Source organism: Amphiura filiformis, chromosome 8 (assembly GCF_039555335.1).
Source record: "Amphiura filiformis chromosome 8, Afil_fr2py, whole genome shotgun sequence".
NCBI lineage: Eukaryota > Metazoa > Echinodermata > Ophiuroidea > Amphilepidida > Amphiuridae > Amphiura > Amphiura filiformis.
Window position 1 is genome coordinate 44,210 of NC_092635.1, and position 288,358 is coordinate 332,567.

The 288,358-nt window shown below is 35.7% G+C and overlaps 2 protein-coding genes across 4 annotated transcripts; both read right to left on the reverse strand.

The window, feature by feature from the left end:
• Window positions 1-23,095: 23,095 nt before the first annotated feature.
• Window positions 23,096-56,666, reverse strand: LOC140158189 (glycoprotein-N-acetylgalactosamine 3-beta-galactosyltransferase 1-like). The gene is made up of 3 exons (XM_072181320.1): window positions 56,234-56,666; window positions 28,098-28,780; window positions 23,096-24,053 (listed from the first exon to the last, which is right to left on the reverse strand). Exons 1-3 carry the CDS (start codon window positions 56,487-56,489, stop codon window positions 23,901-23,903), a joined length of 1,092 nt encoding a protein of 363 aa, XP_072037421.1. The 5' UTR covers window positions 56,490-56,666; the 3' UTR covers window positions 23,096-23,900.
• Window positions 56,667-77,597: 20,931 nt separating this feature from the next.
• Window positions 77,598-234,203, reverse strand: LOC140158474 (PDF receptor-like). Of its 3 annotated transcripts, none has more exons than XM_072181569.1 (11): window positions 233,922-234,203; window positions 130,507-130,605; window positions 126,050-126,138; window positions 120,245-120,357; window positions 118,239-118,389; window positions 88,377-88,533; window positions 86,908-87,041; window positions 86,062-86,147; window positions 81,610-81,745; window positions 79,221-79,262; window positions 77,598-78,713 (listed from the first exon to the last, which is right to left on the reverse strand). In XM_072181569.1, the coding sequence occupies exons 1-11, from the start codon at window positions 233,998-234,000 to the stop codon at window positions 78,444-78,446; spliced, it is 1,356 nt and encodes a 451-aa protein (XP_072037670.1). In that variant the 5' UTR covers window positions 234,001-234,203; the 3' UTR covers window positions 77,598-78,443. The 3 variants fall into 3 exon arrangements, with proteins under 3 accessions (XP_072037670.1, XP_072037669.1, XP_072037671.1); XM_072181568.1 differs by lacking the exon at window positions 233,922-234,203 and adding an exon at window positions 213,943-214,327; XM_072181570.1 differs by lacking the exons at window positions 126,050-126,138; window positions 130,507-130,605 and having other exon boundaries at window positions 233,922-234,031.
• Window positions 234,204-288,358: the final 54,155 nt, after the last annotated feature.

Below are 288,358 nucleotides of genomic sequence, written 5' to 3' on the forward strand. Positions count from 1 at the left end.
ATATCCAGCAAGCATTGGGCGATACCAGAAACAACTTGTTGGCACTTCATGCCATCACAGGGTGTGACACAGTCTCAGCCATCTATCTATGTCAACATGGTACACAAGAAAGGCAAAGATGACTTCCTAGGGACCTTTGCGAACAGTACGAGTACGCATGATGAGGTATAGAAATAAGGTGAAGGCTTCATCCTTCAGCTTTATGGGGCCAGCAAATATGATTCACTTAATGAGTACCGCCACATGGTGTCGTGTGGATGTAAGCCTGATGGATGCAACACTATGACATGTAGTTGCAAGAAACTAGGTCTTCACTGTACAACAATGTGCAGAAAATGCAGTGGCCATACTTATTGCAACACAGCACCAGTCATCAAAGAGGACAATGAAAATGAAACAGCGATCACAGCTGCTGAAGGCACAGAGCCGGCTGATGAACTTTAGAATTAAAGTTATTTCATAAGTGGAGCAACGTACCTCTTCAACCACAAATTTTCAATCTGTTGCCATTTTTAGCCAATTGAGTTTGGTTTCTATAGTTGGAGGTTTCATCCAAATCGTATAGCTCCAGATGCTCTAGTTTGGTCTCAAATTGACTTTGTGATTTTTAAATTACAGATCCGGGCTTTGGAAAGGCGGCAAATTTGGGGCGCCATTTTGGATTTCGGATACTTACAAGGGTTGAATCATCTTAATATAGATTTATAAAGATTCCTCATACCTCAAAACATATGTTTAGATACCTTACTTGTGTTTCTAGCTAGTATGGTTTGTCAATTATGAGATAAACATGAAAATGGCGGCCATTTTAGACGCCATCTTGGATTTTAGACACTTGCAAGGGTTGAATCATCTGAATGTGGATTTATAAATATTTCTGATACCTCAAAACATATTTTTGGATACCTTATTTGTGTTTCTAGCTAGTATACTTGGGAAATTATGAAAAATACGAAAATGGCGGCCATTTTGGACGCCATTTTGGATTTTAAACGCCCACAGGGGATTTGCGGGGACTTTTTAGCAGTGATTCTACACAAAAAAAATCCAGGTTATAACTAATACTATTGGCCTATTTCAACACTATGAGGCTATCATAACACTATCAGCTGTCACCTGCTGTTAGCGCAAACTCATGTAATTTTATACAATCTACTGCTGATTGCCAAATTTTTTACTACTTTGAGACACTAATAATAGCATGATACTTCACCAACTTTCCACCATAATAGTCTTGACTGTTTCTGCTGTTTACTAGTTTCTGCTGTTTACTAAGTTCGTTGCATTACCACCTTTATATTGCTGGTAGTTTATGCTTCACAGGTAATCTATTTCTGAGCATACACAAAACTGAATGTACACTCCTTCATCAATTATCTACTGATACACATGACATCCCTCTGTGTTTCTGGTTCCTAAGATCCCGCTATCATGATATACTTTATGTATTTATCAACTGCTCTCTGAGTGTCTGTCTGCCTGTCAGCAAATGTCTGCCTTTCTTTCTATATTTATAAACCAATTATTTTACCACTGTTGTTGACAGGACACAATGTCAACACTATAATTTAATGTGTTTTCAATACTCTGGTGTGTCATACTATGCTCCTTTTTCACGGCCTCTCTGCAATTTTGAACCTTTTTGTTTCAGGAAACGTTTTGGGATTCACCTTCCATTATGGGATTACACTACCTTCTGCTCGAGGCCTCTGACGTCTGCGGGTCAGTATATAATACAATACCATGCAACTGTTCTAGGAATTTATCAATATATTTTTAACTAATTTGCTCGTGTCGTACATGATAGTTAAGACACCTTGGGCATGACAATTTTAGGTTTCTTGTTCTAAAATCATTTGTTCTAAACATCATCTAGAAACCAACTGTTGTGTGAAATATAATAATGCACTCCTTTAAAAACTAAGCTCGATAATACTATATTCTTCCTGCTTTATACTGATGATTTTATGCAATCAATATCAAGGAATTCACTGCTCAAATTAGCTGCCATTTTGGGTTATTCTATACTATGGGATCCTAAGCAGTGTGTGTAGGCCGTGTGTGAAAGAAATGTGGCAAATTACATAATTTTTATAATACCTTTTAGATTTTACCTAAATAATGAGTTCTTTAATAGTTTTACATAATAAAACTATATACGGGAATAATCAAGGAATTCCAAAAGTGCAAAATCAATAGAGGTGTCTTGCGTTTTGATTTGTTTGATTGAATCATCACGCAGACAATTTGATGCCATAATTAAAACGAAGGTCTTCCCTTTTTTCCAGATTTTATTATGCATTTCATTAAGGTTAAGCCGTCTGTTGGCTTTGATCCTTATTTATTACTCTATGAAATCTGTATACACTATTTATATATCATGTCATTTCTTGAATCAAGCCTGGATTTGAACTGAACGAATGTCTTCATACTTGAAACAAAAATTAATGCAAATGTTCAAGAAAAGCATAAGAAATTTTGGCAATCGTACATTTACGTCGCACAGGAAATGTTACGGTTATACTCGTTTTTGGCATTTTTTATTTTTTTATTTTATCCATCTGGCAATTAACAACAAAATTGAGACAAAACAACAAATTGGGTCTACTGAGCTGCCGGGGAACACTGAAAGCACAAAAGAGCACTGTCACCACAAGGCGCAGCGCTCCCAACTCAGCAGACCACACACATACAAATCATATTGGAAAAAAAATACAAAAAGGCATCAATACAAATTAATCATCATGCTCCATATAGTGAGATTTGAGTTGAGATTTAAAAGTAGACTTGTTTAATACAGGTGAGATATGAGTCTCTGATATCGGATGGGATTGAAGACCATAACACTGGGAAATTAACTTAACTGTAAGCATCTGTTTTAGGAGTGATTGATTGTTTAAAAATTAAAGCTTCATGTCTCGTATTAACTAATTCAAACTGGCAACAACTGTTGCGATGTGTCGCCTCAAGTGTTTAATATAATATACATAGGCTATATTCTTTTACACTCCCATGTTGGTCTTCAACATGGAAAATTAAGCATCGACGTGTAACTATGGTGTGTTTAAATCAATTGTCAACCTCTTGCCTTGAAATTGATAGGCTTTTCCACGTGAAACCATTGATCTAGTTAATTTATTCACACATTTTCTAAATAATTGCCATGCCAATTGCGATATGAGACAACAAAATAGTCAATTGGTAAAGCAAATCGCTTATTGCAAGTGCTTAGACTATAATGAATTGCACTTAACTTGTGAAAACTTGTTGTATTTATTGCAAGAAAAAGTATTAATTTGGTTGAAGTGAGTAATCTTGAACAGCTGCGGCAAAATCGCGAATATATAATTATATATACGATATAGTTAACTGGGAGCTTGTTTCTTTAAAGAATCTAGCGATTCTGTGCATGAATAATTTTAATTTCAATTTTAATTTTAATTGACATCTTAAAAGATGTCAATAATTTACAAGTTGAAGATATTCAGTGAGTATATGAAAATTGTCATCTTGTATGTCTGAACTGTAGATGCAATAATATATTGTAGCCTAAATAAAGTAGTGAGAACTTGTGTCAATATTAGGGCCTGTATGTAATACCTTAGTGTGGTTTATAGCAGTAAAGATATTTGCTGAGATACCGTAGTGTGCTATTAGTGGTAGATAGTGGAAGACATAGCGTGCTATCATCAGAAAAAAAGGATTGTTGTATCTAGGGAGATAGGTGAAGCAGCCTGGGGAATCGGCGTGCTATCATGGTGGACGAAGATATTAGATGAAGTTGTCGTGTAGAGCTATAAAATAAAGTGTGCTATCAGCAGTAGATAGTATAAATGAAGTTGTTGCGTGATATCAGTAGTAGATAGTAGATGAAGTAGTATGATATCAGCAGTAGATAGCAGATGAAGTAGTGCGCTATCAGCAGTAGATAGTAGATGAAGTAGTGTGGTATAGAGAGTAGATGAATTAGTGTGATATCAGCAGTAGATAGTAGATGAATTGGTGTGATCAGTAATTGAATATATGAATACAAAAGCCACCTAAGTCCATACTTTGGCCAAATTGAGTTAAGCATGGGAAATTGTTGCTATACATAGGCCTGTCATATGCATGAAAGAACAACTCAAATTCATCCTCTGTGTCTATTGGGCATGTGAAAAATAGCATGTATGAAAGAATCACCCAATTCCATGATTTGAGTCTTGTAACACATTGATTGAAATCCAGTATGTATAAAAGTCCACTTGTAACACATTCATTGCTAGAGAATGACTTTTGAACAAAAATGGGTTTAATAAAGGAAAGTGTGTGGTTTATATTACATGGCAGAATGCTTATCAACATTATACATACCTGTGTGCTTTATTTTGTATTATCTTACTAGTGGTAATCTCATTCTAACATTGTTGTCTTTGTATATGATTCAAAAAACCACCCAAGTCCAAAATTTAAAATGAACCCCACGAAGTCCCTGAAATGCTAATCGTCATACCTAATACAGGTTAATCCACTCATTTGCACGTAAAACTTACCATATTGACCAGGTAAATCTAACTGAAGGAATTAAAAGGATACAAAGGTTTTTCTCACAAAATAACTTCGCATGGACTTGGGTGGCTTTTGTATTCATGTATTCAATTGATAGTAGATGAAAACAAAATATGGATGACATAAAACGTTTGAATGTCGGGTTATATAAAGGGTATATATAATATAGGTCTATTGCCATTTGCTTTAATACCATTTGGTCTAATTCCCGTTTCGTCTATATTCAATTGGTCTATTACCAGAACGGCTAATTGCCATTTAGTCTAATAATCATATAGTCTAATGTCCATTTAGTATAATATTGTTTGGTCTAATATCCAGTACGTCTACTAACCATATAGTCTAATAACCATTTGGTCTAATATTTTTTTAAATAACCATTTGGTCTAATAACCGTTTGGTCTAATAACCGTTAGGTCCAATATTCTTATAGTCTAATAACCATTTAGTCTAATGCCATTTCGTCTATTTGCCAATTCGTCTAAAAAAATTGCCATTTCGTCTATTACTTGTTAAGGGCTGAAAATAATTGTAATGAGGCGAGCATGTGTAATGAGATGAGCACATGTAAACAAGTAAACATGTACTACATGTATCAAATCATATTCTTGAAGAGGTTTATTAGGTTTGTAGAAACTCAAATACAATATTTCATCTTGACAAAACCAATTTGTTTTACTGACCTGACAGTTTCGACCATCTTGGACGATGGTCATCTTCAGAGTGATGTTTTTTCCGACTTCTGTACACCAACAGAGGGCGCACCAGCGCCCAGAAGTGGATCGTACACATGACTAAGGTAATGGGCCCCCTCGTCTCTGTTTATGGTGTTCGGTGCTCTCTTCCTTATCCAGATTGCTTCACGGATACGGCGGGCTCCCGATTTACATTCTTTCTCGAGGACTTGGGCATCTTTCCAATTGATAACATGATTTTGTTGTACAGCATGATCCGCAATTGCTGATTTGGATTGTTCACTGACCGATTGTTTCCTTGTTTGTCGAGTAAAAGTTCCTTTACTATGAGCTACTTTCTCTTGTTTCTTATGCTCTTTCAGTCTTGTTTCGAAGCGACGCCCAGTTTCTCCTACATAAGTACTGTCACAATTTGCACAAGGGATTTCATAAATGCAATCCGTGGCACTCATGGAGTCTCTTTTGTTCTTTGGATAAACCAACATTTTTTTAATGTGGTGTGGGGACGTACCGCAGTAGCTATACCATGTTTTCTAAAAATACGAGTGACTGTCTCCGTCATTTTTTCAACATAAGGAACTATAACAAGTCCTTTGCTTTTTTTCTGTGGAATTCTTTTTCTTACTGGGCTTTGTTGCCTGTTGTTTACTATCCATCTTGCGTTTGACATGATTAAAAGTCCAGTCGGGGTAGCCACATTGTTTAAGTGCGTGCTTGATTTTACCTTCTTCCTCATCTTTGTCCTCCTTTTCAGATATAACACTATTCATTCTGTCCAATAATGTGCGGATCACGCCCAACTTGTGGTGAATAGGGTGATGTGAAGCACCATTTAAATACTGGTCTGTGTGTGTAGCTTTTCTGTAGACCAGTGGTGTTTTATGAACATTGACATTCTTTTGTGGCGAGTGACATGGTCTTTCAATTCGCGCTGAGTGTCCTTGACAGGCTTGACTATGCTTCAGTGGTCATGAAAGAATTCAAAAGATAACCTCTGCCCCAATAATCCCAAGCTATTGTCTGAAACTGCTCCTCTCCATAAGGAAACGCGGAATAATATTGAATGAAAGACTTGTGATGAAATTTCTACCTCTATTCACCGAAGTAGTGATGTTACACTAACAGGATTAATTACCATAACAATGAGCATACACTATTTTTGTTCCACTTGAACCCATACTCCTATGCACAGTTTATCCAATACATAACCTATGTCTTAAATACGCTGGCGAAATTATGTAATAATCGGATTTACTACCATAGCAATAGGTGAAAACAATTTTGAATATACCGCGCTGCACTGCACTGGTACGTTCAAGCGGTACCTCTGCATTGAACCATATCATGCTAATATTGACGAAGTTGAAGCCCCATTCAAATACATGTAGTTAATTTTAACTGTCAGTATAGAGGTTGTGTATATGACGTATCATACCGTGAATATGGCGGACTACTCAAATGCATTCAACAAAAGCATGATTGTAATCTACCGCGACAGTTCTTCTCACAAACATAACAAATGCACTACGATCAAATAGGTTGATGACAACATTTGATTGAATGGACTGCACTGCGCCATAACTACGGTGAAGGACGGTTCAAATCCTTTGTTTGGAGTCAATCCATAAAAGCATGCAGGGCCTCTATGTAAATTACAGATTCACGGGAATGCATTATTTCTGTCTTAAGGGGTCGAGCTGTATTGTCTCAAATATCTCCGAAATGGGAGAAAACTGCCATGTTTGCTGTGAAATTTTGCCTAGCAATATCTATCTCAGGTGCAAAATTTATGGTGCACATGAAAGATTGAAGTCTTTAGATTAATATTTTAGCAATCTTAATATTATTAGTTGATAGGAAATTCTTCAAATATGCCTGTACATATAACGACGCATAACAGCCCACGCAGTTTTTTATAGGTGAACTCTTTTCGAGCAGTCCGTGTTGGACGATGACCCTATCTTTTGCTGAGGTATTTACAGGACCTTGAAATAAGAATTATGATAGATATTTGCGACTTCAGAATGCAACGAAGGCATGTTCGAAGCTCGTCAATACACAAAATACTACCTGATTTTACACTCACGTCGACCACTGTCTGGCGCATGTTATTTTGTTACTTTAAATTCAACAAAATTCCAATTTTTAAGGCAAAAAGACTTCTAGAGATACCATCCTGCATGTCCATGTTCGATTTATGGTAATACAATTAACCAATTTTAAATATCAATTTGTTTAGATTCACGGAAGCCATATTTTGTGCATTTTCGACAGTAACGAGAGCTAACGAGTTAACGCCAATTTTGGTACAAATTTGTCAGTTTTGCCAAAGTTATTTATCCGGTTAACTAACGAATACCAAGGTTCATAGGCGAGCTAATAGCGCTATGTTATTTAATTACTTTTACTTACGATTTTTATCATGATTCCGTTTGAGAACAAATATAATTCCTTATGGGTCTCCAACTTTGTCTTCAAGCTTCTTCACACGACAAGCCATGTGTTGCCAGGCAAGTCAAAAGCAAATTGAGACAAATCGGCACTAAATATGGCCCGTAACTACATCAATATATCACCCAAATGTCCATGTTATTTAGGATACAATGTTAATGTAAATAAATTGTAATATACAATTTTAAAACAATGTTTAATATGTTCTAACGTGCGTATGCGCGATTCTTTCTCCCGTTTGAGTTTTAATGTATATACTTGTAATGTATTGACAATCAATTCATAAGAAGCCCAAAGTTAATACCAACACTGCAGCGCTGGAAACACGGTCAATTCTGTGAAAGGATTTGGGATGAAATCGTTCTGCTTGATTTATTAGGTCTATTAATGTGACAAAGGAACAGGTCTCTAGTTTGATTCCACAACCATTCAAACCGAGCTCGTGTTTTATTGTATCATCGTGTATTAAAATCAGGAAGGCTATGTCGTAAATGGACCGGAACAATATAACAATTATACTGTCACCTGTGTTGAAGGACGGTTCTAAGATACAGGGTGTTCCAGAATGATATATACCGTGTTTGAAAACATTAATCAACATTGTATTTAATTTGAGTACGGTACGTGAAATACAATGGCATAAATGTCACCTACTTATTGTGTTACTTTCATTGCAAAAACTTCATTCGTTTTGGCGTGATATTGATATTCTTAAAATTGGATGTTTTGCACGTGTAAAATTGCATGTGTGTAACTTACAGCGCAAAGGCTTCATAAGCACAAGACATTGCTGCTTTATCACTATCGCATAGGCCTACTTTGCAATTATGTGTAGACATCATACAGTTGTCATAGGAGATACACCAAATTTGGCACAGATGCAGAGCTTAAAACACTGTATAATTCTTGATATTGGATTAAGTGACCTTTTCATGTGTTTTCAATATTACGAGGGCTCAGAGCAAGAACTAGCTATGTCCACAATTACATGTTACTGATTTCGGCAACAAATGGATAGTTAATTCTGCACTCCATAATAAATGCAAGTGACACCCTGTAGCTTAAGATGACAGCGAGCCAGGTTTCAAGATCGATTTCACGACCAGTCATACCTATTACCTGTTTTATTGTTACCTTATGGAGGCCAGACTTTTATTTGAATGATAATGGCTCTGTCACGCCGTATTGAATACCCTCTGTACGGAATGTTACATCACAATTCAGTATAATTATTCAAGGTTGGTACGCGTGTCTGTCATCGACTTGACAACAGGCACACCGGTACAAACATTTTGTAAATCGTGGAAAGTCGTATTTATGCAAAATGATCAAAAATGATACTTTTAGGTGTTATTCTGTTAGTTTCTGTTTGGCAAATCATAAATGCGTACGTGTTTTGGTCAAAATGGCAATAATCTTACTTTTACCCCTACCCACCTGATATAGCTATACACAACCCTTAAATATGCGGCAGTGGCGTACCGTGGCCGGGGGGGGGGGGGCTGAAGAAAAGTAAATTTGGCCGCCCCTTCCTCAACAGTCTGAAAAGGTTGACCCAATTTTTTTTCGGTGGTTTGTAAAAGTGAAGAGCAAAAAAAACAAAAGAAAAAAAGATTATAGGCGCTAGCGCCCTAAAAAGCCGTTAAAAAATTGTTCGCCCTTTTTTCTTTACTAATTCTTTTTGCCGCCCCTTCTTCTTCCGGCGCCCCTTCGTTTTGGCCGCCCCTGCTTTTACCCTGGGGATCGCCCCCCATAAAAAATACTCGCATGTGCGGCTTTCGGCTGAACCACTAACAGGCTATGTTAGCACATCTATGACAATGACAAAAGTAAAAAATTTGAATTTTGATGATTTTTACGATCGTCCGAATGAGCAAATCACTGAATGGGCCTTTAGTTCACACCTCTCCTTACCTTGGCAACATGAATCAAAGAAAAAAAAAAAAAAAAAGAAAAAAAAGACAAAGAAAAGAAACAATAGAAGAAAAACAATTATAGAAAAAACTTAATAGAAGAATGTAAGAAAATAGAAATGAAAAGTTTGAACAATGTGACCATGATGAGGCTCGAACTCACCATCTTCCGATCTAAAGTCCGAAACGCTCGTGTACCAAAGTCCGATGCCTTACCAAGTGAGCTACGCTCGTGAGATACAAAATGAAAATAAAATAATACATTGTATACCTGATTGTTGATTTGCTCAAATTCCATAATGGTCATACTGCAGTTACTGTCCGTTTTCCTATACACAATACACAGTGCTCTCACCATTGACGCGTGACCCCTACAAATGATCTACGTTGGAAGAATGGGCACCTGCCTAGTTAACATCACTGTGTGAAAAATAACCAGCCAATATGTTAGCTATTCTCCAAACTTCTAGCAAATATATTTCTCTAACATGACCTAAAATTACAGCTAGGTTAGATGTTCAGAAATAGTCGCACTTTTGTAAAATATGAGTGAGGGCAAGGCATAGCTAGCCAACTCCCCGTGTTAATTGAATGGAGATTTGACCGAAAATATTGGTATCGGACCGCTCACTTCTGAAGGATGCCACAAAAAACGGTACAAGCTACATTTTAACTATTCTCTGGCAATCATCATGATGAGTTTCTTATATAGTATGCCGAAATTGGGTACTGTAGGTGATTGACAAATGGTCGCACTTTTCTGATAAATAAGTGACAGTGAACATGAAATATCAGCGCCCATAAACCCAAGTTAGTAGCTAGTTAGTGGAGGCCGTCACGGGACTGATTATTGATTATTGAAGTGCCTTATTAATAGATACGCACGATTTAGGGCAAGAAAAACAAACCGGGACACTTTTGGAGACATCATCATCATCATCATCATCATCATCATCATCATCATCATCATCATCATCATCATCATCGACATCATCACCATCATCACTTTCTACATTTTTTCTAAACAACATAGGGCCTACCGTTTTAATAAGATTTTTTTCTTGAAATGCATGTAACTATAATTATTGTTTAGAGCGTGATGAAATAAAACATCACGATTTTCATCACAAAACAAATATAATGCATAAGAAATCGTTTGTTTTAGAGCGTGATGATGAAATAAAACATCACGATTTTCATCCCGAAACAAAGTAATACATAAGAAATCAATTTTTCGTGAGTGATGAAATAAAACATCAAAATTGTCATCACGAAACAAAGTAATACATGAGAAATCGTTTGTTTTAAAGCGTGATGAAATAAAACATCACGATTTTCATCACAAAACGAAGTAATATGCCTACAAAAGAAATACATTTTTCAAGAGTGATTGAATAAAACATCACGATTTTCATCACGGAACAAAGTAATACAAAAGACATCGTTTGTTTGATTGCAATCAACCGCGACAGTTCGTCTCACACACATAACAATGCACTGCGATCAAATAGGTTGATGACAACATTTGATTGAATGGACTGCACTGCGCCATGATTAAGTGCACCGGTTCAAATCCTTTGTTTGGAGCCAATCAATAATTTCACGTACAGCCTCTATGCAAATTAGAGTTTACACACGCTGCAGCTGGGGTAATCGACCGAAGCTTGTTGCCGTTAGTGATCGAATGCATGAGCTTATTTGCTTTACTGAATCGATTTACTGGATTAATTTCCTGTTAACTGGGTTTAATGCCACAAAGGTCGAATCGCCTTTGCCATGGACCATGACTGCATCATGTATGATATTGTGGAGGGCGTCTGCATGAATTTCGCTTTCATCACAGGCGCTTCTATATGCTTGTAGACGGGTTTTTACGGTAGGTGATGAGAACGAAGGAAGTATTCTATTTAGTCGATATTGAACCCTAAGGAGTGTTTCAGAGTTCCAGTCATTGAGCTTTAATTGTGATCTGGCGAGCGTGGGTATTGCATTGACCCAGCTATCTATAAAAAGACTCGCTAATAGGAAAAAACCTTACGAGTTAACCTAGTTATAAATTCAAGTTGCATAATAAAGTAGAAACTATTAATTGTTGTATATGCTACTAACATTATTTCAATGCGAAATTTGAAAATAAATACAAAAGTCTTTTGTTCAAAATATTTAGAGTTGTGTCTCCTCATGATTTGCAAGACACAATATCATAAATTGTATATATTATGCACATACCTATAACTGTGTCAATTATAGCTCGGAATCCCTGTCTACATTGGCATATAATGTTATAATATCACTGTTTGTATAACCACGATATAACCGTGTCAATCAAAACCCACTATCGCTATATCATCAGCTTGCAGCACGTGATTTCAATCTATATATATTCTCTCGCGATAGAGTTTTCACTCATTGATTTTGAATTCAGGTGACAGTTTCAATATGTGTCATTCCCGAAACATCAATTTCATTTAATATTATTAAACAAGCGTGGCAATTGCTACTGAGGGTAATAATCATGAATGTTCTGGAATAAAGTTATATAATAAGACTGAGGATCATTCACTGTCATTGCTCGATGCAAAGTAATTTCACAGTAATAGCAAACTTGGTAGTAAACTTGCTTTCATAGAGTATAGACACAGCGTATTTTGCTCTGAGCTTGTTGTCGTGTTTGCTACCGAGTTCTATTTGAACTTGCCTTCAGATTTTGACTTGAATTTGTTTTTTAACTACAGCATGTAGTTTTCGCTGTTTGATTATATATTTTGTTGTCTGTCCCTGAAGAAGAGTAGTTTATCTGCTCGAAACGTCGGGTTTTTTTTTTTTTGTTGTCTGCTTATGTGCACAGTGATTTTCATCATTGCACACTTTTGTACTGTTTTCCTGACACTTCTGTGGGCTAATTGGCAATTTTTTGCCATCGAACTTTGCCTGTACCTACATTGGTTGTTTGGTTCTCTATGTCTGCTTATGTGCATAGTGATTTTCATCACTTGTTCCAGTGCACTTTTGTATTCCTGTTGATCCGTGTTGTTTTTGCAGGTTTAACACTTCTGTGGGCCTTGGAATTGGTAATTTTTGGCTATCGAACTTTACCTACTTCTATGCCTACTTTTGTTGTTTTTGTCCCCTCTGCATACCGTCTAGTCTGTATTTTGTTTCCCCACATCAAGTTGGTATACCTTGCCCTCTTTCTTTTCAGTAATAGCAATCCCTCAATGTATTGTCTTATTCAATATTAGATGATTTGTGCCACATGTTTATTAATAGAGTTTCCGTTATATCTTTATTTAAAGATTTTAACTGAGTCGCATTTAAGCGAATTAAAAAATGACGCTAATTTCAAAATCATTTTAAAGTTTGTCTTAATTTGTTGAAATTATTTGTTAAAAACAAATAATCATATTTCTTGTTATACTCTTTTTACAAACGATTATTTTGTTCAAACAACACTGTTTAACTAACAACTAAACACTTCGTCGGCCGTATCAAAATACTGACGTATTTGCAAAATACTTGAAACTTGAAAATCTAGCGATTTTCATTTGCCTCATAATCTTGATTAAAATATTATTGTCGATTAAAACCAGGTTAAACAGTAATGCAAATACATGGTGTCCCAGAATAAATTTGGACGTAAGTCGAGAAATAGATATAGAGAGATTGCGATTTCCAAACGTAGACATCGGACGTACGTTGATATATTCAAAACCACTCTCCTGTATCGAAGCGAGGTCACGTATTTAGCTATTTTTGAAGATATTCCACGTGTGAAATCGACGTAGATATATACATCGTTGAAAATACACAAAATTTGTCCATTTCACAATATGTTAAAGACAGTCAAAGATAATGAACATACGAAGGAAAGTCTAATTATTATTATGATCCTTTTTGTTTGTAACAAATCATTATAATAAAGGTACAGCGATGTGTTAAAATGGACTAAATTTAAACGCAATATTCATACGCAGAGATTGTCTATTGAAATGTGTGTGATACTTTGGGTATACAAAATTACCTTGCGATTTGACATTTTGGACTCAACGTAGCATTAAAACGTACGTTCCACCATGGTTCCACGTGGAAATAGGCTGATTTTACCTCGAGTCTAGGTAAAGGAAACGTAGAGAACGAGTGTTTCTCTACGAATGTTATAGTCAAAATATCATTTGTTTTTTGTACAGCTGAGGGGTGGTGCAATAACTTTGTGTATCCCCGAGGTGGTGAAGTATTATAGGGGGGGGCGGGGGCAAAGATTGGTTGGCAGGTCAAAAAGGGGGGGGGGGCAAGCATTTTTTTTGCAGGTCGAAAGTTGGGTGGGGGAGGGCAAGGAAATTTTGGCTCAGATATTTTAGGATCATTAGGAACACGTTCAAATATGCACAATTCCTGTATAATTTATAAACAATATACACTACACATAAAAAATACTACTACAAGGGATTTTCAACATATAAGAATCAAAACAATCAAGTACCAACATGCACAGTTTTGTCCTTATATCACTTTTGGGTTTATAACAAAATGTTTTCAAGCCTCTATCGTGATTGGCAGCTCCATAAGACATCTCTTTGATAGCTGATAATGCCCATCTATTCACCAAATGGCTATTAACTGATGAGCACTGTCATTATGCTAATATGAAATCATTGTTTATCAACAAAGGCGAGGGACTCGTCTGTCGATATGCTCAAACAAACCGCTACACTGTTCAATGGCTTTCTTGTACTAAACTCCTCAACAAAAGTTTGGAAAGTTTTTTTCAAGCATCTGTATCTCAAATTATCTGTGACATATTCATATCGTGTTGCATATCATTGGATAGCTACAATACTCCGCTTTACAATGACACCCCATTTGAAACAATAACATTTTTCACGGCTGAGTATACGCCTTGTGAATGTAGTGGGGTCTCAAAAAGAATTTGCCAAATTGACCATTATTCTGTGCAGCAAGCTGCAATCCCATATCTTCACAATCTGGGACCTAATGCAATCCTCCAAGATGACACCGCTCGCCCCACATAGCCACGGTAGTCAACGACTACCTACAGAATATGGGAGTAGAGTCAAAATGGCCTGCCATCAGACCAGACCCGGGGGCCAGACCTCAACCCAATTGAACACTTGTGGAACCACCTTGATCGTGTTGTGCGTGCCAGAGAAGCCCATATGCAACCGCATTGAATGATCTGCGACGAATCCTTGTTGAAGAATGGAATGCCATCCCATAGTAACGTGTAACCAGGTTGGTGAGCAGCATGAGGAGAAGGTGCCTGACTATTGTGGCTGCATGTGGGTTTTCCACCCGCTATTGAGGTTAGTGGCTAGCGTTGTTTGAGCACAGAATAATGGTCAATTTGGCAAATTCTGTTTGAGACCCACTACATTCACAAGGCGTGTACTCAGCCGTGAAAATTATTATTGTTTCAAATGGGGTGTCATTGTAAAGGGGACTACTGTAGCTCTCCATTGATATGCAACACGATATGAATATGTTGCAAATATTTGGAGATACAGATGCTTGAAAAAACTTTCCAAACCTTTGTTGAGGAGTTTATATGAAATATGGTGGGCGATTTGAAATGCACGTGCCCTGAGCAAACTACGATGCATACGCACACTGCAGGGCAAAGAACAATGGAAATTGTCATAATTCGCGCGCATACTGCCGGGCAATGACGTCACATGTCAAGTGGTCTATACCCGATCAATGTTGGAGTTGCCTATAGCCTATATGTTTAAAATTCAATATGGCTACCGAACTGTCATGTGGTCCAGTGGATTAGTGCGCTGGACTTCTGTATTCATCATGTAGCAGCGGCGTGGGTTCGAGGCCCACCTGTGCCGAACTGAAATTCCATTTTTTTAAAAATTAATATTAGGGAAATGAGACTGGGTGAATTTATGTATGACGTAGAGAGGATTAAGATCCCTTTATTGATCCCTGACCCCACCGACTACCCCGGGCTGATTTCATGCAAAACAAATCACCAGATGACTGACTATAGGACATAGCGCCACAACACGAGCGTTGGTAAAGTATGTAGCCTCACTGCAATACATAGCTACGTAAAAACGTACGTGTTAACGTACGTAAAAACGTACGTCCTACGTCTACGTTTGGAAAATCGCAATCTCTCTGTAAGTTACTGAAATCGGTTGACTGATTGCGAAGAAATGAGTGATTACATAACGCATGCGTTACTTCTCTTCATTCCAAGTTTGAAAGAAAGATCATTCAACACAATGCGCACTAGTGGTTAACTGTCAATGCAATGGGCTTCATATTTTGTTCTGTGAAATCCTTCTCGTTCTTTTTAAACAATCTGTTTGCCAAACATTAGGTTTTGTTCAAATTTGAAAACCTGCACGATATTGAAAATGAAAGCTTGCATATAAGATGATGTTCGGTACTTGTAAAATATCTTTTCACGTTAAAGTTGATATAAATGTTGCATAAAGAATATTGCATAAAGAACTCCAGCTGGCTTAAAAATTTCTCACACACATTATTTTTTGGATTATTTCCAAGAAATTGTAATGCAAAGTTTAAATCTGTTAAAACTTCAACATTAATGTTGCATGGTATCAAAAATCACACGTAAAGCTGTAAGCACTTGATCATTAAAACTTCAAAGTTAAAATTTAACATATTTGCACAGCCTAAAGAATTGAAGATGGAAAGCTTCCAATTGCAGAAATCAAAGTTTTCTCGGACAAAATGTTATCCATCTTACTATTGGTAAATTGTGTTTACAAGTCCAATAATTTACTCACGTTTTTAGACGTTTCATCTTCCGATCGGAAGACTTCATCGGTAATGCGATGAACCAGCAACACTCCTACTCTCATCTCCAGAGTGAATAGTTCTTTGCTGTAGCTGGTCGTATACATGATTGACAGAGTATGTCCCTTCATCGCGTTTGATAACGTTGCCCCCCCCCCCTCCGTTTCCTGATCCAGCAATTGCAACCCGTTTCCAGCTACTGCAAAGACTTGTACACTTATGAGAGTATAGGAGTGTTGCTGGTTCATCGCATTACTGATGAAGTCTTCCGATCGGAAGATGAAACGTCTAAAAACGTGTGTCAATTGTTGGACTTGTAAACACAATTTACCAATGGTATGCATCCTAACAATCCTAATGAACTTATTCAAGGTGTTATTCATCTTCAATGAAAGCATGAATAACATACTACAACACCGTCCGATTATAAAATAGGTAATGTGTACTAAATGAGGTACACAAACTTTAGCGGTGAGCGAGTATGAAAAGGCGCCTGTTGATCAAACTTGGAGTGAACTGCAATAATGCGCGCATTATGTAATCGTTAATTTCTTCGCAACCAGTCAAGCGAATCAAATACAATTTTCATATGTGATGCAAAATAAAATAGACTATGCGCTACATTTTTAATTATTTGATTCTGATGTCTATTTCGCGACTTACGTTAAATTTTATTCTCTCGGTAATTTTTTCTGGGACACCCTGTATACTATATTTTCAATATAATTCACTTATCACTATCAAAGCATAACTTATTCTGCAAAAAATCAATATTAAATAAAATACGTCACTATGTGAAAAGGACTAATGTCAATTTCGCCGTTCAAATGACAAATACGTCGCGCAAATACGTCAGTATGTGAAACAGTTGCGCAAATACGTCAGTATGTGAAAAGGACAAAACAGCAATTTTGCCGTGCAATGACAGAGTCACGCAAATACGTTAGTATGTGAAACGGCAAATTCTTCAAATTGCAGATACGATATACTGGGCTTGCGCAGTATAGGTGATTGGCAAATTACGTCTTTATGTAATGCGGACATTTCAAGGTTTTGTAAATACGACATAATTAAATTAATTAATATCTTACTAATTAAGCTACTTTGAGGCATGGTTTTGGTGAAAATATAGAGTAGAACATAACAAACTAATATACCAGTTTTCTCAAAATGTTAAAAATTTCGAATACGTCAGTATGTGATACGACCGACGACTTGTTGTCAATGCTTTTGAGCATATTGCTCAAAAGTTCTAACTTCTTTTAAGCACGCAAACGCACATACAAAAACATTATACGGTCATCATGGTAATTGAGTTCTCTGAGAAATCGTTGTTCATTACCTTTTAAACCCTTGGAAAACTGCATGGTTCTAAGTTAAAATCTTAAATTGTTGTTGAGTTGTCTCCTGTGGAACCTAAAATGGTTCTACGAAAGGCTAGAAAGAACCACTTTAGACCTAATGAAATGGTTTTGAAAAATCCATAAAGAAAACAATCCTTTTCTCATGAGGGTTTTACATGCAGGATCGGATTTACTTTTTTCAGGCCATGTGCCAGGCTAAAATATAGGGTCCCTTTATCCTTGGCTATCCGAACCCATGTGTTACAATTTTTCTTCATCTTTAATTTTATTTGGATCTTGGGCCCATTTGGCCCTGTGGTAAATCCGACTCTGCATATTATATTTATACAGGCTATCCAAGAGCCTTTTTTTTCTAAGAGTGTAACAGCGGTGTTAAAACTTGTTTTATCCATGCATGAAAAAAGGGTTACGTATAATTGTAAAGGATATACTAATTAATTTAATATATAAACATGATAATGTTTGGTCCTAGATAGTCTTAGTAATGTAAATTAAATATAGCATAAATACACGTATGCCAATATTGACATTTTCCATTATCATCTGTATCACAATGCTTGGTGCCCATATCAGTTTCCAATTTTCAGTGATTAATGACAAGACTACCGTATCAAAAGGCAACATTAGACATCTTAGATACACCTTGTTTAATGTTATTTTTATGTGTGTCATAGTTTAAAGTGATCCCACGTTGTATTTGCAGACCGTTGTGTTCAAACACATACAATCGGATGGGTAGGCCCAATATTATTACCACATCACCACAAGGCTCCGTGGTTTTGCAAAATACCCTAAACTGGTTCCCTGATGCATGCAAGTTCCCACTCAACATGTACACGCAGGAAGGCTTTATACAGCAATATCACGGGAGCTCTTAGTTTTTGGACTGTACTTATGCGTTAGTGGGGTCTCAAGTACTCATTACAAGTGTTCAAAAGTTAAAAGCTTGTGAAAGAAGACAAAATAGGGTTATAAAGTTTGAAATGAAAATTTGGAAACAGTCATTTTTGGACAAGGAGATCAACCTAGCTTCTCTTTTGATGTTCACTGATGTATGCAAACCCCCAAACTTCAGCACGTCTCGGAAGCCCTTGTAGTAACAAAAAGGGTAGTTCCTGACAGATGCATAAATCCATTAGAGTGTGGCATTGGTTATTTGCACATGAAAGAACATAGTCATTTCGTGCACGTATTAGAGTCAAGCGGTAGCATGACCAGCAAGTTTTAAAAAAACGACTGATAAAGAAGAATAAACAGATGCGCCGCGAGACTATATTTACACGGAACAAAACGCTATTGTTCTATGCTATTTTTCGCTGGGTACAAAGTATATCTAAAACCATACTAAATCGTATTTACTGTCCAAAGTGTCATATTTTAATAACTCTTTATTTCTAAAAGTTACACCAATCTTACAGTCAATCCGATTGTTTGATAATAAACAAACATTCTTGCTTTATTTCACGCGGTATTTCATAGCCAAAATTAGTGGCAAATCATAGCTAATCGTACTGATATCCACAATCTTTCGTCACTGCTACAGCCACACATGGCTGTCACTGTCGCACTAATTTTTCAGATTCACTTTCAAATATACCCAGGCATTTTCCTGGATACCTTACATACAAATTCTGGACCCCATTCGCCAAAAAATCAAGTTTTACACAATTCTTTTATTCTTTCCGGACCACAGCATATATTCATATTAATAAATACTCCACTTTCACACATCGTAATAACGGGACGTCCCCGTGGCGAAGTGGTTAAGGCCATGGACTTCTAATCCATTTATGAATTTTGGCTCAAGTTCGAAACTTCCCACCACTTTTTTTAAATGTTTTATTAATCATTTTATTGTCGTAAATCAAGAATAACACCATTTCGAACATCCATTGCTATTGTGATAATATATTTTTTTCATCAAACAAACATGTTTGATTTTTTTATTCACATTTAGGCCTAGGCCTAGGGCCTACTTTCACCATCCAGATGCTATCACCATGCCTGACTATCATGGCATCTTCGTCAACTGCCGCTGAATATTGATATCCAACTAGATTTCCCCACAGGGCTATAAAGAACCACAAAGAATTGAACCCTACTGGTAGCGCTGTGTTGTAGCTATATGGGATGAACTAGTTAGCATCATATATCAAAAAGTATAAAAGCTATGATTTTAGTACTTGCTCTATGTTTCAATTACTTATTCTTTTCCAAATATCTGAATCTTCAACCCGGTACAAGCTTTAATAACGAGGGAACATAAGAAATCCTACCATCTATCCAAACTCGCCGTGTATGGCAAGCTAAGCGGCTCAGAACGTGGGACTAGCTACGCGCAGCTTCTTTCTCGTTACGTGCAGCTTATTAACCAATCAGATTCGCGGTTTTAAACACGTGGAGCTGATGTAAACATCCTCTCTCACAAATATTACGTTGTTAATTTTTGTAAATGAAAATATCTGTAGTATATCAGCAAAAAATGGTATAGGTGCTATTAAAGTAATATCTGAACAGAATGATGATTGTTCTATATTTAGGGGCTATCATTTTCTTCGGAAGGGGATCTCAAATATAGGGGGTCATACTTTTTTGGAAAGAAAAATATGGGGGAGGGGGGTCATAAATTGATAATGACAAAATGTAGGGAGTCACAAGATGACTACAGATAGTGTGTTTATTGTATTCAAAAAGACTGATTTCAATACAATTTTAGCCTGTCTAGGAGGTAAGGTGTATCGGTGGTGGGAGTCGGGGGTCATAACATTTTGATGCCGAAATAGTGACGGCCGCAATTTATTGACGCCGACTTTTTGTAAATTTAGGAACCCCCCGTTCCGAAAAAAATGATGACCCATTTTACTCTCTCCATATTTACACAGTGGCATGTGATATCGCTTTCCCTGCAATATCTTTACACAGCGCTTTACATCAGTAGTAGTAGTTGTTGTTTGACCTTCATATCCCCTGCACCGCTAATACAGCCCGAGTATAAAGTTACTTGCTATTATATTAAACACGGTGTAAACTTGGAAACACTAAATAAATATGCTTTGTGTCATTTTAGCTAGGCATTAGCAACATGTTCTCTTGACACGTGCTGTGATTTGGCCTCCTTTACCAGTTCGTTATCTATGCTAATTCCGTAAATTAATTACAAGATAATAATTGTGAAAGAGGATACCTATAACTATACTACGCGCAGCTAACGACCCAACCACGTGATTAAATTTGACTATTTTGATTGGTCAAACAGCTGCTCGTAACGAGAAAGAAGCTACGCGTAGCTGTTCCACGCTTTTGGCCCCCTTGGCTTGCCATAGCCGTGTTATTCCAATGCACATTTTTCTTCACCGGGCAGCCATTTTTTGGTCGTATTTGGAAGATTGGTGTCATAAAACCGTCATAGGTACAAATTTAGTACTTTCTGTCAATCAATTATGGCTTATTCTCTACATGTCAATCTTTAAATAATTGGCATAGTCCTTATAATAACGGTGGTCCGCCTTGATGAGTAAATGACAGCAAACAGCTGCAAACCAGTGAAAAATACCCCCAAAACTCGGTCAGTGGAGCTCCGCTCGTACATATCAATAGCGTCATTATCGATTGGATTAGTCGTCCGTAGCGGACAATTCGGTCGCTCATTGGATCAATATTATCAAGTGGTAATAAATTTGCATTGGACAATAGATTACTATATAATGGTTTAGTACTGCATAGGCGAAAGATCGCCAACATCTGCCGCTGAATATTGATATCCAACTAGATTTCCCCACAGGGCTATAAAGAACCACAAACCTTGAAATTTGGATATCCAACTACATTGCCTCGCAGGGCTACAAGGAATCACACTCCACGAAATATCCAACAAGCTTAAACTATAAATTAAGCTCCCGATACAGGGCAGGACTTAATAAGGGGAATTAAAATCACAAAACGCGAAAGATCGCCGACAACCGCCGCTTAATAGGGGTATCCAACTAGATTGCCCCGCAGGGCTACAAAGAACTACAAACCGCGAAATTTGGATATCCAACCAGATTGCCCGCAGGCCTATCGATTATAAAGAACCACAAACCGCGAAATATGGATATCCAACAAATTAAGACCCCTAAGGCCTATCGATTATAAAGAACCACAAACCGCGAAAGATCAACAACAACTGCCGCTCAATATTGATACCAACTAGATTGCCCCACATGGTTACAAAGAACCACAAACCACGAAATATGGATATTCAACAAGCTTAAACTATAAATTAGCTCCCGATAGAGTGCAGGGCTTGATGAAAACCACAAACCACGAAAGATCGCCGACAACCGCCGCTTAATAGGAATATTCAATTAGGTTGCCCCGAAGGGCTACAAAGAACCACAAACCGCGAAACTCGGATAGCCAAGTAGATTGCCCTACAGGGCTACAAAGAACCACAAACATTAAAACACGATTATCTGGGGCATTTAGACGCTTCCGTAGTATAGGCTTAAATATATGCGCATTTACCAGTTCCGACATGAAGTAGGCCTAAATCGGATTTACTCTATGTGTGTCTCTCTGGCATTGTCAACATTGGGTGTGTGTTGTTCATATTTACATTTTCTTTACATATTTACGTAGCCTTGAATAATTAAAGTATATTAAAATGTTTATTGATCATTGTGTACGCCTCTGAACATTACAGTCACGCGTGACGAGCAAGTTTTAAAAATAAACGACTGATAAAGTTTCGTTTAATTATTTATTGTCATGAATCAAGAATAGCAACTTCAAACATCCATTTTCGTTTTATTCGTTTTATGGTGCACTTCGTAACCTGATGACTTTCCAAGCTTGGAGCTGCTTGGCTACATTCATAAAAAGAAAAGAAATCTACCAAAAAACGTTGACAACGTAAAGAAATCAGCAAGTTTAAAAAACCCACCTCGGCTCACTTTTTGAAACTTGGTCCCATTTGTAAAAGGTACTGATTTAAACTTTATCATATTTATATCAATTTAAAACATTTCCAGAAGTGTTATATGTATCTTTAATGTGCAGATGCGATATTAATTTGTAAGCTTTCTGGAACGACCTGAAAGGTTATTATCTTGTTCTTGCATGATAAGCCAATATCTTTTTGTGTTTTGTTTTATAATATCATGATTAATGATTGAATTAAACGAATAACAAGTAGGCTTGTTTGTAATCTTGTTGGAAACGCTGTATTCTGTTGAAAAACACTGATTTGCTGTTGGTGTTCAAATGGGACCAAGTTTCAAAAAGTGAGCCGAGGTGGGTTTTTTAAACTTGCTGATTTCTTTACGTTGTCAACGTTTTTTGGTAGATTAAATATACAGTAAGCCAAATAATTAAGGTATCAGTTGTGTTCACCCCTGTATATCCTGAATAAAGACAAATACGTCATAAAAACAAGAAACCAATACGTACCTGTACTCTTTAGCTCTGATTTAAGTCCTCATTTGTTGAAATTGGTTGAGAATTAAAGAAACGGTGATCTAAAACCTAATGAAGAAGCGAAATCAAAAGTTGCACTTTTGTGTTCTAATCAACGAAAGCACGTCGCTAGTTTTGTGCTAATCAATGGAAGCTTGGCGCTAGTTCTCTTGTTCGTGAACGCTTTGGGTACAAATCAATAGGGCATGCAGTGCAACAAACTGCAACTTTAAAATTGGCATTTTCCTTGGGTTTTTGGATCGTCGTGTGTTTATTTCTTGAACAATTTCAATGAATGAGGCCCTTAAATGCGAGCTAAAAGATGCAGCTATTGGCTGCTGGTTTCTGTCTTTGTGTAGAATAAACAGGGAGTGATTATAACTGGTACCTTAATTATTTGGCTTACTGTATGCCATGTTTGAGTAAAATTCCAAATAAGTAGCATTCACAGCACATGGTGTATTGTGGGATGCTGTGTAAGTCTTCTTTGGGTATGCCCTGCTAATCATTTGATACATCCTGCATAATTAAGTTAGTAAGTTCATCTAAAATACTTCATTAGAAATGCTCTATCGTATATAGGCCTATTTCAGCTTGATTTTGAAGACTATGGACATGATAACCCATGTGGCTCGCCAAGTTGACACGCTCACCCCAGTTTAGTTCAAAATATATAGTTTTCTTAAATCGACAATAGACCATCATATAGGTAACCGTGTCTTATTGACAAGGTAGGTGTGATCGGAGTTAGGAAGAGCTCGTCGTAGATGGTAGACAAAATAATCCATAGCGTACATCTGATGTGGTAAAACATAATGACATGATATCAGGTAGTCCGAACAGCACTCTAGGCCCTGTAATATCAAAATATAAATACACAGTATTATGATTAATATATGAAGCAGTCAAACCATAAGGCAATATTGGAAACAAATAAAAGATACATATTGGTTTCATAATGTACGCTTCTCATAAGAGTTAATAATTGAAATCAGTAAGCCCTGAAACCTCTGGTTCAAGGTGTTTCTCTACGTCATTGTTTAATTGGAAGAGGAAATGGGTAGATATATCCGTAAACTGGTTCCATTTCTATGACCGTAGAACACTCGGTAACATATTGGTGTAACCAGATCCCGGTTAGAGCAATATGTTTAAATCAATGAACATGGGTTACATTGACATTTGAGAAGCAAACGGATATATAATTTCTGGCTAGGATTGGTCCTGGTTGAGGAACGAATGAATAAAAATAATGAAATAATATATATGGAAGCCCCGTTTTATAATCTTTGATTATTCTGTGTCAGCTTTGTCTAATATGTAAGGGGATGGTCAGTGCTGGACTCATAGGTGGTAAAAATACAAGACTCAATTAACCGTGAGCTGGTCTAACTATCCTGAAGATACATTGTCACACATAATTAAAATCACCCGACACCTGTTGCAAACGCATATATATAGTTGGTTACAGAAATGCGCCATTTTTATTTGGGTCGTGCTAATATTTGTGAGGAACCACAAATCAAAGCATTATGTGATACAGAATTGGTCAATTTGATACTTTACAAAATAATCTATACAATTGCTAAACTATTGCTATATATTTAAAATCGGTTATTTTCCCACAAGTTTTAGACGATGCGAATTTGTTTGGATGCGGTGATTTTTTTCTGCTTTCTCTTTGACCATTTAAGAAAGGGTTTAAAAAGAACGTTCCATATTAATTTAAAGAAATAATACAAATACAAAAACTAAATGTAATTTTTGACTTTAGAGTCCTTGTATGACTAGATTTTAAACCTGGAATATGCGTTAATATAGGCCTAAATAGGCCAATTTTAAAATGCTTAAAACATTGATTATATTTGTATAATTTCTTATTGATGATTGATGAAATATCGTTCAATTTGTCGGGTTTTTTTATTCAAGGTAGTTTGCACGCGCGCAAAAGTGTATATAGAAATGCTTCACCGATCGTTAAAAATTGAGATGAGCAAAATAACAACATTGTATGGAGTTTGCATGGTATTAAAATAGGCTATTCCAGTTGAAATTCAGACACCCCATATGTATAAACCTTAATCTTTCACACAATGAGTGTGAATTTCAAATGGGGTTACCTCCCCGCTGGCCCGGGGGCATTTCAATATGAAATGGATATAGGTGTAGGGCTGGCACTTGCGCACTACACAAGGGGCATTCGGTGACAGAAAAATGTAAAAAATATGTGGTCATTAGGTGAGAGCATGATTTTTGGCTTTCGGTGAGAGCAAAATATAACAAATATGGGGTCATTGGGTGAGAACATGATCTTTTCTTTAAATGGAATCTTTGGGTGAGAGCCGAAACAGCGCCACAGAAACCTCGAAAATCGAATTTCTAGTTCTAAATGGCTTCAAATTTCTTTGTTATCAGAGGGAACATCTGAAGCTTGTATAAGAAAGGATGAGAAAGCAATTTAAAAAGTGTACTAAATTAATATTTAGAATGTTCTAGCAACAAAACCAACATCAGTCGGCATTGAAGACCAGTGGATGCTGGTCGCAGGCCACCAACCTCCACAATGTAAGTCGTGAGAACTTTGTTTAAATTTGTACTTTCTCGATAAATAATTTATTTGTTTTTGGGTGTTTTTGTGGCTTCAGGGACCAGTTCAGTATAAAGTCAAAAATGTTGGCCCAATAATTTCAAAATTTTTGAACTTTGAAAATTTTGGCCAAATTTTTGAGGCATGGACCATGTCTCCCAAACTATGTAATGAACATGGTGGTTGCTACACAAGAATGCTTAGAGCAGTATACTTAGAATGCTTAGAGCGGTATGCTTAGAGCAAGTTGCAGAGGCAAACAAATCCTATGTGACAAAAGATTGCCAATCACTTTGAGGATATTCTACAATGACCTATGGTTGCGAAACCTGGACAACCAAGTTTTTGGATCAAAAATCCAAGGTAGCACAGCATGTTATGGAGAGAAAAATGCTACATATCACCATACGTGACAAAGCAAGAATATTGAAATAAGGGACAAAACAAATGCTAAAGATATCGTTGAAAGGAGCAATGAGGCAAAGTGGATATGGGCGGGTCACATAGCTCGTAGAGAGGAATAGACAAAGAGGTTAACTGAATGGCAGCCAAGAACAGGAAAGAGATGAAGGGGAAGACAAAAACAAAGATGCCGTGATGATCTCACACCCTATGTGCGTACAACCTGGACAAGAGAAGCGCAGAGGAAGCTACTTGAGGAGGGCCACATCCGACAGTGGGTGACACAGCCTGTGAGGTGAGGTGAGGATCAAGTTACACGGCCGTTGATTACACGCGTCTTACGGATACAGAGTCTCCCAAACAGAAACCATGTCTTGTTTTCTGCACATAGATTCGTTACTTGTAACACACATACACGCACACCCCAACTGGACACAATTTTTTTTCAACAGAGTAGTAAATTAAAATTTAGTGCACGACTTTCTGATTGATATAGAGTCATAAATATCTAATCAATGGCGATTGTGCCTTAATTTAAGCTTAATAGTTCTCTGCTCTGCATGCAGCAGGGTTGTAAGATTGATTACACTGGTTAGATGTGTTGACGGGTTTGTTGAGCTGCTGTCAGTTATCTGTGTCAAGAAGCAAATGGATTACAATATTAAAACGATGGTATAGCCATCACTGCGTGTCTACTGTCTACCCAAAAATGTTATGTAACTTTTTTATGCTTGATTTGCTTGGCCAATTGGAACAGTCTCACACCCAACATACCTACCCCCACACCCCCCCACCCACCCCACCTCACACCTACCTCAACCCAAGAAAGAAATACTCCAAAGACACAGTTATTGTCACCTACAAACTACACTGTATAAACGGACACTACAATTCCACAAACAAACACGAGAAAACGAGATAAACATTGTACAATGTTACTTGACAAGAGTGTTGCTAATTAACGTTTTCCTACAGCGTCTTCGCTCAAAACTATTTCAGACACGTCACTTGTTTCACGGTTTTGGGCGTGTGCTTGTGTTTTAATATGAGACGAAATCCTTAAACGAATTACAGAGAGAGGGGAAAAACGAGAGAAGAAGAGAGAGAGAGAGAGAGAGGGAGAGAGGGAGAGGGAGAGAGAGAAGGAGAGAGAGTGGGGAGAGCAACACACACATATATACACAGAGATTGGTGTATAAGAGAAAGACACCTGGAAGCATATGGAGGGAAAGAGAAGACAGAAAAGACAGAAGAGACTGAGGCAGAGACTGTTAAACTGGCAATTGTCGGATACATTTATTAGCAAGTCAATTCGGTTTCTGTACGCGGTTCTATAATTTACAGAACCGCGTGCCCCACTCGGGTTTCCCAATCAAAATATTCACTGCATTTTGCCAAACTACTGTCGCATGTCACAGGCATACACAAACAAACTGGCGCGATTGACTGGAATTTCATTTTGTAGTGTAGTTGATTATCTGGACCTACTTTCAATATCTGCTGACGCTCATGACCGTAATTGTCTTTTCCTAGAGCGACGCAATTGTAAACTAATCTTAAAAGAGATGAGGTAAGATGAGATGTTGAATCTTTGTCCGTTAAATGATTTGATCATCTTGCCTAGCCTTCTTGACAATCATAGAATCAAACAAAATTAAATATCGATGTTAATAATCCAATGCTTAAAAAATCGATGTATAAATCGTCCCATTGATTCTCGTTGAAATTTTGTCATTAAAGCTATTGAAAGTATCTTTTAATATGATTTTACCAAATATTGCTGTACAGTTAGTTCTATACAATAATTATACACCCGATCAAACGTTATTAATTACATGCACATCACTTTTTAAAGATCATCTTTTGATAAATTAAACAACATAACAACATACATTAAGATTAAACCTACCTTTTGTAGTTTGTGTCGTGCATACTGGACATACCAATCTGGTAAGTAATTATCCCTCATAATCTCAGGAATAGGAAACGGTAGGAATCTACTTCTATTCAGTGAATCTCTGCTATCTCCTGCTATAACTCCGATATTTTGCATGCAATATCCTAATGATAAGTCTTCAGCCGTAGCAAAAGTCCCATTCTGGGGGCATAACAGTTGATTGTTTAAACCTATCTTGACTAATGTTTCTACAGCATATCTGCTCAATACATATCCAGCACCTCCACTCATATATCCATTCTTTATAAAAGGTGCAAAATGATGGCCATAGTAAACGGCCTTGCTCGAATTCTTATCTCGTAAGAAATATTTTAAATTGTCAACAATTACGTAAGTATCGTCGTCTGCTTTTAGAAACCAGTCAAACTTTCTGGTAAGATTATGTTTATAAATGTATTCAAATGCAGCTCTTGTTTTGTTCCAAAGGGAATCTCTTCCTTCTGTTACGTTTAGCCCTACGGCAGGAAATGTTGTGTTCTCAACAGAGCTCATATAAAGAATGTGATCACACCTTGGGCCCCAGGTGTTTTTTATATGAAGCGCTTTTAACATTAACGTGTCTGGTGACGTCATTATCCAGCAGAGTACCCGGATTTTCTTCAGATAGTTGTCTTCGTATTTTCTAGATGGTTCACCTGGAGTTAATAAACAAAGATAACAGTTAAGTCACAGTTACGTATTTTAGGTGTTTTTTCTTCTATTTGATTATTTTTCACAAGTTTCAATAATTTATGGTTAGTGTGTTTCAAATTGTAGCATAAGCTAAGTTGGTGTAAACGTTCAAGTAAGTTACATTTACAATGTCCTATAGCTTCGTTCTTCGAGGTAACGAGATTTACCTCTGAACACAATGTTCTAGTATCTGCTGCTGAAAGCACTCTATTTTCTACCGTCTACTGCTGATAGAACACTACTTTGTCTATTATCTACTGTTGATAGCAGACAACTTTATCTACTATCTACTGCTGATATCTCATTACTTTATATACTATCTACTGCTGATAGCACATTACTTTATCAACTATATACTGCTGATATCACAATATTTCAGCTACTATCTACTGCTGATAGAAGACTACTTTATTTTTAATTTAAGTCATTTTAATGTGATACTTGATTTTTCACATTAATGTATAGCTGTGCTTCAAAGAACGATAAATGCACTTCCATTAGGGCACAACTGACATTTACACAAAAAATGAGTTTTAAACTACAGAAAAAGAAACAGTCCAATTTCAAACCCTAACCCTAAATTCAACCCTTTTAATACTGGTGTGTGTTCAATCTATATATGCAATTCAGCAGTCTTTGTCCATTATCTCATGTCATTGTCAGCTGCACCATTTTGTCGTGGTATACATAATACGACAGAATCGTCAGCTAGCTTTTTACCATTTGGCCTGTTGCAATCGCTAAGTTGTAAGAAAAAAGAGAGAAAAAATAACAACGAAAGAAAAGTCGTTACTTTGGATTTATTCGTCTTTTATTGCATTTATTTCAGTGGCTTTTTTAAAACGGTTTCACGGTATTGTTTGCGAACGAGCAAGGCGTTATTAAATGGGTCAATAAAGTGTTTGCTCCAAACTGTACTTCATTTAAAAGCTTTATTATGTCAAATGCTTTATCATGCCCTGTGCACGCCAATAAAATGTAATCTCCACTTTGTCACTTTCTATCAATAATAGCTGGCTCTTTTATTATGACAGAGTAAAAAGCAGTAGGTGCATTAGTGTATAGGAATAAACCAAATACACAAAATATTAATCAATTTCTAGCCCTACCCCGATGTCATTCTTTTCTCTCTTTTTTTTTTTTTTTTTTTTTTTGATAAAACAAGACTCAATTGTTATAGGGGAATATCGGTTAAATTTCTATTTCCGTACTCAATCAAATTAATTTAATTAAATAAACAATCATCAACTCAATGTTTTAGTATTATGATTGGGTAAATGTGTTTTCACTTTAATGTTCAATAGTAAAAACTCAGACGAAAGCGTAAATTTAAGAGTAGTAATATTTTTTTATTATTGTTTTTTACCAAACATTGAAACATTGAAATTAACAAAGAATAACGATTGAGTTTTATTTCATCTGGCATTCCGGATTAGGGTTTCAACAATGTAAATATACACAGTGCACATATGTTAAGGAGAATTCAAACAAATGTTAAATGAAACCCAAATAAGATATGGCCACAGCTGCTGTCCAGGATAAGGAGAGACACATCCGTCCACGCCAAAATTTGAGATTTCTTGCTACTTATCAACACTGAGATGTATTTTTTCACTTGAAACTGATAAAAATCAACTTTTTAATATTTCATCCCATTTCTTGTAAAAATCATTATTTCACTCTTTCCAACTCTAAAAAGTCACATGGCTCTAGAAACCTGAAATGAATTGGCCGGAAATGTGATTACCCGCGCAATTTGCAGAAGCGTGACGTGGCGCAAACCTGCGTGTATCCACGTCGTCGAGTCGCATTACAGCAAAGGTGTGTAAACAAAACAAAAATTTGCAGTCAAAATGCCACCGAGATTTTCAATTTATTTTGGATTTTGGCGCAATAAAGGCATTATTTTTGGATTCATTGGTGGGAAAAAAGATAAAAATAAAAACCATGGACCAGATACAGCTTTCGAAAAATGTAGCGAATTTTCAAAAAACTTTCAAAACTTTCCCTAATTTCATGTCCCTTCTTTATGGAAAGCTAACTGATTTTTTTAAGCTCCTGACTGATTGTATGTTGTCACAAAATATTTGGGGCAAAAACGTGTACCTTTATGATTTGTTTCAAAAACTTAACAGTGTTTTTTTTATATATTACGTTAGCATAGGACTCTTCGACTCCGACTTCAATCCATTCAAAAATATGTAGTTGTACAGTATATACTTTGGACTTAAACTTCAGAAATAATGAAGTTGGAAAAGGTCCATGTTCTCTTCCATTACTCTGCCCTTAACATGCATGAGAGACGGTGAAAGTATAAGTCCCATCAGGATATGGTTTAAAGCCACAGATTGCTGTTTCTTGTTTCCCAGGAAAATTGCAAGAGAGTAACATGAGTAGGTGTAAATTTCACCTTGAGCAATCCCATTTCCCCTGATTTCCCCCTAGGCCACCAGATTCATTCGTGGTTTATTAAAAGACACGGTAGCAGCTAAAAGCTCAATTGATGTGAAATTTACAATCAGTAAAAACAACAAAAAAGCATGACATATTATATTTAAATATCAAATATATCATATAAAGTACACATAATAAACCAAGCGGCGAGACCTCACCCTGCAACCAGATCCCACGGAAAGAGAGGTCCGCAGCTAAGGTGCGGTCAACTGGACCTGGGAAAATGGTGGAAATGAGATGGTCTCACCCCAAGGATAAAATTATTCTAATAGTAATGACAAATACATATGATATTGCACGTGGAGTAAAAAGAAGGAGTGTTGGGGCGAGTCATCATGATCCCAGAGGGGTGAGAGAGAAAGAGATGGGAAAAAAGCACCAAACCCCTAATGAGGGCATGATCACTCGTTCCCAAGCAACAACACCAATAAAACATCAAAGCATACAAAAAGATCATAAGTTCAAACACTATTATTGCACATTTGGAATATGTATAACAGATGGAACACAGGTATTGTAAACAAAAGCGACACATGGTTAAATTGTTGAAATGCACATCAGGTATGAAAAAATTGGCACTATAAAAATGGTTGGTAAATATTGCAGTTATTAAGAGTTAAGCAGTCTGGTTAGGTAAGGTATTGCACTATCATAGTATCTTTTGGTTTTCCAAGTTTGGGTTGTAAGTTTGTGAGCTCCACGCAAGTTTTTTTAGCGGAGAAGGTGAGACTGGTGATTTAGAAAAACAAACCATCATCGACATACACTTGGTTGCATTGAGTGACATATTATTGCTCTCAGACCATTGGTCAAAGTTATTAAGATGCTCTTGAAGATGACTTCGCTGATTCAGCCAACATTTCTCCTCTAGTGTGATATCATCCACATATTTCAGTGCATAAATTTGCTGAACATTGGAGATGGCAGCATAATTGTTTAACACTAAGAATGAACCTGGGCCAACCAAGGTACCTTGTGGAACACCCCCTGTTAGGGTTCTCCAACTAGAGGTGATAGACTGATAACGCACACACTGAGACCTATTGCTAAGAAAATCGCACAACCACGGAATGATTTCAGGCCTGGTACCCATATCAAGGAGCTTGGGGATGATGATGTTGTGATCAACCCGATCAAATGCCTTACTAAAATCAGTTACCACTACTCTACACATACTCTTAGGTTTATCAGTATGCTCATACAACTCGTTGAGCACTTTCACAAGATAATGGGATGTAGATCTGCCCTTTTAATTACCAAATTGGTTCACATCAATGCGAGGCTCAATGTCTTCCATGACCCAATTCATGATAAAAAATTCAGCTACTTTAAAGAAGTGATCAGTGAGTGAAATGAGTCGTATAGTTTGTCCCAAGTAGGGCGCATAGTTTTAGGTATCGGTACTATATAGTACAACCGCCTTCTTCCATTGGCGAGGTACAACTCCTTCCTGATAGGAAGTATTCAAGATTTCAGTAAGTGGAGAGCTCAATTCGTATGCAAATTAAATGATAAGTTTAGCTGGAATACCATCCGGACCACTCACTTTTTTAGAGCTTATCTGTTTACATAATTGGCTACATAGTAGGACTAAATGTTTTAGACCACACATTTCCCCATTTTCTGGTGTTTCGTTCTGTGGCTTTAAGCTAATATGGATGCAGGATTTAAATTGAAGTCACTCAGACTTCGTATTTACATTCCTTTGTGTCGAAAGTACTGTATTCAATTAAAATACTTATATAAGGAACTTGCGTTGATCGTTAAGTTAATTTGTTATAGCACTAGAGGTACCCGGATTTGAAGCTATTTGAGGTCCTGATTATTCCGTTCTCATGTTGTTTATTCTGTAGAGAATTATGATATACATTTTTACATACATTGCTATATGGGATGCTTTAACAAAATCACATGATAATTTCCACGTACTACTACTTAAATAAATTGGCTGCTGGCTAAGAGACATTGAACATTTGGTGACGTCTAAAAGCTCTCCTAATAATTATAATCAGGAATATGTCTATTATACCTGCAGTGTGTTTTAAACTCTGGATCTAATTTTCCAGAATTACATATAATTTTACGACACTCAATAAAGCACTGCAGATCATAACACTCTATACATAAAAAAAAAATCGCAGTGATTTATAATGCGCTACGCACAGGCACAACGCCTTGACGTTGATCCACAAGCCTCAGCACACTTTACAGGTTGTCGCTGACCACTATGGCCCACATCATTCCATAAACCATTAAACAACAAATCAGGGACTTTGCTGCTTCAAGAGCGCACACCCTAGACAACCATCGCAACCAGGATCAGCTCCCCGAGTTTCGTACGGGTTACAACGAGACAAATTAGCAGTGAGTTCCTTGTCCAGGGGAATTTCAAGCTAACTCAATTTTTCCACGAGAGCATATTAGTAACCACCAGGGTTCGAACCCGCAACCTCTCGCGGATTATTCCCACTTCGTCCAATCCCATTTGGTCCAATCCCACTTCGTCCAATCCCATTTGGTCCAATCCCACTTGGTCCATTCCCACTTGGTCCAATCCCATTTGGTCCAATCCCACTTTGGCCAATCCCACTAGGGCCATGTCCCACTTGGTCCATGTCCCACTAGGGCCATGTCCCACTTGGTCCATGTCCCACTAGGGCCATGTCCCACTTAGTCCATGTCCCACTAGGTCCATGTCCCACTAGGGCCATGTCCCACTAGGGCCATGTCCCACTAGTGCCATGTCCCACTAGGGCCATGTCCCACTAGGTCCATGTCCCACTTAGGCCATGTCCCACTAGGGCCATGTCCCACTTAGGCCATGTCCCACTTAGGCCATATCCCATTTGGACCCGTACATAGGCCTAGATGTACATAAAAAGATGAAAAGGTTTAGAAGAACAGAAAGGAAAAAAATGAGATGATGTAGAAGGAGCAGAATAAGGTGGATGAAAAGGGTGAAGAATAGACAGAGGAAGGAAAAGAGAAGGAATCAGTAGGACAAAGGAAGGAGATGGAGACTGAAGGAGAAGAAGGGATTGTTTGCCAACATAATGCCGGAGACTATGAACAGAAATGACCCAGAAATGATGATCTTTAATTGGCTTGTATAATAATTATGTGCATAATCATACAAAAGTGGCATTTTATCATAGGCCTATGTAATTTGCATAGTTCGCATTATATTATATAGACCATTTAAGGTTTGTAAATTGTGTGAACGCACATCGTCACATACCAATTTTGCAAGAAAAATGAGAGTATCTTCTATCATGCACGATAAGTTGACGAAAAAAAGATACCCTGTTCTACGTCGTTCGGCTACGGAAGCATATTAGTGCCAAAAAAAAAAAAAAAAAGAAATATTATTGCGAATATTCGCAATAATTATTGCGAATATTCGCAATGTTATTGCGAATATTCGCAATGTTATTGCGAATATTCGCAATATTATTGCGAATATTCGCAATAATTATTGCGAATATTCGCAATGTTATTGCGAATATTCGCAATGTTATTGCGAATATTCGCAATATTATTGCGAATATTCGCAATGTTATTGCGAATATTCGCAATGTTATTGCGAATATTCGCAATGTTATTGCGAATATTCGCAATAATTATTGCGAATATTCGCAATAATTATTGAGTATAAAACTATCGACAGTAGATAGCTGGTGCAAAGTGTGAACATAAAACTATCTAGAGTAGATAATGTGTGAGTAAAAACCTTTCTAAAGTAGATAGCAAAGTGTGAATAAAACTATCAACAGTAGATATCAGGTTATGAGTATGACAGTAGGCCTATATATAGCAGATATCAGTGTGTGGGAATAAAAGTATCTTCAGTAGATAGTAGGTGTGATATTATTAAACTATCTAGAGTAGATAGCAAAGTGTGAGTATAAAAGTATATTCAGAAGATAGCAGGGTATGAGTGTAAAACGAGCTAAAGTAGATGGCAGGGTGTGCGTATAAAAGAATCTTAAGTAGATGACAAGGTGTCCGTGTAAATATATCTACAGTAGACAGCAAAGCATGAGTATAAAAAATATGTAGAGTAGATAGCAGGGTGTGAGTACAAAACGTTCTAAAGTAGATTTCAAAGGGTGAATAAAACTCCCAACAAGTAAAAATCGGGGTGTGAGTATTTATAGTAGATATTAGAGTTTGAGAATAAAAGTATCTTCAGTAGTAGGCTGTGAGTATAAAAGTATCTTCAGTAGATTAGAGGACGTAATTATAAAACTATCTAGAGTAGATAGCAAAGTTTGAGTATTAATGTATCTTCAGTAGATAGCAGGGTATGAGTGTAAAACGAGCTAAAGTAGATGACAGGGTATGCGTATTAAAGAATCTGATGTAGATGACATATCTAGAGTAGATATCAGGGTTTGAGAATAAAAGTATCTTCAGTAGATTGCAACATGCAAGTATAAAACTATCTTCAGTAGGTAATAAAGTGTGAGTATCAAACTATCTATAAAGTTATAGAACCGTGACGCCGAAGCATGAAACACCGATTGCATTAATAAGTAGGCCTACATAATCAAACTGGTGGTGTGATTATTGCGAATATTCGCAATAATTATTGCGAATATTCGCAATAATTATTGCGAATATTCGCAATGTTATTGCGAATATTCGCAATAATTATTGCGAATATTCGCAATGTTATTGCGAATATTCGCAATGTTATTGCGAATATTCGCAATAATTATTGCGAATATTCGCAATGTTATTGCGAATATTCGCAATATTATTGCGAATATTCGCAATAATTATTGCGAATATTCGCAATGTTATTGCGAATATTCGCAATAATTATTGCGAATATTCGCAATGTTATTGCGAATATTCGCAATGTTATTGCGAATATTCGCAATAATTATTGTGCGAATATTCGCAATAATTATTGAGTATAAAACTATCGACAGTAGATAGCTGGTGCAAAATGTGAACATAAAACTATCTACAGTAGATAGTGTGTGAGTAAAAACCTTTCTAAAGTAGATAGCAAAGTATGAATAAAACTATCAACAGTAGATATCAGGTTATGAGTATGACAGTAGGCCTATATATAGCAGATACCAGTGTGTGGGAATAAAAGTATCTTCAGTAGATAGGAGAGTGTGATATAAAACTATCTACAGTAGATAGCAAAGTGTGAGTATAAAAGTATATTCAGATAGTAGGGTATGAGTGTAAAACGAGCTAAAGTAGATGGCAGGGTGTGCGTATAAAAGAATCTTAAGTAGATGATAAGGTGTCAGTGTATATATATCCACAGTAGACAGCAAAGCGTAAGTATAAAAATATGTAGAGTAGATAGCAGGGTGTGAGTACAAAACGTTCCAAAGTAGATTTCAAAGGGTGAATAAAAACTCCCAAGTAAAAATCGGGGTGTGAGTATTTATAGTAGATATTAGAGTTTGAGAATAAAAGTATCTTCAGTAGTAGGCTGTGAGTATAAAAGTATCTTCAGTAGATTTAGAGGGCGTAATTATAAAACTATCTAGAGTAGATAGCAAAGTTTGAGTATCAATGTATCTTCAGTAGATAGCAGGGTATGAGTGTAAAACGAGCTAAAGTAGATGACAGGGTATGCGTATTAAAGAATCTGATGTAGATGACATATCTAGAGTAGATATCAGGGTTTGAGAATAAAAGTATCTTCAGTAGATTGCAACATGCAAGTATAAAACTATCTTCAGTAGGTAATAAAGTGTGAGTATCAAACTATCTATAAAGTTATAGAACCGTGACGCCGAAGCATGAAACACCGATTGCATTAATAAGTAGGCCTACATAATCAAACTGGTGGTGTGATTATTGCGAATATTCGCAATAATTATTGCGAATATTCGCAATAATTATTGCGAATATTCGCAATGTTATTGCGAATATTCGCAATATTATTGCGAATATTCGCAATAATTATTGCGAATATTCGCAATAACATTGCGAATATTCGCAATAATATTGCGAATATTCGCAATAATTATTGCGAATATTCGCAATAATCACACCACCAGTTTGATTATGTAGGCCTACTTATTAATGCAATCGGTGTTTCATGCTTCGCAATGTTATTGCGAATATTCGCAATAATTATTGCGAATATTCGCAATAATTATTGAGTATAAAACTATCGACAGTAGATAGCTGGTGCAAAGTGTGAACATAAGACTATCTAGAGTAGATAGTGTGTGAGTAAAAACCTTTCTAAAGTAGATAGCAAAGTGTGAATAAAACTATCAACAGTAGATATCAGGTTATGAGTATGACAGTAGGCCTATAGCAGATATCAGTGTGTGGGAATAATCTTCAGTAGATAGTAGGTGTGATTATAAAACTATCTAGAGTAGATAGCAAAGTGTGAGTATAAAAGTATATTCAGAAGATAGCAGGGTATCAGTGTAAAACGAGCTAAAGTAGATGGCAGGGTGTGCGTATAAAAGAATCTTAAGTAGATGACAAGGTGTCCGTGTAAATATATCTACAGTAGACAGCAAAGCATGAGTATAAAAATATGTAGAGTAGATAGCAGGGTGTGAGTACAAAACGTTCTAAAGTAGATTTCAACTATCTTCAGTAGGTAATAAAGTGTGAGTATCAAACTATCTATAAAGTTATAGAACCGTGACGCCGAAGCATGAAACACCGATTGCATTAATAAGTAGGCCTACATAATCAAACTGGTGGTGTGATTATTGCGAATATTCGCAATAATTATTGCGAATATTCGCAATATTATTGCGAATATTCGCAATGTTATTGCGAATATTCGCAATAATTATTGCGAATATTCGCAATGTTATTGCGAATATTCGCAATAATATTGCGAATATTTGCAATAATTATTGCGAATATTCGCAATAATTATTGAGTATAAAACTATCGACAGTAGATAGCTGGTGCAAAGTGTGAACATAAGACTATCTAGAGTAGATAGTGTGTGAGTAAAAACCTTTCTAAAGTAGATAGCAAAGTGTGAATAAAACTATCAACAGTAGATATCAGGTTATGAGTATGACAGTAGGCCTATATATAGCAGATATCAGTGTGTGGGAATAAAAGTATCTTCAGTAGATAGGAGGGTGTGATTAAAAAAACTATTTACAGTAGATAGCAAAGTGTGAGTATAAAAGTATATTCAGAAGATAGCAGGATATGAATGTAAAACGAGCTAAAGTAGATGGCATGGTGTGCGTATAAAAGAATCTTAAGTAGATGACAAGGTGTCAGTGTAAATATATCTACAGTAGACAGCAAAGCGTGGGTATAAAAATATGTAGAGTAGATAGCAGGGTGTGAGTACAAAACGTTTTAAAGTAGATTTCAAAGGGTGAATAAAAACTCCCAACAAGTAAAAATCGGGATGTGAGTAAGAAGTATTTCAAAGAGATATCAGAGTTTGAGAATAAAAGCATCTTCAGTAGATAGGGTGTGAGTTTAAAACGAGCTGAAGTAGATGACAATGTGTGCATATAAAAGAATATTTAGTAAATGACATATCTAGAGTAGATATCAGGGTTTAAGTATCTTCAGTAGACAACAGGATAAAAGTATCTACAGTATATTGCAACATGCAAGTATAAAACTATCTTCAGTAGATAACAAAGTGTGAGTATAAAGCTATTTATGAAGTTATAGAAACATTTGCAAAGTATCAATGAAAAGCTCTGTCTTTCTGTTTTTTCAATATATCTCATGCTCATAGCACCTAAAATAAACAAGAAGAGTCTTTCAAAATGACACAGTTCACGGATCAGGTGTATAGTAATTTGTTCTAACTTTTCATTTTAATATCTAACCTACTCTGCACTGATCTTACAATAAATTAGTGATTTGACGCATAATGATACCTACATCCTGACTCTAGCTTATATAACTCTCCATCCAGCAAGAAACTCATAGGAATAGAAACTTTCAAATCACTTACACTATCATAGGCCTATTGAAATTCAATCAATATACCTCAATAACCTTGGCCCAATAATTATTAGGGATCCAATTATGATAAGCAAACATTACTGGGTAGATAACAGGAACTAGATTTTGTCAGTTGCAAGGAATTGAGTAAATCGCCTGTACCAAAATAGTAGTGTATTTTTCATGCAGTAATATGCTCAGCCTTATCACAAAATAAACAATAGCATTAACCTTACCCACCAATCAGTAAAGCCTATTATAATCATGTGATGGCTCAATCCAATTGTGAACATGCTTTGAAAAAAAAGCAAAAAAATAGTCCTGGCTGCCATTGTCTCAATACAAGACAAGATGTGCTAAAAAGTCCTTGTCATGTGGGACAGGATTAGATAAAGGTGTACAAACCTGGGTATGAGACATTAGGAAGTATTTCCTAGCCTCTTTACCACAGGGTTGTTTGGCTACAATAGCTATTTAACACACAGTGTATGTAAGGGATAAACTGTGCATATGAGATATGGGTTCAAGTGGGGGAAATGTTCACTCCGTGAACAAAAAGCGCTCAATAATTGGGCACCAAAACCAAAGGTTGGTGACCACCATGTGAGATCCCTTGTTATAAGCTTTTATTGATATAAGTATCATCCTCACAGCAACTACAATAAAAGAGCGCCCCATTGAGGGCCAAATCGAAAAATGTGATATGATCAAGGTGAATGAGTCACATGTCGGCAATTTTCAATTAGAAGTTTTATTTTTACATCATTTTCTGGCAGTTTATGAATGCTACATTTTGATGCAAACCCCATCAAAATCAGACATCTGGTTACCGAGTTATGAACAATTTACCAATGGCTGAAAAAATTTAAACAAAAGAATTGGAACACTGCCAATATCTCTAAAACAATATTAACGAAATCCGACTCATTCCCCTTGATTATGTCACACATTGGTGACCATCATGTCATCTCTTACCCACCGTGACAACCCTTAACCCACCCTAAGACCCTTAAACCAACCACACCCCTTGACCCACCATGGCAACCCGTTGATGTTGTCCCGGGATGTTGTCCAAGGAAAGAAAAGCAACTACTCTCTAAATGTAAAAGAGTGAAAAACTCACTCCCAAAAAGAGTGATTCACTTATAAAACCACTCAAAAATGAGTGAAATGTGTTTTTTTTAAACTTTAAAACCACCCAAAAAGAGGGAAAACCACTCTAAAAAAAGTGAATTTCAACTCGTTCAAGGAGTTAAATGAAGGACAACACGTTTTTAGAGTTGTCCTTTATTTAACTCCTTGAAAGAGTTAAAATTCACTCTTAAAGAGTGGTTTTCACTCTTTTTTTAGTGGTTTTAAAGTTAAAAAAACACATTTCACTCCTTTTTGAGTGGTCTTATAAGTGAATTACTCTTTTCGGGAGTGAGTTTTTCACTCTTTTACATTTAGAGAGATGTCACAGCTGTGTTTGAGCAAACACGAATATCTATGCCCGTGGTATGCCCATGCTCACAAACGAAAACTTGGTGACCATCATGTAAAAGCCCTTGTTAAAAGCTTTAATTGATATCAGAATCATCCGCATAGCTCTTAGAATAAAAAACGCCCAATTGGGCGCCAATTACAAAAATTGGTAACCATCATGTGAAAGCCCTTGTTATAAACTTTAATTGATATAAGTATCATCCTCATAGCACCTAAAATTAAAAAGCGCCCAATTGGGCGTCAAATCCAACAGTTGGTAACCACCATGTGGAAGCCCTTGTTATAAACTTTAATTGATATAAGTATCATCCTCATAGCACCTAAAATAAAAAAGCCCCAAATTGGGCGCCAAATCCAACAGTTGGTGACCACCATGTGAAAGCCCTTGTTATAGACTTTAATCGTTATAAGTATCATCCTCAGAGCACCTACAATAAAAAAAAGCCCCAAATTGGGCGCCAAATCCAACAGTTGGTGAACACCATGTGGAAGCCCTTGTTATAAACTTTAATTGATATAAGTATCATAATCATAGCACCTAAAATAAAAATGCGCCCAATTGGGCAACAAATCCAACAATTGGTGACCACCATGTGGAAGCCCTTGTTATAAACTTTAATTGATATAAGTATCATAATCATAGCACCTAAAATAAAAATGCGCCCAATTGGGCACCAAATCCAACAATTGGTGACCACCATGTGGAAGCCCTTGTTATAAACTTTAATTGATATAAGTATCATCATCATAACACCTAAAACTAAGCTTTAATTGATATAAGTATCATCCTCATAGCACTTAAAATTTTAAAAAGTGCCCAATTGGGCGCCAAATCTATAAAAAACTGGTGACCACCCCTTACAAACCGTGACAACCCTTTACAATCCTAACACCCATTAACCAACCACACCCCATGTCCCACAATGACAACCTTTTGAGGTGGTCCAAGGCACCAATATCAAAATGCCTACACATTCCCTTTTAAGGGAGTTTTTGTCAAGTGATCAATTTCCTTGACGTACGATTCGGGCCGTTATCATTGTAAACCCATGTAGCTAACGAAATGCTACCTATTGCGCCACACTGTGTTAATAAGGTCGTACCTATTTTGCTTTTTAAAGCCTTTGAACTTTGGGGGTTGGGGTTGTGGCTACCACAGAATACATCAAGGGTCATTCATGGGCCATCATTGTACGTCCAAAAATCTTGGACGTCCAAAAATTTCGCGTCAGACATAAATCGACGAATCACAGTGTCAGAAATCTACTGTAGATAGTTTTATACTCACACTTTGCTATCTACTGTAGATTCTTTTATACTCGCACCATGCAATATACTGTAGCTCCTTTTATACTCACACCCCGCTACCTATAATGTTAATTGTTAATTTGTTATACTCACACTTTCCTATCTACTGAAGTTACTTTTGTAGTAACACTCTGGTAGGCCTATCTACTGAAAATTGTTTTTATCCTCACACCTGATATCTAGGCTACAGTAGATAATTTTATTCGCATCCTGCTATCTATTGTAATTTTATACTCACTTAAGTAGAGATTAAAGTGCGACAGGGTCGGAAATCTACTGTAGATAGTTTTATACTCACACGTTGCTATCTACTGTAGATTCTTTAATACTCACACCATGCAATCTACTGTAGCTCCTTTTATACTCGCGCAAATTGCCATCTTTTGTACTATTATACTGTGTTAATAGGTCGAACGTCTTTGCTATTGACGTACGTTCAAATCCGTCATCATTGCAAATACTGGTAGCTACCAAAATGCCATCTTTTTTTTACACTACATAGCGTTAATAGGTTCAAAGTACGACTCGTATTTGCTATTGACGTACGTTCCAATCCGTTATCATTGGAAATACAGGTAGCTAGCCAAATGCCACCTTTTGCACTACACTGTGTAAATAGGTCGAAAGTATGTTGCCTTTTAAAGCCTCTGAACTTTGACCTCTGGGGTTGCGGGTACCATAGGATATATCTGGGGCCATGGGCCAACATTTCACCAAGTATGAACCCTGAGGGCGCTGTAGTTCTTGAGCTAGAGCTGTTTGAAATTTTACACATATTGGTCCCTGTAGCCCATGACCTTTAACCTCTGGGGTCGGGGCTACCCCAGAAAATTTCTAGGGGTCATGGGTCATCATTATACCAAGTATGGGCCCCGAGCCTACTTTAGATATTGTGCAAAGTTATTGCGAATATTCGCAATAACATTGCGAATATTCGCAATAATTATTGCGAATATTCGCAATAATTATTGCGAATATTCGCAATAATGTATGGGTGGCCGATAGCAACAAAACACGTCTAAAATTATACGCCTGATCAAGATGCAATCTTGGACGTCCAAATATTTCGCGGCAGACATAAATCGACGAATCACAGTGTCAGAAATCTACTGTAGATAGTTTTATACTCACACTTTGCTATCTACTGTAGATTCTTTTATACTCACACCATGCAATATACTGTAGCTCCTTTTACACTCACACCCGCTATCTATAATGTTAATTGTTATACTCACACTTTCCTATCTACTGAAGTTACTTTTGTAGTAACACTCTGGTATCTACTGCAAAATTGTTTTTATACTCACACCTGATATCTACAGTAGATAGCTTTTATTCGCATCCTGCTATCTATTGTAATTTTATACTCACTTAAGTAGAGATTAAAGTGCGACAGGGTCGGAAATCTACTGTAGATAGTTTTATACTCACACTTTGCTATCTACTGTAGATTCTTTAATACTCACACCATGCAATCTACTGTAGCTCCTTTTATATACTCGCGCAAATTGCCATCTTTTGTACTATACTGTGTTAATAGGTCGAACGTCTTTACTATTGACGTACGTTCAAATCCGTCATCATTGCAAATACTGGTAGCTACCAAAATGCCATCTTTTACACTACAACGCGTTAATAGGTTCAAAGTACGACTCGTATTTGCTATTGACGTACGTTCCAATCCGTTATCATTGGAAATACAGGTAGCTAGCCAAATGCCACCTTTTGCACTACACTGTGTAAATAGGTCGAAAGTTTTTTGCCTTTTAAAGTCTCTGAACTTTGACCTCTGGGATTGCGGGTACCATAGGATATATCTGGGGCCATGGGCCAACATTTCACCAAGTATGAACCCTGAGGGCGCTGTAGTTCTTGAGCTAGAGCTGTTTGAAATTTTACACATATTGGTCCCTGTAGCCCATGACCTTTAACCTCTGGGGTCGGGACTACCCCAGAAAATTTCTAGGGGTCATGGGTCATCATTATACCAAGTATGGGCCCCGAGCCTACTTTAGATATTGTGCAAAGTTATTGCGAATATTCGCAATAACATTGCGAATATTCGCAATAATTATTGCGAATATTCGCAATAATTATTGCGAATATTAATTATTGCGAATATTCGCAATAATTATTGCGAATATTCGCAATAATGTATGGGTGGCCGATAGCAACAAAACACGTCTAAAATTATACGCCTGATCAAGATGCAATCTTGGACGTCCAAAAATTTCGCGGCAGACATAAATCGACGAATCACAGTGTCAGAAATCTACTGTTGATAGTTTTATACTCACACTTTGCTATCTACTGTAGATTCTTTTATACTCACACCATGCAATATATAATACTGTAGCTCCTTTTACACTCACACCCCGCTATCTATAATGTTAATTGTTATACTCACACTTTCCTATCTACTGAAGTTACTTTTGTAGTAACACTCTGGTATCTACTGCAAAATTGTTTTTATACTCACACCTGATATCTACAGTAGATAGTTTTTATTCGCATCCTGCTATCTATTGTAATTTTATACTCACTTAAGTAGAGATTAAAGTGCGACAGGGTCGGAAATCTACTGCAGATAGTTTTATACTCACACTTTGCTATCTACTGTAGATTCTTTAATACTCACACCATGCAATCTACTGTAGCTCCTTTTATACTCGCGCAAATTGCCATCTTTTGTACTATACTGTGTTTAATAGGTCGAACGTCTTTGCTATTGACGTACGTTCAAATCCGTCATCATTGCAAATACTGGTAGCTACCAAAATGCCATCTTTTACACTACAACGCGTTAATAGGTTCAAAGTACGACTCGTATTTGCTATTGACGTACGTTCCAATCCGTTATCATTGCAAATACAGGTACTAGCCAAATGCCACCTTTTGCACTACACTGTGTAAATAGGTCGAAAGTTTTTTGCCTTTTAAAGCCTCTGAACTTTGACCTCTGGGGTTGCGGGTACCATAGGATATATCTGGGGCCATGGGCCAACATTTCACCAAGTATGAACCCTGAGGGCGCTGTAGTTCTTGAGCTAGAGCTGTTTGAAATTTTACACATATTGGTCCCTGTAGCCCATGACCTTTAACCTCTGGGGTCAGGGCTACCCCAGAAAATTTCTAGGGGTCATGGGTCATCATTATACCAAGTATGGGCCCTGAGCCTACTTTAGATATTGTGCAAAGTTATTGCGAATATTCGCAATAACATTGCGAATATTCGCAATAATTATTGCGAATATTCGCAATAACATTGCGAATATTCGCAATAATTATTGCGAATATTCGCAATAATATTGCGAATATTCGCAATAACATTGCGAATATTCGCAATAATTATTGCGAATATTCGCAATAACATTGCGAATATTCGCAATAACATTGCGAATATTCGCAATAATTATTGCGAATATTCGCAATAACATTGCGAATATTCGCAATAATTATTGCGAATATTCGCAATAATTATTGCGAATATTCGCAATAATCACACCACCAGTTTGATTATGTAGGCCTACTTATTAATGCAATCGGTGTTTCATGCTTCGGCGTCACGGTTCTATAACTTTATAGATAGTTTGATACTCACACTTTATTACCTACTGAAGATAGTTTTATACTTGCATGTTGCAATCTACTGAAGATACTTTTATTCTCAACCCTGATATCTACTCTAGATATGTCATCTACATCAGATTCTTTAATACGCATACCCTGTCATCTACTTTAGCTCGTTTTACACTCATACCCTGCTATCTACTGAAGATACATTAATACTCAAACTTTGCTATCTACTCTAGATAGTTTTATAATTACGTCCTCTAATCTACTGAAGATACTTTTATACTCACAGCCTACTACTGAAGATACTTTTATTCTCAAACTCTAATATCTACTATAAATACTCACACCCCGATTTTTACTTGTTGGGAGTTTTATTCACCCTTTGAAATCTACTTTAGAACGTTTTGTACTCACACCCTGCTATCTACTCTACATATTTTTATACTCATGCTTTGCTGTCTACTGTAGATATATTTACACGGACACCTTGTCATCTACTTAAGATTCTTTTATACGCACACCCTGCCATCTACTTTAGCTCGTTTTACACTCATACCCTGCTATCTTCTGAATATACTTTTATACTCACACTTTGCTATCTACTCTAGATAGTTTAATAATCACACCTACTATCTACTGAAGATACTTTTATTCCCACACACTGATATCTGCTATATATAGGCCTACTGTCATACTCATAACCTGATATCTACTGTTGATAGTTTTATTCACACTTTGCTATCTACTTTAGAAAGGTTTTTACTCACACATTATCTACTCTAGATAGTTTTATGTTCACACTTTGCACCAGCTATCTACTGTCGATAGTTTTATACTCAATAATTATTGCGAATATTCGCAATAACATTGCGAATATTCGCAATAACATTGCGAATATTCGCAATAATTATTGCGAATATTCGCAATAATATTGCGAATATTCGCAATAACATTGCGAATATTCGCAATAACATGCGAATATTCGCAATAATTATTGCGAATATTCGCAATAATATTGCGAATATTCGCAATAACATTGCGAATATTCGCAATAACATTGCGAATATTCGCAATAATTATTGCGAATATTCGCAATAATATTTCTTTTTTTTTTTTTTTTTTTTTTTTTTGGCACTAATATGCTTCCGTATTCGGCCTTTTTTTTTCTTTTTTTTTTTAATGACCCAAAAAAATACAAAAAAAAATTTGCAATTTGAGAAAATACAAATAAAATATTTTTTCCCCAATTTGTTCAAACTCTGGGTCGGTCGGGCCCGTAGAACAGGGTTTTCTTTTTTCGTTGCCTAAAAACAAAAACAAAATTGCTCCTTTCAGACTCAAATCAAAATGGGTACCAATGTTAGACTCTGAAAACCAAACATGAAATTTGTCATCTAAGATTCACATGACCACAACCAAATCTTGCAACAAAAGAAAGAACTGCTCTATTACAATAAACTCTATAACATCCACGATATAGTCATCAAAACCCCCAAAAATGCATGATAAAGCTCAACATGTACATAACACACTCGTAGATATGTACAACTCCAAATATATCAAGGAAGATGGGCCTTTCTTGACCCATATATAACAAACTACACATGCCTTTTACCAGAAGTCCATCCAGATAACTTACTCTTCCATGCACATCCTATTATATAAGCCTACTAATTATTAGTCATAATGGACCTACATCCAAAATATCCACATGTTATGACTATTTCTTAAAACTTATAACCTCAAAACAATCTATATAATTATGTGAACGATGCTTCTGACATCATAAACAAACTAGAGGCTAACAAACCAGTCCCACTCTAATATCTCACTAGAAATAATAGTTGGCACAGCTATTATACTGAAACATTATTAATCTGAAGCAATAGGTATAGCATGCAAAGCCTTTCAAAACTCCAGGTTAGTAACATGTTTTAACAAACCACCAACTGAACAATTTAGAAATCTTTTAAGTCTCGTTCTTGAATACAACACCTTTTTTAAAAAGAAAAATGGCATGGTCATGCATAAGACCCACTCTCAGTGCAACTTTATCCAATCTTACATTATATTCTCAATTACTGGATATACTTAGACGACTGTGATCCTATACCAAAGAACAGAAGAACTTAGACAGACATTGACTATCTTTCCGTTCACAAACACTTGTTAGGGGACCTAAAATTATTTTCAGGGCCCCCTTTTGGCCATGAAAAATGTATGTCAACCCCATAGAAAATATAGTGTAAACTCATGTTCTGCGAGAAAATATTTTGGTGATTTTTTAATGAACCTCTACAGACGGATTAAAATATTTAGGACCCACTTTTTGCATCAGCTCCCACCCCCCTTACAACTATAGGCCCTACTATGAAAACTAAAACAAGTACTGAAAATGACCAAAAACAAATATTATAACCATAGTGGGACATGGCCCTAGTGGGATATGGATCAAGTGGGACATGGCCCTAGTGGGACATGGCCCAAGTGGGACATGGACCTAGTGGGACATGGCCCTAGTGGGACATGGCCCAAGTGGGACATGGCCCTAGTGGGACATGGCCTAAGTGGGACATGGCCCTAGTGGGACATGGACCTAGTGGGACATGGACCTAGTGGGACATGGCCTAAGTGGGACATGGCCCTAGTGGGACATGGACCTAGTGGGACATGGCCTAAGTGGGACATGGCCTAAGTGGGACATGGCCCTAGTGGGAATGACCTAAGTGGGACATGGCTAAGTGGGACATGGACTAAGTGGGACATGGCCCAAGTGGGACATGGACTAAGTGAGATTGGACTAACTGGGTCTGGACAAAGTGGGATTTGGACCAAATGGGATTGGACTAAGTGGGATTGGACCAAATGGGATTGGACCAAGTGGGAATAGCCCCCTCTCGCACCATAGTTGAACGCCTTATCGATTGAGCTAACTTGACTGCTTATATTATGTGTCCGTATGTGTAGTTCTCTCATAACACTCTATGTGTCCGTATGTGTAGTTCTCTCATAACACTCTATGTGTCCGTATGTGTAGTTCTCTCATAATACTCTATGTGTCCGTATGTGTAGTTCTCTCATAACACTCTATATAATGTGTCCGTATGTGTAGTTCTCTCATAACACTCTATGTGTCCGTATGTGTAGTTCTCTCATAACACTCTATGTGTCCGTATGTGTAGTTCTCTCATAACACTCTATGTGTCCGTATGTGTAGTTCTCTCATAACACTCTATATAATGTGTCCGTATGTGTAGTTCTCTCATAACACTCTATGTGTCCGTATGTGTAGTTCTCTCATAACACTCTATATAATGTCTCCGTATGTGTAGTTCTCTCATAACACTCTATGTGTCCGTATGTGTAGTTCTCTCATAACACTCTATGTGTCCGTATGTGTAGTTCTCTCATAACATTCTATATAATGTGTCCGTATGTGTAGTTCTCTCATAACACTCTATGTGTCCGTATGTGTAGTTCTCTCATAACACTCTATGTGTCCGTATGTGTAGTTCTCTCATAACATTCTATATAATGTGTCCGTATGTGTAGTTCTCTCATAACACTCTATGTGTCCGTATGTGTAGTTCTCTCATAACACTCTATATAATGTCTCCGTATGTGTAGTTCTCTCATAACACTCTATGTGTCCGTATGTGTAGTTCTCTCATAACACTCTATGTGTCCGTATGTGTAGTTCTCTCATAACACTCTATATAATGTGTCCGTATGTGTAGTTCTCTCGTTGTAGCCTTCAGTTCAACGTAATCAAATATGATTGGTTGATTATGTGATACTTTTATTTTAGCTACGAGTTATTTGGTTAATAAGCGTAGTATAGCTTTAACGTGTTCGTTTCATGTATCATACATGTAAATAAACCAAAGAACATCACCAGCAAAAAAGTGCCCGGAAAAAGTGCTTAGTTTGCATATTTGGGTGGGTTTTTTTTTCAAACTATCAACCCTTCAGGCTAACTCAATGTTGATATTTATGTAGTTAATTAGACCAATCGGAAATTGACTAGCCTTATTTCTTTTACACAACGCGTATACCGGGTATCAGTTTTGTGTGTCATACGCGCTAATTAAAGGCCTATACACTTATTTGCTCATCTGGAGGATCGTAAAAATTCAGATTTTGGCACCTTTGTTAGTGTCATAGATGTGCTAGCATAGTCTGTTAGTGGTTAAGCCCAACGCCATGTATTGAAGACAAACTAAGACAATCTCTAATTACTCTAGAGAAATTAGCTATGTAGGCCTATTTGAATGGAGCTTCAGCTTTGTCAATACTGTTGTTTCCCTCGTTTTGTGGTTTTTTTTTCAAATGTTTCATTTCAACAGTACCTATTGACATTTTGATGACGTATTCTTCCCTTTTAGGCAATGTGTACATAATTTTTATTCTTTTACACTTTCGCTTGGATTATTAAATAAACCTTTAAGTTTGATACGTAATCTTATCGGTCGTTGACAACGTCAATCATATCATGCAGTTCCACATTGCAAACTAAATAATTATGATACAGGAGTACAGCACAATAATATGCTGTCTCGTTATTTATATATCTCCTGTTTGACCCCTTCATGTATGTTTGTCTGTGTATAGTGGGTTTAATTCAGTTATAATTGGCAAGAAATTTATCTATCTTTGTTATATATTCTTTTTGACTTTGTTCAATGCAAGGTTTAAGACGTAACTATCTTTTATACAGCAAATGTACAATGTATTAAGGGGTCGAGCTGTATTGTCTCAAATATCTCCGAAATGGGAGAAAACTGCCATGTTTGCTGTGAAATTTTGCCTAGCAATATCTATCTCAGGTGCAAAATTTATGGTGCACATGAAAGATTGAAGTCTTTAGATTAATATTTTAGCAATCTTAATATTATTAGTTGATAGGAAATTCTTCAAATATGCCTGTACATATAACGACGCATAACAGCCCACGCAGTTTTTTATAAGTGAACTCTTTTCGAGCAGTCCGTGTTGGACGATGACCCTATCTTTTTGCTGAGGTATTTACAGGACCTTGAAATAAGAATTATGATAGATATTTGCGACTTCAGAATGCAACGAAGGCATGTTCGAAGCTCGTCAATACACAAAATACTACCTGATTTTACACTCACGTCGACCACTGTCTGGCGCATGTTATTTTGTTACTTTAAATTCAACAAAATTCCAATTTTTTAGGCAAAAAGACTTCTAGAGATACCATCCTGCATGTCCATGTTCGATTTATGGTAATACAATTAACCAATTTTTAAATATCAATTTGTTTAGATTCACGGAAGCCATATTTTGTGCATTTTCGACAGTAACGAGAGCTAACGAGTTAACGCCAATTTTGGTACAAATTTGTCAGTTTTGCCAAAGTTATTTATCCGGTTAACTAACGAATACCAAGGTTCATAGGCGAGCTAATAGCGCTATGTTATTTAATTACTTTTTACGATTTTTATCATGATTCCGTTTGAGAACAAATATAATTCCTTATGGGTCTCCAACTTTGTCTTCAAGCTTCTTCACACGACAAGCCATGTGTTGCCAGGCAAGTCAAAAGCAAATTGAGACAAATCGGCACTAAATATGGCCCGTAACTACATCAATATATCACCCAAATGTCCATGTTATTTAGGATACAATGTTAATGTAAATAAATTGTAATATACAATTTTAAAACAATGTTTAATATGTTCTAACGTGCGTATGCGCGATTCTTTCTCCCGTTTGAGTTTTAATGTATATACCTGTAATGTATTGACAATCAATTCATAAGAAGCCCAAAGTTAATACCAACACTGCAGCGCTGGAAACACGGTCAATTCTGTGAAAGGATTTGGGATGAAATCGTTCTGCTTGATTTATTAGGTCTATTAATGTGACAAAGGAACAGGTCTCTAGTTTGATTCCACAACCATTCAAACCGAGCTCGTGTTTTATTGTATCATCGTGTATTAAAATCAGGAAGGCTATGTCGTAAATGGACCGGAACAATATAACAATTATACTGTCACCTGTGTTGAAGGACGGTTCTAAGATACAGGGTGTTCCAGAATGATATATACCGTGTTTGAAAACATTAATCAACATTGTATTTAATTTGAGTACGGTACGTGAAATACAATGGCATAAATGTCACCTACTTATTGTGTTACTTTCATTGCAAAAACTTCATTCGTTTTGGCGTGATATTGATATTCTTAAAATTGGATGTTTTGCACGTGTAAAAATTGCATGTGTGTAACTTACAGCGCAAAGGCTTCATAAGCACAAGACATTGCTGCTTTATCACTATCGCATAGGCCTACTTTGCAATTATGTGTAGACATCATACAGTTGTCATAGGAGATACACCAAATTTGGCACAGATGCAGAGCTTAAAACACTGTATAATTCTTGATATTGGATTAAGTGACCTTTTCATGTGTTTTCAATATTACGAGGGCTCAGAGCAAGAACTAGCTATGTCCACAATTACATGTTACTGATTTCGGCAACAAATGGATAGTTAATTCTGCACTCCATAATAAATGCAAGTGACACCCTGTAGCTTAAGATGACAGCGAGCCAGGTTTCAAGATCGATTTCACGACCAGTCATACCTATTACCTGTTTTATTGTTACCTTATGGAGGCCAGACTTTTATTTGAATGATAATGGCTCTGTCACGCCGTATTGAATACCCTCTGTACGGAATGTTACATCACAATTCAGTATAATTATTCAAGGTTGGTACGCGTGTCTGTCATCGACTTGACAACAGGCACACCCGGTACAAACATTTTGTAAATCGTGGAAAGTCGTATTTATGCAAAATGATCAAAAAATGATACTTTTCGGTGTTATTCTGTTAGTTTCTGTTTGGCAAATCATAAATGCGTACGTGTTTTGGTCAAAATGGCAATAATCTTACTTTTACCCCTACCCACCTGATATAGCTATACACAACCCTTAACAGATATAAAGATATTTTACAAAGTTGACTATCTTAATAACCCAACAATTGTTTTTGAATTGCAATTTAATTTTTCCGCTTGCTACTAATTGCATTTTAATGTTTCCGCTTGCTACCAATTCTTGCAAATTTCTGAATTTTTAGTACCATATTGGTAGTAATTCTGCTGGTACCATATTGGTGGTAATTCTGCTATGTTGAATAGCAGAGGAAAACATACTAGCGCCTTTTAAAAATACAATGAATCAAAAACAAGCAATAAGAAGCTCACACAAAATTGTGATGGCAGATAGTAATAATTGACTTCATTCAATAAAATATATCGGCAATTCTTAACCAGTAAATTAAATTACACCGCAATCATTTTTTGTTTAGTTAGTAGCTGACGGAGCCAGGAAGTACTTCATCGTTCACTGCTCTTAGTCCCACACTAATTTGTATTCAATGTTCCACGTCTTATGTTTCCTTATAGCGATATGTCCTCAAGGCAGTTGGATAACACCAGTTGAATATAAGACATAACTAATTAACATGTTCATAATGATTATATATATGTGCCCACAAAATGAGACAAAAGTCGTCGAGACATTTCACAAATTTTCACTTAATGTTTGCTGGGTCATTTTAGGTATAGATCACTGGATGTACCATGAATCTAGTGTGCTAACAATGTGGATTTTACATCAACATTTGCATAAAGAATCGTCAAAAAATAATTACAGAATAGGCATATGTGCATTTTCGGGTTTCTAATGCAAACAGCTAAATCTTGTCATAAAAATCTGTTTGTTTTTCGACATGTATACATGTATTTGTTTTGTAAGTGTATGCCCCGTTTGCTGAACGGGCATATGTTGAATTAATTTGTTGAAATTTGAATATTATTCACATAAAACCTGTGAAATCATGTGTTTGCAATCATATGCATTTCGGGTTATATAAACGCCGCTTGAATTATAGATCTCAAACACTAGAAAGCTAGAACAAAGTCCATATTTCGAGCAACAATGAAAAAAATGAAATATCATTCTTATTTGATTCACTGCAAATGACAACATAAAAATATATTGCGATTGAAAACATGCAAATGGAGTGTTCCAATACAATATTGCATGCTAAATTTACCGTAGAACTAGTGATGTAATAATTACCTTAGCAATAGGTGTACATTAATTTGGAATGTATTGCCCTGCTCTATAATCAGGCCGCACTTATCACCTGTGTATTGAATACAATACCGCTCTTTTCAACGCCACTGGATTTACAGGTACTAGTGAAACATACAATGGACTCAGCATGATGTGAAATTTCCATAGCATTACGATCCCGATCTTTATCCCTGTTTTTACAGTGTAACGACTAGTATACTGGGTATCAGCTTTCATTTTGCTCACATTAAAAGCCTATACAGTAATTTGCTCATACGGAGGATCGCAAAAATCATCAAAATTCCGATGTTGGTACCTTCGTTAGTGTTTAAGTAGAGAAATTAGCTATATGTTTGTCAATACTGTTGTTTTCCTCGTTTTTGCCAAATGTTTTATTTCAACAGTACCTATTGACATTTTGATGACGTATTCTTCCCTTTTAGGCAATGTGTACATTATTAAATAAGACTTTAAGTTTGATACGTAATCTTATCGGTCGTTGACAACGTCAATCATATCATGCAGTTCCACATTGCAAACTAAATAATTATGATACAAGAGTACAGCACAATAATATGCTGTCTCGTTATCTCATGTTTAACCTTGCTGTCTCGTTATTTATATATCTCCTGTTTAACCCCTTCATATATGTTTGTCTGTGTAAAGTGGTTTTTATATCAGTTATAATTGGCAAAAATTTTATCTATCTTTGTTATATATTCTTGTCCAATTTAATTTTTCCGCTTGCTATCAATTCTTGCAAATTTCTTAATTTTTAGTACAATATTGGTGTTAATTCTGCTGGTACCATATTGGTGGTGATTCTGCTGTTTTGAATAGCAGAGAAAAACATACTAGCTCCTTTTAAAATACAATTAATCAAAAACAAGCACAAGAAGAAGCTCACACAAGATTGTGATGGCAAATGGTAATAATTGACTTCAATTCAATAAAATATATCGGCAATTCTTAACCAGTAAAGTCCCTTAAATTACACAGCAATCATTTTTTTGTTTAGTTAGTAGCTGACGGAGCCAGGAAGTACTTCATCGTTCATTGCTCTTAGTCTCTCATTTGAATCCAATGTTCCACATCTTATGTTTCCTTAAAGCGATATATCCTTAAGGCAGCTGGATAACACCAGTTGAATATAAGACATAACCAATTAACATATGTGCACACAACATGAGACAAAAGTCGTCAAGATATTTCACTTAATAGGTTCGCATTGTAATGTTTTAACAATGTGGATTTTACATCAACATTTGCATAGATAATGATAAACAGCAAAACTACAGAATAAGAGCATTTTTCAGGTTACTAATACAAACAGTTAAATCTTGTTATATAAAAATCTGATTCTTCGACATGTACATTTGTTCGTAAGTGTATGTCACGTATGCTGAACAAGCATATGTGGAATTAATTTGTTGAAATTGGCATATAGACATGACACATAAACCTGTGAAATCATGTGTTTGCAATCATATGCATTTTGGGTTATATAAACGCCGCTTGTATCATAGATCTCAAACACTAATAGAAAGCTATAACAAAGTCAATATTTTGAGCAACAATGAAAAAATGCAAAATCGTTCTTCTTTATATTCACTGCAAATGACAAAATGATATTTTGATATTGCGATCGAGAACGTGCAAATGGGGTGTTTCAATAAATTATAATAAAGAATTCTCCGTAGAGGTAGTTATGTAACAGAATTAATTACCTTAGCAATGGGTTTAATTAGAATGTATTGCCCTGGACTATAACCAGGCCGCACTCATCACCTGTGTTTGTGTACAATAATTGATTGGATACATTACCGCTCTTTTCCAATTTACTGGTCTTAAATGTGCGAGTGAAACATACAATGGACTCAGTATAATCTGAAATTTCTATAGAATTACGATCCCGCTCTTTATCCCTATTCTTTGACAGCGTAACGACTAGTGCAGGGCAATGCGCTCAAAAAATAGTGTAAACCCATTGCTATGGTAATTAATCCTGTTACATCACTACTTCTACGGCAAATAACATGTTATATTGCGCGAGGTAGTACCTAGTTTATGAAAGTTAAAAGGAATATTGGCCAATTTGTTGAGGAAACATAAATACGTATATTTTTAGAGCACGACATTATTTTGAGTCCAAACAAGTGGGATTTAATTTGAATATGTAAGAATAAGAAAATAATCTCTAATCTATAAACGGCCAGAACTAAATGCGAAGGGCATAATTATATAGGCATGAAACCGCATGATAGGTGGGTTTAACAAGTACTAAGGTTTGGTGTGAAGTGTAAGATTTGGCTTAAACATAGTATTGCAAAATATCATTTGTATATCTGTCAGTGTAAGTTAGGGTAAGGATAGGGCTAAGAAATAATTTATTGTGCATAATCACCGATTATTCTTCCCATTCGCTCATAGCAATCTGAGTGCAAAGTTTAGAAACCACACACCAGCGTATTGATATAATTAGTCTGTGTATATTTGTAAGCATGACACAAACTATTTTAAACATTGAAAGAGTGAATTATACTTACCCATACTCGGTGATTGTTGGCCGCTACTATGGTTAACCAATGTCTCCTTCCACATAAAGTTGATGAGACTCTCATTTACCAACGTCTGTGATACACTACTAAGAACGCGCAGATTGTGCAAAATTGGTGCGTTTTGCTCTCGGCTGATGACACCAACTTGCGGCGTTAGAATCACAAGATACGTTAGCAGACTACCGCTTACAAATGCAGTTACAAGAAATAACCAACCTCTTGGGTGACGGAAAGGAAAGGCCATTATAATCCATTTAATCTCAGTTTTATGTTTGTGAAATCATCTCGATCTGGACGTCTAAATATCTGACTGGAAATCTACTACGGTGCCACAATACATACACCATTATGATCATATGAGAAAAAACACGTGTGTGTATTGCTTGGTTGTTTGCGAGTGAGCTGTAAGGCCAGCTTTACAGTGTGTTACCAGCAGAAGATATAAATGATGCAAAGCGATGTGAGAGATACGTCGTACTTACATCAGGTTGGCTTTCGTGTCGCCCCATAATGCTTTGCAAACGTATTAGGTAACTATAACCAACTACATAGATTGTGGTTATTTTTAGAGTTCTGAATCAAATGGTGCCAAAGGAAACATCAGCAAGAACATCATCAATAAATTCATGTTTATTTTCAATTGATATTCCTAGTTTCTCTAGGTTTAATATCTAAATTTGGTTGCATTGCTTGCGTGGAGTTGTGGGTTACCGTTAGCCCTGTTTTTGTGTCGTACCAATAAAGAGTCCCTAAGCATGACAAGCAGTGAGAGCGACTTGCGCTTCTCGTGGGAATCGAAAAGGTGTTTTCTAGCTGGGCCATAAATATATTGCTTTTCGTTAGGAAGCAGATTTTATCAATTTAGTAATTAGAGTCGGATATAAACCTAAAAGCATTAAGTATACAGTAGCCGATTAGAGATAATTACTGTTTTGGTACAAAATATGTAAGTACTTTATGCATCTCTATATTCATATATTGCAGCGTAAAATAAAGCGTACTGCAAATATACTATACATTAAAATGAACTAAGGTGAATTGGTGAATAAAGCAGCATAAGAGAAGAATTTCAATATAATTTATATGTGTGACAAAACCTTGTCTTAATTCAAAAATGCATCATTATTACCAATTCACCATTTGTCACCGTTATTCTTAGTTACATATATCCACCGATAGAACATCATTATCTCATAACTGGTTCCACTGCAGTGCCAATGAAATCTCACCTCCAATGGCCCATAAACTCTATTCCCTTTGGACGATGTGTTCATATAGGCGTTATATCTGTTAAACTGTTGGGAAATAGTTGACACAAGCCTCATCTATGGAAGGAAAGTAATTGACATTATTACAACTCTCCTCATATCTATCACCTGCAAGGACATTGGTTTGGTACTGCATTATAGCTTCGTAAAGGTATTCTGAAAATCTGAATTATATTCTGTTAAATGTTAATGATTTGCTTAAGGGGGTACAACACCCCTGTGGTAAATTTGTGACTATTTTTGCATTTTTCTCAAAAAATAATAACACACTGGTAAAAAAGTTATGTATATTATTGGGGCAAGGAATCCAACTACACTGAAATTTAAGGGACTCAAGACAAGCAGTTCAGTATATATGATAGAAAATGAGGTACATCCTAGCGGTATCTTATTTCTTATCATAAATAACGAACCGCTTGTCTTGGGTCACTGAAATTCCAGTGTAGTAATTGGGTTCCTTGCCCCTATAATATACATAACTTTTGATACCAGTGTGTTATTATTTTTTGAGAAAAATGCAAAAATAGGCACACATTTATCGATGGGTGTAATACTCCCTTAAGTATGTGGTGTCAGGTTTTTTGACCTAAATCTGTTTACTTAAGGTGTCAATTCACTAATATCGAACTCCATCTGGAAACAAGACATTATATCTGTGTAAATACAGGGAAATGTCTTACCCTTAACATGGTCTACCCTCAAATGTCATGTATGATAGGTATTCAGCAAATTGAAATAGATTTCTAGAATGGCATGTTACTCCAAACCTTTTAATGCTAACTATATGTGCAGCACCACGAAGTACTCGTTCTTTGACCTCTATATATTCACCGATCACAATGTCAATTGACATCTACAGTGTTACATCTTGAAAAGACTTGCAAATTCATGGCAAAACATCAGACAATATGTATCTCGTGAGAGATAGTCAGAAATTGAAACATGTTTCTTAAATTAATGTAAGACTGTCACATCATTGCTCAGATCTTACAATTACATTGACGATGTGCTATTCCAGCTGAATTCCATACAACCCGGTATGGACGAAATGACCTTAATCTCTCATACAGGGGTGTAGATTTAAAATTGAGTCACCCATTTAGGCTACTGCATTTAAATTCACACTCCCTGTGTAGAAGATTAACGCATGTCATCCATAGGACGTGCCTGGATTGTCAACTGGAGGAACCCAATACGGTATTATACTATTTCATCCACTGCTAAAAGCAGATCACTTCGTCAATGGTAATAACCCATCTACTGCTAATTGCGTACTCCACTGCTAATATCAGATCACGTCCTCTACTTCTTCTAATAGCTACTGCTAATAGCCCATTTTGTAACTGCTGCTGATAGCATGCTAATTCATCATGCACTGTTAATATCACACTCTTATTTTGCCATATACGAAAAGCTACGAAATCCTTAAACAACTTTATGCAATCGTAAGCAACGGGTTCACTACATGTGAAAGTTGTAACTCTCTTCACGGTTTAAGAAACCCAATCAATGGTTGGTTATATTTGTAACTTTTGACATATTAAACAGCGAAATTCGGCGTTAATCAGTTAGTTGTTTACACAGATTTAGCACAATATTGTTTACATATTATTTACTTTTATTCAGCTATTGTTTACTTATTTAATGGATTATATTGGGATCATGAAATTGGGTACTCATTTCTTTCTTTCTTTTTTCATTCTTTAAAAAAAAGCCAATTCTGTTGACATCAGATCATAAATTCGCTTGGATATCCACTTTACTTCTAACGACTCATTTCCGTCGGCATATCTTCCGTCCCATGTGCACTACGAGGTCCATACATATAATATTAATAAAGATGATAAAGCAAGACAAATGATCAGACCAAAACAAACAAACAAAAACAGACAGATACCGTCCCGTATATCACGTGTATCCATGTATCGAAATTATACACATGCATGTATGCATTCAGTGCATCGATCTCGTATCGAATGCCGTGTACCGTATATGAATTTATACTGCACTGGTAGTTGACAGATTCGAATCAAGTTCGATCTGTAATATTTCCAAAACCTCTCTATAATTGCCTCTCATGGTAATTCAGTATTATCCTGGGCTTCCTGGCTACACATCTGAATAATGTAGGTGGACATTGAAATATAAATTCTGGCAAATTTTATGATCATTGCTCGACAGCCACCACGTAATGCCTTGCCGATGTCGTCCACCATTTTATTGTACTCTTTAATCAATCTTCGATTAAAATAAGGGTTGCGCGAACTTTATTGCCGAAATAAAACAGATGTTGCTTAAACGCATGTTATTTCTTTAATCAAACATGCTGATTAAAGCATTTACTTCACTAATATTTAAACGCTATCAATAGCCCCTGATTAACCCTAAGAAAATACGAGTAATATATGCTCTTTAAAGCAAACAATTCTCTCCTAAACAGCGTTTTCTTAATATCAGCGATAAGAGTGTAGATTACGTCGTCTACTCCTGCCAATAGCTCATTTTGTTAACTACTGCTGATATTACTTTATCCACTGCTAATATTAGTTCGCATTGTCTACTTCTGCTAATAGCCCCTTTTGTTATCTACCTGCTGCTTGCACCCTACCATTGCCTATATGCAAACTACTTCATCTACTACCAATATATCGCTACTCTATCTACTGCTAATTTCAACTCTTTCGTCTGTTGATGATAGGCAACATTACCTCCCTATATGAAGGGTCAGGATGTTAGTATGTAGTTGATGAAGTGATTAATTACCGACAGTAGAGGAAATATTATATTATCTATCAACAGCTGATGAAATATAGTCTCCTTTTTAGCAGTAGGCTAAGAAGGACACAGTGGCTCAGTGGTTACGGCCTTGGCCTCATAATCTGAGAGCTTGGTCGACGTGCGTGGGTTCGAGTCCCCATTCCACCACCGTGTTGCGCCCTTGGACAAGGCGCTTTGCCTTGCTTGCCTCACCCACCCAGGTGCAATGGGAAGTTGTAGTAGGGGTAGTCACGGTTGTTGTACTGATGAACCCTGTACCATTTGTAGGCAGCAAACGTGGTTCCGACATATTCTAATAACGGCGGAATATATGTAAAGCGTTTTGAGGCTGTTTAAAGCGCTATCTGCATTTTTTTAAGTGGACTATCACTAGTCATGCTAGTAGCTGAAGTTTACTTTATCAGCGGTGGATGAAGTAGTAGATTTTCTGATAATCTAGTACAGTTTGATAGGGGTTTTTTTTCAATTTATTAATTTCCTTCTGATGGCAATCCTAATGTTTTGTCTCCTACAAATTGTAGTACAAATTATATCATTGCTAATAGCCTATTTTATTATCTACTGATATCACACTACTTCATCTACTGCCAACATCAGGTTACTTTGTTTACTTCTCCCAATAGCCCATTATGTTAATATCTACCGCTGACAGCACACAACCATTGCCTATACACACAACTTTATCTATTGCCAACATCAGATTACTTTGTTTACTTCTCCCAATAGCCCATTCTGTTAATATCTACCGCTGACAGCACACAACCATTAGAGTCACGCGGTAGCCGTGACCAGCAAGTTTTAAAAAAAAAAGACTGATAAAGAAGACTAATAACAGATGCTCCCGCGAGACTATATTTACACGTAACATTAAAACACTTGACTTCTATTGTTCGATGTTATTTTTCGCTGGGTACAAAATGTATCTAAAACCATGCTAAATGTTATTTACAGTCCCAGGTACAGGTGTAATATTGTGACAACTCATTAATTCCAAAAGGGCCACCAATCCTACAGTCAATCATTGTTCGTAATAAACAAATATTTTTGCTTCCATTTCACGCGGTATTTCATAGAGAAAATTAGTTGCAAATCATACTGATCCCGAATTTTTGGACACTGCTACAGGTCTACCTGGTTATCACCTTCACACTACTTTTTCAGATTCACTTCCAAATATACCCTAGCAGTTTCCTGGATACCCTACATACAAATTCTGAGCCCCATTCGCCAAAAAATCAAGTTTTTCACAATTCTTTTGTTCTTATCGGACGACGCATCCATGTATATAATAAATGCTGTATTTCGACAGAGTAATTTACAGCAGAGGTCCGTGGCCTAATGGTTAGTGCGCTTGACTTCAGATACGCTATCCCGAGTTCGAAACCCGGTGACCAACTCATTTTTTTTCAATGTTTTATTAACTAATTTAATGTCATTAATCAAGGATAACATAATTTTAAACATCCAGTGCTATTGTGATATTTTTTTTTATTAAAGCAAGTTGTTTGATTCTCATGGAAATTGTTTATTGTGTTATGGGCCTATTTAAAACACAGCATAATGTGATACAACACCATCAAGGATCAAAAGAAATCTGAATAACACAAGAAACCAGATCAGGCAATAAGACGTTACTCATTGTTATTCTCATTTAAATATATTTTGTCCTACCACGGGCAAATTCGCATGATAATAGGACAATGATGATTGTGATATGTATGAATGGTTGTTGAATCGATTAAGAGACCTGACTCTCTGTCATCTTCAGCTATCGTAGAACATGACAATTGTCATATCGTCCCGGTAGGTTGATTACAAACACTCTGTAGGTGTGGAAAATTGTTCCGCTAGTATGGAAGGCCAGCAGGAAAAAAATATCCAAATAACATTTATCAAGCATAGTACGGAAGCGTCTATGTGACACAACTTGACAAGATAATTATCTTGCCATGTCGACTTATTATCAACATTATGTCAACATGACGATATAAAATATCTCGCCAAGACAAATGAACAAACAAGTCAAGATGGCAAGATAAATTATCATGCTAAGTCGACATACCAAAAATGGATGTCGTCTTCGCGAAATAAATTATTATGCCAAGTCAATTTAGCAACAAATGAATGTCTACATAGCAGGATATTTTGTCACGTCCAGTTGACTTAACAAACAATATAAGTCAACATGGTAAGATAAATTATCATACCAAGGAATAGTAATTTTTGACACCGTATAATTTAAATTATTGAAAAGCATCCTCAGGATGGAGAGGAGGGGCGGCCCGAAATTAAAGGGAAAATTAAATCTCAAAAGACCGCCGACAACCGCCGCTCAATAGGGATATCCAACTAGATTGCCCCGCAAAGGGCTACAAAGAACCACAAACCGCGAAATTTGGATATCCAGCTAGATTGCCCCGCAGGACTCAGGAACCACAAATCTTAATATGGATATCCTGCAAATTAAAACCACAAACCGCGAAAAATCGCCAACAACTGCCGCTTAATAGAAATATTCAACTATATTGCCCCGCAGGGCTACAAAGAACCACAAACCGCGAAATTTGGATATCCAACTAGATTGCCCCACAGGGCTATAAAGAACCATCAACCGCGAAATATGGATGTCCAACAAGTTTTAACTATAAATTAGCCCTCGATAGAGGGCAAAGCTTGAAGGATTAGGGAAATTATAACCACGAACCTCGAAAGTTGCCTTAACAAACAATACAAATCAACATGGTAAGATAAATTATCATACCAAGTAATAGTAATTGTTGACACCGTATAATTTAAATTATTGAAAAGCATCCTCGGGATGTAGAGGAGGGGCGGCCCGAAATTAAAGGGAAAATTAAATCTCAAAAGACCACCGACAACCGCCGCTCAATAGGGATATCCAACTAGATTGCCCCGCAGGGCTACAAAGAACCACAAACCGCGAAATTTGGATATCTAGCTAGATTGCCCCGCAGGACTCAGGAACCACAAATCTTGAAATATGGATATCCTACAAATTAAAACCACAAACCGCGAAAAACTGCCAACAACTGTCGCTCAATAGAAATATCCAACTAGATTGCCCCGCAGGGCTATAAAGAATCACACACCGCGAAATATGGATGTCCAACAAGTTTTAACTATAAATTAGCCCTCGATAGAGGGCAAGGCTTGAAGGATAAGGGAAATTATAACCACGAACCGCGAAAGACCTCCAACAACCACCTCAATAGAGATATCCAACTATATTGGCCCGCAGGGCTACAAAGAACCACACATCGCGAAATATGGATATCCAACATGCTTAAACAATAAATTAGCCCCGATAGAGGACAGGGCTTGAAGAATAAAGGAATACCACGAACCGCGAAAGACCACCAACAACCGCCGCTCAATAGAGATATCCAACTAGATTGCCTGCAGGGCTACAAAGAACCACAAACGGCGAAATTTGGATATCCAACTAGATTGCCCCAGTGCTACAAAGAACCACGTACATTTTAGTTATAGGTAGGCCTATAGCTTCATATACTCGTATTTTTTATTGTCATAAATCAAGGATAATATTATTCAAACTTCTATTTTTCGCTTTATTCGTCTTATGGAGTACTTCGTAACCGGATGACTTTTCAAGCTTGGAGCTACTCGGCTTCATTCATAAAAGAAAGAAATCTACCAAAAAACGTTGACAACGTAAAAAAGCAGCAAGTTTAAAAAGCCCCCACCTCGGCTCACTTTTTGAAACTTGGTCCCATTTGTAAAAGATACTGATTTAAACTTTGTCATAATTATCAACTTAAAACATTTCCAGAAGTGTTATGAATCTTTAATGTGCCGATGCGATATATTACTTAAAAGTTGTTAGCATTCTGGAACGATCAGAAAGGTTATTATGTTGTTCTTGGCCAATATCCTATATATGTTTTGTTTTATAACAATAAAGTTCATGATCAATGATTGAATTAAACGAATAACAAGTAGGCATGTTAATGGCAATGATGCTAAAAAACACCGATTTGCTGTTGATATTCAAAATGGGACCAAATTTCAAAAAGTGAGCCGAGGTGGGGGCTTTTTAAACTTGCTGCTTTCTTTACGTTGTCAACGTTTTTTTGGTAGATTGTATATACACATAACTTTATCTATTGTCAATTTCTCGCTACTTCTTCTACTGCCGATATTCATTTATTTCATCTTATTAATGATACTTCACTCTTGATATGAAGGGTTCGTTAGACTGCTTAGTGGGTAATACACTGAGAAATGGACTATCACTAAGTTACTCTACTGGTGGTGGGTGAATTAATATATTTTCTGATAATTAACTACAGTTTGAATTCTTTTTCAATTGAAAAAAATTCCTTCTAACATGTCTAATGTTATTTTCTCTTACAAGTTTTAGTACAAACATCGACTATTGATAATACACTAATTTACTTCATCTACAATTATTCTCATTGAATATCATCATTTTGCCTTTGCCTTGCCTTGCCGAGGAAAGAATGAAGCACACCGTGTATTATTATCCCCAAAGAGCTCCAGTGTAATGTAAAATATATAAAGTTGATTTATTCAGCCCCTGGATTTACCTCAACTTACCCAGGAGCAGACAGATCTATGGTTGTTTTTACGCTTCTTTGAAACCCTGTAATAAGTTTTAGTGCAAGTTACGTGATTTTATCCTACGGCCCTTGAGTTATCCTGTTTAAAATTCAACTCGCCCAGGAACGGAGGAGGCTCATGCCGACGAAGGAAAACACGGGATTGATTTTGTAAGCCCTATGTGTCTATGTCACCAAAATGAAAAAATCCTGGGTAATTAAAAATAAATATTGTGTTAATCCTGCATTGTGTAAGGTCATATCATGTGAGGATTAATAATTTCTCTTACTTTTCTAACATTTTTTGTGTGGTAAAAAAAATCCAGCTTCATAAATAAAGTCAAAATAATGTCAACATATAACTTATGGCAGAAGACAACTTATGACATTATTATGTTCTGATGAGTCCAAGTGTGTGAAAATATTGGATCCAAAACATAATAATGATAAAATTGGATACTTTACGCCCAATATTTATTGACCAATAAATATGGGCTCAATTGATCCAATTTTATATCATAAGAGGATTATTTCAAAGAAACGGAAAATTAACGACAACTCGAAAAACAAAATATAGGCCTAAAGTTGATTTCTTTAGCACCTTGCTGTCAAGACTCGCAGCTATTCCCTCGTTTTAAAGATACATGTTCATGATGATAGGGTTATCCCAAATCAGAGTTGATTCTTTTATCGTTAATATTCTAATTACAAGGGCACTTATTAACTACTTTAACATTCGAACAAGCCAAAAAGTTGCCCAGGAACATCAGAACATACTGCGAAATTATAACAATCAACCAAATTTATTTCTTCTGGTCCTTCTGGCATTCTTTACACAAGTCATCCTTGAAATTATTCTTATACGGTATATAAATAATTTTGTCCGTCGTGCATGACAGTGTCATATCATTTGATATAGCGTTTGAGCAACTTGTATAATTGACAAAATGGGCCCCAATACCGTAGTTCAACGACCTCCATCCGACAATCATATATCAAAAGTTGTGGAAAGAGTTTTGGTATTTAGTGAAATCTTATTTTACTTGGGATTTAGTCAAACATGTCAAATGCGACAAGAAATAAACATGTCAAAAAGTAATTACCCCTTTAATACTGGCCATTATTCACACACGGGCTATTATATTTAAAATCTGTCAAATGCGTTGGAAACAGAATTTATTTCGGCACATTTTGACACCTCGTTTGTAGCAATAGACTAAATATTGACGTCACAGTGTACATTTAAATCAATGTAACCCGAGATTTGAAAGTTGCAGTAAATTCTATTGATTTGTATTCAGTAAGGAAATCTGTGTAATGATATCTGAGTGTTTTCGTATTGTTATAAGTGCAACTTTCAAATCTGGACCTCACTACATTAAATTGACCGGTGTTTTATTGTTTTCTGGGCTATCGTATCAAACGAGGTGCCAAAATACGCAAAAATAAATTCTCCTTCCAACGCATTTTACAGATTTGTAATACAATAGCCCGTTTTTGAATAATGGACATTATTTAAAGTCGGTAATTACTTTTTTGATATGTTTATTTAACAGTGTAGGGTTAAAGAACGATGCTGCTTTTAAAAGTCGAACCACACACTGACAAAGGAACAAAACAGGCTTCAATCATGTCTACGAATACTTGTGTTTTAAAAGTTATTTCTTTATCACCCTGTATCGTGTTCTAAAAGTTCATTACTTTATCACCCTGGATCCAAGACACCCAGTTAAAGGCTCATTCCAAAAATAAACATTTTGTCCATCATATATGGCAGGGTCCATATCTCTTATAAGTGTGTGGGCAACCTCGTTGAAATTGAAACAACACAAGAATAAAACAGGTTCACATATCTATGAAACAAAAACATCTGAAGTTGATACATTGTATTCAAGGTACTCAAGTTCACATGCAAGAAATAAATATTTTTTGCAGTCACGCATGATAGGTTTATGCCATGTAAAACGTCGAAAGCAATCCGCTGGATTCATCAAATATTCCATTAACTTAGTGTTGTCTGAATGATCGACATTCGCTTTGACGCCTTGTTATATCATAAGCAATGGGCCCACTCAATGGGCCACGAGAAATTGCTTACCGATTCGCAATAAATAAAATACCCCCAAACACACATTTTCTTAGATCCTTAGACTAACTCAAATCATAAGATCTATTATATCCTTAAGAATTCAGAAATATGAATATGAATATAGGAGTTTGTTTTGATATAGATTTTTTTTCTGCAGAGAAACAGTAAATATCGTCGATAGTACCGAGGTAAAAAGGTATTTCACTTTTTTTCTGACAGCAGAGTTTGCTACTAAATCACGTTTATTTGCCACCTCTCTGCTATATAGTATTATCAAGTAAGAAACGTATTTATGTAAATTCTGATACTAAATTTACTCATGATATTCAACAATATTTTCTACTAAACGGTGGCTCTGAAATATTATTGTTTGAATTATCAACACATCAGAATATAGTATTAAAAATGTATTGTCTACTGCTGCTAAAAGCCAACCACTTCGTATACTGCTGTTAACAATTCGTTATCTATAGTGCTACTGATATCATATTTATATCTTACCTTACGACGGATAGCTTACTTTGAATCTGCTGATCACTACTTCACATGCTAAACTATACTACTTCGTCAACTACTGCTAATAGCCCATTTTGTTATCTACTGCTGATAGCACACTATTTCATTCACTGTTAATATCAGATTACGTCGTCTACCTTTGCTGCATGCTACTTCACCTACTGCCAATATCTCGCTACTTCTGCTACTGCTGCTATTTAATTATTTCATTTTATTGATGATAGCCCACATTACCTCCCGATATGAAGAGTTACGCTGCTGTATCATAGAGAGTTCAGGAAGTGACTGGTTTTCGACAGTAAAGGAAACGAGAAAGGAAACTAAGACCACGAACGCAGCCGTGTTGTGGCCCCATAATGACCTTTGACCTCAAAATATATGAAAATCCCATAGACATTGGGTAATGTCAATGCATGAGTGCACGTGGCATCACTTTGTTATGTTATTTGTGGCAGAAGGGGCATTTTGAAGGTTTTTCGTCTCAGGCCGGAAGTGACCCCTTAATGACCTTTGAAGAAGAAAAAGAAGAAGAAGAAGAAGAAGAAGAAGAAGAAGAAGAAGAAGAAGAAGAAGAAGAAGAAGAAGAAGAAGAAGAAGAAGAAGAAGAAGAAGAAGAAGAAGAAGAAGAAGAAGAAGAAGAAGAAGAAGAAGAAGAAGAAGAAGAAGAAGAAGAAGAAGAAGAAGAAGAAGAAGAAGAAGAAGAAGAAGAAGAAGAAAAAAAAGAAAAAGAAGGTGGAGGAGGAACCTGTAAGAAAAAGAACACGTGACACACGTCACGGCTGTGTATTCACTATACATCAGCAGCTGATGAAGTTATATGCTTTTAGCAGCACACTGTGGACTATCACTAGTATAAAGTTGAAGTTTACTAGTGGTGGGTGAAGTGGTAAATTTTCTGATGGTCAACTACAGTTTGATTCTTATTCATTAATGTATTAATTTCTTTTAAATGTTAATACGTTGTATTTACTGCCGATAGCAAACTACTTCATCTACGGCCGTCATTTAGTATGATTGGGGCAGGGTCTATATCCCTTAGAAGTGTTTGGACAACCTTTTTAACATTTGAACCACACAAGAATAAAACAGATTCACATCTACGAAACAAATACATCTGAAGTTGATTCTTTGTCACCTTGTATTCAAGGCACTCACGCTCAGATGCAAGAAATAAATATTTTTTCAGTCATGCATGATAGGTTTATGCCATGTGAAACGTCGAAAGCAGTCCGCTGGACTCATCAAATATTCCATTAACTAAGTGTTGTCTGAATGATCGACATTCGCTTTGACGCCATAGGTACTATCATAAGCAATGGGGCGCAAGAAATTGCTTACCGCAATAAATAAAATACAATGTTTGTGGATCCTTATAACTACATGTAACTCAAACCATTTGGGATATATTTTATCCTAAAGAAATAAAAAAAATATGAAATTGTAATGAAATAGATAATTTTCTGTAGAGAAAGAGTTAATGTCGGGAAATAAACGTATTATTGCAATGGCTATTCCTCTTGAAATCCATACACCCCTATGGAGAATATGGCATTTTTTATCCCCCACACAGGGGTGCACTCTTAGAAAAAAAAAAAGGGTTCTTGGCTGTCCTGTATGTAGAACCATCAAGTGAAAAAGGTTCTTGAAAATTAAAAAAAAAAATTCTCGATATGAATACACTACGATGGATAAACATTCACGCCCGCCAAACCAAAAATATTTCTGTCTGGCCTATACGGACCCCTTTTTAGGTGTAAAATGGTTCTTTGTGACCTTTTCAGAACTCTTTTCAGGTCTGAAATGGTTCTTTCTCTTCTTGTAGGTTATACATACAGGACAGCTTAAGAACCATAGGTTCTACTAAGAACCGTTTTTTTTCTAAGATTGTGTACATTTGAAATGGGGTCGCCTATTTCAGGTAACGCCATTTAAAATTGACCTTTTCGGTACATCCCATAAGCCTTTGCGAGTACACCTAAGATGTCGTCATTTGACGTCACGCCGACTTGCAATGTGCAATAACGAAGTTCGCTAAACGATGTGCGCATCGGCCTAGATCGGCGTGACGTCAAATGACAACATCTGAGGTGTACTCGCCAAGGCTTATGGACAATTTCCATAGAGGGTGTATGGATTTCAACTGGAATAACCCATATACCGTATATCAGTTTTAGTGTTAGTTCATTTATTATTCCATTAGTCTCCACGCGTTCTCATGGGAGGTTTCACACAAAGTCGAGTTTGTAGTATGAGGAATTGATACCACGAGATATGAAGAAGAACAAAATTAATATCTGTGTTATCTAACAAGCTGCATGCATATCCCCATATAGCATACCCTGGTATTTGAACATGTTATTGCATAATTTGTAGGTTACGAATGGCATCACGTATAGATTCTATTAATTATGTTTCCATAAGAGTCGTAATACAAAAGAAAGTAAGTCAATCGCTTAATTTATTGTCACTGTGGTTATTATTGCCCATTGCTGCCAGGCGGTTTTGGTATGTTTTATCATGATGATTAACATTTTCATTTAAAAGAAGAAGAAGAAGAAAAATGTAGATCTTTTATAAAACTTACAACTTACAACTTACAATACAATGTCAACATTTTCATATGATGGCCGGGTTTTCCTCCCAGCTACATACATTTAAAGTGCATATCATTAGATTTATAAGTTTATCTCTAGGACTGTTAAATGTCAAAAATGTACATTTTTGATTTCAACAAAATCTTAAATCGCAAAATACTGCGCAAAGACGTGTGTGACCGAGACCTGATTTTGTACAACCTGGTAAATAGTAGATCTGTTTGTACAGGATTTTCAACTCGTGTACCTGACGCATACTGGCGCACTTCAATTGTACGAATGTTTTTTCCTTCAGATTTTTTTTGTCTTTTCACATCTTTTAGAACAAAGTACATTGATTCTTACGTAAATAAGCAGCAGAAGTATGCAGTACAACGGCAACCAAATATTCATAAGTTTTGAATAACACCGAAACAAAAGGAACCTCTTTTTCGGTTTTGCCTTATAACATAACAATTGTCCTGTATGTGTATTGGGTTTTATTAATATTAATTGAATCAGTATTACGTGAGTGATGATTGAAACATAAATATTAAGTTACTGATTAAGTTGGCGGGGAGGGGGGGGGCATATCATACATTTTTGGTGGGTATGCTCTCCCGGAATTTTGAGGTGGTGGGTCTTTGGGAGTTGACGTCGTAGGGGTCTTTTGGAGCTGCGAACAGGTAAAAGGGGGTCTTTTGGAGCTGCAAACAGTCAACATCAAGAGTCTTTTATGGCTTTTTGGTTGAAAATCACCTGCAAAAAAACCAAGAAATGTGAGGCAAAAGCAATATAGGGGTCTTTAAGAGTTGTAAATTTACAAATTAAGGGGATTTTTTTGGAGCTGTAGTTTGGTCAAATTTAGGGAGTCTGTCGGAGCTGTGAAAATCCAAAAAGGGGGTGTCATTCTGGGGGAACATACCAGTATGGTCATTTGTGTTAAGTGCTCCCGCCGCGCTTAAACATCACAACTTTAAAACCAACATTAGAGGTAGTAATTTCTGTATGATTATGCTCTATACTATATATACAGCTGGGGCTAAAAACTAGTGATTATTCGGGGCTACCTCACCTTCCTGTTAGCCTGTTATCAGACGGGTATGTATGAAATTTCACACGTCGACTGTGGGATTCATGTGAAAGCTAGCACTACAATTGAAGTTCCCCATTTGCATATAGTGTGTAAACTGCAACCTCCAAGGCCAATTGTAATCTCTTCAGGTTCTTCAGACATTTAAGGCTCTTCAGACTTTGTACCATTTTAGGATGATACCGCAAATGTCTACTTTTTTGTAAGCGGTTTAAAAAAATGTCACTATTCGTCCGAGGACTGGAAGAACGTCTTATTGAGAAAAAGATTCAAAGGGCAAATACGTTAAATCATTATACTGTTGGACATAATTATAAAAACAAAATACAGAGCAGAACACGGAAGCAATGGGCATACGTGGATACGTGGATGTGTATAAGACGTAAGCTCGTATAATAATTGTTACATTGAACAAGGAGACAGTGGCATGATTGAATTCGCGATTACGTTATAGAGACGTTGCGTCCCAGTAAACACAAAACGTTTTCGACATCATTCACAAAAGGTTATATAAGGTTGTCAGAAAACGTTTAAATGTTGGGTTATATAAAGGGTATATTAAGAGTATAAAACGTTTTCATAACCTTAAAAATCATTTTTTGATAATCTATTGCTCAGCGAACAAAAATGTTTTACAGAAAACGTTTAAATGTCGGGTTATATAAAGGGTATGAAAACGTTTTAATAACATTCCAAAAACATTCTTGAAAACTTGATACAAAACATTCTAAACACAATGTTATTTTAAGGTTGAAAAAATATTTTGCGAAAAATGCTTGCCCAAAATATTTTCAATAACGTTTTAAAAACGTTTTCATGACCTTTATATAACCCGACATTTAAATGTTATGGATAAAACATTTTAAGAACATTTCTGTGTTTGCTGGGTTCAAATATTTTAACATAATGTTATTTAAGTATTGACACAATATTTGGCAAAAATGTTTCCAAAAATAGCTTACAATAACATTTTTTGAAAACATTTAAAAATATTGTTGTAGTGTGTTTTCATACAAAACGTTTTAAAATGTTATCATGACCTTTATATAACCCGACATTTTAATGTTATTAAAACGTTTTTACCTAAACCAAAAGCCAAAATATATGAATTCGGCAGATGGCCGAATCCGGATTCGGCTTTTGGTAAATTCATTTTATGCATGCATTACTTTTGAATTTGAGAACAAAGGGATTAATACTTTGCCTATAGAGGGCAGCAAATCGACTTTTTAATGTTTATCGTCGTTGACTGCGATGAACCGTTAGCTAACCCTGTATACCGCCCTCTTTTGAATACTTACTATGCTGTTATCATCTGATCGCCGTTAAAAATGATATGCTGCCCTCTATTATGTACAGCATTGATCCCTTGTTCTCAAATTCAAAAGTAATGCATGTGTAAAATGAATTTACCAAAAGACGAATCCGGATTCGGCTGTCTGCCGAATTCATAACGATTATGATATAGAAATAAAGGGGGGTGAGTGAGTGAGAGGGTATGTGTGGGGTTGATTTGGTATGGCCTGTAAAACGTGGACGTGTTCCTGTTAAACTCTGATAAACCGAAGACAACCAACCGTGGACGTTCACGTCTGCCTAATAAAATCGCAAAAACTCTTAAAATGCGTTTAACAGGGGTTTAACATTGAATTGTTTTTTTCGGTCCCCGGTTGACTTCGCTGGTCAAGTTGGAAACAACAATCAGTGTGATTTGTTCTGCATTAAATAAAGTGATCTTGGGTAAAAGGTGTTTTTGGCCTTGGATATTTGCGACCCATATCAAAAGGGTATATAATGTAAAGGGTATTAAAACGTTTAATAACATTTAAACACATTTTTTTAAACCTAACATGATGTTACAATATTTTACAGAAACATTTTGACTGACAACATTTTGAAAATGTTGTTATGGTGTTTTTTCATGACTTTATATTTAACGTTTTAATGTTACTAAAGCATTTTGTTGAATAAAACCAACACGTTAATAACGTTTTTAAAACATGTTTGTATTTGTTGCAATGTTACAAGCGTGTGTGTAGGGTAGGGTGCGGGGTTATGTGTGTTGTGATCTATTGTGGCAATGGGCATACAATCATCATGGAATGGCGGGGTTATGTGGGTTGTAGTCTGTTGTGGTAATGGGCATACAATCATCATGGTATGTATGTGAAATGCTGTTGTTACTTTTGTGCGAGGTGAATTACGTGTAGAACGTGTGTGTCGGCGTATGGGGGGTCGTTGGGGAGGGGGTATGGTGTGGGATGTGGGAGTGTAGGGGTGTGTAGTTTTTTGCACACTAATTCCAGGAGCTATGGGGAATATACTAACTTTGGTATAATGTTTTTGGGGAGGGAGCTCAAAGACACACCATTTAAGGTCAACCAATCAAGACTAAGTCCTTTGCATACTGATTCTACAAAACTGACCAGATAAATATTTGGTGCATTTATTGTATTAAATTAAGGATAATATGGAATACCTAGAAGCGATAGTCTTGCGTGTCACCAGTAGTGGGTTGTGACTGTGATCCCTAATTTGACCTTTAATTTATATTCTTAAACACTTGAGAACGTTCCTGCAATCTTATTGGTTCTTACCCAGCTTTACCCGTGTGATATGACACGATATCACACGGGTCAGCGCGTGTGCGTCAACGCGATACGCATACTCGTTATTTGGACCAATCGGAGGCGCACAGCAACAACGGGACTGATCGATTTTGTTGCAAAATGTAGATTTAATTTGATTAAAATTTGTATAAAATTTTTATTTGAATTAAAGTGTTTAATAATGAGAATAAAGGTGTTGTTTGTAGCCGCTGTCGTGCATCTATCGTCTCATATAACACGGGCGACATATTATTTTTGGCGTAAAACAACTCGGCTTCGCCTCGTTATTTTGCTTAAAATAATGATGTCGCCCGTGTTATATGAGACGATAGATGCACTCCAGCGGCTAAAAACAATACCTTTATTCTGTAATTAGAAATCAGCACCTGCATGTTTTATCATTCTGGTGTTAAATGAAAGAATTTATTATATCCTTTATTGTTTAATAGACAGTGAGAAGTGAAGGTGAAGGTGAATGACAATTTGCCCTCCATTTGGGCATTTGTTGACATCATGTGTCCTCAAACTGATAGACCTTATTATCCTGTTTCATTTCATCTCATACACACGCCACACACTGGTGATTTTTTATTCCTGATTTTGGAATTTCGGTAGCCATGTCATCTCGTTTATGCGAGATATAAAATCGATGAAATAACTGGCAATTTTTTAATCATTACAACAAAACAACAAATATTCGAACTGTATGATTTAAAATTTTAAAAAATTATTGTTTGCCTGAGATTATGAGATATACGCACCTGTCGTCGTTGTTGTGCAAGGCTACCGCCAGACCGTCATGCAATTTTTCCTGGAATCTTAGTTCCTATAGTTGTTGCGAAAGGTTGATAAAAGTACTTAATGTGAAAAAACAGACTTGGCATAAAGTATGATTTTTCATGTTAAGTTGTTTTTAGTTAATTTATGCCAATAAACAAAACAAAAACAACCCCAGCATGTGTTTTGAATTGAACTATTTCACTTCGCCGTAGTAGGGATGATGTAACAGGATTAACTACCATAGCAATAGGTTAAAACAATTCTTAAATATATCCTTTAGCATTCAGTACGTTCACGCGTTACCTATTGAAAATGCAAATTTTGTATCAAATTGTATCAATAAAATCAAGTTGTCACAACTAGATCAGGGCTTGGTGGTGACTGTTGGACGGGTACCGTAATTGCGGAATTTCTTTATTTGAGGTGTTTGTTCAAAAAAGAAAAAAACCTATTGCTATGGTAGTTAATCCTGTTACATCATCACCTCTACGGCGAATAGCTCACTCGACTCGCTGTGGTAGGTTGCAACGAGAATTGGGTACACTAAGAAAATACATAATGCAATGCCGTACAGAGATTGGACCATTACTGCTAGTAAAACAAATTATACGCTATTTATGAGAGCAGCAAACATCATTGAAGGTAGTATAAGAATGTTTGCACAGTGTATTGACATAATTGTATTCATTTGCTATTTTGATATATTGCTGTTTTGGTTGATTAATATTAAGTATCTGTAAGAAGTTTACATAAATAACTATCGCATCAGGAGCGTAGCAGGAGCCTCGATGCACCCGGTTTGTTTGAACAATGATGGCGCTATTTATCGTAAATCTTGTTTGCATCTTTACAATGGGTTATGGTTAGACACTTGTATAATGGTACTAGAACATCAGACAAATGGCAAGGAAATTTTCAAAAGACTTTTTATCATGAAATGTAGGGAATAAGTCATATTATTTGGCTAATATGTAGATAACGCCCTCAATTTGCACACATTTGTAGTAGGCCTACAGTTTATAGAATAAAAACCACAAAAAAGCAGAAAATAAATGAATAATTGGATATAGATACGAAAATCTATCTTTACAATAGCTTTAAAATATGGGTATTAGTGTGATAGCTGTTGGTATTGTGCATGTCTAGAATTGAATATTGTTATATAATATTTTTGTTAGAAAAAATAATAAATGAACAAAACAAACAACCGTATATACCACAATCAAATATTTATCACCACACATTAAAGTTTAATCAAACCTTATAACACTTGACCCTTAAAAATTCTGTATAGACAAAAATACATGATTATGAAATTATTTTTAAAATTTCAATAAATAACATTTTAATACGTTGCTTGAGCAGCTCAAAGTGATTGTTTGAAATAGAAAATAACGAGAACAGACAATAGGAGATAATGATTTGACAGGAGACAGTTCACAGTTTTCTAAGATGCTGATTTTAAAGCGATTTCAGTAATTGTTTATCAATGTTAACATGATATCATTGATCTCACTATTTTTATAAAGATAAAATGTATCGCCCAAAGACATAAGCACCAAGACACAACAAGTTGACCCTGAGTGACCGGATTCGAACCCCAACCTTGTGATAGGTAGCCCATTATATTCTTTCGGCTACTTCATGCACACGATCATTTTGAACCTATGCCATATCCCACTAATATCCAAGACCGAAATTTAAAACAAAACAAAAACAAGTTTGCCGTACTGCGCAGGTCAGCAACCAATCACGTCTCGTCTTTGCCTTGACGTCAGACGCAAACTAGTCTTGTCTTTATTCTCCATTTATTTCAGAAAAGCATACTTAAATAACACGTTAAAAGTCCCTAAAATCCAAGTAATGGAACAGTGCCTAATTTTGCATAAATCCAAAATGGGGTGAAATTTCACAGTTGGTCAAATCTTGTTTAAAATCAGACCAATGTATTGCTATCATGATAAGGATCCAGAAAAAAGTATTAGTTTGACCTGTCTCCAAGATACAGTTCTCTAGTTATAGGCAACAAGGTCATAGGTCATATTTTGGGGTCCACGGGCGTCTACGATTGAAAAATGTTCCGGGTTTTTTTTTTATCAGCATCAGATAATTTTTCAATTTGTGTGCCGTGTGGAATCCAAAATTAGAGAATTTTATCTTTTCCCCCTAAAAGGGTCAAATTATACTTTTTCTGATGACGAAAGGAATACTTGGGTACGGTTTTAACAAGATTGACCACCTATGAAATTTCACATAAGCGGCCATTTTGGATTTTTACAAATTAAGCACTTTTCCACTACTAGGATTTTCCGGGACTTCTGTTTTAGTGTGAGCTTTTGGGATATGAACGCATGTGAAATGGATTTTGTGGCAATTAGTGGTAGGTGATTTCATGATTTGACTGGGCCGTAAGGCTGTATGGTATTTTGTGCATTTACCTTATTTAGTATTGACATCAATGCCAGGCGGTTTAGCAGTATGAGGTGACGTGAAACATAAAGAAGTTGAATGGCTATATTTGGGCTTCAAGATATAATGTACGATTTCTATCACATTTTTCTTTACTCAAAATGGTGAAATAATATTGATAATTGTCAGGAAGGGTTCTGTCCATTTTACATGATGTTTTAAGCCGTAATAACGAGGTAAAGTGAAAGAAATCCCACTGGCTCTTTTTGGCCGTTTAAGTTATATGGGGAACTCAATGTCTAAATATGACATTCAAAATATTGCTCTGTTGACCTGACAAACACAAAGAATTTGTGATGATTCCATTTAAGTGTAAGTTGGGACATGTGTATAAACATAACATTTACAATTAAGTATGCCAAAAAATCAGGTTTGAAAAAAAATACCAAAAGACCGTACACTATGGCTTTAATATAGCTTTGAAAAAGTTCTGATATGATTGATATGATATTGGCATATCTTGTCATGTCTGCAACAATCAAGATATTATATATTAAAATGTATCACCAAGAATATGCTACTCTAAAGAAAACGCTATGTATATAAAAGACATCAATATCATTTTATTTACACGGCTTCCCTTATAATATTACAATATATGATTAGACTAGAATTAGTCTATACCCACATTACCCAGCAAATGGGTTTTTGGTTTACTTCAAAACGTTTTAACAACATTAAATGTCGGGTTTATAAAGGTCATGAAAACGTTATGAAAAACAAAATACCATATCAAATGTCGTTATAATATATTTGTTTCTAAACATTTTTGCATGAAGCTTATTAAAATCATTGAATGTTATGAAACCCTATTATAATCGTTATACACCCTTTATATAACCCTACATTTAAACGTTGTCTGGAAACCTTTCCAAACCCTTTTGCGAATGCTGGACATACGATGAATAGACTAGACCTAGACCAGTAGACATTGTTTCTTGTTAACACTCCATGAAGGTATATATGCATTTATAATTCTACTGAAATCATTTTAGTAGTCCAATTTTTGTAATATATGCTTTTAAATAAAGGTCTGAATCACGCATATTACACGAAAAATTTATCAATCGTGATGATTTTAACATTGTTAACAAGGTAAATGAATATCAGTCCAGATCATATCCATACGGATGAATCTGATCGATCGTGTTTTCCCCCACCCCAATGAGAAACTTTGTTTTACAAACTTGTACAAACGCTGACAAAACACATCATTTAGAGAGTGTGTGGAGAGTCTGTCCACACGCATTGAGGTCTAAGTTTTCTTCACATGCTCCTGTTTCCTCCTAAAATGGAACTACTTCCCAGAGTATACTTGTTTAGATTAGTCTCTCGTACTAATTATGAGGTATTAGCAAATGGTCCCCGTAACCGTTCAGCGCCAATAAATCCATCAAACATACATAAAACACTTTTTTTTTTTTACACATCTGTTTTACATTTCTCATCATTTACAAAACTTCCGTCATCAATTTCCATTTCCAATTGCATTTTAGTCGGTGTATTATTACTGGACGACACTGGATCTACAAGTGTTCGAATACATTTCCTAAATGATAGCGCTAGCACCACTTCGGAAGAAGCCGCTACAACGTAAGACCCGTTGGCCGTCATCTGAGCTTCGCGTAAACGACGTGTAACAGAGGTCAGAGTGGTTTGATTGGTAAACTTGCGACGAAGAGTCGACTGCACCTGATGAGGTAAAAGCAAGATTCACGTAAGTATTGAGAAATGTAGCACATTCAGATAACTGCTAATAAACGGTGAACATTCAAGTGCTTCGATGCCACCTGTTTAAGGAACAATAATGAAATGAATATTGAATCTGTTCATCTGAGCTTACTATTTTTACTGATTGAAGTTTAAAGCTTCTGATCCAAACATAAGGAGTTACTCTTACCTCCTCATCAGTGCGAGCGAGCCTGAAGATCTTGGACAGAGACCGCAAGTGGTTTAAACGTTGCGTTTAATGATTAACAAGGATACGCAGGTAAAACATTCCAGGAGTCTACGAGACTGTGATCAAGATTAGCTTTAAAAGGCCATTACCTGATGATGGAGTTCACAGTCTTACTCCCGTTTATGAAAGTTGGAGATCCGTCTGAAAATTCCGAGGTAGTAGTTTAAACCTCTTCCATTTGATTCAAAAGTTTTAAACTTCATTACCAACAGAGATGGACCTTTATGACTTTTACTAACCTCAGCATTGAGAAAGCAGTAGATTACAGACAGAAATATGCCCTGTAGAGATAATTAATAATAATAATAAACTCAAAGAAATGGAAATTAAAATGAATATCAATTTGTTTTATAGAGAATCGGTACTTCGCCCTACATGGACAATAACTATACGAAGAACAGCGCCACACTGTTAAGCTCTGTTAGTAAACTCGAGAAGTAATTGACAATTGTAAAAAATGCGTCCTGATCCCAATGTGTCTAGTAGTGGGCGCTATTATTATGTAGCATGGTGTTGCCTGCTGCTGTAAGAGCTCGTTAGATATTTGCAAACCTGATTGGAATTAAATTGATCCACAATGCGTTTGTTTGTTTTGGTTTACCATGCGTAACTCTATTATAATGGTTCTATATTTTAAAAATCGCGTCCCTAGCGGCAAGTTTGCATACAAGTTGGCAACCAGCTTGTTAATTTTGGTATGCTGAACTCGAATCTGTTGTCTGCCAACCAATGTTTTGAGACCGTGACCTACACAAAGATCCCCGAATGACCCCATAGGATCGCGTTGGGGTCAAAAATTAATTTTATTCCAATAACACTTTCAAACATGTCAATTTATCCGTCTGACCCCATGGATCCCAGAAATGTAATGTTTGTGCGTGTAAGACCTAATGGGGCACAAAAGATTACAGGTCGATTTGCCTTTTGTGTATGGGTCAAAAGTCATAGTTGCTCACATTTTCAAGGTCATTCGGTACCTTATGTTCGATTCCTTTGTCGGTGCACTCTTCGATTTTTTTAAACTGACATTCGTTAACTCGTTTGTTTTATAAAAAATTGTAACACATTGGGTGGGTTAAACCGTCCTTAATTCTTATTATGTTTACATTCAGTTTCCTCTTGTATCATTTATGATCTTTTAAAAATACCTTACTAATGATATTATTATTGTTAATGAATTATCATTTATATATACTTAAAAAAGGGTCCAAGAATTTAACCTTGGTTAAACTAGTTTTGAAACTTTAACTTTAAACATTCAATATCATTATTTATATTATCTGCAATTCTCATTTTCAAGTTTTTTAATGTCGGCGTATCAGGACGTGTTGTTTTTTCTAAAAATATTTTACATGATTGGTCACACGATTAAAAATATTACAAATAATAAGCATGTTAACCAAACGGTTCGTTAGTCCACCATTCTCATTATATTGTGATGTGATGTTTTTTCTGCCAAAACTAAATATCTGCCAACTATTAATATATAGACTTTGAAAGTACATTTGACTCGATTTTTTTAAACCCAGCTACAGCTTGATGAAAGTACACACCTGGTTCACTAATACCAAATCAATACTATTATCAGAAAATAATTATGTTACTGCGAGTTATTTTAATAGGTAGGTTTTCATTCAAAATGTAAATCCATTTAATTGACTTGTCGTTATTTTCACTTAGCTACAGCTTGATGAAAGTACACACCTGACTCACTAATGTTAATTTAATGATATTATGTTTAAAAAAATGTTTAAAAACGGTATTATGTTTTATGTTAATCAGAAAAGAAATTGGTTGGATGGTGTTATTTAGAAGGGTAGGATTTAATTTTAAATATAAATTCATTTAATTGAATTGTATTTTTACCTAGCTGTAGCTTGATGAAAGGACACGACAATAACTATGCAAAAACGCATACAAACTCTATAAAGGTGCCTACAATTTCTTAAGATATCACACAGCCACTTAAAATTATCAACATTTAATAACATTTCTATAAATTTCGCAACTTTAGTGACACGCAAAGGTGCACATAAGACATCTGAAAATTGTCACATACGTGTATTATTACAAAAAATTATACGCACTGTTTATGAACTAAATGTCCAAATAGTGCTTGAGTTAAAGTTTTAACTCAAGCACTATTTGGACATTAGGATTTTAAATTGACTTTGGGACCATGGGATAGGTATCGGTATCTTCTTTTCATTGGTACCATAATAAGGACCATGATGCATGACAATGACGTCATAATCCAAGTGAACCTTCAAAATAGCAGAGTTTCCATTATTTCATTGAGTTTTTGGCTAAGGATTAAAATGACCATTTAACCACAATAACATACACAAAGTGATTCAAGCTCACACTATCAATATATTTCTCATTAGAGCACTTTGAACCACCGGCCCTTACCCTTCGATATTGATAGCAAAACATACTTCGTGTATAGTATGGTTGTCAGTTTGTATCGTTGATGAGCGCCAAGAGTAGCACTACAATTACATAAAGCCTTTGGTCACTTTCTTTTGGCTTCTGCGTGCGCAGCAGGGGAGGACCGTTGAGGGCGGTGTTTGTACAGTAAGGAGCAGAAGAAGAAGCAAAGTACAGAACATCCCACTGTTGACTTACCTGTGAAGATTGGAGCACCGCATTTGCTGTTTGATATACATGAGCTGCTGGACCACCACTTGTAGGCTCCCAGAGAAATATCATATTTGTTACCCCCAGCAAGGGAAACAATACAGCTACTGCTTTCATCGCTTTTCTACAACACAATAAATAAAACGTCAAAATGTCAGGATATTTTCAATAAATGACACGGCGCGTCATGCTGAAACTTCACTGAGGCATATTCATATAAACACAGCCAAATTAAAAAGTCTCCAGTAGTTCCATCCCCATTTACTCAGAGTCTGATGAGTTTATGGCAAAATCATTTTTATTAAGTGTACAATGATTCCTGTACGGGTTGCTTCAGGCCACATAATAAGCTGATACCATGCATTGACCTTTGCGTGGTCAATTCATAATTTGTCATTTTTGAAATTGCACGAATTTCCAAAGAACGGCTCCTATGCTCACGATGATAAAACTTTTGATATCAAATTCGACGTCAAGGGCATAGTATTAGCTCTCAAATGCCGTTTAGTCTGTTCAATTTGCTTGTTTTAATCTCGAGATATGCTTACTTACCCAGCAAACACAAAAACGTTTTAAAAACGTTTTAAATAAGTTATATTTTGGCTTTTGGTTTAGGTAAAAACGTTTCAATAACATTAAAATGTCGGGTTATATAAAGGTCATAATAACGTTTTAAAACGTTTTGTATGAAAACACACTACAACAATATTTTTCAATGTTTTCAAAAAATGTTATTGTAAACTATTTTTACAAACATTTTTGCCAAATATTGTGTCAATACTTAAATAACATTATGTTAAAATGTTTGAACCCAGCAAACACAGAAATGTTCTTAAAATGTTTTTTTCAAAACTTTTTAATAACATATAAATGTCGGGTTATATAAAGGTCATGAAAACGTTTTTAAAACGTTATTGAAAATATTTTGGGCAAACATTTTTCGCAAAATATTTTTCAACCCCAAAATAACATTCTGTTTAGAATGTTTTGTATCAAGTTTTCAAGAATGTTTTTGGAATGTTATTAAAACGTTTTTATACCCTTTATATAACCCGACATTTAAACGTTTTCTGTAAAACATTTTTGTTTGCTGAGCAGTAGATTATCAAAAATGTTTTTTAAGGTTATGAAAACGTTTTATACTCTTAATAATACTCTTTATATAACCCGACATTTAAACGTTTTCTGACAACCTTTTATAACCTTTTGCGAATGATGTTGAAAACGTTTTGTGTTTGCTGGGTAGCAACGAAAGTGTAAAATCACAATTGTGCCACTTTTAGTAGGGAAGAGGGCTGTACATGTAAATCAATGATAGCATCAAGTTTATCAAGAGTTCCTTCGTGAAATCAAAAGAATGCATCAATTACACAACAATACCAAATTGTTTTTAATGTTTTATTATGATAAAAGTATACTGATCCTCTTTTTCCTCTTACGACAAATTAAACGATAAATAAATATTTCACATTCTGCTGTAAAATTAAATACATGTGCATGTCAATGATTTTACCATGGTAAACACTGTTCTTTTTGTTATTCAAGACATGTTAAAAGACAAACATATTACACACTTATGGGTTAATGAACTTTGACAAGTTCATGAAATTTGACAAATTAATGAAATTAGACAAAATAATGAAATTAGACAAAATAATGCACGCGCACCGGTGTTGATGCGTCTAATGCACGAGCCCTCGAGTTTAAACAGAGCAAATTGAACAGAATAAACGGTATTTGAGAGCTTAGACGGTGCCCTTGACGTTGATATAAGCATCATGTCACAAGGGTATTTTCTAATCGCCAAAGAGGGCGCTTTAAACTTGTACAATTTTTTTTGAGGCTGTATATTCATATATTCATATACAGTAAGCCAAATAATTAAGGTACCAGTTACGTTCACCCCCTGTATATCCTAAACAAAGGCAGATATGTCATAATTGGAACCAACAGCCAATAGCTGCATCTTTTAGCTCGAATTTAAGACCTCATTCGTTGAAATTGTTTAAGAAATAAAGACATGGCGATCCAAAAACCCAAAGAAGATGCAAATGTAAAAGTGAACTAGCGCCGTGCTGTCATTGATTAGGACGAAAAACTAGCGTTGTGCTTTCATTGATTTGAACACAAAAGTGCAACTTTTTATTTCGTATCTTCATTAGGTTTTGGATCACCGTTTCTTTAATTCTCAACCAATTTCAACAAATAAGGTCTTAAATCAGAGCTAACGGGTACAGGCATCGACTGCTTGTTTTAATTTTGACACATTTGTCTTTATTTAGGATACACAGTGGTGAACACAACTGGTACCTTAATTCTTTTGCTAGTACTGTATATTCATTCATTCATATATTCATATTTTATTTTTATTTTTCATTGGTTGTTAATTGTTTGGTGTCCGCAGATCAGAACTTTCTTATTAGTCAGTCAAATTCAGAAAACATTTGGCCTGACCTAGCACTAACTTTAACAGAAACCATTTTAATATCACAAAATAATATATCAAAAGTACACCATAATATGAAGAGTGGGACACAGAAAATAAGGGGGGTCAAACATTGAAAATGTTCTATTTTAATAATTATGGTGGCAAAACATATACCAACTTTAATAATCCTTTAGTCATAAGGACAACCAAATATAATTATTAACTAAATCTACTGGAAAATACACACACTATACAAAAGTATTGCAACAATGCTGGAAAAAGAAAGATGAATTCCGGAAACTGTAAGTTGAACATAATTTGATCTAATATCCTGTCAATTTTACATGCCGTCCGGGCATTCCGTACTGGATGGAAATGTTAAGTTGCTTGAAATAAGTAAAATTAAGATAATAAAGTGGTGGGAAAATGATTCATGGATGTGACGGGTGGAAGAAGTTACCAGCTTTGGAAGACAAAGCCCTTCAAGGTCTGTTGGGGGACTCAGAAGAAAGAAAGGTCACTTTGCTACCCAATAAGGCATCAAATGACCTTGAAAAAATTGTCTTTTGTATTCATTATGTGTTTAAATGACATTATGTTCTTTACGGAGTTACCATGTGACCATATTATTGCAATATGAAATTCCTGAATCTACTACACCTTGCAAGACGTCAACCAGTCGTCCAATCAAAGTTCTTCCTTCCTTTAAAGCATTCTACTGATACCTTGCAAAAACCAATTTGGCAACCATTTTAATGGCATGTGGACATTTTGTGGACTAAAGATTCTTTGTCTCTGCATTAAAACGGATTTCCCTGTTTTCACCATTGTAAGCACTGTAATAGGCGCATGATGTCACCACAAGTGATATATACCATAGATTGATAATCTATAGTGATACATTCCATCCCATTTATTTGGCTAATCTTTCTTATTTCACGCAAAGAACACTTTATCCAGTACGCCATGTGGTATCGACAGGATATTAAATCAATGTTCAACTTACAGTTTGCGGAATACTTCTTCTTTCATCTATGTTGCAATACTTTTGTATAGTATGTGTAGTTTAGTGGCTATAATGGTATTAAATGTTCAAGGTCATCACGGGGAAAGTATTTCAGAATGCTTCAATTTTTTTTTTTAATGTGATAAATTTTATCGTATATAAAAAAAATGTGCTGGTTGTACCATCTCATCTATGACATCCCATAGCACATTAATCAGCTAAAACTGTGAAGGGTCCACGTGTAGAGGGTTGCACTAAAGTGGTCGAGGGAGATTAAATTAACATCATACAGTTTAATATAATAGAGGAATAACCTGGAATGAGTTTGAACAAAATCAAAACATTCTGAAATATTTCCCCGGATGACCTGGAACTGTTTTTAGCCTATAAATGAAAGCTAAAGAATGATATGGCTAATACTTGTGACTAAAGGAAGTATATATTTTGCCACAATTTTCAGATTTTGTCTCCTGTATGAAACTTTGTTCCCTTTTCCACTCTACAATGGTATAGTGTTACTCTGTGATATTTTTAAGTATAAGAACACACAAATGGGTTCTATTGCTATTAGTGCTAGGTTGAAATACAATTTGACTGGTCAATATTGTCTGAAATCATAATTCGGGGACCAGCAATTATATTGTGGAAATTGTGGAAAAGGAATTTCAGCACAATATTTTACATTCGCAAAGATCATGGTAAAAACGACTTTACACTGAAGACAACAACAACGAAAGTAAAAAATAAATACAAATACACGATAAACTCGCTCTCTATCAGTGGCAAAGTACCGGCATACAATGCCATAGACCTGCGGTTTGCGGGGTTATCCGGAGTTTGGCAGCATAATGTAGGGGTATATTATATACCGTAAATGATTGCAAGCTTTAATACCATAAATTGGCATTATATTTTTCCATCAGTATTGAGTAGTACGATAGCATGCATGCAAGAAATGTATTATTTTCTTAAGATAGGATGGAAGGAAAAGAATAATACATGTTACCTTAACTGTACCACTTCATGTGTGTTACTAGCTCTCAATTTAGTCAGCAATATCCTGACAATGTTGATCAAAAATACGGTGTTAACCTGTTAAAAGGAGAATAGGATAAATCACAGACTCATGTGCCGCAACTATTCATAAAGTCATCTATATGCAAATTTGTGACTGCGCTATTTACTTACTGTTTTGCTTACTCCGTCTTTTTGACAGCACAACATAAATTCTCTTTTCCTTACCGCAATGGCTATATGTTACTCTTTCGTTTGGTTGCATTTTGCTTATTGTCTAACCTAGAAATCAAGATTTTCCTGTCATTTGAATCGATCTGCCCGTCCAAATTTGACTTTGAAATATAAAGCAGGCTTCAGCAACATATTCTACTATTCATCATTTGAAACCGGTTAACACGTTGTAACAGGCTTTTTGGTAACTTTTGCTTAAATACTGTATGTTACTTGTTGGGACCTTGTGACCGTTTTGAAACACATAAATAGAAATAGTCTTACTCTTACTTTATATCCATCTACTTTTTCTCTATTTATACAAGTTAAAATAATTCTAAATCTTCCTGCTATCTAATCTGATGATATTAAAATGTTAGTCTTTAACAACGCATTGGTCAAATTTGAATGACAAAACACATCTTTATGGAATAAAAACATTGTTACACGGGGTACTGTACTCTGGAGGACAGAATAACCATTTTTATCATCGTGTGATACTATATACTAGTATATTCAGGGCGTGTCCGTGACCCCAGAAACATGTCCAGGTGTACTGTATAAAGCTCCAAAAGCCACCACCGGACATGCAACTGTCTTTTGGGTACAGTGAAGACATACTCACTATAACGGCTGATATCATTGGTCCTCGAATAACCCAGAAATAAGGCAGATAATAGTAGTCGTCCCAACAAGGTGATTTACTTTTAGAGCAGTGCATCAGAGTTGACCAAGTAACAACGGCTATCACGGGTGAAACTGTTGACAAAACATTATACACACCAAAAGCGTAAGATACAGACTTGATATGGAATATTTCTTCACGAAGTGCCAAGACTAGTCTGAAAGGGGTCTGCATAAACTACACGGGCTAAATATTTATTTAGGTTTGTCGGGAGATGGTGTAAAATAATTTGTGATTGAAAATGTTTTCTCTATGAGTTTACATTATGGTGCTCATAATGTAGTAAATTAGCCAAAAATGGCGGATTTAAGGGGATTTAATTTGTGTTTTTTGGGTAGAATTTCTGATTTTAGTCAACATTGTTCTAATATTATTAAATTTATTGAGGTTGAGGTGATATTTACTGAATATAAATACGTACCATCAAGTGTTGGTCAGAACTGAAATTCACTTGTAATGCACTCAGCGTTGAAAGTGGGAGGAGCTTTAAAAAATATGGCTCTTAAAAGTTGGGCGTACTCTGAAAGTTTGAATGGCTCCCTGGGGCCAAATGTTCCAGCCAGCCAACAAACTACGACGTTCGCTGACGTTGTACTTAGGTTGCACAGTGACAAATTAAAAACGTTATTTTAACGTACCTGGATATGATAAAAACGCTTTTTTGAAAACATTCGGTAATGACGTGGAATTTACAGCGTTCGACCGGACTTAAAAAAAGGGACGTTCAGAAATCAGAAATTGTGTCCCCCACAAAACTTAAATTCAGTCTCCCAAAATCCGTCATTTTAGGCAAATTAACTACATTATGAGCCCCATAATGTAAACTCATAAAAAGCACATTTTTACCAAGCAATTATTTGACATCATCTCCCGACACACCCAATTAATATATATATAGCCCGTGCGGTTTACGCAGACCCCTTCTATACTAGTCTTGGAATTGTGCGAACAAATATTCCATACTTCATGTAAAGTTTGTATAAAGGCAAAAAATAACATTGTATGTCTACAAGCTAATTCGCATCTGTCTCGTAGAAATTTGCCATTGTAGTGTTTTTTCACATATTTTAAATATTGTGAAAATAATTGTTTCGTGCACTAACCAGTCGATCATGAAAAGTGTCAAGTTTACTTGTAATCATAAAGTATAATGTTTTTGATGCGCCCACTTTGGGCATCACAAAAACTAACACACTTAAAAATTCAGTTGATAAAAGTAAAACACCTCCCAAAAAGAAAGTTTATTAAACAATAGAGTGCGGTACTACTCTGCACCTTACAATATTCTCCACACGTCTATAGATATGTTATTGCTTGTTACTCATGTTAGCAATTATGACCACTTAAATAAGTGGGTACTTTATTTTTGTGAGGTGTGTAGCTTTTGGTTGTCCTTTGATCATACATACCCCAACCGATGATGACGTAATGTATAAAATGTGTCTTTCTGCTGAATACTGCCACCGATAAGGTATTGGTTAGATACAACCCTTCTACAAACATCCAAAATATGTTACACATAATGAAATACTCCAGTAAAGTCACCACAAGCCGGCACAATGTTGGCTACAATAAAAAGCAAAAAACGATGAAAACGTCAATCATCGGATAATACATATGCGATTATTATGTAAATGACGAGATTATATTGCCTAATTTTGACCAAACACATTTAATAATAAATAATAAGCATTTGTAATGCGCCATTTATCTAGAAAATTAAATCTAATCCAAGGCGCAGAAAACTAGATACACATACAAACAAGAATATAAGTATATATGAAAACAGAGTTAACAAAAAGTATAGCTGAATAAAACAAATCAACTATCCCAATTGTTAGCTCTATACAATTTCATACAAAATACAATCAATATGAACCAAAGAATCCTTAATACATGTAAAACAAAAATAACGAGTATGATAAACAAACATTAGTTGACATTACACGCAGTATTGAATAAGAAAGTCTTGAGTCCAGATTGCAACTGACCAACAGAAATTGATTGTCTCAGATTATAGGGAAGCGAGTTCCAAAGTTTTGGTGCAACAGTAGAAAAAGCACGGTCTCCCAGAGAATAATTAGATCGCGGAATTTTTAATAGACATTTGTCTGACGATCTTAGAGTACGTGCAGGGGTGTATAGAACGAGAAGGTCAGTGATGTAAGATGTAAGATGGTGCAATGTTGTTTAATCCTCTCCATGTGAGAAGAAGAGTTTTAAATTCAATTCTTTCACGTACGGAAATCCAGTGCAGATTCATAAGAATGGGTGTGATATGATCATATTTGTGAGTGTTTGTCAAAACGCGTGCGGCAGGGTTCTGTACAAATTGAAGTTTTCTAAGCTGTTGTTCAGTAATTCCATTTAGTAGAAAATTTCCGTTGTCTAAGCGCGAGGTAATGAACGCGTGAAGTAGTATTTAGGCAGTATCCTTTGACAGAAGTTTCATAATACTATATAGGTTCCGGATTTGAAAATAAGCAGATTGACAAACTTTTTTAATGTGATTATCCATTAACATTGTAGATTCAAAACATACGCCTAAATTCCGCACACTGGTTGAAGAAGATATAGTGGCAGATCCGATTTGAATACTGTTATGCTGAATCTTACTTTGAAAGTTTTTGGAAGATACTCTGAGCAATTCAGTTTAGTCATCATTAAGTTTTAGTTTATTTTTTGTCATCCATGATCGTATATCAGAAATACAGTTTTCAATACGCTGACGAGCCAAGTCTTCCTCTTTAGGTTTATTTACATCAAAAGAAAGGTAAAGCTGCGTATCATCTGCATAAGTATGAACATTCAAGTTATGATGCCGAGCAATTTCCATAACATGTGACGCATATATAGTGAAAATATGGGGCCTAACACAGAGCTTTTTGGTACTCCAAATGGTAGGTCTACCGCAGATGACAGAGTATATGCTGACAGATTGATTTCTACATGACAAATATGACAAAACCCATTGAAGGGGTGGGCTTTTGACACCCAAGGATTCAAGACGCGAAAGAAGAATATTGTGATCAATGGTGTCAAAGGCCGCAGACAAATCCAGAAGAACTAAGAACACAGCACGTTTTTGATCAAGTTCACATAAGATATCATTTTGAACCTTCAAAAGTGCTGTTTCAGTTCAGTGAAATTTTTTGAGCGCGGACTGGTACTTTTCCAGAAGGTTGTGCGTTTCAAAGTGATTGTTCAGACGAGATGCTACAATTTTTTCAATAATTTTTGACACCAAAGTTAAATTTGATACAGGTCGATAATTTCTGAGATTTTCAGAATCAAGAGTTGCCTTCTTTAGCAATGGCTTAACAACAGCACTTTTAAATTTGACTGGAAAAGTAGATGTTTCAAGAGATAAATTTACAACCTTTGTTATGGTTCGGAGGAGAAGATCAATGTGGTCCTTGGGATTCGAAGTAGGAATCGGATCCAATTGGCAATGCTTAGATGGAGAAGACATGACTAATTTGCGAACTTCATCCTCTGAGGCCGGTAAAAAGTTGTTCAACTCTGGCACAGTAGAATTACATACAGATGGCGAAGTCAGTCGAGGAGTTGGAGAAAGGGCATCTTGCGTGAAAGATGCATGGACGTTGGTGATTTTTGAAATGAAATGCAAATGCTTGATTAGAAGAGTGAGTGAGCTGGTAGCTTGGGTTTACCCTTTTGATGGAGTAATGATTCGACAATGTTATAAAGTTCCATATAAACTGTTTTCACAGTTTACTATCTGATCCCTGTAGCGCGACGATTTTGCTTTATTAATCAATGTGTTTACAAGGAGACGCTGAGCCTTGAAAAGATCACGGTCGATTTGCAACTTTGATTTCCGCCATCGTCTCTCTAGTCGTTTTCTATTCTTTTTTTATTTCAGCGATTTCATCATTATACCATGGGTTGCGAGGTCTTAACGTGACAGTTCATGATTTCAGAGGTGCATGTTTTTCCAATTTGGTACATAAAATCTCATTGTATTGATTTACAAGTCCAGATAGATCAGTCTTGGGGTTTGTGATGAGCTCAGAGTTTCTTATTATCACAATCAAAATCCACATGGTTTATCATTTCCAACTTGCGATATGTAGTCTGATTTTTGGCGTATCCCGGTTTGTTCAAGTTTATTTACAATGAATGGCAAAATGATCTGAAAAGAGAGTACCTATACGAACTGAGTGAATAAGATCATCAGTTGAACGAGTCACGGCCAAATCCAAAATGTGGCCACTTATGTGAGTTGCTTCTTTCACAAATTGAGTAAAGTTATATGTCTCCAGTAAATCCTGAAACTTGATGGTATCTGGGTCATTGGTCGATATGAAAATTGAAATCCCCAACAATCAGAAGCTTACACGGAGCAAATACTAAAGTTGTTAAGTAGTCTGAAAACTCATTTTCATATTCACAGTAGACTTGTTCGTTTAGCAGTTATATTGGGGTCTGTATACAACAATTAATTTAAAAGTTAAGTCACAACATAAGGTTTCAAAAGTTGATGAATTGAAGACGTTGATATTTTCCCACTTGATGTTGATGTTATAGGTGAGTCCAACTCCACTTAAAGCCATATTATAACATTTGCTGAGGAGGACGCCCTCAATGTTTTTTTTTTTTATTAATTTTTACACGATTATATTGTTCTGTATTAAAGCAATCTACCCTGCAAAAATCAAGATTCTAGGTGCTGTAGTTTTGTCAAAATCCGAGATTTTGAATAAAACGCCGGAATATGATATTATTAGTCGAACGCATACACGATGTTCATAATACACAGTACGTACACGGCGTGCGGGACGGTGATCTATACAACAAAGGGTCGTACCATAACATGACCGAAGGAGTGGTACGTATTGGCGACATATGCGCTGGTAGTAAATTCCAATTTTCTTTGCTTTGCCGTAGTTGTTCGGCTCAAAAATAAAAAGGGGATATATCTGACAGTAAGAACTAACATTTTATGGCAAAGAAAGGCTAATCTATTTTGTATGAAAATGTTATAATATTGCTTTAATGTATTTCTTCTCGGTTCAAGATGTAACCATTTTCCTGGTTGGTCAACGAACGCTCACTATTGATCTTAACATTTGTTTAAATTACGTTGTAGCTGTAAAGCGAGAAATACCGTAGTCCCGGGGAATAGTATACGTCTTTAAGACTTCATTTGATTAAAGGCCAATGCATGTGAAACATCACTTCAAATTTAATGTTGAGGAGCAAAAAGGTTCTTTAAGCAAAGAGATTAAACCTAATTGACTTCAACCAGAAACTTGATCATTCAAATTTATAAAACCAAAACCACAAAATGGTAATTGGCATGTGTCAAAAATCATATTTGAATGTCAAAGAATTAGTAACGAAAGATTTTGATACTTCACAGGTTAGTGAACGTAGCTGATATTTTCATTTTGCGATTGTTGCAATCTTATGGATAATTTACTATATGCGCGTATGACCTGTGTTACATGTTTTTTTCTTGTATGTTTTTATACTGCACATAGGCTTACGTCATGTAGCCAATAATTAATTTATACAAGTAACCCGATTGAAATGATTATAGTCACTTTTCGACATTCTGATTCATGCTCACAGTGAACATTTTATCATATCTGATCTAACAACGGTATCGCATAAATTTACCTCGAGCACTTTTTAGAAATCTTTACAATATTAGGATATTAAGATATTGGATATAAAAAGATATGAGAATGTGTGAATTATTTTATTCTCATACCTTAAATTATGACTTTCGAACTGAATCTGTGTTTGTATTGAGCGAATGAGAAGACTTCGTTTCAAATCATTTGATCACCGTATATTAGATGCAAATATTGGTTGAGAAAGGTAATCTCAGTATCATTATTTTGATCAAATTAGTATGTTATGACAAATTAAACTTATCATGTCATTTTTTTAATGAATTTCCCGTTTTCATTTCAAGAACCAATATGACTACTTAATTTGCTTATTTGCAAATCTTTAATAACGAGTAGGAGTTTAACCCGTAATAAACTGCATGATTAGGATTATTATTGATTTTACAAATGATACAAAGCAACATAATATGAAACGTAATAACATATGAGCCGTGAGTAACAATCAATGTTCTGCTGAATATCGTGTTTCTACTTACATTGGAGACATGATCCAAATTATTATGGTAATTAAACTGCAATGAGTTGGGAAAAGGATCCCAGGAACTCAAACTTGAAAAGTGAGCCGAATTCTTTATTTTCGGTATAAAAAAAACATACCAAAAACCTCTATGACTAGATAACTTATCTCAAAAGTGTTACAGAGACTTTGTTTTTTACTTAAATTGTCAAATTATATACGCTTTTATTTTCACTTTAGAATACATACGATGGCTTGTTGTTTAGAACTATTTTTTCTCTCATACACCGCTTACCGTTGCTTACTTCATAAAATCTCGAGATACGTTCTTGCCAAATTAATCGAGTTTGTTTATCATGAACATTGTGCGTTTTTAGTAGGTGTATGTTACGACAGATTTTGAACTGTGTGTGTTGTCTATGGGGTGTGGTTGAGTGGGGTGCGTGGAACGCGATCGTCGCACGCGTGTTTAAATATGACAGTTGGTCGAATTGAAAACAAAAAGAACACGGACATATCCTCAGAACTAATAAACTCCTCAACAAAAGTTTGGAAACTTTTTTCAAGCAGCTATCTCAGATTATTTGTGACATTTTCATATCGTGTTGCTGATCAATGGGCAGATAATTTATTTCCCTTTACAATGACACCACATTTGAAACAATGATCTTTTTCACGGCTGAGTACACGTCTGGGGTCTCAAACAGAATGTGCCAAGTTGACCATTATTCTGTGCAGCAAGCTGCAATCCCATATCCTTGTAATATGGCAATAATGCAATCCAGCAAGATGACAACGCTCGCCCACACATATCCTGGGTGATCAACGACTATCTATGGAATGTGGGAGTAGAGGAATGTAATGGCCTGCCATCAGCCGATTGACCACTTGTGGGACCAGCTTGGTCGTACTGTGCGCGCCGAAGTAGTAAATGCAACCACATTGAACGACCTGTGATGAATCCTGGTTGAAGAATTGAATGACATCCCACCTCAACGTGTGACCAGGCTGGTGAGCAGCATGAGGAGGAGATTCCAGGCTGTTGTGGCTGCGAATGGTTTTTCCACCCTCTATTTGAGGTTAGTGAGTGTTGTTTGAGCACAGAATAATAGTCAATTTGGCACATTCTGTTTGAGACCTTACTTCATTCACAAGACGTGTACTCAGCCATGAAAAAGGTGATTGTTTCAAATGTAGTGTCATTGCAAAGGAGATACATTAACTGTCCATTGATATGCAATACGATATGAACATGCCACAAATAATCTAAGATATAGATGTTTGAAAAAGCTTTCCAAACTTTTGTTGAGGCGTTTCGTATTAATTATTGTACGATGTATGAGAATATGATGATTGTTAGAGCGATTAGTTGCGGATTGATTTCATGTATAATAATTATTATGAATAGGGGTGTGTTGGGATAAGTGCGTTATAGGAAAACTTGCGCGTAATTGTGTGAGAGGTGTGTGTTGGGTGGGGTGAGTGTGATTGTGATTGTGGTTGCGTGTGTTGTGATCTAGAGTATATAGAAATGGGCATACAAATATGGCTGTGTGACAATTGCAACTGTTGTTACATTTGTGCAAAGGGGTCCACAACCGAGTAAGTCTACATCAGCAAAGGAATTGAATTATTGTAGATCACGTTGCATTTGAACTATAGATGTTATAGAAACGTGTTTCGAGTGTGTATGTGTACGAAGTGGGCGGGGTGTGTGTAATTATGTATGTATTTTGTGTAAAAGCACCCCTGCCTGTCTCTGTTATATATCAGTGTGCATCTCTACAATACATGTATATGACACACGTGACTACACGTACATATAAATCACTCAGTATTTCAGGTTCAGGAAAACAACATTGTATGAATGCATTTGTTTTGGTTTCCCTCTTTGCGGCACGTGCTATGTTTTCAATATTTATCTATAGAAAAATACTACTCGTAATACAGCTATATTATTGACGGATCTGTTTTGTGACCTAAACTTCTGGACACATTTCTCAACGGCCAGTCGTAAGAACGCTCAAATGCTGTTGTGGGTGAAAGTAAAATATGAGTGCGCGTAATTCTCCGTGGCCAATCATGCACACAAATTAGTTCATGACATTCCCGGTTTGAAGAGCTCATAATTTCTTTATTTTAGATCTTGTATATTGCAAAATAGATCAAAGATTATTTGGATGAGAAAATAGCATGTATTAACAAATTTCAATAGTTGTACCTGTTTACGTAAATCAACCGGGAGGTAGGTAGTTATCGGCGAAGAAGAAGTGAGCTTTAGTACACGGTTGTTTGCGTGAAACCATGATATTCTTCGAGATTCGCATAACACAATATGCCGATAGAGCTCATTTAGCGACCGTGTTCACGACTGACTGTCAATGACTGAGCTTTTTCCCCTTCTGAACGCCCCTCGCTTATACGCGCTTGTTGTATGTACTCAAGCTAAAGTACGATATTTGCTTCCAAATGTTGTTGATGCCCTTTATAAGTGGAGCAAGAAATGGGATCTCAATATTCATTTTCTAAATGCCAGAATATTTCAATCACTAGGCGCAGAAATGTTATCACGTTTTAATAAAAATGAATGGCGTTATGTTGGCTCGCTCTAAGTCTATCAAGTACCTAAATGTTGTTATTTCATCAACTCTGGTTTGGAATGATCATTTATACAGGGTTGCTATCAAATATAAAACATTTGGCATGAGCAAGCGTGCTTTTGGTTTCAGTGACACACTGAAAGTAACCAAGACTCACTTTACTGCTTTGGTCAGAAGTGATCTTGAGTGTGGTAGCTTGAGTAGAATCTTCTAGCGCAACATACAGGTTCTTGAGAGTGAATTGATTTGGGGCTACCTAAATCTTGATTACAGGGATCGTTTGAATGAATAATCTCCCTTGCACTTGACTTTTAGACGTAAAATATCTAATCGTTTTCTCTAATTGTTTTTGCTTGATCATTAAACTTTGTTTACAAGCTATTTAATGAAAGATTGGAATCCCCTCTCATGTAATCACAAACACAAATTCAGTCAGGTCTATTTATGGATTGGGAAAATCCCATTTCACACAATGTTATCATTGTAATAACCCCGTTCTTAATGTAGATGTGAAGTAGTGAGCTAGTAATAGAATGGAAACTATTCGATGTTTAGTATAACAAAATGTAAACATGACTTCGTGACAGATTTTGAAGTACTGTGTTGTGCAGTAATCTGAATACTGCTATGTACATTCAAAAAAAGGGGACATGTGGGCCAGTCGATTTGCATAGCCAATAATGTGCTATTAATCCAACTCTAAGGAAGAAGATCCAAAGTACGCCAAAGTGCGTATCTTTCCCAAAAAGAGAATATATTCTTCTGTTGACTTGCTGAAGTCTGATTTATAAAGCAAGACATCTGTCAATGTAAGTGGAAACAGAATAGATGCAGGAGGCATGAGTATTGAGTAACACTTGCGGGAAATCAAAACATCCGGTCAAGGTTCCGTTCCAAGCAAATGAACCAATAACGCCATCAATGCTTTGAGAAATCCAGAAGGTTTCTGGCAAAACTGTCAGCATTTTGTCTTGGCAAATTAATTCAAAAATAGCAGAATGGTTGTAAGTCTGTTTCCTGAAGACAAATAGGTGCATGGTAAAAGTAGCACCCTTTCGGAAATTACCATCTGTGCAAGGGTTTTGTACGCAAAGAATATATATGACGCATGTCAACAGTGGTCTTCGCTGGACAAGTTTGAAACAGGATATTAATCAGTCGTCCATACCATTGAGGACGAACAGAAGTTTACAATCAGCAGCATGAAGACTGCTGGAACAGTAAACATTGCAACCCATTGCGTGTATGTATTCATTTTTATATGCAAGAATAGTGTTCAATCACAGTATACTTTTCAGTAAAGAGTTAGCTTTTGTTAACTTATACAAACAGTGTGTTTAGTTGTGCATTCAGGGCCCATTTGGCCTTAGATCGTTGCGATCCATAACAATGATATAATTTCAGACAAATATATGCAATACTACTCATCTGATCAGAGTCTTCGTACCACAAGATTATCAACTGATCACCCGAAATTTACTCCCAAATTTGTAAATCCGAGTCGCATAATCCTAGCTCCACCTTCCCTACTCCATTAGATCTGTCGATTCTTATTCCTCATTCAATTCTCAGGTTCAGGATTTTTACAAGGCCAATACATAAAATTTAGTTCCGTTTTTACCCAGGGTGTCTGTACTTAAGTTTCTGCTTGCAGATACCCTAAGTGTAGGCAATCATGCCCATTTTTCCTCCTTCCCGGCCTTGATGTGATGACTCTGATATGTTTTGCACCTGTTCATTTTAGCCAATTACTTGCATGTATTTCAATTGTGAATTAGGATTACTTATTATATCTGAATATTTATATGGCAGTGATGAAATAAATAAATAAATAAATAAATAAATAAATAAATAAATAAATAAATAAATAAATAAATAAATAAATAAATAAATAAATAAATAAATATATATATATATAAATAAATAAATAAATAAATAAATAAATAAATAAATAACACGATCATTATACTTACAAAACAAAACACCACGGAGTGTCTTACAAAATCTGTTACCTGAATGCACTATCCAAAATTAAATGTGAGGATATTTGAAACACAGACTAGCAATTTCGCATGTGTCAAACTTGTATTTGAATGTCAAAGAATAATATTAGTAACGAAAGATGTTGATACTTCACAGGTTAGTGAACGTATCTGATATACGATTGTTGCAATCTTATGCATAGTTATCTTTATGATCTACGCTATATGTTATTATTATGGGTACTTGTACTGTATACGCCATGTAGAATAAATAATTTACACAACACATATGATAACCCAAAGTATAGTCACAGTTGACATCGGACTATTTTTAAACTCTGTAGGATATTAAGATATTTTATACAAAAAGATAACAATAGGTTTGTTTTATCAAATTCTTGTATTTTAAATAATGACTTCCAAATTGAATCTGTGTTTGTATTGAGCGAATGAGGACTTCGTTTTATATCATATGATCATTAGATGGCAATCTAAGTATCATTATTTGGTTCAAGTCAGTATGTTACGACACATTATAGAATATAAACTTAACATATCATCTTTTTATTGAACTCCCGTTCTTATTTATTTCGATAGCTAATATTAGTAGTTAATTTTTGTTGTTGTTGTTGTTGAAAATTAAACATTTTAAACAAACAAAGAGTAAAGGTTCAAGCCGTAGTAAACTGCATGATAAAGGCAATTACTGATTTCAGAAATACAACTTTTATGAAACGTAATAACATATCAATGTTCTCTTGAATATCGCGTTTCTACTTACAACTCATTGCAGACATATTCCAAATTTGAATGAAAATTGGGTTGGGAAAGTGATCACAGTAAATCAAATTTTAAAAGCCAGCCGAATTTTCCTTTTTCGTCATAAAAGAAAACGTACCATGACTAGATAACTAATCGTATAAGTGTCACAGAGGCTTTGTTTTTCCTACTTAATTTTTTTCCCTTTAGAATACATACGAGTGGTTGTTGTTTAGAACTATATTTTTTCTCATCCAATGCTTCCTAACTACAGCCTGTCTCAAAAAAAATTGTGCAAGTGAAAAGCGCCCTCTCTGGCAATTAGACAATACCGTTGTGAAATAATGCTTACATCAACGTCAAGGGTGTAGTCTTAGCTCTCACATGCCGTTTGTTCTGTTCAATTTGCTTGTTTTAATCTCGAGATATGTTTAGTTAAAGACGAAAGGGTAAAATCACAATTGTGCCACTTTTACTGTGGAAGAGGGCTTTACATGTAACAGTGATAGCATCAAGTTTATCAAGAGTTCCTTCATGAAATCAAAAGAATACACAATACAAAAAGTTTTTGACTGTTTTTACTGTTTTATCATGATGCAGGAATGATGATTCTCTTTTTCCACTTAAAAGAGATTAAAAGATAAATAAATATTTCATTCTGTTGAAAATGGATTTCACATTCTGCTGTTTTGCATGTGCATGTCAATGATTTTATCATGGTAAATACTGTTCTCTTAGTCACTTTTTAAAAGACAAGCAAATATTGCGCACTTATACAATTTTAGGTTAATGAACGCATATTACTTGTTGGGAGAGATATTAGACAAAATAATGCACGCGTGCTGATGTTGATGCGTCTAATGCGTGCGCCCCGAAAGGGGAGTGCATTAGACGCATCAACATCAGCTATCATTGATTTACATGTACAGCTCTCTTCCCTAGTAAAAGTGGCACAATTGTGATTTTACCCTTTCGTTGTTAAATAAACATATCTCGAAATTGGAACAAGCAAATTGAACAGAACAAACGGCATTTGAGAGCTAAGACTGCGCCCGTGACATTGATGTAAGCATTATGTCACAACATTATTTTCTAATTGCCAAAGAGGGCGCTTTTTACTTGCACAATTTTTTTTGAGACAGGCTGTAATTCAATTCATGAAATCCCGAAATACGTTCTTGGCAAATTAATTGACTTTGCTAATCATAAAGATAGCGAGATTTATTGGTAGGCGAATGTTGCGACATATGTTATACTGTGTGCTGTGTGTGGGATGGGTGCGGTGGGTGGTATGGTGGGGTCTATGTGTTCAAAATTCAAAATTTCTACCACAGAACTCTTATCACTGCTAGTTTTTTGATAGTTTTTTGATATGTACAATCTCCGCAAATTAATATATATACAAAAATTTGGTGAAGTTGGGTACACTTTATTTTAAATCACCCTGTATAGACGGCAATATGTCTGGATAAGAGCGTTATAGGAACACACGCGTTTAAAGTGGTAGGGATGGGGTGTGATTGGGGCTTCAGAGGTTAAGGAATGGAGTGAGTGGGGTGTAAGTGTGTGTGATCATATGAATTAATTTACAGGTGTGAGTGATATAGGCTAGTTGTTATATATATTTTGTGCAAATGGATCCACATTCTGGTAAGTCTACATTAGTAGCTGAATTGCATTATTGTATAGACACGGTAGTGGGGGTGTAGATCAGGGGTGTGTGGTGTACGTGTGTTGTGATCTGGAGTTTTGAGGGCATTAACTCATGGGTATCGATGTGAGCTGCATGTACTACATTGGCGCGAGGAGATCCGTAACCGTGTAAGTCTACATTAGTAGCTGAATTGAATTAAATACAGCATTGCTGTTGCATTAGTCGTTTGGGTGGGGGGGGGTACGTGTGTTGTGATCTTGAGTAGTAATGGGTATACAATCACGGTTGTATGTGAGCGAGCTGTAGGTTTTATATTGTTCAAAGGGATATACAACCTGGTAAGTCTACATTAGCAGCGGAATTGAATTATTGTAGACAACGTTGCGATTTGACTATATTTGTAGAAACATGTTTGGTGTGTGTGCGTGGGAGGGTGTGGGTGGGGTGGTTTATCCATGTATTTTGTATGTAAGCACGCCTGTCTCCGTTATATATTTGTATTCATCTCTCATATGACACACGTGACTACACGTACACTCTTATGTGACAAATCACTCAGTATACCAAGTTAAGTTATCCAGGTTCAGGAAAAACAACATTGTATTAAAAGTGTTTGTTTATGTTTCCCTCTCTTAAGGTACGTGTTATGTTTCCGATATTTATCTGGAAGAAATACTCTTATATCTATGCATTACTACTAACGGACCATATATTTGTAGTCTACATAGTGTTTTGACCTGAAACCCCGGTTATCATCATGTGACATTGTATACGTTTTCATATGTGTCAGAAGTGATAGGAACAAAAACAATAGATATATATGCATAACAATAACAGCCATGTGTTTTCAACATTTTTTCAACAGTTCTTTAACAAATTTTTATGCACGATAAAAATCATAATGATAATCTAACTCAATAGCTATAATTACCGACATTGACGTGAGCTAGATGAGAATGTATGCACAAAATACACAACTACAATATTTTTTTTTGTTAACTTTGTAATATAATAATTCTATTACAAAGTTAACAAATTTAATTGTAAGTGCAACAGTTCGTTTAATCCAGATAGACATCTCAGAACCCAAATGAAACGAGACAACTGTGAACCTTATTATAACAGAGTATAATTTAAAATGAAGTTAAAATTATACGTATTGTTGTCACTTTGAAAATAAGTTGACACTATAAAGTGTAATCAACAAATTTGGATTAGAATTTCAATTACACGCTCGTACATGTCACAATTCGCTTTTAAACTAATCTGAAATGAACGAGCATCTTTTTCATCATTGATTGCGGGAGTAAATACAAGATTGACTTTCAATATAAAAGACTAGCGTGAGGTAACAATTGAAAGGAAACTATTGAATGCCTATAGCTGATCGAAATTCTTTATCATTTTCTTGCGCTTGTTCCCTCATCACGTCAGCTTTTTTTTTTAAATAGAAAGCAATCTCTTTTTCTTGCAGTGAAGGTAAAATAAACTGTGTGATCGTGGCAATGCAGACAATGATACAAGTATACCTTACTCTTTCAGAGTTTTTAGCCACTTTTCTAAAACAACAGAATTAAACAACATGGAAATGTATACAACTTGTTTTCATTACATGGTATATGTATTGTATAATATTGAATGACAAGTTCCACAAAAATGAATGTTTACATAATTTGAATACATCTCAAAAAAATTGCAAATTGGCAACAGCTATTACTTTGACTTAATTTGTAGCTCTCAGATCCGAGTTTTATTAATGCGCATTTTCCTCTTCTGTTAACTTTTAGAAATATTTGAATAGATTGTCAGAAATAACGACGTATTATACTAGTACCCGTGTGATTAAAACTTATTATCAAGAGGAATATGTATCAAACGTTTACTCATTTAGCAAGCTTTTTCTAACTTGATTAGTTTTCAGTAATTTCCAATTTCCTATCACACATTACCATTTTGTGATTTACATAGCACGTTATCCATTCCATTGAGTCGTGTGCCCTTTTCATTCTTATTAATTTCTATATTATGAGGCATTGGAAATCAAGTTATCTTGAAGGCACGAAATATCATTCTCTATAGTCACGAAAACAGCGCTCTTGGGGCAATATTTATATCACCCTTGATGACGCATTACCCCAACTTGTAATGTTACAGTGACTTTTTACTACTTATCTGCGGAAGGCAACTTAAGCTACCCCAGGCAAGTATAAAAATCCTAAGATTACTATTTCTAACAAAATCTGAAACTTCAGATAGAAAAATTTAAGATTCCCTTCAAGATCAACTCGATCAAAATTATCAAAGTAGGTAAAACACAGCACATTATGTTGCAGATTAGGTATGATATTTTTGTACCGGAAATGTGACATATGGGAATTCTCTTACTTTGATTTACTGATGTGTATTTTGGTCTTAAATAATGTGCAAGTGTTTTGCCACCTGATCCTCACGTATGAACATGGAAAACACTGTGACAATACGTAGTGTATTGTCACGGTGAAGACCGTGCTTGGAAGAGTATGCTGTATGCTAGCATACGTATGGTCACGGTGTATACCGTTGTCAAAATACCACGTACTTTAGTACAGTAATAACGCCCTCTGTTGGTCATAATTACGTATTTTTAACGTAGTGAAGAAATATTTGAGGTAATATGCGACCCCATAGAATATAAAAAGCAGAATGTTGGTAGGTTAAAAATCAAAATGAGGTATGTGGTTGGCTTTGGGTGGCTACGGGGCGTTCTCTCAAAAGACAATAGTGCTAAGACAATATTGTTCAAAATGGCGCCGCAGGCTTATAAAGAAACAATTTTGCTACAAGAACAATAGCAAACAAGCTTAAACTATAAATTAGCCCCCGATAGAGGAAAGGGCCTGAAGAATGAGGGAAATTATGGGGTAAAGAGTAAAAAAAATGTAAAAGTAGGCCTATGAAATGGGTGACGAGCTGTCCGTAAATATAACAGAATTTTCGTTATCAGTTCGTCATCCTTAAGATTCTTGCTTTCTTGCCCTGCGGGCCCTTATATTGGGGTCCCACTTGGAGTGTTTAGTCGTCGTATGGGAGTCCCCGGTCTCGGGCCTGCCGGCCCTGCGGTTTTGATGTTTTTGGTTGATACTGGGCCCCAGCATCAGCAAACAACAATGAGTAACTGATTTGATTTGATTTCGGACTGTACGGACGTACTTATTTACTGCTCCGTTACACACCAAAACTATGCTATATTGATTAAACAGTTAGAGGCAATTCGTTAGGGCCAACTGCCCGGCGGCGCACGGGGACATTCTAGTACTACTACCGCCGATAAATTTGCGGAACATTTTATAGTTAGTACAGATTTGATTTGATTTTGCTATACACTACAATTGCTACATGATCTGATGATGGAGGGCTTGGAAGAGAGTGCCGCATCATCTGGCACCAGCACAACATCAAATGCCTTTGTTAATGAACTTATGCTGAATGAGAAGTTTAAACTGTTCTTGAAGGACTTAATGCAGGAGGAAGTAAAAGAAAAAATGAAAACCCTAGTAAGTGATGTGAATGCACTCAGGACTGAGGTGGACGACTTGAAGGAGGACTTGCAGAAATTGAGAGGGAAAACCACGACCTCTTTTGTAAGCAAGAAAAACTTGAACATGAACGCGAGAAAGATGAAATGTTAAGGGCAGACTTAACGAATCAGCTGCACTCAAGATCAAAAGCAGTGGAAGATCTGCAGCAATACACTCGCAGAAATTGCGTTCTGGTGACTGGTGTGCCTGAAGAAGAGAAAGAAAACACAGATGCAACAATCATCAAATTAGCCAACGAGAGAATGAAAGTACCCTTAAGTGAAGATGATCTAGACAGATCCCACCGGATTGGAAAGCCAACCACAGGAAAAGCACGAGCGATTGTGGTGAAATTTAGTAGATATAATGTGAGAAATAAGTTCATAATGAACAGGACAAACTTAAAAGGAACCAAAATCGCGGTTCATGATCTGCTCACCCCGTTCACACAACAACTTCTGAAAAGGGCGCAAGAGCTTGTTGAGCAGTGTCACCGTGTGAAGGCGGCATGGACATGGGACGGAAGAGTAACAGTCTTGGTAGCAGCAGCTAATGGAAAATCAAGAAAGGTAACTGTAACAAGTCAAGAACAGCTCCACAAGATCTATTCTGAGAAACAGTGAAACAGTAACTCTCTCTGAATCCAGAACTCTATAAAATGACTATGTATACCTATATAATATATTTTTTTAAATCATAATTTGTAAAAATATTGTCAAAAGATATGTTAATGACAAGATAATTCCCTGCGGTTAGAAAGGTAAGAGCTGGATTGATCTTGTATTTTGTAATTTGCAATGTTAAAAAGTTAAAATGTGTAATTTTTATAATGAATGTTTCCACTCAAAAAACGTTTATCAATGACTACTAAAATGGCGGTGTTATAAATTTTATACCATCTTCTACTGAGCCTATGAAGTCATGCTTACTTTACAGCCTTTACCAAAATTGCAAACATTAGTTACTATCTCAGTATGTGTAAACACTTTTAAGTATTTAAAAATACCATAATTCTTTCATATACCAATACAACGAGAAAATTGTAACAAACAGTATTATTCAGTATTACGAAAACAATCAATTAAGTGGAATGTAGCATACTTATGACTTGCCGTGGCTCAGTAGTCGATACTTGTTAATAATAATCCTTGCTGCCGGGTCGTTGGCCTTACGTTACTTTCGTAGCCTGTTGAAAAATAGCTTAATTTAACTGTTAAAATATTTTCATGATCAAGGGAAACGGTTGATTTATATATATAAACTTTTTCCCTGGTATATTAATAGATTTTTTAATTTTTTTTTTTTTTTTCTTGTTTAATATACTTTTCGTTTAATGTCTGCTATTTGTGATGATGCTTGTGTGTCTTGCTCAAAAAAAGTTTACGATTGTCATAAAAATATAACATGTAAAATATGCAAAGGATTTGTTCATAAAAAATGTACCAAATTGAAACCAAAAGAACTACAGCGTATAAAACACAATGAATGGACTTGTAACAATTGTACGATGGCTCAAAATAAAGACACAAGTTCTGACGATGATAGCGATGATATAAATATCACACATCAGATATTACTGATGCCAACTTTATTAAGAAATACGATGAAATGATTTTTAATCCATTGAAATTTGAAAATAGTACTACAGATAAAGATAATATTACTAATGACAAATGTATCCACCAATGTAACTATGTAACACCAAACCAATGTTCCTTCTTAAAAATGGTAAATTAAATTTTATGAATGTTAACATTAGAAGCCTAAAAAGAACTTTGACAAACTCAAGGAATGTATGAAAGCTATTAACCACGACTTTACCATAATAGGTATTTCTGAAACCCATTTAAGAGATAAGCCACCTGATTTTTACAAAATTGCTGGATATAACTTTGAATGTGTCCACAGAGTTGGAAGACAGAAAGGGGAGTAGGCATGTATATTTCGGACAAACTTAAATACCAGGTACGCAAAGACTTAAGTAAATCAACCCCAAACTTTGAGTCATGCTTTATAGAAATTGAAAATGTAAATAAACGAAATATCATTGTTGGTACTGTATACAGAGCCCATACATCTATTAATGATTTCATAACAGGAATAGATCCTATTTTAAAGACTATTAATGCTGAAAAAAAAGCTTACCTATGTTTTAGGCGATTTTAATATAGATCTATTAAAAGTTGAGGAACATAAAGCATACCATGATTATTTAGACCTAATTTATTCCTATTCATTAATGCCAACTATATGGTCAATTCCAGCCAAAGCGGGCCAAAATTCTCTATGGGGCCATTTTGAAAATGTTTTCCTTTTCAATTCTAGACTTATCAAATGAGACGATCATGTCTAGTGAATCATCAGGTGGAAGTGCCATCGGATTGAAAAATAACTTTTCTTGCTAGACCAAATAAAGTGTTAAATGCGCATATGCATGTTACCCACGAATTCAAGCATTTTTCACTTGTTGTACGCCATACAATTTCACTTTCTTTAATACCTTTCAATATTTTATGTGTGACTCATATACACTAGAAATCGGTGAAGACTTTGAACGTAAAATAGAATTTTATTACATATATCTACAAAGAAATATTTTGGTTATTACAAATTTTAAGAAAGAACCAGGTGTACAGTTAAGATTGTGTCAATTCTTCGAACTCTTTCCAAAGTGGCTGTCATTTAACATTACTGTATTATTTCGAAAGATTAGAATAAATGCTTCATATAAATATAAAGTTAGATTTTGTATCTCGTCGCAGGATGAGGATCTCGGATGGATTCGTGGGTAACAGCGTCTGGAAAATAGCAATTCCTATTAATTTTTTTTAATAAAAAAAAATTCTTTTTCCGTATGTCAATAATTCAGGCTGCAATGGCACTAAAATGAATTTTAATCAAAATACAGACTACAGGGAATATTTAGAATGGATCATTATGGCATTTTGGGTATAAAATTTTGAGAATAATGAAGTTGCCAAATTCAAATAGACAGAGCAAACAGTTTTATATTATTATTTTAGTAAAATCATTCCATATTTTCATGCAGCAATATTCTATTAACTCGTGTTTGACCGTTCCTATGAACTAAAACACTATCAATACATTGTTAATTATAATTTAAGTAGGGATTCGTGGGTAACCAAAATGTTCGTGGGTAACACATATTTGAAGGTATGTATTGGTAAGCGGCCAAATAGAAAATATTACAGAAGGTTGGAAACCACCATGCGGTTATTCCTCCATTGTGTTTCAATGATTCCCGTTTCTCTAACCAATTGCATTTACCCAAAAAATGGTAATTTAGGATAATCAATCAAAACTTCATGATGCAGCTTCAGTATACCTTCATGAGGACGCTATTAAACAGGACTGTTTTGGAACCTATTTTGCATGTTTTCAAAATGTTAACATGCATAAGAAACATATAATTTACGAGTAAATCCTTGGATTCGTGGGTAACGCCGAATTCGTGGGTAAAGCTATAAGTACTATAGTACCATTTGGGGTTTGCGTTTCTTAGGTGTATAAACTGTAAGTACTGTCAAAATTATAGCATACCCATGGCTTGAATATGTGCTGATTTAAACTTAAAATAAACAATCTCCTTATTTTTCAAGGTTAGCATCTATTCGGGATTCGTGGGTAACAAAAGTTTAAACCGTCGTAGATTCTTTTTAAAGCGGTGAACGTATTTTTACGATTTACAATTTTAAGCGCTTGTCAAACTAAATTCAGTGTCCAAAGTCATTAAATGTTAATTTAAGTTATGGCAATTATATTTGCTGGACTCGTGGGTAACAGTTGATACGTAGGTAACGTCAAATTTGATTTTATGGAATTTTATGGGTAAAACGTATTTGCATAAAATAATCACTTGGACCTCAAAATTATAGAACGAAACTTCGTTTCATGATATAGTCATTTATGGCATATTCACTTAACATTCTTCAGAACGATCATTTTATTTTTGATACGCGGGTAACAAAATTATTAGCCAAATTGACTTAATGGCCTCTAGAGTCCACAAACTTTGGTGGAATTTAATCGTTTTACATATGATGAGAGATCATGCAAACGTCTTTCTAACGGTAATAATTTCATTTTGATTGAAGGACATTCAATGACATATATGGTGCTTTATCTTTGAATTCGTGGGTAACGCCAATTCATTTAAGCATCATAACTTGTTCCCTGGTATGACTTGCTAGTAAAGGCCTATATGCACAAAGAGAGCACATTGGACGTGACATGATATGCTCCATCAATAACGTGATTTCCTTTATTAATGACATTTTAAAGTGGAAAGTTAACATAGAGAGAATTTTGTCCCGCTTTCGCTGGAATTGACCATATACAAACCGACTAGAATTACTGAAACAACCGCTACACTAATTGATAATATATTAACGAATAACGAAGCTGTAATTCAGTCTGCTATCATAGTTACAGATGTGAGTGACCACTTTCCAACAATCTTGTCAACAAATCTAGATGTAACTGACATTCCAAGTCCAACGGTGACACATAAAAGGGTTCATAGTAACGAAAATATTTACATGTTAAAGAAAAGATTAGCTGATGTCAAATGGGAAGAATACCTAGATAATATAAATGCAGATGATGACTACAATAAGTTTATCAGTATATTTAATAAAATATATGATGAATGTATTCCATTAAAGAAATGTTCAAATAAAAGGAAAAGGGATCCGAAATCGCCGTGGATAACCAAAGGGTTACTAAAGAGTATAAACATTAAAAATACTTTATATAAACAGCATTTGCAAAACCCAAGTGCTGAACGCCTTCACAAATTTAAAATATATAGAAATAAACTTCATGCTTTGATACGCAAATCTAAGAGGAAATATTATTTTACCAAGTTTGAGCGTTCTAAAAATAATATGAAACAAACATGGAAAACAATCAATAATATCATTGGCCGTGGTAAAACAAGACAAGCTCAAAAGAAATTTAGAAGTGACAACGGCAATACTATTACCAATCCCCATGATATTTCCAACCTTTTAACGATTTCTTTGTACATGTAGGTCCTAATCTAGCATCACAAATTCACAAATCAGGTAAAGATTATTTTGATTACCTAAAAAATCCAGCATCTGGCAGTATGTATATGAAGCCAGTTGTTGAAATGGAAATCATTAAAATTATTGATAAATTTAATCAAAATAAAAGTGCTGGTCATGATAATATTGGAAATTTTATTATAAAAAGAGTTGCAAAGGAAATTGTTCAGCCGCTTGCCTCAATCTTTAATCTCTCCATTTCAACCGGTGTTGTGCCACAAAAGTAAAAATAGCAAAGGTAATACCAATCTATAAAAAAGAAGATTCTGAAGTATTTTCTAATTATCGCCCAATTTCGGTACTACCTTGTTTTTCGAAGATACTTGAAAGACTAGTGTTTAATAGATGTATTGCGTATATAGATAGTAATAAAATACTAAATGATAAGCAGTTTGGTTTTCGAAACAACCATTCTACATACATGGCCATAACTCAACTAGTTGACAAAGTTAACTATGCCGTTGAAAGAAACGAAACCACAATTGGAATTTTCTTAGACCTTTCCAAAGCCTTTGACACCATCGACCATAACATATTAATTCATAAATTGGAACACTATGGTTTTCGTGGTATCGTACTTCAGTGGTTCACTAATTATTTAAGCAACAGAAAACAATATGTACATTACAACTCTTGTGAATCAGAACTTAAAGATATTATTTGTGGTGTACCTCAAGGTTCTATACTGGGTCCCTTATTATTCATTCTCTATGTAAACGATATTATCAACACATCAGATGTATTAGACTTTATATTATTCGCAGATGACACTACTATTCTGTACTCACATAAAGATATTGAAAGTAAATATCAATTAATTAATAATGAATTGAAAGAAATTAGTAATTGGGTCAAGTCGAACAAACTATCGGTAAATGCAAGTAAAACAAATTACATGGTTTTGGGTACACCACATATGACATCAAAAATAAACTCAACTGTGTGTGATGTATCTCCTGAGATCATTCTAGATGAGTCAGTTCTGGAACGGGTTACTAATACAAAATTCCTGGGTGTGATTATTGATGAATGTTTGACGTGGAAATACCATATAAACTGTATAGCAAAAACCATCTCGCGAAATATTGGAGTTATGAACAAACTTAAATTTTATGTACCTGATCGTATCCTGTATTCTCTATATTGTACTCTTGTTTTACCTTATTTAAATTACGGAATATTGATTTGGGGTGATACGTGTAAAACATACTTGGATAAAATTATGAAATTACAGAAATGGGCTGTGAGGACAATAGCAAATAGTCATTATAGAAGCCACACTGCTCCCTTATTTGCCAAATACAATATTTTAACTCTTGCAGACACCTACAAACTTGAATTGGGGGTATTTATGTACAAGTACAGTAATAATGAATTACCGGGCGTATTTGATGGCTTCTTTACACTACGTTCCAATATTCATAATTACCAAACGAGAAACGCAGATAAATTCAACTTAATGAAGAACAACAAAACATTTACTGACCATGCCATTCGTACTGCTGGTCCAATATTATGGAATTCATTGCCAAATTCAATAAAAACGGCAAATTCATTGAAACATTTCCGTAAGATATATAAACGTGACTTGATCTCAAAATATGATTAATTCTTGAGCATTGTGTTTCTCGTTTGTTTGTTATGCTTTGTTTTGTTTTTTACTTTTTTGATGGTAACATTTCTTTGTTAAGGGGTGACTTCCTCTGGCCTTATTGGCCTTCTGGTCATCCCCTCCATAATTCGTTTGTTTGATATTGCCTTTGTTTTTTAAAATATATACTGTGTGATTTCATGTGAATTATGGGAAAATAAAATATCTTGTATCTTGTATCTTGTATCTTGTATCTTGTAACCTTAAGGGTGACGGGCTGTCTCTAATTTTAAAAAAATAAACCTTAATGTTAAAACCTTGAGTAACCTTAATGTAACGACCTTGAAATTTAACTTCTAAAAATACTAGTTTTTTATATTCTATAGTGTTATATTACCTAAAATATTTCTTCACTACGTTGAAAATACGTTTTAAAGTGAATTATGACCAACAGAGTGCGCTATTACTGTACTAAAGTTCGTGGTATTTTGACAACGGGATACACCGTGACCATACGTATGCTAGCATACAGCATACTCTTCCAAGCACGGTCTTCACCGTGACAATACACTACGTATTGTCACAGTGTTTTCCATGTACAATATGTGTGTATTGGGTGCATAATGTAAATAACGATCTGGGATCACAATTCTGTAATAATCATAGGAGGAGCTGTTTTCATACCAACGTCTATTTATTTTCTTGATTTAAAGTGATGCTTTTAAGCTTGGCTTGAGCATTTGATTGTGCCTGATCCCATAAGGACCCACGTGTGTGCCCACCCGGACCGACTGGTTAAACAAACAAACAAATAAATAAACAAATAAATAAACAAACAAAACAAAACTTTCATTTTTGGGACGCTTTAATATAGCCAGTGTGTGTATACACGGCTCAACTTATTCACTGTGGACTGCAAAACCAGATAATTTATATAAGGGTCCTTGGTCGAACTCCCTGGACCCACTGCCCTACATTACCTGTTTATAATGATATTTCAATTTTGCCGCGGGTAGATCAGAAATTGCGAAGTGTTGAATAACATCTTCATCCACAAAATATTGCATTTACCATTTTCATGCAGCATTCGCTTATTATTCTAATTCCCAGGGTAGCTTGTTTATATTATGACATTTCTTTGTAAATGTCCCAACAATAGGACCTGTTTTGCGATATAAACTCTCAACAGTACTTTTTTCATTAATTTCTAGTAATAATGGTCTCATATACTTATATAAATGCCACGTGATTAGTTCCAACTGACATTTGCGGACAGGTGGGATCAACTAGGCGGATGATTAAATGTCAGCTACATAACAAATTGATTAACATTATATCCTCATTCTGCGTCTGCTATTGAATTGAAAGATGTTTCTTCTTGTTCATGTCACATATTTTCATAACAGGCAATCGAGATGGTATAGCATGCACGTTATCATGCCTTAGTGATCTTTTAGACTGGAATCAGTTCAAGTCGTTTCTTGTCAAGCAAAAGGCTGAAATATATATATTGTACTGTACAAACAGGATTTGTCAGTGCCGCCGACAATGGGGGGGGGGGGGGTAAGGTAAGGTGTGCCTAAAAAGTAAAGAAACATACCGTAAATGGACCCGTAAACGCCCGTAAAATTAAAGAAAATATACCTTATAATTACGTCATCTTTTCTTTGCTTTATTATACGGGTCAACTAATCATCTTTCTTTCCTTTATACGGGCCCATTATGATATCTTTTCTTTTCTTTTTACGGGCCCACAGGCCCACCAAGGTCTCTTTTCTTTTATACGGCTCCATTATGGGAGTACCTTTTGTTTGTTCTTTTATTTTATGGGACATTTTGGTGTTTAGTATACAGGGTGTCCCAGAAAAAATTACCGAGTGAATAAAATTGAACGCAAGTCGAGAAATAGACATCAGAATCAAAAAATTTAAAATGTAGCGCATATCCTTTTTTGTTGTGCATCACATACGAAAATTTGATTTGATTCAGTTGACTGGTTCTGAAGAAATGAACGATTGCATAATGCGTGCATCAATGCAGTTCATTCCAAGTTTGATCAACAGGAGCTTTTTTCATACTCGCTCACCGCTTCCTAAAGTTTGTGTATCTCATTAAATTTAATTCGACGGTGTTATGTCATTCATGCTTTCACTGCAGATGAATAACAGTTTGTCCGAGAAAACTTTGATTTCTGCAATTGGAAGCTCTCCAACTTTCATTCTTTAGGTTGTGCAAATACATGCATGTTATATTTTAACTTTACAAAAAACATTTGTGCCAAGAATGATAATGATCAAGTGCTTACAGCTTTACGTGTGATTTTGATACCATGCAACATTAATGTTGAAGTTTTAAAAGATTTAAACTTTGCATTACAATTTTTTGGAAATATTCTGAAAACATTAATGTGTGTGAGAAACTTTTAAGCCAGCTGGAATTTTTTATGTAGTAATTCTTTATGCAACATTTCTAAACATTAACGAAAAAGATATTTACAAATACCGAGCATCATCTTACATGCAAGCTTTAATTTTCAATATCATGCAGGTTTTCAAATTTGAACAAAACCTAATTAAATGTTTTTCAAGAAACATGTTTAAAATGAACGAAAAGGATTTCATAGAAAAAAATATAAAGCCCATTGACAGTTTAACCACTACTGCGCATTGTGTTGGATGATCTTTCTTTCAAACTTGGAATAAAGTGAATTGGCACATGCGTTATGTAATTGCTAATTTCTTCGCGATCAGTCAATCGTTTCCAGTAAAATTAGCATATAAGATGCAGAATAAGATAGGCTGCACGCTGATGTTTAGATTTTTGGATTCTGATGTCTATTTCTCGACTTACGTCCAAATTCATTTGCCCGGTATTGTTTTTATGGGACACCCTGTATAAGAAAATGTAAAATTGATTATTGGGCAGATATTATTACCGTTTTGTTGTGGGCTAGCTAATGTGCTTACAGTCCATATGCCTTATGAACTAATCCAGTAATGACGGAGAAGATGTAGAATACGTCAAAATGCGAACGTCTTCCAAGAAAGGAATGTATAAGTCTGGTTATTAAAACAAGATATCTATCAATGTAAGTGGAAACAGGGGGATGCAAAGGCAGGTCTGTTTTCCATTAGAAATTGTGTGAAAGGTAAAAAGAGCACCATTTTGGAGATTATCATCTGTACGAGGATTCTATACGTAAAGGATATAAAAATCTTCAGTGGAATTCGCTGAACATCGATCTTCGCAGGACAAGTGAATCGGGATATACATCAAGAACATTAAGTGTAACAGATTTTTAATCAACAACAAGAAGAAGGCTGCTGCTTAAGGGGTTGGTCACCCATCTTTGCAGAGTATTTGTTTTGTGGGACCTAAGAACACATCAGACACACCAAATTGCATTCTGAATACGAGGAATGTCCTTCTGATATAAAATAATTTAGAATATTTTGAAATTCGCAATATAATACAAATGTTATAGCAAATTATTTCAATAATTTGAGGAATACCTAAAAATGTTTAGCCTTTTGAGTAAAAAAATGTATATCTTCAATACGAAAGGTTAAAATTTTCAATTGATGGACGGCTTTTCACCCCAGCTACATACTCCTCAAGTACATACATTAGATTTGATACAATTTACAAATGTCACAAATGTCAGTTTTTAATAATATGCCATAAAAAATTGTATTATAGCTCGAATTTCAAAAAATCAAGATTACTTGACATCAGAAGGACATTCGTCTTATTCAAAATGCAATTTGATGTGTCTGATCTACTCTCAAGTCCCAAAACTAATTCCTTGAAAACGTCCCTATCCGAGCCTTAAGCCTTAAGTAAACATACCTAATCTATGCATTTAATTGATTTTAAAGTGTATGTATTTACATGTATGTCCATTAACTAAATCATATCTAAATCATACTTAACTTTTCATTAAAGATTCGGATATTGTTAACTTAATCAAACAGTGTGTTTTGTTGTGCATTCTGAAGTGAATTTGGGTAAAGAGTGTTAAAACGACTCGCAACAATACCAACACTACACGTATACCCAACCCTACCTAAAACATACTTGTGAATCATTTTAAATGTACATTTACAATATTTGTTTATTATATCTTGCCTGAGTTTAAGTCCAACAGCAATCTTATTTTATTACTTTCAGATTTGTTATGTGCCATAAAGTGCTCTCCAAACGTATTCTTATGAAAATCAAGTAATCTAGCAGCATCCATGAAAAGCAAATAAATTTCTTTTTATCGCAACCTATTATTTTAATATCAACTCTTAAGTGTAAAAAGAAATAATATATCATTGATGGCAATTATGTGATGTCTGTTTTATCTCCAGACTTACTTCTTAGAAATACCAACGCATCCTGTACCAATTATAGAAATAAAATAAGTTTGAACAAAGGTTATCGCTTTACACCTGAACTCTGTTGGTATCATAAAGTAGCGCAGTCAAAAAGCGATGAGAGATTAATTATTGACCAATAAGATCTTTCGCTTAAAATATGTATGGACAATACGATGCAATTCATTGGTCACTCGATCTATCGCTCGCCAGTATGTACTGGACAACAGATTTATTCAACACTTACACCATATACATGTTTGTCTACAATTCGTTTTGTCCTATTTTTTGTTATTTGAATCAATCGAAGTAATTAATCAAAACGTCTGCAATCTACTGAACAATAAGGTTGTTTTTTTTTGTTCGAATTTTCCAACTGTACTGTGTGCACTAAAAGGCTAATGTATAAATTGTCTAGTGAAGAGGCAATAATGCCGTCAGGGATAACAAAAAAGACGTTCGTTATCAAGAGTGTGTCTTTATTTACATTCGTTGTTTTCCCAGACAGTTTCAATTACCATTTTATTACTTGTATAATAATGATTGATGACATGTAAATAAAGAAATAAATTGGATACGTCATGTTTAAATACACTATATCTTTGTAGTTGAAGTTAGTTTAGGACTTCAGGTTTTCTAGCGTTTTATGTTATTTAAAAGGAGTCTCCGACAATCATAACCTTATGCCTTATAGAATCTCATGGTTTTATTTAAAACAAACTCATATTGACCATAAAACCAAATAAAAACAGTCGGCTCTGAACACACAATATTCAAAATTCCCACATCAAAATTGACTAAGTCCAATGACGTAATGGTTGTTTGTGCTCAATTGTCGTCAGCCTTCATTGTATTACTTGGACGTCATTGCACTGGACAATTTCGGTGCCCGGGAATTTTGAATATCGCGTGTTGAGAGACGGATGTTTTTATTCGTTTTTATGGTCACTATGAGTTTGGCTTGAATAAAAACCTTGTGATTTGTGCTTGACAATTATTTTTCTTACATATAAGGCATAATGTTATGATTGCCGGAGACTTCCTTTAAGGGATCTGGAATGAGCGTTTTGAGCGTTTTGACAGTATTTTTTGTGGGACATGAGAGCACATCAGACAAAATGTCTTTCTGATATCAAATAATTTTCATATTTTGAAATTCACGATATAATACAAAATTTATGATTAATTATTAAAATTTGATATTTTTCACATTTTTGATATATAACAGTCCTCGAAGTAAATGTTATAAATCTAACGATACATTCTTAAAGTGTATGTAGCTGGGAGGAATAGCCGACGATCAATTGAAAATTTTGACCTTTCATATTGAAGATATGGATTTATTTTTGGTGTTTTGGGAAAAAAATCCATATCTTCAATACGAAAGGTCAAAATTTCCAATTGATCGTCGGCTTTTCATCCCACCTACATACACTTTAAGTATAACTCATCAGATTTATAAAGTTTACTTCGAGTACTGTTAAATATCAAAAATATTAATTTTTAATCATTTGCCATAAAATGTGTATTACATTGTGAATTTCAAAAAATCAAAATTATTTGATATCAGAAGGACATTCTTCGTATTCAGAATGCTATTCGATATGTCTGATGTGCTCTAATGTCCCACAATAAATACTGTCCAAACGTTCTTACCCCATCCCTTAAGATACCGAAACTTTTTTTCTCGGTAGTCTATTGGAGACAGAATTGTCAGAATTTTATCCAAGAAACGCATTTTTCCATCTTATAGAAACTCTTGTTTTCTTTAAACGTTTTGTTTGTTTTGTTTATATTGTTGTCGTTGCTGTTGCAAAATTATTCGGCGTAACGAAAAACAGAAAGACAAGAAGATTCAATTAATATAATATGTCAACATGATAAAACTATCAGACCAAGAAACGTACGCTATAGAAGATTTAATCTACAACTTTATAGTACCCATATAGGTACTTTATGGTGGTATATTGCATTATGGGATTGGGGAGATTGAATCACGCTTAATCTATGATTTTCTTTTAGCGTCCAGTTTTTAATTCATTTTCCTTTATTAAGAGGACAAAACTTGCAGAATGAGGGAAATATGGAGTAAAATCATAGCACAGCCTAATCGGAATAATGTGTATTATAGAATTAACTACGGTATTGGCTTTGTTTTGTTCCAGGATCATGCACTGCAAATAATGTTGGTCAAAAAAATGACCAACAGTTTGGTCTATATACAACACATGAAACAGTTGGTCAAAATTTGACCAACAAGAGTTGTACAAAAAATTATGACCAACAGTTGGTTTACAAAAACTTGCTCAAATATTGGGCAAAGTATTTACCCAACACAGTTGGGCAATTTGTTTTACCAATTATTGTTCAAAATTTGAACAAACTGTTGGGCATTTTTACACGGTATTGGTTCATATGTTGGTTTATTTTTGCATAACTGTTAAGCAAAATATTTGACCAACATAGTTGGGTAAATAATTTTCACTAATTGTTGGGCAATATTTAATAAAACTGTTGGGCAAATAGTTGATTGTACCAATTGTTGGACAAAATTTGATTAAACTGTTGGGCATTTTACACATTATTGGTTCATATGTTGGTTTATTTTTTGCTTAATTATTAGGCAAATATTTTTCAATTGTGAGGTGAGTTTTCTCTAAATTAATTATAAATACACACATTATTACACGGTGTTACTTGCCTCATTTCATTCTGACCACTGTGTATGAAAAAATACTGAGAAATTTAGTGAAGTTATTTTCAAATACTTGATACGTAAGCTTATTAAATGCTCAGTTCAGATTGCCATCATGCATGCATGGCTATGCGTGCATATCACGAGTGTCTGACTCGTACATGTCGTAAAACAACTTCACTAAATTTCTCAGTATTTTTTCATACACAGTGGTCAGAATTAAATGAGGCAAGTAACACCGTGTAATAATGCATGTATTTATAATTAATTTAGAGAAAACTCACCTTTAAAGGTGTCAATTAGCTGTGCCAGCCCCCACTCTGCCAGCACCCATGTCATCCGCCATTTTACGATAAGATCGAAAATGTGCTTTCCAGAACCGAACCGCGCGAATCTTGACCAACTGTTGTTCAATGAAAAGACAACAGTGCGCATGATCGAAAACTTTGCCCAACATTTTACATCTTTTTGCCCAACAACTTGTAATTCACGCAATTTACTACAAAGTTGCCCAACTGATGTGATTTATTTTGCACAACAGTCTTATATAAATTACGTGGCCAAAAACTTAACCAACTTTACTCCTCTCGTAGTAAAATAAAGATAAATAAATGGTCAAAATGAGAGGTTGCCCAATAAGAATTTAGATTTAACTATTATTGGGCAAGCCGTGACCAACAAATAAGTAAAAGAGTTTGCCCAACCAAATAGGTAGAAAGATTTGACCAACTTTTTTGCAGTGTGCCATCATCTTCTCGTCCCACGTCAGTCGATTTGACAAGGCTATAATCTCAGTGGCACTTGAATCCAATTCATGTCTACATTAAGATAGAATCCGACTATATAGTGTGTAAATATTTACCGTTCTTTGAAGTATTCCATTTGGACTTGAAGGATTGTAAGCTGGATTACCCGCTGGAACCGTATGAAGAATGATCAGCATACACACGTAGCGAAGAATAAAGGAAACTACTAAATGCTTATGTATTGATAATCTTGTACATTGTAGTGATCTGTTAGTATGAAAGAAAAATAAATTAAAATTAACATTTATTTTCATTAAAATAAAATAATTATGCCGTAAGAAAAACAAAATTACTATTGTGACTATGACGAAGTTGTTATAACACTGCACGCCTCACTGCTGATTGCTGCCAGTCAGGTTACCTCATCTATTTCCATGTTATACACCCATGCTAGAAACTGTGCTAATAAATCACTTAAGTTTTATACGCACATATACAGAAGTAATGAATACATTTGCACAAATCAGTATTACTGGCGGATTTCTGCTTCATCCACATGCATTTATCCACCAAATGTTAAGTATCCTACGCAGGAAATACATGTATCTGGATTATTATAAACAATTCCAGGATTGAGTAATGTGAGATAGAGGCTTGATATGGGATTTGATTTCAAGACCCTTTTTAGTCTGATCAGTCATACACAGAGATTTTCTTTAAATTGTGGATTCATATCGTCGTATTGGTCCCTAGTCAGCCATGTATACATTAAGCCTTTTAGGTGCAAACACGTGCAGGTACATGTAGTCGGAATATTAATGTAAATAAAATAAAAATGGTCCATCGGGTTAAACTTTATCCTTTATCAACAAATATATCACATAAATATAGTTGTCGTTTCTCGACGAAAGTCTTGATTCTTGGTAATAGCAGAGTAGTTAAATTTAATAACGCGTTATATGGGGGTATTTTTAGACATTGGTGAAAAGTTCGGACAACCACACACGTGCATAATTCAGCTACTTTTAAATCGATATCAATGGTCGATCTAGTAACCAATGAGATCCAGTCCAACGGGTCAGTTGCCTGATGAAGTCTGGTGGTTCCAGACGCAACGTAGCAAAAGTTGCAAAAAATAAGTTCCAGTATTTGATTTAATTCCAAAACGCTGTTTGAAACTACTGGATGACTAAGAATATTCACTCAGATGGCAGATTACTTCTTGCGCCAACAAGTTTAGACTTATTGATTGGTTAAAATAGCAATTACCTACTTGCGATTGAATTATATAAAGTTAATTATTTTAAAAAGAATGTATATACTTGCTGAGATTGGTTAAGGGCAGATTGATCCGTAGTATTATTTTTGCTATATTCCTTCCAAAGCACGTAAACGTAACTTAGCGATGATAAAGAACACGAACTCGCAATACGCAATAAGTGGCATTCCAATTTCATTTTAAAGTAGACGTCGATGACAACTGCATATTATAGTCTAGTTTATATGCTTGATCAGCTTTATTATTTTGGTTGAAAAGGCAAATTAATCTTTTACTTGACATAATGTAGATTTACGGTAACAGGAATTCCGCTGAACAACAAAATAGCTATTATACTTATACTAGAAGCACATTATATTTCTAGATGTTGACTTAAAGGTAATTTAATCTGGCAGTCTGTAAAGACATCATGTGTATAGATGGGTACGTCTCAAAGAAGCAAGAAATATGCAAAATAGCTGCCAAGTTCACTTTGACGAGTTTTCTATAGCGACGCAAGTCTATGCTTTCTTTGAAAAGTAATATGAAATGCAACATATGGAGAGTCACTTTCTTGAGCCCCCCCCCTTCCCTTCTTTTTTAAGATTAAAGGAAGGCCGTATGAAATGAAGACAACAATCACGATTAAGTCAATATTAATTTTATCTACTCTAGATTTCAATTAATCTCTATAGTTGTCGGTCTCCGTTCCTTACCATGTTTATCTGAAGCATACAAATCCTCAATACAATACAATACAATACACATAACAGAGAGGACAAACAAAAAGTTTGCATATAACTAAGAGCATAAGGCAGCTATCACAATCAGACATGAAATTAGGTCACTTAAAATTGAACGTACCTGAAGTAGCAGAAGATGACCAATGTGATGGACAATAAAATGAGAGACAAAGAGCACCCAATCAAATAAATGGAGGTCAGTGCTTTCTCCAAGGCTGGTAATATCGGCATCGTCTGATTGATTCATTGAGGAATAGTCAGGAAATGAAATGGAACAAAAGAGAAATATAATTAGGCACTATCCTGACCGTATTTCACACAATGTGCTATTATTTATGTCGGTTTTCAGTAAAAAAATTTAGTATAAAAGAGATGAACCGACTTCAGATTGTTTTTGTATTTCTTCTTGATATTTTAACAAGAAATATAGAATATTGATGGGTATATGCTTTGGGTTAATGAAGTTTAGATTCATTGTGGCATTTTCGGTGGTATTTGGAGCGTTGACAATGGAATGTAGAGCAATGTTCTGTTTGTACACAGAATATGAAGAGCAATGAAATATTATCCAAGATGCAGACACTTAGCGTGAAGAGAAGTGATATCAGCTATAATTCAACCATTGGTTTGTGTTACCATACTTAAAGGATGGACCATAAAATGGAATCAATAGCATCTAAACGCGTTTTGATATCCTTTTGGGTATAAATGTTTTAGAAAGTCGTCTAACGTTAACAAGATGAAAAAATACAAGATGAAAATAGCAGCTGTTACGGCACCATTATCGTAATTATGAAGTTTCTTTTGCACATGATGAGCTTCAACAAAGTGTATTAAATATGTTAAATGCATTCAAGTAGATAATATTTGACGCAGACTTTGTATAAGTGGTCTGTCACGGTAGTACTTAACACGCTTCTAATGATTATGTGACCCGTTCACATACAGCATAGAACCAGGAACATGTTCAAAGTTTGCCTTCGCGTATTTTGATGTGGTGCTGTAAATGTTGGTAAACACGCTTTAAAATGATTGACACCAATTTAGTATTAATGTATACTTCCTGAAGATATGACATAATTATGCCAATAAAATTCTTAGAAGTAAAGCCTATGGTACTTGAATTATGTTTTGACATGATGCGTCGCCTGAGCTTCAACACCATAACCCAATTTCAAGGGTCAGTTTTCTCCAAATTAACCAAATTTTACATGTTGGGGGCAATTGTTTTCGAAACATGGCCCCATATAAAAAAACGTACCCCAGTTTTACCGTTTTTGGACGATGTATCAAAACATGGACCCATAGAATGGACCCATAAAACAGAGAAGTTTCTGTGAAAAAAACCTACTCCGTGTCTAGGTATTTGTTTGTTGTGCAAAAACAGATTCATTCGGGCGCAACATACTTCAACATAGAAGTACCCCGCCTCTGTAAAGCAAATAATTTCTCCACTTCCACAGCAGTGAATGGAGATTAATAAACAATATTTTTTTCTGAAAGAGTCACGCTTTGATTAGAGATATGATGGGTATCACAAACAATATCTCTAAAATGTCAAAACTTTGACCCGTTTGATCCGGGCTTGGTGAGAACGGGTCAGATTATATTTGGTATAGACAAGTTGACAACCACAGGGCATATAACTGAACATTGCCTTCTTACATTAAAGTCAATACATTATTGTTATGATAGCGTCAATCTATCAGAAAAGAAGGTTTGTTGGTGACTTAATAACAAAAACTTGACAGTCTAGAAAAAAAAAACCTATTAAATTTAACTACAAAAAGGGAAATATATTCTAATTTGACTCTGGTTTACCGTGCAGTAAATTATTTTGAGAGGAGATGCTGGATTCAAAAAGTGCGCATTGACGTCGATAAATTTCTATTTTTGGTTTCCTATATGTTTAAGTAGGAATGCAAATAATAGTTTTAATTAAATGTTAGAATACAATACAATTATTCAATGTAGATAGGTGTTGGGGACGATTGCCTTTAAATCTCTGGTCACATTTTTTTCGGTTAATAACATTACGTTGTTATTTGATTTGGGAAAAGATGTTGAAATATCTAACGTATAATGTCTTATTAAAAGTTCTTTGTAACTAACGGCTAATAAGATCTAATTTAAAAGATCCAAATTGTGCCAGCTTAAGCAACGTGACAATAAGACAACCCTTCTCCAGCCAATCTCTTTACCAGTGCAATTCAAAATCAGATGCAACCACTTTTTAGCCCATTGCCCAAATGCAAATTTTATATTTAAATATAACATCCCACTTACAAGCTCATTCCCCAGATGCCACCCCTTTTTAGGTTAATACAACAGCCCACTTGCAAGCTCATTCCCCAGATGCAAACCCTCTATAGTTGAATACAACAGCCCTAAATGCAACTCGGTCCTTTATAGTTAAATATAACGGATTCCCATTCTCCAACCCGGCCCTTTATAGTTAAATACAACAGCACACTTGCAAACCCTATTCCCCAGATGCAACCCGACCCTTTACAGATTAATACAACAGCCCACTTCCTCAAATGCAACCCCTTTTTATTTAAATATAGCATCCCACTTGCAAGCTCATTCCCCAGATGCAACCCCTTTGTAGTTGAATACAACAGCCAGCTGCCATTCCCAAAATGCAACCCTTTCATAGTTAAATACAACGTCCCACTTGCAAGCCCATTCTCCAAATGCAAACCGGTCCTTTACAGTTAAATATAACGGATTCCCATTCTCCAAGCCGACCCTCTGGCTATTACATTTAAGCATAAAACGCTGATTTGTATTAATCTGTGTGCAATTGATAGATTTTCACATCTGATATTTTCAGTCACCATACTCCCTCTGTTTGTTAGCTTCCCAAGAGGACTACTTACTTTTATAGTTACATACAACAGACCACTTGCAATCCCCATTCCCCAAATGCAACCCGGCCCTTTAGTTAAATATAACGGATTCCCATTCTCAAACCCGGCCCTTTATAGTCAAATACAGCAGCCCACTTGTAAACCCCATTCCCCAGATGCAACCCGACCTTTTATACTTATCAACCTTTTATAATTAAATACAGCCGGCTATTATATATTTGCAAGCCATATCCCCCAGTTTAAACCCGGCCCTTTATAACTAAATGCAACAGCCCACTTTTATAATGCAACAGACTACATGCTAGCCCCATTCCCCAAACCCTTTCTCTCTTAAACTGCTCGATTGTATACGGTATTCAATCAAAAAGATTGAATTTTTAATCTCGCCGTTTTAGACTGTATAATTGGGTGATTTGAATTTTTCAAACTTATTTTTTCAATTAAAAGGAGTGATTCTCAATCTTTTACAATCTTTAAGTGATTAAAGTTAGGGGCAAATTGAATTTGAAATAGAAAGGATTGATTTTCATTGTGTTTTTTTTTCAATCTTTTACCGTCCCAAATTAGGGACAAGTCCTTTCTAGTTGAAAAAAGGATTGAAAATGTTCACTCTAAAACAGTTTGAAATCTCAGTCCAAACATAATGCAACACATGTCATTGGGCAGTACATTAGGAGTAACATATAATTATAATTTAGTCAACACTACGGTATTATTAGTCTGTCCAAGTAACTTAGACACCCGGTTTTTAGGATATATTTCGAAAAGTTTTCACTTTGGCAAAAAGTCATGAAAGAAAAGTGGCTAAACACGGTCAGACCTAACAGAAATTATTAGTAAAGCGATAAAAAAATATTCTTCCTTGTCTATTTTTATTCAATTTTGACCAATTTACAGCAAGATATCTGGGTCCAGCCGAATATTCCTAATGACTTGAAACTTTTGATGGGATAATCTATTTACAGTAAGGGGTGTTTGAACATTGTAATCATGCATATTGATCAGTGATTCCACCCTTTTTTCTTTGATCCTTTTACTAATTCACAATAATGGCGGTCTACTCAAATGCATTCAACAAAAGCATGTTTGCAATCTACCGCGAGAGGTCGTCACACGCATAACAAATACACTACGATCAAATAGGTTGATGACAATTTGATTGAATGGACTACACTGTGCCATGATTTCGGTGAAGGACACCGGTTCAAATCCTTTGTTTGGAGCCAATCAATAATTTCATGCACAACCTCTATAACTCAAAAGATGTCACAGTTGGTGCATTATAACAAATGATAGGGCAAGTTACTATGCGTCTGGAGTGTATTGTGAATTATACTCCTCACCAATAACATCAGAACATTCATATGGCATACAATTTGTATTTTCTTAGAATTGTGCCAAGCCAAAACAATGCACAGAAGAAGATTCAAATACCGCGCCGAATTGTTGTAATTGGTTGAGGGACAGCTGGGATCACGGAGTTAATACACTAAGAATAAATATATGCCAATTAGAAACACTGTCTGCATTTTATGACCTGAATTATATTTTTCATTTTTATAAAATGTTTTGGTGAGGAGTATAATTAATTTACTATTCATCCATTCACTATCCAAAATCACCATACCTACAAATCTGTATAATGAGACCTTCCAAAATAATGGTACCCAACTTCTACCGGATTATATTTAAAGTGTTGAGAAAAACCTTCCAATTTCAATAGAATTTCTGGTAAACTCTCACTCAATGCTTTGGAAACACAAAAATCCTGTTAGGTCTCAGCGAATGTTAATACTTTTCTTTCATGACTTTCTTTGAAAGTGTATATTTTTTTAAACAAGTAACAAAAACTGGGTGTCTAAGTTAATTGGACAGACAATAGGAGTAACACTTGATAAGATAGTGAAATCAGTCTACAAAGAGAGTTAGAGTGAAAAAAAAAAAAAAAAACAAAAAAAAATCATTCCAATCTATTTGTATTGATTCCTATCATCAATCGTTAAAAGATTGACATATTTCAATCGTCCAATTTAAGAGAGTTCAACCCATTCGTAGCCCTCAAATGTAACCCGGCCAGTTGTAGTTAGATACATCATGCTAGCAAGCCCCATGCACTCCCCATACGCAACCGCTTTGAAATTAAATAAACAGCCCACTTGCCATGATTGCAAGCCCCGTTCCCCAAATGCAACCCTTTTATAATTAAATACAACAGACCACTTTTGCAGCCTAATTCCACAAATGCAACACCTTTATAGTTAAATACAACAGCACATTCCCCAAATGCAACCCTTTTATATTTAAATAGAACAGCCCACTTGCATGCAAGCCTCGTTCCCCAACTGCAACACCTTTATAGGTAAATACAATACAACAGCACATTCCCCAAATGCAACCCTTTTATGTTTAAATAGAACAGCCCACTTGCATGCAAGCCTCATTCCCTTTTATAGTTAAATACTAGTACATTCCCCAAATGCAACACGGTCCTTTATAGGTTAAATATATATAACGGATTCCCATTTTCCCACCCGGCCCCTCATAGTCAAACAGCCCACTTCCCCAGATGCAAGCCGACCCTTTATAATTAAATACAAAAGGTCGACAATATAGCTACAGGATATCTGAAACAGACCGCTTGCACTAAGCCCCATTCCCCAAATGCAACCCTTTTATAGTTACATACAGCAGCCCTATTCCCCAGATTCAACCCTGCCCTTTATAACCAAATGCAACAGCCCACTTGCTAGCCCCATTCCCCAACCCCTTTCAACCCACAAGCCTACATCATTCCCCAAATGTAACCCGGCCAGAAAAACATTATGCTCGCAAGCCCCACTCCCCATACGCAACCGCTTTGAAGTTAAATAAACAGCCCACTTGCCATGCTTGCAAGCCCCATTCCCCAAATACAAAATTAGCAATATGTCAGCTGCGCCCTTTGTTCAGATAGTGCAGCGCAGATTTAAAAATAAAAATACACAGTGAAATAGAAGCGAAGAAATACAACACGGCTATTTTTACTGAAAGAAATCAATAGTTTATTACTTTACCGGAACAGTGAAGTCACGTAGGCACTCATCATAGTTACTGTAAGTTGACCAGTGGCCGCCTTTTTCACATAATCTATATGCTTTTAGCGCTGTGTGCAGAAAATATAAAGATACATTTTGGTGACATAAAATAGAATCAAGTGACAGTGAGATTTATAGGTAGGGTCCAAAATATTGTTGCACAATATGGCCATATGATGAGCCTTTATATCGGGGCATGGAATAAGAATTCCCAACTTCTTGTCTCTCGACTCAAGGGCTAAGAGCAAAATTGTACAATTAATTTGTCGGGCGTGGCCTTGCCTTTCCTTGATCTTTTCCCTCAACTCTGATGCTGATATTCTTTTAAGGCTTGGCTAAAGCATTTTGCTTGAGTTTGACCCAAGTGTGTGTCCGCCCGTTGCGTTATTTTGGAAAATGTTATGCAGGTGCATTTGTTCTTACTCCCACTTGCAAGTCGATAGTTATCGATTATTTATGATGTTACGAAGAAATCCTTGTATGAAATAAAGGATTTGATACACTTGGATGACCTTATACTTTTTCCCAAAATTTTTGTTTTGGTTTTTTCTCAATCTTGAGGCTCCATTCCAAAAACCGGTTTTTTTTGTTGTTTTTTTGATATTGGCCTTAGTTTTTGAGATATTGACCATATAAGGTATTAAAATGAACTTTTTAAAATTCACAAATACTTATTTACACAAAATGATGCCTAAAATCGGAAATAGACCAAAATATATCTGTGTACCTAAATCGTCATTTTACCGAGAAAATGAACATTGAGATAATGGACGTTGAAGTTTAAAGTGGTCACATTTTGCACTTGTGGTGGTATTGGAACCTAACTGTTCAGAATTGATGGAAATAAATATCTTGCACCTTGAGAATATTGAGTTGTTTAAAAAGCGGGTCTGTATGGGCAAGCCAAAGGGAGTTGGTGCATGTCCGAATAATTCTTTTTTGTATAAGGAATAATGAATTTATATGGGAATTATTTTTGTCAGCCCAGATAATGTTGCCGTAGGATAGGTAGGGGAGAACAAATGTGTTATAGAGTGTATGTAATGATTCCTGAGGTAGATAGGGACGAACCTTACGGATAATACCATTATATTATTTTAGAGACCATTTTAGATACATTGCAAGTGTTAGATTTCCATGAAACATCGTCATCAATTAATATGCCTAGAAATTTAGTTGTGTGAACTTTGTCTAAAATATGATTATCTATGAGAATTTTAATATCTCTGTTATGAATATTAATGTATTTATTTTTGAAAATCATGAAATAAGTTTTTTTGATATTTAAGGAAAGTTTATTTAGCTTAAACCAGTTCAAAATGGTTACTAGTTCATGGTTAACTAGAGTTTCAAGGGAGTTTTGATCTTAGATCGGCAAATATGACGAAGTCCACATTGTTGGAGCAAAGAGGAAGGTCATTAATATAAATTAAAAACAAAAGTGGGCCCAACATCGATCCCTGTGGTACACCACATGTGACAGGAGTCATATCAGAGGAAATCAGATTGAAAATAACATATTGTTTTCTGTTATTAAGATAGCTGCGTATCCAATCATTAGCAGTGCCTCTAATACCTCTAGTGTCGAGTTTATTTTAGAGAATTTCATGGTTAAGTGTATCGAAGGCTTTGCTAAGGTCTAGGAAAATACCAACTGTATGGAGCCTATTATCTAGATATTTGGTGATTTTGGTGTAGAGTTCATTAATAGCCATGTAGGTGGAACGTTTTTGTCTGAAATCAATTTGTTTGGGACTAAGGATATTGTGAAATGAAATGAAGTCATAAATTCGGTTATAGGTAACCTTTTCAAGTAGTGTAGAAATAGCTGGAAGAATTGAGACGGGTCTGTAATTTGAAAAGGCATGGGAATCCCCTGACTTGAAAATTGGAGTTACTTTGGCAATTTTTAGTTTGTCAGGAACAATGCCGTTTTTGATTGAAGAGTTAAAGATATGACAGAGGACCTTGCTGATATTATTAATAAGTGATTTCAATAGGATAGCGCTGATGCCGTCCACACCCGAACTATGACTAGCGTTTAATTTTGCACATAATTTAGTTAGTTCATCTGGTTTTGTTGGAGATAGAAATATGCTGTTCATTATGGGAGGCGTGGATCGAGCCTGAAAATCCCTGTCAGGAGATGGAATTTTATCAGCAAGGTTTGTTCCAATGTTGGTGAAGAACTCATTGAATTTGGTGGCAATTTCATGTGGATTAGTGCTTTTGGTACCAGAGCTATCAGTGAAAAAATCAGGGAGTTTAGAAAGTTTGTTTCTTCCAAGTAGACTGTTCAAAGTAGAACACATCTTTTTCATGTTATTATTATGGAGCTCAATTTCTTTGGTGAAAAAGGAACTCTTGGCAATTCGGAGGAGACTATTAAGGTGGTTCCTATATTTAGTATATTTAGTTTTATTATCATCAGTGGGCTTAGATATACATTTTTGTATAATTTATCTTTAGTTTTAATAGATTGTAGCAGGCCTTTTGTGACCCAGGGCTTTTTTGGATTATTACGGTTGTTTGATTTAGTGTTTTTCATAGGACAATGAATATCAAGTAAAGTGAGTAATTTATCATTAAACATATTGTAAGCTACCTCAGGGTCATCAGTATCATATACAAGATGCCAGTTAGTTATAGAAAGGGCGTTAATGAGGACTTTGATGTTATTAGGCTTGAGTTGCCCGACTCGCTTAACAGTTGGTTTGGGTGGCGGATTGAACCTGGCCCCCTTTGAAATAGTGAAGATTGGAAAGTGATCAGTGAGATCTGTAATAGTGATGCCAGACTTATGTTTACTTGAGACATCGTTGGTAAATATATTGTCTATTAATGAGTAAGAAGTGATTGCGAACCACACGGGTTGGACGATCAATACATGGGAACAAATCATGCGAAAAGATCAAGTTGACAAATTGGTTGGATTTTGAACATTGATCTTCTTTTAAGAGATCGATGTTGAAGTCTCCTAAAAGATCCTAAAATCGTCAAAAATCACATATTCTGGCTTGTAAATGATACCAACGATATATATGTGACTTGTGATTTATCTCGATGAACACTGTGTCGCAATGACTACACTCAAGTTTAAGATCATTTCTTTCGCGAATATTTATGTTTGGGTTTATATAAAGCGACGTTCCACCTCCTTGTCTTTCCCGCCTCATGCAATTTACAGATGAATAAGTCGGCTTACAATATGTAAACATCGGGTGTATCCACAGCCCCTTCAGAAGTTTAAGCGAAATCCATTCATAACTTGATATTTAAATCGGGGGAAAGAATTTGAAAAAAAACTCACATTTTATCAGCTAAAACGGAGCCACTTGACCACTAGGTTTTTGCGAAATCAGTGCTTCCGTGGTACTTCCATAATATGCGCCGCGCATGCAGATAAGCGTCGCTATGCGTAGCGTATCTGTGCGTTAACAAATTGCGCGACTACGAAACGCGATGCTTTGTTGCGCTCGTGTACCCCGCTGGTACCCCAGACAAACTATGGCTGGTACAACAAACATTTTCGTTCCTTTTAAATTGCAAACACAGTGAAATACTGTAGTGAAACAAATCCATAAAATAGTGCAGTTGGAGTTTACAAATCTGGATTTTCTTTCCTTGTATTTATAAAATATCTGTAATAATGACATTTTGGAGTAACAATTGTGATAAAAATCAGGCGGCAAATGGCATGATCGAGCCGGCAACTTGTGAAACCGCCCGGTCGTATGGCATTTTCCATATAATTGAATAGTTTTGTGGGGTTAATTATCGAACCCAACGGTTTTAACTTGTATTTATATTATTTATTAACATAGGCCTATTTGTTTGTGATATTTCAAGCGTTTTAAAATTAATCCCATTCAATTACACGGTTGACGATGAAAATTTACTGAGTTTAGAGAATGAAATATCTGAAATCTTATCTGAAGTAAGACTCAATTAGATTTCAATTGCATAAACTACCACCCGCGGGGATAGATATCGATAATATTATTATGTTAGCATAATAGGCTATTATATACTCATGGTTATGTACCATATAATAGTGTTATGATTGCAGACCAGATATGCTCTACTTTTAATCCCTTGATTTTTGGTTTCGGAACAAAAGAGAAACCAAAACGTATAATTTGAAATGAGTGTAGTGGTTGTATGCAGTTCGCTCAAGCATATTGATATGCCAGTCCCTTACCTTTGTTGATAAACATTAAGGTCAACTTATTTACCTTTGTTGATAAACATTAAGGTCAACTCATGTAGAGAATTACGACGCAGATTTTTATGCCAATTCTTTGGTAATCTATGTTGCGATGCAGAGGTACTTATGGTTATTAATCCTGTTACATACTTCTACTACGAATTTGAAATCAGAAAGCAGAAACTGAAACAGCGAAACATTTAAAAAGCCCCATTGTATCAATTCTTACTTGTTCTATTGTAGTAGGGGCATGGTAATGACACATTGTCTTCTTCTTTGGTAGGTGGCCAGCAAACAAACCCATCGTAAGTAGTATTGCAATAGGCATCTGTAAAAACACAAATAAGAAAGTAATGACACTTATTCGTTGGCATTAGAGAGATTAATGTCATTTGCAATTCACGAATTTGAATGTCTTGCTGCAAAGCCTTTTAAATGTGAAACCATCATGAATATTCTTCTAACATGGCGTGTTTACAAAACTAAGGGTTTAAGTGGGGCATTATTTACGATCATTACTCGCTGATATACATGGCTCATCCAAAGTTCAGTCAGTATCAGAATCATCTGTAAAGTGTGCTGAGGCTTGTAGATCAACGTCTAGGCGTTGTGCCTGTGCGTAGCGCACTATAAATATCTGCGCTTTTATATTTGTCATTTAAAGGGCAGGTCTATTGCAAAACCAACATCATATCATTGGCAAAGTAATATTATAAGGACAATGAAAATGACTCCTTTTTTGAGAAAATAAGACTTTTAAAATTGATATTCCTCAAAAACCAACTTAAGCGGTGAGTTCCTTCGAACGAGACAGATTTGGCCTAGAAAAACGGTGACGTCATGAACTGAGATGTGCTCGCTTTGAGAAAAGGGACTATAAACGCTCTCAATGGACAGAACGTATACTGTTGTTGTTCACAGAAAAAAATAACTCTAAAAAGTTTTACAAATTTAATGGTTTTTAAACATATGGATAAAATCAGCCGCTTCTTTTTTATTAGTAAATTGTGATATTACAATTCATATGTATATCAATATCATGAGAAATATTAGGCCTAAAAAATAAATAAATAATTTGAGCTTAGAATTTCATCTGAGACTAGCATATGTGATGCGATCAAGCAAAATCAGTCGGAACTCGGAAATATTGATTTTGAGATATAGCCAAACAAATGAAAAATTTCCTTTTGTTTCCTATTGTTTTGGAATCTCTTTAATTGCTTATATCTTTGGAACTGGTTGTTCAATTTTAATAGGGATTTCTGCAAAATCCAGCTTTGTTAATGCTTTTTACTATCCTATAAGAAACTGAAAATTTATTATTGCCGAGTTCCGACTGATTTTGCTTGATCGCATCACATATTATAAACCGTGTTAAGTTCACAAACTCATGTAGTTATTATAGTTTCAGTTGGATGAAATATTACAAAGCAAACGCATAGTAACAATACTGTGTGTGCTTTGTTTGCGAAATGAGAACAATAATCTGCATATTGTTATGCAGCATTGTTATGGTAAATGATAGTACAACTCATTGTTGCTAATGTCAAACTTGTCAAAGTGATTGTGATTGTATGATGAGAGCATGAGAGAATGTCCGCTTCATTTACCTACGTCATCAGCCAAACGGGGGAGAACACGTACGCTTCAAACGGGGGAAGAACACGTACGAGGTTGAACTTTACCCACACAATTTCTCCTTTTTCAGGAGCAATACGCATACAAATTTGCAACAAGTTTCAACTTGTAATGTAATAATTATTCTCTTCGAATAGAGATTAACTTGTTTTTGCAATAGACCTGACCTTTAAAGCTTTACTAAGTATTGTTGGTCGAGGCAGCCAAAAAGATCGATTTTCATTGTTTAAATCAATATACGAGCATTATTAAAAATAACACCTTGATCTTTGCACAAACTCAGTATACAATACTTTGGAAACTTGCTTGATTTAATTGTTGTTAATAAGTTATATGCGTTTTACAAAGGTGATATGGTTTCAGCCTTCTTTACAACATGACACAAGAACCACAGGACCTATAATGGTATATCTGTGATATTTGAATCCTTGTACAAGCTCGCTATGGAATGACCCATGCAATTTTTGACGCATTACTCTAATCAGCTTTAATTCAGAGAAACCGTCACAGTCTAGATCCATTTTAGCTTCTTTTCCACGAGAGCAAACACTAAAACACTATTGCTACTTATCTATTTAGGTAACTTGACTGGTTTAAATTGTACCGAATTAGCTCTATGTCCCATAAAGTTGGCACAATATGAAAAACACAAAATCGTTGCGAATGTCGATTCCGTTTATCTGCCTGGGTAATTTTGAAGTTGTATTCTGTAAAAACATTTATTCCGATGTATAATTTATACACCAACCATTTACAATTGTGGCTAGCGAAATGAATAGTGAGTTCAATATTGGATTTACATTTATCTCTTGATTACATGAGGGAGACGTAGATTTAGATTAAGCATTATAGGATGATCAAACAGGATTCGTCATTCCGCTTGTAAAACTAAAACCTCTGTACGCTGCTTTGCACCTCCCATTGTCTCTTTTTGTTGCTGTCTGTTTCCTCTCTGTGTCTGCCTCTTTTGCTCTATGTCTCTCTACCTACCTACCTCTCCCCCTTTTTTTTCTCTCTCGCTCTTCCCTTCTCTCTCCGTCTCTCCCTCGTTCTTTCTCTTTTGTTTCTACCTGTCCCCATGCCTCTCCCCGTCGTTTCCCTGTAATTTCAATTGTACTTGTATAAAAACAAATAGTGTCACTTTAACTGGCGTGTTGTTTACAGGCTTAATCTATGTTGTTCCAGGTCCTTTAGAATAGAAATCACACCGGGAATATAATACTGACAAGCATTAAGAGAAATGAACAAATCACAGAGGAGATACACTAAATATAGTTATGAAAGTGAGGAGCAGCCCACATCTAATATTACTAATAGTATACTCGAAATAGTCCATTTTGAATGAATTAGACAAACAACATGATTATTTGGATATTTCTTCCATTGAAATGACAAGGACTGCATCCGTAACAACTTAGTCGTATACATGATACGATCTGGTAAATGCCTCCTCTAGATAACAAGGAGAGCCTGTCTGACGTCATCGACCTACTTGTGTTTAGAAACAGAGAAATGCTCTACATGTAGTTACGACATCTGTGACATTGCGAATACAATTAATTATATTATTTGGGCAGCCAGATTTTCTATCCGAGCCCCCAATTCTATTGGCGTAGATTTCTTTTTTACATGGGAGATGTTGTCCGAATAATCAGTCCCAGAACAAAATATGCATTTACTGACATGATCGTGTTCTGGGTCTGAACAGTTTGCATTCAAATTCTTGATGGCAATTGGCAAACTGGACAATAGAAACACATGGAACTACTTGGCAGCTTTTAAATCCCTATTCATGTTGCGTGAATCTATTGTGGACCATCCTTCTGATACTTGAGTATTTGAACAACCGGAACAGTTTTGACAGGCCTTTTGTCTACCTCTCTGTTTGTAACAGACAAGAATGTCAAAATTGACATCCTCGCCGAATAGGAAAGTAACAGCGTTAGCACGACACTGGGGGACGGTGTTCTTTTTTTCTTGAAGTATAGTGAATCCGCACAAATCGGCTCTTTTTAGGTTAAAATGGCGAAATATGTGGTTAATTAAGTTAAAACCCCACATACAGGCGTCAACATGGAAGGATGATTTTATTATTTTGAAGCTTATTGTCTAGTGCTTACATTTTCATTCAAATCATGGAATGCTAAAAATGCGACTTGTTCTTGGTTTTGTCAGAGCGGGTCTTGAGTGGAGATGCTAGTGTAAGAAAACGTTCTCTTGCCTCTTGTAACGCCAGCTACAGTGTGTTTGCGTAGAATTCTCTACTAAGGTTATACATAGCTTTTGTCTGACATGACATAGCAAACTTTGAATGATTAATGGATGGCAAATACATCATTTCATTTCATTTCATATTATTTATTATTTACATGGATTGGGCACAACTCTGTTCTCGTGTTATTGTCCAGATAGCCTACAATAAAAAGATATCTTGTGATAGTAATATACGTTTTGTTCTTATTGGACAACGAATAAATATATTTCACTTAATTAAAAGGTTATTAAAATGCAATGAAAGTTTCTCATTTTATATAGCAAAGATCCAAAAGTGATTTGGGCACGTTGTCAGGATGCCACAACACTCATTCACTTTACGCGTAGGCAACTAGGGCGTCTTCCAACAAGATGGCAGGACCAGATTTCAAAGCACACATCAGACATATGGGTCTCCGACAGGCCGAATACCTTGCAAAGGTCAGGTCGGAATAGAGGAGGATTACATGGCAGGAGGCAAAGGGGCATCCAATCCTAAGTAGATAAATCATCGATTCTCATTATGTAAATCAATATACTATTGAAAAATAACACTTTGATGTTTTGCAAAAGTTCATTCTACAAATCATAGTCTTTGAGAACTTGCTTGATTTATTGTTGTGAATGAGTTATGTGCGTTTTATAAAAGTGTTGTTGTTTCAGCCCCTTTTATAACATAACTCAAGAACCACAGGACCTACAAAAGTATACCTGTGATATTTAAAGACATTTACACACTTGCAATGAAATGACCAATGTAATTTTTCCCAAAGCTCCTACCATTCACAAGATGCTATGAACTACCAAATCGCAATAGTTTAAAACAGTAACTAACCTTAAGTAAGTCAAAGGTGATATAAAAAATACATTTTTTGGCAAAGCTCAGATAACCAATGAAGTCTAAATGAATCCGTCTCAATCTGGATTATAAAAGTATGATTAGCACCACTGGTAAGATTAGAGCGTCTTCGAATTTATTTGTTTGTATTGGGATATGTGCATGCCACGCAGACTTTCGGATGCTAACGTACTCTATATCTATTTTTTTTGCTTTTTTTGCAACCCATCGTATTGCAATTGTTTTACAAAAACACTAAACAAGCACTCAAATAAAGCCCACCCATTGATATACCAAAGGTACAAAATAAAAACCCGTGCCACATCCCCAACATCAACCAGGAAAAACCACCTCCGGGAATAAGCCGGGCCGTTTCTGTGCTAAAATAACACGATGCCCGCATTCTTGTTTTTTATTTAAACATTTCTCCTGATACATGAAAGGTTGTATTATGCTATTACAGGTGATCGATTACATGCATTTGGATTTTAAAAGAAATTTCATTTTTGTTTTTTATAAAAATATATATGTTAAAATAACAAGAAATAGGGTTCTAATAACATGTTGTATCCACTTTTGTTTGTTGTGTGTCAGCATGATTGAGATAACATATCTGCAGAACTGATGCATGCTAAATTTGAATTGATGCCTATAAATCAAAGGTGAATACGAAGCAAATAATTTATGATCAATTTAAATACGCCTTGTAATGTGTCCATTTTACGACACTATCTCTTTGTGAACACTCTTAAGACATATTCCTTATCATCAGTAACTTGAAGATCCGTCCATAGACGGTGTTAAGTGGGACCATTAAACGGAAGCATAATCATATGAAAGACACAAAGGCAAAAACAAAGGCAGAGAAAAAGAAACAAATCCCCGAGGAGCGATATTTCTCATTTAAAATGGAATTACCTTGGTCATTGTCGCCACTTATATGAAACGATATCGATCACAGTCTCAGTTCTTATAATCTGTGTTTCGTGTTCCATTTAAAAAATAGCAATTTTGCTGTTTGTGTCAGTCTCTCTCTACAACCCCGTAAGATATGCACGTATAGATTTTCGTTGTTTATTATACCTTCAGGGGCAGAAAACAAACAGTAAATTAAAAGAGAGAGAGAAAAGAAGAAGATTAAAAGCACAACACTAATTAAAATCTGTACCCTCAAAACACTAACCTCACTGTTGTTAATACACGAACATGACGAATGTATCTGAGTTTTAATACCACATTTTCTCTGTGTCTATGCCCTGAAGTTGTCCACATAATGGAGCATTGGACCCAAATGATAAAAATGTTTGCTATTTTCTTGTGACGTGTTTGTTTGGATTTGTTTTATGGGGGCATAAAATCTATATGGTGTCAGGATTTAAGTCCTGGTTATACTACATCCTGTTGTCTACGGCAACTGCACCGACTTGGACGGCGGTGATGGGTTGTGCGCTTTCGTCCCGGGAATCATCACTCTCCAGCTGCAGATACTGTCTCTCGGGCACAGGCGCAACTAACCAAAAGAATAGATCAAATACCAATTACAGTCATACTAGAGCATGACAAAGCAAGACACTTTGACCACACGTCATCACCATCACCGTCAAATTGGGGATCTGTGTATATGTACCACCAGATGACCAAACTAGTCTGTAGTAAGGGGACGGGATCAGGTACCTCTATTCCTGCCATGCAGCTGGAATCACCATTAAATCTATCTAACTGGAGTTCATTTGTAGGAATGAGGACAAGTAAATATTATGGCTAGCTGCCCTGCCTCCTCTGGCTGATGATACAAAAGGCTAGGAACAGTTGGGGAAGGTATTAAACACCAACGTGTCCAACACCAAAGTTACTGCCCCTTCTTGGCCTCTATAGTATCTTGGGATTGAGTCCATAGGGCCTGGCTTGCAAGCTGGAACCCTTTAAAGAAAGTGCAAGCACCATTTAAGGCTACTGATACAGGATCCTAGCCTTCAAATTAGATGTACTGTTGGCATATCCTCCTAGTCCTGGTTCTCAACTTAACTACAAAACGTCTTGTTGTTTCTTGCCATCCACAACGTATAGGTAGCTCGTAGTAACGTTCTTGATATAGTGTCTAAGCAGGTTTCCGGTGTCTCATTGGTAATGCCTCTGGATCCAACTTCTACAGGGAAGTATTTCAGCTCCCATCCTGCTTCTTGTCCTTCTCTGATAAGGCCTTCATATTTGCACTTTAGTTTGCTTGTGCCATATTATCTTCTGCGGGTACCGTCTTTCCAAAGAAATTTACATAGAGAGAAGCTTGCCACTCAATGGATTGCTCAATGATATTTCTTAAAATGAAAATCAGTTGTGCTTTTCCTTTGCCTGTCTGAGTTTTTTGTTCATTCTTTACTGGCGACTGGTAGCAGTAACAGCCCTCTCAAGTTCCCACCCTCTGCTAGATCACTAACTCTTGCTGTTTGATAGTAAGCTTTGTTATATAGTTTATGTCTGGGCCTTCCACAGCGTCCAACACTGCAAACTTATTTCTCAGTTCTCGAGTAAACTTATCAAGTGAGCTGTTGTATTTAACTCCCATGATAATTTTCATGGCTTTGTGCTTTTTAGTATGAGATCATCCGTTTACGTTGCCCATCAAAGAGACTTCAGAAGCTCTGTAGCGGCTAGGAATGTATGGAATAGTAAGAATGAGGCTATTAGAAACACTTTGGTTCGATCTTTGGATCGAACGTCGATGATGATTTGATGCTTGTTATTAATGAACTAACAACTAATTAATCAGAATTAATGCTATCTTTACACTTTTCAGTATCAATATAATACAGGCAAAGATTTATATGTTATCACAATTAATAATGATCAATTAATTGATTTTATAAATAATAAGGATCGACCATGCATCGATGGTCCGTCGATCGAAAGATCGAACTTATTTGTTTCTATTGCCTTAGGCATAGGTAATTAACTATTAAATGCCGGGTTGAAGTTGTGGAATGTTGCTTGCAAATGGGCTGTTGTATGTAACTTTAAAGGGGTAGCATTTAAAAGAACTATAACGGACCGGGTTGCATTTGGGGAATGGGCTTGCAAGTGGGCTGCTACAAGCTGTTGTATTTAACTATGAAGGGGTTGCATTTGGACAAGTGAGCTGTTTCAGAATCCTGTACCCATATGTCGTGATATAGAGTGCTGGTACAACCTGCTTTTCAAATGCAATAGTAACTAGAGTCAATAGATTCTGAGTACAAGCCGCCGGCAGTAAATATAACATTAATGGGTCCATTTTGACCAATTTCAAAATTTGACCTTCGACCCCTAAATTGTGACCGTCGCCGTTGACTTTTTGTTTTGTCTCACTAAGGTCTATCATATGCAGCACTCAGATTTGCCATACCTCGTTGTTTCAAATTTTACACATTTTGACCGTTTGACCCCAAAGTAAGCACTGTACAAAGAGGTCACCATTGACTTTTTGCTTTGTCCCACTAAGGCTATCATATGCAGCACTCAGATTTGCCATATCTCGTTGTTTCAAATTATACACATTTTGACCTTTTGACCCCAAAGGAAACACTGTACAAAGATGTCACCATTGACTTTTTATTTTGCCTCACTAAGGTCTATCATAATACAGCACTCAGATTTGCCATACCTCGTTGTTTGAAATTTTACACATTTTGACCTTTTGACCTCAAAGTAAACATTGTACAAGGAGGTCACCATTGACTTTTTGTTTTGTCTCACTAAGGTCTATCATATGCAGCACTATGACTTGACATATCTTGTTGTTCAAATTTAGTTTTTATTGCATACAGGGTCAAAGGTCAAGCAATGGTCAAGCTGTGAACACCCTGAATACCCATGCCAGTACTGACTAACATGCATTAATAAGAGCTTCAGCACATTTTGTTTGTAGAAGAAGAGGCTGGTTGACAGAAAGAAAGAATTGGCGTAAGGAGAAAGGGTTGTCTTATTTGCCATGTAGTCTAGTCACCAGACTAGATTAATGGTTTATGTTGCTTATTTAAACCGGAGCATACTCTGATTTAATACATTAGATTATATATTAAGCTTTTAGTTTTCTATGCACTTAATTAAATGTATACTATCTTTTACAGAGGACTTTTGTTGTTTGTTTGTTTGTTTGTTTGTTTGTTTGTTTACAGGTTGGTCCGTGAGGAACACATGCTTAATAAAATATTATACCTTATATTCCCTTAGATATCTTTCCCAAATCAATTAATTGTCATGTTATTAATGTGACCATAGCCTTAAATGCCATCTTTTTAATGAATATTTTCGAATTCAAATCCGTTAATTGGTAATCATTATATGTGATGCGATCAAGCAAAATCAGTCGGAACTCGGAAATATTGATTTTGAGATATAGCCAAACAAAGGAAAAATTTCCTTTTGTTTCCTCTTGTTTTGGAAACTCTTTAATTGCTCATATCTTTGGAACTGGTTGTTCAATTTCAATGGGGTTTTCTGTATAAGTGCAGCTTTGTAAATGCTTTTTACTATCCTAAGAAACTGAAAATTTCATATTTCCGAGTTCCGACTGATTTTGCTTGATCGCATCACATATTTTATTGTATTTTAAAATGTCAAAATCTCTTATTTGCGTTCCTTACATAAAATTATAGCCAAAAATAAGAAATTTGTTGACGTCAATGCTCATTTTCTCAATTTAGCGTCTCCCCAAATAATTGACTGCCGAGTCAAATTAGAATAAAATTTCTTCTTGTAGATAAATTTAATAGGTTTTTCTAGACCATGTAGATTGACAAGTTTTTATTATCATGTTTTACAATCACCAACAAGCCTGCTATTCTTGGATAGATTAACGTTATCAAAACAACATTGATCATGTATTGACTTTGGTGTAAAAAGGCACTGCTCAGCTATATGCCCTGTGGTTGTGTCAACTAGTCAAACATTAAGCTTAATTAGGTGCCAAACATAATGTGACCCATTCTCACCAAACCTGCAACAGACGGGATAAAATTTGTAGGATGATAGTATTTCAGGAAAAGAGGATAATTTAAACAATTATTGTTAATTAATCCCCATTCAGTGCTGTGAGAATGGAGAAATTAATTGCTTACTGGACAAGTGGGGTACTTCCATATTGAAGTATGTTGCCCCCGATGGGTCTGTTTTTGCACAGTAAATACCAAGATATGGAGTAGGGTTTTTTCACAGAAAATTCCAAGATATGGCTCCATGTCCACAAACGGTAGAAATGGGGAAGGTTTTTAATGGGTCTATGTTTCGAAAACAATTGCCCCAAAAGAGCTCATGAATCGCACATCCCGTTCAAACATAATACAAATTTAATACCCAAGATTTACTTCAGAAGAACTATTGAAAAAGTTATAGCATAATCTTCAGAAGTATATGTTGTACAAAAACGGAATTGATGTCGTATTAAGCCTTGTTTGCCAACCTTTACAACACCATATTAAAACATATGAAGGTATATAAAATTTGAACGTGTTCCTGGTTCTATGCTTTGTGTGATTGGGTCACATAATGCATTATATCCGCGTATAAAGTACCACCGTGACAGACCACTTAAACTTCTAAAGCCTGCGTCAAATATTATCTACTTGAATACATTTAACATATTTAATACACTTTGTTGAAGCTCATCATGTGCAAAAGAAACTTCATAATTACGTTAATGGTGCCGTAACAGCTGTTATTTTCATCTTGTCTTTTTTCATCTTGTTAACGTTAGACGACTTCCTAAAACATGTATACCCAAAAGGATATCAAAACGCGTTTAGATGCTATTGATTCCATTTTATGGTCCATCCTTTTGGTAACACAGACCGATGATTGAGTTATAGCTGATATCAAGAGAATCACTTCTCTTCACGCTAAGTGTCTGCATCTTGGATAATATTTCATTGCTCTTCATAGTCTGTGTACAAACAGAGCATTGCTCTACATTCCATTGTCAACGCTCCAAATACCACCAAAAATGCCTTTCGCAAAGTACAATGAATCTAAACTTCATTAACCCAAAAGCATAATACCCATCAATATTCTATATTTCTTGTCATATAATTTCAAGAAGAAATACCGCAACAATCTGAATTTCATCTCTTTTATATTAAAACCGACATAAATAATAGCACATTGTGTGAAATACGGTCACAAAACGTTAGTGTACCTGAACGGATAATGCAATACAGCGTAAATAGTCCCTGCACCTTTATTTCAACAAGCGAGAACAACAACAGTATTTGTCACAAATGCGATAGCTGCCGTGCTTAATCATTTATCTTTCCATGTGCTTAGAAGAAGTATTATATATAAATGTCATGCTCGCGGGCCTGCTAGTTTTGTGATACTTGAGTTTGAACTCAAGTCCAGCAACTGCCAAACGAGTTTGTTTACACATTGTGGAACATCACAAGAATAATAAACTGATACTACTAGTGCACAAAGTATAATATTCCTATTAGCCCAGTAAAATTATGAAATCCACCACTAATTGCAACAGAATCCATTTCACATGGGTCCGACTCCCAAAAGCTCACATAAAAACACATCAAAACTCCTGGAAAATCCAAGTATTGGAATAGTGCCTAATTTGCATTAATCGAAAATGGCCGCTTATGACATTTCAAAATCTGGATTCCAGAGGGGACAAAAATTGAAAAATTCTCTGAATTTGATTTTTAAAAATGGTCTCAGATTGCGTCACTTGCAAAAACATTTAAAAAAGAATAGTTTGCCATATCTCATGTGTTTTATTACCTTGGTAACAAGATCAAATTCAATTGAGCCCTGCTGACCTTGACCCATTTTGTTACACTAACTATGTAACACAACTACTTGGATATTTGGGGACTTTTGATGCGTTATTTAATATGCTGTTTTGAAATGAATGTTGATTAAGTGGATTCTGTTGCAGTGAGTGATTTATTGACTTATTTTTCTTAATTTGACTTGGCTATATCTGTGAATTGCCTCTCCAACTTTGAGGAGGTCCAACCCATCACCAGATTACTGAACCACATATGAAACACTTGGCAACCATCAATACGTGTACAGATCCTTTTTTGCAAAGTTAAATCATTCACAAAAGCACAACCAGTCTAAACGCAGGACAACCGATCTTTAGTCTAGCCGAGCGGCGGCTAGACTCCTGTTTCTGGGCGATTTCTTTTCCTCTTACCTAGCTGGGGGGTTTTCAACCCCCCGAGCTAGGTACTGTTTTGCTATCCGATCTTTCTTCTTTCCTGCTTCTTCTTCTTTCTGGCAATAAATTTCAAAATGCTTCTCCTCCTACATGTTACACCCTACAATTACGTAACTTGCACATATGTATCGGCTATATCCAGTGCCCATAGGGTCTAAACAGAATTGGGGTAAATGGTCATTAAGGGGGCATTTCCTGTATTTAACCAAATACCTTCAAAATGCTTCTTCTGCCACATATTATATAGTACAATGATGTCATTTGCATATATGCATCGGCTATACCCCACGCCTAGAACTTGCATACAGAATTGGGGTCAAAGGTCATTAAAGGGGAAAAATCTTACAATTGCATTATCTGGACATCTGTAAGGGGTATGGGGCTCAAACTCGGTGACAACAAATCTCATGACCAGGGGAACAATTTGCACGAGTCAGGTCAAAGGTCATGCAGAGGTCAAATTTTAGAAATGAATTTCCTGGACATCTGTAAGGGGTACGGGGCTCAGACTTGGTAACAACAAACTTAATGATCAGGGGGACATTTTGGAACACTTTGCAGGGGTCAGGTAAAAGGTTATCTGGGGTCAAATCTTATAATTTCATTTTCTGGATATCTGTAAGGGGTATGGGGCCCAAACTCTGTGACAACAAATCTCATGATCAGGGGAACATTTTGCAGGGGTCAGGTCAAAGGTCATCTGTGGTCAAATCTCAAAATTGCATTTTCTGGACTTCTGTAAGGAATACAGGATTCAAACTCGGTGACAACAACCCTCATGACCAGGGGAACATTTTTGGAACATTTTGCAGGGGTCAGATAGGCCTACCTCCACAACACCAACATGCCCCAGCTAGGTTTGTGGTCTATGACCACCATTTGCCACTAGTTCTTCTTCTTCTTCTTCTTCTTCTTCTTCTGTCAACATTTAACATAATTTGCTCTAGCTCCTTTTTTATTTGACCGATTATGACCAAACTTGGGCACAAGCTCCACTACCCCAGCCTTTACATTTGACATGACCCATTTGGGGTCAAACGTCATGCATGAGTAATTTTGGGTAAAATGTGATTTTTACCAAAATGCTTCTTCTCCTACAGATTACATGGTACAGTAATGAGATTTATACATTGACCTTGGCTATAGCCGGGGCCTATGGGGTCCTCACAGATTTGGGGTCAAAGGTCATTAAAGGGGTATTTCCGGCACATAACCAAATACCTTCAAAATGCTTCTTTTCCTACAGATTCTATGGTACAGAGATGCGACTGACACATATGCATTGACATTAGTTGGTGTCTATGGGGTCCTCACAGATTTTGAGTTCAAGGTCAAACAGGGGACAAAAATGGTTGATTACTGAAAATCACTTTAAAATTCAATATTTTCTGCATATTACGTGCTGTGATCATCAGAATAATGCCAAAAGGGCTCTAGCATTATGTTCATGTACGATTGTAATCAGATTTGGCTTAAACATGGAGGAGGGGTCTGTTTTGGGGTCAAAAGGGTAAAATTCTAAAGTTTGTCCAATTTAAATGAAAATTAGTATATGTGATCTTGATATGATTCAAAATATATTGGAGGTCATTTCAAGGTCACCATAGGTCAACGAAAGGTCAAAAGGGGTCAAATTCTAATATTTGTCCAATTTAGATGAAAATTAGTATATGTGATCTTGATATGATTCAAAATATATTGGAGGTCATTTCAAGGTCACCAAAGGTCAACTAAAGGTCAAAAGGGGTCAAATTACAAAGTTTATTCAATTTGAATGAAAATTAGTATATGTTATGTGGATATGATGCAAAATGTGATGAAGGTCATTTCAAGGTCATCAGATGTCATTTCAAGGTCACGGCTAGACTTCGCAGCCTTACTAAGGATGCAATATATCTAGTTCTTCTTTCTTTCTTTCTTTCTGTCAACATTTGACATAATTGGCTCCCTAATTATTTGACCGATTTTAACCAAACTTGGGCAAATGCTCTACGACCCCAGCCTTTACATTTGACATGACCCATTTGGGGTCAAATGTCACGCATGAGTAATTTTGGCTAAAAATGCGATGTTTACCAAAAATGCTTCTTCTTTTACAGATTACATGGTAGCACAATGAGACTTGGTCATCGGCATGGACTATAGTTGGGGTCTATAGGGTAAACACAAATTTGGGGTCAAAGGTCATTAAGGGGACTTTTTCTGCACATAACCAAATACTTTCAAAATGCTTCCTTTCCTACAGATTACATAGTAGAGAGATGAGATTGACACATATGCACTGACATTAGCTGGTGTCTATAGGGTAAACACGGATTTTGAGTTCAAGGTCATTAAGGGGTAAAATATGGTTGATTACTGAAAATCACCTTAAAGTTCACTTTTTCCTGCATATTAAGTGCTGTGATCATCAGAATAATGCCAAAATGACTATAGCATTGGGTGCATATAGGGTTATAATCATATTTGGCTTGAACATGGGGAGGGGTCTGTTTTGGGGTCAAAAGGGGTACAATTTTGAAATGTGTCCAATTCGAATGAAAATTAGTATATGTAATCACGGTAGGATTCAAAATAAGATGGAGGTCATTTCAAGGTCACCAGAGGTCAACCAAAGATCAAAATGGGTCAAATTCCAAAATTCGTCCAATTTAAATCTAAATTAGAATATGTAATATTGATATGATTTAAAACAAAATGGAGGTCATTTCAAGGTCATCAGAGGTCAACAAAGGTCAAATTATGTTATTAGGTAGATTGTTATCAAACGTAATGCAAACATTTTCTACGAAAAGGCAATTGTGTTCCAAATCTTTTCAAGGTCATAAGAGGTCACTTCAAGGTCACGGCTGGACTTCGCAGCCTTCTGAGGATGCAATATATCTAGTTTGTTCTGCTTAGTCGCGCTAAAAGTCGATCGATACATGTTAAAATCAACACAATTCCGAGATACACCTTTTTGCTATGAAATTTATTTTCTCGGTCAAATATAAAGCAATTTTTTTTTCTTCAGTAATGTCAAATAAAAACATAGTGCTTGGATGAACATTTTTTTTTTAAATCCTGGTGTTAATATTAAGCATCAAATTGTGTCTTTTAGCGTGATATTTTTGATTTTTATAGGCCTTTAGTTCGCCCGTGAGCTTTTTACAGAATTCATTTTTTAGCGTCTCAAACTAATATAGTTTGCTAAAGAAAGATATTTCCCACCTCTGTAAAGCCTCTGTGTGGGTCTATATATTATAGTTTTGTCAGAATTTCCGTTTTTATTTTACCCTTTTCCCCTTCATGCTCCGAAAATGTCAAACTTAGTACTTTACCTCGAGAGCAACCAGCAGAAATAATCGATAGTTCAATTGTTGTCAACCCAGGTCCCTTTTCCATTGAAAACCAGGATTGCCTGACCAGCGATTTGGTAGCCCAAATCCCCAATTCTGGTAAATGAGGTGGATTTTGGAAATTTGCTCCCGTGATAGCCTGCAATTTCAATTTATAGGGGCTATGGATTCCATGATTATGAAAACCATTTTGTCTGTTTGTTTGTTTGTTTGTTTTTTATTTACCTAGGATGAGGGATTTTAATTTTCTGTCCCTCCTATCTCCAGGTGAATTTTGAATGACCCCCCCCCCCCCATCGCGGGTTGGCATTTTCATTACACCCTTCAGACTTGCGTTCGGGTTTGTGTAGGCCTATTTGTCATAATTTAGCGCTATAGGACCTACTTTCTAAATGTATAGCTATAGCCGTGCTATATAAATATTATAAGGTACCGGTATGTAATATTATGTAGGCCTATGGGGGTGGGGTGGGTACTCAACACATTTTAACCATGACTTACACTGCAAGGCTCATTGTTACCATAAATGATTTTTCCTTTAGGTCATTATAATAGGTTGTTATAAACTTCCGTGTTTAACCTTGTATTGTTTTGGCTGCTTCATTATGACTTTCGGTGGGTTTAAGCAATTTCAAACAAACACAAACAAAAGGCACTATACCGAAACACTAGGTAATTTCTTTGCTATATTGAAGTTCTGGCAAAACTGTATCCAGGCCGGGCACCCAGAGATATCGATCCACAATGCTAGTATTTCACGCGTGGATTTGAAATTTTTCAGCTGGTCGTCAAAAATTATGGAATCAAAACGGAAATTCTGACAAAACTATGATATATCGCTCACGGTGATGTGCGTTAGAAAGTTGGGAAAAAATCCTTCTTTAGCGAACTATATTACTTTGAAAAGCTAAAAGATTGATCCAAAAAAGGCTCGCGGGCAGAGTTGAAGCCTATCAAAATCGAAAATCTTACACTAAATGACTGAATTTCACGACTAAGTTTAACACTAAGATTTGAAAAAAATACAGTATCAAGCATTACAGTTTTTCCTGACATTTACTGAAAAAATGAAAATTATTGCTTTTCATTTGGCCGAGAAAAAAAATTTTACACTGGAAAGGTGTAACTCAAAATTTTGTTCATTTGAATACCAAATTCGATCGTTTGTATTGCCTTATTAAATGACTGAGTGAGCCTTGCAGAACAATAACAATCGGTTGTCCTGCGTTTAGACTGCAACAAGCTATTGCTTGAGGAGATGGATAAGATTGCGATCGGATGCCGTGAGTATTATTACGGAGACAATGCATCTCAGATAAACACTATGCCATAGAGACTTTCAAAAACAATTGATTCAACTTCATTCATGTTGTGATCCTGACGGTAATGTCAGTTAAAAACATAGTCCTTAGATATACATTTAGTGTTAAAATTAGGCATGACATTGTATCTTTTAGTGTACAATTTTTTTATACATGTAGGCCTTAAGGGGTTGGGTATGAACGTTTGGACAGTATTTATTGTGGGACATTAGAGCACATCAGACATATCGAATTGCATTCTGAATACGAAGAATGTCCTTCTGATATCAAATAATTTTGATTTTTTGAAATTCGCAATGTAATACAAATTTTATAGCAAATTATTAAAAATTGATATTTTTGATATTTAACAGTACTCGAAGTAAACTTTATAAATCTGATGATTTATACTTAAAGTGTATGTAGGTGGGATGAAAAGCTGACGATCAATTGAAAGTTTGACTTTCGTATTGAAGATATGGATTTTTTCCCAAAACACCCAAAAAAAAATTAGGTCTTTTGGGGAAAAAAATCCATATCTTCAATATGAAAGGTCAAAATTTTCAATTGATCGTCGGCTTTTCCTCCCAGCTATATACACTTTAAGAATATGTCATTAGATTTAAGAAATTTACTTCAAGGACTGTTATATATCAAAAATGTGAAAAATATATAATTTTAATAATTACTCATAAAATTTGTATTATATCGTGAATTTCCAAAATGAAAATTATTTGATATCAGAAAGACATTCTTCGTATTCAGAATGCAATTCGATATGTCTGATGTGCTCTCATGTCCCACAAAAATACTGTCGAAACGCTCAAAACGCTCATTCCAGATCCCTTAACTTCGCCCGTGAGCTTTTTTCGGAATTCATTTTTGCGTTTCAAACTAATATAGTTCGCTAGAAAGATATTTCCCACCTCTTTAAGGCACATCGTGTGCTTCTATACATCATAGTTTTGTCAGAATTATCCGTTTTGATTTCACCTTTTTTCACTTGCAACTGCCAAAATGTCCATCCAGTACTTCATTTCTAATATAACCAGCAGAAATAATCGATATTTCTAATGTGGCTTGCAAACTCATCATCCATATCCATGGGAACATTCGTGAGTTCAGTTTGACCAAATTGGTAGTCAGAATTGAAAAATGGTGCAATAAAAACCGAAATTCTTACAAACCTATGACATATAGCCCTATATGATGTGCTTTAAAAAGTTGGAAAATATTTTTCATTAGCGAACTATAACTACTGAAAGGTTGGATCCAAAAATAGCTCGCGAGTCAAGTTGAAGCTTATCAAAATCGAAAATCTTACATTAAATGACTGAATTTCACCCCCAAGTTTATCATCAGGATTTGAAAACATGTACAACAATTAGCCATCGGTTGACTAGGGTTCTAAGTGTATAGATGTTGAGATACTCAAAGCCACTGGAGCAAAATGATCTCAAGATCATAAAACAGTTAAGGGACATACAGACTCCGAATATTAGCCGTAAAATATATATTTCGTTATTCAATATACTTCAATTAATTTTTATCTTCTAATGAATGTGTGATAATGAAAAATCAATTATATATTATGTCAAATGTCTGGTGGAAATCAATTTTACGTTATCAAACATTACTGGAATTAGAATAAAAAATGTTTTTTGCAGATTCGTGGCAAAATTTATTGGATTTGTCAATCTGGCTGTAAGATGAATAACAGATTTAATTATAGGTTAATAACTGCGCATCAGTTATTTGGAGGGCATTGTGAAAAATCTAAACAATTTGCCTTTGGAACAGAGGAATATCCCGAGGGGCGAGGGGCGCAGCCCCGTGGGATATTCCGAGGTCCAAAGCAAAATGTTTAGATTTTTCACAATGCCCGACATATAACTGATGCAAAGTTATTAGCCGAATTCATAACCATCATTTCAACCAAATCTCAAGATTTTATTCTCTAACATTTTTTTAATTCAACGAGGAGGTATATTAATGAGGTTATGAATATCCATCAATGACCTCCTCGTGTGCTTACGCGATACAATGACTTCCACGTGTGCACATCTGTTTCGCCGGAACACTTCACGCGCACGCAACTACCATATTTGCACATGGCGTGATTGGGCAGTACTGTAATTTGTAAGTCCACTTTTCGACGTTTTGAAGGGCGAAATATAAGTTGTGATAAAAATTGAAAAAATAAAAAAATGTTAGAGAATAAAATCTTGAGATTTGGTTGAAATGACGGTTATGAATTCGGCTAATAACTTTGCATCAGTTATATGTCGGGCATTGTGAAAAATCTAAACATTTTGCTTTGGACCTCGGAATATTCCTCTGTTCCAAAGGCAAATTGTTTAGATTTTTTACAATGCCCTCCAAATAACTGATGCGCAGTTATTAACCTATCATTCATAACCTCATTAATATACGCGATATATGCGATCCAATCATTTTTATTTATTTGGCAAAACGTAAACGCTGAACGCGGTCACTAATAAACAGCAGTGGACCTCCGCGCCGTCAGCGTAAATATTAGTAACCTTCGCGCGCGCCGTGTTGTGCGTCGAACAAATTGCGAGAGCGCCGGTCGCCGTATTTGGATTGCCATATTTGCACAGATTGTGATTCGCACTTTTGTTATTGGTCATCCTGTTTTAGCCTGATCGATTTTTTGGAAAGGCAAAAAATTGTTTATTTTTTGAGGAAAATTGTGTGTTATTTTGTAAAGTGAAGAGATGAAAGTGACGGTTATGAATGAGGTTAATAACTTTGCATCGGTAATACAGGGTGATTTAAAATGAACTGTACCCAACTTCAAAAATTAAAATTAAATACTTACCAACATTTATATAATTTGCGTTTGTAAGCTGTAACAGGATTGTATGTTTTCTATTATTGGTGAAAAAATCATGTCTTTACCTCTAATGGTTTTGAAGAAAAGTACAATCTTAGGAAACACACCAATAACGATGTTGCACACGGATGAATATTTTATTCAAACTATCTGTTCTACAGCATTTTGCTCACTCAACTGCCTTCAGACACTTTCAGCTCAACATAAATTGCGCATGTTTATTTAAGAATGAAAATAAGATAAAATAAATCCATACAATTAGAATTAAATACTTACCGACATTTATATAACTTTATATTGCAAGCTGCTGTAATAGGGTAGTAGGCTATGTTTCCTATTATTGGTGAAAATATCAGGTCTCAATTACGAGTGTATGGATATTGCACCAGCCCCATTTCTATTTGAATTCAAATTTCCCTCTACAATTTTAAGTCAACGGGTCCTTTGTTCTACATGTATTATTTAACATTGTAATCTTTGCAAACCTGACATTGTAATTGAATATCAATATTATTGATTTAATAATGCGAAATAAAATTTGCCTTGGTTTTGCTGTAAATGTACGTAGTCATGGTAGTTGCATTTTGTTACTGCGGTAGAGAACACGAATAAACTTAGTTCCGTGTGTTGGTCTAAAAATGGGATGATAACTTGAAAATGAGATATCTTCTGACTAAAACGACTTATTATCTAAATTCAAAATTTCTACTACAGCACACTTATCACTGATTTCTATGATAGTTTTTTGATATGTAAAATCTCCGAAAATATGTTTTAAAAAATTGGGTGAATATGGGTACAGTTCATTTCAAATCACCCTGTATGTCGGGCATTAAACATTTTGCTTTGGACCTGCGAATATCCCTCAGTTCCAAAAGCAAAATGTTTAGATTTTTCCACAGAATTCTAATATACACAAGAACCGGTCATTCCTATACCGATGCGTCGCCGCAAACGTAGCATATTTAGCCATTGCCAACATGTGGTCATCGCCAGGAATATTTTCCTTAAATAAAAAACTAACACCTCCGCTATGTGGTATTTCACGATATAACGTTAATGGAAAGAAAAGTGCAAATGTTTTTCGTGTATCGAATCGGACGTGTGACATGCTCTAATGACGTCATGATGTAAACAACGTAATCGTCATTAATAATTAATTAGGTAAACCCAAATATGGAGGTATCCAAAAGTATGCTAATTAGAAGTTCAACGAATCAGAATATGATCCTGGTATCCAATTCTATGCAAATGAGTTGAAGGAGGTTACGTGAACATGTACACTAATTCTCATCTAGCTTTACTAAAAGATCTTTGAATTTTTCACAATGCCCTTCAAATAACCGATGCGCAGTTATTAACCTCTAATCAATAACCTCCTCGTCGGTGTGCGTATACCATATAACGAGAAATATGATTGGGACCCACATATGGTGTGATACGCGGAGGTTATGAATAAGATGTAAAAATACTAAAAGACGCAGATTATTCCCAGTTCTACAGACAAGCCCACACTGCATTATCGGCTAAAGTCACAAGTATACCAGCACTGAGGAGATTTAAACTCATGTAGAAATAAGTAAATCATAAAAGCGGAATTCGCGGAACGTACTATCCAACTATAAACAACAGTTTGACTAGTTCATCCATATTTACATTTGACATTTGAAATAGTCATCCAGATAAACCACTATCAAACATCAACTTTTAAACTACACCTGACCTCACAAGTGGACACTTATCTTCAATGGTCAATTTGGCAATCAAAATAGAAAATCAACCTGTTATCAAAAGTTAAAAGATAGTTGAGCCGTGTGATGAGACTCTTTCTGCAGTCATCAACGGTATGATCAGCGGGATGCAGTAATCATCTTCAAACATGGTTTATATTTGATGTGCCAATGACCATGCAGAGATGTCCTCTGAATATACAGGTCATACTGGAGTCAAATTACAAATTTGAGCCCATCTAAATCTATACTAAATTATTCCTTTATAGTCCAGTCAATCTAAACAAATTAGTGGTGTCACCCACCACTAATTGCAACAGAATTTGTTTCACTTTTATACATTTAAGAGATGTCCCTTGAACATCATACCAAAAATATACTAAAATATACTTGGTGGAAAGGTAGTTTTTGGCGGGAAAAGGTCATACGGGGTCAAATTTCAAAATTGCTTTAATCTTTTTAAAAACTATACCAAAGCATTCCTCTAGTCTTAAGGATGCAGAAAAAGTATAGTTTGTCATATCTGTGATGTACCATTCTCAAGTTAAAAACAAGAAGGTCAAAAGTCAAATGTTGGGCTCCACGTGGGTCAACTTCAAAAAAATGCTCCGATCTCCTTAAAAATGGGCTCAATGTGTTCGTACTTTAAACACACTCAAAAATAAGAATAGTTTGCCGTATCTTGGAACGTTTGTTACCTAGGTAGCAGGATAGAAAAGGTCATTGACCATTGAACTATATTGACCCCGACCTAGTTTTCGATGTTACGCATGTAATTAAACAACCTAAACAGTGCAAATATTTCCACCAAGTATATTTTAGTATACTTTTTGTATGCTGTTCAGGGGACATCTCTGACATTCATAGCAGTGAAAAAAATTCTGTTGCAATTAGTGGTGAGTCAAAACCCACTTTGACTGGACTATTAGTCGTAAAAAGTGTGATCTTTGTGATTAGTTGAATTTCACCCCTAATTTCAACCCCTAAAAGAAAATGTCACCTGGCAAACAGAAACTTATACCTTAATTTTGGGCTAAAATAGTGAAAAAAAATTCACGCGCAATGATTACCAGGGTAACATAAGGCCAAAATAATGCCTACCACTAATATATTTATCTTTACCCCCTCAAACAACTAACCCCAGATACGACACTGAACATGTAAAATACTTGGACTTCCAAAAGGATTTTTACAAAGACCACGCTGGTCATAAGGATTTAGAAAAAGTACAGTTTGACCTATCTGTAATGTACGGTTCTGTAATTTTAAGCTAAGAGGTCAATTATATAAATATATTGGACTCTATAGCGGTCAATATTTTTAAATCTGATTTTAACCGGGGTGAGGTGTGTGTTAAGCACGTAAATTGTTTCGAGTATTAAAGAGGCTGCATATTAATTTGACCTTGGGGCGAGTATAATATTGTAGGTATACACTTTATTAACGCGGACTTATAATAATTGAATACATGAATATAAAACCCACCCAAGTCCATGGGAAGTGATTTTGAGAAAAAAACCTGTGTATCATTTTAATTCCTTCAGTTAGATATACCTGGTCAATATGGTAAGTTTTACGTGCAAATGAGTAGGTTAAACTGTATTAGGCATGACGATTAGCATTTCAGGGACTTCGTGGGGTTCATTTTAAATGCTGGACTTGGGTGGTTTCTTGAATCATATACAAAGACAATAATGTTGGAATGAGATTACCACTAGTAAGATAATACAAAATAAAGCACACAGGTATGTATAATGTTGATAAGCATTAGAAAACCACACACTTTCCTTGATTAAACCCATTTTTTTTCTTCAAAAGTCACTCTCCAGTAATGAATGTGTTACAAGTGGACTTTTATACATACTGGATTTCAATCAATGTGTTACAAGACTCAAATCGTGGACTTTGGTCGTTCTTTCATACATGCTATTTTTCACATGCTCAATTGACACATAGGATGAATTTGTGTTGTTCTTTCATACATATGACAGGCCTATGTATAGCAACAATTTCCCATGCTTAACTAAATTTGGCCAAAGTATGGACTTGGGTGGGTTTTGTATTCATACATTCAATTGTCCGCTGGGGTGTGCGTTTGCGTTTGTGTATGTATTGATGTTGTGTATTCTTGAAAAATAACACATTAAGTTTGATACTTTCCATTCAATGACATATTGATATATAATACAGACATGGAAGTAGATAACCCAAATACATTAGTCCTATTTTATGATACATTGAGATATAATAATATAATGTTCAACTGCTGATCAATATCGTATACATATTGCAAAACTAGTGATATGGCCTGGATAACGATTATTTTACATAATTCAATAATTAATTTAGAGCAGCTTGCTAAAAGAAGTTGTAAGTATGTTTTTCGCAATGTTGGAAAGGAAAGATTATACATAACATGAACAAAGATAGGCTTTAGCTAGAGCCCCGGGGTTTCAACAAAATCAGATATAGTACTTCTTCCATCTGAAACGTATAAAATAAACATTACTAATATAAATTATTGTACTTAAATCTCAAATTTAAAGGTGTTATGATGGGTTTTAGTCAGAGCCCCGGGGATTGAACAACATCAGATAGCACTTCTTCCATCTGAAACGTATAAAGTAAACATTACTACGTACTGTTAAAGGTTTTATGGAGTTAGTAATGTAAGCTAAGTACATACATTTTAAATATTTGTATAGCGCTGCTACATTTAGAACGTAGCGCTCAAAACAAAAACAAAAGCAAAAGAACATGAAGAAAAAATAAATGAAAACTGCCTGTGAAAGGCTACAATATCTATGGAAACAAATGTGACTTTAGAACCCTCTTGAAAATACCCACTGATTGTGATTCCCTGATACCAATTGGCAGTCTATTCCACGTGCGAGGCGCAACATTGGAGAAGGTCCTGCGTTCAGCTGACATAAGGGTCTTGATTGTGTTGTGCTTAGTCAGGAGGGTGGTATCAGCAGCAGAACACAGGCCAGCTCGAGCAGTGCAGTGCCGGGAACCACAATCAGACAGGTACTCGGGAACACTCTTGCTGAGGCATTTAAACACAGTGACTAAAACTTTGAAATTGATGCTTAACTGCTTTAAATACGGTGTGGCATGATCATATTTGAGGGCTTTACATATCAGCTAAGTAACTGAAATGGTTGTTTTCTAGATTTTATTCTTTTAATCGAGTCTTCAGAAAACTCATTAAACTTCGCAAAAAAGCTGTTGCAGTCAGAATAGGGTGCGCAGGGTAAACCAGAATTGTATTGAAAACACATGTTTCCCCATTACCTTAGCATCAAAATTTCTTCTTAGCTCATATTGTAAACAGTCACGAAGGCAATTTCAAAATATCATACAAAAATCACTTTTCAATACATGTACGTAAACTACATTTACTGTTTGTGGCATTAAAAGACAGACTCTGCTAATTGAGTTTAACCTTAAACGAATTATCAGTGACTTGCCTACAAGAACACAGTTAATCAAATTTTTAGATATTTGCATTGATGGAACAAGTATAGATGTACTAATGAAATGAACAAAGAGCAAACGTGACCAAACTGTAACAGCTCGTAATCAGCGGGACTCATTACACCGTGGATTGATATAGAGTGGCGTAAAACAGTGGCGCAACACCTACGCGAATTGCTTGACTGACGCGCGCTTTTGTGAATTTACGCAGGCGTAAGCTGAAACTTTATTGAAACAGAAACCGAATAATTATCGCCGACGAGCTGATCATAGTATGCGTGCTTTTATTATCGCGTGAGTGAGGCTGCCAAATTTGGACACAGTGGTGGTCAAACTACGTACGCTAGTAGTCGACACTGACTGACACAGACCATGTTTCAACAGTCAAATTCCCCGTGCATTGTATGCTGTGAATTTTCGCATATTCATGAGGGCCGATCATTCGATTGTGCCGTGTCTAACAATCACGCCAGCGTTGCGTACCTTCGCGTATACGCGATCAGTGGCGTAGCCAGGATTTTGGAACCGAGGGGGCACAACTTGTAAATGTACCAAAGTTGTGATTTGTTGACCCAAATTTTTTTTTTTTTTTGCATGGTTTGAAAAAGTGAAGAGAAAAAAAAAAAAGGATAATAGGCGGTACTAACATAAAAACACAAAATTTTTATGTGTAATTCACAATTTTTCATCATTTTCTTTACAATTCTCCCCTTTTTCTTTACAATTCTCCCCTTTGTTTTTCCTATCACCCTGGGTGAAAAATAGTCTATTGTTAACCCATTTGTTTTTTCAACAACGCCTTCCATCTACCGACGGCCTTACATGAACCGACGGCCATGACGAGCGGGGGGGCACCGGCCCACTGGCCCCCCACTGGATACGCCACTGTACGCGAAAGAGCGTTGCGTGCCTTCGCGAATACGCGATAGACCGTAAAAATACGTGGTACGTGCGTACCAGTTTCGCCTGTCGCATTTCATGGAACAATCGGCCCTCATTATCGGGTGATGCTGAGACTTTGACTGCTTGAACGCAGTCTGTTATCTCTTTCGTCCATGTCATGTGCAAGTTCCATATTTCATAATATGTACGAAGGTTTTGTAAACGACCACTTTAGTCTTTAGTCTTATTATCAATAATGTTGTAATAATTGTAGAAACCCAAAAAGTGCAACTTTCATTCTCTGAAATGATGATTTCTTATTACTTTATTATTATTCAACAGTGTCCTAAAAACTCTTCCCCCAATTTCTAGTCTCTGTGGGCACTTGTTGTCCCCTTCACCCTTTCCCGGCCCTTCTGCTTCTTCTTAGCACCTAAGTTGCATTACAATTATGGTGAATTATAAATCCCTTCTTTATCATTATTATTTATAACTCCGCTAATAACGACAGAGGAGATAACAGCGCGTATTTTCTATATTTCAATATTTTCATATTAAAGCCGAATTTTACAAGCGAAGCCATGTAAAGCAACTGGTACCTCATGCAAATTGTATAATAACTGTGTTATACAAACAACACGGGGATAAGACAATTGCTTTTGAAGCGGTTAAATATTCGGAACGAGAGAGCGAGAGACACATAATTGTGCAGAATTAGATTTTAGCAAACTGTTAGTAAATACAACTCAAACTACAGCAGTGTTCTAATAATAAAGTTGTATGAAGTGGGCTTTTGGTGGGGTGTTTTTATTTCCCATTTGGGACGTTATATATTCGTCTTAGGTCAAAAGGAAATTGCAAAATAAACTTGAACATGTCAGGTTTAAGTTAAATTTGCATAAGCAAAACGAAACCTTTAGTAAGAATCTAAGATAAGAAGTTCTCCTCCCGTTAATCCTGCCTCAGACGTTTGAAAAAGTCGGTCTTGATGGGGGTAAGGTGTTGGGCAGTGGTTTGTTGAGAGTTTTTGGTCGTCAGGTGCTGATGAAGAACCGAACCCCGAACCAACATACTACGGCCTATTAGTATTAATGGCATGTAACAGCCTAAAAATTGTAATGTAACGGCCAATGACAGGCATATGTTTGTTTGGAAATGATACAACCACAGCCTTCATAACGAGGGTTAATAGTGCCTGCAGGTCTGCCGGGGACCGAAAAACTACAACCTCCGTATAGTAAATAATAGGCTACTGACCTACCCTTCTAGTCGATTTCAACATCCAGAATCGAATAAAAGGTACTTGACTCCTTATACATTGAGACTTCTTGCGCACTGAGACTTATAATTCAATAATATTTCCACCGGGACATCTTGAAGGTTGCATTGGTACCCCCATTGGCCTGACAAATTTGGACGTATTTGTGATAACAAACGTTGTGTCTATTTGAATGTCTTGAGCTCTTCGCCATTATTGCTATTTCTATTTTAAATGTCTGGAGCCGTAATTGCTATTTTGGGATTGAAATAGTATTGAAAAACGTTAAATCATAATATAAAAAAATAAATAACATTCAAAATACTGTCCAAACGCTCATACCCCAGCCCTTAATGTAGGGTTACATAAAGGTTTCTGAAACTTTTATATGAAAAACATTACAACGACATACTTTAAATGTTGTCAATGTGTTATTATAAAACATAAACTCCTAGCCCCTCATCAAAGGTTTGGAAAGGTTTCTCAAGCATCTATTAGATTGTTTGTGACATGTTTATAACATGTTCAATGGATAGCTACGTTATTTCCCTTTACAATGACACCACATCTGAAACAATCATCTTTTTCACGGCTGAGTACACATCTAATCACTCAGCGGGTGGAAAACCCATACGCAGCCACAACAGCCAGACACCTCCTCCTCATACTGCTCACCAGCCTGGTCACACGTGCTGTGGAATTTTATTCTTCAACCAGGATTCGTCGCAGGTTATTCAATGTGGTTGCATTGGCTACTCTGGCTCGCACACACGACCAAGCTGGTCTCATAAGTGTTTAAAGGGCTGAGGTCTGGGCTGATCGCAGGCCATTGCATTCTCTCTACTCTCGTATTCTGCAGGTAGTCGTTAACTACCCTGGCTCTGAGGAGTGAGCGTTGTCTATTTAAGGGTTGCATTAGGTCCCAGATTGTGAGATATGGGATTACAGCTTGCTGCACAGAATAATGGTCAATTTGGCACGGTCGGTTTGAGACCCCATTACATTCACAAGACGTGTACTCAATGGTGGTGTCATTGTTAAGAGAAATAACATAGCTATCCATTGATATGCAACAAGATATAAACATGACACAAATAATCTAAAATATAGATGCTTGAAAAAACTTTCCAAACTTTTGTTGAGGAGTTAAGTTGCAAAATTATTTTGTCAACACTTTTTAAAATAACATTATGTTGAATGTTTTGCGGTAAGATTTCAAAAATGTTTTTGAGGAAATCGTTTTATACTCTTTAAAGCTTTCTGTGAAACATTTTGAGTTTACTGTGGTTTAGAGAGGCTTATTCTTATACTAATCCACAATATTATTCACCTCGTAAGTTTTGTAAGTTACTGCAATAAATTTTGTTTGAAATATCCCATGCACTGTAACATTTTCTATTTTACAAAAGGTATTTAAAAATAGAACGAAATGGAAATATTACTGAAACGATGCACACATGAACGCCTCAGTAACACCACTTCGACAATTCGCAATATGAGACGTTGACGTGGGAATTAAACTGAAAGTGAATCGTTAATACTTTGTCGTACAAAATACGTAAAGTCTCACTGTTTCTATTTATGTATTCCCTTATAATTAACTTGCTTCCATTATGCTGAAACCGTAATTGCAGTTTGACATACCGTATGGTTTCTGAGATATGAACATTATCATGTATAATAATGTATAGTCTAGTGGACTATGAAGTACACCAGAGATAGCTGCAAACTATTGTTTTATTTGCTTAGATGGTTTTGTCAGTTAAAGTGTTTTTCTTCACTGATTGTTAATCTATAGGTGGCACAAAATGAGATTATGGGGGATGTGGAATTGTCACTTCTGTGCAATTCAAGATTTCTAAGGTCAAAGTTTATACAGGGGTCAAAATTCAATACTGCGCAAGTTTGACCCACCTCCGACTTATCGTTTCGGAGGTATAAGCCAAAAGGTCAAAGGGTAACTTTGATGAGCACAGGGGCTGAAAGAGATCAAATGCTCCAATTTTGATGAAAATGGTCTCAAATTGTTGGCACTGTTATCTCAATCGAATAAAGAATAGTATGTAACTAACTGTAATGACTCGTTACCTAGGTAACCATTCAGAGAAGTAGCAGTAGGTCAACAGCAGTAGGACTTAATTGACAATAACTTATTTTGATGTGTTACCTTGGCAACAAGTCATTTTAGGTGGTTCAAACTATTCTTTATACAAGTTGTTGTACAGAAAGACCCATTAGTCAGCATTTTCATCATAATTGAGTATTTTTCGATTTTTTGCTACTAACTCCACAACGATAAGTCGTAGGTATGTCAAACTATACATTTTCCGAATCCTTATGACCAGAGGAAAAATTTGACAGATGTTTTGAGAAAATTTAACAAGTTTTTAATTTTGACCCCTGTATAAACTTTGGATATCTCGAATTGCCCATAATTTTACACCCCATGGAATCTGATTTTGTACCACCCGTAGAACAATAATCCAGAAATAAAAACACTTTAACTGGCAAAACCAACCTACTTTGGTCTGCTACTGGACAAAGAGTAGAGAGTGATCACTTCCTAGGGTTCGCGACAAACATGTAACGACCATTTTGCTTTAATAATCATAATGGCGCGTCATATTGAAATATGGCATAACAGTCTGGGGAATGCCTCAGTTTTAAATGTTGCGTGATATATACATGCATGTAATAAAGATCGAGGGTAATGATAGTGTAGCTGAATAATGGATAGATTCAAGTACACATTATCCTGGTATATATATATATGTTATGTCGTAGATATATTTTCGTTGTGACTAGGGGAATGGGTTTTATCCAAATCGAACACTATTGTATTGTCTAAACGTTGTTGTCCATGGATATCTCCAATTGGGCACACGTTAGATTCATATACACCTCAGATGTGAACATGAAAGCATATATGTTATTCATACCCAACTTTGCAGTCGCAATCATGTTCTACCTGGCTGTATCAACAGGAAGCTCTGAAACAATAAAAATTCACATTTTAACCTCTATTTGACTACATATTCACAATAATTATGCTAAAAGCGATTTAAGTTATATTAATCAGAGTAGAAGAATCATTAGATTTCAATTAGTCGGTGTCTATTACTTAGTAAAGTAATAAATTAGTAAAGAGAAAATAGGTTGAAAGCAGCACCAGGATTAATCATTTCATTCTTATCAAACTAGTGCTTACGGTTGATCCATTAAAAGTGTGGTATGCTCCAAATCACTCAAACTAATTGTTTACTATATTAGTGCGTTGGAATTGCAAATTCATAACATTCCTTACTAAATTGTGGTTTGTGGTGACGTAAGATTATAATATTTTGTTATAATATTATAATCTAATCAATTATTTATAGCATAGGTTTGGGTGAACCTCAACTCTAATGTTTGAAAATTTAAAATACAATGTCACGTATTGTTCATAGCTGCTAGCTTACACCTGGATTATTTTCAACATCTCGCACTTGTAAGGTCGGTTAAAAATTCATTATTCAAATGATTTCCTGTAAGCTCACACACACAGCAAATTTCACCCACTTAGCAAATTGCAAAGCATGCAATATTGAATCCTTTTTTTTTGTTCAAATTCACTCTTAAAATCTGTTTAAATATATTACGCAAGTTTAGGCATATTCTATTTAAATATGATAGCAAAGAATATATGTATATTAATTGACACCTCTATTGAATAATACACATTTGTTTGTATTGTGTCTCTTAAATGTAGACCTACTTAATTAAATAATTAGAAACACTTAATTAAAACACAGGACGAGGGAATCAATCTACCTTTGTCCCCCAACCCAAAAACGCTCAACGGCCCATGCAAAGTAGTTACTAGGCAAGAAGGCCCGGGACACTACCCGACCAGCTACAGCTAATCCGCGGTACTCATTACAAGTCCAGAGGCTGAGAGTGCAAAGCCTTACTGTGACCTACCCATAATGGGGAGTACCAAATGGACACTGCGTTACTGTGTTCTTCAAATGTCTGCTGCACATTGTGTCTAAGGTATAAATGTCATGTTGTAAAACATTCTACAATAGAATGTTTTGCATCACGTGTTCACAAATGTTTTATGAATGTTATTAAAACGTTTTATACCCTTTATAAAACCCGACATTTAAACCTTTTCCGTAAAACGTTGTGTGTCTGCTAGGTAATAAATAAATTATTCACTTTTTAAATAATACATAATACTGGCATGTTTGCGAAAGAAGCTTTTAGGTGTATTCCATATGGAATATTGTAGCTTTAAGATTCCATAGGAAATCATCGTGACTGAAAACGTCTATTGCTCAAATTAAGCTATTCCATTTAAAATCCACACTACCCCTGTGGAAGATTTGCGAAATATCTTCCACAGAGGGAGTATGAATTTTAAATGCAATGAACACATTAGGCAGATCCATTTGAATTTCATACACCCTCTGAGAGAGATTTTAACATGAATCTTCCACAAAGGGAGGGTAAATTTCAAATGGAGCTGCAAATGTGTTCATTCCATTTGAAATTCATACTCCCCTTGCGAAAGATATTTCCAAAATCTTCCACAGGGGTTGAGTGGATTTTAAATGGAATAGCCCAATATGACGCAAATGCGTGATGACTATCTATGATACTCATACTTTACTGAACATTGCAAAGAAAACATACTGATACTATAACAGTAAACATACTGATACTACAGTGTGGGCCAAAAACAACTTTACCCAATTTCAGAGGGTGGATGCTCGAATTGTAGAAAAGCTATTCATAATATTGTTACATATTCTAAATGTATATATTTCTAAAAGTATGTGATGAAGAAATGAAAGCAAAAGAAGCTAAATTAACAAAATGGTGCTAGTTTTACGTCCGATGGTCAAAAATCACTTTGTCCACACGTAATTCAATGGTATTGTCCGATTGCTAAGAGTATGGCATACACGTGCGTTAGGCATACATGTAATTGGTAAACACGTTTGGCTTGTCTTTGAAAAGTGATGATTGTTTTACATGCATGAAAGAATTACAATCGATTTTAACCCCCATTTACTTGTCATGCACTCGAACTTCACTCCTGTCATTAACCAACAATTAGCATAAAAATTACACAATTACAAAGGTTTTATCTGGTTTTATCTAGGCCTTCGTGCATTTTGTGACTGCGTGGCTTATGTCTAAATAGGTTTGCAAGGTGTCAAGATAAGGCAATTCACAACACAAGAGATGACTTTTATGGCAGAGGAATACTTAATTAAGAACAGAAAGCTTTTTGGTAGTGCAGCGTTTTCGTTTCCTGAACGTAAGATCCCACCGAAACCTACCATAACTCTACATAATATACAACTTTCACAACCTCGGACGTGTGATGAATAGATGCAAAGCACGGAGCGGACGTCCAAGAACTGGTCGTTCAGCTGCAAATATTGCAGCGGTTATAAGAGAACTTACAGCTAACCCCAGAGTCAGTTGTCGACGAAACAATTTGCCGAACATACCACGAACGCAATAAGTTCAATAATTTCAAACTTTCTTGTAGATAACATTTCGTAATGACAAAAAAAATCAGGTCTGTGGTTACAATAATGCTTTGCGCATATTTGAAGAGAATTGTGTTTATCTTTGCAGCGTGAAAGCTGCATATCATGACGAAATATAATAGCTTGACATTTAAATTGTCCATGTTTGATTTATTTGATTGTGTTATATATAATTGCTGAACAAATTTGTGCGTATATTGAGTGGTTCTCATTCTTTATCGAACTCGCCATTGCAAGTGATGCGACGCGACAGCTAATAGGCCTTCGCGTGGACAAAGTTAATTTTGACTCTTTGATTTAAAACTAGCGTCGCGTTTTTAATTTAATACATTTTTGGATAGTTTTTTCACCAAATACTCTAAAGAAAATGTTCTTTACGAATATGTGAAAACAATTTGCAGCAAACTTTTTAATTTTGAGATATGAACCTTTTAAATTGGGTAAAGTTGTTTTTGGCCCACACTGTATACCAGTAAACATAGTGATACTATAATACTAGTAAACAGTGCTTACATTCTACAAGTCAAAGACCCGAATTGATGCTTATCGTGATCACTTGCTATCACCTTTTAAAATGCCATAATTGATACGAATAACGAGATGCATGGTGAGAGACTTTATACAACTGTGGCTGAAATGATATAGATATATTTTATCAACTTGCAGGTACAAAGAAGTGATCTTCTGGGTATCTTTGGTATGATTTAAATGTATATTTAAATATCAGTTAAAGCTTTTCTTTACTTGTCATAAAGAACATTTAACTTCTTATTTTCACTGATCATACATTGAATTCCTCAATCATGTCATAAATTTTCATTTCACTTGACAGCGGAAGAGACGACTACAAAGTTTCTCCAAGCACCACGATCCCTAGCTAGTGAGGCAATAATATCTGGTTGTAAATCGTTGTTGGCATCCCCAACAGCCTCTGTATATATAAGTCAGATAGCTTGCTCTTTGTCGCTACGGTCTCCTTTTACCATGTGATGGAACAAAAAGAGCATAATCTTCTACAGGGCTCCTCCACTGGCATCTTCAGGATGTGTCCGAGGAAGCGAAGTTGACGCTGCCTTACTATTGATGGGACCTTGTAAACGGCTCTTTTCAGAGCAACTATTTCTTCAATATAGGAAAAGTTAGTTCTATTGATATATTTTTCATTGCACTAATACAAAAATATAAAAATCCGGTTATTGGTAGACATACGATAGTAGTATACCATATAATCTTAACGTTTTAAATAATCCTATTCAAATTAAATTGTTTGTCAGGACGAAAGGCAGCCTACGTTGGGTTTTTGAAAAAGACTAACGTTCTCCTATCAAAGGAATTTAATAAGTTTAGACTTGTTGAAAAGTACATCATTTGGAACAATTAGCGTTCTTGTGTCTTGAATACAGTAAGCCAAATAATTAAGGTACCAGTTGTGTTCACCCATGTTCATCCATGTATATAAAATTGTGTCAAAATTAAAACAAGCAGCCAATACCTGTACTCTTAAGCTCTGATTTAAGACCTCATTTGGTGAAATTGGTTGAGAATTAAAGAAACGGTGGTCTAAAACATAATAAAGAAAAAGTTGCACTTTTGTGTTGTAATCAATGAAAGCACGACGATAGTTTTAACGTGTTAATCAATGGAAGCACGGCGCTGCTTCTCTTGTTCGTGAACGCATTGTGTGCAAATCAATAGGGCACGACGCAATGGAGCAAACTGCAACTTTTAAATTGGCATCTTCCTTGGGTTTTTGGATCGTCATATCTTTGTTTCTTGAACAATTTCAACAAATGAGGTCTTAAATTCGAGCCAAAAGATGCAGCTATTGGCTGCTTGTTCCAATTATGACATATCTGTGAAGGGGTGAACATAACTGCTATCTTAATTTTTTGGCGTACTGTAGTATCACTATCCTGTTTCGAACTTTTAGTTCCTATGGGACTCGTGCTTACGGTATACCTCGTACATCCAAAGAGTCTTGATATAAATTCTGCATCGGATACTCACTCCTCCATCATATCAGAACATTTAGGTCCATTTAAAATAATAAGATTGCTGTTGGCGCGTATCCTTCATTTCGATTAACATTTTCAACCTATAGATTTCTATCATTTTATCTATAAAATTAATGTTTATCTACATTAAGATATATATGTTATTTCACCAGGGGAAATGAAAGATACGTTCAGTAATAGAGAACATAAATCATATCTGAAGATTTAACTTAATCACATAAGCCCGCAGAGTGCTCTTTAACATTATTAGAAAATCCATGGAGATTGGCCTAGTCAGCCAGCATTTTATCACTAGCAAGACCAGCAACACGCTCTATACACGGCTAATCGTCAACCTGTTTATCTCAAGCATGCTCATCTGTCAGAAGATACTTTCATCTGACTAGAATGTGTGTATTCATTGAATGACCTTCTAATGTTTCAGGTACAAAAACGCATACTCCACAACTTGAAATGTCGCGAATCACTTTTTGTTCCACATAAATAATTTACATCAACCAGGAGATGCAAACAAAATGGTTTAGAAATGGAGATATATATGCCAATCTCATTAAGGAGTCGTTTTTTCTACCACTTTCAGTCACCTCTGTATTTTAACTGATATCGAAGTGTTGACAGAATGAACAAAGATTTTGTGGAATAAAATCCCGCCGAATGTGAGGCATTTCACAGTCACTAATTCCCAGAATGATTTGCAGTCACACTTTTTACTAAATTACGCTCTGCCTGGATTTCACAGTAACACCTTAGTAAGCTCTAAAAATTTACTCTGCATAATGAACCGACATGTAAAGTGCTTTAATGGTAAATACAATTCTGTTTAATTTAGGGAAATTGTTTGAATGTATAAAGGAACTTTGGAAGATTGTTAAAAACACGAATACAAAGAAATTTAACAATCATCTAGGGTTTAATATTTCTAATTATTCCTAATTCAAGCAGGGTCAAATTACTTTGGTGATAATAAGTTTCCAGCGATATAAAATGATATATTCGACGTGATACACTGTTAAAACACAGACCAACCCTGTAACCGTAACATTGTGTTTTCATATATAAATAGCAATAAAGTGCAAGATTTCATCATAATACTAATCATGGCGTGTCCGTCCATGATGCAGTCATGTCTACAGTAGAATTCACCACGACCTTTGCAGGACTTAAACCCCATTAAAAGCTATTAAACCAAGATAACACTCATTGAAAACAGCTCAACTATGTTACATCAGATCTTCTCTGGTTAAATCCACACACACATGTGTCTGTATATGAGCAATGAGCTGGTATTATAGTTTCAGTTGGGTGAACGCAAGGTAACAATTACTGTGTGGCCTTTGTTTACGAAATGAGACAATACTGTGCATATTGTTAACCACATTCTTGAAAATGAGAAACATAATGGCTGTGGACCGTAACACGGTTTGGAAATAATTTCTTCATATTTTTTGGTGTTATCTGTCGTTTACATATCCTTCCTAAAACACCAAAGTGCGAATATTTCCAAACACCTAAATTAGCTAAACATTTAGGACATGTTACAAAACTATATTTTCTAGAATTTTAGAAGAGTACTTTTAATATTGGCCGGTTATTTTTCACACAGCGACGTTAACTAGGCAATGTACTATTACCTATAACATACCCTAAAACACCAAAGTGCGAATATTTCCAAACACCTAAATTAGCTAAACATTTAGGACATGTTACAAAACTATATATTCTAGAATTTTAGAAGTGCACTTTTAATATTGGCCGGTTATTTTTCACACAGCGACGTTAACTAGGCAATTACCCATACTTCTATCATACACTATTTGTAGAGGTTACGCGTCAATGGTAAGAGCACTGTGTATTGTGTATAGGAAAACGGACAGTAACTGCAGTGTGCCGTCCGTCCCTCCCTCTGTCCGCGCGCTATCGCGTGCGCGTGGCTCGCTAACGCGTGCTCGCGGTGCGTATCGCGTTCGCACGGTGCGCTATCGCGTAGTGCGCGAAGTACCGACGGGCGCAGTACGAGCATCGGAAAGCACTACAGTGTGGTTAATCGTGCAGGTGCATCTCATCGCACAAGAACCACCCAACCCGAGAACCGCGAAATCTAGTTTTATACCGTATAATAGGAGCAAATGATTTTAATCAAATTAATACAAGCTCGTATTTATTCAGTTGTGTTCATATAATTATGGTGTTCAATTTGTTATTCTAATTATGTCAAAATCCGTGATAATAAGGGATACTTATCAATTGTTTTACTATGCAATGTTATGATTTCGTGTAGAATTACACGAAGGGGTAACTGAATTCCAGAAATATACAATACTATATTTTCAAATGACGAAACCATTAGTTTTCGCAATTTCATTTCTGCTATAAAAATATTAAATACAATCTAACAGCATGCACAAATCAATCAAGATAAAAAAAAAAGTACAAATCAGCCAACCAGTGCTACGTTATGGCTCTATAGCCTCCACCAACACGCCCTGCCATTGCGATGTGAGAAGGCAAATTACCAAACAACTATGGAGAAAGGTCAGCGAAGAGATCGCAGTGCCCAAACCTCAATGAGCCCTATTTTGCACATACAGCCTGTCTCCAAAAAATTGTGCAAGTGAAAAGCGCCCTCTTTGGCAATTAGAAAATACTGTTGTGACATGATGCTTACATTGATTAAAACAAGCAAATTGAACAGAACAAACGGCATTTGAGAGCTTAGACTGCGCCCTTGACGTTGATGTAAGCATCATGTCACAACCAAAAAGGGCGCTTTTAATTTGCACAATTTTTGTTTGTTTTTGGAGACAGGTTGTAGAGTTAGGAAACAGGATGCAGAGAATTCCCGTGACAGCTTTTCAAACATGCAAGTGAGACCGACCCCAAGAAACACGAAAATCTCGGGTTTTATTTTAATTATTTTTTCAATGCTCGTGTATATTACTAATTAGAGTATTGCCATGGATGTTGTTGAAAAGTGCTAATAGATTTGTGACCATATTGGTTTACATGTACTAACTGTTACTAAAAAGTGAGTCCTACTTAATCTTGACTGAATTTCGGTGAACCAGTACTCATTATTATAGTAACTATACGAGCGAACATCATGATTTCACGGAAAGTAGATGGAACTGTGCAGTAAACCCTTAACGGTTCTTCTTTTGGATTCACCAGGAATAAAGCGTATTCAAATTCCTTTCTGAAGTGTGACACAAATTGGGTCCCTTTTTGACACACAGAAGTATTTTCATGTTAATGTGCCTTTTGATACTGCCGTTTTAAACAAGAGGTGCTTTGGAGCGTCAATACTAGCAATTATTATTAGTCCGATGTTCGTCTTTGAATACACCAAAGTCTTAATATAATTCCTGTATATTATGCTGGGTTTCTTTTTTTTGGGGGGGGGAGGGAGTTACAAAATAAACAAAATGCAGAAACGGCACTACAAGTCGAGTGATAGTTTTCAGAATATGTCAAAGTATGATTTAAGATTAGACTATAATTTTCCATATTTTCAAGTTCGGTATCTATAGAAAACACTATCACGGAACTCAAATTTGATGCGTTTTTGTCGCGCTTAATTGTCCATTATTGTTTTTAACATTAAACGGTTAATCGGTTGACTTGAAGGTCGAAGGATGTGTGAATTATTTACAGTTACGTCAAGTTAAATTATTGCGTACCATTCTTTGTAAGTTCATGTCACATTATATCAATAGATAACTGTGTTGGTAACCTTTTAAGTGAAGTTAATGACATTTGCTATCGAGTTGTTTATTACCTGGGTGTACACATTATCCCTACTGTTTATGCGTAGACATTCACATACTAGATAACTTACAACGGATAAAAATATAAATAATTTCTTTAAATGATGCTGACGACAAGCTCGTAGAAACATTTATTTTATTCGTATATGAAATATCACCTTTGATGTAACACCGGTATAACAAGCAAGGTAATCATACACCACATGAACAACAAATTGATGGAGTAATTCCGTTGCCAATGCTATATTATTTGTTTGCATCTTTATTTTTTTCAATAGGGAATGTGGTTTTCCTCGCAGGCGTTTAAGCTTTTATTTCTCTGGCGTAAAGAACATTTGTTTTTGCTGATCATGCATTGATTTCCACAATTATATGAACGGCTGTTTTCAGAGCAACTATTTCTTTGGTTAGCAGAGGAAGTTCCTTAAATATATTTTCTTTGAAATACTATTTTCAACAGCCGCCGATTTATTGCTAGACAAAAGGTGATTGGCCATTTAATCCTAACGGTTTTTAACGGGTTTGTGGTCGGATAAGTTTGGAACTGGCAAGCATTCGTTATACCTATCAGAAAAGTGGGGAAGGAGAGGGTGTTTGAGAGGGTTTTTGACCCCTTAGAGGCAGTGACGTAGCAAGCACTTTTTCAGAGGGTGAACAAAGTGGGGAAAGACAACTTTTAAGGGGGAAAACTTTGACGAAAATGGTCAAATATTGGCTAATAAGTACAAAAGGGCTACAAATCTGATATATCAGGGCAACCAGCGTCCGGGGGCAATAGAGGTGAGAAACCTTTGGACAATGAAGGCCCAATTGAAGCCATTTGTCATTTTTTGGATCAATTTTAGCACTATTATTGGGTACTATTTTAGTTTGAAACAGCCGCAAATTGGTGAAAGAAAGCCTAATTGAAGCCATTGAAAAGTTTTCACCATTATTGTATAATATAAACAATTGTTTTAAAAATGACACGTGGATGTCCATAGCAGAAGCAAAAAGGAAGACTTGTCCATTTTCCAAAATGAAGGTCCAATTGAAGCCATTTGCATGGGGACTTTAGGGCCTATTTACATTATTAGGCCTAGGCTTATTGTGTAAACATTTAGTTTTAAAATGGAAAATTTGGAAAATTGTTTTGGTGCATCATTTTTACACTATTATTGCCTTAAACAAAAAACAAAGAAGGCCCGAACTGAATTTGCAAAATTTAAAATGTTATACTGCTCCACTGACACTTAGATATAAGACTTCAGACTCGTAATTTCAGGTAAAGCATGCGTGGATTGATATGTTAAAGTCAGTAATAGACCTAAGTCCGTCTTAAATACTGACTTTGGTGACAAAATGTCACGGGCCCTACATATCGACGGGCCGGCAGTAATTTTCACAGGCTTTTGGGCCAAGGAACCACATTTAAGCACTGCCTATAATAATCACAGGCCTATACTTAGGCTTACTACTATCCTGGGCCTACTCAATAACGTACAATTTAACCTTTTCCATGTTTTCTCTTTTTTCTTTCTTGTCAATCACTAAAACTGGTAGGAATTTGATATTGCGTCCTCTACCCTTCAGAAAGTGCCCCTCCCTCATTACTACTTACATGCATAGGCCTACTAAATTACGTGCAATTTAACTTTTTCTCTTCTCTTCTCTCAATTTTTCTCACTTTCTTTTCTTTTTTTTTTCTCTCCTTTCCCCCTTTTTTCTACTTGTCAGTCACTAAAGTACTGGGGGAATATGATATTGCGTCACACACCCTTCAGAAAATCCCCCCATCCCATGATCGATGCACATGTTCGCCATAGGCCTACATCCGGCATAAGCGCCTGCGAACCCTTGCAAACACCTGCGGTATATAAACGAAAGAATAACGAACAAACCCAGGGTATATATACAGAACAGTACGAACACACATCGGACAACTTCCGAACATGTGTATTCGGCACACTCCGTTTCAAGTTTTGTGCATGCACAAAACTTGAAACGTATTGTCGACGGACTAAACAAACATCACCTAACACGAAACGCATTTGGCGGATAATAGCAGGACATATGAAGAACATAAAACGAACATTGACGAACACTAACGGATTTGCTAAAATACCATCCGTTTCTTATACGGAAGACCGATCCGGTGTAGTGTGACACTAAGACGGTTTGGGTCAACGTACATCACCGAATGCAAAAATATGCTATCCGGTGGTGAAGGCCTCACAGGAACGTATTTGCAACGAACACTGGCCGAGTGCAACGAACAAAGAACGAACATGAACGAAAGAAGAGCGAACAAACTCCGGCAATGTGCAGCACCATACGAACACACATCGGATAAATACCGAACATGTGTATTCGGTACACTCCGTGTCAAGTTTTGTGCATGCACAAAACTTGCCGACGGACTTAACGAACATCACCTAACACGAAACGCATTTGGCGGATGATAGCAGGACATAAAAAGAACATAAAACGATCATTGACGAACAACAACGGATTTACTAAAATACCATCCGTTTCTTGTACGGAAGACCTATTCGGTGTAGTGTGACAGGCGCATTAGGAGTAGCTCTGACAGGACAAGGTACCTATAGAAAGAGACATGTATGCCGCCCCTTGCCTACTGACGGCTCTTTGTCGTTCACTGAAGCAGACATCGACTAAATCTGCTAATGTAAAAGTTTTGGTGGTCTCTGAAAAGAGCCGTTCACTGAAAACCGACCCTTTATAACAGAGAAAACTAAAGAAGTGGTCGTACAAGCCTATTCCACAGTTTCTTTTGTCTTGAATAGTATTATTATCCTGTTTGGAACTTTTAGTGCCTATGTAACTCACATCTCGTGCATCCAAAGATTCTTGATATAATATCTGCCTAGTATACTCACTCCTCCACACCTCATTTCAGAGTACATGTAGTAAGATTACTATCGGCGTACATCCTTCATTCGATTAACATTTTTAACCAACAGACAGCGCGTATCGCGAAAATATTGTAAACATCTCATCTCAAAAAAGGCATCATCAACTTCAGATCAAATGTCAATCTATGATTGTTGAATGGATTTTGATGTACGGTGCCTTTGGTACTGAGACCAGTTAAGCTCATAGTGTCGCATGTATCAATGTTTCCTTCGATCACGAGTGACAGGAAATGTTGCACATTTTCATCCAGCCTTCAGGTAAATTCTCTGAAAAGTGCAATGCATATAAATAAACTTGTCGTTTAGCAAGTAGTATTCTAAAGGGTTCACAAAAAATAACTCCCCCCTTAAAATTACAAGACATTTTTTTGCATAACTTGACATACATTTCGTTGATTTGAACAATCTAAAAACCTTTGAATACAGGAATCATTTTCCTACCCTCCCAAAGTTCTTTCCAAAAATGATGCTTTCAGAAAAAGTTGCACTTTTCCACATCCTATACATTTAATGTACAAAAACTTTTCGATATCAATGTTTTGATTTATTTAATGGTGTTTTTGTTTTCTTTAATTTTTATGTATACGATTGCCCAGTCACACATGCAATCATCTTGTAGTATAAAACAATGACTAATTGACATGTACGGGGTTTTTCTAGAAGATTTTATTGAGCCGGTGTTTCAAAAATGGTAAAATCAATTTAAGAGTTACAAAACATTTCTTTTCATAACTTAACATTCATTTTGTTGATTTGAAAAATTTAAAAACCTGTGAATAGAGGCATCTTTTTGCTACCCTACCAAAGTTATCCTTTCTTAATTTTTTTTTGTTTTGGTCAAAAATAATCACATTTTTCAAAAATGATGCTTTAAAAAAGTTGCGCTTTTCAACATCCCATACCTGTAATGTACAAAACTTTCTCGGTATCAATGTTACGATTGATTTAATTGGGTTTTTTCCTTCACCTTTTTTGTCTCTGAACTCTGAGTCACCCATGCAACCATCACGTAGTGCAAAATAATGATTTGTTGAAGCTAATTTTGACATAAATGAGGATGTTGAAAAGTGCAACTTTTTCTGAAAGCATCATTTTTAGAAAAAGTGATTATTTTTGGCCAAAACAAAAAGATTTTCAGAAGAAAGAACGTTGGGAGGGTAGAAAAACAATTCCTTTATTCACAGGTTTTTAAATTTTTCAAATCCACGAAATGTATGTCAAGTTATGCAAAAAAATGTTCTGTAATTTTAGGGGGAGTTATTTTTTGTGAACCCTTTAGTAGATACATTCATAATGTATTTAGTTGAGCTTAACTGTGGCTAAAAGGCACAATTTACTAAACATCCTTTTAACAAAACGTAATAAAACATTCTAAAATGTGCGGAGGGGTAAACCATATTTTTTAATTGTTAATGGGTACTTATGTGAAGACGGCACAAAATATAAAATTTCAAGGTCAAAGGTCATCTCATTTGCATAATAATGGGCGGCCATCTTGGATTTGGAGTACATGTAAATCCCGATAAGCTATTTGAATGATTTTTTTCTTCAATACATACAATAAAGTATGTTACAGTGCGTAACAGAGCCCTTTTTGAGATTTAAACACTTGTCATTTTGAGGTGCAAAAATAAACAAAATTGGAGTACAAATTGCAAAAAAAGGCTATGTTACGCACTGCAGTATGGTTACCAGAAAAACATGTCCGGATTACAGCCTCCTACTACTTTCCGTTAACGAGAAAAACCCTGTTAAAACAGACATTTGAGAAAAACGCCTTTAAAACCTATTTATTTAAATGTTGAATTTATTTAAATGTTGACACTGTTTCTAGGCATGTAATGTGTTCCTCTTAAGAGTTATTGAATTTTAAAGGAGAAGATGTTAAATATAGCCGGTTAAAAAACAATAAAAAAAACAAATGAAATTACAAGATCTTATTTTTTCTTGTTTTTTACTGTTTTTAGAAATGCATTTGCGTAAATTGGCGAACTAAAATTGACGATAACTTTGGAACCCAATGCCCGATTTGAGTGGAACAAAAAGCATATGAGAGAGACAAGTTGCTTTTTTACCTCAATGTAAGTGCCAAAAGACACCATTTTCTGGAATATATGGCTTACTCCCCACCCCCTTAAATGCCAATGTCAATGTTTCTCTGCGAACGCAGTTTTATAAGTTGGACAAGGAGCAACAATAATGATATTGTAAGGGGTAGTGTACATGTAGAACATTCCATTTTTGTCCTAAAACCTCAGAATCATATACCCGTCATCTTTCAACATTAGCATCCTCTGATGATATAATCTGCAAAATCATGTGTACAAAATAAGATCAAATCAGAAGACAAAACAACATAAATTGCAAGGTTTTATCAAATCCTTGTACCGCAGATCAATTCCATTTATAGCTCTTTCCATTTTCCTACACCTCCACACACACACACCCACACACCCCCACACCCCATACCAATACCAACACACAAACCAACTCCGTCACAACTAACATTCCTGCAATCTTACTACTACTATACGTCATAGAATACAGAATAGAATAATAATATTACATCTATTCAATCAATTTTGAAAGTATATTTTCAGTTTATCGTAAGCCATCAGTATTTGCTTTATCAGCCAAATATATTGATATTATACAAAAGAATACTCTTATCCAATTTGAAACATTTCGCAACTGTCGACTGAAATAAAGTAAAGACTATATCACAATACTAACAAAGGTTTTTCACTTCCTGTAATATCGTGAATCACTTTTTGCCCCACATAATTTACAACGACCAGGATATGCAAAATAGTAAGTTGTGACACAGATAAAAACATAATGGTTTAGAAAAGGAGATATATATGCCAAACTCATTAAGGATTCGTAATTTTCTACCACTTTCAGTCACCTTTGTATGTTAACTGATATCGAAGTGTTGACAGAATGAAAAAAGATTTTGTGGAATAAAACCCCGCCGAATGTGAGGCATTTTACAGTCACTAATTCCCAGAATGATTTGTAGTCACACTTTTTACTAAATTACGCTCTGCCTGGATCCTTAGTAAGCTCTAAAATTTACTCAACATAATGAACCGACATGTAAAGTGCTTTAATTAATAACACGAATACAAAAGAATTTATCAATCGCCGAGTGTTTAATATTTCTAATTATTTCTAATTCAAACACGGAAACAGGGTCAAATTACTTTGGTAATAATAAGTTTCCAGCTATTATATATTCGAAATGATACAATATTAAAACACAGACCAACCCTGTAACCGTGCTAGTGTGTTTTAATAAATATCGATAAAGTTCAGGATTTCATATTATATAATATGAGCAAATATTAATTGTAATCAAATTAATACAAATAAATTCGTATTTGTTCAGTTGTGTTCATATAATATTATGGTGTTCATTGTGTCAGTTTAATTATGTCAAAATCCTTGATGATTAAAAATACCTTTTAAAAGATCATACTGCAGTTACTGTTCATTTTCCTACACACAATACACAGTTCTCTCACCATTGACGCGTGACCTCTACAAACAGTGTATGTTAGAGGTATAGGCCATTGCCTAGTTAACGTCACTGTGTAAACAATAACCGGCAAATATTCTTTGTACTCTCTGAAATTCTAGAAAATATAGTTTTTGTAATATGTCCTAAATTTTTAGCTAATTTAGCTATTTGGAAATATTCGCACTTTGGTTTTTTAGTAAGGAAGGGCACAACATGCCTGCAAAATTCCCTGTGTAAATCGAATGCAACTTTTAGTGACTAACACTCACTTGTAGACCGCTCTCTTCCGAAGGGCATTAAAGCTAAACCACTTGACGGATATTTTTTTTGTATTTGACGTCAATCAAGAATAATATATACATTACAGGTAGGCTAAAAACAGAGTAGGCGGGGCATCTGCAAATATTCGTACTTCCCTGATATGTAAATGACAGATAACAGCAAAAACATCTCCCATATCTGTCCATAACTTTGGTCAGTGCAGCGAGCCAGGAGATTTCAAGTGGGTGATTATTGATTGGCAAGTGTCATATTTGGGCATAAGTGCAGTATTCCATTTAATGTGGAGGATAGACTAGACTTTATCGATTGATTTGGCTGGAGTAATTTCCTGTTAACCAGGTTTAAGTACTGCAAAGGTCGAATCCTGTTTGCTGTGCAGCATAAGTGCACTATGTTTGGTGTAAAATTACATGCAGGATTAACTGAATTCCAGCACTACTACTACTAGTATATTTTAAAATGACAGAACGATGATTATTTGCTATTTCATTTCTGTTATACAAATTATAAAAAATATCAAATGCAGTCGAACTCTAACAGCATGCACAAATCAATAAAGGATAACGGTTAAAATTCTTTTTTACCATTCTTTCAGATAATCATCTCCAAGAAGAGATATTTAAGATATTAGTGATCTATAATGTATGAGATTTACTTAAATATTACTTTAATTTTTGCTCTCAATATGACTTAATTTTGGTGGTTATTTCTTTTTAATGATGTTTCATAACTTTACACACATAAAATGCAATTTATTTAACGGGGAAGAAAAGACGCCGGGTATTTTCTTTTCGCACAGGAACTATCCTCAAACATTTTGGCACGCACACAAAATTCGTTCAATTCCTTAAAATTACATTCAGCTTGTCAGAATTAGTATAGTTGTTTAAGAATTCTTATTCTATAGATGAAGAAAGGGACTGATATATCGATATGTTTGAATAAACCCCATGCAACCACTAGCCTTGTTGTGATATGGCGGGAGTTTTAAAAACACGAGACCTGAACAAAATATGATGCGCGCGCATATTGCCTGGCAAAAAACAATGGGAATTGTGATGATGTGTGCGCATACTGCCAGGTATTGACGTCAGAATTCAACTCATCTATACATACTTTATTACCTCAAATCCATTACTAACCATTCAAACCAACCACGAGCCTTAATATATCAAATATATAGCGATACCTCTTACTCTTTTATTGCGAAGAGTGAAAAGATTGGCATGAGAGACTCTTTTGGGAGTTCTATAATTTCACCCCAGAAGGACTGTGATAGCTATTTTGTTCATTCACAAAAGAGTAGAATTATATTACCACCATAAAATGAAAGTTGCAGACTGATTTTCACTATCAAAACAGCTTGTTAGAAGGTAAGGTTAAGGCTCAGCCTTCTTGTGATTTCAACGATCAATTTACTTACCTTTAATAAGAAAAGAACCAATACATTAGCTTAAGGTTAGCCGAAAGGTTTTTCATGCGCTTGATTTCAGAGGGGCGTAAGTTCATAACAGAAACAGCCATGCAGAAAATGAACAAGCGTACCGGGAGGTAAGCCTACTTTAACAATTATAATAGAATATCGATCCACGGTCAAGACATGAAACTTGGCTCTGCTCGTGCCCGGAGCTCGTGATGCGGCGGGGGGGCACAAGCCGTTTTCGGCAATTTTCATGAGGATTTCATGAATTTTAAAATCGATTGGGGGCACTTCCTCTGGCCCCTATGCCCGCCCCATGAAGATACGCCACCGTCTAGAAAACGTGTTGATATTAAATTTATAGAGCCTTGATATCTTTGATGAAATAAATAAATAGGCCTAACATCAACAACAACATCACAAAGCAATTATTTGTAAATTGAATTTGGGAATATTCAACAAAACAGACTTAGCAGGCCTACAAATTTCTGAATTAATAAAGTGAAAAACAATCAATCACTGTAGTCAGCGAATCAATCAAATATAGGCCTACAAAAACTATAAAAGCGACAGGAGCAAGAAAGAATAAAGAAATAGTGAATAAAAAAGAAAGAAAGAAAGAAAACAAGAAATGAAAAAAGAAAAGGAGAAAGAAGAGAGGGAAGAACAGAAGTAAAAATGAGAAAAGAGAAAAAAAAAACAAATTTTAGCCACACGGGGACTCGAACCCACAACAATTAATCATAATAGATTCAAAGTCTAACGCTCTATCCGCTCGGCCACACATCAACTTACGCAATTGACTGTCCTCGAAGGGGATATATAATTATAATTTGACTGATTACAATTGCGTCCGCATAATGGCTCTTAGAATAAACACGCATGTCGGCGCTGAAATTTTGGACAAACCCGGTGGAGGAAAACCTCGTTTTTTGCAAAACAAGCTTCAATTTGGAGTGAAAATCAAATGGAATAGCAATTGGCAGAATGATGAGAAATAATGTAGGTATTCAGATGTCTAAATTATGGTCCCGTAATCAAGATATCGATAATTTCACAAACCAGCTTTTTCTCAAGCAAATTCTCCAAATTGTTTCCCCAAAAGGGCTTTTAAAATTTAATCGGTACTGTATTTGGTTCTTCCCCATGGCAACATTATTTCTTTGATCGATTTGTAGTACAATACGAAAAAGAAGAAAACAATCACTCGGCGTGGATTTATACGGGGCGCACATTTGAAAAAAACGTCATGGAACGTGTTTTTGATCTTGTAAACATGGTGCGTAAAAATGCTTTAAACCATGGAAGAAAGAGATGAGAAGGAACCACAACGACTTCGATCGGCCAAGTTTTAATCCGCTTATCTATTGACGCATGAAAAGAAAAGCTATCAATGGTACTTACTTTCATGTATGATCCATTTACCGCGATCGATGCTTGGCAAAATCATTACTGGAAAAATTTATAACAAACCCATCCACGAACAAACAAACGCTACCCAGAAGTAAGATTATGGAATTTCACTGATGCTCTGAACATGTATAGTAGCTTTGTTTTGGGATCTACAGTCAAACTGTTTTCTTGATCGTGTTGTGTAGAAAATGTCCTATAAAACATCGAAAAGGTAATCAAAATCGGCCGGTTTTTTTTTTTTGCTGAGTTTCATCTTTAGCAAATAAGGTAAGATTTTGGTGACTTTTTCGATGAAAAATAGATGTAAAATGTTCTTAAATAATGCACAATGTTCCGGTTGAGTCCGGTACATAAAACCTGTTTAATTTAATAGTTTATATGTGTATAATCGTAACTAGCTAACTCGTTTCAGTGCCAAAGACTGCCAACTCTGAGAAAAAAGTCATTAAAGTTCGGAAAAATTGGGCAAAATGGAAGAAAAGATGTAGGCCATCAATGACCGATGATCACGTCACCAGAGAAAATCCTATAGGGTGCTTGCACGGAAGGTCATTAGTTCAAATCATCCTTCACACACGCTCCAGAAGACATGCAAATACATGGAATACAATACCAATCACCTATTTAACGCGGAGTATTGATCAAAGTAAATCCTCATGAATAACAATGTCAACTAAATGTCGGTAAAGGGAGTGGACAAAGTGTATGCGTTCGTTGTGGTTCCTTCTTATCTCTTTCTTCCATGTTTAAACGAAGGATTTTCAAACTTATTCTAAAAATTTGTATATAACACACACAAAAATGTTAAACTACATCCAATGCACCAACATTTCACTCGCTGCGATATTTGATTACTGAGAAAACTCTGTTTTAGAGAACAACTTTATACGTCTTTTATACGTTTTTTATACGTTTCTTCGTGTAACCTTAAATAACTGAGGTGATACACAGAGGATGATTTAAGCACTTCCCAGCAAGTCTTGCGGTTAGCACAGCTGTGTGAGTGAACACGACACCACTGCCCGCCCACTGCATACACACGTGCATGGTTAAATTTGAATTTGGACAGATATATTTACAGTAAAAACACCTTCTAGATGTTGGTCGATTTCACATTTTATGTTATATACAGGAGGTGTGAATTATCCTTCATGCATACATCACTTTAGATCTGAAATCGACCAAGAAATAATGACACACGGGCAATTCTAAAACAACATCTTTTGCACAGAGTTCAATGGGATTTGAAAAGTAAAGTGGCAGTTGAAACTCTAGTGATAACACTTTTACAGTGCATGATGGGGCTTCCTTAAATCATCCTCTGGGTGATACATAAACAAACTACCTGTAAGTTGGATGAAGTGCACGGAACGACAACCAATACATTAATTCTGCCGTTTCGCCCAAGGACAGTTAAACCTGCATTGCTGTTTAAATTTATCTGCACAATATTGAAACTACTTCTTCGTTGAGGAGACCGTGAAATCAAGAAGACGTTTATCTTAATACAAATGTATCCAAGAACAGGAGAGATTGCGTTACTTCTAAATTGTTCTTACCCGAGCTAATCAAGACGTTGATCCTTCATTAGAAAAAGTTGGAGGACATCTCCCATGGTGAATTGACTACGTAATAATCACACACTCAAGGGTATAGGCCAATTGCATGTATCAACTCCTTTCGAAAGACGTATCTTGCTAAATAAATGTATTTATGTAATAGACTGGTTCTATTTTGGAAAAATTGTGTTCCCAGCGGCAAGTTTGCGTAAAAGTTGGCAACCAGCTTATTTATGTTCATTTGGACAGAACTCGAGTTTGTTGTCTGCCAAGCAATATTTCGAGACCGTAACCCTCAAAAAGACCCCAAACAGACCCCATGGATCATATAGGGGCAAAAATTCATTTTATTCCAATAACACTTGTCAAATTATGCGTCTGCCCCCACGGATCCCAGATATGTAATGTTTGTGCGTGTACGACCTATCATTTTAGTTATGGGGCACAATAGGTCACAGGTCGTAAAAGTTGAGGCAAATTGTTCCCTAGCTTAGAGGTTTGCACTATCTGCGATGTTTAGTTAGTATGTTAACCAGCAAAGAGTCAAAGGATATGTATATACGAGTCCATAGGATTCAATGGAATTTGTATTTATTTATTTATCATCTAAATCTTCTGAACTTGACATCGCAGATAACAATTTTTTTCCTAAATCCCTTGAACTTGAGGAACAGTTTGCATCCATTTGTACAAAAATCGGTGCAACTTTAATTGTTCACCCCCATGTAGCATGCAAATTGACCTTGGACATGTCGAGACCCATAACTTGGTAATTATATGTCCTACGTGCAAATATGTTACATTTTTATATCCAGACGAATAATTTGGCATGTTTTTTAGTGAATTTGGAGCATGTAGGGGGGTTTGAGGTCGTTTTTAAGGGGCAAGGGGTTCCAATATAGCTTGGCAGACAAAAGTTTTGAATTCAGCATAACCGAATTAACCAAAATAATTTGGTTGCCAGCTTTTACGCGAACTTGCCGCTAGATTCTTGAATAAGCACATCTTTCCAAAATAAAACCAGTCTATTAGGCCAAAATATCACAATTAATATTGATTTGAATATGTTATTTTCATATTTAATGCAAAAAACTTAAAAACCCGACTATAATACCGATGTAATTTCAACCAGTGCAGTGCTGACATGTACAGAAGGCTGTGGATGGGGCATGCTACCATTCATACTACAGTTCATTCATAAAAATATCAAACTCACTCAATAGTATCGACCATAAGGTATATTCGAGCCAAATTTGGACACCATCCGGGAATTTTCCCATGCAATATTCATAAATATTGGTCGGACACCACTATAATGCCCATATTTGGCAAACAGGCCAATGGTGCTCCAATTGTATTGGCTGTGGACCACAGCAGTGGGCGCCATACGACACGTGTTTCTAGAATCCCTATAGAATATGATTAATTTTAATGCTAATTTATTGCACTTGCTAACGAAGCCTGATACCTTTTTGAAATAGCCGAATGGGAGGGTTTTCAATAAAATATTTTTTGCGTCAAAACTGAAACATCCTATGTATAAAAGAATATATGAATATCAACTGTACATCATAATTTATATAATGATTTGTGATAATCAATCGCGGCACAATGTTTCTGCTTTAGAAAATAGAGTATTTTTATTTTATTTTTATATCGCCCAAATTGTTTTGAATTTAGTGAAAATGAAGACTGAAAAAAAATGATGAAAATTCTATGTAAAAATTACATAGTACCCCGCTAAAGAATACTGTTTCGTTTTTATGGTAATCTAATCTTCTATTTTCGGAAACCATGCGGTTCTATGCGGATTTAAAAAGTATAAAAGTATTTAAATATTTTTATTAAAAAAACCCACCATCTTTCCATATTATTCCTCGACAAAAAACGGAGTTTAGACTTTCTCGTGGCAATCCAATTCTTAGTCTCGCGCCCAGACTCCGTGGTCTGTTACGAACGAAGAGTGTTAGGTAAACTCCTATTGTTGGACAATACGCTATAGATTCAGTATAATTGTTGGTTATCTGTTTGTCACAACTTACAAGACAGCTCAAGACGTGACTTGGAGATGTTTTGTATGTAAAAAGAGACACATCCAGGAGCAGAAAAGTGCCTCATTTTGTAAGTCGTACGCAACTGTACATAATCTAAACGTTAAGTAAAAATCGACACGAATGACAGGACAGATTATCCTTGTTATATCATGTGAGGGCTAATGATATATTGTTCCTTTGTATTGATTGATCGATAAACATGATCAATGTTCATTTTAGCAGGGACCGTGATTTTAGGGACAGTTGGACTAGGTTTTTTATGTTTAACGTAGGGAGGAGTGGCTGTGGACGGCGAGATGTAAATTGGGTGATGATGTCACAGCTCATTAGAGTTTATCACTCGGTCTGGCAACTTGTTGTAATGTCGAGTACAGATAGGGATAGGAAAACCTGCATTGCTGTTTGAAAAGGTTGACCGTACAATTCGGACTATTTGGTCATTAAATGCTTACGAAATATTAAGAACATTTAAATGTATACTTGAGCAAGAGCAAACTGCTGTGTCTAGAAGACGACTAGTCCAGCCAATGGCAGGAAATATTGCATTACTGCTGCAATTGTACGAACCAAGTTCGCTTTTAAACGTCAATTTAATAGGTTAGAGAAGTCATTTTAATACATCCTAGTAATCAAGTGGTAACAAATTGAATTAAAAATGCATGAATCATGAAACTTATAAAATGTGCAGTATTTGCATTAAAAGGTGGACTAACACCCCATGTAGTAGTTTAGTCGTGTTCAGATATTACGATTTTAAAGTCAACTGGCTTTGGTATGATATGAAAGAAATCCACAGGCACCAACCTGACTGCCACGATTAGAATTTATGTAAAACATTAATCTTTTTGATTAATCATGGTGCTACATTGTAACCAGAACCGACAAATATCATTTAAAGGTGGGTTGTGAGATTTTTGTCATATTATATTTGCTATTTTACATTGAAGATAACCACTAAAACAATTCTTTTCCCAAATTTGAGCTGTATTAGTCAAACACGTTAACAACTATGCCCATAGAATAGTATAGATACCTCTGGACAGGTGGTGGTTACCACTTTTACAACTTTTACAAGAGTAATAAGACAAAGTTCTTATCTGATATAAAAATCTTAGTTTTGATGAGGAAGTGGAAGGAATGAAGGCTGTTGATCTAGTCACACATCTTTACGGTATAACCCTCTTCAATATTCCAACACTGCAAAATTAACATTTTCAATATCATATACTATTACCCGAGTACAAATATTGTTCTCTCGATAGATAGCCGGCATTCATAAGGAATCCGACAATGTAGTGTATCTTTGCAAGTGCAATCTAATTTCCAAACTGACGTATCGAGGTGATAGATTATCAAGCACGAACGCGATTAAAATCTTTATGAAACATTAATCCTTTTTGATAAATTATTGTTACACAATACATTCTATACATCCTGCAATAGCAATTTCTACACTAGTATCTTGTAAGTTGTATACAGATCTTATTTGAGTTAACATTATAATTGATGAGTATCGTGTGCCTTTATCAGACAAGATCGCAGCAACCCAATCCGTCAATGTTTGTAAACTTCAATTTGCACAAGTCAAAAAAGGATCACGTATACAAAGTCAGGGTTATGATTGTAAAAAGATTACACTCCGATTTCGTCCTGCTGGATGAGAGAAAGGATTGTGCTATATCGGGCCCTACAAAGTGCAATTTCAAAGCCATGGTGGTCGGTCAGAAAAAGTAAACTATAAAAAGTAGTATTTCTTATAGTGTGTGGTCTTGCTACGCCAACTACGCCTTGTTAGTCTTAGCAATATGTTAAAGGGCAAAACAAATAGCTATATTAACGCTATTTACTTTGCCCTTTAACATATTGCCGAAACTAATACTATCTAGCTCAAGATACTCATCATAAGGCAGACCCTAAACCTGAAGTTCATACCTTGATATATTTGGCCGAAATGGCAATTTTTATTTGATTACTGTAGTTCCTTTAACCTGTCGATCAATTATATTATATTTGATGTGGTCATGTGGACACTGGCTTAATGTACGGAATAGAGTAAAACAATGTTGACATGAGTAATGGACACTGCGTGTACCAACATGCAACTTGTCAATCCAGTTTTACTTGCGATCTGAAGTCCGCATCGGTACGTAAGTGATCCGAGATCTGGATCAAGTCCGCATCAGTGGCATACCGACGGCAAATGTTGACGGCAAACACGCAATTTCGCAAGCTATATTCATCCCGAATATTGAAACTGGATCGATCTGTCTTTAAAGTTGCCGCATGGGCAATGCCATGATTAACCCTTTTAAGAGATTTTGTTCTCTGCTCCTAAAAATATTTTATGGCGTTTTTAGCAACTGGTCAAAACGCTCAGAAACCATCTTCTTCACCTCAAAGATTATGAAGTCCCCTGATTAGGTTGCCTACAATCATACCCTATGTTACGAGACGAAAGAACACAAATCTGAATCTGACGAGAAGCCTTTGAAAAACCCTACACCAAAGCCTAAAGAAAAACAAGAGTTGAAAGCCTTGTTTTATTTGAGAACTTTTGAACTATAAAGATATACCTGACTTCCTCATGGGAATAAGACATATCATTCAGAAAATAAAACCCTCTTGTCTTGACAATCTGCACAAGATTGTTAAAATACATGCAAATCGCCCAAACTGTCAGTGTTTGTATATTTCACTTCCATTTGAAATCCATACAAGTATGCATCAAGTTGAGTAGAATTGACAAATCCGTATCGGCTCACCGTTTTTAGAATGTCTAATCTCAGGAAATTGTCTGTAATTCCACCGTTCAATGACTTTTATGGGATGAAATTAATCACTGGCATGTGAAGTGGAAGTTTCTATTGCATTTCGTAAATTTTTCCTGTCAATGTCGTACATCATGTCAATTTCGTAAATGTTATTATGTTAAATGTTTGCGGCGCTACTGCTGTTTATAGTTGCTGATTGGTTTCGTTATTTTGTAATTACACTGCTCTGGAGGCATCAATGTTTGACATTCTAACCCTATACAACCTTCTGGTGATGACAACCTCCAACCCGTACTGTATTCTATACCTCCAATCCAACCCTAACCAGTTAAGTCAATCCTCATCCTTAAGCCTTAAGATATAGCGACACTAACTTCTCTGTTAATGCCAAGAGTGAAGGAACAACTCTTTTTGGAGTGGTGCAATTTTACTATGAAAGGAATGTTACAGTAATTCTCAAAAGAGAAGAATGTTACCGCCACAAAATTAAAGTTAATTCTTTTCAGACTGATTTCACTTTATGCAAAGAGTGCATTTTGTTTGGTGATGGCTAGCTCTTTACCAGAGTAGGGCCAAGCTCCCCTTGTCTCATTATAGATGTCTTACTAGTACTTGCATCATATACATACGATTTTCAATATATAATACCTGTCTCCTGTTCTTCTTGTGCTTTTTTTGATAAGATTCTTGCCAGTTAAGTTAGTCCATCTTGTCCCCTAGGTAGTGAGGTACCTGTCCCCGTGAGTACATAAACACATATCTCCTTGTGCTGCATGTTGACGTGAAAGGCATACCGTATATCCCCAAATCCTGGTGTGGGTGCTGACTTGGATCTCTGATTACCTAAAGCTTCTCTCAGCCCTCCTCTCAATATGTTGGTCAGTGGTATATCCAAATGCCTCATTCAAATTTACCATTCTTAGTTGAATGGGTTGTTAATATCCCTGGATAGGAGGGGCGTGGCTGAGTCTCCTTCAGAAGGGACACCGACGAGATGAATACAAAGGTTCTACTATCAGCTAAGTTATGGCTCTATAGCCTCCAGCAAAACACCCTGCCAGTGCGACGTGAGCAAACAAATTACCTTCATTAATTATGGGAACAAGTCCGTGAAGAGGTCGCAGTGCCCAAACCCCTAATGGTCCCTATTTTGCACTTGGAATTAGGAAACAGGATACAGAGGATTCCCGTGGCAGCATGCCATGTAAATGTAAATGATGGGCCGGGTCCAAACATGCACGTGATACCAAGCTTAAAGGTGGGAATCTATCATTGCACAATTGCAGGTAACTATAATGTAAGAACTGTACGCAACGAGAAAAGTCTTGAGGATTTATAGGAAACTAACTGGCATGTAATTGACCAATAGCAGAAACTAGATAACCAGACAATTATTTAAGATTAGATAAATATATTTTTTTGTTTTCATTTTGGACTAAAGAACCCTCGAATAAAAACATGTAAGCAAAAATGTTAGTCATATCCATCTTTACAGTTATAGTAACACACGGAGTTTTAAAAAATCTAGGTTTAACCTGTATTTGACTATATATTCACACTAATTATGTGAAAAACCCTTTCAAGCTATATTAATCAAAGTATGAGAATCAATCAACTCTTTACTAATAGAGAAAAGTAATGGAAGCAACACCAGATTGATTATATAGTTAAAACTATAGTGCTTAGCGGTTGATCCATTAAAATTTGATATGTTCCAAATCACTGTAAGTATTAAGTAACATATTTAATCAGAATGAATGATTACTACATGTTGCTATCTAGACATATGAATGTTTATAGACAGGTACGCAGCAAGGATGGGAATTGGATGGAGAGAGCCATACTTTTCCAGTTAAGCCAAATTACATAAAAACCATTATGTGCTTCTGTTATTAAATTGTATTATTTTGATTTTTTTTTTTTTTTTGAATTAGTCAAGGATACGAATAATCGTATTCTATTTCCAGAAGTCTTATGATTCTATGTTAAGGCCGCAAATATACCACAATGAAAGTTTTGGCTGTTTCCTCCTTCCGAGAAAAATCATGTACATGGAGCAGAAATTACACCCCTTTGAGATTTGGGATTTTTTTGGGGATCTTTGTACCTTTCCTCTTGAGTATCGCCTTTACCTGTCTTAATACAGGGTGTCCCAGAAAAAATTACCGAGTAAATAAAATTGAACGTAAGTCGAGAAATAGACATCAGAATCAAAAAATTTAAAATGTAGCGCATAGCCTATTTTATTGTGCATCACAAACGAAAATTCTATTTGATTCGGTTTGCTGGTTGCAAAGAAATTAACGATTACATAATGCGCGCATCAATGCAGTTCATTCCAAGTTTGATTAACAGGCACGTTTTTCATATTCGCTCACCGCTTCCTAAAGTTTGTGTATCTCATTAAATTTAGTCCACATTATCTATTTTATAATCCGACGGTGTTACGTTATTAATGCTTTCACTGAAGACAAATACAAGTTTGTCCGAGAAAGCCTTGATTTCTGCAATTGGTAGCTTTCCAACTTTAATTTTTTAGGTTGTGCAAATATGTTATATTTTAACTTTCCAAAGAACATTTGAGCCAAGAAAGACAATGATCAAGTGCTTACAGCTTTGCGTGTGATTGTTGATTCCATGCGACAATAATGTTGAGGTTTTAAAAGATTTAAATTTTGCATTACAATTTCGTGGAAATATTCCAAAAACATTAATCTGTGTGAGAAACATTTTAAGCCAGCTGGAATTCTGTATGCAATAATTCTTTATGCAACATTTATATCAACATTAACGAAAAAAGATATTTACAAGTACTGAGCATCATCTGACATGCAAGCTTTCATTTTCAATATCGTGCCGATTTTCAAATTTGAACACAACCTAATTAAATGTTTTGCAAGAAAGATTATTTAAAAAGAACGAAAAGGATTTCACCGAACAAAATATGAAGAAGATTGACAGTTAACCACTAGTGCGCACTGTGTTAAATGATTTTTCTTTTAAACTTGGAATGAAGTGAATTAAGGTATGCGTTATGTAATCGCTGATTTCTTCGAAATCAGTCAACCGATTCAAGTCAAATTAGCATATAAGATGCAGCATAAATTAGGCTACACGCTGATTTTTAGATTTTTGGATTCTGATGTCTATTTCTCGACTTACGTCCTAACTTATTCGCCCGGTATTTTTTTCTGGGACACCCTGTATTAGAAAGCAAAACTCTCTCTCTCTCTCTCGCACACACACAGGAAATTGCAATTTAAGCCTGTCTAAGGGCTAGAAAATTACAAAGCATGCAATATATAATTATTTTTGCGTTTAAATCACTCTTGATAATCTTATGGGTTTTTCCTTTCTTTGAAATATTGAAAAGCATCTTCCATGAACAAATTACATTTCAAATTAAGCCCACATATTTACATTACGATATGATTTTATTCTTTGCAAAAACGGAAATTAAGATGAAATTGTGCAGTAAACCCTGAACAGATTTGCTTTTGGAATCGGTCGGTATCATTACAGCGTAATCAAAGCTTGACACAAATTGGATTCCTACTTCCTCTTTCTGACACACAGAATGTGAATGTGCTATTTGATACTGCCATATTATACAAGCTTAAAGAAGTGGTACTTTGGAGTGTTAAAACTAGCAATTAGTCGGATGTTCGTCTTTGAATACAATACATCCGAGCCTTAATAAAATTCCTGTATAATAAATTATGCTGTGTGTTTTCACAATTAATAAAATTCATAGAAATGGCACTACAAATCGAGTGGTAGTTTTCAGCATATGTCAAAGTATGATTTGGGATTAGACTATAACTTTCTGCATATAAGTACAGTGTCTACAGAAAACACCATCACGGAACTCAAATTTGATGCGTTTTTGTCGCGCTTAATTGTCCATTATTGTTTTCAACATTAAACGGTTAATCGGTTGACTTGAAGGTCAAAGGATGTGTGAATTATTTACAGTCACGTAAATTGCGTACCATTCTTTGTAAGTTCATGTCACATTATATCAATAGATAACTGTGTTGGTAACCTTTAAATAAGTTATTTGGCATTTACGATAAAGTTGTTTATTACCTCGGTGTACACATTAGCCCTACTGTCTATGCGCATATATTCACACATAGATAACTTACAAATACAAATAAATGCTTTAAATGATGTTGACGACAAGCTCGTTTAAACATTTATTTTATTCGATTATAATATATCACCTTTCATCTTGCACCAGAATACTAGTATTAAAACAAGATAATGATATACCAGGTGAACAACGAACTGCGGCAGTTGCCAGACAATGCTCCTTGCATCTTCATCAGGGAATGAGGATTTAATGGCAGGTATTACCTTTGAGACATTGCGACTCCGGCTATGCTGCAATAAGACAAAAGTGGGCCTACTTTAGATCCCTAAGGTACACACAATGTAATTAAACATAAAGGATGGAAAAAACCTGCATACAGCATATGTTTTTACATTTCAAAAAATAAAATATAATCAAAGCGGGGTTTATTTAATGACCAAACGCTCGATCTTAGCAGAGACAAAGGTGCAAAAGGAAAGTTAGGAATAAATTAGATGCCAGTTTGCTTAATTGCTTATATCTTTTTTCCAAAAATGTAAACGTTAAGTTTGTTATCAATAATTATTTGGAAATACTAGACATTTTTCAAATACTGGCACATAATGGAATATTGTAGCTTAAAAACTCGAAAAGAAATCGTCGTGGTTGAAAGCATGTATCATTGTTCAATATTTGAATGACACAAAATGCGTGATAACTATTTATAATACTCGTACTTTGCTGAACATTCTAAAGAAAACATACTGATAAACTATACTGGTACACAGTGCTTACTTTTCATAAGTCAAGGGCCCGACTTGATGCTTTTCCTGATCACTTGCTATTGCCAGCTTTGATCAGAATAAAGGGACGCATGATGAAAGAATCTATCAAATTTCGGCTGAAATGATATTTATTTTTAAATACATTTTCTTTGAAGTACTATAATTTTCAAAAGCCACCGATTTATTTGTAGACAATAGGCAGTTTGCCATTTAATCCAATCTATTCAGAGTCAATTGTTTGTCAGGAAATAAAGCAGTCCCGGTTTAAAGAATCGCGTCCCGGTTTTTTTCTAAATAAGGCAGAAGCTCTCTTGTCAAAAGCTTTTAAGTTTAAATTTGTATAACGGTTCACTATATGGAGCAATGTACGTCAATTGTGTCTTCAATATAGTACCACTATATGGCACTATCTTGCTTCAAACCTTTAATGCTTATGAGACTCACATTTTGTACATCTCAAGATTCTGCCTCGAATACTCTGTCCCAAATCATATCAGAACGTCTAAGTCTATTTGAAATCATAGAATTACTATCGGCGTTCATCCTTCATTGCGATTCAAATTTTAAAACCTATGGATTTGTATGATTTTATCTACAGATTTAATGTTTATCTATACAATGTTCATTCACTAGGGGAAATGAACCACTTTCGACGATACATTCAGTAACAATAATAGAAAACAGATATTATAAACAGATAGACTCAATCACATAGTCCATAGAGTGCTCTTTAACAATATTAGAAACCCATGGAGATTGGTCTAGTCAGCCAGCATTTTTATCCATAATAAGACCAGCAACACGCTATATTTATACACAGACAATCAACCTGATTCACTACACTACGATCTCAATCAAGCTCATACTTTCAACTTACTATAATGTGTCCATTCCTTGAATTAACTTTTAATATGTTAGGTACCAAACCAAACACTCCACAACTTCAGGACAAATGTCAATATATGATTGTTGAATGGATTTTGATGAACGGTGCCTTTGGTACTGAGACCAGTTAAGCTCATAGTGTCGCATGCATCAATGTTTCCTTCGATCACAAGTGACAGGAAATGTTGCACATTTTCATTCAGCCTTCAGGTAAATTCTATGAAAAGTACATCCGACATCCGACATGCAGTTCCTCACTATTTTTACCATCGCAAAATAAATTTGACCATGTAAAGTAAATTTTACAAAATCAAATTGGCTACAATCAAATAAAATATGATTTGTGTGGCTGTGGCTTGACTACATAATATTGTCAATATTTTGTGTAAAGCTTGTATCATAGCGTATTTGATCCATATAAACTTGTTGTGATATTCTATCAGAGACAGTTGTACAAGCTAATACTGTGGCTATAAAAGGCACGACATTATTTTCAATATACTCGTTAAACATTCTAAAATGTGCATAATGGCAGTCCCAGTTCTGTAACACACACTTTAAGAAACACAACTTTTTTAGATAAAAAATAAGCCCTATAATATTGGAAATACTCACAACTATTCAATGAGATGAATGTTTTTTGGTACTACTGTAAATTTGAGGACAATAAAATAATTATCCAAAATCTCGTATAAATGGTCTGTTTTACTGGGGCGAGCAGTGTAGCATACTTCTGGAAGAATAAAGCAGGTGCGTATATTTTAATAGTACGAAGACCCAGATAGGACATGATAAAAAAATATATATCACGTACGTACGTGATAATATTACGTACGTACGTAATAATATTACGTACGTACGTGATAATTATTACGTACGTACGTGATAATTATTACGTACGTACGTGATATTATTACGTACGTACGTAATATTATTTTTGAAAGAAAGGGCGAGAATGAACAGAACCTGCTAAAAGATCCAGAGAATAAAGTCTTTTTTGGTATTTTCATACCTTTTTAAGGGGTTTTTAACAGTGGGGGAGGGGGCGGTGCCACCCCTCAAGCTTTTTCGTACCCCGAAAGGGCGCACGTGATACTATACCGTATACTATGGATTACAGAGGATTTTTCAGAAGGTTGAATTAGAGGTTTGAAAATACCAAAATAATTCTCCCTGAAACAACCCCCCTCTTTTTATGAGACACTGAAACTGAAAAAGACAACTCCACAAACATGTTCTGCATTCAGTCCATCTGCGAGAAATCGAAAATAGACCTTTACTTTTTTTTTAAGGATTTTATTCATTTTTCCATACGGCTGGATTAAAGGTGTGAAAATACCACAATCAACCTGTCTACCTGTCCTCTCTCTTTTCCTGAGAAAATGAAAAAGGGAGTTGTCACCTTTGCTTTCTTGCCCTGCGGGGCTCTTATATATTGGAACTCTTGGATTGTTTAGTCGTCGTATGGTAGTCTCCGGCCTCAGCAGGCCTGCTGCCTTGCCGGACATCAAGATCATATTAACGGGTTTAATCTAAGAAATTGGAGGAAACCGTTCCTTACAAATCCCATAATTTAGTCCAAATTTGTGAAATCTTAAATGGACTTTCACTTTTATAGGAAACTTTTATTTTTCCAAAAGGTTTATTTTTATTTTTTTTTACCTTTCCAAAAAGTGGATACATAGGTATGTAAATACCACATTTAACCTCTACGCATAGCCTCCCTCTTTTTCTGAGAAATTGAAAAAGACAATCCAATAGGCCTACCCTTCATATTGTCCAAATTCGAGAAATCGAAAATGAACTTTCCCTGTTATAGGATTTTTGTATTCTTCCAAAGAGTTAATTGTATTTGTATATTTCCAAAAGATGGATATAAAGGTATGTAAATACCAAAATAAACCTGACTAGCTGTCCTCCCTCTTCTGTGAAATTGAAAAATACGTCTTATCTGGCATATCCTATTTTTAGTCCAAATTCGAGAAATATGAAATAGACTTTTCAAAAATTTTATTTGAATTTTCCCAAAAGATTTATTCACTTTTGTACCTATCCAAGAGATGGATATAAAGGTGTGTTATACCACAGCAAACCTGACTACCTGTCCCCCACTTTTTCTGAGAAATTGAAAAAGACATCTCTATTGGCATATCTTTTATCCAGTCCAACTTCGAGAAATTGAAAATGGACCTTTCCCTTGTACAGGGATTTTTTTCATTTTGCCAAAAGGTTGGTACAAAGGCGTGAAAATACCATAATTATCCTCCACACCTACCCCCACCCCTCTTCTTCTGAGTAATTGAAAAAGATAACTCGATAGGTCTCACCCCCCCATTTTGTCCAAATTCGAGAAATCGAAAATGGGACTTTCCCTTTTATAGGAACTTTATTCATCTTTTTGAAAATGAACTTCTTTTCCCTTTTTGTAAGGGAAATCTGCTTTTCATTTCCAAAGACAGAAAAAAAGGTTTTTATTCCAGGACGGAATAAAACGGATTCCACTGTGGAATAAAGTTGGTACTAAGAGTGGAGTGTACCCTATCTATTTTTCCCTCACCAGATATTATTTCCACACGGAATCAGTGAGTGGCATAGCGTCATAGGGGAACGGAGGGCACGTGCCCCCCCACCCATTGATCTGAAAAGTTAAAAAAATCCCATAGGAAAATTGCCAAAAACGGCTTGTGCCCCCCCCAATCAGATCCGGTGCCCCAATCATGATCGGTCACCCCCTCCCCCAATGTGGTGACCCCCGCTACGCCACTGCACGGAATAAATTTTTTTTTCCCAAGAGAAAAAGCATCCCCTATCAAGGCAGCCGATAGGCCTACCTTTAAAAAACCCTTAAAAGGTATAAAAATACCAAAAAAACTTTATTCCCTGGATCTTTTAGCAGGTTTTGTTCATTCCCGCCCTTTTTTTCAAAAATAATATTACGTACGTACGTAATAATATCACGTACGTACGTAATAATTATCACGTACGTACGTAATATTATTACGTACATACGTAATATTATTACGTACGTACGTAATATTATCACGTACGTACGTGATATTTATTTTTTACCATGTCCTATCTGGGTCTTCGTATAATAGCACATGCCATATGTTGCGTCTGGTAAGAAAGCGGGTATAGAGGAGGAGAGGGATGATATTGGAAGTGGACGGGAGGTGCAATGGCGTGTGGAGGGAGCGTAACCAAACTGGCTTCGTAGTAGACTACGATTTGCGATCGTTCCGACATATTATCATAATATGAAAAATTATGATAATATGTCGGACCAACAGAAAATCATCCTGTTTTAGTACAAATAGGGCGAATTTGACCGTTTAGATTTAAGTTGGAACATGTGTAAGTATTACAAATGCCAAAAAATCGGTTTTGAAAAAAATAAAGGTATATTCTGAAAAAAGATCGTACATTAAGGCTTTAAAAGTCACCCACGCCCTTCTAAAAGAAAATCCTGACAACGTCAATGGGGAGGGGGAAACTGAAGTGGGAGTGGGGTATTATAGGAGGGGTAAAGTTTGAAAGAGCGAGGATAGATGGAGGAGAGAGAGAGGTGAGAATATGGAGAAGGGAGGTGAGGCGAAATAGGAGTGGAATGACAGGCAGTGATTGAGGAGAAACAGGGGATAGAAAAAATGGTGCTTAATTACGCTTTGTGTTGTAAAATGGAAATATGAAATTGACAAAGCTAACTTTAAGTTTCATATCAATATTTAAGCGCTCTTTAGCAGAGTCATAGTTCATTGAATTTACAGCCGTATGATAAAACCATTGAAATGAAGCTAGTATATGGACAATAGTGTTCTCTTTCATTTAATGACATAAAATTTGACAAATATTGTTAGGAACATTTGAGGTTTTAACTTTTAAAACCTACATTTTGGTCAAAAATTATGTTTGGATAGGTAGTTGTACCAATTACCAGTTTTACCACATTTGCCTTGCTATAATATTGAATTGCCTTATCTGTTGAATTAATGAAAAGGGTATTTTTAGGGGAATTATTAGCTTTCGTTCGACAAAGAAAAATCTGATTGAATGAAGGGTAGGTTTTGACAAAAACCAATCACAGATGCCTATTTTCCACTAGATCTCAACACAGCTCTTATGATGTTATGCACTCAACCGTCTAGTATAAACACAGACTGCGTAGAGACTAGACTCGCTGTGCTTGGATATATCTGTGTAATCGGGTGTATCGAGGTGGAAACTGCGTAGATGCATTTATAAGAGAATCGTTTTTTATAGTGAAACCTTTTCATATGAATAATTGAGCTTTCTTTAATAATATAGGCCTATTATCGTTCGAATATTAATTGAAACATATAGCTAGTTTAAAAATAATAGGATAAAATGATTAGCAATGGGTCCGGACATAATCCCTGTTAAGGTCATCGCCTTGCGAGTTCATTTATGTTTTGTTTTTGAAATAAAGTGTGACCAATAACCATCTTGACCAAACAAAAGGGAGAAAGTTTGATGTAGTCGCTTACTAATGGCCTTATATTGATCGCGCATTGATACACATGTCCCCAGTTTAAACTACGTTAAATGTCGACCCAGTTTATTTTTATTTTCTATCAAAGTAACAGTCAACTTTGCTGGTGACTTGTACAAAAGAAGTACAGGTGGGAGGGTAACAATTAAGCCAACGAGCAGCATGTCGAAAATCAAAGTTCTCGCTTAAAAATCAATAGCAATACGAAGACATGTGCTAAGTCCCGACAATAGGCAATGTTATGTTACCGCAGTGCAATGCTCAGAATGCTATCAGTTCGTTTTTCAATTTATGCTATGTAATTGTGTGAAAAGCTATAATGTAAAAATATTTTAAATACACTCTCGGATAGCAGTGATAAAACAAAAAATTAAATGAAATACAATTTATTATACGCAGAAAGATAATAGTGCCTGACAATTTTGGGCTGCCCTGTGCCCGCAAATAGATGCGAGATTAATTTTTGAATGGAATTATTTATATGGAAAATCGCATATCAATTTATAGCGGTAAATAGCGGTAAAGAAATCTGTAAGCATATGGACGAATGCGATTATTTTGGTATGATTTCTGTAATTATGGACTACAAATCTAATATCACTGTCACTTTATTCCTCGAATAAAGCAACATATTTGAAAATAATAAACCTGTAAATAACAAAAGGCGGTAAGTCTGATCCACATTAAAGGCACGCTGACTATATTGTTAGCACAATAGCTTGGTACGAATAATAATTTAATTGGTGTTGGGTTGAGCTGTTTCCGTGTGTGTTACTTCTATGCATTAATTTAATCAATTTTGAAAGTTCGGTATATTTTCAAGCTGAAAGATAAATAACAATAGTTGTATCTCTCTGAAAGTTAGCAAATAATAAATTTATATAATACGAGTATATACGTAATGAAGCTATGATGTAAAGGCACTATCACAATACCCATGTCGACAAATTTCTCGAGTCACATAGATGCCACATTGATCAATCAGAAGATACAAAATAGTCAATTGTGAATTAATCGGATATAAAGAAAATGGTTTATACATGAGATATGTATGCCAAACTCACCAAGGATTCGTTACTTTTAGTAACCTTTGTAAATTAATTGATATCGAGGTTTAAAAAGAATATATACTATACTTAATAAAATCCAACCGAATGTGAGACATTTCACAGTCACTAATTCCCAGAATAATTTACATTCACACTTTTTACTAAATCACGCTCTGGGTGGATTTCGAAGCAAGACGTTGTAAGCTCTACAAAAGTTACTGTTAAGTGCTTTTAGGGTAAATAAAATTCTGTTTAATTTAGGGTAATTGTTTGAATGTATCAAGGGACTTTGGAAGATTGCTAATAACACGAATACAAAGAGATTTAACAATCGTCTAGGGTTTAATATTTCTAATTATTTATGATTCAAACATGGAAAGAAGGTCAAATTAATTTGGTGCTAGTAACCATTTGCATGGCGTTACCGTTTTTCATTCAAATACAAATGGAAAGCACTATGCAAATGTTCAGGGCAAGATAAAAAGAGCCATCGGTACCTGTCGGGTTTAGTGCTATAGGACCAAATAATCACATTTTACAATAATCTCTAAGAAAGGATATTTAAGATATTCAAGATACTTTAAGGGGGAATAATACCCTGATTTTCATCAGTACCCCTCTTCGTTTTTTTCTTGCAAATTTATAAAGTACATAAATATGTTCATCACCTCATGTCATGAACTTATAAAATACATCTACATACAAAGTGTTTTTAAACCATTTTAGTAAGTCATTTTAGCTCTATATATTTTTGTTTACTGTATCCTAGTAACTGAGATGTGTGTTTCATAACAAACCATAATTTATTCTATTGAACATGTCCAAGTAGAATACATGAATAGAATACATTAAATCCTTTGTTATACTATCTATAGAAATGTACTCACTGATTATAACACTGAATAAATTAAATACGCCTAATCTCTTCCACATAGACAATAACACCATACATGTATCTTCTATAATGTGCTGTTAGGAAAAGAGATTTTAAAAGGCTACAAGGTCATCAAATGTCAGGTTATAGGTCAATTGGTTCAGGTCAAATTCAGGCATCAATTTTGAATACATGTGATAGTCTGTGATATCATACATGTCATAATGAGGCATCAATTTTGATATTTTGTCTGTTACTGGATATATAATGGAAATGTGTGAGGTGGATATACTAAAATACCTTGGGATGTAAATGGTGAGTACAATAAAATAGTTACCAAAATCACAAAAATGAAGCTTACGGAAAACTACCTAATATGGTGGTATAGGTGAAAAAAAATACAATCTTTTTCAACATTGCTGTAGTGTGGTTGTGGTAACCTGTTACCTATGGCTTAATTAAGTTTCAGTGAAATAGTGTCGCAAGTTCAAAATACAAAATATAGCTCAACATTGAAAATAGAAGCATTTGAACCGGTTCGTTTTTTGATAGTTGCGGAGCACCAAGTTCATGAACAATAAAAGAAATCAGGGACCACTTATTCCCATTTTACATATCAACATGATTTCCCTAATGTGTTAGCAACACATATCCAAAATTTTAACGAAATCCGTTGATAGCAAGCTTTCCAACATGAAGTTAATTTAAAACATCAGTGATGTACCACTTGTGTATTGAATTCAGAAAGCTTTAACAGGTTGTGGAGTTCAGATAGCTGAGGATATCACTGTTAGCACTAGGTGGTCTATAGACAGCAGCAAAGAGAATTTCTGTGTAGGGAAACACTGGTCATAAACATATTTAATCGATAAGCCCTGATAGGCGTAGGGACAGAATGATTGACAACTATTTGAGTCGTGGTCTGCTACTACTCTCGAAGCGGATCAGCATGCTGTATGATCAGTAGAAGTACCATGAATGGAATCACAACAGATTTCAAAATTTTGCCTTGTCTGCGACTTACAATTTGCATATCAAAACGAAGAATAAAACTAATGCACTGACACGGATAACAGAATACAACATGTTTTTTAAAGTTTGATAGAAGAGGAAACTTTGATATAAAGTGTTATCGTTGATTGGAAACTGGAAATTTATGGGGAAACATAAGTAGTTGTATGAAACGTTTGATTTATTGTTATATAAAAGACATTTTCCCATTATGCTCCTTGTCGGACGCGGGACAATTTGCCTGTTAACGTCAAGACATGTGACAGCTTGACACTGAAGAGTGCTTTATAAAGAATTTAAACCCACAAATCCCTTTATTGGCTGTTCCAATAATAGTGGCTGTATTTTGGCAGTATATTAGGTTTTTTGTAACATTTACCGTACCAGCATGTGTGTTTCTCTCTTCGTTTGTCTTTGTCACTGTCTCTGTCGCGATCTTTTTAGTGGTGCGCTGCTGCATTGTTTATAGTTAGTGTTTGGTTTCTTGAATGCTGCTTGGGGTATGCTAGTAATGAATAAAATCCTAAGCCTTAAGACATGGTAACATTAGCATACATCTTACAGTCTATAATATCGAATTGATTAATTCGAATTAAACAATTCATCGAGTGGCCATGGGCAGCGCCATTAGACATGTTACAAGACTACCAAGTGACAGGTGATGGACCATACACACACAAAAGAATAGGCACTTTTTCATCAAGGTTACTTAAAACTTACCTAGCTAATATATTATACATCAGGGGTCTCTGCCTTTTTAATATGTTATGAAAAACTTAATTTAAAAAATATCTGCCAACGGAAATAAAAATCGACGGATAGTCTTATTATGCTCTCACAAACTTAGAAAAAAATCTAAAAAATCCAAAATTTTGGTCTAAAAAATGCCCAAAGTTACTGCTGTCCCATTCAAAAGTACAGGAAGACCACCTACAGCGTTGAGGTCAACTTTCTAGACTTCCTGTCTCCTGGCAGTAATGGCTACTACCCAGTGCTAACATCAATGAATTGTTTAATTCGAATTAATCAATTCGATATTATAGACTGTCTTAGTGATGCAAAAGAGAGTGAAAAGGTCGGAATGATTCAAAATGACTCAATGATTCAATGACTTAATAGACTTCCTAATAGTCGAGACAAACTGCAATGCCGGATTTCAATGTACAATATTGAAAATATTTACATGTTTTCTAAATAAGACCATTATCGTAATATTGGTGTATCCAAGGACATAAAAGCGTGCATTACCGTTGCAATTGTACTTTACCAAATCCGTTTAAAATACCAATCAACTGTTCATGAGTATATTTCAAATTGCGCAGTACATGAATTACAACCGAGGACAAGTATACCTGGTGGTAGTTTAGTCGTTTCCACTTATTCCTCTTTATTGTTAAGGAATCCTAATGCCAGCTATTTTGTAAAAGAAATCCACAGGCACCAACCTGGCTGACACGGTTAATATTTACGTAAAACATTAATCTTTTGGATGAATCATGTAAACGGGTAAATTCAATATTGCTCGCCATAAGTCGCTAACAAAACGTTATTAAGGAAGTCAAACTCGGTTTGGCTGATAGGGCCAAGTATTAGACAAAATAGCTAGTAAAATATCTAAGTATCAGTAATGTCAAGATAGTATTTACATTTTCAATACTATATGAATGAATAACCGAGTACAAACATGCATAATAGTAGTCGCTTCGTTCGTGAGTTAGCCCTTTATTTCCAAGGAATCCAACCAACAGCTGAATTTCTTTAAATGAATTCCATAGCAACTAAGCTGACGAATTGAAGCCAAAGATTTAAATTTGATCGGCCATGAACGCGATTAAAATCTTTGTAAAATATTAATCCTTTTTGAGAAATTATTGTTACACAATACATCCTGCAATAGCAATTTCTACACTAGTATTTTGTAAGTTGAATACAGATCTTATTTGAGTTAACATTATAATTGATGAGTATCGTGTGCCTTTATCAGGCAAGATCGCAGCAACCCAATCCGTCAATGTTTGTAAACTTCAATTTGCACAACTCAAAAAAGGATCACGTATACAAAGTCAGGAATCGATCGCAGAAAGATTACATGCTGATTTCGTGACGTCGTGCTGGATGAGAGACACGATTGTGCTATTTCAGGCCCTACGGAGGGCGACTTCAAATCCATAGCTGGTCGGACAGGAAAAAGACCATAAAATAGTTTTTTTTACAATTTACAACACCATTTTCGTCTTCTTGGTCTCAGCCATATTGTATTGAAGGGCGAAGTAAATAGCTATATTCAATTATATCTACATGTAGCTCAATGTACTAGTCATAAGGCACACCATAGACCTGCAGTTCGTTCTTTCCTTGACATATTTAGCTATAGTGGTAATTGCTTTAGTAAATAATGTAGTTCCTTTAACCTGTCCCCTACATTATACATAAACTTATTCTCAATCAATCGAATTATTGGACCCCAATGAAGCATGAGTAATGGAGATTGTGTGTACCAACAGGCATCAGTACTTGAGACCGTGGTGGGGTAAACTGGCCCTGGCTTCAAATCCCGGGACATAAGTAACCAAAATTAAAGTATTCGCGGGTTCACAATCCCGGCAATCTGGGAGCGGACCAGCAATAATTGTGTACACCTGGAAAATGGTGTCCGGTTCACAATTAACCTTGACATGTGTCGACCTAACATGGCCCTGCATGTAACTGCGAAATTTGTAATATTACAAATAAGAGACAAATTGTGAGCGCAAGACGGTGAAATATTAACTATTTCAGATGCTGATTATTAAACAATTGCACAAACATTGTGTACATGTTTATAACCAGACATCGGTCAAAATTGAGGGCGCCATTTTTGTGAACTCTCACAATGCTGAACATTCACGATGAGATGTAATCATTGGAAAGGAACATATTTTCTTCTACTCCTGTCAGACTTTTGGACCCTGTCCGAGAGCGCTACTTAATTTGTCATGTATAGATTGCCAACAGCTTTTTGGCCAACTCCAAGGATTAAAAAGAAAACGGCTCAGGTTTGGGAGAAAACGCGTGCATTGATTTTTTACGAACCTTTAGTTTATTCAATAGAGGAGATATGTTGATGCTCTTCAAGCCCCACTGTATTTTTAAAAGTGTATGTCGATATATTGTTTTAAAACAGGCCCAGTTTAGTACATTATTTTCTGGTTAGCAACCTAGTGGAAACACAGCCTTGTGTTAAAGGGGACCAACGGATTGCTTTGTGTTACTAGTATTATGTAAAATGTCGTTACTTACGAGAGCGCAAACATGCATAATATTGTTTCCTCAAATAGATAAAACTTGGACGTTTTGACTTTTGCCATTATGGAGTACTTCACATCCGCGTAGCAAATGAAATAAGCATCTGCTCATCCAGTGTTCAAATAATTACAAATTGTCAATGACAAAATTTTCCTTCTGTATTTGAAATCTATACAAATATATACCCAGTATAGAACTGACAGATCTTATTTGGCTCAGTGTTTCTTCACATGTTTTGGATTATCTCATCTCAGCAAGGATGATTCTGTAATTCCACTGTTTATTGACTTTTATGGGATGAATGTAGTAGAAAGTAGAAGTATTTTATTGTACTTCGTGAATCACACGTCTCAATTTCGTACCGTATAAATTGCAGTGTGTTTACATAATTATTAAAGGTGCTTTATACATAATATCATGCGTTGTTTCATTTATGTCGTTATTGAATTAAAACTTAACAAAACATCTCAATCATGCCCTTAACTCTGACACAGGAAGCCCTCAATCTTGAAGTAGACTATTTGAGATGATAGAATCGCGAAATGTTGAGCTGTGATGTCCGCGTTTAGAGAATTTCATTGTAATTTTCTATATATAAGAACAGTTTTTTCTTGGTAGGGGTGTACGTGCCACCGCCAATTCTGAACTTAAGGTCTAGATAACTGATCGGCCGACCAAAAAAGAGGGTCTTGGGAACTGATCAGCCGTCAAAACAGGGGGTCTTGATTGCCGCCCAAATTTTCAATCTTGCGCTACGACCTGTGTGATGAAATGATTAGGCCCCTTCACCAGACAGCCAGTTGATAGGTAAGTGTTGAATGTCCTGCAGCGTTGACGCTAGCTACACATCTTGGCCTTATTTTGAGACCCCAGGCCCCGCCCTAGGCTCGATTTTGTGCTTCGATTGTACGCCTATAAACTCCTATTCAAAGTTCTCCTGTGACTGTATAATGTGAACAGACGCATATTTTTTCTATTAGCAGCCTAGTACCAGCCTAGTAATCTTGGCTTGCATTAACAAGTAAGACATTGGTAACACGAGTGTTACAATCCATTACTATATTACCATCACTAGTATCACAATTACCTAACATTACCACACGCACCAATTTGGACACGGAAAGGCACATGCACATGAAAGATAGTTCTCCGTCTTCATGGTTCTTATGTCATCAATTGTACAATCAGAGACCAACAGTTCATCAGGTATAATGTAATCACAGTGACTCCATCACTACATCAATGATCCATAATTACATCAACACCCGTTGCAGTGAATATACACTATTTCTTAATGTTATTCTTGGAAGTGTACTCTCCACAAGTTACATGTTTCCTAACGTGACTAAGCTTAAAGCCATATTATAACATTTCTGTAAAAATAGATTAGCATTTATTTTCCATAAAATGTTAGCTTTTACTGTCAGATATGTCCCCTTTTAATTTTGAGCCGAACAAGTGAGGTAAAGCATAGAAAATTGGAATTTACTACTAGCGCCCATGCATTCTACTCCCGCGGTTGTAATACGGTACGATCCTCTGGGTGGGTGTGTATGTGTATCCCGCACGCCGTGTACGTACTGTGCATACTTGTTTGACTAATATTTCCATCGTAATAATAAAACGCCGGTTCCATTGTTTTATTCAAAATCTCGGATTTTTACAAAACTTCAGCACCTAAAGTCTTGATTTTTGCAGAGTATCTTTATTGACTAATGTACATTACAATCGTATAAAAACCAGAATTTACAAATTTTTTGAGGGCGTTTTCCTCAGCAAATGTTATACTATGGCTTTAAGTAAAAAATATGCTGATGCTTACGTTCTTTTTAGGGGTCTTATTGCAGATAGTAGCGTTTTATGCATGATGTCTCTCTAAACGCCGACTTGGTCTTAAATGTTCAATGTTATGATAAACTAAAGGGGTGTCTAAGCTGTTATTATCGATAATTGGATAAAATCAGTAAAGTTAACCTTGTATTGTGCAACGCAATCGGTAAGCAGCAATGTCTCTTGTGTTTTAAATCCATATTATTTCACTCATTTGTATGAAACCTTCAAAACGACGTTTCCTTTGACTGTGGATATTAATAAAGAGAGATCGGCTGTATGAATAAAACAAACAAAGCAGAGAAGTTTAAATTAATTTGCATGTCGTGTTCTGTTGGAATTAGATATACAACTCTCTCCCTGATATTTAAAGCAATAGCTTATAATAGACCGACACCCACACTAGGTTTATTAAACCATACAATAAAATACCAGGTTCATGTTTATCAAACCCCATGATCAAACCATACTAAAATACAAGTTATTATTGAAAAGGTTTGAATCTTAACGCGAGCTATAATTTTTCTACTGATAAATCACACAGTGAGTTAGCAGACATGAGATTTACAATCATCTGAAGGCAAATTTACAGTTTCTATAGCCTTAGATCTAAGGATGATAATAATTTAACAGAGAAGTTACTTAGATAGTTATAGGCTCTGGACTCCATGTGTACTCGAGTCTCCCGGGATTTTGTTAAATATATCGAGACATATCTTGGTGTAGATTATTCATCCAGTAGTTCAAAACATTATTTTGTAAATTAAATCTAATACTGGACTCAATCAGATGCCTAATGAGGTCCGATGCTTTCGGACAAAACGTAGCAAAGTGAGTTGCAAATTTTAGTTCCAGTATTAGATTTAATTTACAAAATAATATATCGAGACAGCTTGTAGTTTTTCAAAACAAGTATTTACCGATAGTAGTCGCCCTTTACCCATATGAAACAGTAAGTAATAACTCTCAGTTTTGTCAACACTTATATTTAGTCGATGAGGCAGGTAACCAATAAAGAATGTATCAGCCTTAATTGTCAAAACAAGTTTAATGGGATATGTGACATAATTTGATTTGATTTTACGTGGAAGCTGTCAAAACGACAACAGCAAAATATGCCTCGACTTGTACAAAACAATGTAGCCATTTCGTACGCACGGGGCAATATTGTGATACAAAGTACAACATAAATGTGGCAAAATCAGTACTTTTTATGCAACTTATGCTTCATCTATAAAACAAAATAATAGTCATTAGACATATCACCATATCAGTGTAAAAAAATTCTGTCATTGGATGTTGCTGTTGTTCCATTGGTTTGTTTACGTAGTGCGATTCCAAGGAAAACTTGAAAAAAAATTCTGGTACTAAAGAGAGTATAATCAAACAGAGTCAAAGGATGCTATTTGTATCACACTGTCAGATGTTAATGAGTGTTCTTCTCTTTTTTTCTCAATTCCACCAATAAGGCATAATATGACCAATAATCACAGGAGACTAACAGATTGACTATGTTGCTTCGATGGGCTAATAAAATACTAACTTTATTGAATCATAATATATTATACAAATGCTAACTGTAAACAGTAAATATCCTATCGCTATATTCATTGCAAATTACAATCAATTTAATTAAGCTGTACTTTTAACACTTTTGACTTCAATATTATTTCAGAAAAAAAGATATTTCGTAATCATCTGACACTTTATTCATCGATGAAACTTTTAAATAATTGGTTTCCTATTAACATTTTGTAACATTTGTTACATTGAGCCTGAGGTTATTCACACACATTAACCTTAACAATATGACAAGCAGAAGTGAAATCAAATTTTTTAAAGCACAAGAGAATTATAATGGATATGAATTTCGGATTAGATTTCTATGGTGCTTTTAGATATTCATAAATAACGACAATAGAAGTGCCATGCAATTTCAGTCTTATGTTGCCATTTAAAGAGTGTTACGATCTATAGAACGACTGAGGCGGCCAAACACCTTTTACCCAAGTTCACTTAAGGATGCACAACGAAACAAACTGTTTGCATTAGTCAACAAAAACTGTTTATTACCAAGTACAGTATGAATGGACAATGTGTGTATATCATAAATTATACAATTACAGATTTTTTCAATTCAATTCAAAGTAGTTTATTAACATATGCTTTTCCATCTTACAGAGCAACAATAATAATAGAAAATGAATGATAAATAATACAGTATAATAAATTAAAACACGATACACTTTGTAAGATTGCATTCTAAACAAGTACACTAAATTAGTTGGATAATAAACTATAATTAATACAAAATTTTAAATCAATATATCAGTATAATGTAAATGAAGAATAAACAAGTGAAAGAAATACATGACAGGTACACTCAATATGGGTTTAATATAAGTGAATTTTACAACAACAGATTACAACATTTTATAAGTGAATTTTTCTATAACAAATTACAACATTTTACAACAACAGATTGATATTAACAGCTGTTCTTGATACAATGTGCTGTTACACTCAAAGTTCAAGACGACACTGACGTATATCCTGTTTCAAACTTGTTCAACGAAGTACACTGTAGACTTCAACACAACGGGTATATCCTTCGCGAACAAAATCCTTGCACACGTGGCGATCTCCAAAATGGTGATATTTGCACAAATCACTCCTTTACTTACTTAAAAAAGAACCGTTTCCTTGGTCTGTTCCGCTTACACTGACAGGCATGCCCTTTCATAAACCAGACTTCAGTTTGGCAGGAAAAGTTCAAACAATTGCCTTTTTGGAAAAGACTTTGTCGTAATCCAAAAATCCTTCGTTCTGGTTGGATTATAATTGAAGACCGAATTAAAAAGTTTGCGTGTGCAGGGCAATGCATTCAAAAATTGTTTTGACCTATCGCTATGGTACTTAATCCTGTTTACATCACTACTTCCGCGGCGAATAGACTTTTAACTTGTTGAGCCTGACTTACACGTAGATACACATTAGCTTTAACACTATATAAAGCAAAAGTAACAAGACATAGTAGATTATAATGGATAGTAAGATCAGATTTCTATGATGTTTTTTTAAGTAACAAAGATACCCTAATGTGACATAATTGGCATCCTATGTGGTCATCTAAAGATAAGTTAATATTACATGAAATACTGTCTAGTCGAAGAACCTATTACTGCTATTTGTTTACTTCCATTGTATGTTTTGTTGTTTACGTTATGTGATTCATGAGAAATTAAAGAAAATTCATTTCTGTTATAGAATATAATCAAGTAGATTGAAGGGATATGTCTTGTTCCATAATGTCAGATGTTCCTCAGTTTGTTTTCGTTCGTTTTCTATCAAGAAGGAAAAATATGACCAATAATCACCAGGTTGACCATGGTGCTTCGATGAGCTAATAAAATCCTACACGAAGATATATGCCATGTAGACTTTTGACTTGTTATATTGAGCCTGAAGCTAGACACGCATAATTTAACATATGAAAATCAAAAGTAAAACAAAAAATATAGTACAAGTGAATTATAATGGATTTGAATTTCAGATAAGATTTCTATAATACTTTTAGTTATTCATAAGTAACGACGATTAAGAAGCGTCACATAATTTACATTTTATGTGATCATCTTAAGAGAATTATACAACACACTGAGTAAATATTATAAAAGATGGTCAAGCCGAGAAACTTATTAATGCTGATACTGAAGGTGTGTGGGCGTAAAGTGAGTGAGACATTACCGAAAAGCACCTTGAATGATATTATGCATGGATCGATATTGATTGATACAGCTTAAAGGCGAAGCGGTATTTAATGTGTATTTGTTCAGCTGGATTAAACATTAAAATCACTTTGGAGATTGTTCAAAATAAAAAAAGATTCAGTGCATTTGTAAGAAATTGGTGAGCATAGCCACATTGGACTGAAACTAATGTTCAATTTAAATATAATCAACAAATTAACATGTAGGGGAGGGGTGTGGGGGGTTGTGTGTTGGGGGATGTTTATCCAAGTGGTGTTTGACCACTTTGTCCTGTGTCCTGTGTCCGACTTGTTCGTAAACTTTGCTGAAGGAATGTAGTTCGATAATCATACTAAAAAATAGAACAGTTTCTTCCTTGCTTTTCAACAGTGCAGCCATGCCTCACGTGGAGTATTCTCACGAGTCTTAGGATATCGCGCTAGTCATATTATGCAGACGCGCGCGTGTTATGACTACTCAGGTAATACGGGAAATCTAAGATTAATAAACACACATATTGGAATTTTCCACACCTGTGCATTTGCGCTAGTTTTGCGTTTGCTCACGCGGTACCTGACTTGTACGGGAAATATTACCTGCCTATTAATGAGGAGTATGCAGGTAATTTGTTTGACCAATGAGATTGCAGAATTCTTATCCACTAAAGGATAGGTACATGACTATATGTTATGTTTTGAATATCAGTTATTAGTGTTTTATTGAAGACACTGCATCTGGCAAATATACATTATATTGTTATTTTCTGGTCGAAATTTTAGGCAGATTGTTACCTAATCCATTTGCTCAACATACGGTATACCTTAAGGCACTGAATACCTTACGGTATCGTTGTCTAAGGGTTCAAGGCGATGATTTGATTAAAATGCATTGTTACAGTGCCAATGGAACGATCTACTTAGGTGTTTGGAGTGTTCTGAACTCTAACAAGTAATAAAGTTTCATTGGGTACGCCTTCGGTCTGGAAACACATACAAATTGTCGACAACTTGTTTTCATTCCGACAACATACCGTTAAAACATTATTGCTTGTTGTTTGGAACTTCTTAATCTGCAAACATACACTCTTGTAAAGCAAGATTAATCCCAATGGCATATTAAAGAACATTCACTTATGATCGTGTTATTATGTTTGTTATTTCAAAGTTAAACAAGTTTGCGCAACAAATAAAGCTCAATAAATGATGCATTTGATCACTACTTCTCACATGCTCGCATAAATGTTTACATTAAACATGTTTCATGTGTAAAGAAAAGGATGAAGTGTTTGATTGAAGAGTATGTGCAAAGTTCACTGCTAGTGTTTGTTTGTTTCTGATTCTTCCCTGCAGTACTCTTGTTTTGATATTAATTTATGATGAATACGTCGGTGAAACATAAGCTATCATTACAAAAGTACTGAAAGTGAAGCTCGTCGTAATTCATCCTTCACAGTTACAAAGGAACCGAAAAAAGGGCATGCAGCTCGTTATTCTTGTTTTCTATTACAGTCTCAGAAATACACATATAAAAATAAATAACAGAGCATAATTCGTACACCTCGCACAAAAAGTAAGTACTCAGTCGTGCAGTCTTAAAAGTCGCCATTTTTCATAAGTTGTGCAATAAAATCCGACATATAAATGTTGTTACGGACGTAAGATGTCTTATTTAATTTTGCACATCATATTGTGAAAATTGAGCAACAAACGACGGGAATCTCAGGACAGAAAGTCGGTTATCATCCAAATCAAAAGTGACACTTGATGAGATTGCAACGGGCACCGTACAACACAGAAAGTGTGCGACCGGGTATGCATGCATTCATTTCACCCGGATAGACGTGCCATGATATCCCATTAATTGTCACTTTTGATTTGGACGATAATTGATTTTCTGGCTCTTTAAATCTCAGTTGTCTTTTAATATGGATTTTCACAAATAGGGTGTTAAAATAAAGAAGATATTTCCGTAACAAAATGTATATTTTGTATATTTATTTTATTTCTAGTGATCACTAAAGTGGTGTCAGCACCAGTCAGAACCAAACGCCTGAAAACAACTCCAAGAAGCTATGACGTCAGTAGATTTACCAACCCCCTGATTGCAGAAGAGTTCAGAGCCAAGATTGGTGGTATTTTTGAACCACTGCTTCAACTGGAGGATACTGATGTAGAAGACCTGTGGGCTAAGTTCAGAGACACCACAAACAAAATTACTGAAGAATCAGTTGGTATTAGGAGGGCTCGCCAAGTGAAGGGATTGCCTGAAGAAGTCAGGAAAATGTGCCACTTGAGAAGGAAAGCCAGAGTCTTGATGTTAAACAACCGGTCAGCTCCAAACAAGAAGTGCTATCGGAAGCTGAACAAAGGGGTCAAATATCAAGTGAAGCAGTGGAAAAGAAAACTTCTTGAAAAAGACGTTCAAGAAATGGAAGAAGCCCATGCAAAGAACATAAGCCATGATCTCTTCAAGAAAGTCACAAAGCTAGCAGGTGATAAAACCAAAGTTCAAACTGCAGCCAAAGACAAACATGGTTCACTGAAAACAGCCCCAGAGGAAGTAATGAAATGCTGGGAGGAATACTTCAGTAAACATCTGAATACAGAATTCCCCAGGGAATGTAATATACTTAACTCCATCCCGGAGCCTGTCAACACTGCTACAGCAAGTTTGCCCTTTTCAATAGATGAAGTTGAAGAGGCCATCAAGAAGCTGAAAAACAACAAAGCGTGTGGTTTGGATAAGAAGTGTTGAAAGCAGGAGGACCCATGATGAAGCAAATGTTGTTGAAGATCATCAACATCGCCTGGGTTGAAGGAAAAATCCCTGAAGACTGGAGTAAAGGTCTAATAACCCCTGTATACAAAAAGGGCGACAAACTGGACCCAGCCAACTACAGAGCTATTACCCTCTTGTCAATCCCGGGAAAAGTATTCTGTAGGATGGTTCTTAACCGAATACAACAGACTGTAGATAACCATCTGAGAGAGGAACAGTGTGGGTTCAGGAGTTCCAGAGGCACCTAAGATGCGGTATTTACAGTACGCCAAATCTATGAAAAGGCTAAAGAAAGACGCATTCCAATACACTGGAACTTTGTAGACTTCAAAGCAGCATTTGACACCATATGGAGGGAGGCCCTTTGGAAATGTCTGCGATCAGTAGGAGTAGACACCAAATTGGTGAACCTCATTGCAAAAATGTATGAGCAAACCAAATGCTCAGTCGTGGTAAATGGAAAGATCACCGATTGGTTTGAAGTACTAGTTGGTGTTAGACAGGGATGACTTCTCTCACCATGCCTCTTCAACCTATATCTGGAGTTTGTCATGAAGGACATCCAAAAGCTAGGCTCAGGTGTGCAGATGGGTGACATGTGCATTAACCACATCCGATATGCAGATGACACCACACTCATGGACATGGCCTTTGAGAACCTGCAAATCTCCACTAATGAACTGGAAAAAGCATGCAGCAGCTGGGGAATGAAAATTAACCCAACAAAATGCAAGATCATGTCTGACGATCCAAGAGATGCTGAACCAAATGCCCATTGACAAAGTAAATAACTTTGTCTTTCTGGGTAACAGTGTGCCCTCAGTAGAAGAGGATATTAAACGTCGAACAAAGTTGGCAGCCTGGGCATTTGGTAGATTGAAAAATACCATCTGGTCTAACCATGACATCACCAGATCGCTGAAAGTAAGGATCTATCAGTCGCTCATCCTCCCTATTGCCACCTATGGGTCAGAATCCTGGGCGTTACGTGAATCCGATCGTCACAGACTGGATGTTTTCGAAATGCGATGCCTTAGGGCAATGCTTGGGGTTTCCCTACTTGACAAAATACGCAACAATTCCATCAGACAGAGTCTCAACATCATTTGCTCCATCAATGATGTTATCTGCCGGAGACGTTTGAAATGGGCTGGGCACATCTTCAGGATGCCTCTACATCGGCTTCCCCACCAAGCCTACATTAATGACTTCAGCAAGAAAAGACCACCAGGTCGTCCACCAACCAGATGGAAGGACCAAATTCAGAGGGACTTGGGAATGACCCCACATGAAGCAAAGACGCAAGCAACAGACAGAACTGAATGGAGGAGACTTACTCGGCAGAGAGCAAAGGGCCACACCGGCCTGTGCATTTAAGTCAAGTAAGTCAAGTAAGTCATGTGCCCCCAAAATGTTCCATAATATTCATTAAAAGTTATATAATTTGTAATCATACATTAGTTTCACTGGCTCTGATATTTATCGCTATTGGTTTGTAAACCACTAGAATGATCATGATTTTCGCAGAATGAAATGGTGGCGCTATTACAGTAACCATGTACACAGGTTAATGATTCCAATTGGCTTATGGTGATGTAATGGGCTATATTTAGATATGATGTAATGTGCTGTAATATAAGAGGTTTAGAGCTAACACTGTGAAATGTTAGCCAGTAGTGGTACAAAAATTTCCATAATTAAGTCTTCAAACTTCGGTTCGCGGTTCTTGTGTGTGTTGGAGAGAATAATATACGCCAAAGGCGGTAGTGAAAGCCAATAGTGCTCGCTTGTTTTGTCGACTCAAAGAAGCGACAGACTGAAATATCTCCATCAACGAACTGTGTATCTGACTGTCGAGTGGAGCAGATAGCTTGTTCAAGAGATCTCCGACAGAGGAGCTTACGGTCAACATAAAATACCATTTGGAAAACACTAGCATATCAGTTAGGATGGTGACAACATAGTCTTCACGACATGGACTGAGACTGTGATCGACCAGGGGATTTCCCTTAGGTAGACAGGATCTTGGACATTGCCGGATCTTAGATCAAGAACTGAGACCATCAAAGCAATCTCATCAGATCTCCAATCAAGATCTCCAGGCTTATCTAAGTAACCATAGTAAAAGGAAATCTGTGTAGTAATCTCTAATGTAGTCGTTTTAATCTTGTATGATGTTGTATCGTGATTTGATTGATAGCCATACTGCACTAATTAATAAAATAGTAGGTGATTTTGGCCTGGGTCTTATTTGTGACCATAACATGTTCCAAAATGGCGGCTTTAAAACTGAGTAGATACTTTTTGTGTGAGGTGTATGTCATATAAAGAATGCGTGAGTGTATTCCCCTCAGCTAAATTATCAGTGTAAAGCTGGCGTAATTGCTCAAAAGATTCATGGATTTATCACCATCAATCATTTAGCGGGTGTGAGTTTCAATCACTATATCATCTTTACCTGGGTGGTAACACTAATCTTTTGTGATTTATATCTAAATGCTTATCTTGAAAGATTTTTTCATATTTAGATGTATAATGTGCGCCGTGATTAGAGCTTCCATTATCTTATTTCCTTTTTTGATTGATACTGCTTTGCTCGTAACTAAAACATTTGGCGTTGAGTGGCATTTGTTACTTGTTGCTTTATTTAGCCGTTGCTGTAAGTCATGAATTTATTAGTCACTGGTGATATTTTTTTCAGCAAAATGTTGCAGCATCAATGAAATTACAAACTTACAAAATTACAAACAGACTATTTTCTAGAAAAATAGTTCACCGTTCATTCAATACTTACACCAGTGTTTTGACAAATAAAATCGACAAGAAAATTCGCGTTCCCCTTAAAACTCCTCCCTATCGTAAATATTGAACGACCCCATTGAAATGACCCCATTATACAATGACAAACATGTGTTCTTAGACATTCCCTTTACATCAGAAAATACGAACATTTGTTCATCAGGAGCCATTGTAATTTTATTTTGCAAAATGATACAACACCAATATCAAATTCATATTATTAATTATGCAGTCAAGTTCGCTCATCGATAAGGCGTTCGACAATGATACAAGAGGTTACAGGTTCGAACCCGGGCGATGGTTTAGTACGCTCTGGTGCAAAATTTAAGCTAGCTTGAAACTTCCCTGGACAAGGAATTTAACTGCTAATTGTCTCATTGTAACCCGTACGAAAATTGGGGAGCTAGTCCTGGTTGCGAAGGTCATTTATGGAATGTCTAAGGTGTGCACTCTTAAGCTGTAAAGTCTGTGCTGAGGGCATATCGTGATCCACAGCCTCACCCCTCACCCTATTTTGTAAAAACAGATTGAGATTGAAATCTCTGGCTACATAATGCTTCTGTCCAAAAAAATCTTGCAGATTCATTCGCTTGGCAAAAATATAGTCACAATTGTATTTATGTTCTGTTAAAGCATTTATATACGATTTCAGTTAAAGTTTAATTTGGTTATTCTTTGCCAAATACAGTATTATAAACTATTATCATGATTATTAATAACAACTGTCAGGAGAGTTTTTAAGCCAAACACACATACTACATGTATCTTAGCCGCTTAAATGTGGTATTCCATGGGGGATTTAAAGTCATAAGTTGTGACTTTAAATCCCCCATAGAAGCCCAATTAAGATTTTAATTCAAACTCCTAAAACACAATGAATTTGGCAAAATCCTACTAGGTGTAAGATGGGACATGTAAACGCAAAATCGGAATCAACTGAACTTTTGTGAATACGCTTTTATCGTGGACTGACACATACCATAATAATTTGATACTAGAATTAAGAAATACTCCTTCAGTTCACTTCCCCGCACAGGCAGGTATATCCTGAGTTTGTGTGCATGTTACGTTTCCATTGTAAAGTCTTGATTAATTGTGCTAGTGTACGATGTGTGATTCTTCTTTTCCCTTTAAACTTTGCAATCATTTTTTTTTATTAAAGTTGAACTTAATAATGCTTTGTTGCATAAAATATCAATACTCATGATGACGTAGGGTCGTCTACGGCCTGATAGACGCCATTCAAAATCATGAGATTGTCCAATCAGAGTATGTATCTACGAACTAAACCACTCCCACTGACTAAGAATGGAACATATCAAATATTTCTATTAAAACACGGTATATGCTGTTTATATATATATATTTGTTTTCTTCCAAAATTCAAAAATAGTTCAACTGTAGCTTACGCGTATGCAGATTTAGGCTGGCACTATGAAAATGTCTTACGTAACTAGGCGTATTATGTTATTACGTTATTGATGATTTTGTAAAGATTTTCTGGTTTTACAAAACGAACCAACGTACAACAGTACACGGAATACTAATGTTCGAAAATATTTAACTGTAGCTTGCACGTTGCTATATGCTGGTTTATCATGGTAAGTAGAGGTAATAAATGAACTATACAACATATAGCAACATTGCAAACTAACAAGAACCTTTATGTAATAAAGCAATGAAAGAATAAACGATACTAATGCGTGTTTTCAAAGACTCGCGATCGCTTTCGTCGCAGAATATTTTCGTTTAGTTTGCTAAATGAGTCAATAGAAAAAACACAAAGAACCAAACTCTTCACTGCCAAATAAAATTTGAAAATTAACATTAAAACAAACAATTACACCAAATTGCAATTAATTTACGAGATTGCATTTTTGATAATGCTTACAGTTCACACATTGTTTTACGCTGGGTCTGGATCTAGCGCAAAAGCAAATGGTATGTCATAGTTAGTAATGCAAACTTGACAAATTTGTAAAGATTACGAAACTTACCTGAAGCAGATTGCTGCAACATCATCGTTAGATTTAAATACCGATTTTTGCAGAAGGATTCCAGAACCTCAGTCTCCATGATGAATTAAATTAAGTTTTGCTTACTTCAGTGCTGTCAATATATCAGTGTTACAAAACGTGATATATTCCGAAATAGATAGTAAAAACCTTCCAGGGACATATTCACTTAGCCAATTCTGCAAATGTAATTTAACAAGTATCTATCCTTAATATGACGTTAGTGCCTCAAAGATAAAAGCTAAACGTGTTTAATAGTAGAGAAGTATAGTTTGTAAAAGATATTCCGTTATTGGCGTCGGAGAAACATCAAACCACGTATACACACGCGTGTGTGTTGGCGAAATGTTTCAGAATGCCAATGCCGTCTAGCTTTATATGTAATGTTTGTAGTCATCACGATGTGCGGTACTGATGAAATATAGGAACTAGCAATCTACTGGGGGCGACAAATATGACTCCTATTCTACATAGCAAGCTCTAGCAAGATTGTATTAACAGCATGAATTGGTATACTTGTATAAAAGAACAAATCATTGCCTTAGACGATTGGTTATGAGTATAGACAGGTAAAGTAGGTCATGTGATGTTATTCGCTTTCTTGTAAACAGATACAACACTCTCTAGTTATAGTTTGAGCTCTTGAATAAGGCGAATATGTTAATTATAGTCATGTTTTGGATGCTCAAGATAAAGAGCCTACGAAAAACATATCAGGTGACTTAAATTTTATTTCATTTTTTATATAGTAAAGACATTACTAGCGTAACTGCACGATTTAGTCAAGGTAATCTGAGGCCAACTCCTGATCCTTGTGGCAATCCACATTATAACGTTGGTTTAATACATCCCGATCAGCTTTCCTTACTTTCTTTGATATTTTAACGCAAGCGGCTTTCTTTGATATTTTAAAGCGCCCGAATGATACCGATGTAAAATTATTAAGTCGTGAATGGTTAGATTGTTATGTTATGAAACGTTTATTCATTAGATAATATGTCCATACTGAAGCTGGTTGGTTATTTATAGTTAGTTGGTTAGTTGGTTCTTCGATTTGTTGATTGGGTAGTTTTATTTGCGTTTATTAGTTACACATACCAATGATTTGCGCCATATTACCAATACTTATCACAACTAGCACGGGATACTAGTCGGAACAATATGCTCAGAAAACTAAGTCTGTAGAAACTGTAGAAACCTACAAGAGCGGGTATGGACAGGAAACCAAAATAAAGCCGCTTTAGCTTGTTAGGAACGGTCGCGACCATTATTGTTAAGGGTAGACGAGGTATTGTTGGTCGAAGCAACCTAAAAATCGATTTTCATTATCTAGATCAATATATTTAAAAATTAACACCTTGATGTTTTGCAAAAGTTCATTCTACAAATCGTATACTCTGCAAACTTGCTTAATTTAATGTTGTTAATTAGTTATGTACGTTTTACAAAAGTGTTGTTGTTTCAGCCCTCTTCACAACGTAACTCAAGAACCGCAGCACCTATAAAAGTATATCTTGATATTTTAATTCTTCTACACGCTCGCTATGAATTGAGCAATGCAATTTTTACCAAAGCTCACTACCATTCGTAAGATGCTGTGAACTACCAAATCACAACAAAATAATTAATAACCTTAATAGGCAGTGGACTTCGGGTATATATATAAATGCGCATATATAAATGCGCACGTGACATCTACAAGTCGCCATACCGTGTTCAACGATGTAAGGTACCCGGATGTGCACAAATTCCACACGCAAAAGTATAGGCTAAAATGACAGGTTACAAGGAAAATTGGCTTTGCAAAATAGTGGCATTGATTGCAAAGGGCAAAATAATTTGACCCGAAACATAAACTCTTTATTTGGATTTTCCATTCCGGAAAAAATAAAATTATGACGGAAAAGCTAGATATAGCTGATTTAAAAAGTTATATTTCATTATTTCCGTGCTAAATGGGCGTGGCAATTGGCCATATTGATGACGAAATGTGATTCTTACTGGCATTAAGGTCAGAACTGGGTAGCTGCCGATGATGTTATTTGATAATGTTTGCACGTAGGGAACTTAGGGGCTGTCATTTTCTTCGGAAGGAAGGGTCATGGATTTATTTATTTGGGAGTCAAGATAAGTATCCCCCCCCCCTAGTGCCGCCAATGAACATAACTCTGACCCTAATTTTAACTCTAATTATAACGTAAATTGAGGAAACTATAACTTTAGCCCTTTTCGGCATAATGACCCTCTCAAACTAATAGGCTAGATGTCCCCGCCCGACCTCCTTAACTCTAACTTACTCATTCGCTCGCAAATGGACAAAAAAAACAAATTCTGTACACCCTTTGTCACCCTTTGACGTACAATTTAGAGTATAAACACGTAGATGACTGTACATGATCTAATCATCCCGGCTGGAAGATGTTGAGGAAGACTCGTATACTATACATCACGCTCATACGTTATATGACAATTTGACGTACAATCACGTATGTGATGCATGGTTTGAGGTTTATTCAGCTAGTTTGTTCAGTTTGATTCAACCGGCTTATAAAGTTTTACTTTACACGGAAGGGGAAAGTTAGCAAAAAAACAATTAATTTATGAGTGTAAAAGGGGGAGGGGTGGTTTTGAGGGAAGGGGGGGAAATATTTATAAAATTATAAGTAAGGCGAGAAAGAGAGAAACCCTGTTCTACGGGCGAACGGACCTTTCAAGTAGGGTCTGTCGGTCGGTTGGTATTTTTTTTAAATGTTTTAAATAACCCAAAAAATCACAAAAATCTGTAAATAAATTTGGGGTCGGCATTCATTTGTACAGGAAAAATTTGTTTCCCAATTTGTTCAAAATAGAACAGGGTTTTCGTTTTTCGTTGCATAAATAAATAAATAAATAAATAAATACATAAATAAATAAATAAATATATAAATAAATAAATAAATAAATAAATAAATAAATAAATAAATAAATAAATAAATAAATAAATAAATAAAAATAAATAAATAAACATTTGTTATGTTTGTACATGGGGGTGCTGTGCAGTGTGCAATAATCATGATCCTTTGATATCCATGATTTATCCTTGCAAATTTATAACATCGAACCTCCAGCCAATGTTCCTTGCCAGTGCTAGCCACGAAACAAGGTCACAACTGTAGCCACTCCTTCAATGATCGCCATTTCAGTGATTGACAGTGATGTAATGCAAATATGGCGCTGGCCATCTGGTCACGTGCGCATTTATAAAAGCGCATTTCTATATACAACCTAAGTCTACTGATAGGGGTGATCTTCTATTTACATCACCTGCTATTTATTTTCATTTATCACAGTTCATGTTATCTTTTCTATTTGACTCTCGTGGAAAAGGTTTGTAACGTACTAACATTTTACAGGGTGTAACAATAAAATTTATACAATTGCATTTTGACTTCTCAGGAAAAAACTTAAAAAGTTATGGCACAAATTTTATATGCAATACAATCAGTAATGTCTTGGCTAAAAGAAGGTGTTTAGTTGGTTTCTTTACAAGCTTGGATTTAAAAGTTATGTCCGATTAATTAAAACGTCCATAAAACGTGTTGGGCCACTTTTGCTATGTTTGCGCATATCAAGTTTGAACCGCGTAGATATGCTTATCGTGCATTAAATATCAAAGAAGTGACACAAAAGAATTATAAGTGGTGTTTCTTCATATAATTAACATGAATTTAATAATAATATGATATTTCTTTAAAATCTATAAATGAAGTCATGAAATGTCTTTCAAATTATCTTATAAATGAAGTAATTTCTGATATCCCTGAGATATCATTGGTAAAACTGAGAACAGTTTGTGCATCCATAAGTACAAAACAATAAGATTTTGAAATTAAGTTCAGCTGGGCTTCTAGCTGTTTTTGGGCGATCACTATTGCCAGCATTTCTGTTAACAAATTCTACATCCTTCTCATATATGTAATTGTATGCCTTGATGGAAGACGTGAGTTTGGAAAATGAGCTATAAACAATCGTATGGTTTCTACTTGACTCCATGTGCTACCGAATGTCACAACCATAAAAATACACTCTTCCAACGTGAATTGGGGTTGGAGTTGTTGAGCTGCAGCCACGATTTCTAGTAAATGAGGTTGTTATGTCAGTGCTTAGTTGTGACTTTCAAAACCTTAAGGAGATATTCTATTATGTAATTATTTCTACCTCTACGAATACCCCATTGTTTAAAACTACCTATCATAAGAGCATCGTCCATGGTTCAACTCTATTCAGTCACTTTTGCAACACTTTAGATAAAAGTGGCCCAAGCGGTTTTAAGACTAGGTTACATAATTGGCCATATCTTCACTTTTATACCGTCGATTTTATTGGAACAAAGCTTAGCTGGTGGATAAAGAAATTATCTTGATAGACATATAAATATCAAACCACAAAATAAGCGGCATACTTGTGTCATTATATTTTCAAAATTGTACAAATTTTATTGTTACACCCTGTATAGCAATGTCTTTTGCTATCGGTTGCAAAAACTGTATGGTACGTTGTAAACGGGTCAATTCAATTGCTCGCCATAGGTCGTTTACAAAACGTTATTATGGTAGTAAAACCCTGTTTGGCTAATAGGGCCGAGTATTATACTAAACTAGATTTCGCGGTTCTCGGGTGGGGCGGTTCTCGTGATAGGCCTATTTCTAATTACCCAACACCCGTTACCCATATACCTGCCCTGACCTTTTAAACTACTATGAAATGCGTCTCTCAATGATGCGTCTCTTCGGTAGTTCGGTAGGCCTACCCATAATCTGGAAACCCATCATTCGCCTCTTCCAAGCCCAGTCCTGCTAGTTGGAGGATATGTGTTGAAAATAGGCCTATTGAGATGAGATGCACCTGTTAGTCACACTGTAATGCTTTCCAATGCGCGAACTGTACTCCTCGCACACTCCCATTGAGACTCCGCGATAGTGCACCGCGAGAACGCGAACCGCGCGAACGCGATATAGCGCGCGGACGGACGGACACGCCGTGTTTAGTATTATGATAGTCAGTAAAAAATCTAAGTATTAGTAATGTCAATATAGAATTTACATTTTCAATACTATTTGAATATGTAACAGAGTACAAACATGCCGAATAGTAGTCGCTTTGTTCGTGAGTTAGCCCTTTATTCCCAATTCCAATGAATCCTACAACCAGCTGAATTTCTTTAAATGAATTCCATAGCAACTAAACTAACGAATCGAGGTCAAAGATTTTATCGACCATGAACGCGATTAAAATCTTAAAACATTAAAACTTTTTGATAAATTATTACTACACAATACATTCTATACATGCTGCAATAGCAATTTCTACACTAGTATCTTTTAAGTTGAATACAGATCTTATTTGAGTTAACATTATAATTGATGAGTACAGTGTGTCTTTATCAGACAAGATCGCAGCAACCTAATCCGTCAATATTTTGTAAACTTCAATTTGCACAACTCAAGTCAGGAATCGATTGTAGAAAGATTACACTCTGATTTCGTGACGTCGTGCTGGATGAGAGACACGATTGTGCTGTATCAGGCCCTACGAAGGGCGATTGCAAAGCCGTAGCTGGTCGGACAGAAAAATCCCATAAAAATAGTATTTTTTATAGTTTGCTACACTATCTTCGTCTTCTTGGTCTTAGCCATATTATTTTGAAGGGCGAAGCAAATAGCTATATTCAAGTATATCTACATGTATACTAGTCATAAGGCACACCCTAGACCTGCAGTTCGTTCTTTCCTTGATATATTTAGCTATAGTGGTTTAGCTATAATTGTTTTAGTAAATAATGTAGCTCCTTTAACCTGTCCCCTACATTATACATAACCTTATACTCAATCAATCGATTTATTGGACTCCAGTGAAGCATGTGGAGATTGTGTGTACCAACAGGCATCAATACTTGAGATCTGAAATCTTGATCAAATTCGCATCAGTACCATACCCACCGTTGTGGGGCAAACTGGCGCTGGCTTAAAATACCGGGACATAAGTAACCAAAATTAAAATATTCGCGGGTTTGACAATCCCGGCAATCTGGGAGCGAACAAGTGTGTACGGAATAATTGTGTACACCTGGAAAATTTTGTCCCGTTCACAATTAACGCTTTACGGGTAACATCTTGGTATTAAACAATAATGTGTCGACCTAAAATGGCTCTGCCTGTAACTACAAAATTTGTCGAAACTTGTAATGGGCTTTCTTGAGAGATTTCGCGATGAGAAAATTTGTCTTAATTTGATATGTTTGTTACATAAAGAGCCTACGGAGCACTAATTCAGAGACAACAATATGTAATATTACAAATAAGAGACATATTGTGAGCGCAAGACGCTGAAAGCTTAACTATTTGAGATGCTGTTTATTAAATATGGACAAACATTATGTACATATTTAAAGCTGGACATCGGCCAAAATTGAGGGCGCCATTTTTGTGATATCTCACAATGCCCCTTAAAATCAGGAAAAATATCTGACATTCACGATGAGATTTAATCATTGGAAAGGAACATATTTTCTACTCCTGGCAGGCTTTTGGACTCTGTCCGAGAGCGCGACTTAATTTTTCATGTAGATTGCCAGGGTTTTTTTTGGCCAATGCCTAGGATTATAAAGAATACGGCTCAGGCTTGGGAGCTTTGTAAATGTTTACGATTAACACACGAGAAAAACGCGTGCATTGATTGTTTACGAAACTTTAGTTTATTCAATAGAGGAGATATTTTGATACCCATCAAGCCCCGCTGTATTTTTAATTTAAATGTATTTCGATATATTTTTGAAAAACAGACCCAGTTTCGTACATTATTTTCTGTGGAGCAACCTAGCGGAAACACAGCCTTGTGTTAAAGGGGACCAACGGATTGCAAAATATTATGCAAAATGTCGTTACTTACATGAGCTCAAACATACATAATATCGGTTCCTCAAAATAGGTCAAACTTGGAAGTTTTGACTTTTGTCATTATGGAGATATTCACATCCGCGTAGCAAATGAAATAAGCATCTGGTCATCTGCTCATCCAGTCTGCTTATCCAGTGTTCAAATATTTACAAATTGTCAATTGACAAAATTGTCCGCTTCTATATTTGAAATCTATACAAATCTATACCCAATATAGAACTGACATGATATCTTATTTGGCTCAGTATTTCTTCACATGTTTTTGTATTTCCTCATCTCAGCAATGATTCTGTAATTCCACTGTTCAATGACTTTTATGGATGAATCATACAAAGTAGAAGTATTATATTGCACTTCGTAAATCACACATCTCAACTTTGTACCGTATTTTAAAATTTCAGTTTGTTCACATATTAAAGGTGCTTTACACATAATATCATACGTTGTTTCATTTATGTCGTTATTGAATTAAGACTGAGCCATAACAAGAACTTGCTTTATCATAAATCTCAAACATGCCCTTTGTTCTCACAAAATACACAGGAAGCCCTCAATCTTGAAGTAGACTATTCATGATGCAGTCATGTCTACAGTAAAATTCACCACGACCTTTGCAGGACTTAAACCCCATTAAAAGCTATTAAACCAAGATAACACTCATTGAAAACAGCTCAACTGATTAAATCAGATCTTCTCTGGTTAAATCCACACTACACATGTTTCTGTTTTACCTGTGTAATGAGCAATGAGCTGGTACTATAGTTTCAGTTGGATGAACGATTATAAAGCAAACGCCAGGTACCAATACTGTGTGGGCTGTTGTTTACGAAATGAGACAATAGTCTGCTTATTGTTAACCAGCATTCTTGAAAATGAGAAGCATAATGGTTGCAGACTTAACACGCTTTGGAAATAATTTCTTCATATTTTTTGGTGTTATCTGTCGTTTACATATCTTTCCTAAAACACAAAAGTTCGAATATTTCCAAACACCTAAATTAGCTAAAAATTTAGGACATGTTACAAAACTATATTTTCTAGAATTTCAGAGAATACTTTAAATATTGACCGGTTATTTTTCACACAGTGACGTTAACTAGGCAAATGTCCTATTACCTATAACATACACTAAAACACCAAAGTGCGAATATTTCCAAACACCTAAATTAGTTAAAATTTAGGACATGTTACAAAACTATATTTCAAAAATCGGTGATAAGTTGTTTGGCTACCAAAAACTTCCTTCAACCAATAGAATTTGGTGGATGTTACAATCTAAGTTCGGATAGGTTTGCGCTGCAACCGGCCGCGGCCTAGTTGACTAGCTGATTGTGATGATTCACCATGCCAGCGAATACAGCGCTTTGAGTCATCTAAGATCTGGAAAAAGGCGCTATATAAATCCAAAATGTATTTATTTATTATTTTATATTCTGAACTTGAGGTCTAGAGAACTGATCAGCCGGCCAAAAAAGGGGGTCTTGATTGCCACCCAAATTTTTAATCTACGACCTGTCTGATGAAATGATTAGGCCCCTACACCGTCAGCCAGTTGATAGGTAAGTGTGAATGTCCTGCAGCATTGACGCTATAGCTTACGATGTTGGTCACCTTGGCCTTATTTTGCCACCCTAGACTAAGCTCTTATTCGAGCAGCCTATTAGGAATCCTGGCTTGCATTAACAAGTAAGACATTGGTAACACGAGTGTTACAATCCATTACTATATTACCTTCACTAGTATCACAATTACCTAACATTGCCACACGCACCAATTTGGACACGGAAAGGCACATGTACATGAAAGATAGTTATCCGTCTTCATGGTTCTTATGTCATCAATTGTACAATCAGAGACCAACAGTTCAGTTATCAGGTATAATGTAATCACAGTGACTCCATCACTACATCAATGATCCATAATTACATCAACACCCGTTGCAGTGAATATACACTATTTCTTAATGTTATTCTTGCAAGTGTACTCTCCACAAGTTATTTGTTTCCTAACGTGATATACTGATGCTTACGTTCTTTTTAGGGGTCTTATTGCAGATGGTAGCGTTATATGCATGGTTTCTCCCGAAACGCCGATTTGGTCTTAAATCACAATGTTATGATAAACTAAAAGGATGCCTAAGATGTTATTATCGGTAATTGGATAAAATCATGAAAGTTAACGTGGTAATTTGCAACGCAATCAGTATTAAGCATCAATGTACAGGGTGTCCCAGAAAAAATTACCGAGTGAATAAAATTGAACGTAAGTCGAGAAGTGGACATTAGAATCAAAAAATTTAAAATGTAGCGCATAGCCTATTTTAATGTGCATCACATACGAAAATTTTGTTTGATTCGGTTGACTGGTTGCGAAGAAATTGACGATTACATAATGTGCGCATCAATGCAGTTCATTCCAAGTTTGATCACTGGCGCTTTTTTTCATACTCGCTCACCGCTTTCTAAAGTTTGTGTATCTCGTTAAATTTAGTCCATATTATCAATTTTATAATCCGACGGTGTGATGCTTATGTTATTCATGCTTTCACTGAAGATAAATAACAGTTTGTCCGAGAAAACTTTGATTTCTGTAATTGGAAGCTTTCCAACTTTAATTATTTAGGTTGTGCAAATATGTTATATTTTAACTTTCCAAAGAACATTTGAGCCAAGAATGACAATGATCAAGAGCTAATACAGTTTACGTGACATGCGATTTTTGATACCATGCAACATTAATGTTGAAGTTTTAAAAGATTTAAACTTTGCATTACAATTTCTTCGAAATAGTCCATAAACTTAAATGTGTGTGATGTGAGAAATTGTTTAAGCCAGCTGGAATTCTTTTATGCAATAATTCTTTATGCAACAATCTTTATATCAACATTAACGAAAACATATATTTACAAGTACCGAGCATCATCTTACATGCAAGCTTTCATTTTCAATTTTCAAATTTGAATAAAACCTAATTAAATGTTTTGCAAGAAACAGATTGTTTAAAAAGAACGAAGAGGATTTCACAGAACAAATCATGAAGCCCATTGACGGGTAACCAGTATAGTGCGCATTATGTTGAATTATCTTTCTTTCAAACTTGGAATGAAGTGAATTGACGCATGTGTTATGTAATCGCTCATTTCTTCGCAATCAGTCAACCGATTCCAGTAAAATTGACGTATATGATGCAGAATAAGATGGGCTACACGCTGATGTTTAGATACTTAGACTTTGATGTCTATTTCTTGACTTACGTCCAAATTCATTCACCCGGTAATTTTTTCTGGGACACCCTGTATATAGTGTTCTAAATCCATATTATTTAAAAACGACGTTTCCTTTGAATGTGGATATTAATAAAGAGAGAGAGAGAGCAGCTGTATGAATACAACAAACAAAGCAGAGAAGTTTAAATTAATTTGCATGTCGTGTTCTGTTGGAATTAGATATACAACTCTCTCCCTGATATTTAAAAGCAATAGCTTATAATAGACCGACACCCACACTAGGTTTATTAAAACATACAATAAAATACCAGGTCATGTTTATCAAACCCCAGGATCAAATCATACTAAAATACCAGGTATTATTGAAAAGGTATGAATCTTCACGCGAGCTATAATTCTTCTATTGATAAACGTACCCGAAAGTGATAAATTACACAGTGAGTTAGCAAACATGAGGTTTATATGTATCTGAAGGCATCATATTCACAGTTTCTATAGCCTTAGATTCAAGGATGGTATTAACTTAACAGATTCGTTACTTAGATAGTTCTAAGCTCTGGACTCCATGTGTAGTCGAGTCTCCCCGGATTTTGTTAAGTATACCGAGACAGCTATAGTTTTTCAAAACAATTATTTACCAATAGTAGCCTCCTTTACCATATAAAACAGTACGTAATAACTCGCATGTTTGTCAACACTTATATCTAGTCGATCGTGGAATCAAAACGACAACATGTGTACACTTAACTGATTTACTACGGCGCGATAATTGTGATACAAAGTAAAATATAAATGTGGCAAGATCAATACTTTTAATGAAACTTATGCTTCATCTTAAAAGAATTAAAGTCATTAGAAATATCACCATGTCAGTGTAAATTTGTTTCGGTCATTGGATGTTGTTGTTGTTCCATTGGTTGTTTACGTAATGCGATTCCAAGGAAAATTTTTAAAACGTTTCTGGTACCAAAAAGAGTATATGCTAGCAGAGTCAAAGGATGCTATTTGTATCACACTGTCAGATGTTAATGAGTGTTCTTCTCTTTTTTTCTCAATTCCATCAATAAGGCATAATATGACCAATAATCACAGGAGACTAACAGATTGACTATGTTGATTCGATGGGCTAATAAAATACTAACTTTATTGAATCATAATATGATTATACAAATGCTAACTGTAAACAGTAAATATCCTATCGCTATATTCATTGCAAATTACAATCAATTTAATTAAGCTGTACTTCTAACACTTTTGACTTAAAATATTATTTCAGAAAAAAAGATATTTCGTAATCATCTGACATTTTATTCATCGATGAAACTTTTAAATAATTGGTTTCCTATTAATATTTTGTAACATTTGTTACATTGAGCCTGAGGTTATTCACACACATTAACCTTAACAATATGACAAGCAGAAGTGAAATCAAATTTTTTAAAGCACAAGAGAATTATAATGGATATGAATTTCGGATTAGATTTCTATGGTGCTTTTAGATATTCATAAGTAACGACATTAGAAGTGCCATACAATTCCAGTCTTATGTTGCCATTTAAAGATTGTTACGATCTATAGAACGACCAAGGCGGCCAAAAACATTTACCCAAGTTCACTGAAGGATGCACAACGAAACACACTGTTTGCATTAGTCAACAAAAACTGGTTATTTTTATGTACAGTATGAGTAGACAATGTGTGTACATTGGGAACTAAGAACTGATTTTGGACAAAATAGGGGCTTGATGAACTGATGACTGATTTTTGATGAGTCTTGTGAACCAAAATTGGGCCAAATTATAGGCTTTGGCCTTTGGAGCTAAAAATATTCTAAAATTTCCAAATTTCGGCTAAAGAGCTACAATTGTCAGAGTTTGAGGCTCAAAAAACTGGGACATGATCCAAATGTGGGTCTTAAGAAACTGCCGGAGAGCCTGAAAAGGGGACCCTTGACCGCCACACATACCCATACCACATTTACATGTGTGTGCCCCCTCCGGTAATCATAATTTATACAACAATCACAGATTTTACTACAACAGATTAATGTTAACAGCTTTTTGTTCTTGATACAATGTGCTGTTGCACTCAAAGTTCAAGACGACACTGGCTCTCTGACGTATATCCTGTTTCAAGTAAACTGTAGACTTCAACACAACGGGTATATCCTTTGCGAACAAAACCATTGCACACGTGACGAACTCTAAAATGGTGATATTTGCACCAATCACCCCTTAACTTACTTTTAAAAAAAACCGTTTCCTTGGTCTGTTCCACTTACACTGACAGGCATGTCCTTTCATAAACCAGACTTCAGTTTGACAGGAGAAGTTGAAACAATTCCCATTTTGGAAAAGACTTTGGTGTAATCCAAATAGCCTTCGTTCATGAAAACCGAATTTAAAAAAAAATTGCGTATGACGTCCTGTCAACCAGACCAAAAATTCTGTACTGCGCAGGTCAGCAACCAATCACCGACGCGCTTTTGTCCTGACATCAGACGCAAACTAGTATTTTTAATTCGGTCTTCAATTATAGAAATAGTTTGGCTACGCAAACAAATGACTGGTTTGCAAGTGCTCTTCTCTGAAAACATGTAGCTGCGATCCTACAGCTCAAACTTGGAACACTCTGTAACACTTCTTTGGTCCATCTTCACAGGTATGAATATAGGTCTAACCATAAATTTAGCCCGCACTTCTGGCGTGTCCCTCAAAACCATGTCCTCTGCGCTTGACGAGATCCATACAATTCTTCTTCATTCAAAGGTTGAATTTGTAGGGCTATGGGAAATTTCCATGACCACACTTTATGATTAGTGTCCACTGGTTATTTTAAACGTTTTATTAAAATTTCGGGTTATATAAAGGACACAAAAGCGTTTTTAAAACGTTTAGTATGAAAAAACACTAGAACAAAATTTTAAAAACACTGTAAAAAATGTTATTGTAAACTATTTTTGCAAACATTTTGCAAAATATTTTGTCCACTTTTAAATAACATGTTAGAATGTTTTGCATCAGGTTTTCAAATGCGGTATTTAAACCTTTTATGTACAACGTTATGTGTTCACTGGGCTACTACAACCTTTTTTACACGGGGGTGGTCGGTCAATTTAAATTGATATCCCGGTTTCCAATCTTGTTATTTACATTAGAATAGTGATTTCTATTCATATTAAGCCCAAGATCCGGGGGAAAATTCCATGTTCGTACGAATTTCTAACCAACAATTTGCTGTAGAAGTAGTGGTGTAACAGGATTAATTACTATAGCGATAGGTGAACGCAATGTACGTAGACGTAGACAACACTAGACGTACGCTGTAACTCTACATCGCACCATTGATTATCAAAGAATAGGCATAAAGACCTGAATTGTAATTCTATGGAATTTCCACATGATGCAGAGTCCATGTATGTTTCACTCGCATGTACGATTAGTGTCTTCGAAAAGAGCGGTATTGTGTTCAATCTATGATTGCACACATACACAGACATGACAGGTGATGAATGCAGCCTACTTATAGTACAAAGCAATGCTTCAAAAAATTGTTTTTACCTATCGCTATGGTAGTTAATCCTGTTTACATCACTACTTCCGCGGAGAATAGAATTTTAACTTGAAATAAAGTTTTAACTTCAACACTACACTATTTTTCGCTCACCTGGAACGTTTTCACTAGTCCGACTAGCGTCTTCAGCAGATGGTGATGCTGTGATGATATCTTGTCTACAATCGGGATATTCCTCACTGATGACGTCATATGATTGACAGAATGACGTCAGAGGATGTTACGATGTAGAGCCCCCCCCCTGGGCATCAGCAGGTTATCCCAAGTAGGGTCTATTTCAAGTCCTTGATCACGATTTAGTCTTGGTTTTTGAGTCCTTATGTGAATGGCTTCAAGAACTCTCCGGGAATACTCTTTTTGTTCCCTTTCGAGCACCTTGACGTTTTCCCAATCAATCTGGTGACCTTTGGATCTTACAACATGTTCCCTGACCGCTGATTTGGAGCTGCCAGCAGTAGACTTGTGTTCGCTGAGCCTTTTCTCAAGCTTCCTGGCGGATTCACCAATGTAACTAGTATCATCTGTATCATCAGTGAGGAATATCCCGATTGTAGACAAGATATCATCACAGCATCACCATCTGCTGAAGACGCTAGTCGGACTAGTGAAAACGTTCCAGGTGAGCGAAAAATTGTGTAGTGTTGAAGTTAAAACTTTATTTCATTTTATCTACCACTACGTATGAATATCCACTCGTATAGACTTTTAACTTGTTATATTGAACCTGAAGTTACACGTACATGTAGATACACATTACCTTAAACACTAAAGCGGAAGTAACAAGACATAGTAGATTATAATGGATATGAATCTCAGATCAGGTTTCTTTGAGTAACAACGATACCCTAATGTGACATCCTATGTGGTCATCTAAAGATAATTAAGTTAATATTACATGAAATACTGTCTAGTCGAAAAACCTATTACTGCTATTTGTTTACTTCCATTGTATGTTTTGTTGTTTATGTTATGTGATTCCTAGGAATTTAAAGAAAACTCATTTCTGGAATAGAATATACTAAAGTGGAATCAAGGTATACTTCATGTTCCAAAATGTCAGATGTTCATGAGTTTGTTTTCGTTCATTTTCTGCTTTCAAGATGGCAAAATGTTACCAATAATCACCAGGTTGGGCATGGTGCTTCGATGAGCTAATAAAATCCTAGAGGAAAATTGAAAGTGTTTCATTAATATTTCTGATAATAATATGAATATTTGTCATCTTTAAGGGGGGCTTTAACTTTTGAATTCAATATTATTTCAAAAAGGAGATCTTTCGTAATTATCTGACATTTTTCACTACTATTTTGTAGAAATTGCACGAAGATATGCAATGTAGACTTTTGACTTGTTATATTGAGCCTGAAGCTAGACACACATAATTTAACTTATGAAAAGCAGAAGTAAAACAAAAAATATCTAAGTACAAGTGAATTATAATGGATTTGAATTTCAGATTAAATTTCTATAATGCTTTTAGGTATTCATAAGTAACGACGATATAGAAGCGTCACATAATTTACATTTTATGTGATCATCTTAAGATAATTATACAACACTGAGTAAATATTAAAGTGGTCAAGCCGAGAAACTTATTAATGGTGATTTCTTAACATATTGAAGGTATGTGGGCGTTAAGTGAGTGAGACATTACCGAAACGCACCTTGAATGATATTATGCATGGATCGATATTGATTGATACAGCTTAAAGGCGAAGCAGTATTTAATGTGAATTTGTTCACCTGGATTAAATATTAAAATCACTCTGACCACTATTTCGGAGATTGTTTAAAATAATCATCTAAAAAAGATTCAGTACATTTGTAAGAAATTGGTGAGTATATAGCCACATTGGACGGAAACTAAAGTTCAATCTAAATATAATCAACAAATTAACATGTAGGGGAGGGGTGTGTGGGGGTAGTGTGTTGAGGGATGTTTATCCCACTTTGTCCTGTGTCCTGTGTCCGATTTGTTCGTAAACTTTGCTGAAGGAATTTAGTTCGATAGTTATACTAAAAAATATAACAGTTTCTTCTTTGCTTTTCAACAGTGCAGCATGCCTCACGTGAAGTATTCTCACGAGTCTTAGGATATCGCACTAGTCATATTATGCAGACGCGCGCCTGTTATGACTACAGCCTGTCTCAAAAAAAATTGTGCAAGTGAAAAGCGCCCTGTATGGCAATTAGAAAATACCGTTGTGACATGATGCTTACGTCAACGTCAAGGGCGCAGTCTTAGCTCTCAAATGCTGTTTGTTCTGTTCAATTTGCTTGTTTTAATCTCGAGATATCTTTAGTTAACAACGAAAGGGTAAAATCACAATTGTGCCACTTTTACTATGGAAGAGGGCTGCACATGTAAATCAATGATAGCTGATGTTGATGCGTCTAATGCACCCCCCCCCCCCCCTCGGGCTCGTGCATAAGACGCATCAACATCAGTGCGCATGCATTATTTTGTTTAATTTCTCTCCCAACAAATAATACGCGTTCATTATCCTATAAGTTTGAATATTTGTCTTTTAACATGTCTTGAGTGACAAAGAAAACAGTATTTGCCATGATAAAATCATTGAAATGCACATGTATTTAATTTTACAGCAGAATGTGAAATATCTATTTCTCTTTTAACCTATAATGATGTATATTCTTTTAACCTGTTTTAAGTGGAAAAAGAGAATCATATAATACCTGTATCATGATAAAACAGTAAAAACAGTTGAAACTATTTTTATTGTTTAATTGATGCGTTCTTTTGAATTCACAAAGGAACTCTTGATAAACTTGATGATATCATTGATTTACATGTACAGTCCTCTTGATCTTCCCTAGTAAAAGTGGCACAATTGTGATTTTACCCTTTCGTTGTTAACTAAGCACATATCTCGAGATTAAAACAAGCACATTGAACAGAACAAACGGCATTTGAGAGCTAAGACTACGCCCTTGACGTTGATGTAAGCATTATGTCACAATGGTATTTTCTAATTAACATAGAGGGAGCTTTTCACTTGCACAATTTGTTTTGAGACAGGCTGTACTCAGGTAATACGGGAAATCTAAGATTAATAAACACACAGATTGGAATTGTCCATGCCTGTGCATTTGCGCTAGTTTTGCGTTTGCTCACAAGGTATCTGACTTAGCGTCGATCCCCATATGCAACATGCCATGATTCCTCGGTATGCGGGAAATATTACCTGCCTGTATATTAATGTGGAGTACGCAGGTAATACGGATTTTTATCCAAGTAGTGTTTGACCAATGAGATTGCAGAATTCTTACCAACTAAAGGATAAGTACATGACTACATGTTATGTTTTGAATATCAGTTATTATTGTTTTTATTGTTTTATTGAAGACACTGCATCTGACAAATATACATTATATTGTTATTTTCTGGTCGAGGTTTTAGACAGATTGTTACCTAATCCATTTGCTCAAAATATACGGTATACCTTAAGGTACTGAATATCTTAAGGTATAATTGTCGAAGGGTTCAAGGCGATGATTTGATTAAAATGCACTGTTACAGTGCCAATGGAACGATCTACTTAGGTGTTTGGAGTGTTTTGGATTCTAACAAGTAATAAAGTTTCATCGGGTACGCCTTCGGTCTGGAAACATATACAAATTGTCGACAACTTGTTTTCATTCCGACAGCATACCGTTAAAACAGTATTGCTTGTTGTTTGGAACTTCTTAATCTGCAAACATACTATCTTGTAAAGCAAGATTAATCCTAATGGCGTATTAAAGAACATTCACTTGTGATTGTTGCACAAAGGCTAACCTTTTTTCCAGAATTAAACAATCTGATATTATGTTTGTTATTGTTGTTGCAAAGTTAGACAAGTTTAGGCAACAAATAAAGCTCAGCAAATGATGTATTTGATCCCACCTTATCACATGCTCTCATAAATGTTTATATTTACCATGTTTCATGTGTAAAGAAAAGGATGAAGTGTTTGATTGAAGAGTATGTGCAAAGTTCACTACTAGTGTTTGTTTGTTTCTGATTCTTTCCCTGCAGTATTCATGTTTTGCTATCAATTTATGATGAATACATCGGTGTAACATAAGCTTTATTACAAAAGAACTGTAAGTGAAGCTTGTCGTAATTCATCCTTCACAGTTACAAAGGAACCGAAAAAAGGACATGCGGTTCGTTATTCTTGTTTTCTTTTACAGTCTCAGAAATACAAATATAAAAATCACAGAGCATAAATCGTACACCTCGCACAAAAAGTAAGTTCTCAGTCGTGCAGTCTTAAAAGTCACCATTTTTCATAAGATGTGCAATAAAATCCGACATATACATGTTGTTACGGACGTAAGATGTCTTATTTAATTTGGCACATCATATTGTGAAAATTGAGCAACAAACGACGGGGATCTCAGGGCAGAAAGTCGGGTATCGTCCAAATCAAAAGAGACACTTGACGAGATTGCAATGGGCACCGTACAACACAGAAAGAGTGCGACTGGGTATGCATGAATTCATTTCACCCGGATAGACGTGCCATGATATCCCATTGACAATCTCATTAATTGTCACTTATGAATTGGACGATAATTGATTTTCTGGCTTTAAACCTCAGTTGTCTGTTAATGGATTTTTTCAAATCAGATGTTAAAATAAAGAACAACAACAACAACAACAACAACAACAAAAGTTTTTCACTGGTTCTGACATTTATCGCTATGTTGGTTTCTAGAATGATCATGATTTTCGCAGAATGAAATGGTGGCGCTATTACAGTAACCATTTACACAGGTTGATAATTCCAATGAATTGGCTTATGGTGATGTAATGGGCTATAGCAGCGTGTATACTGATATTGGACTCTGTCATGTTTGACATTTGCTTAAAAAGTTACCTTTTTCAGAGTCTTCATTGAGCAGCGACGTAGCTAGTTAGAAATGATGTAATGTGCTGTAATATAAGAGGTTTAGAGCTAACACTGTGAAATGTTAGCCAGTAGTAGTACAAAAATACCATAATTAAGTCTTCAAACTTCGGTTCGCGGTTCTTGTGTGTGTTGGAGAGAATAAAATACGCCAAAGGCGGTAGTGAAAACCAATAGTGCTCGATTGTTCTGTCGACTCAAAGAAGCGACAGACTAAAATATCTCCATCAACGAACTGTGTATCTGACTGTCAAGGGGAGTAGATAGCTTGTTCAAGAGATCTCCAACAGAGGAGCTTACGGTCAACATAAAATACCATTTGGAAAACACTAGCATAGCAGCTAGGATGATGACAACATAGTCTTCACGACATGGACTGAAACTGTGGTAGACAGGATCTTGGACATTGCCGGATCTTGGATCAAGTACTGAGACCATCAAAGCAATCTCATCAGATCTCCAGGCTTATCTAAGTAACCATAGTAAAAGGAAATCTGTGTAGTAATCTCTAATGTAGTAGTTTTACTCTTGTATGATTTTGTATCGTGATTTGATTGATAGCCATACTGCACTATTTAATCAAATTCTCGGTAGCAGCTGATTTTGGTCTGGGTCTTATTTGTGACCATAACATGTTCCAAAATGGCGGCTTTAAAACTGAGTAGATACTTTTTGTGTGAGGTGTATGTCAGAATGCGTGAGTATATTCCCCTCACCTAAATTGTCAGTGTAAAGCTGGCGTAATTGCTCACCAGATTCATGGATTTATCGCCATCCATCAATCATTTAGCGGGTGTGAGTTTCAATCTCTATATCATCTTTACCTTTGTGTTAACACTAATCTTTTGTGATTTATATATAAATGCTTATCTTGAAAGATTTTTTCATATTTTGATGTATAATGTGCGCGGTGATTAGAGCCTCCATTATCTTATTTCCTTTTTTGATTGATACTGCTTTGCTAGTAACTAAAACATTTGGCGTTGAGTGGCATTTTTTACTTGTTGCTTTATTTAGCCGTTGCTGTAAGTGATGAATTTATTAGTCACTTTTAGTTTGGTAAATAAGTCAATGAGAAAAGGCACAAAGAACCAAACTCTTCACTGCCAAATAAAACAGTTCTGTAAATTTGAAAATTAACAGTAAACCCAACAATTACACCAAATTGCAATAATTTACGAGATTGCATTTTTGATAATGCTTACAGTTCACACATTGTTTTACGCTGGGTCTGGATCTAACGCGAAAGCAAATGGTCTTTCATGGTTAGTAAAGCAAACCTGACAAATTTGTAAAGATTACGAAACTTACCTGAAGCAGACTGCTGCAACATCATCGTTAGATTTAAATACCGATTCTTACAGAAGGATTCCAGAATCTCAGTCTCCATGATGAATTAAATCAAGTATTGCTTACTTCAGTGCTGTCAATATATCAGTGTTACAAAACGTGATATATTCCGAAATAGATAGTAAAAACCTTCCAGGGACATATTCACTTAGCCAATTCTGCAAATGTAATTTAACAAGTATCTATCCTTAATATGACGTTAGTGCCTCGAAGATAAAAGCTAAACGTGTTTAATGGCAGAGCAGTATAGTTTGTAAAAGATATTCCCTTATTGGCGTCGGAGAAACATCAAACCACGTATACACACGCGTGTGTGTTGGCGAAATGTTTCCGAATGCCAATGCCGTCTAGCTTTATATGTAATGTTTGTAGTCATCACGATGTGCGGTACTGATGAAATATAGGAACTAGCAATCTACTGGGGGCGACAAATATGACTCCTATTCTACATAGCATGCTCTAGCAAAATTGTATTAACAGCATGAATTGGTATACTTGTATAAAAGAACAAATCATTGCCTTAGACGATTGGTTATGAGTATAGACAGGTAAAGTAGGTCATGTGATGTTATTCGCTTTCTTGTAAACAGATACAACACTCTCTAGTTATAGTTTGAGCTCTTGAATAAGGCGAATATGTTAATTATAGTCATGTTTTGGATGCTCAAGATAAAGAGCCTACGAAAAACATATCAGGTGACTTAAATTTTATTTCATTTTTTATATAGTAAAGAGCGTAACTGCACGATTTAGTCAAGGTAATCTGAGGCCAACTCCTGATCCTTGTGGCAATCCACATTATAACGTTGCTTTAATACATCCCGATCAGGTTTCCTTACTTTCTTTGATATTTTAACGCAAGCGGCTTTCTTTGATATTTTAAAGCGCCCGAATGATACCGATATAAAATAATTGAGTCGTCAATGTTTAGATTGTTATGTCATGAAAAGTTTATCACCCCATCCAGGTGCAATGGGAAGCTGTTAGGGGTAGTCACAGTCGTTGTACTGATGGACCCTGCGCCACTTGTAGGCTGCAAACGTGGTTCCGACATATTCTAATGACGGCGGAATAAATGTAAAGCGCTTTGAGGCTGTTTACGGCATAAAGCGCTATATAAATATCTACATTTTTTTTTTTTTTTTATTTTATTCATTAGAAAATTGGTTATTTATAGTTAGTTGGTTGGTTGGTTCTTCGATTTGTTGAATGGGTAGTTTTATCTGCGTTTACTAGTTATATACATACCAATGATTTGCGCCATATTACCAATACTTTTTACAACTAGCACGGGATACTAGTCGGAACAATGCTCAGGAAACTAAGTCAAATTGAGTGGCCCAGTATAAAAACGGCCCATGGCACATTTTTGAAAAATAGAGGGCGCTGTTGAAAAATGTCAAAGGTCACCAAAGGTCAGCCATTCAAACATAACACATCATGAATGTAACTCGGGAATGTTGTCAATTTAATCTTTTAAGCATCAAATTTCTTATGTATTTTATTGAACATTCGTACATTTACAGTGCCGATTTCTCCCAATGACAAAAAATGTGCCATGGGCCGTTTTTATACTGGGCCACTCAATTTAGATGTATTTCGAAGAGCATAAAACCAAAATTCGCCACAATATTGACTGGGAATCTACTAGGTTTTAGCCAAGGATGATAGAGAGTACCCCCGTTTAGTACGGGAGGCCCTCCAGATCAGGAAGAAATCGCCAGAAGTAAATCGTGATCAAGGACTGGAATAGCCAACATTATACAACGCCAATGGTCAACAAAAGGGCAAGTCAATCACAACATCCTAGGACTTCTTCTGATGAAGATGTGTGTCACACATCGAAAATTCAAGGTTTGGATTTTTGTGCTGAAAGTCAGTTTAAACTATTAGAAATTGTTTATCACCAGCACGTATGAACTTACATTCGAGCACAGTTGATGTTATCTTTTCTATTTGACCCACGTGGGAAAATGTTGTAACATACTAATATTTTATAGTAATATCTTTTACCGTCGGTTGGAAAAAATGTATAGTACATACTTGACAAAAGAAAGTATCTTTTATTGTCTTTACAAGTTACGTCCTTTTACCATTTTTCATTATAAACGTTGACCAAAGCTATGGCAAAAGGGTAACATACTATATTTAATAGTGAAGTATATATTAGACCCAAGCTTTTACCCGTAGGCCTATATGGCGAGCCGCCCCTGGAGAGAGTTGAACACGGATCCCACAATGCAATTTGCGAGGAAGGAACATTATTGAAAACGAAGTCTTGACTTTGAATGGGAACGCAACCTTTGTACGTTGATATTCTATACCACAAGGTGGGAAGTTGACACAAACAACTGATTTGTTGTATTTAGGTATGATGCGTGTGAGTAAAATAGTTATGAAGGCCATAGTGCTGCTTGTGCGTAATAAGAATCCATATCTGAATTGAGTGACGGAGATTCAAATTGCCGCAATGAAACAAACGTGTGTGATTTAGCTCTAATGCAGGCTTTGATTTTGTCTAGACGGAATCGGTGTCATTAATGCTGCTACTTCTAAACCTCCAGTTCTTATAACGTTAATTGGATTTCTTTCAATCTGTTTGAACGCTCCAAATCCTTCACAGATCATATAGTTTTGTTATATTGGCCAACCGTTATCAAGTCTGGGAGTAAACATTCTCAATATATTATACAGTACGTGATCAGCTTAAGGCAAAACCATGTCCTACTCAGAATAGCAATTGATACACTTTTCTATCTTCACTTTTTCGGATGCATATTAAGGGGTATTCATGCAATATACTCAGCGTAATTTTATTTGAATTCATCAGAATTAATGTATAGATCGGTGGGTGACTCCTAAGGTTGATTCGCTAACATTTGTGACGCGTGTAAGCCCTTTAACCCATCCAATGATCGAAGTCTTTTATACAAACATACAACGATGTTTAAAATAATTTATAAGCACTTACGACGCGCCTCTGTTAATATTATCGATTTGAATCTGATCTGATTGCTTTGAATTAGCAGGGAATTGAACCGAGGACGTTAGCGTTTTGTAATATGAATTAAAGTCGAGTCATTCTACCCAGTTGGATCGTATACCATTACTGGACAGGACGTAGTCATAAACAGTTGCATAGCCAGTAGGAGAGGATAAGGGGCTGAATCATCGGCTGATGGACCGTCGGTACATCTTATGCCGTCGGTAACGACGGGCCTTGGCCAAAAAACAATTCGGGTAAACAATAGGCAATTTTGTATAACAATTACGCAATTACTTGGAATTGGAAATAATATCTCAGAAAGGCGCCTTACTTTGGAAAATTGATTTCAAGAAAGCGGACGCCTTTTATAAAACCCAGGAAACAATGTCGATATTGGTGATTTTCATTTCGAAAAAATGGCAATGCGATGTTAAACCATGCGAACTAGTTGCTGCATGTAAATTATAAAATGCGTTGCGTTAATTTGTATTTAATCACTCGTAAAAAGCGTATTGATATTCCCAAACCGGCACTCGGCTTAACCAAGTTCTATTTTTAGACGTTTATATTATTTTCTGTCTTACAGGTATTCAAATGAAAATATTTTAGTGATCCTATGAAGGGTGGCCTATAAAATTGAGTAATATAACTACTTCATTGGAAGCAGTCCAGTTTTGCAGACAAACGTCAATCACTTGACGGAGTGAATTAGATTTTGACGATTTCCTAGCCTACATTGGAGACATATTGTGAATTGTACTGAAAGAGAATGTCAACCCTTATTTCTGACCTTTTATTAGTCTATAAAAACATACAACACCGGTCTTAAGGTCCGCTAGCCTTACAGTTCGCTAGTCCGAAATTTCGCTAGTACAATAACTCTAAACCTCAACCTAACCATAACTTTCGGTCGGACTAGCGATCACTTTTTATTTCTCAGACTAACCAACCTTATTTTCGGACTAGGAAATCTTACTTTTTGACAAGTGAACCTTATTGGATGAATGTTCAACTTAAAATGTTTTTAGCGATGTTGCAATATACTTTGGGCGTGTATGGTTCAGAAGCCTTAAAATTGGCGGAACATTTCTGTAACTGAGAAGACTAGCGGAAATGTCGGGATAACGGAAAAGTTGCCGGATGTTCCGGACCGTTATAGCAACGTATCTGGATGTATTCAAGTGGGTGTTGTGATGTGGCCTGAGTAATTAAATTTGATTATTTATCTTTGTTTAGAATTAAAATCTATTTCATGAGACAATTTAGAGATTCCTTGCTCAATGAGCTAATGCATCAAATTGAGCAACAACAAATTGAATAATTTCTAATTTTGGATAGCATATATATATATTGTTCTGTCGACTTGCTGAAGTCTGGATTATGAAACAACACGTCTGTCAATGTAAGTGAAAACAGGGGGACAATTGCTCAATGCAGGCATGTTTTTCCAGAAGAAATTGTGTGAAAGGTGACATTAGCACTATTTTGGAAATAGTCAACCGTGTGAGGAGTTTATGTAAAGGATATAAAAGTTCTTCAGTGAACTTAGCTGAACAGTGATCTTCGCAGGACAAGTGAATCAGGGAATTGAACTCGGAACGCGTCGATGGGCGAGAGTGCTCACCATTATCTGATTATACACCAGCGAACCAATGTTACCCACATCTGAATGTAGACGTGTATATAATAACATATCGTAGCCACACGCGAAAAAGAGTAAAAACACAAACTTAACAGTGGGTACTGCCACATTCCAACAGATTTAAACTAGTAACATATTTAGAGAATAAAGGTATTGTTTTAAGCCACTGGAGTGCATCTATCGTCTCATATAACACATGCGACATCATTATTTTAAGTAAAACAACGAGGCGTTGCACGCGCTAAGGTGTGTGATATCTTGTCATATCACACGGGAAAGAACCAATAAGATTGCAAGAACATTCTCAAGTGTTTAAGAATGCTTGATAACATAAATACACTTTTGGAATTATTTGTCATCGTTTTGTGTTTACGTGGTGAACCCAATGACGACGTCAAACTTTAGTCAATCTTGGCCGGCCCTCCATGCATTTGTTGTTATTCCTACACCGGTTGGTGATATTCTTACACCTCATGTAACACTAGAGAAACAACACCGTATTTAGTGTTACATTTATGACCCTCGTGTTTCTGCACTGACACCCGGTGGTGTTAAACTAACACTAAAATTGACACCAAATGCTTAACACCAGCTCAGTGTTGCGTACTTAACACCGGCGTTTTTGCGGTGTATTGATCTTTAATTTCAATCATGTCAGAAACTAGATTGTTAAATATTGTTTTGTGATCAGTAAACGGTGTATTTATTTTTATACTGAACATGACGATACGGACTTTGTTGACTTGTAATGATAAGGTAACATTGCACCGGATTTCACCAGGCCGTGGAAATGGCCACAAAAATTGCCGCGGGTCCATAGTTTTGCTGTGTTTCTGACCTGCAACAAATTTAAATTTTTGCCCAGACACGCTTTAAATGTTGCTACCGTCTATATCGATCATGTTAATGTGACCTTTCCAAACACAGGATTACCAATGCAAAATACTTCAAAGTCTTATTAGTGTGTCAATATATTTTTATTTAAATAGCCATTTACTATTATTTTCTTCATCGTTGCCCTCTTCTCCGTTTCTGCTCGCCTTTTAGTTCTAATTCCTCTTATTTGTGTCCTTCTCGTTCTTCTTCTATTTATATTTCTACTTCTTCTGCTTCTTATTCTTCTTCGCCTCTTCCTTCTTCTTCTTCCTCTTCTTCTTCTTCTTCCTCTTCTTCTTCTTCTTCTTCTTCTTCTTCTTCTTCTTCTTCTTCTTCTTCTTCCTCTTCTTCTTCTTCTTCTTCTTCCTCTTCTTCTTCCTTTGAACATAATTACAAACACAAAAACATAAACTTTTCAGTTACACATGCACATTTACATACAGCACTCTCTGTAATCTAATTTATCTTCATTGTATTGTTTTTCTTTGTATATAATTTACATATTAAACTGAGCTCAAAAAGAAACTTATAATTTTTTACAACGCGTGAATCACAAGGTCATATCTTAAAATACTGTCAGTCAAAATGAACCAAAATTACACACAGGATTACTTTAATACTCTACTCAAAACACATGTTAGTAACCAAGCAGTTGTCCAACTGACACAATAGCAAAATGCACTGTCATGGGACAGCTTCCTGGACTTCCTCCACTTTCACAACCCAACATTTGGCACCCAGCACAAAAAATCTGTGAGAATGCACACAAGATCGTTGCACAGATGATAAAACGGTGTTGCTTTCTGCTTTTCATACACTTTTTTCATTAAACAGGGATGGGCTGTGAATGTGTTCCAGGAAGCTGTACCATGTCAGTGCATTTTGCTGTTGTGTCAGTTGGATAACTGCTTGGTTACTGAAATGTGTTAAGAGTAGAGTATTGAAGTAAACCTGTATGTAATTTTGGTAGAATTTGATAGACAGGATTTCAAGATATGACCTTGTAAAAAATTATAAGTTTCTTTTTGAACTCAGTTTACATACCATGTTAAACTTACATGATGACCTACAACGATATTAATGTACTTTTCAAAACCCAGCATCTTCTATCCCTTCAAGGTCATGCAATAACTACACAAGGATGTATTAATACCTCCGATTGTCGTGAGTGTGTGAATGATACAATAATGTTTAGACGAGGCAACATTCTCGGGAGAGCTCCGTATAAAGATCAACTTTGTATACAAAGATAAGATTGTGAAGAATCAGTCTGATATTCTGAAGTGGCGCATACAATTCTACAAAGACAAAGGTCAATTAAAGAAATGTTATCTTTAGAGGATTTGATGTGAAACTGTCACCTGTAACATTATAAACAAATTTATACAAGATTTAGAAAATAAGAGTGAAACAAGAACAAAATACGTAGCAAAGAAGAGACATGTAGCAAAACTAATCGGATTTTTATCTTATGCGGAATAAAGATGTTCATTTCTAAATCGACAAGACACTCATTAACACCTGCTATTCAAATCTTACCTTAACCCTATACGAGCGTACATATCGGTTTTAATCTCACAGTTAATCCCAAATTACAGTCAATTCTGCTTTTTATGAAACACGACACAGTGTCAGGTACACGTTGATTAAAGAAGATTGAAGCAAAAAGTCTTGTATGTAAACTAATGTAATCACATTTTTCTCGAGGCTATGTTAGATGTGTAAGTAAGATTGTTTGAAATTTCTGATGACAGAAAAGGTACACACAAGAATATAGATTATAACTCTATAACATTGTATTACATATCCACGGGAAGCAAACTAAGTTGATATGTCTCAAACTGTTACAAAGTAATCAGAATTTGACCGAGTATTATGTTCTCTTTTCAACACATTAATGAAACTTGCCGTATGCAAAATTTAGATCGTGTAAAATAAATTGTGAAACCAAACAAAATTTAGTGAACTCATTAAAATTAAAGTGTTTGCACTTGTTCGCTTTCTTCTGTTTCAATTACTTGGTGTACATTAAACGTAACGTAATGTATAAACATGAAACACAATTAAAAAAATCTATAAAAAAAAAAAACCAAGCAAATCCTGAAACTGAAACATGTTATCATGACATCCCTTCTTCGATTCTAAAATTGATTATATTAAAGTCGAGCTGTTCATTTTCGTTGTCAGTTATGCCATGGATCCATGTTAATACCATACGCATTTGACACAGTTTTCTTGCTATTAAATATAATGCAATGATTTCCGAATACGATAGTCGAATATGATAGTTATTGGCAAAGGAAACTTGCATCCGTTTTTGTGATAATTCATTGCAGTTTGATTAACTGTTTTCTCTCGGGTTTTATTTATATACTTAATATTAAAGATACTTATCTGTAACTTCAGGATGGAAAGACTACATTTCTAACCTACAAATACCTAGTTCCTTTTGTAGTCAATGAAATAATAATAATGACTAATTTACTTATAGGTGATCCCAGCCTGGAAGTCGTTGTCATGTATATAGAACTTTTATGTTGTGTTAACATTATGTGTAACCTAGATTTCCCTCTGTTTGTTTCATCGTGTATCATAATTGAAATCTTTTTTGAAAGATTTTAGAATGTATGTGTGCAAAATGTATGTCACAAAGTTTATATTACAGCCATAATGCGTGATTTGCTCCACAGTGACACCGTCAATGTTTATCGAATTTCTATTTTTGTCACGATTGTTATGCCCAATGCTGTAATGAAAATATCTCATGCATGCGTGAATCTGTGACGTATAAACTGTGTGTATCTCGTTATTCGTCCTTTAGTTATACGTAGAATACACCAATCCGACTTCGCCATTACTGCGGTGTCCCCGATGTAAAACTGCGGTGTCCCAAGGTCGGGGGTTCCACCCATTCTGGTGTGCTGCAGAGAATTGTACCCGGGAATTGTACACAACAGTGATATTCAATACACGATCATGAGTATTGAATTACGAATTAAATCTCCCGCTCTGGTTCATCTGTGTTACCGTCAATAGAGGGCCAAATACAGTAAAGGCTTCTCGGATTGGTGTATAAGTCGCCCTGCGTAAAGCTACCTAACACACGCATTGAGGAAAATATTGGCGCTGGAATGACATAGGAATTTTCTTTGTTTTGTCTATTTGTTCGGCTCAAATTTAAAAGGAAACATAATGTTATAGTAAAAAACTAAAATAATAATCCAAGTAAGGTTGAAACCATGAACATGGTAAAGTGCTCAACCAAGAAGGGAGCCTAATACATGATAAAACTTAGATGACCCTGCTACATTAGTTTTACAGAACTGTTTCGTAAAGGCCGTAGCCCTCACTCCTCAGACACTTTGTGCACAAAGTTTCTGAGGAGTGAGGGCTACGGCCCTTACGAAACAGTTCTGTAAAACTAATGTAGCAGGGTCATCTAAGTTTTATCATGTAGTGAAACACTAATACAGTTATGGACTAAAGTTTGGATTTTTTTTTTGCATAGCCTTGTTTTTAAGCGCAGATTAATGACAAGTAATGACCCATCAGCCATGCAAAATGGATCACGGGTGTCTGGCAAGGTCTTAGCAGGGACCGTGTATGAAGGGACTGGAAACGGCTTCCACCCATTGTACCATGCGAGTTGCTGGCTTAAAAATTATCCTCAGTTGATCAAGCATGAATAATACGTTGATCAATAGACCCTGGTACGAATCCAAGCACGGTTACAAAACAGCGCGTGGCTTAGACGTTCGCTTTTCGTATCTCTTTCCTTGTTGGAAAGGTATAACGTTGACGAGATAGGAACATGTACCGAACATCCGGGACCTACTCTGCCGTGTTTGGCTGAGTAACGGTACATGAACACGGTCTTTTGTGCCTATGTAAATTAGTCATTGTGTAAAGCTGTGTTTATACCCTGTGATGTGCCCTCAGTAATTTAATTTGATGATTTTTCTTTGTTTACAAAGTTACATGAGTGATGACATTTTGGGGAAATTCCCCTCTCAAATTGAGCAAAACAGGTTGAATCATATCTAATTTGGAATATTTGGAAACCCCCTGAGGTTGTAAAGGGAAAGTGATGTAATGGAATTCCCCAAGGAAGTGATGTAATGAGAAAGGTTAATGTTATAAGTAAGACTTGGGAATTTCCCAGATTGAGCATAGTGTGAAGGCAGTAAATGGCCCGTAATAGAATGGGGTTTTTCCCAGGCTTGAGATATAAGAAAATGTAAACACAATTATTGTCACAGTTTATAGTGTTGATCTGGGCTAGCTAGCTAATATGCTTACAGTCCAATTCCTTCAAAGAAAGGAAATTGCAAACCAGAAATATTTTATGTAGTCAAAGTACTACTATTTGCCAGTGGTGTCGGAGAAGATCTAGAATACGTCAATGAACGTACTTCTTCCAAGAAAGGAATATATATTCTTCTGTCGACTTGCTGAAGTCTGGTATTTTGATTCAACGCAACTGTCAAAATAAGTGGGGACAACTGCATCGCAGTCCTGCTTCCTGAAGATATTGTGTGAAAGGTGGAAATAGCACCAAGTTTGGAGAAAAGCAGCGCAAGGAGTTTAGTATAGGAGAACGGCGCAAGGAGTAAGGAGATTTGGAGAACTGCGCAAGGAGTTTAGTATAGGAGAACGGCGCAAGGAGTTTAGTATTTGGATTTTATACACAAGGATTTATAAACGCAAGTGTACACTGGACTTCGCTGATTTTCGCAGGACAAGTGAATAAGGATATATTACATCAGTCGTCCAGAACATTGCAAGAACTTTATGATCGCCAAGAAGAAGAATGCTGGCTAAGTACAAAATAGATAAAGAGTGATTATATTTAATTATTGTGTATGTGCATTTGTTGTCATATAATTATACCAATCATAACGTGCTTTCAATTAAAGACTTAGATTTTGTTAGCTTAACCAAACAGTGTATTTGTGTTGTGCATTCGTGTGAGTTCGGGTAAAAGGTGATTTTGGCCTTGAGTCAAGTACGACTCGTAACAACCCATAGGTTATTCATCATCAGACTGAATCAGTGTCGTTAACTGCACAAGTTATGTGTGCAATTCTAGAGAACGGTGACCGACAGAGGGTGTCAATATAGGCCTACGTGTCGCTTTTGAAAAACAGCGATACATGCGCATGCTCAGCAGGCAAATACGACGGCGATTTAGTACACTGATCATGCGTGCGATTCAGATTTCTGCAAAAGCGATTGAGTATAAATGCATCTTTAGAAATGACTGGCGATTGTGTGTTCTCAAGTGGGTTTTTTCATGTTAATTAGTGACCTGACACACATTTGTATTGGTTCGATCAAGCATTGATTTTTTGTACTGGATCGTTCAAGCATCTCCAACAAATTTTTGTAAGTAAGTGCTTCTGGCCCTAGTGGAAGTAAAAACGGATACTATGGCCAGAGTTCTAGGGCTAGCGTGGCTTGTCTTGTACATTGCGAAATGAGTACATGTTTGCCTATAATGATAGACTCTAGAAATGCCAAGAACATCATCTGAATTTGTTTGTTCTAACATTCTGTAAAATTATCACATTTTGTCGCCAAAAATTCTATGTAAATGATTCTCCACGCTACACAGAAATTGTGTTCGACAAAGTATAGATATTGTACCTAATTTGACAAAACTTCAAAAATTGAAATAGTTTGATGTGTTTTTGATATTTTGTAGGGCAACATGAGTAAATAATATGAAATCAAATATCCCGCCCTCGGCGCAACTCGCATGTAATCGAAGGTCGTAAAAGATAATCAGATAAAAATAGCTTGACAATAGCTATCAATAATCCGTTTCCAGTCCCTTCATATACGGTTCCAGGTCTTAGGTACCATTCCATTCACACATTACGTAATTTAGCACAATGGCTTCTTATGCCTCACCAATGAACCATCGGGCATCCTTTTCGCAGTAATTTCAGCGCTATGATTCATAAGGATACACTGGCTGTTTCATTACTGTGTGAAGAAACCAGCTTTACTTTGTTGCGTCTGTCTGTTGTATACGACATTTCTGATCATGGGGTACGAGTTGAGCGCAGATTCATACTCCCGCTACAAACAAAAGGATATTGGTGCCGCTTTAAGAATTACACAAGGTGCAGTTTCTAAAGATAACCGCCAGGGAAGACCGATCTCTCCTGAGACTTTGCCGCAATGGCCGCACGAAGTCTGCATCTCGGCTACGAACAGAATTACTGAGGTCCATAAACGCGCTTGTTACCAGGAAACATGCGAACAATAGACTGATTAGTGCATATTTTCTCGCAAGACAACCGGCTGCAAAGACATTGGCATGCGTGCTTGCGTTGGTCACAGAGACATGGGAATTTGACAGTAGGCCACTGGCGCGAGGCGTAATGTGATCTTGAGTGACGAGGCCCGGCTCCTCACCTTCAGACAAGAAGCTGTGACCAGCGTTCAGAGTGTATAAGCCTTTTTGAAATATGGTGGGCACAAAAAGGAGAGGACGTACTTTGAAGTGAGTAATCTTTTGTGTGCTTCTCAGCTGACAAAAGATTACTCACTTCAAAGTACGACCTCTTCTTTTGTGCCCGCCATGTTTCTAAAAGGTATATATCCCAAAACCCAGATAAATAATTAATATTAAGTGTTTTGTACTTGTTAAAATACGAATGCTTCCCTGGGATTCTATTTGATGTTGTTGCAAAAATGCAACCTCTTTTACTAGTAACTTTACAGTCTGCCGCCTGGACAACCAATTCTTTAGAAATGCTTAGTCGCGCTAAAAGTCGATCGATACATGTAAAAATCAGCATATTCAGAGATACACCTTTTGCTATGAAATTAATTTTCTCGGTCAAATATAAAGCAATATTTTTTTTCTTCAGTAATGTCAGTTAAAAACTTGGTGCTTGAATATACATTTTTTTAAATCCTGGTGTTAAAATTAAGCATCAAATTGTGTCTTTTAGTGTGATATTTTTGATTTTTATAGGCCTTGAATTCGCCTGCGAGCTTTTTACGGAATTCATGTTTTAGCGTCTCAAACTAACATAGTTTGCTAAAGAAAGATATTTCCCACCTCTGTAAAGCACATCGTGTGGGTCTATATGTTATAGTTTTGTCAGAATTTCCGTTTTTGTTTTACCCTTTTTTTATTTATTATCCGCAAATGTCAAACTAAGTAAAAGTAGGCAATGGTGAGTACTTTTATCTCGAGAGCAACAGCCAGCTGAAATAGTCGATATTTCCTTTGTTGTTATCCAGGTAAATTTTTCATTGAAAGCAAATTGCCCGACCAGCGATTAAATCCCCAATTGGGTGTTCTGGTTAAACATGATCAGTAGGAGCGCTATAGGTCTGGGAATTTCTTTGCTATATTGAAGTTCTGGCAACACTATAGCCATGCCGGTATTCCTATTAAACCCAGGGATATCGATCCAAAATGCTAGTACTAGCCTTTAGATTTCACGTGTTGATTTAGAAATTTTTTCAGCCCACAGTGAAAGATGGTGAAATCAAAACGGAAATTCTGACAAAACTATGATATATAGCTCACGGTGATGTGCTTTAGAAAGTTGGGGAAAATCCTTCATTAGCGAACTATATTACTTTGAAAAGCTAAAAGGTTGATCCAAGAAAAAGCTCGCGGGCCGAGCTGAAGCCTATAAAAATCGAATATCTTACACTAAATGACTGAATTTCAGGCCTAAGTTTAACACCAGGATTTTTAAAAAAAAATCAGTATCAAGCATTATAGTTTTTCCAGCCATTTACTGAAAACATGAAAATTATTGCTTTTCATTTGGCTGAGAAAAAAAATTTTACACTGAAAAGGTGGAACTCAAAATTTTGCTCATTTCAACACCAATTTCGATCGTTTGTATTGCCTCATTAAATGACTGAGTGAGCCTTGCAGAACAAAAGAATCGGTTGTGCAGGTAGCTGACTGTTTACATTATCTATTAAGTTGGAAAGTATTCAAACTATGCATAAAATTACAACATTTTTAGGTGCATAGAACATGTCATTTTGAAGTTAAAGTTAAATTAACAAATTCAATTACTACTTCTACGATTTTGATTAATTTTCCTTTTATAACAATACGGAAATTCGATTTAGCTTGTGGGGCCAAAAACTATACCCAGCCACGGGAAACAAAGAGAATGTTAAAACATACAAGGACCCATATGCACGACGTTTTCGGTTTACGGAGAGACGTAACGTTATTGATCTTTAATTTCAATCATGTCGGAAACTAGATTGTTAAATCCCGGGGTTAAATCTTGTTTTGTGATCTATATCTGTAAACGGTGTATTTGGTTTTGTACTGAACATGACGACACGGGCTTTGTTGACTTGTAACGATTAAAGGTACAATTTTACTCGATTTCACCAGGCCGTTGAAATGCCCTCAAAAATCTTTATAAAATTGGGCTTTTTTCGTGCATAATATACATCACGTTAATTTTTCAAACTTACATGATATCTTACAACAATAAATGTACTTTTCCAAACTCAGCATCTTCTATACCTTCAAGGTCATGCAATAACTTCTTAATACGCATGTGTGTAATTCCTGATTAATACCTAATTAATTCATGATTGTGTGAATGATACAATAATGATTAATGTTTAGACGGGACAACATTCTCATGAGAGCCCGTATAAAGATTAACTTTGCATATAAAGATAAGATTGTGAAGAATCAGTCTGATATTCTGAAGTATATACAAAATACTCAAACACGTCTACAAAGAAAAAAGGTTACTCAAGAAATGTTATCTTCAGAGGATTTGATGTGAAACTGTAACCTGTTATATTACGAACAAACTTGTACACGATTGGGTAAATAAAAGAGAGAAACGTGAACAAAATACGGAGCAAAGAAGAGACATGTAGCAAAATTAATTTAAATTTTATCTTATATGTATTGAAGATGTTCATTTCTAAATCGACAAGACACTCAGTTACACCTGCTATTCAAATCTTACCCTAACCCTATACATATCGGTTTTAATCTCACATGTTAATACTAAATTACAGTCAGTTCTGTTTTTATGAAACACGACACATGTAAACGTTGATTAAAGAAGCTTAAAGCAAAAAAAAATGTTTTTCTCTTGGCTGTGTTAGATGTGTGAGTAAGATTGTTTGAAGTTTCTGATGACAGAAAAAGTACACACTAGTATAGCTATATGAACATATCCAAGGGAAGCAAACTAACTTGAAAAGTAATCAGAAATTGATATACTGCCTACTTTTTCACTTTATATATATATATTTGTAATTGAAAGATAATTTGTTCTGTCTTCAACACATTTGTGAAGCTTGCCGTATGCAATTACGTTTGTAAAATAAATTGTGAAACCACAAAAATTGAGTGAAATCATTATTTTACAAATGTGTGCACGTGTTCGCTTTCCTCCGTTTCAATAACTTAGTGTACTTTACATTAAACCAATTCCCAATGTATAAACATGAAACGCAATTTAAAAAGAAAAAGCAAAAAGAACGAAACCCAATCAAATCCTGAAACTGAAACAAAACAGTTACATAAAGAGAGCAAGCAATCGCAGACATGGGGACCTGGCATCCTTTCTTCGATTTGAAATTGATTAAATTAAAGTCGAATTGTTCATTTACCTTGTTGATATGCTATGGATCCATGTTAATACCGTTCGCATATGACACAGTTTTTTTGATATCGAACGAGTATAATGCAATTATTTTTATTAATGTTATATAGACTTTCCGAATACTATAGTCGAATATGATAGTTTTTTTGCAAAGGAAACTTGCATCCGATTTTTTGATAAATCTCTCGGGTTTTATTTACTTAATACTTATCTATAACTTTATGATAGAAGACTACATCTGTAACCATGCTAACCTATAAATACCTAGTCCCTTTTGTAGTCAATGAAACGATAATAATGATTAATTTACTTTGGTGATCCCAGCCTGGATGTCGTTGTCATGTAATATAGAACTCTTATATTGTTTTACATTATGTGTAACCTATATAGATTTCCTCTGCTTGTTTCATCGTGTATCATATTTGGATTCTTCTTTTTTTTTCCTCTTTTTTTTTTTTTTTTGCAGTTGAAATGTTTTAATGATGGTTCCTGATAATCATGAAAACGTGCATAACTGTAGAGCTTTTAGGTGCTTTTAGGTGCGGTGAGTGTTTGTGCGTATGCAATGTTAAGGGGGTACTACACCCTTGTGGTAAATTTGTGACTATTTTTGATTTTTCTCAAAAAATAATAACACACTGGTGACAAAAGTTATGTATATTATTGGGGCAAGGAATCCAATTACTACACTGACATTTCAGTGACTCAAGACAAGCGGTATATGATAGGAAATGAGGTACATTCTAGCGGTACCTCTTTTCTTATCATAAATAACGAACCGCTTGTCTTGGGTCACTGAAATTCCAGTGTAGTAATTGGATTCCTTACCCTATAATATACATAACTTTGTTACCAATGTGTTTTAGTTTTGAGAAAAATGCAAAAAATAGACACAATTTATCGAGAAGTGTAGTACCCCTTAAATGAAATAAATGTCGAAATGTATGTCACAAAGTTTATATTTATGATTACAGCCATAATGCGTGATTTGCTCCACAGCGACGCCGTCAATGTTTATCAAATTCTATTTTTTGTCACGATTGTTATGCCCAATGCTGTACTGAAAATACCTCATGCATGCGTGATTCTGTGACGTATAAACTGTGTGTATATCGTTATTTGTCCTTTAGTTATACGTAGAATAAGGGATTGTCTTTGCTTTGCCTCATTTGTTCGGCTCGACATTACCAGGGAATATAATGTAATAGTGAATACTAACATTTAGTGGTAAACTAATAAGAATCCATTCTTCATGGAAATCGCACATTATTGCTTTCAAATGTATATGACAAATTTGTAAAAAGTAAACCTGTATACGCGTCCATAGAGCGCATATACATGGATCATTCTAATGAAGATAATTTCCTCTCTTTTTACTCTTAAAAAGTGTGTTTCACTTGTATTTAAAATGAATATTTGCAATATTCCTTTTAGACTGAGACTGTTTGAAACAGCTTTTTAATTGGAACATGTTGTTGGATACCCTTTTACTTTACACCTATAAGCACCGAAAGAGGTTAGCGGTTCAAGGGTAGTGGACTTTAGATCAGTCTTTAGTCACAATTTACTTGGACAAGAAAAACCACCGATAGAAACACGGTATAATTTCGCTCCCGGACGTCCTGTTTATACGATGGCTCATTATGTATCAATTGATAAGGTATAATTGTTGAAGAAGAAGTGGGCGTAAAGATTTGTAAATGGTTTACGTGTAAAATAGCGGACCATCACTCTGGATACAGTGAAAAAAGTAGTAGAATACATTATTGTAATCATTTTACAAACTTGACTCAAGAAAAGATTGAAGTTTGACGAAACTAAATGTCACTCCATGCTTAGATCCAATCAATACAATAGGAAATTTCCCATCAATTGATATAAAAAAAAAACCCACAATAACACACTGTTTGATTAAGTTAATAATATCTGAATCTTCAATGAAAAGTAAAATCTGATTGATAATGATTGTATACATGAACAATAAATGCACATCTATCTATATAATAATACGCTATTCTCTGTCTCTCTGTCTCTCTGTCTGTCTGTCTGTCTGTCTGTGACTGCTAATGTGAGGCCACCGTAGGTCATACGGGGCTCAAACTTGGTGGGTGGGTGCAGCTTGGTATGAGGAAGAACAAGTTTATATTTTCTAAGGTCAAAGGTCAAGGACGGGGTCAAGTTCAATTGAAGTCTAATTTCAAATACTTTAAATGGCAAATCTAGCCATGCCATTGTGTTGACCTTGGACTATCAAACAAAAGTTTCCACGGTGACCTTTTCGTCAGACCAACGGTTAAGAGGTCAAAGGTCAAGAAAGGTAAACATTTCAAACTGCCCCTATGAAGCTCAAACTTGGTGGGTGGATGGAACTTGGAATAACAAATAAAAGTTTCCACAATGACCTTTTTGTCGGACCTACGGTTAAGAGGTCATAGGTCAAGAAAGGTAACAATTTCAAATTGCCCCTATGGAGCTCAAACTTGGTGGGTGGGTGGACCTTGGACTAACAAACAAAAGTTTCCACGGTGATCTGTTCATCATACCTACGGTTAAGAGGTCATAGGTCAAGAAAGGTAACAATTTCAAATTGCTCTTATGGAGCTCAAACTTGGTGGGTGGGTGGACCTTGGACTAACAAACAAAAGTTTCCACGGTGACCTTTTCGTCATACCTACGGTTAAGAGGTCATAGGTCAAGAAAGGTAATAATTTCAAATTGCTCCCATTGAGCTCAAACTTGGTGGGTGGGTGTACCTTGGACTAACAAACAAAAGTTTCCACGGCGATCTTTTTGTCAGACCTACGGTTAAGAGGTCATAGGTCAAGAAATGTCAAAATTTTTAATTGTCCCTATGGATCTCAAACTTGGTAGGTGGGTGGACCTTGGACTAACAAACACAAGTTTCCACGGTGACCTTTTCGTCGGCCCTACGGTTAAGAGGTCATAGGTCAAGAAAGGTCAAAATTTCAAATTGCCCCTCTGGAACTCAAACTTGGTGGGTGGGTGGACCTTGGACTAACAAACAAAAGTTTCCACGGTGATCTTTCCTTCAGACCTACGGTTAAGAGGTCAAAGGTCAAAAAGGTAAAAATTTCAAATTGCTCCCATTGAGCTCAAACTTGGTGGGTGGGTGTACCTTGGACTAACAAACAAAAGTTTCCACAGTGATCTTTTCGTCAGACCTACGGTTAAGAGGTCATAGGTCAAGAAATGTCAAAAATTTTGATTGTCCCTATGGATCTCAAACTTGGTAGGTGGGTGGACCTTGGACTAACAAACAAAAGTTTCCACGGTGACCTTTTCGTCGGCCCTACGGTTAAGTGGTCATAGGTCAAGAAAGGTCAAAATTTCAAATTGCCCCTCTGGAACTCAAACTTGGTGGGTGGGTGGACCTTGGACTAACAAACAAAAGTTTCCACGGTGATCTTTTCTTCAGACCTACGGTTAAGAGGTCAAAGGTGAAAAAGGTAAAAATTTCAAATTGCCTATGGAGCTCATACTTGGTGGGTAGGTGGAAATTGGACTAACAAACAAAAGTTCCATTGTGACCTTTTTGTCAGACCTACGGTTGAGAAGCCAATAACTATGACAGCCGAGAACCGCGAAATACGGGTACCGCCTAGTCTATATTATAATACGCTATTCTCTGTCTGTGTGTCTGTCTGTGACTGCTAATGTGAGGCCACCGTAGGTCATACGGGGGGCTCACACTTGGTGGAGTGGGTGCAGCTTGGTATGAGGAAGAAGGAGTTTATGTTTTTTAAGGTCAAAGGTCAAGGACGGGGTCAAGTTCAATTGAAGTCTAATTTCAAATACTTTAAATGGCAAATCTAGCCATGCCATTGTGTTGACCTTGGACTATCAAACAAAAGTTTCCACGGTGACCTCATCGTCAGACCAAGGGTTTAGAGGTCAAAGGTCAAGAAAGGTACAAATTTCAAACTGCCCCTATAAAGCTCAAACTTGGTGGGTGGATGGAACTTATAACAAATAAAAGTTTCCACAATGACCTTTTTGTCAGACCTACGGTTAAGAGGTCATAGGTCAAAAAAGGTAACAAATTCAAATTGCCCATATGGAGCTCAAACTTGGTGGGTGGGTGGACCTTGGACTAACAAACAAAAGTTTCCACGGTGACCTTTTCATCATACCTACGGTTAAGAGGTCATAGGTCAAGGAAGGTCACAATTTCAAATTGCTCCCATTGAGCTCAAACTTGGTGGGTGGGTGGACCTTGGACTAACAAACAAAAGTTTCCACGGTGATCTTTTCGTCAGACCTACGGTTAAGAGGTCATAGGTCAAGAAAGGTCAAAATTTCAAATTGCCCCTCTGGAACTCAAACTTGGTGGGTGGGTGGACAACAAAAGATTCCACTGTGATCTTTTCTTCAGACCTACGTATAAGAGGTCAAAGGTCAAAAAAGTAAAAATTTCAAAATGCCTATGGAGCTCATACTTGGTGGGTTGGTGGAAATTGGACTAACAAACCAAAGTTCCATTGTGACCTTTTTGTCAGACCTACGGTTGAGAGGTCATAGGTCAAAAAACAAAGATTTCAAATTGCTCATGGAACTCAAACTTGGTCGGTGGGTGTAACTTTGGCCAAGGAAGCCCAGGTTTGAGATCTGCAAAAGCCAATAACTATGACAGCCGAGAACCGCGAAATACGGGTAACTGCCTAGGTCTATTATAATACGCTATTCTCTGTAGATCTGTTTGTCTGTCTGTGACTGCTAATGTGAGGCCACCGTAGGTCATACGGAACTCAAACTTGGTGGGTGGGTGCAGCTTGGTATGAGGAAGAACGAGTTTATATTTTTTAGGTCAAAGCTCAAGGACGGGGTCAAGTTCAATTGAAGTCTAATTTCAAATACTTTAAATGGCAAATCTAGCCATGCCATTATGTTGACCTTGGACTATCAAACAAAAGTTTCCACGGTGACCTTTTCGTCAGACCAACGGTTAAGAGGTCAAAGGTCAAGAAAGGTAAAAATTTCAAACTGCCCCTATGAAGCTCAAACTTGGTGGGTGGGTGGAACTTGGAATAACAAATAAAAGTTTCCGCGATGACCTTTTTGTCAGACCTACGGATAAGAGGTCATAGGTCAAGAAAGGTAAAAATTTCAAATTGCCCCTATGGAGCTCAAACTTGGTGGGTGGGTAGATCTTGGACTAACAAACAAACGTTTCCACGGTGACCTTTTCATCATACATACGGTTAAGAGGTCATAGGTCAAGAAAGGTAACAATTTCAAATTGCTCCTATGGAGCTCAAACTTGGTGGGTGGGTGGACCTTGGACTAACAAACGAAAGTTTTTACGGTGACCTTTTCGTCATACCTACGGTTAAGAGGCCATAGGTCAAGAAAGGTAATAATTTCAAATTGCTCCCATTGAGCTCAAACTTGGTGGGTGAGTAGACCTTGGACTAACAAACAAACGTTTCCACGGTGACCTTTTCATCATACATACGGTTAAGAGGTCATAGGTCAAAAAGGTAAAAATTTCAAATTGCCTATGGAGCTCATACTTGGTGGGTAGGTGGAAATTGGACTAACAAACAAAAGTTCCATAGGGAAGCTTTTTGTCAGACCTACGGTTGAGAGGTCATAGGTCAAAAAACAAAGATTTCAAATTGCTTATGGAGCTCAAACTTGGTCGGTGGGTGTAACTTTGGCCCCCAGGGAAGCCCAGGTTTGAGATCTGCAAAAGCCAATAACTATGACAGCCGAGAACCGCGAAATACGGGTAACCGCCTAGTACAATATATTCATACTAATAGTTATTTCTTACCCGGCAGTCTTCTTCTTGTTTATTACAAAGTTATGTTGCACTCAATGACCTGGACAACTGACGTATGTCTTTATTCACTTGTCCTGCGAAAATCACTGTTTAGCGAAGTCCACTGTACACGTACACTTGAATCTATATATCCTTTGCGTATAAAATCCTCGCACAAATGACAGTGCCCAAAAATGATGCTGCTTTCTGACTTTCTCCAATCACTCCCTAACTCCAGGAAACAGGCTTTTTCTTGCACTGCTCCACTTTATTGACAGATGTGTCGTTTTATAAACCGGACTCCAGCACGTCGATGGGGAGGAAAGCACTTTCGTGTACTCAAAATCTCCGTCGTTCAGGGGCGTTCACTTCCAAGTTCCAACACATTATAGAGAGCTACAAACTCTCTTCATAAAACTGTCCATAAATATGTTTTCCTTTTCTTTATATACTCACAAAAACCCAAAATCTATTAATAGCTAAGGGCTTTACATCTTGTGTAATGCAAGGAACATTCTGGAGAACTATTGATTCCCAAGATTATTAATACATCTTGACGGAATTGAGAATTTCAACCAATGTGTGTTTTTCTCAAAACATGTCATAAAAATCGTACTCATGCACGATTTCTTTTAGAGAGATTTTCCATTTCTCATCTCTCTAATGAAATAACTGTATATTGTAAACAAAGTTAAATGATCAAATTAGATTACTCAGGGTACATCACAAAATAGTGAAAACTACCATTTTGTGGAAAGGTGATAAGAATCTGTTATTCATGGAGATCCCATATAGGACCATCACATAAAGCAATAAGCATTACAATTTCTAAAGACAATGATCTTTAGTACGTCATATAGTAAGGTAACTCAATGCTCATAAAGCTATTTGGATACAGCGAAAAAATTGGAAAAAAAGTAGTAGAATACATTATTGAAGTATGTATTTTACAAACTTGCTCGATGATTCAAGAGAAGGATTGAAGTTTGACGGCACAAAAAAATGACGCTCCATATACAATAGGAAATTCCCAACTGTTGCAGACTCAAGGTCGTTATCAATATTTAAGGATTGAGCTGCTCGCATGCTATTAGTTCAAAAACCTTTATATACAAAAGAAAACCACTTATTATTCATAATTTAAAGTGGCTGTATAATATCTCTAATAAGGGATGAACAATGGCATATCACCTGTTCCTTAAGGTTAAATGAGATCAAATATTGCTTTCCCTACTGGAAAAATATATTGTGACTTTACACGTAAGAAAACATCTGTACCTATCATGCTGAATAAAGAAATCAAGAAAAAAATGTGAGAAAATGTGTTTTTTGGTCTATTTTGTAATGCTGTCAATGGCCCGTATGTGACTTTGTTTACTCGTCCTCCACAACAGTCGCGAAGTAAAATTGATTGACAGGCAATTCTGTCACGTGGACAATTATTTCGATTGTCTAAAACACAGACGTCTAAAAAGATCACGTATTTTGTTAGCAGTCAAGCCGATTGCAAAAATTCTACGCCGCTGCACTCGTACTACAAGCTCTATTTATCCATGCGCACGCACGGCGTAGCCATGTTGAGCTCGATTCCAATCATGCCAATACTCGTCCCAAACCAAACTGGCCCTACCTATACACTCATTTTATCTTGATTTATTTATTTGCTTATTCGGGGTTTTTTTGTTTTGTTTTGTTGTTGTTTGTATTTATTTATTTATTTATTTATTTATTTATTTATTTATTTATTTATTTATTTATTTATTTATTTATTTATCATTTATTTATTCATTTATTTATTTATTTATTTATTTATTTATTTATTTATTTATTTATTTATTTATTTATTTATTTTTATTATTATAATTTTTTTGTTTATTTATTTATTTGTTTATTTTATATATATATATATATATTTATTTATTTATTTATTTTTGGTTATTTTTCTGTACTTACATATCATAATACTTTCCGTGTGTTTTTCTTTTTACTTTTGAATTTTATATTACTTGAGAGAGATGTCTAGTTGTCTATGGTTTAACATGTTTAATATTTATGCCTAAACACTTGTTTGTACTTTCCCGTAGGTGGCCTGAAAAGCTAAATTTTGATTTAAATAAATGCCCAAAATCAACTAGGCCAATGTGCGAGTGTCAAACACATTTGCCACAGGGTTTCATTCAAATTCGAGTAACTTCCCATTTGACCCCAGATGACCTTTGAGAGAGGACCTCTGGTTTGCACAATTTCACATTTATTTCCTGCAAGTGTTTGCCCAATCACAGCTATTTTCTTAAATAATTAAAATGTTGCAAATGTTCTGAATCAAGTGACCTTTGAACTTGTTTTCCTTGACACTCTTGACCATTCAGATAAGAAGTATTTCAACAAACCATAGCAGTAGTGATCTACCGTATTACTTTCAGGGTGACTGAAAATTTGATTATCTCAGTATTATAATAATCTGTCGAGGTGTGTTGCGAGCGCAGCGAACAGGAAAACTTGCATCTATTGTATTTACATACTGTTTTCCTCCTTTCCTAAGCCGCCTTTGAGCATTTTATTTAAAAGGCGCCCCGTGAATGTCTGCCAAACATCGCTTGCCCCCCATCTCGGCTTGCCAAAAATTGCCCCCCCCCGCCAAAAATGTCTTTCCTCCCCAATTTTACCCTCACCCAGGGCTCATAATTTATATTGCACACCCCGACCATGTTAGGTTTGTGAATTGGGTTACCCAATATTTGTCATGTGCAGGGCAGGATTTGTTGGCAAGCAGAGAGGGACTGGGGAAGGGATTTTTATGGGCCCGGGTTATGGACATGCCGGGGGAAGCAGTATTTTTGTCAGGCCATTTTCAAATTTTTATATAGGGAGCCTGATGCAAAATGGGAGGCCTTAAAAGTTTTGACCCTCCTACTAAGGGGGGCCCTGAAAAAATTGACCACAAATTTTTCCGGGAAAATTGAGTTTATAGGCTTTTCTGATGATGGGGTTGACCCATAATTTTCATGTCAAAAAAGAAAAGGGGTGGGCCCTGAAATTTTTGAGACCTGAAAGGGGGGGGGGGCAAACAATTTTCGTGATAATTTTTTTTTTTGCATCAGGCCCCCACTAACAAGTGTTTGTGAACGGTAGGCCTATTATTTGAGGACTTTTTGCAATTCTATAATTTTCATTTATTCATTTTTATTATTTTGTTTTATTTATTTCATATATCCTAGGCCTATATTTAGGAGAGAGGAGAGAGTGAGAGAGAGAGAGAGAGAGATGAGAGAGAGAGAGAGAGTGGCAGGAGAAAGAAGTGGAGGAAGAAAACGGCACAGAAATTGGACACAGTTGTTTGTCATATAGCAGGGCAAATTGAAATTGGGCCGAACTGGTTCTTGGCCATGCGGACATGAGCAGGCGGTGGTGGAAGCGATATCACAATTTTGACGTCGCCATTGGAACACATAATCATGAAATCTTCACATACAATTCTAAATTTGTTATGTGGTGTCAAAGCAAAATTATCTTACTCTAAAATCGTTGGGGTACGACAATGTACCACACTGTACGTATGTTATTTTTCAATAAATGCTAACCGTGTATTTTGAATGGGGCTGTCAGCCTTGTATTTTCGCCAGCCTCGAACGTCACGTGTCGCGTGACCTATGCCGCCTGGTGAGTGAGCGCGCTACGTCATTGGCATGCGAGTTGTCTGTATCATCCGATACAACGTGTGTGTGTTGTGCTGGCTTGAATTCTCGAGGAAATAATATAAAATGGTCCGTATTTGAACAGTTTTGATGAAAAAATAAGTATTTAATTTTTGATTAGAATGTCATGCTAATCATTAATAACCATGTCCGTTATGCTGTGAACAGATTGAAAGATAAAGCTAAAACAATTCATTTTGTTCATCGTATTTCTGTCATGGCCCATAACTCGAGATATTGAAATCCGTGAAAATGACAGCATCAATGTGACAAAACGCACAGATATTTCATTTTTGGCGAATCCTAGTAAAATTAGCATACCACGTGTTGTTTAAGAAGGTATCATAGAAATAATGTGGCTGAGAATTCTGGCGATTATGTCATACACAAAAACAATATTATTGATGCAAAATGACAATAAAGTGGTACCAGATTTCACTCAAATTTTGTCAATGCATAAGCTTATAAAATAAAATCCACACAAGCTGTGTTTTCAATTGATAGCAACATTATTATGTTGACCTGTTTATAGTCTGCAGCCAAATCGAGAGAGAAATCGGGACTTGTATAAATAAATTATGGCCTCTGTCACAAAAATCTTCATGCTCATTATACGTGAACAAAATTGAAACACTTTCAAAGTACATTTGTGCATGAGCTAGATTAATAAATAATAATTAATAATAATGCTTAGAATGTTAGCTTCGAGATGACCTATGATTTTTAGGCCTACGATGTTTACTTTCTGCAAAAAAAAAAAATAGTTTAGGTGGCTACGTAACAGCCCATTTGAGCCTGGAACCATCCAAATTTAGCGTAACCTTAAGGCCACAGTTCATAAGAATAGTTAAGGAGTCGCAGTTTAAGAGTGAACTTGAGATGAGGCCCAGAGACGCCGGGAAAAGACGCAAGGAAGTGTGTGTGGAATCACATTTAACTGACATTCTTTTGGCAATATTGAATAAATGTAGAAATCCACAAATACATCCTCAATTTTATATTGATTAACTGAAGTAAAGACTCGGGTCTATACTAACTTGATTTGCTTTCTTTTAGTTATAAATATTATTGAACTGTAACCCTACCTCTTAGTTGTACAATGTTGAATATGGGATTGTTTTGATTTGAAACCAAACAATAAGCCAGGAGTTTTGATTAAACCGAGAAAATTAATACGTGAATGACGATTGGCTACCAAAACCATTCATACTTAAACAAGAATTTCTTTGTACACGCAGATTTGATTAATACCTCGAATTATTTGAATGATACAATGTTTACACAACATTCCCAAGAGACCTCCGTTTAACAATTAAACTTAGCAAACAAAGATTTGAGGAATCTGTTGAATATACTAAACTCTATTTTCGTATAAAACAATTCTTATATTAAAACTAGCAGCATAAAGGACAACATCTGTATGTACAATGTTGATATCACCAATAAGAATTCTGAACGAGACTGCAAAACACGAAACTGTGCTTGAACATTTTCAGAATTGAAGATGTTCAATTCAAATTGACAAGACGCTCAGTTGCACCTGCTATTAAAACCTTACTCCATGCGTATCGGTTTTAATCTCACAATATTTAGCAAAGAGGAGACATGTAGCATGACCTAAAATGAAGCCAACATACTCTTTCCAAAACCATTTGATTAATACCTCGGATTACTTGAATGATATAATAATGTTTAGACGAGGCAACATTCTTAAGAGACCTTCGTGTAACGATTAAACACAATGATCAAAATATGTGAGGAATCAGTTTAATATAAAATACTTCTGTAAAATACAAATGTTAACAACAACAACAACAACAACAACAAAGCGGCGTTCGTATAGCGACGTTACATGAACAGATGACCAAAAGGACTTCGACGCTTTACAAAAATCAATCTTAAACCAAAGGACTTGCATTACGAAATAAACAAAAGCAAAAAAGGAATAAAACATGAGGGATGAATTAGTCGCAACTGTAGTATAGGTAGTTTAAACAATACTTACATTAAAACATTTTATTCGCAGTTGCACGTCAATCGAGTCATTCAAATCCTTACTCAAGAAACATTTTTTCGAGCTTGCTTATGAGCTGGATTAATTTGTAGTATTTTTGTTTGTTGTTTTTTGCTTCATGTATCTTGAAATGTTCTTTTGTTGATTGCATTTGTTCCTTGTTTCCATTTTTACTACTGGTATATTTTGTTTTTGCTATGTATGCGCCACGTTTGTTGTGGATCTGCGCGCTATACAAGTGTACACATTATTATTATTATTATTGTTATTATTATTATTATTATTATTATCGTTATTATTAATTATTATTATTATTATTATTATTATTATTATTATTATTATTATTATTATTATCGTTATTATTATTATTATTATTATTATTATTATCATTATCATTATTATTATTATTATTATTATTATTATTATTATTATTATTATTATTATTATTATTATTATTATTATTATTATTATTATTATTAACAGTGTGATCTTATGGTTTTACATAAAACCAGTAGTATAAAAGACAAAACTTGTACATATTGATATCAATGAGAATTTGAAGTGTGAAAGACACTGCAAAATTTGAAACTGAAAATATGCTTGAAGCATTACAGAATTCATGATGTTAAATTGAAAATGACAAAACACCCAGTTGCACCTGTCAGCCTATACATATCGCAATGTTTATACCAAGTTACAATCAAGTTGCAATCAGTTTGGTTTATGGAACATGACAGAACCGTTGATTTATAAGAAACTTGAAGCAACAAGTCGTGTCTGTAAACTAATGTATCAAATCACATAATTATTTCTTAAGGCTGTGTTAGATATGCGAGTTAGATTGTTGAAACTTCCTGATAAATGAAGCATACATACAAGTGCATATGTCATGTATGAAGTAATTTATGTATTAGATTACTTGTGGACAGTGACAAAACTTTGAAATGTCTCACATGTTGCTATAAGTATTCATACTTGTTGCACTGCCTATATTTCCAATTCATGTTCTGAAAGTGGCAATCGCAGAAGCGAGGAGGACAATTGAATATATGAATACAAAAGCCACCCAAGTCCATACTGTGGCCAAATTGATTTAAGCATGGGAATTTGTTGCTATGCATAGGCCTGTCATATGTATGAAAAAACAACTCAAATTCATCCACTGTGTCTATTGAGCATGTGAACAATAGCATGTATGAAAGAACCACCCAAGTCCATGATTTGAGTCTTGTAACACATTGATTGAAATCCAGTATGTATAAAAGTCCACTTGTAACACATTTCATTGCTTCTGAGTGACTTTTGAAAAAAAAAATGGGTTTAATAAAGGAAAGTGTGTGGTTTATATTACATGGCAGAATGTTTATCAACATTATACATACCTGCGTGCTTTATTTTGTATTATCTTACTAGTGGTAATCTCATTCAAACATTGTTGTCATTGTATATGATTCAAAAAACCACCCAAGTCCAAAATTTAAAATGAACCCCACGAAGTCCCTGAAATGCTAATCGTACAGTTTAACCCACTCATTTGCCACTCAACCCACTAAAATGATACACGTGTTTTTCTCTCAAAATCACTTCCCATGGACTTGGGTGGGTTTTGTATTCATGTATTCAATTACATGTTAATTAAGATAGGTTGAAGCAACACGTCTTGTCTGTAACTAATGTAATCCCCGATGTAATCATATTTTTCCCAAGGCTGTGTAACAAAATTTCGGGGTAGATGTTTGGAACTTTCTGTTATGTGTGTTACATTTTAAAGGAGAACTTTTAAGTGTCTCAAATGTGTACTATAGGTAATTATAACTTAATGTACTCCCTAAATTTCCCATTTTTGTTCTGAAAGTTTTGAAAGATATTCATTTCATCTTTGACATACACTGATAGCCAGAATGGACTAGCACTAACTCTGGCTCTCCAAAGGAGTCACCTGATTATCACAGAAGAGTCAGTTGACTCTACCTGTGGGGTCAATTGACTCTACCTGTGGGGTCAATTGACTCTACATTCAGAGTCGTCGACGGAGTCATGAAATTTATGACTCTTCAAGGGAGTCAGACTCTGTAATTGCTTGGCTCTTGACACCATGGAATGTATATTCTCCTATTCCAAGGGGATGGTGGTCAAGCCAAATTGTCTACATCGTGTCGTCTGACAATCGCCAATGGCGTGAAACTCCGAGTAAAGTCTCCTATTCTGGTACAGGTCTATACTTCGAATTTTTATCTTGATGTACATCTAGTGTATCATTATTTTGTCTTTTTTCGGACAGTCGAAGTGACCCTGTAATGGAGTCAGGGTGACTCTATTAATGGAGTCTGGGTTACACTAGGAGCAGTGTCCAGCCACTACGCGACTCTATGTCTAAAATGACTCTATATTGGGAGTCAAATGACTCCTGTGTAGAGTCATCAACAGTGACTCTTCAGCGGAGTCAAGAAATCTATGACTCTTCAAGGGAGTCAAATGACTCCCAATATGGAGTCATTTTAGACATAGAGTCGCAGAGTCGCTGGACTCTACTTTTAGAGTCACCTAGACTCCAGGTTGGCTTTCAGTGTAAGCTACGATTTTTACTCTTACCGAACGTAATTATGGTACGCTCACAAAATAAATAAGTGACATCAAACAAAAAAGAATGGAATTGTTTGCGCTTGTTCGCTTTCCACTACCGATCGAATACGATTTGAAATAGGATTTTAAAAAGCAAGTACAAAATAAACAAGTAAATCATTAAACTGAAACAAACAGTCATAATATAAGCGAACAAGTAATCGCAGAAACGAGGACCATATTATCTTTTCATAATGGTACTTAGTTTTGATTTCGTATAAAATTAACTATTAAAGTAAAGATATTTTTAATTTTCTTAATCAATTCCTATGGATCCACGTTTATCATGTTTATACCATTGACACAGTTTTGCCTATTATTTTGAATATGATTCCACGCTCATAGACTTTTCAAATATGATATGCGGTAGTATTAGTCATATGAAAATATCATCATTTTCCCGCTTGAATCAACCATAAGAGATTAATTGTTATTACTCGGGTTTTACGTAATATTAAGAATATATGTGTTACAAACTATCAATGCTAGGCAATAAAATACAGTAAGACAAAGAATTAAGATACCCTGTATATCCAAAAATTAAAACAAGCATCCAATATCTGTCCTCTTTAGCTCTGATTTAAGACCTTATTTGTTGAAATTGGTTGAGAATTAAAGAAACGGTGATCTAAAACCTAATGAAGAAACGAAATCAAAAGTTGCACTTTTGTATTCTAATCAATGAAAGCACGACGCTTGTTTTAACATGCTAAATCAATGGAAGCACGGCGCTACAGTCTGTCCACATAGAAGTACAAACCAAACCTGTGGTATCGGGGGTCGATGTTTTGCGTCGCGACGCGTTAAGAGCGTGGTCCCCGCGCTCGGCAAGTACAAATCGAGCAGTTGGTGCGCCAAAGAAGCATTTACACACGCATTGCACTGAAATAATTATTCTCATACCTCCAGTTTCCGAGGTCTATTTGCTACAATAGGGCATGCAATGGAGCAAAATACAACTTTTAAATTGGCATTTCCCTTGGGTTTTTGGATCGTCGTGTCTTTATTTCTTGAACAATTTCAACAAATGGGGTCTTAAATTCGAGCTAAAAGATCCCGCTATTGGCCGCTGGTTCCAATTATGACATATTTGTCTTTGTTTAGCTAGGATATACAGGGGGTGAACATAACTGGTACCTTAATTCTTTGCTATGATTGGCTTAGGTGATCCCAACGGGGAGTCATTGTGCAAACCGAATCTCGCTTCTTTTTTCTTTTCTTTTTTACACATCATGTATTAATTTATCGTAACTGTTTTAATGCCTTTTTTTTAGAGTAAAGTCAAGTTCGATTAGCATACTGTGGTAAATATGCTAATATAAGTAAGTAATTGGAAATTGTTTCCATCTTGATTACTTTATACTACAAACAAGTATTTACACTTCAATGTCCCAAATTCCCAAACTATCAAAACTCGACAACGAAATACTATGATTAAATTACTTATCCCGACCAGGAAGCCGTTGTGAAAACCCACTCTCCCTCTGTTTTGCTTCACGATGGTCATCAATATATTTAATTTGTTTGTTTACTTGCTTGTTTGTCTGTCAGGAAAACATCAGTTTGAAAAATTAAATCGCTTCGTAAGGTAAGTAGAGCCATTTGAATAGAGGCCATTTTGTACACAAAGTATAGGGAAATTTATTACTATTGTGCACGCACAACTGCACATTATACAAGCTCTACAGTTATTTTAGGCACGTTTTCCTAACCGTCTATAAAACATTTCAGTTGCAAATTAAACTTGGAATTCTTCATGATATCGTTCTTCTTCGTACATAATACCACGATCATTTTCAAAGCTGAAATATAATGACCCAAAATGATACTACTGTACGCTTTCCTAGCTTTCCTAACTTTTTCATTAATATCTCAAGGTCATGTAATAATTTCTGCAGTGATTTGATCAATACCTCGAATTGTGTGAATGAATAATACTGTTGAGACGAGGCAGCATGCCCAAGAGACATGCGTGTAAAGATTAACTTCGTATATAAAGATACGGATGTGAGGAATGAGTCTGAATATACATGTAAATCGTGCAAAGACAAAGGAATTGTGTGCGTATGAAACTATATTACGAAACATTTACGTCATTAAGTTTTGGTGCATTAGAAAAAGTAACATGTAGTAATTTAGTAAAGAAGAGACATGTAGCATTGCCAAAAACGATGTCATTGTACTCATTTCAATACCATCTTTTTCTTTTTCTTATCTTAAAGGCCATACTTAAACAAGAACATCTTTGCACACACTGATGTGATTAATACCTTGGATTATGAATGATATAATAATGTTGAGACGAGCATTCTCAGGAGATCTTTGTGTAACGATAAACTTAGCAGACAAATAATGTGAGGAATCAGTTTGTAACCATAGAGCTCTATGGCTGTATTTATACTTAAGTCTATTTTTGCATAAGACATAAAGACCATAAAGGTTCAAAATTGACTTCATAAGGCTCGGGCAAAAACACCGTCATTTTGAACAAGACTGCAAAATATTAAACTGTAACTATGCTTGAACATTTTCAGAATTGAAGATGTTCAATTCAAAATTACAAAACACTCAGTTGCACCTGCTATTACCCTAGCCTTATGCATATTGATTTTAATCTCACAATTTTATATCAAGTTTCAATCAATTCTGTTTTATAAATCACGGCACGATTAAAGAAACTTGGATTAAGGAATCTTCTCTGTTTACTAAGGTAATCACATTCGGCTGTGCTCGATTTTGGGGTAAGATTGTTCAAAGTCTCTGATAGCCAAAATCAAAATATAATGCTTACAAGTACCGCCAGCAAGTACATGTACTTAGTACATATCCCGGGTACATATGTACTATAATCCAGCAGAGAGCAAAGTTAATGAATTGCGCCAATCCCTACCATGCCTATACATGCTTAATGTTTTTATCAATGCCTAATTTTAAGCTTATCTTCTTTTGGAACCTGCAACTCAAACCGAGTTTCGTACGGGTTACAACGAGACAAATTAGCAGTAAGGTTCGTGTCCAGGGGAATTTCAAGCTAATTTTTCCACGAGAGCGTACTAGGCACCGCCAGGGTTCGAACCCGCAACCTCTCGCACCATAGTCGAACACCTTATCGATTGAGCTAGCTTGACTGCTACAATTGAGCTAACTTAACTGCTATTAGTGTAAAATTGTCCCGAAAAAGATATACATGAAATATACAATGTACATGCCTATAATAAAATTTTCTTGTTAGTCGTTACTTGTTTAATAAATCAACAAAATAGGGGGCGGGGCTCTTTTTGAAGCGGGATGTTCTGAAACGCAACTATAATCATGGGTAATTTCAATTTTCTGGCACGTAAGATAACAGAGATGTGACGATGGAGGTAGAACTGTTTGAATGACCCTCGTATTTTGACACTGATAGCAAAAAGTGCTATGAATATGAAAAAGTGCTATGACATTGTATGAAGAACCGGTTATTGCAGTGAGCATTTTTCAAACAAGAATAGAAGCTTGACGAGACAACTAAATGACATACCATACATGAGACATCACATCAATACAATAGCAAATTTCCCATCAGTAGCTGCTAAAAATTGTTATCCATTGTTGCAAGTTTGTTCAAATACTTAATTAAAAGGGACTATACATTACATTTCTAATAAATTAAGAACATCGCCACTTTCGGGCCACCGTTTAAAAGAAATGACGAGGAGTCATAGTTTAAAAGCGAAGATAAGTGACAACCCAAAGACGTAATGAAGTTTATATCGCATCTTATTAAAAATTCCATTGATCAGCTATAGATATATAGACATTCTTTTCTGTTCAATACTGATTACAGTAAATGTGGAAAGCCAAAGTTAAATCTGAAATGTCACTTCTGCTCATTATATACCCGTAGTCAAAAACGTGCAGGAGGTATCTCAACAAATGTCACAATTTAAGTAATTGTGTTCGACTAGCAGAATCAGGCCCGGAAACGAGATATCGAAAATATTTTTCGTTGGTGAATAGCATGATATCAGCCAAGTCATGTTTTTTTCTGTGCTATTTAGAGCGTTTGTTTTAAAGTGACAGTCAATACTGGTGCATGTCAAAATTCACCTGGTCCTATTTCTATACTTTGAGCCATAGGCAATTCAATATTATTGATCACACCACCACGATATAATTATAGGGAAAAGCGGACCAACTAGAATTGTCTATACTTTAATATATAAATCGCCATATCTTTGGGTTTATATGTTTAAATGGGATGGGATAAAAGGCATTGTGTAGAGTAACAATTCTGCTTCCGAACATAAGCATGAGTCAGGTAAACAAAGAGAGCCTTTGTTATTGTTTTTTTCTCTGGTGTGTAACATGTTTTGAGATTATACGCTGAAGATCTGCACTTGATTTATTTTGTTTTAATATTAAGATTTTGGTTTGATATTACTAAACATGATAATATTGATGATGCGTTGAAATTGTGGGATGAAATGTTTTTTGATGTTGTAAATAATCATTTACCTAAAAAGGTTAAACGTGTTAAGACCTCTCCATCTAAATGGCTAAGCGCCGAGATTAAGAAAGAAATGTGGAAGAGAGATTCTCTCCATAGACAGGCAGTTAAATCAAATAACAGTTCTGATTGGAAGGCATACAAAACTGCCCGCAATAAGGTAACTAGTCTTATAAGATCTGCTAAGACTGAGTATTATAAAGAATTGATCAGTCAAAATTGTAATGACTCGAGCAAACTTTGGCAGTCTCTTAAAAGAGTCCTCCCATCAAAGAGAACTTGTAAGCCATCTTCCATCGTGTTTGAAGGTAATGTTTTAACATCTGATGATGATATATCAAATGGTCTTAACACGCATTTTGCAAATGTTGCAACTAACTTGATTAATGGTCTCGATAGTACAAATACGAGTAATGATAATGATCAAAAAAAGAATGATGATTTTATGTTCAGGTCCATCCTTGACTTACCTCTCATATCACCTGATTTTGTTGATAAGGAAATTCGTAAAATGAGTGCAACCAAGGCAACTGGTCTTGATGACTTAAGCTGCAGAATTCTAAAGTTAGCTCGTCCTGCAATAATTGAGAGTTTAACATACATTCTAAACCTTTCTTTATCAACAGGCGTGTTCCCATCTGCCTGGAAAGAGGCTAAAGTTATTCCGTTGCACAAAGGTGGTGATCTTGATGACACAAACAACTACAGGCCTATATCTATCTTGCCTGTTGTCAGTAAAATTATTGAGAGGGCCGTTCACAATCATGTGTATTCTTATGTATCGCAACATGAAATTCTTAATGAGCACCAGTCTGGTTTTCGTCCTGGGCATTCAACAGAATCAGCCCTTGTTGATATGGTGGACGACTGGCTCTCTAATATCAATTCTGGTAAAATGACGGGCATGGCCCTTATTGATTTAAGGAAGGCGTTCGATACCGTGAATCATGATATCCTGATTAATAAACTTCACGATATTGGAGCATCAAACAACACCCTCAATTGGTTTAAATCCTATCTGAGTGGCAGAATGCAAAGAGTGTCGTTTAACGGAGTTGTTTCAGATACATTACCCATTAATACAGGTGTTCCACAAGGCAGTATCCTTGGCCCACTTTTGTTTATAATTTTTATCAATGATATGCCTAAAGTAATAAAACATGGAAAGATTTCTATGTATGCTGATGACACTACATTGTATGTCAATGAAAGTGATGTTAACATTATGTCAAAGAAGCTTACGGAGGATCTTGAGGCGATAACTAAATGGCTGCATAAAAACAAGCTTTTCCTCAATACAAATAAAACTAAAGTAATGTTATTAGGCAGTAGTGCAAGATTACGTAAAGTTGATGAAGATTCTTTTTCAGTAATTGTTAATGGTTGTAAACTAGAGAGAGTTAACAAGGCTAAATGTTTAGGTGTTTTAATTGATGATGAATTACTGTGGCATAAGCAAGTAAATTGTGTTATTCAGAAATTGTTCTGTAAAATATCTCTTTTAAGACGTCTGAGCACATTTCTTGATAGTAACACCCTTAATATCTTGTACAAGTCATTAATTCAACCCTGTTTTGACTATTGCTGTGTTGTATGGTTTGGTCGATATGAAAATGATGTAAACAAACTTAATGTCTTACAAAAACGCTGTGCTAGAATTATTTTGAGCGTTAATTCCCAAACCTCATCTAATGTTATGTTTCCAGTATTAGGATGGAATTCACTTTATGATCGTTGCAATTATTTTAAAGCACTGCTGATGTTTAAATCTTTAAATGGCCTGGCGCCATCATATCTTTCTTCCAAATGTAAATATGTATCTGATAATCATGGCATTCATACAAGACAAGCTGCAGCTGGTCTGCTAGCGTTGCCACCTTGCTCTAATGGTAATGATACCGAATATTTTAAATTTTCTTTCTCATACAGTGGTGTTGAGGTATGGAACAAAATTGATTATGATGTAAGGAACGCCTCAAATTTAAAATGTTTTAAGAATATGTATAAGTTTAAGTAAGGAAATATTAGAAGTACTTCCATGGTTTATTTGTTTGTTTGTTTTTGGTCAAATAACTTTTTCTCTAGTTGGTGCTATATTATTTTGTCATGCTGGTTTCATTTGATATGTGTTAATAATTTTTGTTGTATTATATGTAATTTTAAATTTCTGTTGTGCAATTGTTATATGATGCAGGGCCCCGTGTAAGAACAGCATTTTTGCTGATCGGGTTACCCTGGGTAAATATGATGCAATAAATAATAAATAAATAAAAGTAATCGCAGAAACGAGGACCATATTATCTTTTCATAATGGTACTTAGTTTTGATTTCGTCTAAAATTGACTATTAAAGTAAGGATAGTTTTTAATTTTCTTAATCAATTCCTATGGATCCATGTTTTTACCATTGACACAGTTTTGCCTATTATTTTGAATATTATTCCATGCTCATAGACTTTTCAAATATGATATGCGGTAGTATTAGTCATATGAAAATGTCGTCATTTACCCGCTTGAATCAACTATAAGAGATTAATTGTTATTACTCAGGTTTTACGTAATATTAAGAATATATGCGTTACAAACTATCAATGCTAGGCAATAAAATACAGTAAGACAAAGAATTAAGGTACCAGTTGTGTTCACCCCTGTATATCCAAAAATTAAAACAAGCAGCCAATATCTGTCCTCTTTAGCTCTGATTTAAGACCTTATTTTTGAAATTGGTTGAGAATTAAAGAAACGGTGATATAAAACCTAATGAAGAAACGAAATCAAAAGTTGCACTTTTGTATTCTAATCAATGAAAGCACGACGCTTGTTTTAAGGTTAAATACAATTGATTTTCAAGGCTTGATTCCAGAGGGGCGTAAGTTAATAATGGAAACAGCCATGCAGAAAAGAATGAACTCACGCGTACAATAGTGTTTCAATCTGAACTAGAGCCACGGACAAACCGCGGCTCGTGAGTCATCCTATATGTTGCAGGGATAGGGAAGGGGCGACCATGATAGGACCATATAGGCTGATGGGGGGGGGGGGTGATTGTGGGCAGCCGTTTTCGGCAATTTTCCTTTGGATTTTCTAAATTTTCAATTTTTAAAATTATCCTGGATGATATCTGTCGTGAAATAAATCAACTTGCTTCTATAGGCTATAATAGGCCTAGTATGCCTATTTATACCCTGATTATGCAATATATAGGCCTACAACAATAACTAAAACAACAGAAACAAAACCAACAACCAATATTTTGTTAATCTAATTTGTAAAAATATATTCATATGCCGCGCCTATTAGACTAGTATAGCCTAAAAATTTCTGAATTATATAATGAAAAAAAAACGGGCAAAAACAATCAATCGCTGCAGTCAGAAAGAAAGAAACGAACAAGTAAAAAGAAAAAAAGTGAGAGAAAAATAAAATAAAATAGATGGAATGGACCACATAGGGACTCGAACACGTACCAAAGTTTTCCAGCTCAAAACTATAGTAGGGGCCTATTATATAGTCGAACGTGAGTCTGAGCGCGCTAACCGATTGAGCTACTGAGTGATCTGTGAAATCGATTGATCTCAAACTGACTATTATAGAATAGTGCATACCAGGCTCTTATGATAAACAATCTCATCACCGCTGTAAATGTCGGAGGTATCCATGGCGAAAAACCTCGATTTTTGCAAAAGTAGCTTAAATTTGGAGTGAAATTCAAATGGTAAAGGAATCGACATACTTTTGAGAAATAATGTAGGCAGTTAGAAATCAAAATCAATGTTCCACAATCCAGATATCGATAATGTAACATAACAGTGTTTTGTGGTACAAGATTCTCGAAAATTGTTCCCAAAAAAAACGGGCTAATAAAATTTAATCGGTACTGTTTTTGGTTCTTCCCCATGGCAACATTATTTCTTTGGTCGATTTGTAGTACAATACAAAAAGGAGAAAACAATCACTCGGCGTAGTTTTATACGGAACTAATATTAGAAAAAAACTGCATGGAACGTGTTTTTGATCTTGTGAACATGGTTCGTAAAAATGATTTAAACGAAGGATTTTCAAACGGATTCTAAAAATTTGTATAAACACACAAAAATAATGTTAAGATACATCCATGCACCAACATTTGACTCACTGCGATATTTGATTGCTGAGAAACCGCGGTTTTAGAGAACAACTTTAGACGTCTTTTAGACGTTTTTTGTACGTTTCTTCGTGTAACCTTAACATGCTAAATCAATGGAAGCACGGCGCTACAGTCTGTCCACATAGAAGTACAAACCAAACCTGTGGCATCGGGGGTCGATGCTTTGCGTCGCGACGCGTTTAGAGCGTGGTCCCCGCGCTCGGCAAGTACAAATCTCGCAGCAGTTGGTGCGCCAAAGAAGCATTTACACACGCATTGCACTGAAATAATTATTCTCATACCTCCAGTTTCCGAGGTCTATTTACTACAATAGGGCATGCAATGGAGCAAAATACAACTTTTAAATTGGCATTTCCCTTGGGTTTTTGGATCGTCGTGTCTTTATTTCTTGAACAATTTCAACAAATGTGGTCTTAAATTCGAGCTAAAAGATCCGGCTATTGGCCGCTGGTTCCAATTATGACATATCTGTCTTTGTTTAGCTAGGATATACAGGGGGTGAACATAACTGGTACCTTAATTCTTTGCTATGATTGGCTTAGGTGATTCCAACGGGGAGTCATTGTGCAAACCGAATCTCGCTTCTTTTTTCTTTTCTTTTTTACACATCATGTATTAATTTATCGTAACTGTTTTAATTCCTTTTTTTTTTCAGAGTAAAGTCAAGTTCGATTAGCATACTGTGGTAAATATGCTAATACAAGTAAGTAATTGGAAATTGTTTCCATCTTGATTACTTTATACTACAAACAAGTATTTACACTTCAATGTCCCAAATTCCCAAACTATCAAAACTTGACAACGAAATACTATGATTAAATTACTTATCCCGACCAGGAAGCCGTTGTGAAAACCCACTCTCCCTCTGTTTTGCTTCACGATGGTCACCAATATATTTAATTTGTTTGTTTACTTGCTTGTTTGTTTGTCTGTCTGTCAGGAAAACATCAGTTTGAAAAATTGAATCGCTTCGTAAGGTAGGTAGAGCCATTTGAATAGAGGCCATTTTGTACACAAAGTATAGGGAAATTTATTACTATTGTGCACCCACAACTGCACATTATACAAGCTCTACAGTTATCGTTGTTCTTCATACATAATACCACGATCATTTTCAAAGCTGAAATATAATGACCCAAAATGATACTACTGTACGCTTTCCTAGCTTTCCTAACTTCTTCATTAATATCTCAAGGTCATGTAATAATTTCTGTAGTGATTTGATCAATACCTCGAATTATGTGAATGAATAATACTGTTTAGACGAGGCAGCATGCCCAAGAGACATGCGTGTAAAGATTAACTTCGTATAAAGATACGGATGTGAGGAATGAGTCTGAATATACATGTACATGCAAATCGTGCAAAGACAAAGGGAATTGTGTACGTATGAAACTATATTACGAAATATTTACGTCATTAAGTTTTGGTGCATTAGAAAAAGTAACATTAAGTAATTTAATAAAGAAGAGACATGTAGCATTGCCAAAAACGATGTCATTGTACTCATTTCAATACCATCTTTTTCTTTTTCTTATCTTAAAGGCCATACTTAAACAAGAACATCTTTGCACACACTGATTATGAATGATATAATAATGTTGAGACGAGCCAGCATTCTCAGGAGATCTTTGTGTAACGATAAACTTAGCAGACAAATATGTAAGGAATCAGTCTCTAACCATAGAGCTCTATGGCTGTATTTATACTTAAGTCTATTTTTGCATAAGACATAAAGACTATAAAGGTTCAAAATTGACTTCATGAGGCTCGGGCAAAAACACCTTCATTTTGAACAAGACTGCAAACTATTAAACTGTAACTATGCTTGAACATTTTCAGAATTGAAGATGTTCAATTCAAAATTACAAAACACTCAGTTGCACCTGCTATTACCCTAGCCTTATGCATATTGATTTTAATCTCACAATTTTATATCAAGTTTTAATCAATTCTGTTTTATAAATCACGGCACGATTAAATTCAGATTTTTCAGATTCAACTTTATTTAGCCACGGTGGGCCCACTTCAACCCTAGGTTGTTCTTCCTTGGGGCCGTGGATACAAACTACAGTACAAACAAATATTTAACAAAACATGTTTACAAGAGATATGTTATACAAAATATCAAATGAATTGTTAAAAGATACAAAAGATCATATAAACTTACAATGTATATAGGTTACCTTGTAAAACTGTTTACAAGCGACACTTCATAAAAATATCAAATGAATTGTTAAGCGATACAAAACATCATAAATAAACTTACATACAAGGGGAAAAAATGAAAGAATTTATAAACTTATAAACAAAACTGAAAAGAATTAAAATGAAACATCTTTCAGCATATTTTTGAAAGTAAATAAATTAGGTGAATTTGTGACCCTATCATCAAGACTGTTCCATAAGATTGCACCTCTATATGATAAGCTACGTTTTTTGAAATCAGTTTTAGGCTGTGGGATGAAAACATTATTTTTACTTTGCCGAAAATTGTATTTATTATTAGAAAACGAGGAAACAGTTGAAAGGTAAGGAGGTGCTAAGTTATTTAAAATTTTATAAATCCAAATTGAGGTATTATACTGATGTCTATGAGAAAGTGGCTTCCAATTGAGCTGATCTAGGACAATAGCACTGGAGGTATCCCATGGAGCTCCACAAATAATGCGAGCAGCTCTGTTTTGGATAATTTGTAATCTCTTTGCTATAGACATACCACAATTTCCCCAAACAACATTACAATATTCAAGGTGAGGAAGTACAATTGCATTATAAACCATATTCAAAATATCTGTAGAAATAAAATTAGATTTACATTTCTTCAACATAAACATACCTTTAAGAGATTTCTTACGAACTTGATCAATTTGCTGATTCCATGTCAATGTGTCATCAATGATGACACCTAAATGTTTACATTCATTAACTTGTTTAATATTAGCACCATTTATAGTTACAGAAACATTGTGAATATCATCTTTAACAGATTGCAAACGTTGCCTAGATCCTATGAGCATGAATTCAGATTTATCAGTGTTAAGACTAAGTTTGTTGCTTTTCAGCCAATTACTTATTATATCAAGATCCTCATTTATACAATTCATGATTTCCTTAGTTGAGTTAGAAGCATAATAGATTACAGTATCATCAGCATACATATTAACCTTACAGTGTGTGACATAATTTGGCAAATCATTAATATAAATAAGAAAAGCAAGTGGGCCATCGATTGACCCTTGTGGCATTCCACATGTTATTTCACACGTATCAGATAGAGTACCATTAACAGTAGTACATTGAGAACGTCCTGTTAGATAACTTTCAAACCACTGAATACAATGTTTACCAATACCATATAATTTAAGTTTATCTAAGAAAATTTCATGGTTTACTGTATCAAAAGCCTTCTTTAGATCAAGTGAACAAAGACCAATTAGATTTCCCTTATCTATTTCATTATACCAATCTTCAGTAATGTTAATTAGGGCAGAACTGGTGGAGTGAGATGGACGGAAACCTGATTGATTAATGTTGATTAATTTGTTATCATTTAAGTAATTATATAACTGATCAAAAACAGCCCTTTCAGCAATTTTAGAAATAACAACAAGAATTGAAATTGGCCTATAGTTGCTAGGGTCACTAGGATCCCCAGCCTTAAAAACAGGAATTATTTTAGCTCTTTTCCAACAACTTGGGAATTTACATGTTGTGAAAGAGTGATTAATTAGATGAGTGATTATTGGTGTAATGACAGGAGCAGCTAATTTAAGTAGTTTAGATGGTATATTGTCCAAGCCAGTGGCTTTGTCATCAGATAATTTTGTTAATTGATTGAATACATAATCATCATTCACATGAACTAAGTTAAAGGTAGGTTTCTTAATATTACTAGTTTTCTTATAATCACAAAAATCATTTTCATCAATATTATCAGCAAGTTTTGAACCTATTTCTGAAAAGAATTTATTTAATTCATCAGCTTTGTCTTTAGATTCAGTTACAGGACCATCTTTAGTATTAATGGAGGGCATTTTGGTATCTTTATTTTTAGATGGAACAACATGTCTAAGGTGTTCCCATGTCTTTTTAATGTTATTTTTATGTTTATTGAAACCTTGATTTAAGAATTCTTTCTTTTTACTCTTTATAATCTTATTAGTATTATTTCTAGCTTTCTTGTAATTTTCCCAACAAGAGTGATCATTACCTGATTTAATAGCTATAACCTTCAGTCTGTCTCGCTCGCGCATCATATCAAGAACCTCATTAGTCATCCATGGTGAAGTTTTCTTACGAATTCTACTCTTTTTAAACGGTACATGTTTGTCAATAACATCTAAGAATATTTCCTCAAAAAGTTCAGCAGATACTTCAACATCACCAGTATTAATTACAGGATTCCAATCAGTTAGAGCTAAATCTTGCAAGAAGTCTTGCTCATTAAAATTCTTATAAGAACGAGATATTTTATAATTATGATCATGCTTATTACTACTGTCTATATTTACTTTACTACCAACACTATTTTTAATTTTACCAAGAATTGCATATGTAACTGAATGATCACTTATACCAGCATGTATAACACCTGACTTACAAACTTTGGAGGCATTAGAACAGTAAATTACATCAAGAAGTGTTTCACTAGTTTCAGTTATCCTGGTAGGTTCTGTTATAATTTGTTTGAGATTAAAACTTTCACTGATATAATTAAGTCTTTTAGTATAACAGTGGGGTGTGGTTGTCAAAAGATCGCAATTAAGGTCACCCATTAGGATATAATCCTTTCCTTCAGATTCAATAACTTGAAGAAGTTGTTGAAGATGATCAAATAAATCAATACATGAACCAGGCACTCTATACCATAATACAACAATAGTGGGTTTCCTTTTCAAAGGCATTAATTCAATAGTTAACAGCTCAAGTTTCTCAGAACTTAAATCATCTCTTACACATGCATGCGTACAATGCTTATTTACATAAAATGCTACACCACCTCTGTGATTAGTATTGCACTTTCTATCCTTCCTATAAACATAAAAGTTATCAACATTAATATAATTATCAGTAACATTATCAGACAGGAATGTTTCATTAAGTCCAAAAACATCAAAAGAGTTGGAACTTAAAATATGCTTCAACTCATCAAAGTGTTCAATCAAGCTACAAATATTGAGTTGTCCAATAATTAGACCAGTACTTAAATCACGAAGAACCTTGTATGCATCTTGGATATTAATGGTTGAAACAGGATTATGGGATTAAAGAAACTTGGATGAAGGAATCTTCTCTGTACTAAGGTAATCACATTTTTTCTCACGGCTGTGCTCGATTTTGGAGTAAGATTGTTCAAAGTCCCTGATGGCCAAAAACAAAAAAATGCTTACAAGTACCGCCATCAAGTACATGTACTTAGTACATATCCCGGGTACATTATGTACTATAATCCAGCAGAGAGCAAAGTTAATGAATTGTGCCAATCCCTACCATGCCTATACATACTTAAAGTTTTTATCACTGCCTAATTTTAAGCTTATCCTCTTTTGGAACTTGCAACTATATTTATTCTTTATGTGCGCAAATGTAATTGTGAAGCAGAATTAAGTCCAATTTTAAAAAAAAGCGCAGTGATTTATAGTGCGCTACACACAGGCACAACGCCTAGACGTTCACCATAAGCCTCAGCACACTTTACAGGTTGTCGCTGACCACTACGGCCCACATCATTCTATAAACCATTAAACAACAATTCAGGGACTTTCCTGCTTCAAGAGCGCACACCCTAAACAAACCACAAATAATCTTCGCAACCAGGATCAGCTGTCCGAGTTTCGTACGGGTTACAACGAGACAAATTAGCAGTAAGGTTCTTGTCCAGGGGAATTTCAAGCTAACTAAATTTTTCCACGAGAGCGTACTAGGCACCGCCAGGATTCGAACCCACAACCTCTCGCACCATAGTCGAACGCCTTATCGATTGAGCTAGCTTGACTGCTACAATTAAACTAACTTGACTGCTATTAGTGTAAAATTGCCCCGAAAAAGATATACATGAAATATACAATGTACATGCCTACAATGAAATTTTCTTGTTAATCGTTACTTGTTTAATAAATCAACAAAATAGGGGATGGGCTCTTTTTGAAGCGGGATGTTCTGAAACGCAACTATAATCATGGGTACAGTAATGTGGAAAGCCAAAGTTAAATCTGAAACGTCACTTTTGCTCATTATACCCGTAGTCGAAAACGTGCAGGAGGTATGTCAACAAAATAATGTCATAATTTAAGTAATTGTGTTCGACTAGCCGAACCAGGCCCGGAAACGAGATATCGAAAATATTTTTCGTTGGTGAATAGCATAATATCGGCCAGGTCATGTTTTTTTCTGTGTTATTTAGAGCGTTTGTTTTAAAGTGACAGTCAATACTGGTGCATGTCAAAATTCACCTGGTCCTATTTCTATACTTTGAGCCATAGGGAATTCAATATTATTGATCACACCACCACTGCGATATAAGCGGACCAACTAGAATTGTCTATACTTTAATATAATATAAATCGCCATATCGTTGGGTTTATATGTTTAAATGGGATGGGATAAAAGGCATTGTGTAGAGTAACAATTCTGCTTCCGAACATAAACATGAGTCAGGTAATCAAAGAGAGCCTTTGTTATTTTTTTCTCTGGTGTGTAACATGTTTTGAGATTACAGTCAGCTACCTGCACAACGGATTCTTTTGTTCTGCAAGGCTCACTCAGTCATTTAATGAGGCAATACAAACGATCGAAATTGGTGTTGAAATGAGCAAAATTTTGAGTTACACCTTTTCAGTGTAAAATTTTTTTTCTCAGCCAAATGAAAAGCAATAATTTTCATTTTTTCAGTAAATGGCTGGAAAAACTATAATGCTTGATACTGATTTTTTTTTTTTTAATCCTGGTGTTAAACTTAGGCCTGAAATTCAGTCATTTAGTGTAAGATATTCGATTTTTATAGGCTTCAGCTCGGCCCCGCGAGCTTTTTCTTGGATCAACCTTTTAGCTTTTCAAAGTAATATAGTTCGCTAATGAAGGATTTTCCCCAACTTTCTAAAGCACATCACCGTGAGCTATATATCATAGTTTTGTCAGAATTTCCGTTTTGATTTCACCATCTTTCACCGTCGGCTGAAAAAATTTCTAAATCAACACGTGAAATCTAAAGGCTAGTACTAGCATTGTGGATCGATATCCCTGGGTTTAATAGGAATACCGGCATGGCTATAGTGTTGCCAGAACTTCAATATAGCAAAGAAATTCCCAGACCTATAGCGCTCCTACTGATCATGTTTAACCAGAACACCCAATTGGGGATTTAATCGCTGGTCGGGCAATTGGCTTTCAATGAAAAATTGACCTGGATAACAACAAAGGAAATATCGACTATTTCAGCTGGTTGCTCTCGAGATAAAAGTACTCACCATTGCCTACTTTTACTTAGTTTGACATTTTCGGAGACTGAATGGAAAAAGGGTAAAACAAAAACGGAAATTCTGACAAAACTATAACATATAGACCCACACGATGTGCTTTACAGAGGTGGGAAATATCTTTCTTTAGCAAACTATGTTAGTTTGAGACACTAAAACATGAATTCCGTAAAAAGCTCGCAGGCGAATTCAAGGCCTATAAAAATCAAAAATATCACACTAAAAGACACAATTTGATGCTTAATTTTAACACCAGGATTTTTAAAAAATGTATATCCAAGCACCAAGTTTTTAACTGACATTACTGAAGAAAAAAAATATTGCTTTATATTTGACCGAGAAAATTAATTTCATAGCAAAAGGTGTATCTCTGAATTGTGCTGATTTTTACATGTATCGATCGACTTTTAGCGCGACTAAGCATTTCTAAAGAATTGGTTGTCCAGGCGGCAGACTGATTATACGCTGAAGATCTGTACTTGATTTATTTTGTTTTAATATTAAGACAGGCTTAAGGAATCGGATATTAACGTTTACACACAATTTTTGTGGGACCTGAGAGTACATCAGACATATCGAAATGCATTCTGAATACGAGGAATGTCCTTCTGATATCAAATAAATTATAATAAATACAAATTTTATGGCAAATTACTTCAATACAAAAGGTCAACATTTTCATATGATGGACGAATTTTCATCCCAGCTACATACACTTTAACTAAGTGCATATCATTAGATTTATACAATTTACTTCGCGGACTGTTAAATTTTAAAAATATCAATTTTTAATCATTTGCCGTAAAATTTGTATTATCAAAATGCAATTTGATATGTCTGATCCTAGCCCTTAATCGACTTTGAAGCTATGTTAAACTCTAGAATATAAAAATTCAAACATTTTCTGAAGTTAAATGCATGTCTTTAAAAAAATATGGAAACTAAATGTACCACAATAAATACATACAGCTTTACTATGGTACCCGTAAACTCAGAGAGAGCAGCCTCGAGTTGCACAGGTTTAATAAACACACAATTTTTCAAATTGAAACCAGAAAATATTCCGCTAGGATTGCAAACCGAACCTAAATAGGTGAATGGCGATTAGCTACACGAACCGCAAATGATGGCTACTCTAAATGAGTTACACGTATATAATTAGCTTCAAGTACATTTGAAAGAAACACATATTATACAAAATGCATGTATAGCCGATTTTCGCAATAGACGTTGCATAATGAAAAGCATACTAATTTATTCGGAATTACTGATTCTTTACATGCTATATTTTATCCAAAATCAGTTGAATACCTACATGTATTAAGCTGAATTTATACTCGATCGCCGAGCGATTGCGATGCACCGCTATTGGAAAGCGATGGGCAATCGCCGAATTTTGCGATCCATCACCTGTTGCCTTTGCATTTATACTTATCACGGCGACAGTGATTGCAGACAATTCTCGCGTTTCACAATACGATGCGCCTCCAAGTTAATAATCGAGAAAGGTAAATTAATTAGCAAAATAATAGATCCAGTTGGTTGTAAATGATTGGTTGTTGCATTCACGTGTCAAGCGATATCGCTCGAAAGTTGAGATTTCTTCAAATCGCAAAAGCGACATCGTTTTGCCTCAGTATAAATTCATCTTTATACCGACACAATGGATATATAATTAAGGATATAACAAATAATAATTTGCGTGGAAGAAGTAGTTGAAAAATACATTTACGATTAATATTATACTAGCAGTCACCCGTCTTTCGCGGTCACCGTCTTTCGTGGTCACTGTCTTTTGCGGTACTGATATTATTTATAATTTTTTTAATGTTTTATTTAATGTAATTAGTGAGGTGACAGGATATTGTCATTTAGAATTACAATTGAGAAGGTCAGGTGCAATTTCAATGTTTAAGTTAAATTTGTTTACCATTTTGAAAGTTGTGGTGCAATTTCACCTGATGCAGCGCAATTTGAAGTGCAGTCTCAGAACAATAAAAATAAAGTAACAATTTTGTAGGACATTTAAGTTCAACATGGGCCTAAATAAATATTTTACACAGAGAAAGATTACCTGTCAGCTACTCCTGTATTAGTGACCCAATTTCAGACAAACCCTCTCGGACCCAGGATCTGAGCAGGGTTTTATTAATTATTGCACAGTCCCTTAGTTGAATAAATGTAGGCCTTCAAGACATCCAAATTCTTAGCCTTACCAAACTTGCACCTGCATTGTTGAAAAGTCACCAAATCTTTTTCTTAACCAGCTGTTCCTATGGGACAGGAAATTGTCAAAAGCCTCAGGGAAAATCTTCAAAAGTCACCCATTTGGGCTACCACACCACAGGTTTGGCAACCCTGATTAATTTGTCCTTCAACACAAAGCATCAAACACTTGAACTAATCCAATAAACAAACACTGTACTGTTGACAATAGGTTCTCCATAAAAGTCAACCTTTGAACACTGAGTACATGCTTATTGTTGACAAATTAGTTGAATAAACAATGCATGTTAATGGGTTTCTACTGTGTGATGTAATAGTTGATTCAGTGACCGGAGTATGAGACAAAAATGTAGTTGCGAGTGAAAAATATGGCATTGTTATTTTAGTCCGAAAGGCCCTTTCAGTGCATTTGAAATTAATTAGCCTAATTTGACCCCCTTAACGTAAACAAAAACAAAATTCGACGATTTATTGAAGTGTGCACGACCTTGTTCTTCGCATCACAAAAGTCTGTTTTCCGAAATAATGTAAACCGTAAAAGTTTATAGCCTCACCAATTCGCCAAACTCAGTAATTGATTATAGATTACAGATGCTAAATTTGGTTTGTGGTCCTCTGATAACACTGTTGGTGCCATATTTGATATGTTTGACATTACGGCATCATTTTCACCCAGAAATCCAAGATGGTGGCCAGCACCATCTTGAAAAATTTAGTTTTGAACCAGAGGACCTAAAATCGTGTACAAAGACACTTTTTTGGATAAGTCGACCACACGGATTTCAAATTTGACATTACTTTGACATTACCACCTCATTTTTACCCAGAAATCCAAGATGGTGGCCGCCGGCGCCATCTTGAAAAAATAAGTTTTGAACCAGAGTACCTAATATCGTGTACAAAGACACTTTTTCCGGTAAGTCGACCCCAAGAAATCCGAATCTGACATTAATTTGACGTTATAACATAATTTTTGCCCAGAAATCCAAGATGGCCCCCATTTGGTAGAGCGTAAATGTGATTTTTGAATGAGAGCAGAAGCATAAGTGTGTCATTTCCGCCTTATCTGTGGTTCATGTCCCTTATATGGGGTTTAAACTGCCTTGGGTTTACAATACCTCTATTGTAACATGTCCCAAGTTTAAGCCACAAGACGCTGTTGGTGCAGTAACCAATCATACGTTCCGAGTAAATTTGAGCAAGAAATCCAACCGATATCTCTGAAGTTGCCATTCTAGTTGAAGTAAATTTTCAAACTTCATTTCGCTAACTATCTATTGTTTACTGACACACAATAACTCTATTGTAATTTGCCGTAGAAGAGACGTAATAATCGGATTAACTACCATAGGAATAGATTAATACAATTTTTGAATATATTGCCCTGCACTATAAGCAGGTTGCACTCATCACCTGTGTCTGTTTGCAATCATAGATTGAATACAATACCACTCTTTTCAAAGATACTAATCTTACAGGTGCGATGCATAGGTACCGCGTGAACGTTGTAGTGCAGGGCGATATAATCAAAATTATTATTATTTATCAACCTTCCGAGGGGTATAATAAATCCGTGTATCGCACACGTGCATTTGAAGTACCCGGATGAATACAATTGTATATATTTAGCTTATCGGCTTCACACACGCATTGAGTCAAATCAGTCAAATTTAATTTACTTTTTACAAAATCTTACAATGACTTAATTTCGTGTGATACAATAATAAATTATATTACACTTGATACAAAATATTCTTGTATCACACGCAAAGCCATTCAATATAGTGCTCTGCAGAGAGCAGGCTTTCAACAAGATTGTATATTTATTACATGTACCACTTTTACATTTATGAATAATAAACCAATAAATAAATATTTTGTGCTCATGACAGAACGTTAAAAGCTTAGCAATATCGCAAGCTTTAATTGTCTCAAAGCTTGTTTTCAAATAAACAAAATACTTGATATCTTATTAATATAAAACTGAATTGCTTTTACTATTTACAGTACGACTAGGGATATGAGATCCCTGGTACGACAGTGTCAACGGGTAGTGATATAAAAAGAATTTGCGAACTTAGCACCAGTACCACTGTCATATCAAAAGGTTTGGCTACAAAACGATTCTCTTATAAATGCATCTACGCACAGTTTCCACCTCGCTACAGCCGAGTGCACAGATTTGTCAAAACACAATCTGTGTTTATACTACACGTTTGAGTGCTTATCGCATCATAAAAGCTGTGTGAGATCTAACTGGTGACTAGTGGAAAAAACGGCATCTGTGATTGGTTTTTGTCAAAACCCGTATGCTCCCTTCATGCAATCAGAAAAGTTTTTCATATCAAACAAAAGCTAACACTTCCCACTAAAAACACTTTTTCATTCCGTCGACAGATGACCCGATTCAATGTTTATAGCAACGCGAATGTAAAAAAAATCTGTTGAAAACGATCTATTCAAGCACAATTTTGACCAAGATGTAGGTTTTAAAAGTCAAAACCACGAGTGTTCCTTATTTATGTCATTAAATGAAAGAGCACACTTATATTGTCCATATACTAGCTTTACTTAAACGAACAATGGCCAATTCTCTTTAGATTACAAATCTTGTTCAAAAAGTTACTATTTTCGCCTGTTTTGTCATACGGTTATTTCCTCTTACTTAACAAAATATAAAGGAATTTATCAGAATTAAAAATCTACTAGGGTTCGAAACGGGGTTCGAGCCAACAATCTGTGGATCCATGGTCCCTATATGCTACTATGCTACGAGTCGTTCTGCCAGAAAGGCGTTTGTTTATCATACTTATTGGTTACGGAATAAAGCGCATGCACACGATGTACTATATTATGTCCTATTATTACCTATGATGTATACGTATATAATCTTCGATCAATAATAAAGGATCCTAACCCTAACCTTAACCCTAACCTAACCCTAACCGGGATCGATATACCAAGCGATTCGTGTCGATTTATTTGTCTTTGCTTAAAACTATATTTTGTTGCTGTGATTTACCTGTTGTCTTTAGGAATATGAGCTTTTCTTTGATCTGTTTTTCTTTACAGAAAGCCACTTTTTGTCTTTTTGTGTCTTATGACAGGTTGAGACAAATATCAATATTTTATTTAAAGTACTTTTTGCGAAAGGGTAAAAATCTTCAATGAGATGGCCATTATCCTCTTATGATGGTAAATAATCACTACCTGTGTAAAATACACAATACAAAGCTAATTGCCAGAAAATATCCATAAATAAAAATACGAATTGTTAATACTCTTGAGCACAGAACGTTAATGGCTTAGCAATAGCGCCAGTTTTTATCAAATAAAAAGCAAAATTCTTTAGATATGTTATTAATATAAAAATAAACTGTTCTCATATTAGCCGTACGAGCAAAATATTCAAGACGGGTAGAAGAGAGCATGACTTAGAGGTGTTTTCACAAATGAATGTCGCACACGCGAGGAATAGTACGGGTTTTTATAAACCTATTTCCTGGAAGATCAATATATTAAAATAAAAAAATGAACCGCATTTTGCGATGGTACAACAAAATAGTGCCACTTTTTCTAATATTATTTATTCATCTTTTTTGTAACTGTTTATCTTAAAAGCAACTGAACTTTTGAAAATATCTCACAATAAAAAAAACCAGCCACACTTTGTGTTCACATTTTTTTTATTTATTACTTTTGATTTTTTTTCTATAATTCATGGTGGAATTTATTGCACAAAAGAAATCTGCATGCTTTGGCTGGGCCAACTCAAATGCCCCACCAAATGTGCGATGGTAAAGAACCGCGTGTTGCATTATGCCACATAATATTAGCAGCTTATTCAGGAATGTGTGGAATACGGGCGCAACTTGCGCCGCAAGTAAGTACACAAGTTATAGGGTACAAGTAGAGGGAACGGAAATTATGTCATGAAAAGGAAGAGGAGACTCTGATTATTTTCAAAAATCTGCATGTATTCTGTTTGGGGGGACACTTGACACACTGCAGTTTCCCACTCGCCTTAACGTTAATAAATTGCCGTGACATAACTGCTGCGGCACACTATTGATAAATAACCAATAAGCTTGTTGGTTTCTTCTTGTGTAAGAAAAAACGACTCAGTTTACTGGTCAAAATATACCGCCTTTGCTAGCACAGGGAAAACACTATCACTTACTCAGCCTCCACTTAGATATCGCTTTAACTACCAGGCGAACCTGACAAGAGTGACAATAATCAAGGTAGGTTTTGTGCAGTTGTTGCAGAATTTGCAAATACTATACACTATGTCGTGTATCTAGGGCTAATATTATTGTATATTTCTTTTCTTCAGTATTTTTTTCTTCAGTAGTATGGATTTTGTCACAACACCTCAGAAGTGACTGCTTTTGACAATTGATGCAAGATGGATTTTCAGTGTTTTCAGTGCCTTTTCATCCAGAGATTTACTTGCTTCATGTTGCAGAAATCCGCGAACTATGAGAAACTTCATCTCTGTAGAAGTGACGTAATCAATCGGATTAACTATCGTAGCAATAGATGAATACAATTTTGAATATATCGCCCTGCACTACAATATTCACGCGGTACCTGTGCATTGAACCATAGATGTCCAAAAAAAAAGGCTGATCACTCGCACCTGCAAGAGCGGTATTGTATTCAATCTATATTTGCTGAGATACACAGGTGATTAATCTGCTTGTAGTGCAGGGCGATCTACTCAAATATTTTAGGCCTATGCTATGGTAGTTAATCGTATTATTACGTCACTTCTACGGCGAATAGTCACTTCTAATGTGCTAAAAAAAAAGCAACAGTATTTGCCGAAACGTACAAAAGCTAATGTAGTTATTGGATGAGATAATAAGAACTTAACTATTCCATGTTATTTTGATCTACGGTATCATACTCGTTTCACTGACTGTTTCATCGATATGCACAACAACCTATAAAAGCTGAAATTGTAGTGTGACTATCTAACAGCTGAATGACGTAAAATAGTGTCACCCCATAATTTTTTCCAATGTTTATGCGCGCTGGTTGTTCTGTGGAAAGATTCAAATTTTCACATTTCATTTGTAAAATTTCATGTAAACAAATCCAATTGATTATTGGGTAAAATAATGTTATACATACCTACACTGACGTTTCGTGCTACATCGTAGCACTTTCTCAAATCGACTGACCGATTCTCCCAGTCCTCCTCGTCTGCTTCCTATTGGAGCTTGACGTTGGTCAGGGCCGTTCCTAGGGATTTTGCCGCCCTAGGCAAAGCCTCTTCCCGCCGCCCCACCAGAACATACCAAAAAAAAAGTGTTAAGGGGGCTACCCCCTTGAAAACTCACCTTTTTTCCAGTGCCGGAGCTATAAGGTTTGTGGTGCTCAGGGCTATAAGGATACATAATGACAACCCCCACCCCAATTCTTGAAACAATTGTGCGCGGAGCGAGCAAAAATGTGCACAAATAGGGCTTACCACTAATTAATTTTGGTTACAATGATATTGAATATCGGTCTTAAATTGATATTGTAAATGATTTTGTACAAAATGCGCGCGAAGCGAAAATTTTGACTTTCATCATTTGGAGGGGCGCAGAATCGATCCTGAATTGGTCAATTCGGCGCCCCCTAAGGGAAGCGCGGTCATTTTTTCTTCCCTTTTCTTTCTCCATTCCCGTTTTTTTTTCTTTTTCGCCCTTTTTTTTGCGCCCCTCTACGTTTGCCGCCCTAGGCGACCGCCTTACCTGGCCTAATGGTCGGAACGGCCCTGACGTTGGTGGCACTGTTTTGGGGTTTAACGAGCTGGTCATAGATGTGTGACAGGAATGATTCCCTTCATCCCGGTTTAGTGTGTTTGCCCCCCTTTTCCGTGTCCAAATCGCTTCTTGTATGTGTCTACTATTTCTGTTTTGCTCTCTGTCCTTTATGTTCGCGTCATCTCAGTTGATCACATGATTGTCCTCCGCTACATGGTCTATGATAGTGGATTTATAAACCTAGTAGTAGTAGTAGTAGTAGTAGTAGTAGTAGTAGTAGTAGTAGTAGTAGTAGTAGTAGTAGTAGTAGTAGTAGTAGTAGTAGTAGTAGTAGTAGTAGTAGTAGTAGTAGTAGTAGTAGTAGTACAGGGTGTCCCAGAATGATTTGTACCGTGTTTGCAAAAATAACTAAAAATAGAAGACGGGCAGTGTATCTATTTTGATACAAGCATTATAATGTTGGACATGTCTCCTACTTATTCTGTTAATTTCAGCACGCTACCTTTATTTGTTTTGGCGTGGCATGCAATAATGTAAAATCGATGAAAAACGACTCGCATACCTTTGAAAAATGGCACGATACGATTAAATGAAGAACGTGGGATGTTTTGCACAGCATTTCGACGACAACTACTGTTGGGGTTGCGCCTTAAAGCTTGCCGGACAGCTGCAATGTTTGCTCTAGTTCTTACAGTCTTACGAGCACCCGAAGCTTCACTCTGCCGATTCCTGACAGTTCCGTGCTCGTCAAACTTCTTTACATTATACACTATCGTCTAATGAATCTTCTTTGCGTCTCAACATAGCTGCCGGTTTACCAGTAAGTTTTTAAAAGAAATCCACACTGCTGTACAGTAAATTGAGGAGCCTTCTTTTCTGTACCACAACCAGTTCGATCTTTGCAAGCATTTCAAATGACATGGACCTCACACCACAATAACCATATTTAAAACTACCGCCAAGGAGAGAATGGGATTAGGCCACAAATCCTTAATTCCATATAATGATTGCTTCGTAACGTCATAAATAATAGATAGATATCGGCTATTTA

What these genes read in the sequence shown, in the direction of transcription:
- LOC140158474 (XM_072181569.1), bottom strand. Translation starts at nt 234,000, where the DNA reads ATGGAGACTGAGATTCTGGAATCCTTCTGTAAGAATCGGTATTTAAAT. An exon ending in GTTGCAGCAGTCTGCTTCAG is followed by an intron (nt 130,606 to 233,921) that starts GTAAGTTTCGTA and finishes GTGTTTTTACAG; the next exon opens with ATGCCTATTGCAATACTACT. An exon ending in GTCATCTTCTGCTACTTCAG is followed by an intron (nt 118,390 to 120,244) that starts GTACGTTCAATT and finishes TCATACTAACAG; the next exon opens with ATCACTACAATGTACAAGAT.
- LOC140158189 (XM_072181320.1), bottom strand. Translation starts at nt 56,489, where the DNA reads ATGGCCTTTCCTTTCCGTCACCCAAGAGGTTGGTTATTTCTTGTAACT. An exon ending in CCAACAATCACCGAGTATGG is followed by an intron (nt 28,781 to 56,233) that starts GTAAGTATAATT and finishes TATTAACTCCAG; the next exon opens with GTGAACCATCTAGAAAATAC. An exon ending in CACGACACAAACTACAAAAG is followed by an intron (nt 24,054 to 28,097) that starts GTAGGTTTAATC and finishes TTGATATTACAG; the next exon opens with GGCCTAGAGTGCTGTTCGGA.